General features: G+C 43.2%; 3 protein-coding genes and 1 long non-coding RNA gene across 9 annotated transcripts; 1 reads left to right on the forward strand and 3 right to left on the reverse strand.

Moving 5' to 3' along the window:
• Positions 1-286: 286 nt before the first annotated feature.
• On the reverse strand, positions 287-50,483 carry LOC143804469 (serine palmitoyltransferase 3-like). Of its 3 annotated transcripts, XM_077282587.1 has the most exons (9): positions 50,034-50,483; positions 33,675-33,765; positions 29,769-29,862; positions 23,404-23,509; positions 17,843-18,062; positions 16,408-16,528; positions 9,154-9,289; positions 8,359-8,488; positions 287-4,724 (listed from the first exon to the last, which is right to left on the reverse strand). In XM_077282587.1, the coding sequence occupies exons 4-9, from the start codon at positions 23,505-23,507 to the stop codon at positions 4,611-4,613; spliced, it is 825 nt and encodes a 274-aa protein (XP_077138702.1). In that variant the 5' UTR covers positions 23,508-23,509; positions 29,769-29,862; positions 33,675-33,765; positions 50,034-50,483; the 3' UTR covers positions 287-4,610. The 3 variants fall into 3 exon arrangements, with proteins under 3 accessions (XP_077138702.1, XP_077138703.1, XP_077138701.1); XM_077282588.1 differs by lacking the exons at positions 29,769-29,862; positions 33,675-33,765; XM_077282586.1 differs by lacking the exons at positions 287-4,724; positions 8,359-8,488; positions 9,154-9,289; ... (3 more) ...; positions 29,769-29,862; positions 33,675-33,765 and adding exons at positions 38,579-39,694; positions 39,806-39,965; positions 40,059-40,272; ... (1 more) ...; positions 40,565-40,893; positions 40,965-41,072.
• A 31,047-nt stretch (positions 50,484-81,530) lies between these two features.
• LOC143804470 (uncharacterized) lies at positions 81,531-235,619 on the forward strand. Of its 3 annotated transcripts, XM_077282589.1 has the most exons (8): positions 81,531-82,008; positions 202,718-202,852; positions 210,533-210,616; positions 212,471-212,605; positions 232,037-232,171; positions 233,699-233,811; positions 233,937-234,083; positions 234,502-235,619. In XM_077282589.1, the coding sequence occupies exons 1-8, from the start codon at positions 81,910-81,912 to the stop codon at positions 234,980-234,982; spliced, it is 1,329 nt and encodes a 442-aa protein (XP_077138704.1). In that variant the 5' UTR covers positions 81,531-81,909; the 3' UTR covers positions 234,983-235,619. The 3 variants fall into 3 exon arrangements, with proteins under 3 accessions (XP_077138704.1, XP_077138706.1, XP_077138705.1); XM_077282590.1 differs by lacking the exon at positions 210,533-210,616 and having other exon boundaries at positions 81,547-82,008; XM_077282591.1 differs by lacking the exons at positions 202,718-202,852; positions 210,533-210,616 and having other exon boundaries at positions 81,546-82,008.
• Positions 103,125-122,953, reverse strand: LOC143808915 (uncharacterized). The gene is made up of 5 exons (XM_077292094.1): positions 122,528-122,953; positions 120,859-120,978; positions 118,516-118,639; positions 105,376-105,504; positions 103,125-104,398 (listed from the first exon to the last, which is right to left on the reverse strand). The coding sequence occupies exons 1-5, from the start codon at positions 122,951-122,953 to the stop codon at positions 103,731-103,733; spliced, it is 1,467 nt and encodes a 488-aa protein (XP_077148209.1). The 3' UTR covers positions 103,125-103,730.
• Positions 191,644-197,998, reverse strand: LOC143804471 (uncharacterized). 2 transcript variants are annotated; one of them, XR_013221031.1, is made up of 3 exons: positions 197,965-197,998; positions 191,867-193,140; positions 191,644-191,757 (listed from the first exon to the last, which is right to left on the reverse strand). It is a non-coding gene; the product is annotated as an uncharacterized LOC143804471 (long non-coding RNA). The 2 variants fall into 2 exon arrangements; XR_013221030.1 differs by having other exon boundaries at positions 191,650-191,757; positions 191,875-193,140.
• Positions 235,620-257,899: the final 22,280 nt, after the last annotated feature.

Consider the following 257,899-nt stretch of genomic DNA (forward strand, 5'->3'; position numbering starts at 1 on the left):
TCAGCAGACTCCGCCCATAATTACTGCAGTGCAGTAATGTGAGCTAACTGTACACTAGGTTCTTGTCAAGTTTCAGTAGCTGTTCCCCCTAGTGTTTAAAAGTGGAAATACCAAACCTTTTAAAATTTTTAGTATTTTACTAAATTATAAACAAATGGTAATTTAAGAAAATTTAAACATTAATTCTTTACATTTTTTCAATTGCTGAAAGTTTTTTTTTTTTTCATGGCATCTTCCCTTTAACACAAAACTGCAAATAAAGATTAAAAAACAACCACAAGACAGATTTCATCAACCAAGGTATCATTTTAATTAGTATAACGGCTCCGGCCTGACACTGTCTATACTGTGCACAATCCTGCTGACAGATTCCCTTAAGAATAAAGCAATCAAACAATACAGATGTCAAGAAAAAAAAAAAAAAAAAAAAACTGTGAACAGCAAATTGGCATTGTGATATGATTGAAAATTAATAGAATTTTTTCCTGCATTCTTGAAGCAGATTTTAGAATCAATTGACAAAAAACAAACAAACAAAAAAAAAAAACAACCTCCTCAAAACTCTGTGTGAACATAGCCTCAGAGCTCATTTTAAACAAATGTGAGATTAACTACAGTAGCCACAGAGCTATAATGCAGCTTGGGCATCAAATCTGAGATAGGGAAAGGATTTGTGACCATAATATGGGTTAAGAAATACTGCTGTATTATGCTAATGTTAAGTGAGATTTTGTATCTGGAAGCTGGAGTGAGTCTTAAAAAAAAATTAATAAAAAATTAACAAAAGGCAAAGTTATCAATATAAAAACAGAAAAGCACCTGAGTTGAAAGAGAATAGTGCAAAAAAAACAAAAACCCCAAAACAATAAAATGTTTTCAGATAACTACAGCATTTGATATATCATCATAATCTTCTGGACCAAAATGTGAAATTTTTATCAGAACCCTCCTACCTTCCATGTGTCATGTATAAGAAAAGGTGACTACTTTATGTGACTGATGGTAGTTCCATCTCGAGGCCCGCTTTTTTTTTGCAGCATTTTTCCTTACAATATTAAAAACGAAACATTTTTGTGCATGAATTTTTTGGCTCATTTGTTTATGCACTTTTGTTTATCCTTTGTTAAAAAAAAACACCAAGGGGCCTGAAAAAAAAAAAAAAAAAAAAAAAAAGGGTGGAAAAGCCAGAAGCAAATACTGCAAAAACTGTTTTAAACCACCCATAAGGTGGCCTAATATGAAGTATCAGTATTGTGTGAGATGTACAGTATTAGTGCACTTAAAAATGTAAAATAAAAAAATTAAAGTTAGCCATCATACACAGAGATAAACATCAGGACTATTTAATACATTCAGTTCTTCTACCATAAGGCACACATTGAATATAGATAATGCTCAGTGCAAAACAAGTACTTGTTATACATATTAGACAAATCCTTCATGCTTACAACCATTACTCCTGACCAGGCTTATACATAACGACATGTACTAAGCAGTTTTCTGCCACTCAAGCATCCAAAACCATAAATAACAAAAATAACTAAGACTACGCCATTTTATGCCACATCAAAAGTTTTGAAAACTGGCAAAATTTTGGCACAACTCGAGACTGCGCTAAAATTTAGCTACTTTTGGTGTTCATATGCCATTTTTACCAACCTCTGAGAAAGTGGACGGAGCTTAGGCGGTAAGGGTTCATGGTGACCGCTGCTCATCAAATTCATGATAGGATTGGCATGCACCTGGCCACATATCCTGAGATGACAGTATTATGACGGCTGCAACTAAACAGTGGCCGCTGAATAGCTGCAGCCTTCACTATTCCATCAGCATCAACATTGCTGGAATACAGCAGGTCCCAGAGGTAGGTGTGGTTTTTTTTTTTAATTTATTTTATCTGGTGACACTTTAGCAGTTTAAGAAGGGATTGTCCAGCACTTTAACTTTCTGCGTAGTGATAGCTTTGTTGTGTGTTAGTTTCAGAATGGCTACATATTAAATTAGTAAAATGAAATGATCGATATTGCCCACATACTGTGGCCAAGAAGCGTTGCACAGTCCTTCTAAAAGGACAAGCAGAATAGAAGAATGCACATTTAATCTGAGAAATAAACCCAAAAAGCAAATGAATGATTCATGTGATCATTAAGACATCAGATAACCGTAATCACAGTGCTGTCATACATTAATACTGTAAAACCTCCCAGAAAAAAAAACAACAACATTAACGTTGTCCACCAGTAGGAGAACACCTAATACCCCAGGCTTGGCCCCAATAAAATAGAAAAACCTATATTCCCCTCTTGGCGCCATTCCAACGGTGTTCACATTCACGTTCCCATGTCTCTTGTGTTGTTGTTCTGACACATGAGCCTGACGCCCACTCAGCGCTGGCGTCACTGGCCCCACCTTCAGACAAATTGAACATGAAGAGGAAAGACAGTGCTGCAGCTTCTCTCTCAATTCCTCTTGATATCCGATTTGTCCAAAGGCAGCGATGGAGACGCCAGTGCTGATTGGTCGCTGAGCTCATGTGTCATAAAACCGCACAGGGGTCCTGGGAACGTGAGTGCCAACACCGCTGGAACGGCACTGACACTGGAGATGAATATAACTTTTTTTTTTAGATGAATATAACTTTTTTTAATTTTATCGGGGCACCAATCATTTAGATCAAGAAGGGGTTGTCCTACTGGTGGACAACCCCTTTAGCAGACTAGATTTTTCTGAATTGGAACCGTAAAGAACTAATGCAGCATTTTATTTCTTTTAAATTTCAGTGCTGTAGTGGTTCCACTAATAAAGTTCCCTGACCCTAGTATTATACTTACAAGCTGCTGTTTTCAGCTCTTCACGATATCACTCCAGTCCCAATCTGCCATCTTGGGATCTCAACTTCTGACTGACCAGAAGTCAGTGGTAACTGTCCCAACAAGGAAAATAGAAAAAATTGGAGTCCAGCTCAATAAAAATATAGTGCATACGAAAAGAAAAAAAAAAATGTACATGGTCGACATGACCCAGTCGATGCGTTTTGACTGCACTAGGCAGTCTTACTCATAAAACACATCGAATGGGTCATGTCGACCATGTAAATTTTTCTTTTGTATGCACCATATTTTCTTTTGAAAAAGAAAAGGAAAATCCAGTCCTGTTGAGCCAGACTCCAATTTTTTCTATTTTCCTTGATGTGAGGCCAAGGCGAGGCCGGTGTCTGAGCCCCAGGTGGATGAGCATAGAGTAACTGGGTGAGCTGGAATCAAGTTTATGTAACTGTTACAAGCTTTAGGTGTAAGTCTATGAGACCCTTGTCCTGGCCTCGTTCTAGTTCTTATAGGCTTACATTGAGTAGTGACCTCCAGATCGCCCAACAAACACTGGAGCTATCCGTCGGGTCATAACCTGCAGAAGACAACCAGAGCGGCGCCGATAACAGTTGAAGCCTGCGACTGTCGAGTATAATACTAGGGGCAGGGAACTTAGATTAGTTACACCATTCCAGAGGTAAAATAAAATAAAATGTTGGCGTGATGCTTTAACACTTATATGCAATATAGATTTTCTCCTAATGGACCAACCCTATAGAGGAGTATATATTACTGCAATATTAGAGGTGGTCATCTTAAAGAGGTTTCAGAATATACTTTTATGATAGCACCATATTATGTACCTAATGTAGAGTTCTATAGTGTAATAGCAGTTGTATAGTTACGTGTAGTAAATCCATTTTGATATACTCTATGACGGTACTTTCACATTGATTCTTTTTGAAGCGAAAATGCTAAGATTTTAAAAAGTTTTGGAGTAGAATTTCATGCTCCGTTTCTACAACAAAAACGCCAAAAAAAAGGTAAGGATACGAATCTGTTTGTTAGGGTGCAGAATAGTTAAGATGAGCATGTCTTTCCCTGGAGGACCTGTCCTGCACTAAAGACCATCTATTGGTTTAAAATCGGCGCTGTGTAATGTTTCATTTATCCTCTGGTGGCGCTGCAGGCAAATTGAACACTTATGACCAGGTTTCCCCACTGACTAAAATGGATCGCTGGGAATTCCTTCATACGGACAAACATCTCATGGTCAACAAATCGTCTTAACAAGTAGAGAGTGGCTAAACAGAAAACCCTTTTAAAAGACCGTTCTTTTTAAAAATCTGTAAATAAAAACAATGTACCCAATCTCTGAATTGTCTCATTCTTGTCAGTCATTACCTTTTCATGAGTTAATACTGAATTTCCCAAGAATTCACTGAAAATAAGGATCCAAGCTGGATATTGGCACATAGATGTGACATTCTCCTATATTCTACATATTACTTTACAGTGAACTAGTCGTTAGAGTTATAAATAACGAGGTAGAAATTCATATTTCCTGGCTTCGCTTCTCCGTGACATTACTAATTGTTACATTCAGACGGCTGCAAATATGGATACAATGGACGCTGTAGACCTGACTTCTATAGAACATTACTTTGTTTCTGTTGAGAGATTGCTTTTAGTAGGACTCCTTGTTTAATGCCAAAGTTATGAGTAGTCTCTTGTTATCTAATGTCAGGGCACCCCACAATTGTGGAGAAAGTAAAAAATAAAGTCACAAAGATAAAATATGTTTCAAGCATCAAGTCCAACGTTTGCCTCTTCAGAAACCACTGCGCTGTTTGATTTGCATTGACGGGAATACTTCAGTCGTAGAAAGTCGCCCATTTCATCCAGTGCATTCAGAACCTGGAGAGAGTAAAAAGCTTAAGAGTTAACAGTACTTACAAAAACTAAATTAGACATGACACATCCGTCATTGTCTGCAAACTGTGCGCTAATTTCCAGTTTTCAAGCTTCAGTGAGACTATGTGCACACAATTGGCCCAATTCATCAAAACTTACATCAGAATTCTGCAGTAAAAAGCAGCGGGAAAGGTGCAAAATGTTGGCACAATTCAACGCTACAATTTTGTGACTTATGGCATTTTTGCCTAACCTTCTAACCTTGATAAAGTGGTTGGATCTGGGGTGGGAAGCGAATGTGGCAGCCCCAGCTCATCCAATTCATAACAGGGGTGTTCCAACTGGAGTAAAATTTGGAGCGAGGCTCACATAGAGGTACATGCCACTTGTGCCTCAATGAATAAGGAGCATCTGATTCCAGCACGCCACTTCATCAAGACCGGTGTGAAAAATGCTGGTCTTGATGAATCAGGACCAATGTCTTCTTTTTTCTGACCAGAATCCTCATGAAAAAGTACAGCATAAGCACTCCATAAAATGAACATAAAACGCACAGCAATGCCAAAACCGACATTGCTGTGCACTGCTGATGAGCTAACGTGCTCGGATAAAGCCTTAGGTGTTATTTGAGCATCTAATCATGCTCGTATATTATGTTCGAGTTTCTGCAAACTGCATGATTTGTGGCTGTTAGGCAATCCCCACATGTGTTGAGGCTGTCTAACAGCCGTAAATTATGCAGCCGCATAGACTCGAACATAACATACGAGCACTCCCAGATGCTCGGATAAGACGTTATCTGAGCACGATCGCTCATCACTACTGTGCACATGTTCAGTCTTATGTCTCTACTTTTAACGGTTTCAAAATTCGGAAGCAGAGTCACTGGCAATGTTGCTTCAGGAACACGACAATTAAATTTTCTTGAAATGGCTTTGCCTGGGAAAACTCGGCGACTGTGCCATGGTTTAAAAGATGCCATCTGTACAAAAGCATCACAGAGGAATACTTTGGGTTTCTTGCACTTAAATAAACTCCTCTTGCTACAAAACGTCTCGATTTAAACAGCGTGGACCTTCCCACGTGAAGTAGTTGTATCATTGCGAGATGGAATTATTTATGGCCTTCATTCTGCTGCACTTATATTAAGCCTGTTCGCCTTTCATCACCATTACTACAACTTTGTGTTATTTGATATTGAAATTACAAGACTCGCTGCAAGTAGTGTGACGTTTGCTCAACTGCAGAACATGCTCCACCCTACAGGCCACGGTCAGGCTACTGTACACAAGAGGGATGGTTTTATTATGGAAATAGTCATTTAATGTATTAAGATCGCCTTTAAATTACCTTCCACATTTCTATTTTTCTGAAATATAGAATATACAGTTTCATCTGTTTCATTGAACATAAAAGAAAAAAAAAAACCCACAGATAAAAGTAAACTAAAATGTTACACTGAAGGAATTTCCTCCTTCAGATAACTGGAAGTGAAGATATTGACCCCAGGACCGGAGTGTATACCTAGTCACTGGGTCACATGCAGTAGCGTAGCTACAGGGGGGGCAGAGGAGGCCATCGCTCTGGGCCCCGCGCTCTGAGTGGGCCCACCTGGAGCTACGATAGTGTAACTGTATCGGTCTCCCTGCACGGCCGCTGTCATGGTTCCCAATGGCAAGGGAACGTCAGAAACATATAAATAACGGACGAGCTCTGGGTGATGGAATCTCGAGCTGACCGTGAGCTAAATCTACCACACAACTAATAGCAGCCAGGGAGCATACCTACGACTTCCTAGATGCCACGCGCCAGCCGGAGGACTAACTACGCCTGGTAGAGGAAGGAACAGACCTGGCTTACCTCTAGGGAAATACCCCAAAAGATAATAGCAGCCCCCCACATGTAATAACGGTGAGTTCAAGAGGAAAAGACATACACAGTATGAAAGTAGATTTAGCAAAGAGAGGTCCACTTACTATATAGCAGAAGGATACAAAAGAGGACTTCACGGTCAACTGAAAACCCTTTCAAAAAACCATCCTGAAATTACTTTAAGACTCCTGTGTCAACTCATGACACAGGAGTGGCAATTTCAGCCCGCAAGAGCTTCCAGCTACAGAGAATAACAAAAACTGCAAACTGGACAAAAGATACAAAACAAAAGGACAAAGTCCACTTAGCTGATCAGCAGACTAGTAGCAGGAACATGCAACCGAAGGCTCTGGTTACAATGATAACCAGCAAGGAAATGACTGGAGAGCAAGGCTAAATAGGAAACTCCCAAACACTGATGGAAGCAGGTGAACAGAAGCAGCAAAGTGCAAACAAGACACCAGTACCACCAGCAACCACCAGGGGAGCCCAAAAAGCTGATACACAACAGGCCGCTATAGGGTCCCTAAGTGGGCCACCCGTCATTGCAAGCTTAACTGTATCGGCTGCATGCCAATACAGCTGACTTAAGTGACGAGAGAAGGAGCGTTACGCTCCCTCTCCCATCATCCCCCTCTCAGTGTCTGATGTCACCGACACTGACAGGGGGTCGCAATGACGTAACTGCTCGGCACCTGCGGTCCGGAGATGTGCGGGCGCTCAGAGCAGCGGAGGAACGAGGAGAAAAAGGTGAGTATTGTATTTAATTTTTATGGGGGTGCATTGTACTATAGAGTCTGCCTATGGGGTTGCATTATATTAGGGGCTGCATTACACTATACAGGCTGCCTATGGGAGTGCATTATACTATAGAATCTGTCTATGGGGGTGCATTATATTAGAGGCTGCATTATACTATACATGCTGCCTATTGGGGTGCATTATATTATGGGCTGCATTATACTATAGAGTCTGCCTATGGTGGTGCATTATACTATAGAGTCTGCCTATGGGGATGCATTATACTATAGAGTCTGGCTATGGGGGTGCATTACATTAGGGGGCTGCATAATACTATAGAATCTGCCTATGGGGAGTGCATTATACTAAGAAGGAGGTGCTGGTGCTAGTAGGACAGGATAACATATGAAAGGAAACCTGAACTTTTTCTGATGCCGGCTTTCTCTAAACCAATGGTCTTAGCATGTGTTAGAATCACATTAGCAATGCTGCATTCATTAGCCACAGAAAAGCTAGGACACCTGTGCTAAGAATGATGTGCTTCCCTATTACTGTACTTCCCATCTGCGTTATGAATACACCAGTATGTATGTATATCGCTGGCCTAAGGTTAGGGGCAGACTCTACCACATTGCATTTATCTCCTATCCAGTAGTAATAATGTGGCAATTCCATTTGATCAGAAAAAGGTTTGATTGGTCGCTAAAGGCAATATGTCAGTAGGTTTTTGCTACCTCGTCTGAAAGCAGCATAATGTAGTGACAGAGACCCCAATTCCAGTGATGTGTCACTTAGTTTACTAGGTGCCGCAGTTGTGACACGGAGTTTACTCTGCTGTAGATGCAGGAGAGCTGAGAAACCTCACCCCACTCAGACCTCTGATTAGCAGTTTTCTATATACATTGTACATCGTCAGTAAGCTGCTAATAAGTGCTGGGGGCGTCGTTAAACCGGAGGCATGCCAGTAGCTGGACCAGGAGGCATGCCGGCAGCTAGTCCAGCAAACCATTTATATCTTACGTACAATATCCAGCATCTTCTTTGTGTGTGAAGCTGAAATGCAAAACCTCGCTCTTGCTTCTGTGATAGGAGTTGCTGGGAATCCGACGACAACAACACCAATTTTTTTCTCTAGCATGTGTCGTGCAAAAGCCCTGTGGATTTAAGGGAAAAAAAAACCCACAAAAGTTTATTTTTCCTATTGTGTCAAAATACAGTATACGCAATGCCACATTTAAAATTTACCGAAACAATCCCTAAGAAAAATGTTTGTGACTACTTTTGTAAGAAAAAAAAAAGAAAAAGGCGTTTGCATTAAAAGGGATGTTCTTATTTTTTGCAGTGCACTGCTCCTTTGCCTCGTGACTTCCTGGTTTCCAGGGAACGATGACACATGCTACAAGCAAAAGGCAGGCTTTCCTCCATAACATCCACAGCTCTTAAGTTGTTGTAAGCGTGCTTGGATCTTGGGATAAGCGAGCTTCAGATCTGTGCCTGTAAGCTGTATAACAAAACACATGCAAGTGCTCTCTGTCTAGGAAACCGATCACCTCTGAGGTGGCCACTGCCAGTAACCATGGCAACAAGCTGTATACTATAAGGCTAAAAAATCCCTCCCCTCTTGAGGCCAGAGAGGATTTTTAATAAGAGCTCCAATACAAAGTTGCTTGTTTTTAACGATTTAGTAGGATTAAATGAAGCAACCCCTTTAATGATACTTTGCTAATAATAGATAAGTCCGTTAGAAAACGATGAATGGTGCAATGGCAAAAGAAACGGGACGGGATTGTGGCAACCCAACGTTCACTATCATACATACCCTACTTTTCCCGGCATGTACAAGAGAACAGGGACCACCGGAGAATCTTCATTGCCGTATATTATGAATCCTAAGTCATGTAATCTCTTCCTAAAGTATCTGGTATTCTCCATGAGTTGCTGCACTCTTTGCTGGCCTAAAGAAGACGAAGTAACAAATACAATATTCTAAGTGCTGGTAGCAATAACAAGTACAATTTACTTGGCAACTTGAATAGTATTTTTCCTTTAAAACTGGGATTGAATAACTTTTTCACAACTCTTGTTACAGACTCGCCCCAGCCCCTGGCCCTGAATGTGTGTCTCTATACTGGGCCGAGTCTGACGATGCAGCTTTCTAGCTTCTGGACAAAAACACAGGAAAGAGCGGCTGTGCAAGAGGTTTGTGCAGCTCCCAGGGACTCTTGTGAACTCTTTCAGGAGCCCTGGTGGTCTCCCCAGTTTCTGGGAGCCTCCGAGACATTTTGAGAAAGCTGGCAAGTCTGTGCAGAAGAAATCTACTCTATTAATTCAAAATATATGCTATTCCACATTGTAAGTCTACATAAGGCTACGTGCCCACGATCAGGATTAGCAGCGTTTTTTCGATGCAGAGTATTTTTGCTGCGTGCTACATTACAAGCACAGTGGATGGGATTTATAGAAATCCCATGCCCACTGTGCTTCTATTTAATGCTACATAAACTGATCCGCAGTGTGGGTTTCGGAGCCGCAGCATGTCAATTCCTGTAGCAGAGATGCCTAGTCTCCAATGCGTATTCTCAGCAGTAGAATACTGCATGTACCCAAAACACAAGTGCGGTAAATTAGAACGCAGCATTTTGGACGCAACAAAAATACGCTGTGTCCAGGACGCTACTATTCCTGATCATGAGCACGTAGCCTAAAACGTTGCGTTTTCACTAGTTTGTTGTTTAGAAGCTGCTTTTTATATATTGAAAGTTAAAAGTGCATTTGGGAAACCAGTTACAAAGCCAACACTTGAGTAGCTCCCAGCAAAACAAAGGATTTGCCATGTAGAAATTCAACATGCTTAGTCCCAGTCTTCCCTGACATCTATCTATAGCGGACAGTCCAGGAGTCCAACGTAAAAGTGGGCAGCAATTCACAACCTAAAGACACATGACCAGCTTCAGAAACCCCATTGTGACTACCTTTATTATGTAAGTACAGCACTATCAGCTATCATAGTTTGGAAGGGATGAAATCCTACTGACAGATTTCCTCTTAAGGTGGTTTTCCAGTTGAAAAAAGAAAAAAGTCTGCAGTCACTCTGTGTGTGCAGACTTTTGAAATTATCCCAGTGAGGATTTGATGATTTCTGAGCTTAGAACAGTGGTGATATATGCAATAACCATACTCCCAGACAGGGGCGTAACAACCGCGGTCGCAGGGGTCGTAGCTGCGACCGGGCCCTGAGTGCTTAGGGGCCCGCCCAGTGGCGTATCCAGGGGTTTTCAGGGCCAGGGAGCGGGGGCTGTCTAATTATACTCACCTACTCCTGGCGCGGTCCCTGCAGGTCCCTGGCTGCCCGGGGCCCCAGCTTCTTCCTGTACTGAGCGGTCACATGGTACCGCTCATTACAGTAATGAATATGCGGCTCCACCTCCCATAGGGGTGGGGCCGCGTATTCATTACTGTAATGAGCGGTAACGGTGACCGCTCAGTACAGGAAGAAGCAGCAGCGCCGGGAAACCAGGGACTGCACCGCTCCAGGAGCAGGTGAGTATAACCGGGAGGGGGAGTGCTGTGCGATATTCACCTCTCCTCGTTCCAGCCGCCGCTCTTCTGCACAGTGATGCTGACGTCAGAGGGCGCGGTGCGCCTCAGTGCGGAGGAGGCGGAAGATAGAGTGGGGCTGGAACGAGGAGCAGCCTGCAGGTGAATATTGAAAGTGTCGGGGGCCTGAGCGACGTAGAGGTGAGTATGTGTTTGTTTTTTTTTTCGCAGCAACAGCAAATGGGGCAAATATCTGTGTGGAGCATCTTATGGGGCCATAACATTTGTGCAGCATTATATGGGGCAAGTGTGTATGGAGCATCTATGGGGCCATAACATTTGTGCAGCACTATAATGGGGCAAGTGTCTGTATGGAACATCTATGGGGCCATAACATTTGTGCAGCATTATATGGTGCAAGTGTCTGTATGGAGTATCTTATGGGGCCATAACGTTTGTGCAGCACTATATGGGGCAAGTGTCTGCATGGAGCATCTTACGGGGCCATAACATCTGTGCAGCATTATATGGGGCAAGTGCCTGTATGGAGCATCTATGGGGCCATAACGTTTGTGCAGCATTATATGGGGCAAGTGCCTGTATGGAGCATCTATGGGGCCATAACGTTTGTGCAGCATTATATGGGGCAATGTCTGTATAGAGCATCTTATGGGGCCATAACGTTTGTGCAGCACTATATGGGGCAAGCGTCTGTATAGAGCATCTTATGGGGCCATAATCAATGTTTCTGCAGCACTATATGGGCCAAATATGTTTATGGAGCATCTTATGGGGCCATAATCAACGTTTCTGCAGCACAATACGGGGCAAATGTGTCTACGGAGCATCTTATGGGGCCATTATTAACCTTTATGCAGGATTATATGGGACTCCTGATTCAATATGGATATTCAAAAACACTTAACCTACTGATGTCTCAATTAATTGTATGCAGGACTCTGCTGTGCTGATTGTCATGGTGCTGAATAAGGGGAAGTTTATGTGTGGGGTCAGGAGGGGTTTATAGTGTGGATGTAGCAGAGCCGTGTGTGTACAAGGTGTACAGAGTGGAGCCGTGTATGTGTGTAGTGGAGCAATGTGTACGAGGTGTACGGAGCAGAGTCAGGTGTGTACGAGGTATACAAAGCTGAGCTGAGTGTGAAAGAGGTGAGCGGAGTCGTGTATGTATGGGGTGTATGGAGTGGTGCTGCGTGTTTACGAGGTGTATGGAGCGGAGCCGCTTGTGTACGGGGTGGACGGAGCAGAGCCGTGTGTGTGTGTGGAGTGTACGAAGCGGAGCCGCGTGTGTACGGAGCGGAGCTGTGTGTGTGAGGTGTACGGAGCGGATCCGCGTGTGTATGAGGTGTACGGAGCAGATCCGCGGGTGTAAGGAGCGTAGCCATGTGTGTACAAGGTGTACGGAGCAGAGCCGTGTGTGTACGGGTTCACGGAGCGAAGCCGCGTGTGTACGGGCTGTAAATTTTCGAGTCGGGAAGAATGGTACACGGCTGTGGGCAGAGCCCAGCATGTGCACTGTGGGGGAGTATCGGGTGTACTCGCCAGCATCAGAATGTGCAGTGCGTATGCTCCGGAGCTGACCAGTACACCCAATACACCCCCACACTGCACAGGTCCGGAAATGACGCACTGCAGCGTCATACCAGGAAGTAACAGCACGCAGATTTCAAGCGACGGGAGTGCGCTTGGAATTAGAGCGAGGAAGGACATGAACGCCCAGAGTCTGCACTTCCGAAGACATCACCATAATTAGTATAGGGACTTGTTAGTTATAAAATCAGTTTTCTCAGCGATTACAGGCAGGGCCGGACTGGGACCAAAAAGCAGCCCTGGCACAAATAAAAATTCACCAGCCCACATACGAGTGTCGTAGAATCAAATCGTAAAGCACTGACAGGTTGTGATGGCTTTTTTGCTTTATTTGTTAAATCAATCAAATGTGTTATACCACTTTACATATGTACTCTGCAGTGGCCATAGGGGGAATAGACATCAGTTCAATGTAGATGGCCTGCAGACTATTATCACACTGCAGAATATGCTAAAAAATACAGCACTGATCACACATGTAACACAGTACAGATACCTCACACACATGTAACACATACACACTACAGATACCTCACACACGTAACACATATACACTACAGATACCTCACACACGTAACAAATATACACTACAGATACCTCACACACGTAACAAATATACACTACAGATACCTCACACACGTAACACATATACACTACAGATACCTCACACACGTAACACATACACACTACAGATACCTCACACACGTAACACATACACACTACAGATACCTCACACACGTAACACATACACACTACAGATACCTCACACACGTAACACATACACACTACAGATACCTCACACACATGTAACACATATACACTACAGATACCTCACACACGTAACACATACACACTACAGATACCTCACACACGTAACACATATACACTACAGATACCTCACACACGTAACAAATATACACTACAGATACCTCACACACGTAACAAATATACACTACAGATACCTCACACACGTAACACATATACACTACAGATACCTCACACACGTAACACATACACACTACAGATACCTCACACACGTAACACATATACACTACAGATACCTCACACACGTAACACATACACACTACAGATACCTCACACACGTAACACATATACACTACAGATACCTCACACACGTAACACATACACACTACAGATACCTCACACACGTAACACATACACACTACAGATACCTCACACACGTAACACATACACACTACAGATACCTCACACACGTAACACATACACACTACAGATACCTCACACACGTAACACATACACACTACAGATACCTCACACACGTACCTCACACACGTAACACATATACACTACAGATACCTCACACACATGTAACACATACACACTACAGATACCTCACACATATGTAACACACTAGTTACCTCACACACATATACACTACAGATACCTCACACACATGTAACACATACACAGCACAGATACCGCACACACATGTAACACACTACAGTTACCCCACACACATGTAACACACACTACAGATACCTCACACACGTAACACACACTACAGATACCTCACGCACATGTAACACATATACACACTACAGATACCTCACGCACATGTAACATACACACATGTGACACATACACACTACAGATAACACACACACTCTGTGCTGCAGGAGAGGCCACTATACATGTGCAGCTCCTTCTGCTCACAGCAAGCACTTTCTCAGCACCTCCCCCGCTCTCTTCTTCTGTCGGGGCTGTGGACCAGAGCAGCAGAAGATGTGACGGTGGGGAACTGAGCAGCTTCTCTATCTGTCCCTGGGAGCAGCACACACACACACGGAGATATTCCTGACCTTGCAGCTTGATTGCAGGCTCTCTCCCTCAGAGGCGCCCAGTGCAGGGGGACAGGAGCACTGGCCAATCAGCTCTTCTATCAATCTGATGCTCATTGGCCAGTGTTCTTCTCCAGCAGGCACGCCCCTTTTTTGAATGGCTGAACCCGGCGCAGCAAAAAATAAGTAAATCAGTGCATAGAAAAATGTCTGCTCCCCCTCATGCCCTGTCACCTCACTAGACAGGAAGAAGTGGACGGTCTGATGTCCTGATCACAGCCTGCAGCGGGAGGCATGGCCGGAGCAGCGCAGCACAGCGCGGCCCCTCATCCTGTTTCTATGTTACCTCGCTGCAGCGCTAGTGATCAGGACATCAGACCACCCACTTCCTCCTTTCTAATACGGTGCGATCAGTGTGCAAGGGAAGCAAATGCCGCCCGGCGTGCTGGCTGCTGAAGTGAGCTCTGGAACGCCCACTAGCAATGCGGAGGGGGCGATATGTCTAGCGGCCCATTACAAGGACCGGCCCTTCTGGCATTTGCCAGAAATGCCCTATGGCCAGTCCGGCCCTGATTACAGGGCAGTATTAGGTCAGACTATACAACAAAGCAACAAAACTATAGTATGCGAAATGAATAGGGAACATGTGAATTTCGGTGGGAAATATTTTGGCGCGGGGGGCCCCATTTGAAAGTTCGCATCGGGGTAAAATCATTACAGCCGGGCAGAGAGCCGCTGCTCCCACGCTGTCAGATGACAGCATGAGCCCGCAGCTGTGAACGGAAGTAAAAAATTTACCTACGGTCACAGGCATCGGATGATGGGACTATTACTCCCAACAGTCTACACCTGCTGCTGCTAATAACAGCGAGTGAAGGTGGCGGCTGATGGGAGTATTTATCAGCCAATGCCTTCTGGCAAAATAAATAAAAAATGATGTGGGTTCCAGTCTATTCTTGATAACCAGCATGGCAAAACTGACATCTGCGGGTTGCAACCCTCAGCTGTCAGCTCCAACATGGCTGGTTATCAAGAATAGGGGAGTCCCCACTGTGTTTTTTTTTTAAATTTAAATTAATTTAAAAAAAAAAAGGCGTGGGTTCCCTCCCATTTTTGACAACCAGCCAATCTAAAGCAGACAGGTGGGGCTTGTATTCTCAGGCTGGTAAGGGGCCATGGATATTGCCCCCCAGGCTAAATATACCTGCCCGAAGCTGCCCCAGAAAAGGCAAATCTATTAGATGTAGCAATTCTGGTGCTTTGCCCGAATCTTACCACTTGCCCTCTGGTGGTGGCACTTGGGGTTCATATTTATGGGGATGATTGTTTTGTCCGGTGACATCAAGCTCACAGCTTAGTAATGGAGAGGCATCTATAAGACCTATCCATTACTGATCCTATAGTTATATTGTAAATAAAGACACAGCCAGAACAAAGTCCTTTATTTGAAAAAAAAAAAAAAAAGGACTCCCTTTATTATGATGGGAACCGACATTTTTTAAAATGTTTTATTTATTTATAGAGCAGGCGCCGGCTGCTGAATACTCCCATCAGCCGCCACCTGCTCTTGCTGTTATTAGAGGCAGCAATCAATCTGATGGAAGTAGTAGTCCAATCGGCCAATGCCTATGACCGTAGGTAAACTTTTTACCAAAGGTCACTGCTGCGGCTCATGCTGTCATCTGACAGTGTGGGATTCCGCAGTGCTCTAACCGGTGGTAATGATCTTACCGCCGATCAGAGCCGACGGTGTTTCTTGCGCTGTCATGCAGGGGACAGAGCGAGAAACACCCGATGTTCAGGGCGCCGAACCAGAACAGCAACATGGACTTCACTGTAAAGTCAATGTTCGGGGTCCGTGCCCGAACAGTAGGTGATCAGCACGGACTCCAAACTTTACTGTTCGGTTCGCCCATCTCTAATATCTAATGGATAGTTTGATTATATAAGTACAGAATGTAAAATATATGTATTTTAAGATACCGGGCAATAAGGCTTTGTTCACATGCCAAATACAGTAATAGGCACATTTTCAGCCTGGAATCCAAATGAATGTCCAATAATATACTATTCAATGCTAATGAAAAGCATCATACAAAAGCTCTTACCAGTCCCATCATGTGCCATGGTGCACTTCATCACTCTGATAATCTGCTCTGCCACAGGTGCTGACATAGATGATGCATAAAGTGCGCTGTGTGAATGAGTTCTTAAGTAATCCACAAGATCCTAGAGAGAGACAAATGTTTATAGAAAATATATAAACGTATTAGTTTAATTTTTTGGCTAATATTTTTAGGCTGCAAGTTAATCAAAGTTTGTTTCTTGTACCAAAGTGTATTTACCATGAACAGCCCATGTGGCCGAGGCGGCCTGCATTTCATATTTGAATGGGAGATGGGGGGAGGTGTGATTTAGAAAAAAAATCAATAAAAAGAGATGGAGGTTAATAAGCAAAAAGTACTCCTGGCCCAGGTGGTTAGGTCTATAGCGATGCTAACCAGAATGCAGATGTATTTCTGTCTGTGGCCCACAGGCTCAGCATTCCCGAGATGAGTGGCGTGAGATGACCTGCCTTTAAAAAATATGATTTTGTGGTACTCTGTTGGGAAATGTTTATGCCATATATGTCTATTTGTGGCCACCCAATGGATGGACTGTGTCAGGATGCACTATGCATGTTGAGAACGTTATATTACACAAAGAAAGCAAAACTTGATTTGCCAAAAGTAAAGTATATTCGTTATAAAAATAACAGTTTTTGTAAGATCACCTCCATTTACCAAATGTTGTAAATGCTCTCTAAAAGTCAACCTTAATATATGAATATGAGAATGTTGCACTTACTATGAAAATACTCTAAATATCACACTACTTAGTAAAAGCTGCAACAGTCAGTCAGGTTTGAATGGGAGTGGGTGGTGGAGACTAAATACACCAGGACTCATAAAATACTTTTATGATCAAGATTTTATAGTCATCCTCATCAGGTTCAAAGAGCTATTTAATAATGCATTGTTTGTCTTGAGCAATCTAGTGACAGATATGCTTTATTGTTCAATGCGGCTTGTATTTTCCTTAAAGGGACTTGGTCAGCAGGTTTTTGCTATGTAATCCAAGAGCATCATGAGGTAGGGGCTGACAGTCTGATTCCAGTGATGTATCACTTACTGGACTGGGTGGCACTGTTTTGATAGAATCCCTGTTTGTAGATGTAGCAACGCTCAGAATGCTGAGCCCTGTATAACCCTGCCTACACCACCGATTGGCAGCTTCCTGTGTACACTGTGCATGGTCAGCAAACTGTCAATTAGTGGTGGAGGCTGGGTTACATAGATTAGCTAGAAAGTCCTGCACACAATACCTAGTCAGGCAGTTAATCTCCTGCTGATAAAACTCTGATTTGAAACCACAACACAGCCTAATAAGTGACACATCCTGAAATCAGGCTCTCTTGCCCTAGATTATGCTGCTCTCAGATTAAACAAAAACCTGCCGACATATTCCCTTTAATACAAAGCAAAAAAAACAAAAAACAATTACCCTTTTTCCAGCAATATATCCACCTATGGCTCCAAAACTTTTGGTAAATGTTCCCATCATCACATCGATATCTGTAGGGTTCACTCCAAAGTATTCCACCACACCTCGTCCTGTGGGCCCCACTGCTCCAATACTGTGTGCTTCATCCAAGTACAAGTAAGCCTTGTACTTCTTCTTTAATGCTATTATTTCTGGAAGACGGACAATTGAACCTTCCATGCTGAAAAATGCAAGGAAAAAAAAAAAGTCAGATCTGGGGTATTTTGGACAGTGTCATTTACCATTTGTCATCAAAATGGCTTATTTTGTATGTTTGGTAGATTATAGTTGAACATAAGTCCTAAAATAAACAAACATTGTATGTGCTAAGCTTTACTATTCAAACAGACCAAGAGCTCTTTCAGACATCAGTGTGTCCGGTACATGTGGTGACAGTTTTCACATGTACCGCTGACATGTAAAAAAAAAAAAAAAAGGATACCAGCATGGGCCGCAAAACGTCCCACACACGTGCACACTGATGATATCCGTGTGTCATCAATATGACACATACCGGCGCCTAAGAAGCAGCGGTACAGTTAGCGCTGTTCCTCGGCGCCAGGTGCTGAAGACGGCTCTCATCATTCTACCCTGCTCTGCCGGCGATCAGAGGAGACTTAAGAGTTATATTTAACTGATAACAGTAAAAACAGGCGGCGGCTGATGGTACTACTACTCCCATCAGCCTACACCTGCTGACGCTAATAACAGCAAGAGCAGGTGGCGTTTGATTAGGAGTATTCATCAGCCGCCGCCTGTGCAATAAATAAATTTCAAAAATGGCATGGGTTCCCCTGTATTTTTGATAACCAGTCAGGCAAGCCTGACAGCTGTGGGCTGCAGCTGTCAGCTACAGCTATGGTTTACAAACTGTCAGCGCTGCACTAACAAACATACTTGATCCACCATGATCTGAGCATGGTGTAAAATATGGATTTTTGTGTTACTCACCGTAAAATCCTTTTCTCAGAGACGCTCATTGGGGGACACAGGACTGTGAGTGTATGCTACTGCCGCCAGGAGGCTGACACTAAGTAAACATGAAAAAAGTTAGCTCCTCCACCGTATACACCCTGACACTGGCTGCAGGCGAACCCAGTTTGGTGCAAAAAGCAGTAGGAGAGCAAAAAGTAAATCAGCTTTAATACAGGAACCACATGTCTAGAAACAACCCACCGACTGTTAAACTCGAAAAAACTAAAATAAAAAAGAAGCCATCTGGCTAACAGGGTAGGAGCTGTGTCCCCCAATGAGCGTCTCGGAGAAAAGGATTCAACAGTGAGTAACACAAAAATCCATATTTCTCCTTCGTCTCATTGGGGGACACAGGACTGTGGGACGTCCCAAAGCAGTCCCTGGGTGGGAAATCGATTCAACAGAATAAACCCTAGGTACTTACACCTATAGGTGCGCTACCGCTGCCTGAAGAATCCTTCTACCCACACTTGCATCCGCAGAAGCCCGAGTATGGATATTATAGTGTTGGAAAAAGTATGTAGACTGGACCAGGTTGCCGCCTTGCAAATCTGTTCTGCCGAGGTGCCCAGGAAGCACCTACTGCCCGAGTGGAGTGCGCCCTGATCCCAGCTGGAACGACCGCGCCCTTGATGCGGTAGGACTCCTAAATAGTCGATCTTGAGGCAGCGAGTCCCTTCCTACCCACGTTGCGGGAGAGGGTACGTGGAGGCGACACTCCACGTGCTCGCCCGTTGTTGGTTTGATGAGATCGGACCCCTTCAAAAGGGTCTGTCGCCCCTGTCTCGTCTTCATGGTAAAAATAAAAAAAAGAGAGAGGTCTGGAAAAACAGACATGTGCCTCCTAAAGACACTAAGCATGAACTGGGTTTGCTTGCGGCCAGTGTTGGGGTGTATACGGTGGAGGAGGAGCTAACTTTTTTATGTTTACTTAGTGTCAGCCTCCTGGCGGCAGTAGCATACACCCACAGTCCTGTGTCCCCCAATGAGACGAAGGAGAAAAGTTTGCCAGCTCTGGTGACCTGGATGTCGTCAGTAACGATGGCAACGGACAGCGAAGGGGGCTCCCTCGCTCTGCCTGCCTTCAACATTCTGCGATGGATATCAATAGCAGCATTTAGCAGCTGAAACTGCCAGGAGCGGTGCAGGGTGTCAGCTGTCAGTATCAGCTGACATAAGGTGGTGATCACCTGGACGTATATATACTGCATTGGTCAGGAAGTACCTCCCGATCATGACGTATATACAGTGAAGGAAATAATTATTTGATCCCTTGGTAATTTTGTAAGTTTGCCTACTGACAAAGACATAAACAGTCTATAATTTTAAGGGTAGGTTAATTTTAACATTGAGAGATACAACATCAAAAATAAAATCCAGAAAATCACTTTGTATAAATTACAGTATATAAATTTATTTGCATTTTGCAGTGAGAAATAAGTTTTTGATCCCTCTGGCAAACAAGACTTAATACTTGGTGGCAAAACCCTTGTTGGCAAGCACAGCAGTCAATACTTTTTTGTAGTTGATGATGAGGTTTGCGCACATGTCAGGAGGAATTTTGGTCCACTTCTCTTTACAGATCATCTCTAAATCATTAAGATTTTGAGGCTGTCACTTGGGAACTCGGAGCTTCAACTCCCTCCATAAGTTTTCTATGGGATTAAGGTCTGGAGACTGGCTAGGCCACTCCATGACCTTAATGTGCTTCTTTTTGAGCCACTCCTTTGTTGCCTTGGCTGTACAGTATGTTTTGGGTCATTGTCTTGCTGTAAGACCCAGCCATGACCCATTTGTAATGTCCTGTCGGAGGGAAGTAGGTGGTCACTCAGGATTTTACAATACATGGATCCACCCATTCTTCCATTGATGCAGTGAAGTAGTCTTGTGTCCTTAGCAGAGAAACACCCCCAAAACATAAAGTTTCCACCTCTATGCTTGACAGTGGGGATGGTGTTCTTTGGGTCATAGTCAGTATTTCTCTTCCTCCAAACACGGCGAGTTGAGTTAATGCCAAAGAGCTCAATTTTTGTCTCATCAGACAACAGCACCTTCTCCCAATCACTCACAGATTCATCGAGGTGTTTATGGGCAAACTTCAGACGGGCCTGCACATGTGCCTTCTTGAGCAGGGGGACCTTGCGGGCACTGCAAGATTTTGAACCTTTACGGAGTAATGTGTTTTTTTTGGCGACTGATATCCCAACTGCCTTGAGATCATTAATAAGTTCCCCCCGTGTAGTTTTAGGCTGATCTCTCACCTTCCTCATGATCAAGGATACCCTAACGAGGTAAGATGTTGCATAGTGCCCAGATCGATGTTGATTGACATTCATTTTGTATTTCTTCTATTTTCTTACTATTGCACCAACATTTGTCTCCTTCTCACCCAGCATCTTACATATGGTTTTGTAGCATGTTCCAGCTTTGTGCAGGTTGATGATCTTGTCTCTGACATCCATAGAAAGCTCTTTGGCTTTGCCCATGTTGTAAAGGTTAGAGTCTGACTGATTAATTGAGTCTGTGGATAGGTCTTTTATAAAGATGACTATGTAAAACAGCTGTCTAATGCAGGTAACAAATTGATTAGGAACATCTAACTGGTCTGTAGGAGTCAGAAATCTTAATGGTTGGTAGGGGATCAAATACTTATTTCTCACTGCAAAATGCAAATAAATGTATATAATTTATACAATGTGATTTTCTGGATTTTATTTTTGATATTCTTACCAATGTAAAAATTAACCTACCATTAAAATTATAGACTGTTCATGTATTTGTCAGTGGGCAAACTTACAAAATCAGCAAGGGATCAAATAATTATTTCCCTCACTGTATACTGCAAGTGTTGTAAAGGGTTTAATGGGGTTTTCCAGTTCTGTAAAAATACATGTCCCATTTTAGGATAGGCTCCCAGCATAAGATCTTTGTGGTCAGACTCTCAGCACCCCTGCTTATTTGCGGTGCCTTCTTAATATTCATATTTACTTCGTACACCAGAACACTATACATTTAGTATAGATTTTCTAGCAATACAGTTTTATCATTTTCAATTATACAGGGCTGGAAAACTTTGTTGTGACTTTAAGGCTGTGTGCACACGTAGCAGATTTTTTGCGTTTTTTTCACGGTTTTTCGCTATAAAAACGCTATAAAACCGTGAAAAAAACGCTAACATTAAGCATCCTATGTAACAGAATGCAATCCGCATTTTTTGTGCACATGCTGCATTTTTTTCCTGAGCGGAATCGCAATCCAGAAAATAACGCAGCATGTTCATTAAAATTGCGGAATCGCGGCGATTCTGCACACATAGGAATGCATTGATCTGCTTACTTCCCGCACGGGGCTGTGCACACCATGCGGGAAGTAAGCAGATCAAGTGCGGTTGGTACCCAGGGTGGAGGAGAGGAGACTCTCCTCCACGGACTGGGCAACATATAAGTGGTAAAAAAAAAAAGAATTAAAATAAAAAATAGCGATATACTCACCTTCTGGCGGCCCAACCTCCTCAACGGCTTCTGTGGTGTGTGTGAAGGACCTGCGATGACGTCACGGTCACATGACCACGGGTCACGTGACCGCTACGTCAATGGAAGGTCCTGAACACACAGCATTAGGAACGGAAGCCGCTGAGGTGAGTATAACCTTTTTTTTATTTTTTTTATTATTTTTAAACATTCGATCTTTTACTATAGATGCTGCATCTATAGTAAAAAGTTGGTCACACTTGTCAAACACTATGTTTGACAAGTGTGACCAACCTGTCAATCAGTTTTCCAAGCGATGCTACAGATCGCTTGGAAAACGCTAGCATTCTGCAAGCTAATTATGCTTGCAAAACGCTAGTTTTCTGCGGGTATATGCATGCAAATTCTGCATGCGATATACCCGCGGCAGGAGGCGCAGAATTGCCGCGGAAATTTCCGCTGCAATTCTGCTACGTGTGCACATAGCCTCAATCTTTTTTTCCTAGAAGAGACCTTGGACAATAAACTGATAATAACATGGTGCTCTCCAAAATCATAAGAGCACATTAGTTCAGTGGTCTCTACAACAATCAGGGTAAGCGGGGGGATAGAAGAGGTTCTCTGATGTGGCACCCAGCTCTGTTACACATTTATGGCATATTGTGGATTTGTGATAAATATCAGAGATGGGAATACCCTTTACATGCTGGTTGCCCTAGTTGAATATTTGAAAGTGTGTTTCCTAGTCCAGACGATTTGCTCTAATAATTCATAATTTATGCTTTGTAACCTGAAAGCAAATAGTGATCACCCAGAATGATGGACATGGAGTCAGAAAAAAACAAAAGTTTTGGTAGCGTTAATACCTTGGTCATTTATTATCACAGGTATAAATTAGAACTCTTGGGTCCCCATGTATAATCTGCACCAATGCTCCACTCCTACCATGTGCTATAATATGGTAGTGGAGCCTTTGCTTCTTTCACGCACTAGGGCCCAGATATCACTAATACCCTATAGCTATGCCCCCGTTTACTACTGCTGCAGTATCTTACTTTCTACCAGTTGGGTTTATACCTGTAAATTCCTTCGACAATGATAAGGATTTTTTTCCAGGCTCTATGAGTGCGCGGCTGGCCATGTACTACAGCGTCCCGCAATAACTTTTCCAGGTTCTGCATATCTAGAAGAACAAAGGTTGGGTATATGAACTTTATGTATACTACAGAAATCATCATTACATTTTTAATATAGGTTTTTCAATGAAAAGTCAGAGAAACATGAGTTTATAGTCGCAATTGAAGCCAACATAATAAAAATGTAAAGCTGAGAGCATATGTGACTTTACTAACTGTAGTAATGATTAGGAGACCAAGAAATATATTATTAGATAACATTATGGGGGAGGGAGGTTAGTGTGCTAGGGTCCCCAGTAATTCCCATAAAGAAATGGCCATGTTACTTAAAAGGGCGTTTTCAAGTTGTTAAATTGTTTTAATTAGACAGCATGAAAATAAGCAAGTTTGCAAATCACTCTGCTTTCATTCTCCTGAAATGAGAGATTTTATCTTTTATAGTGCAGAGCTCATGGCGCTCATAGCAATCCGGCATCAACAATCATAGAGGTCTCAAGGAGACCTCTGGTTGTTATGCCGACGCGCCGATGACCCCGATCACGTGATGGGGGTCACCGAGCGCGCATTTCCAGGTGGAAACGCTTGTTAAATGCCGCTGTCAGTTTGACAGTGGCATTTAACTAGTTAATAGGTGCGGGTGGATTGCGATTCCACCCGTGCCTATTGCGGGCACATGTCAGCTGTTCAAAACCGCTGACATCCCGGCGTTGATGCGGGCTCACCGCTGGAGCCCACATCAAAGCAGCGGATCTGCCCTCAGACGTACTATTCTGTCCGAGGGCAGAAAGGGGTTAAAGAAAGTTCACTAATGAGCTCAGTCATCTGCACGGAAGAAAAGCAGGCCTTCTATCTACTGTAGTTTAAGTTGTGATTTGACTACTTAAAATGACCTATAGCCTCTCTTGGTATGTCTGCAAATAATTATTATCAGCATAATAATCCAATCTGAAGCATCTTTACTGCATTTCACCATTCTCCTGTTAACACTGTAAACAATGTATGAACACATTAAAAGCTTGTTACAAACCTCTGGCATTTCCCAACACAGTGTCACTGTCCAATCCAGTGCAAGTGACGTGCACTGTAGAGATTGACATTGAAAATCTGTTGTGTATCAAGGGTTGAGCTCAATGAAAGCAGCTTCAAAAGTTCAGTAAAAAACAAGTCCATTTGGAGCTAATTTTGGAACATACAGATGTAACTAAGGTTTCCATAACTCACAATGCACCATCATCACAGAAAGGTCTCAAGAGGATTAAGATAACTGAACAGTGCACAAGCCAGTCACCAATATCAAATTACACGTATATGCCATGATATTCAAGTGCGGTGTTGAGTCAAGGTAACTTTTGCTAGATCTGTATGGTTTACTATTATGGTTCATTTCACTAGCACTATATTATAAGCTATATTTGAAAACAATAACAATGTTAAAGTTTTTAAAACCTTTGAAAGTGGACATGCACATCTCTATTGCAAACCCAGCCTTAGTAATGTCAAAGTGACCTCATCATAGAAATGAATGGTAACCCAGTAGTAACCAAGAGTCCATTAAACACAGTGTACTTTTTTATTTTAATTTAAAATAAAAAAGTTTAAAAATTAATTTTTAATAGTCATTTTTGACCAGGCACATGTTCTGTGCAGATCTCCGACTCAAAATGATGGGGTCACTGTCAGAGGTAACATCATTCTGCTGTGGCAAAGAGGAGTGATGTGTCATATAATTGCCTTAAATTGTCTGTCATCCACTTCCGTCTGGACATCCTCAAATCCCACAATCCACCGCGCCGTAGCGGAAGTACGTCGACCGCCATATTGGAATATCAATGTCCAAGTGATGGGTATTCCAATATGGCACCTGCTGGTGGTACCAGGCCCTTGCGCAGTACCACCAGCGGGTCATCGCCGGACCTTCCAAGTCAGCAGGGGAGGGGGAGCGGCAGCTGTCCATCGTACTCACCTGCTCCCAGCGCGTCTCTGCATGTCCCTGCTTCTCCGGCACTGGCAACTTCCTTCCTTCCGATCAGTGGTACGATGTGACTGCTGAACATAGGAAGAAGCAGCCGGCTCCCGGAGACCATCTGTCAGTGAGAAGCTGCCAGGGATCTAACCGGGAGCAGGTGAGTATAATGGGGGAGGGTGAGCATTCCGATATTCACCTTTCCCCATTCCACCGCAGCACGCCGCTCTGTCTTCCGCGTCCTCTGGCTGTGACATTCAGGTCAGACGGCATGTTTAGTGCCGACATGTTTAGTGTGCGCGCCGCCCTCTACCTGAACAGTCACTGCAGAGGACGCGGAAGACGGAGCGGCGCCCGGCAGTGGAACGGGGACAGGTGAAAAGTGCCGGGGGCCTGCTCAGGACAAGAGGTGAGTGAGTATGTCATTTTTTTTTTTTATATCTTTTTTTGCAGCATCTTATGGGGCCATAATCAAACTTTATGCATTATATGGGGCACATTTTCTATGGAGTATCTTATGGGGCCATAATCAACCTATATGCAGCATATATGGGGCTTGGGGACGAGAGAATCTCAGTGCTGCAAAGCCTGCCCCCATCGGGATGTCACCACCCTCCCGATGCGATCGGGCCTCCATCTAGTGTATTCAATAAACACTCTCTGCTCACACCCAACTAATGTGCTTGCCAGAGGCAAACTGTAGCTGGCATTTAACTGTTACTGTTTGGATGGTTGTGCTCCTGCTGCTGCTCCCCAATTCTTAGCTGTGGTATGCATTTTTTCCATTTACACTACTTTGTAAGATACTATTGCCGCCTTTTTTTTTATCATAAATTTTGTACACTATAATTAACTTTTGACCATCTTGTTAATCCAATTATTCAAACCTTGCCAAAAAAAAGATGTAGTAAGAAATGCTAGATAGTTACACATGCAGGAAGCAAAATGCGGCAGCAGGCCACAGTATAGGTATGGTGGGTATAATTGTTAAACTTGACTAGTAAGACAGGTGTACAAAAAGCAGGCATGCACAGTTACATTTCTTTTTTTACTGCATTTTATCTTTAACAATTCAGCCCCCTTACCAAAAAATGACAATATGAAATGCTAAGTAGGTGCACGACCAAAACGTCAGCACCTACAACAGTGCACTTTATTAGTGGGGTGTATAGAATTGGGGTACCTGTTCCTATAGGGTGCCCTTACATAATGCTCGACAGACCGTCTAATCTGATAGTATAGACAGAATCAATAGACTGTAAGCAAGTGGGACTGGTGCACTACATGTATCTGTGTGAATCACACCTTATGCAAGTCTTATTTTTGCACATTTATAATACAACGCAACCCACTCTGCTCACGGACAATAGTTGTGTGAGTGTAGTAGTTCCGCGGTATTTCGCACTGTTGCTGCCTCTGCGTTTTATCACAGGCAGCATCCAATAGTTTGTTATTATTGTGACCAGGTATCGACAAGAACTATTTATACACATCAGCGGTACACTGATTTTCTGTTAGAATAATAGTTCACTTATTATGTTAAGTACATTATAGTTAAAAAATAAAAACTGAAACATGGACAAGATGGAGAAGACGACACATGAGCAGGGCGGTGTACACTCAGATGGTGCTCTCTCACAAAGGTGCAATCTGATCCTGAAACGGCCGTGGACTGATTGCATTTATCCATTTCCCTGTTTCCACTGATTCTTCTCCTCATCCAATAAATTTATGGATGAGATATGCAACAACTAGCGAGTGACGGGGATTTTCTTTTCTGGAGGAAATGGCGAATAGACTTTGGTGCATGGAGCTCAAGCTGTGTGCAGGAAAGATCTCATCTCTTGGATTTGTTGCTGGACAATATAGGGTGAATAATGCCGACTGCCATTTTACATATTTTGAATTATAATATATTGTTTCAATTCTTTATCTAAATAAAAAAAGCAGATTTCCTAAAAATAGTAGTCAATAAAATGTGCTACATTTGTGTAAAGTGAATGGTTAACTATAGGAAAGGTTAATGGCACTTCAGAACTATGGAATCATTGGAAAGGAATGTTATATTAGTTTAGTTTTATAGTTGGACTTAGGACCTTCCCCTTTTTATTATTTTGCCAGTACTGTAATTTGGTAAGGCTACTGGGGTCAGCAACAGCCATTATAGTATTGTTGCAGTTACAGGTTATCGTGAGGAAGCCAGAAAGCAAAACAATTCTTTGAATGGAGCTTTAAAGTAAGGAAACCTGCCTTTGATCTGATTCAACACACTGGGGAAATTATCGTAGTCTTACATTTAGATGGCCTAAGAAAAAAAAAATTATATATATATATATATATATATATATATATATATATATATATATATATATATATATATATATATATATATATATATATATATATATATATATATATATATATATATGTGTGTGTGTGTGTGTGTATGTGTGTATGCATGTGTATGTGTATGCATGTGTATGTGTGTATGCATGTGTATGTGTGTATGCATGTGTGTATGTATGTGTGTGTGTCTGTATGTGTGTGTGTGTGTGTGTATGTGTGTGTATGTAATGTGGGTATGTGTGTGTATGTAATGTGGGTGTGTGTGTATGTAATGTGGGTGTGTGTGTGTATGTATGTGTGTGTGTATATGTAATGTGGGTGTGTGTGTGTATGTAATGTGTGTGTGTGTGAATGTATGTATATGAATGAATGAAAGAACGAGTGTGTATGTGTGTGAGAATGAATGAGTGAGTGAGTGAGTGAGTGAGAGAGAGTGTGTGTGTGTGTGTGTGTGTGTGTGTGTGTGTGAGAGAGAGTGTGTGTGTGTGTGTGTGTGTGTGTGTGTGTGTGAGAGAATGAATGAGTGTGTGTGTGTGTATATATTTTTTTTTGTTTGTTTTCTTGTTTTTTTAACAATTGTGTACTGTGGCACTTATTCATACATACATATTACAGGTTCTCCTGCACTTGTCAGTACAGCACTTTACCTTCTTGTATCTGCAGCCAAATTATGTCCGACGGTTTGGGAATAATAGTCAATCTATTGTTGCTGTTACACTGCTATGGAATCCGTTTGCCTTTTAGAAGTTTGTCCCGTCTTTCTCCCTGTAGCTGAGCTCTGATATAAGTAACCACTTCCTTCTTCCCCAGTTAATGTTTGTTAGCCATCTTTTCATTCCTGTATATCGCTGGTACAGAATTATCTTTTCACCTGCTGCAGCTACTGCCGTTACTACTGTGCATATTACAAGACTCTGCAGTCAAGTTGAAGCAATCTGACAACTTCTTGGTATGAGTTCTGGTTAAATACAGACAAACATAAAAGCGCTGTCTCAAGAACCCCACACTTGCAGCCTAGTTATGGAGTCAGAATAAAGCGCTTGTGACCAGAACGGTCACTGGCTTCTTCCAATAAAAAAAAGTTGCACAATGGAAAGATGCATTTTAATTGGACAGGTTTGGTCACATGCTCCTACATTAGTGGGTATGTTGAGAACAGGATCACTGTACAATCTGTGAGGAAAGGCTGCACTGACAAGCCACAAAAACTGCCATAAAATAATATCCCTAACATTTGATAAAATGGACAAGTCCTTTAAAATCAGACTAGAAAGTTTAAAAATGTGCCAAACTTAATATAAGATATGGCAGATTTCACTTTACATGGCATGTTAGATACTGTTCTCTTACACCATCTCTTGGATAATTTTACACTAGTATGTCATGTTAATTTTTTTCCATAACACTGTTTCTACATGATTTCAGAAATTGGAAACTCCAATTGCATCTGCACTAATCAAATAACATTGATAAAACATAGAAGACCTTTTTTTCCCTGTCTTGAGCACCAAGACCTCCCATATGAACAAGGAAACTAAATATGGACATGAAATGAGCAAAATAAATAAATAAATAATAAGATCTGCCTGAGCATGGTCTGTCATCCATGTTGGTACTCCATGGCAGCTCAACCAGGGTCCTGCAAACTTATTCGGCACTTGAAAGACAGCACTTTCTGGCATTTAAAAGACCCCAACATTCCCATGACATGCCTTGTAACATCCAAAAGGCACCTAGGATGCCATTCAAGGATGTTCGCAGGGCCTAGTCCTGCTGTCACCGAGTACTGACACTTAGCCATATCCACCAATGTCCCATTTGGTGTTCTGTTCCAGAGTTAACTATTAATAACATCTATTTAATGACAATGGCTCTACAACTGCCTGCATTTTGTTATATAATATTATCATTCGTCAAACAATACAGTATTACAATAGTTATTTTTTTTATGATCCAATAATCCCCTAGAATAGGTAAAAGACAAAACAGGCACTTACTGTTGTGCTTGAAAATTCGAATGGTAGCCCTTGATACTCTAGCACCAAGGACTAGAGACGTATGGTTCAGCTCATCACTTAAAATAAGACAGCCCTAAAAAAAAAATAAAGATGAAAAATAAAATAGACCAATAATACCAGATAAATAAAAGAAAAAACTGAACAAAATAATTAAAAGGTAAACAGTACTGGGGATAAGAATGGCAAAAATAATGCACCTAGTCTCTTATCCAACATAATGAGAAATAAGGTGCACTAACTGGTAATGGCCACTTTACAATGCTCCACCACCAGGACCACGCTTAGATCTGGTAGCCACCAGTTACCGGTGATGGTTGTTGGACTCTACTAAGATGATATTGATGACATCTGAGGGATTGATCATCAATATGCAAGTCCAGACAACCTGTTTAATAGGGTTAATTCACACTTCCCAATCATGTCCCATTTTTTACCCTTATTTTTTCTAAGACTACCATACATATAAACAAAGTCTTATCAGATTTATAACATTGAGGAAAAAAAGGGCGATTCTTATGACTCAAGAACAGTGCCATGTTTGTCTACGGACTTGCAGTTCAGTCTCACGTTTGAAGAGACAAGCTATACAGTATTCATTACAGACCCCTAAAGACCAACCTGATTTCTGTGGGACCAGCAGTAAATCTAAAGATTTTCAGGGCCTCATTAGGATGTATTAATTTTATCAGGAAACTAGTGTTCACAGGAATTATTGTTACTGATTATTGTGCAGTGTAAACAGGCTGATAATCGCCCAATAAGTGAACCAAGGTTAAATGCTTCTTCGTAGAGCGCAATGTTCTTTAATCTTGCTTAAAAATAACTGCTCTCAGAAGCACATCATCCTGTGTAAACACTCCACATCATATACTGTACATCCAATAAGTATTGCTTTTTTGAAAGATCGCCCTGATATATGGTACATCAGATATTTTAGAAATGTGTTTTCCATTCATTTACTGTATATTTTATATTTTTCTTTACAGTTTAATCTTAACCTCTTTCACTAAACAAACTGAATTCTAAAATCGTACCTTATTGCAAGACATTATTCATTTACATGGCATTTCAGCCTTTAGAGACTACAGAACTGATCTCACGGGAGATTTTTCATAGTTTCACCAAGGTCATACTATTTAGTCATAAACTCAGAGACCAGGACGGACGTGTCAAAAGATTTTTGAAATGTTAGGAATTTCTTAGGCTAACTTGAAGTTTAGCCTAAAAGGGTTGTCTCAACAATAAAATTGACGTTTAATCAATGGATAATGGAAAATTAAGCATTTTCACACTTGGCACTCCAACAAGAATGGAGTCTATCAGAATCAAAGGGACACATCATTTAGCATTAGCGCTTCTGCGGTTTTGATTTAATGATCATTTTCTTACTATATGACGCTGATGTGTCAAATGATTTATGAAATATTAGGAATATTTTAGGCCGGTTTTAAAGTTTAGCCTAAAAGGATTGTCCCACCAATAAAAGTGCTGTTTAATAAATAATTAATGGGAAATGGGAAAGACGTCTACCTCTTTGCCAGGAAACTAATTTTAAAGAAATTATATGCCAAAGATGGATATGAGTCCACTAATGACAGGGTGGAGAGAGAGGCGCAGCAGGCGCTGGAGGATCTTCTGAATGAGCAAACGTCCAGTCCTACAGGTATGTTCCCTGATAATTGCTATCCCAGGTCAACGAGTTTTCCCCCCTTGTCTCTGTGCCCAGCAGTGGAAATATTCACTAGACTGGTGATACAAGATTTTGAAAAAATACCAACTAGACGTCAATATGACAATTTAACGTCCAAACAGAGACAGGCACTGGAAGAATTAAAAAACTATGATGATATAGTAATTAAGCCGGCAGACAAGGGGGGAAATATCGTGTTATGGCCCAAATCTCTTTATGAAAAAGAAGCAATGAGACATCTCAGGGATAAGGTGACGTATCTGAGGCTAGACCACAACCCATTACATAGGTTCACTCTAGAACTAGAGACCATCCTGGAAGATGCGTTTGAACAGGGAATTATTCCGAAGAAAATATATGAAGGGTTACTCACCAAATGTCCCAAAATACCAACTCTGTATTTTATTCCTAAGATACACAAGAATCCCATTGATCCCCCCGGGCGTCCGATTGTGTCCGGCATGGGGGGACTTAATGATCCAGTATGCAAATTTGTGGACTTTTACTTAAAACCCTTGGTAGAGTCACTTCCCTCTTATGCACGTGACACATCGGACGTCCTGAGCAGGATCAATGGGATCCAATTAGATGAGGATATGATTCTTGTCACTGCAGACATAGAATCTTTGTACACCTGTATACGTCATGATGACGGATTGGAGGCGGTCCGCTTCTTCCTGGGGTCCGGCAACCTGGATGGCCCTATGTGCGGGTTGGTTATGGAACTGTTGTCATTCATTCTTACCAAAAACTTTTTTGTGTTCAAAGATGTTTTTTATTTGCAGCAGCGCGGCACTGCCATGGGCGCGGCCTGTGCGCCCTCTTTCGCTAATCTCTTCCTCGGATTTTGGGAGAGGGAGGTATTTGGCGAGGGGGGCGTTCGGGCCGCGAACCATGTGCAGTGCTGGCTGCGCTACATAGATGATTTATTTATAATTTGGCAGGGGTCTGAAAAGGACCTACATGGATTTATGCAGCAGTTGAATGACAACAGATTCAATATCAAATTGACATATAGCATGAGCAAGGCCGGGGTGGACTTCCTAGACATCAAAGTAGAAGTGGATCAATATGGATATTTACAAACGGATGTCTATAGGAAGTCTACCTCGGTCAATTCATTGTTGCATGCAAGTTCAAGCCATCCATACAGCACAATTAGGGCCATCCCGGTTGGGCAGCACCTCAGGATGAGGCGGATCTGTTCCTCTGAGTCCAAGTTTGAAAACCAAGCCCTGGATCTCCGTGAGAGATTCAGGGAACGTGGTTATAGCAATAAATGCATCAAAAAGGGCTATTTAAAAGCCAAATCTCAATCTCGTGATGCTTTGCTATATCCTAGACAAAGGAGTAGGGACAACAAAGGTGAGGCTGTTCGGTTTATATCGACCTTCAATGGGGAGTGGACATCCATGAGAGATTGTCTTAAAAGACATTGGGATGTCTTAAAAACTGACCCCACACTAAAATCCTGTCTCAATATCCCATGATGACATCAAGAAGATGTAAAAATTTGAAAGATATTTTGGTATCTAGCCACTATATACCTCCAATGACTAAAAATGTATTTGGCTCAAGTGGTTGTCCTCTAGGATGCTTTCCATGTGGCAGCTGCATTTCTTGCAAAAATATATGCCGGGCAGTGGACTTTCAATCTACTGACGGGATGAGGAATTTTTCAATAAGACAGCACATTACGTGCAATACAACACAAGTTATATATTATGCGAAATGCAGCTGCCCCAAGGTGTATATAGGTCTAACCTCCAGACGTTTGGGAACACGGACGAGGGAACACGTCCGTGACATTATGGCAGCAGAAAAGGAGGAAGATTCCTCCCAATTAAAAACCATCCCGCGCCATTTCAAAGAATACCATAAGTGCAATCCCAAATCCTTTTCAGTGAGAGGTATTGAACATATACAATGTGGCATTAGGGGAGGTAACATTCAACGCCTCCTGGCACAAAAAAAATGCCGTTGGATAACTCTCCTTGGAACCATGACCCCTGCAGGTCTGAATGAAAGCCAGGGGTTTTCATCGTTCCTTTAAAGTTCTCTTTAAGGCTGTGACAGATATATGCCCTTCATATCCTTTTCCACTAGTTCTGTCAAAAACCTCCCAGATTTTAAGTGTGGTTCCAAATATGTTTTTAACTTTATTTTTTGCGTTGTTCTATTCATAGAGTATTTACCTGTGTTCATAATATGGTGATGGAAAGTGAGTGAGCAGCTGGTTGGTACATCCGTGGTCCAGGAGAAACACCTAAAGTCATGCAACGGTATCTGGAAGGGAAGACAAAGAGAAAAATATAAGATGAACATTGTGGAAAGGACTACCACTAATTAGACAACACCCCAAAAAATTCTTTGGAGCACATTGTGCATGGAACTTTCTTTGGACTACTTAAACTAAGAGATGGATATATACATGAAATATGGTATATTTCTTTAAGGCCCCTATGTAATTATCTTTAGGGGTATGCTATGACAGCTGCTTTGCCTATTTTCTCCTCCCTTCCCATCCCGTTTTTGTTTTGTGTGTTTTTTATTTGTCTTTGTGTATAGGGTATATATATTTATATATAAATATAGTCTTGTGCTTATGCGGCGTTAAAGGTCTCTTAAACTTGTTCAATATCACAGATTATATGCACAGTTCACTTTAATTTGAGCATATTGCACTTTTTCTGAAATGGCTGTATATGCCTTTAGTAATAATTCATATGCACAGAGCACTTTATTAATAATTCAATATGAACACTTTTTAGTAATTAATTGCGGCACATTTTTTCACTAATAATGCACTCCGCGTCCCAGGTAGTCATTCTTCTGGCCCTGGTGCGGCCGTTCATCCTGTGTGAGCGAGGTGCGAGGCCTGGCGCCGGCCCGCCCACGTGATCACGGGGTGACGTCCGCTTTGGGCTCCGGTTGACATGGCGACGGGACGCGATGCGCATGCGCACTACTCGCGATTACTGATAGGCTGCCGCCCGGTCTCGTGACCGGAACGGCGCACTATTTAATCCTAACTGAGCCATCACTTAAACCACGCCCCCTGAGGAAGCGACATATTTTGCACGCGAAACGCGCGTTGGGGATCTTGACACAGGCTGGAGGAGGACGCCTCACCTTATCATGGGTAAACGAAATTATCTTTTTGGTATATGAATGAGGGATTAAGCTTTCTGTAGTATGTGATGTGGATATTAGGTTTTGACAACTGCAACTGGCACTTTACTTTTTCAACTATCCACAGCATATAGTGTGAGTGCGGCAATATGAGTGGGAGGGAATCTGCTTGCAGGCAGTAACATACCTACTTTGGTGATTATATAGGCACTTAATATACAAGCAGTATGATGATCCCCCATTGCTCGTTCAGCACTTTTAGTCCCATACACTCTACCCTGTGTCATATTTAACACTTTAGAGTGATTCACATGAATTTATACTAATGACCTTTGTATTTATGTTTAATTTTTATGGCATTAAATAAAAAGAGCTATTGAATTGAATTAATGGTTTTGGTATGTTACTTATCCTCCTGATAAATGAATGAATTAATGGGAAATGTTGCATTCTCACAATTGGAGGAGTTTTAAAACAATGTTACTGTATGGCAAGAAAGTGATAATTCTGCCCCTACTGTGTCTTATGTAAGGCGTGCCTGACCATGTATAGGAGCTTTACTTACTGGTTAACTTGTGCTGCTTGTTTTGAACCCACAGAAGGAGGATACAGGAATATACTCTATGGATGGCGCTGGCAGGGGCTATTCCATAGTTAAGACATTACTGCTCTCTGCCTTTTCCTTTCATAGAAGCAATTATGGTATGTGCTAGAGCAGCGGACCATTGGACTCGCCTCAATAAATCATACCAAAGCAGTGCAATAAGTTCAGCACGGGACATAAACACTTTTTTCAGTTTATATTTTCATACACTGAGCTCACATACTGAACTGATGTAATTTATTGAGGCGAGTCCAAAGGTCCTCTGCTATATCACGCACCATCACTGCTATGAAACGTAAAGACAAAGAGGAGTAACGTTACAAGCATGGAATAACCCTAGCCAGCACCATCAGTAGAGAATATTCACTTCCCTCTCTCCATCTTCCTGTGGGTTGAATACAAGAAGCATGTGTCAACCAGCACCTGAAGTTCCTCTACATACCGTAGTTGTGCACTGGTTTATCACTGTCCGCAATTGGAGTATATTTCAGTAATAATTTACCGCTTTTGTGGCGTAAATTATGATGGCATGCCTTTCAACATTTTTACACCAGTGCTTTAGCACAAACTGTTTGATAAATCAGGGCCATAAACTTTCTCTGAGCCTTTACACCACGCACTTTGCTCTTTGAGTAGAGCCAAGCAGAGATGATTAGAGCCGAAGGTGCCGAAGCGCTTGTGCTTCTTCAGGATTAACAACACACTAAAAAGAGCACGCATCACCAATCTGGCTCTGCCCTTTTTTTCAATTTGATAAAAGAGTGGAAAGCCCCACATTGGCAATTACGCAAAATACCCATTAACAAAAGTTGGCAAAAGTAGAACCTAAAAAAAAATAAAAAAAGGCTCACCTTTATAGCAAACATTGATCCCAGCATGCAGAGTTGGATCTCACAACTCTGCAACCCTTCTCTCACTGAAAGAGCAAGATCTTACACTTAGCACTAACCCGAAGATGGGACGTTCATTAGTTCACTGTTACCGAATGGTAACTGCTCTAATGATGTTACCATTCAGTAACCGCTTAGGGTACTTTCACACTAGCGTTAACTGCATTACGTCGCAAATCCGTTTTTTTGCCGAAAAAACGTATGCGTCAAAAAAGTGAAAAACGGTGACAAACGTATGCCACGCATCCAGCATTTCGACGGATCCGTCGCAAATCCGCTAAACGTTTCCGTCGAAAATACTGGATGCGTTGCATACGTTTTACCATCCGTTGTATCCGTTTTTCCGACGGATCCGTTTTTAAAATGGGAGGCTCCCAAATTTGATTGGCTACTGGAAAATTTGAAAAACTATATAGTACTGTTTTTACAGCCCATCTTTGTGGGTTTTAGTTTTGTGGCAGCGATGGAAGGTGTTCTTAGGAGGATTGCTAGTTTGGTTACCGACGTTATCTTGGAGACGAATCACCTGGATATCATAGTGCGGGAGAAGGAGGCGGCAGCGGAAAGGCGTAGGATGCTTCTGCAGCAACGGAGACGGAGACGACTGTGGATTCATCCGATTAATCAACTACGGATGACCCGGGGTGTCCAATCCACTCTGTACCTGGAGTTGCGGCACAATCCACACAAATTCCACAACTACGTGCGGATGAGGATTGAACATTTCGATTTTTTGCTTGCAAAACTGGAGGATGTCATCCGAAGACAGGATACAAGGATGAGGCTTGCCATCACACCGGCGGAGCGGCTGATGGTGACCCTGCGGTAAGCCTCTTTTTTTTATTTCATTGCTGGTATTGTATGTTATATTACATGCTGCAGACAATACTGCGCTGACATATTGCGCACTATTTTCTGCAGCATGTAATTTTGGTTTTCTTGGCGGACATTCCACTGCTTTATTTAAATGTCATTGCTGATATTGAATGTTAGATAACAGACTGCAGAAAATACTGCGCTGAAATATTGCGTTGCATTTTCTGCAGTTTTTTTTTTAAAGTTTTTTGGGTTTGATGACATGCAACTGCTTTTTTTTCTGTCATTGGTCATTTTGAATGTTCTATTACATGCTGCAGACAATACTGCGCTGGCATACTGCGCACTATTTTCTGCAGCATGTAATTTTGGTTTTCTTGGCGGACATTCCACTGCTTTTTTACACCGGTTTCATGCTGGTTTTATTGTGTGTCCCGTCCTTAAAAAAAAAATTAACAGTGCCATATTGAAACTTGTTGGTCTGTGCAATTTTTTCTAACTTTTTTTTTTTTTTTTTTAAAGTTTCCTAGCTACGGGTGAATCTATGACTTTGCTCCATTATCAGTTCAGGCTGGGCATTTCCACTATCTCTGGAATAGTGAAGGACACATGTCGGGCTGTTTGGACCACTTTGCAACCAGAGTATATCCCCCAACCATCCATGGAAATCTGGTTGCGAAGTGCTGAAGAGTTTCAGCAAATTTGCAATTTCCCTAATTGTGTGGGTGCAGTTGACGGGAAACATATAAGGATTGCGAAACCGGCAGGAACAGGATCGGAGTATTATAATTATAAGAAGTATTTCTCCATCGTCCTTATGGCTATTGCAGATGCCAACTGCAGGTTCCTTGCCGTGGACATCGGAGCATATGGACGGTCCAACGATTCGCAAGTTCTTAAAAACTCTCCGATGGGTCGTTGCCTTTATGGAGAGAGCTACGATTTCCCGCCAGCCAGACCACTGCCAGGAACAAATGACCCAGCCCTGGAATATGTTTTTGTAGGTGATGAAGCCTTTCAACTGTCGCCGCACCTACTGAAACCGTACAGTAGCCGGAACTTAAACCATACCAAGCGGGTCTTTAATTACCGGCTTACTAGAGCACGAAGAGTAGTGGAGTGTTCCTTTGGCATATTGACGGCGAAGTGGCGAGTTCTGCTGACGGCTATCAAACTGAAAACCACAACTATAGACGAGGTTGTTAAAGCCTGTGTGGTGCTCCACAACTTTGTCCTTTCAAAGGAGCCCGTTTCCTTGGATGATGAAGAGTTGGAGACCACCTTGTGGGACTACCGCAGCAGCTCGGTTCGCTCTACAAGTTCAGTTACAAGGATGAGGGACCAGTTTGCCGATTATTTTGTCTCACCTGTCGGGCGGATCCCGTGGCAAGACATGATTGTGTAACCTGTTTCCCATGTGTAACCGGTTTCCCATGTGTTTTGTTTATGTAAAAAATGTGTTTCTGCCCAAAAAAAAAAAAAAAAAAAGGCCCAAAAGCGTGGTTTTCTTGCTAGTAAAACCATTATGTTATACCTTTAACATGTCTGGTGTTTGTTTTTATTAAACCTTTTTTATTATATTACCTTAATAAATCCACACACACACACAAAGAGTAGAATTATAATCAGAATTTTATATTATCTCTTTTTTTTTTTGCCAAAAAAATAGATATTTTTTATTTTCCAATTTTTTTTTAGGAAAACTTTGCAAAATTTTTAAAATTAATGACATAAACATTTAAAAAAACATATTTACAAGTCTTGAAAGTGTTGGGTGGAGATATGAGAGGAGGAGGGGCAGGAAGGTTGGACCATGTCGATAGGTGGGGAAACCCTACTTGTTTGTGGTGCAGTGGAAGGGGGGGTTAAACCAAGAGACTGACCAGAGGGGGGTGGTGTTGGGGTAGGGGGAAGAGAAAAGCTGAGTAAAGAAAACATTGAGGAAGTAATTTGGTCTGGGGGCCGGGATTGTTGTGGGGACTGGGTTGGGTATTGTGACTGGGTAGGGTAGTGGGACTGGGTTGGGTAATGGGGCTGGCGTGGGGTTTGTGGCTGGGTTTGGTAATGGTGCTGGTGTGGGTATTGGGGCTGGGTTTGGTAATGGGGGGTATGGTGTGGAAATGGGGCCTGGGGTGGGGCCTGGGGAGGTGTGTGGGTAGATTTATTAACGGCCTGCAGTAGAGCATTATGGCAGGTATTCATTACCCGCATCTGTTGCTCAAAAGAAAGCTTCTCCATGTTCTTGAGCATGGATTGGAAAAAAATATTGGCCGGATCGGGACTTACAGCTGAATGCAGCCTATCCAAGCGACTGCTGGTTTCCTGGCTTGTTTCACTGATGCGTGACTGCACCATGTTGAAACCAGCAGCCACTTGCTCTCCCAAAATTTTGAAAGAGCCTTGGAAGGATGCATTCAGGTGTAAGAACTCAGGAGCATAGCTCCTTTCCTGACCCCTCTGCCGCTGCCGCCACGAACCTAATGGTGGTGTCGAGGTGGCAGGATCAGAGGGGTGGGGTAAAGGGAACGCTAACTGTTCAGCATCAGATGCGAGCAATGAAGCCTGCAATAATGCTCCACTGCTTGGGGCGGATGAAGTGGAGGGGACAGAGGGGTCAGAGGAGGGGACAGAGGGGTCAGAGGAGGGGACAGAGGGGTCAGAGGAGGGGACAGTGGTGTGGGGCCTACCGACGTGGCCCTCAGTGGCGGACTCAGGAGGGATTGCTCCAGAGGGCGCAGAGGAAGATGCAGGCGCACGGTGGCTGGAGAAGGTGCTGTGAAAGAAAAAACAAAAGAAATTAATACATTGGAATGAAAAAGCCCTGACTGAAAGCAAACTAAGTAGACAGGTTAACATGGTTATTAGTGGGCTGTAGAATACTTACACTCTGCTCAGCATGGTTCGCCTCAGGAAGGAGAGGGCCGTGCCATATTTGTATTTGCTCCTCCTCCTTCCTGCAGAGCCACTCGGGGCCTGCATCTCCTCGTTGAATTCCCTCTTAAAGCGATCCCTCAGTGACCGCCACCGCTTCCTAACCTTTCCAACTGTGAAGACAAGAATCAAAAGAAAAAAAAAAAAATTGGTAAATGCAATACATTACAGTCAGCTCAAAACATCACTGGAAAGTGAATACTTACCTAGTTTGCTCAGCTGCTGAGGATGAAGGCTCTCCCGTCTTGGAAACAGGTTGCGACACACTTCGTCCCAGAGCCGACGGGTGACACCGGTATCGGCATGCCTGCGGTCAGCCATGTTCCACAGCGGCTCCCGCTCGCGAACCTCCTCGATGAGATTCTCAATATCTATGTCGTCATCATCATCATCCTCTTCTGCGGGAGCACGCTGTGAAGCCTGTGCCAAAAAAAAGGAAGAAGAAAAACAAACAAATTAGTAAACTGAAACACTAAAGTACCAATAGAATCCCCCTCCCAAAAAAAAAAAACAACTCACTGATGGACGACCGCGGCGACGAGTCCGCCGACTCTGGGAGTGTCTGGGAGAACCTTCAGCGGCAGCAGCAGGAGCAGCCTGAAATAAAGGAAACACATTCTCAGTTAGGTAGGCATATATTTTCTGTGTTTAGTAATCTGTTTTGTGTATGGTGCAGTGTGATGTGCGAAGCAACTGTTTCACCACTACTTACACTTGGTTCCTCCTCCACTTGCATCTCTCCACCCATCTCGCCCCCTTCTGACAGCTCCTCATCTGATTCAGCTTCCTGTTGAAACATAATTTATGCATGTAGTGATCAAAAAAAAAGTAAATTTAAAAAAATAAAAATAAAAATTTTGTGTTAACTTACCGATACACGCTGTTGCTGTGGAGGAGGGCTGTCAGAAGAGGACATTGTTGTGGAAGTAAAGGCCGGTGGCGGCTGTGGTCCTGGGCTGACAGGCGGCGGCTGTGGTCCTGGGCTGACAGGCGGCGGCTGTGGTCCTGGGCTGACAGGCGGCGGCTGTGGTCCTGGTTTTTCTGTAAGTTTAAAGACACTTGCAATCTGCTCTACACATTGAAGCAGCAGATTTGGGGTCTTCAAAACTTACTTTTAACAGTTGGTGGCTGTGGTCCTGGTGGGCTGGTCCTGGGCTGACAGGCGGCGGCTGTGGTCCTGGGCTGACAGGCGGCGGCTGTGGTCCTGGTCCCTGGTGTATCTATAATAAGTATAATGGATTTCTAGTTAGACCACCCCCTAAACTAGGTAATGTTTTAATAAACACCCTGCTAAAATGATGTGAGAAAAGTTCATTAAATGTGAACCCCAAAACCCCAAAACAGGTGCACGGTATACCATTCATTTCCATGTTCCCAAAAAAATATTTTTAAATGTGAACCCACCATGTAAACATATGTTTACCACATTTTATTTTCAAAAATCACCTCCCCCAAAAAACCTTTAAGTGTAACCTTTATTAAAAAAAAGTGCCCTCAACCAACTGTGTATTGCAAGTATAACCATTGGTACATACAACAGTTTTAAATTTACCTTTATGAAATGATACTACGGACACTTTTTTAACAAAAATTTTATTATTTTCTTTTTTTTTTTTTCACTCTTTTTTTTTAAATCACAATTAGGAGCTGACATGCTCTTTATTTTAAATACAAGTACATCAACTGCAAATGGTTTTAACAGTAATTAATATAAAATCAACACTTTTAAATAGAAAAAAAAACCACACTCACACATTCAAACCACAAGCTGCAGACCGCTAGACTTTTAAAAAAAATACATCAGATTTAAAAAAAAAAAAAAAACATTTAAACCACATGCTGCACAGACCACTATACAGTCAATACATCAGAAAAAGGCAATTAACTAGTTAAAGCATGGACAAATGCACATGCAATCAACAAGACGCACACAAACATGCATGGTATGTGTCCACATTCCGGATCGCATCAGAATTTGGTCAGGATTTTCCATCAGTATTTGTAAGCCAAAACCAGGAGTGTAACAATTAGGGAAAGTATAATAGGAAAACAGGCACACTTTTGCTTTTATCACCCACTCCTGGTTTTGGCGTACAAATACTGATGGAAAATCCTGACCAAATCCTGATGCAATCCTGAACATGGACACATACCCTCCCACATGAACAGGCATAAGATTGACAAAGGCATAATAAGGTGCAGGCACATGATACAAAAGCACACAGCCGTCCAAAAATACACACATACACATGCACGCACATAGCTTTATGCAAATACACATATGTACAACAAAGGCAGAAAGGTGAACCCAATCAGAAGACGCATACACACACACACACACATACAAAAGGCTGACAATCCTTTGGCTGAAGCAGCAGGTCTTCACAGTGGCTGGCATCATGGTGGATCTGGACTCTAGCATGGCACTGGCTGGTGCAGGACGATGGCAGGCCTCAGGTTCTCTTCAGGTTTTAAGCTCTTGCTGTAGTCAGTACCTCATACACACAGAAATGCACAGGCACACAGATGCACACAAAAATTGCAATACTCACACTGGCTCTATGGTGGCTGGAGTCTTGTGGCTGGCTGCCTGGAGTCTTGAGCCGGCAGGCTGGCTGCAGTCTTGTGACAGGCTGGCTTCTTGTGGCAGGCTGGCTGGACTCTTGTGGCAGGCTGGCTGGGGTCTTGTGGCAGGCTGGCTGGGGTCTTGTGGCAGGCTGGCTGGGGTCTTGTGGCTGGCTGGGGTCTTGCTAGCAGTCTCTTCTCCTCTCTGTCTTCTTGCTGGCATATGTGGGGTTGAAGGCCCAGGCCAGGTTTATATAGATTTGGGGGTGTCTGGCAAATTGGCAACAAAATTCTGCTTCTGAGCATGCTCAGTGTAAAAAAAACGTATTGCAGCGCTGCATTGCGTCGTACGACGTGTCCCGACGCATCCGTCGCTCATAGGCTTCCATTGCAGCCAACGACGTATGCCGCAGGATGCGTCGCGACACGTTTTTTAGGCGGAGACAAAAAACGTTACAATCAACGTTTTTTTGAGACGACGTGTCGCCAAATTTCGACGCATACGTCGAAAAACGGACACGACGTATGCCAATCCGTCGCCAATACAAGTCTATGGGAAAAAAACGCATCCAGCAAAAACTTTTGCTGGATGCGTTTTTTCTGAAAAAAGACGTTTTGAGACGTAATGCAGTTAACGCTAGTGTGAAAGTAGCCTAAGTCTTTTGCTTGCAAAACTCAGAGGGTACACTGGCATCTAAAAGACATTGTGTGCAGAGACCCTAAATTCTAACGCATTTCATGATGCAATGACCAGACGGATCACTGGTCTATTGACCAGAACAAACAGCCTTAGAGCCACATATAAGGCTGTTAGTTTTGGGTCAGGAGACCCATGGTCTGTCAAGGTATTGCGGTCTGTACATAGACTGTGAAACCTAGGCACCTGACATTAGTCTAATGGTGTTGTCACTTTTACTGATAGAGGGGCAGGTAAAACCACATCGAAGTTGCTTCTTAAAAATAGGATTTGGTTGTGTGTTGACACAGCATTGTATCTTAATTAACCAGATGACTATTTTTAGCAAACCAAGAATAGACTTATCTGTATGCTGATTTTTTAATTTATGTGTTGGTCAAGAAAAGACTTGCTTGTGTAAGCCTGTAAGGTCGGGGACACACTTAACGTATAAAAAACGGTCCGTTTTTCACGGCCGAGAATCGCACAAATGTTTCAAAAACAGTGATCCGTGTGCAGTGCGAGGATGCGATTTCCTCGCATCAAATGATCCGTGTGACATCCGTGTGACATCCGTATGGCATCCGTATGCCGAGATTTTCTCGCAAGCTTGCAAAACCGACATCTAATGGATTTATGTGCTCAAATGTTCGGGAAAACATATATACAGCATATTATATATATATATATATATATATCATTGAGACACATATATATATATTCTGTATTTATATTTCATTCAGCGCGATATCTGTGAAAAGCCGGTAATTCAATTGCCGGCTTTGCATTTCTCCTTCACAAACCCGACAGGATATGAGACATGGTTTACATACAGTAAACCATCTCATATCCCCCTTTTTTTTGCATATTCCACACTACTAATGTTAGTAGTGTGTATGTGCAAAATTTGGCCGCTGTAGCTGCTCAAATAAAGGGTTAAATGGCGGAAAAAATTGGCGTGGGCTCCCGCGCAATTTTCTCCGCCAGAGTGGTAAAGCCAGTGTGACTGACGGCAGATATTAATAGCCAGGAGAGGGTCCACGGTTATTGGCCCCCCCGTGGCTAAAAACATCTGCCCCCAGCCACCCCAGAAAAGGCACATCTGGAAGATGCGCCTATTCTGGCACTTGGCCACTCTCTTCCCACTCCCTGTAGCGGTGGGCTATGGGGTAATGAAGGGTTAATGCCACCTTGCTATTGGAAGGTGACATTAAGCCAGATTAATAATGGAGAGGCGTCAATTATGTCACCTATCCATTATTAATCCAATTGTTTGAAAGGGTTAAAAAACACACACACACATGATTAAAAAGTATTTTAATGAAATAAACACAGCGGTTGTTTTAATATTTTATTGCTCTCTCATTCCATTTTCAGACCCTCGCTTGGCAAAACAATAAACACACAAGATACATACCCTCTCTGATGAACTGTCACGTCCCACGAAGTAATCCATCTGAAGGGGTTAACTAATATTACAGGCAGAGCTGCGATAAACCACTCGCTCGTGCCTGTAATCCCCGGGTGCTGAAAGGAAAGCAGAGTGATCTATACTTACATTCAGTTGCGGTGAGGCGCCCTCTGGTGGATGTCCTCATATGACCTGGAGTGTGGGAAAAAGTTCCCAGGCTGCAGTTCATGAGAACATCCAGCAGGGGCGCATCACCGCAACTGAACGTAAGTATAGATCACTGCTTTCCTTTCAGCACCCGGGGATTACAGGCACGAGCGAGTGGTTTATCGCAGCTCTGCCTGTAATATTAGTTAACCCCTTCAGATGGATTACTTCGTGGGACGTGACAGTTCATCAGAGAGGGTATGTATCTTGTGTGTTTATTGTTTTGCCAAGCGAGGGTCTGAAAATGGAATGAGAGAGCAATAAAATATTAAAACAACCGCTGTGTTTATTTCATTAAAATACTTTTTAATAATGTGTGTGTGTGTTTTTTAACCCTTTCCTACAATTGGATTAATAATGGATAGGTGACATAATTGACGCTTCTCCATTATTAATCTGGCTTAATGTCACCTTACAATAGCAAGGTGGCATTAACCCTTCATTACCCCATATCCCACCGCTACAGGGAGTGGGAAGAGAGTGGCCAAGTGCCAGAATAGGCGCATCTTCCAGATGTGCCTTTTCTGGGGTGGCTGGGGGCAGATGTTTGTAGCCACGGGGGGGCCAATAACCATGGACCCTCTCCTGGCTATTAATATCTGCCCTCAGTCACTGGCTTTACCATTCTGGCGGAGAAAATTGCGCGGGAGCCCACGCCAATTTTTTCCGCCATTTAACCCTTTATTTTAGCAGCTACAGTGCTGAAATTTTGCACATACACACTACTAACATTAGTAGTGTGGAATATGCAAAAAAAATGGGGATATGAGATGGTTTACTGTATGTAATCATGTCTCATATCCTGTCGGGTTTGTGAAGGAGAAATGCAAAGCCGGCAATTGAATTACCGACTTTTCACTAACACCGCTGCGTATTTCTCGCAATGCACACGCATGGTCCGTGTGGAATCCGATTTTTTCTCGCACCCATAGACTTTCATTGGCGAGTCTCGGCCGAGATACGCTGACAATCGCAGCCTGCTGCGAGTTCCCTCGGATCCGAAATACGGTGGAGAAAATATCGGATGATGGGAGCTGCACCATAGATTAACATTGGGCCGAGTGCTATGCGATTTTTTATCGCATAGCACTCGTCCGTATTACGGTCTAGTGTGACCCCGGCCTAATAGTGACAATTCATATAACATTGTGCTCTTATCGTTGATGACTAGTGATGTTTACTGATATGCTAATTTTGCATTGTGTAGGCCAGTTTGTTGACTTCGAAAACAGAGGACAAACTATGCAAATAGATCAATCTCCATTCTTCCCCTTTATGTAAAATACTGAATGAAGGACAGTTGTTAAGCATAAAAATAGATTACATGCCTCTGTATAGGAAGAGAGAGGGAGATTCTGTTTAGACATCCAAACATCCAGGGGACCCTAAAGGACTGCTGCCAATACATCATGGCTCCATCAAGAGGGACATGGATCTATTATTCTACAGGAAACAAGCTCGGTTGGAAGAATACATATCTGCTTTATCGACCATCACTGAACCATGGATACGTTCGGAGAAGCCAGGTTGTGACACAAACCGGCCTTGTACCTCATTGGACTGTCCTCTTCCTAAGCTTGTCGTTACAGTGTGTGTGTGTGTGTGTGTGTGCGTGCGCGTGTGTGTGTGTAAAAATACATATAGAGTGCTCTCAGTGGGAGAAACAAAATAGGAATCTTGTGGGTGCGATATATTTTAATGGCTAACAAAATATAGTGAATGATATTACAAAGCAAGCTTTCGAGACTACTTACGTCTCGTCATCAGGCTGATATAAAAAGATAAAACTTTCACACCACTTATCTAATTTTACCCAATTAAGGATTCTCTCTTTAAGCGTAGTGTTTTTTTATTTAAATGTCCATGTATCACACCATGCCTGTGCTCTTTACTGTATATAATTGGATTTCCTCAAATATCTTGTTATAATAGCCTGATGATGAGACATAAGCAGTCTCGAAAGCTTGCTTTGTAACATCATTCACTATATTATGTTAGCCATTAAAAGGTATCACACCCACAAGATTCCCATTTTGTTTCTCCCACTATATTTTTTTTCTACTGGCTAACAAGGTGTAGGTGTGTGTGTGTGTCACAGGTGGGGTACTTAACACTGGAAGATGAAGCCAGGTTGTGACCCTCCTGTCACTGGCCTTGTACCTCAAAGGACTGTCATCTTCCTACGCTTGTCTCTACCTCCTCTCTGTGTGTGTGCGTGCCACGGGTGGGGTAGTCGCCCTTCGGAGCTCTAAAGTAACAGCTGCCATTATCCCGGCAAGTCAGCGGAAGGTCGATTCTCTGTAATATGCACCATTTGGGATGTTTTGCTGGTACTGTTCAACTTGTTATCTGGCTGTTTTCTGGTTCAATAAAGCCTTGGCACACTGTTTTACCCTCACCCTGTGTTGTCTGAGTAGTGTTAGGCCCATATTAAAAGGAGAGCAGGTGTTCGGCGGGACGATCCCTGGTTCATGTGGTTTCAGCTAGAGGACTAGGGCATCCGCTGCCCCCCTTGTCTCCACAGGTTGTTAAGTGCAATGATTGGACTGCAGTTCTTTTTTATTTTTGAATAGATGGTCCGAACAACGAAAGCAATTGTTAGGCTATGTGCACACTTTGCGGATTTTGCTGCGGATCCGCAGCGGATTTGACCGCTGCGGATCCGCAGCAGTTTCCCATGAGTTTACAGTACAATGTAAACCTATGGGAAACAAAAAACGCTGTGCACATGCTGCGGAAAAAAACGCGCGGAAACGCTGCGGATTGCATTCCGCAGCATGTCACTGCTTTTCTGCAGATTTTCTCCTGCTCCAATAGGAAACTGCAGATGAAAATCCGCAGAAGAAACCGCAGTAAAAAACGCGATAAATCCGCAGTAAAAACCGCAACGGGTTTTCACTGCGGATTTTGGAATTCCGCTGCGGAAAAATCCGCAGTGGAATCCGCAAAGTGTGCACATAGCCTCACCATCCACCTCTCGTGTCTCCCTTTTTCCTATAGATTGTAAGCTTGCGAGCAGGGCCCTAATTCCTCTTGGTATCTATTTTGAACTGTGATTTCTGTTATGCTGTAATGTCTATTGTCTGTACAAGTCCCCTCTATAATTTGTAAAGCTCTGCGGAATATGTCAGCGCTATATAAATAAAATTATTATTATCATCATTATTATTATTAACCCCTTCCCGCTGCCAATTTGGTCATGGGAGGGCTTATTTTTTGCGGGATGAGTTGTACTTTTGAACGACACCATTGGTTTTACCATGTCTTGTACTAGAAAACGGGAAAAACATTCCAAGTGCGGGTAAATTGCAAAAAAAAGTGCAATTCCACACTTGTTTTTTGATTGGCTTTTTTGCTAGCTTCACTAAATGCTAAAACTAACCTGCCGCTCTGATTCTCCAGGTCATTACGAGTTCATAGACACCTAACATGTCTAAGTTATTTTTATCTAAGTGGTGAAAAAAATTTCAAAACTTTGCTTACAAAAAAAAAAAAAAAGCACCATTTTCCGATACCCATAGCGTCTCCATTTTTCATGATCTGGGGTCGGGTGAGGGCTTATTTTTTGCGTGCCGAGCTGACGTTTTTAATGTTACCACGTTTGTGCAGATACGTTCGTCCGATCGCCCGTTATTACATTTTAATGCAATGTCACGACGACCAAAAAAACGTAATTCTGGTGTTTCTAATTTTTTTCTCGCTACACTGCTTAGCGATCAGGTTAATACTTTATTTTTTTTTTTTATTGATAGATCGGGCGATTCTGAACGCGGAGATACCAAATAGTGTAGGTTTGATTTTTTTTTTAAATTGTTTTATTTTGGATGGGGCGAAAGGGGGGTGATTTAAATTTATATATATATTTTTTTTTTTTATATTTTTAAAAATATTTTTTTTTTACTTTTGCCATGCTTCAATAGCCTCAGTGGGAGGCTAGAAGCTGGCACCACTCGATTGGCTCTGCTACATAGCAGCGATCATCAGATCGCTGCTATGTAGCTGAAATGCAGGCTTGCTATGAGCGCCGACCACAGGGTGGCGCTCACAGCAGGCCGGCATCAGTAACCATAGAGGTCTCAAGGACCTCTATGGTTACAATGGAGAAGCATCGCTGACCCCCGATCATGTGATGGGGTCGGTGATGCGCTCATTTCCAGCCGTGCAGCCGGAAGTGCCGGTTAAATGCCGCTGTCAGCGTTTGACAGCGGCATTTAACAGGTTAATAGCGGCAGGTGAATCGCGATTTCACCTGCCGCTATTGTGCGCACATGTCAGCTGTTCAAAACAGCTGACATGTCGCGGCTTTGATGTGGGCTCACCGCCGGAGCCCACATCAAAGCAGGGGACCCGACATGCGCCGTACTAGTACAGCGCATGTCGGGAAGGGGTTAAAACACTAGTGGTCTAGTGAACGTGCTCAGATAAGGTGTTATCTGAGCATGCTTGGGAACTGAGTGTCTTTGGCGTGCTCGAAAAATATGTTTGCATCCCTGCGGCTGCATGTCTCGCTGCAGTTAACACAGCCACACCTAATAAACAGGCAATCCCTGCATGTGTTGGGGCTGTCTAACATCAGCGAGACATGCAGCCATAGAGAATCGAAGGTATTTTTCTAGCACGCCGAAGAGAGCACCTTATCCGAGCACATTCGCTCATCACTAATGACTACACAAAAGACCGAAGTTGCAAAACAACCACTTACGAAACTGAAGGGAAAATTTGCGATCAGTATGACGTAGAAGCTGCGCGTTCACACTGTGCTAAACATCAATGAAATGTGATCGAGCACCGAAGTGTCCGGTTAGTGAAATCTCAGCTCGTCTTCCAGTCTGCAAATACTTTATATCCAACTCAACCGAGGCAGCGCAGAGGAATACTGCATGGGTTAAGGTAAGGCCGCGTTCACACAGACTTTTTTTGAGGTGAGACTCCGAAGATTTTTTTTTTTTTTTAAATGGAATCCGCCTGAGGAAACGCTTTTTTTTTTTCCCCAGTAGGTTTTTTTCGCAGCCTGTATATTGGACAGTGCCTAGTTTGGAGCAAATTCAATCAGGATGACATGCACTTTTTTTTTTAAACCTCTTCAGGAGGCAAAAAAACACTCAAACTACTCATATGAACAGTCAAATGGATCACTCATAGAAATGAACAGGAGGAATTTTGAGGAGGGTTTTTGAGCCGATCCGCTCCAGAAATCTGTGTGTGAACGCGGCCAAAGAAGAAATTGAAAAATGTAATATTTTGATTATAATATATAATAAACTAAGGAGCAACATACGGGAACAATGTCGTCGTCCTCGCCGGTTTCCACGCGGTTCTTACCTGCGGTTCATAGGACGCACTCGCACTGCCACCTTGACGGACGCCATGTTTCATGCCTGTGACGTGCCGGGCTCACTGATGAGCACCACAAGCCCCAGCAAAGTTCAGTTCAGGACACAGGAGCCCCCTACAAGTAGGTCAGGGTGACTGGCATGTAGCAGGGGGAGGGCACAGAGCACTTATCAGCCCCAGTAATAAGCTGGCACTGCTGGAGCCTGCTGGGCAGAGTGGGCACAGTGGTGAGTGGCCCCTGTTGCACTCTCAGCATGCTTCACTGTTGCCACATTGCTTTGTTTTCCCAGGCTATGCGCAGCTGCTGCACTGAAGCCCCCACAGCCTATATTTGGGCTCCCCGGCTGTCAGACAGGGCTGACACTGACAGGCTGCACGGAAAGGCACCGAGCAGAGCAGCAGCAAAGGGGCGACGGCTCCTCCCCCCCAATAACTCACTCTCATGACGTCACCACATGGGACTGATAAGTCACGTGACGCCGCATGCAGTGCTTTGTGGGAAGTGTAGTTTTACTTCCATAGAAACTTTAGCACCGGACGAACCTCTGGACCACAAGGTCCAGCATTCAACGCAGGGTCATAGTGACAGGCAAAAACGGATACTAGCATTCATGCGCTAGAGAGACATGCTCTAAGCGCGGAGGTGTGAGGCTGTGGTGGGTCACTGTCACTGGGAAAACGTATAGAGAGAAGGCAACTAGTGATGTGAGGGGCACTCGGTGTCCGCCGCCTCAGTGACCCACAGCACACGGGAACCCACAGCTCGGCGTCTCCACCGCACGGACAAATGATATATAATTAATGATACGACATTCCCGCCATTCTGTGCATGCAGAAGTCGGTGTATTACATTACAGCCCGTGGCAACCAATCACATCCCACCTCACCTCAGAGGGCTGTAAAATAACCGGGAACTTTATCGGTTGCTATGGGCAACAGCCTCTGAGCCGCTGTAAACAATGGCGCGTGTGCGACTACCTCAGGCGGCTGGGGCGTCTATCAGATCGCGCGCCCGTAGTCTGGATATACTTAGCGGTCCCAGAAGCGCCTGTTACATGTTAAAGCAGGTGCTGTAGATACGCCATGATCGGCTGGGGGCAGACAACCCCTTTAATTCGAGGGCACTGTACATAATAGAGGAGCATATGGAAGGCTGGGGCAGACAACCCCTTTAATTTGAGGGCACTGTACATAATAGAGGGGCATATGGACGGCTGGGGCAGACAACCCCTTTAATTCGAGGGCACTGTACATAATAGAGGAGCATATGGACGGCTGGGGCAGACAACCCCTTTAATTCGAGGGCACTGTACATAATAGAGGGGCATATGGACGGCTGGGGCAGACAACCCCTTTAATTCGAGGGCACTGTACATAATAGAGGTGCTTATGGGGTATAAAGCGAACTCGCCAAATCTCCGAGACATTCCCAAGTAATGGAGAGTTCCCAGACTCACAGAAAGTTGCCAAATACCTAGGCACCTCAGAAAGCAGCACGGCCCCCTATCCTTATCATCGGGGGAAGACTGAGCTCCGGCATCCAGGGGCAAAATGTGGCGTGGTATTCTGAGAAGACATGCACATAAAATTCTTTTTTTTTACTGCAGCTCATAAATTACCTCTATGAATTGTAGAGGAGATATTATATTACATGGTGGCCAGAGAGGAGGCTGCTGTTACAAAGCAGCTCTCTTGTGGGACATGCAGCTTCATATATGGGTTAGCCACTGATTCCACCCATGTCATCTACTGTACATTGTCGTGGAAATTCAGAGCCGACATTTCAACTAAATTTACAGAAACAAGCAATGTTTTAATCCAGAATAGGGTGTCTTTATAGAGTAAACCATAATAACTAATCATCCTAAAATGCGCCAGTATGCTAGTGCAGTTTGTGCCAAAGAAACTGCCTTTTATTTCTTGCAACATATTTAGGCTGGGTTCACATGGACATTTTTGGGGGGTGAATCTGAATCTCATTTCTATGGGAAATGGAAATTTTTTGGAGAATTTTATTTTATTTTTTCATGAAAAGGTTGTGAAGAATGGTTGAAAAAAGAAAGTGCATGTCACTTGTTTGAAGTGGATTCATATGGAATCCTTTCCAAACTTGACTCTGTCAAATCAAAGAGCTGCTAAAAAAACTCTTCAAGAAAACAAAAACTCCCTAAAAAAGTTTTACTTATTCTAAAGAAGGCAATGGTTTCAGTAGCTACAATATCATGAGCGACTCACATTGATGTACATAGATGATTGACAAGGCATGAACAAGATCCTCATAAACATGAGTGACGGTGACCGTAAAGAGTGGTTCCACTTGTAAATATTCTGCAGAATAGGAGGAATAGAATTAAGCAATAGCAAGTGATAAAAAGACGGGTATACTAATAGATCACAGACTGCACATGAGTCAACAGTGTGATGCCGCAGCAAAAAAAGGCAAACGCAGTTTAGGATGTATTAAGAGAAGCATAGAGTCTAGATCACGTGAAGTAATAATTTCCCTCTACTCCTCCTTCATCAGACCTCGTCTTTATTGCTGTGTCCAGTTCTGTGCACCTCATTTTAAAAAAGACATAAAAAACTGGAGCAAGTTCAGAGAAGAGCTACAGGATGTTACTAAAAGTACCGTATTTTCCGGCGTATAAGACGACTGGGCGTATAAGACGACCCCCCAACTTTACCAGTTAAAAAATAAAATCTTCTTAAAAGTCGGGGGTCTTCTTATACACCGTATGTCGTCTTATAGGGCCGGTGAATATGTGCCTTTTGGGGGGGGGGAGTGATCCTGATGACGACGAGGGGGCGTCTCACAGGAAAGTGAGTATCCCCCATTACCTTATCATAGCGCTGCAGCGTGGGGTCTCTGTGCTGGGAGCGGCGGCTGCTGTGCTGTGGTGCGGCGGCTCCTCTTCTGCAGTGTGGGGCCTCTGTGCTGTGGGGTGGCGGCGGCGGCGTATCTTTATGCAGTCGGGGCTCCTCCGGCATCTCATTAAAGCCTGGAGGCCCCGCCGGCTACTCCATCGGTACAATGCGGTGGCCTCCGGGAAAATGGCCGCTGCTCAGATTCAGATCTCGTCCCGAGATCTCGGGAGACTAGATCTGAATCTGAGCAGCGGCCATTTTCCCGGAGGCAGCTCAATAGGTGCGATGCGGTGGCCTCCGGCAAAATGGCCGCTGGGGGCTGCGCATGCTCAGATTCAGATCTCGTCCCGAAATCTCGGGACACGAGATCTGAATCTAAGCAGCGGCCATTTTCCCGGAGGCCACCGCATTACACCGATGGAGTTGCCGGCGGGGCTTCCAGGCTTTGAGATGCCGGAGGAGCCCCGACTGCATGAAGATACGCCGCCGCCACCGCCCCACAGCACCAGAGGCCCCACACTGCAGAAGAGCCGCCGCACCACAGCACAGCAGCCGCCGCTCCCAGCACAGAGACCCCACGCTGCAGCGCTATGATAAGGTAATGGGGGATACTCACTTTCCTGTGAGACGCCCCCTCGTCGTCATCAGGACCACTCCCCCACCCACCCACCATATACACCTGGTGTACAAGGCGATTCCCGGCGTACAAGACGACCCCCGACTTTTAAGAAGATTTTCAGGGGTTAAAAAGTCGTCTTGTACGCCGGAAAATACGGTATGTCCTACGAGGAACGGTTAAAGGTTCTGGGAATGTTTAGCTTGCAAAAAAAAAAAAGGCTAAGAGGAGACTTAATAGCTGCCTACAAATATCTGAAGGGATGTCATAGGGATCATCCTTATTCTCATTTGCACTATGCAGCTATGTCTATACGAGTAGTGCTTTGCCATTTTTAGTACAAAAAATGTTATTCTTCTCTGCAGCTATCTCTTTGCCAGTTGTAAGCCAAAAATAATAATTTTACTGTACCGATGTGTCTATACTAGTAATGTGTCAACAAAAATCATTCTACTCTGCTGTTCTATTTTTGCCATTTTTAGTACAAAAAAGTTATTCTACTCTGCAGCTGTCTCTTTGCCATTTGTAGGCCAAACAAATAATTTTACTGTACCGCTATGTGTACACGAGTAGTGTTGCAAAGTTAATAAATCTACTGTTTCAAAAACAAGCAATAAACACCCTGGCGCTCCCAAATATATAGTAACTAAAGCAGCTGGGAGTTAGGTACGTTCTGTGTGCCAGGCTATCAGAATGCTGAAAATATGGAAATAATGTTTACACTCCTGGGCTATAGTCCCTGAGAGAAGCCCAATCCCTATATGTGAAGACTATAACATACTAGAAAAGCAATCCAACGAAACTCAGTGTAGAAGAATAGCACTGTATAAAAAATCCCTTATGTCACCGTAAGGTGATTACTGTTCATAGACACAGTCGAATAAGTCCTGGCAGGTAGAGATAGACCGAATAAGAGATTTACACCTGTGATTGCTGGTTGTATGTGATGCCTGCACAAGAGTATATATAGAATTAAGTGCTTAACCTGGGTGAATAGTACAGTTGAGTCACCTAATTAGAATTGTCGCAGCGTCTGTCCTTTCCGTGCGCACTAATGTTTAGCTGCAGTAGGCAGTATGTTGCGGGAACGCCAGTTGTCAATGTTCCTGGTTGGATTCACATCTCTGCTTGGATTTCTCTGCTATTCTGACCAGATCACCAAAGATAAGTCCTGGCTTGGTTCTTTGCAGTCCTTATGTTGTGGACTTAATAGTTCAGTGCATTCTATGTTTTTTCTAGTCCAGCTTGTCAGTATGAATTTATTCAGTTAAGCTGGAAGCTCTGGAGAAGCAGATTTATCCTCCACACCTTTAGTCAGGTGGTGGAGATTTTTGTAAACTCTGTGGTGGATTTTTCTAGTATTTTAATACTGACCGCACAGTATTCTGTCCTGTCCTATCTATCTAGCTAGAAGTGGCCTCCTTTGCTAAATCCTGGTTTCATTCTGCGTATGTCATTTCCCTCTCCACTCACAGTCAATATTTGTGGGGGGCTGTCTATCCTTTGGGGATTTTCTCTGAGGCAAGATAGCTTTCCTGTTTCTATCTTTAGGGGTAGTTAGTCCTCCGGCTGTGATGAGGTGTCTAGGGAGTGACAGGAACATCCCACGGCTACTTCTAGTTGTTGTGTTAAGTTCAGGGTCTGCGGTCAGTACAGGTACCACCTCCTCCAGAGCACGTCCCATGTTGCTCCTAAACCACCAGTTCATAACACTTCCCCGCGGCTTACCAAGGTGCTAAGACGCTGCGCTCTCCGGGCCAGAAGTGGCAAGTCGAGCGATGAGCCTACTAAAAAAGTGACATCACGGATGCAGAGCTACGGGCTCATAGAGGGGCCAAAACCGACGTGTTTCGAAGGAGACGCAGTCCTTCATCAGGGCATGGTACCGACTGTATGAGCCTTCTATTAATAGATCTGTGTCCGTCAGTGATAAACAAATGTTGAACGGAAGCTACAATGACATGGAGAAAAACGTTGACTCACAAAGGATGAATGGGAGGGAGTCTAGATAGAGTATGTGCCATCTTTTTCCCATTTCTGGGATCAAAACATTATTTAATTCTGCCACTGCATCTGCATGATTAGTGTGTGTAAAACAAAGGTCTATTCTGCAGCCCTCTTTTTTAAGTAATGTGTCTCAAAATTCTAGTATGGAGTCATCTCTTTCCCATTGTGGGCAAAAAAGCCTCTGTGTGTACTGTGCGAATAAACCTATGTTTCTACTTTACCAAAAAGCCTCTGGGAGTATTGTGCCAAAAAGCCTCTGTTTGTACTGTACCAAAAAGGCTCTGGGAGTACTGTGCTAAAGTGTCTCTGGGTGTACTGTGCCAAAAAGCCTCTTTCTGCGTTACCAAAAAGCCTCTGGGAGTACTGTGCCAAACAGCTTTGTACTGTAGCAAAAAACCTCTTGGGGTAGTGTGCCAAAAAGCCTCTGTATGTACTGTTCTAAAAAAAATCTCTGTGTGTACTGTGCCAAAAAGTCTTTGTTTCTACTTTACCAAAAAACCCCTGGGAATACTGTGCCAAAAAAACTCTATTTGTGCTGTACCAAAAAACCTATGGGAATACTGTGTAAAAAAGCCGCTGTATGCTGTGCCAAAAACCCTATTTTTACTTTACCAAAAAACCTGTGGGAGTACGGTGCAAAGAAGCTTCTGTTTGTACTGCACCAAAAAGCCTCTCGAGTAATGAGCCAAAAACCCTTTGTTTGTACTGTTCCAAAAAGCCTCTGTGAGTACTGTGTAAAAAGCCTTTGCGTGTATGTCTACTGTACTAAAAGCCTCAGTTTTTACCGTGCCAAAAGGCCTTTGTGTGTACTGTCGCCAAAAGCCTTTGTTTCTAGTTTACAAAAAAATCATCTAGGAGTACTGTGCCAAAAAAACCCTCTATTTTTACTGTACCAAAAAGCCTCTATTTTTACTGTACGAAAAGGCCTCTGGGAGTACTGTGACTGTGCTATTAACTTCTGTGGAAGGCGCTCCTATCAACATCCGCTGCCATAGTTCCAGGGCTTTGACCCCTGAAGATAAATGCATTATCAGATACTCATCCAATATGGGGTTATTATTAATTATTTCTTGGACGATTTTTCATGTGTAATTCCAGGAGTCTTCTCCCTTCATTTCATGCTCTCAAGCAAAAAACAAAATGGTAAGCTTGAGTGGGGATATCTTGTAAGCATAAAAAGAAGTCACATGTGTCTCTGATTTTCATGTGTGACTTCATCAATACTTTTGAGGGAAATAATTATAAATTCATGGTAATTGGGGAATTTCTCCAACTTTTGTGGATTATACTATATTCCTGATCTTTTCAGTTCTAGAGTTCAGGCCCCCATACACATAAGCTTAGCAACTTTTGATTTCCCCAATAACAACAGATTTACCAACAATTCAAGTGTTGATCCTTTTGTTCTGAGCTAAATAAGCCACTGCCAGAGGAATCTACCAGCGACTTTCTTACAGAGAACACAGGTGTGATTGGCCGAGTTAGCACTCCTGTGTATGGAGGAGTCAAAAAAATCTGTCACCTGAACGGATCAGCTAAACCATGGGCTGACAGCTATGTATTGTGTATGTGTCCCGGTGCTCATAGGAATTGTCCTAGTCTGGTTAAGTAAATGAGGTGCAAAATATAATGTACAGTGCCTTGCGAAAGTATTCGGCCCCCTGGAACTTTTCAACCTTTTCCCACATGTCATGCTTCAAATATAAAGATACCAAATGTAAATTTTTGGTGAAGATTTAACAACAGCACAATTGTGAAGTTGAACGAAATTTATTGGTTATTTTAAATTTTTGTGGAAATTCAAAAACTGAAAAGTGGGGCGTGCAATATTATATACTTTAAAATGTTTAGGAATAGTTTTAAGTTGTTCCAAATTGTCCACATTTGCAGCTGCAAGAATGTCTCGTACGTGTTCTCATGCTCTGGTTTTCAATGTGCGTGTTGTAAGACCTATATAAATGAGCAAACAAAGGCACGTAGCATGGTATATAACAGTTCATGTTGTACATGTGATTGGATATGTAATCACAAATTTCTTTCCATCGGAGGATAAAAAATAATTAGTTTTTTATATGTTAAGGCAAGCGATGTACTTACCATATGGTGTGCAGCCACAATTTTTCAAATTGTTGTTTTGATATTGTAGAGAAAGTTTTTGGTTCGTTGGTAGGGGTATAATAGCTTCTGACTGAGTGATCACGTAGGTTGTTACATCTACGTGCTGCTAATGAAGGAAAATTGGGAATTGCTTTACAGTCTACCAAGAGGATTGACCAATGCTTTTTGAGAATGTTGTACATCATATGCCACTGTGAGTTAAATTGTATCATTATTCCAACACTGCCGGTTTTTAAGGGTTTCCTGGTTGTGTAGACCAGTTCATGACGGTTTTGTTTGTTTGTTTCTTAGCTCTGTTATAAGCATGTTTTATAAATCTGCGATATCCACGATCATAGAATCTCTCTTTCATCTCCTCAGCTCGTTTCTCAAAATCAATATCTGTAGAGCAAATTCATCTAAGTCTCAAAAATTTGCTCATGTGGACCAATCTGACAACATGGGTAGGATGTAATGAAGAGGCATGGAGAACTGCATTGATGGCTGTTTCTTTACAAAATATATGTTTGCAAGAAACCAGAATGATCTCTGTTAATCAGGACATCCAAAAAATCAATTTGATTACAATGAAATTTATAAACTTGATCTTTAAATTATTTGTATTGGTGTTCTGAAAGAAGAGACGTAATTCACCAGCTGTCCCCCGCCAGATCATGAAGACATTGTCGATTTACCGGGTCCAGAGGACTTTTCATTTAAGACAAATTAAATGAAGATAATAATACCAAAGAATTTGTGTTTGCAATCATTTTCAGGAAGAAACTGAGTATTATCTGACAGAATTGCAGGGGTGTCAATACTTTTGGCCACAACTGTACATCTCACGTAGCCATTCATCAATGTTCCCGCCTTTGTCTGCTGGTTTAAAAATTACATCCTTTAGCTTTAGCTAGATATTTCAAACCCACATGTTCCAAATGGGTCATGTTGTAGTTATTAATCTTAGTTGGTATTTGACCAAACTCTTTACTAAGTTGGTATTTGACCAAACGCTTTACTAACTATCTGGAGGAATATAACGAATATATCAACATTGGAAAGGATTATTTGGCGTGCACTCAGCCTATATTAAGGCGAGGTGCTGGTATAATGGACCTGTGGTCCTAATATAATAGAATTTCAAAATTCACCGCACTCTCTGTTGATTAGTTATGCAAGAAATTACAATAGTTTATTAGTATGAACTAGGAGCGTAACAGAATATTGCAGTATATGCGATTAACAACGTTTCGGCTCAACCAGAGCCTTTGTCACGTATGCGCTTGTTCCAGTTAGAAAATAGTGTGCAGAGAGGGGAAAGTCCCAGCGGTGAAATATAATCTCTTAGGTAATGTACTTAGCACGCTTATAGAGGCTCCCTTCAGATAGTTTGGACCTGTGGTGTCGGAATATAGAGCGGCGCTCCCGCACTGTGCTCTGGTGCAGCGTAAGTGGGACACATAGTAAGTGGAGGAAACTTTTTCGATCTTTGATGGATGGAAGTTGGAAGCTTACCTAGTGAGGGTTTATCGTGTTCAATTGCTAATTCCTCGAGGATTTTTAAGGCTTTTTGTTCTTCTGGCATAGGGAAGTTTTCTCTCATTTCTTCATTATGGAATCATTTTTTGAAAACCAACATTCTAGCAAAAATGTGGAGGTCCTTTAGGGTTGTAAATCGATCAAAAGATATGCTTGGTGAAAACATCAAATCTTTAAATAAAAATGTTAATTCTGTTTGGGCAAAAATATGGTGAGACAAATTGGTTACCTTTGGAGTATTTCTAACATTATTTGATGGACGTTTGTTGGTTTGTGGTCCCATTTCCGTTTGTTATTCTTACCAAAGCATGTCCTGACAGGGTAATATGAATGTTGACATGTATCAAAGGATTCACCAACTGAGGAAGCCGACGACACTGAAATTGATTTTTGTTTCCTTACAAATGGGGTGGATCACTTCCATCTACAGTTGTGCTCAAAAGTTTACATACCCCAGCAGAATTTTTGCTTTCTTGGCCTTTTTTTCAGAGACTATGAATGATAACACCAAAATCTTTTCTCCACTCATGTTAGTGGTTGGGTGAAGCCATTTATTGTCAAACTACTGTGTTTTCTCTTTTTAAATCATAATGACAACCCAAAACATCCAAATAACCCTGATCAAATGTTCACATACCCCATTTCTTAATACCATGTATTGCTCCCTCTGACATCAATGACAGCTTGAAGTCTTTTGTGGTAGTTGTGGATCAGGTTTTTTATTTTCTCAGATGGTAAAGCTGCTCACTCTTGGCTATAAGCCTCCAGTTACTGTATTTTTGATTGTAGAATGCCCATATCCCTCTGTTCACTGGACCCCGTACATGCAGATTCACCACTAAACAACTGGGCCACTTGAGTTTGCCAGACACTATCCCTGGCTTTAAAGTCCATAATCACCAGAGATTAATACTTCTGTGAAAATACACAGCAAAAAAGTGAGAGAACAAATATAATCCCTTGATATAATTAGGAAATAGATAATGTCTTAGTAGGACATACCACAGTATTGAGATAATTATAGCATATAATAGGACATATTGAAGAAAAAAAATCAATGCAAATGTTATAGAGAAAGAACAAATAGAGAAAAGGCGCTCTGGGAATTGGTTAAAACATAATCTTTAATATTTAATTATATGAAAAATGTTAAAAATACAAAAAATTAAGTGAACCACAAAGGTGCATGGTAATGAGCCAAAATGTGAGTGGCACCACGGAATGGCAAGCAAACAGGAGTAATCAGACTCTTAGGAAATTAAATGCACCAAGAATACATAAACACTTATAAATAACACATACCCAGATTCATATAAACTGCACAGTGCTAAAGTAGAACGATGGGTTGTATAAAGTGCTGAAAGAGTTAATAGGGCAAATAGTATAGATAGAGAAATGTTAAATGATTACCTGAGCCATGCGATGGTGTCACTGCCCCTATGCGCTTTTCGGCAGTGTGCCTTTATCAAGGGGAGTGGCATCATGGCAACCAGCTTATAAATCCCCATTTTCCAATTATACTGCATAGATTAGCATATGTTAGATAAATGCGCCCAAGGCAAATATACCAATGAGTGTACAATGGATAAACTGAAATGCCAATACAGATGCATTTAACAAAATCATCCCAGCAGAAAAGGCTGTGGATTTTCACATGCCGCACTGACGAAGCCAGGGCCAGTGTCATCACCGAGGGCGGCAATGTAGGCGGGATGTCCGCTGCATCACAGATCCACGCCCATGTGGATCACTTGAGCGGAGATGGCGACGCACGAGCAGGCATCAGACACCATCGATGACGACAGGTCCGGGCTCCACTGGGCATGCACACCAGCATCAAGAGTAAACATACATTAGAGGGATCACTGTTATATAATAAGTGTGAGAGACTTCGTAAACTAAATAAAATCTTAATTGTCTGATACCTAGTTAAAGGTGACCACTGCTAATAAATGGATGTTAATGAAAGTCAGGATTGTACTCCTTGGTAGGAATGTAAATTGTCAAAGAGGTGATAATAAAGTATAGCAATAATATGTAGCTATAAAGAAACACAGAAGTGCTGTTGCATCCCCATGCTATACAAGCGATTAGCCTGCAAAAATTTATAGTCCCAATGTGGGACAAAGTAAAAAAGTAAAAAAAAATGTTAAATAAATATTTGTATGGAAAAAAAAAATAAACAAAGTACATATATTTGGTATTGCCTTGTCCGGAACAACCCAGCCTATAACACTGTTCCTCTAGTTAACCTCTTTAGTGAACACCATAAAAAAAAAAAACAATGCTTTATCATCATACCTCCGAACACAAAAGTGGAGTAAAACGTGATTAATAAGACAGATATAAAGAAACATGGTGTTAGGGGTCAAGTTCCCGCCTCTGCACAGGGGGAATCTCAGGCCATCTCCACTGCGGTCTCCCATTTTTCTCCTGCCGCAGTGGAGCCTGCTCAGCGGAGATATCAGTCCCAGCATCTCTCTCAGTCTGACTCTGCACAAAGGGTTAGTGCTGCTTTTCCAGCTTCTGCCATTGAAGCCAGTGCTGGGCAGCGGCGAGCAGACGCTTTTGGGACAAAGTCCTGCTTTTCCCCTTCTGAGCATACCTAAGGTAAGATCTCTCATTGGAGATCGAGGGTCACATGCTTAGATACTGCAGCAAAACCCATTGGTTCTCCAGGAAGGCCCTGAAGGTGCTCAGGCTCTGTGGCAACCTCTCATTGGTCTTTCTAGGAAGGTCCTGTACTTGCTGCAGCTATAAAAGGACTGCATGGCCGCACGGCCATGTACTAGTATCAAATCTAAGTTATGTGCTTTGCGCCACTGTGGTTACGTGTATATGTGTTCAGGGACCCGGCTGAAATAAGCCCCTAGAATACCGGCTCCTCCGGTGAGGAGATTGTATGATTGCCTCTTTGATTGCGTAACCACAAACTGAACTTCTATCTGCTCGGCAGTTGCTGTATTCTCCTGTGAGTGTAACAGGACACAGTGCTTTCTTTAGGCGACTCTGTGAAGTAACAGAGTTCACTTCTACTGCCATATAGGGCCGCCATTTTTCAGCAGCAGGTTCTCTCCTGCACGGTAGTCCCCGGGCTGCGAACACACCAAATAACACCTCTCTATTTACTTGGTGCGTTCCGCCTGCCCTAATAGAATACTAGCGCCAGGGTCTGGCTAGTAAATGGCGGATGATCAGCGTTTACAGCGGTACATCCAGCAGCTGGAGGGTAGGTTGGCGGCCCTTGAGTGCACAACCTCAGCTGTGGATGTTACCGCAGTCGCTGTTCAGGCTGCAAGAGTAGCTGCAGCCAGTTTGTCCTCTGCCACCCCTGCTCCGACTTTATCCCGTCTCCCGCTTCCAGACAAGTTTGCTGGTGACAGTAAGCTATGTCGGGGATTCGTGAGTCTGTGCTCCATACATCTACAGCTCCTGGCTGCACGTTTTCCTACAGAACGGGTGAAAGTGGGATTTATTTTATCCCTTTTGTCGGGCAGGGTATCGGCGTACTTAGGAGAAATTACCCAACAAATTGTATGGTACAACTTCTCCTGTTACCCTTATGAAAATGCCAAATTTTGGGCTAAAAACATTTGTGGGGGAAAAAAGAAATTCCTGAATTGCTGTTTTTTTTTTTTCATTCTTATATCGGAATAGAAAGCGATCAAAAAATATATGTCTGAAAATGGTACCAATAACTATGCCAACTCGTCTCACAACAAAACAAGACCTCACGTGGCTCTGTGGGCCAAAATATGGAAAAATAATTAAGCTCTCAACATATGGTGATGCAAAAACTACTTTTTGGAATAAAAAGCGTCATTTAGTGTGTGACAGCAGTCCAAACATAAAAACCTGATATAAATCTGGTATCGCTGTAATCTCACCGACCCTAAGAATAAAGTCGCCTAATCTCTTATACTGATTAAGGAACGGCGTAAAAAAGTAAAAGAATTCTTCACCTACTGTTGATTTTTTCATTTAGCCTCCCAAAGATCGCAGTAAGGCTCGGTGCACATTTATCCTGCGCTGAGGGCTTACATTGGGGTTTCCGTGTAAATCTCTGAAATACGTGATTTAGATGGAAACTCTGGCAGAAGATTCCCTATAATGAGGCAGATGGAGGCATTGTGGACGCCATCTGACCTGAGATCCGGTGGTGTCCAATTGTTTAGGATTGCATAAACGTACTATCGGCCTCTGTTTTGTGCACTTCTGAGAAGGAGAACACCGTTGAACAGAGGTCAGATGGAGTCCAGAGTAACTCTGCTGCCTCATAGTGAATGGATCCCTCGGGGTTTCATCTGAATCACGCCACTCAGAGATTTGGATGGAAGCCCAAAGCACATGGCTTCATCACAGAGCCATCAGAGCTTCTCTGCGACAAAACAGCCCCCGCTCCAATCTCAGAAGCATCAACCTCGACCTGGAAAGGAAGGGAGACGTCTGGCTGACATAAGACCGGAGCCGAAGAAAACCGGCGCTTCAGCTCCCGAAAGGCCTCCACAGCCGCAGGAGACCAATTAGTAACATCAGAACCCTTCTTGGTCAAATCCGTCAATGGCTTAACAACACCAGAAAAATTAGCGATGAAGCGACGGTAAAAATTAGCAAAACCCAAGAACTGAAGACTCTTAACAGATGTAGGTTGAGTCCAGTCATGACTAGCCTGAACCTTGACTGGGTCCATCTCAATAGTAGAAGGAGAAAAAATGAAACCCAAAAAAGAAACCTTCTGGACTCCAAAAAGACATTTTGAGCCCTTCACAAATAAAGCATTGGCACGCAGGACCTGAAACACCATCCTGACCTGCTTAACATGGGACTCCCAATCATCCGAAAAAAACAGAATATCATCCAGATACACAATCATAAATTTATCCAGATATTCGCGGAAGATGTCGTGCATAAAGGACTGAAAGACAGAAGGAGCGTTAGAAAGTCCAAAAGGCATCACCAAGTACTCAAAATGGCCTTCGGGCGTATTAAATGCAGTTTTCCATTCATCACCCTGCTTAATACGCACAAGGTTATACGCACCACGAAGATCTATCTTGGTGAACCAACTAGACCCCCTAATGCGAGCAAACAGATCAGATAACAATGGCAAAGGATACTGAAATTTGACCGTGATTTTGTTTAGAAGAATCAAAACAAGGTCTCAGGGAACCATCCTTCTTAGCCACAAAAAAGAACCCCGCACCAAGAGGGGAGGAGGAGGGGCGAATAAGTCCTTTCTCCAAAGACTCCTTTATATAACTCCGCATAGCAGCATGCTCCGGCACTGACAAATTGAAAAGTCGTCCCTTAGGAAACTTACTACCAGGAATCAAATTTATAGCACAATCACAATCCCTATGAGGAGGTAGAGAACTGAGTTTGGGCTCATCAAATACATCCTGGTAATCCGACAAAAATGCAGGGACCTCAGAAGGAGTGGATGAAGCAATTGACACCACAGGAGCGTCGCCATGAATTCCCTGACAACCCCAACTTGACACAGACATTGCTTTCCAATCCAGGACTGGATTATGAGTCTGCAACCATGGCAGGCCCAACACGACAACATCATGCAAATTATGCAATACAAGAAAGCGAATCACCTCCTGATGAACAGGAGTCATGCACATGGTCACTTGTGTCCAGTACTGAGGTTTATTCGTAGCCAATGGTGTAGCATCAATTCCCCTTAGTGGAATAGGGAATTTTAAAGGCTCCAAAACAAAACCACAGCGCCTGGCAAATGACAAATCCATCAGACTCAGGGCAGCACCTGAATCCACAAAAGCCATAACTGGGTAAGAAGACAGGGAACAAATCAGGGTAACAGACAAAATAAACTTAGGCTGTAAAGTACCGATGGTGACAGATTTATCAATCTTTTTTGTGCGCTTAGAGCATGCTGAGATAACATGAGCTGAGTCACCACAGTAAAAGCACAACCCATTTTGCCGTCTATAATTTTGCCGTTCACTTCTGGTCAGAATTCTATCACATTGCATAGACTCAGGTGTCTGTTCAGAAGACACCGCCAAATGGTGCGCAGGTTTGCGCTCCTGCAAACGCCGATCAATCTGAATGGCCAGAGTCATTGACTCATTCAGACCTGCAGGCGTAGGGAACCCCACCATGACATTCTTAATGGCTTCAGAAAGACCTTTTCTGAAATTTGCAGCCAGGGCACACTCATTCCATTGAGTAAGCACCGACCATTTCCGAAATTTCTGGCAGTACACCTCTGCATCATCTTGCCCCTGAGAGAGGGCCATCAATGCTTTTTCAGCCTGGTTCTCAAGATTAGGTTCCTCATAGAGCAGTCCAAGGGCCAGAAAAAATGCATCCACACTGAGCAATGCAGGATCCCCTGGAGCCAATGCGAAAGCCCAATCTTGAGGATCGCCACGCAAGAAAGAAATAATAATCTTAACTTGCTGAACAGAATCCCCAGAGGAACGAGGTTTCAAAGAAAGAAACAATTTGCAATTGTTCTTAAAATTCAGGAACCTAGATCTATCTCCAGAAAACAACTCCGGAATAGGTATTCTAGGCTCTGACATAGGACTGTGCACAACAAAATCCTGAATACTTTGTACCCTTGCAGCAAGATGATCTACACTGGAGGCTAAACTCTGGATATCCATATCAGCAGCTGAACTCAGAGCCACACCAAGATTAAGAGGAGGAGAGAAGCCAGACACACAGCAGCTAGACACATGGCAGCAAAAAAAATTTCTCCAAGCTTCTTTTCTCCTGCTTCTGCCATGCAATTAACACTTTACTGGCCGGCTTTACTGTTATGATCCTAGTGGCAAGGATCGCAGGTCGGACTAGCAAAGTAACTGAACAGACGACTAGCTCTGGGGAAGTGGTAACTAGATAGACCGCAACCTGATCCTATCCGCAAACGACTATAGGTAGCCGTGGAACGTTACCTGAAAATCCTAGACGTCTCTTCACGGTCTGAGAAACTGACTATTCCTGGAGGGAAAGAAAGTCCTCTCTTGCCTCAGTGGAATGACCCCAAAGATATAGAATAGCCCTCCACAAATATTAACGGTGAGTTAAGGGGAAAGCACAAACACAGAGATGAAATTAGATTTAGCAAATGAGGCCCGCTATACTAGATAGCAGAAAATAGGAAGGGAACTGTGCGGTCAATAAAAAAACCCAATTCAAAATATCCACGCAGAGATTGCTCGAGCCCCCGCACCAACTAACGGTGCGGGGGAAGCAACTCCTTACCCCAGAGCTTACCAGAAACAAGAAATCACATATTAGCAAGCTGGACTAGACTCATCATACACAGAAATCATATTGCAGGCAGATGAGCAAAAAATATTCAAACAGAACTTAGCTTATCCTGAAGAGGCAGAAAACGGGATAATCGGGAGTAATCAGAATAGCACTGAATACATTGACAGCCGGCAACAAGTGGAAGTGAAGCAGAGCTAAATAGGAGCCTCCCTGGTGAATAACGAGGCAGCTGATCCAGCCAGACCCGCAGGATAATAAACCAAACCACCAGGGGGAGCCAAAAAACCAAAGTCACACAATACCATCTGTGACCACAAGAGGGAGCCTGAAAACGGAGTTCACAACAGTTAGGGTTATGGCTAGAGTTGGGATTAGGGTTAGGGGTGTGTTGGGGTTAGTGTTGGAGTTAGAATTGAGAGGTTTCCACTGTTTAGGCACATCAGGGGTCTCCAAACGCAACATGGCGCCACCATTGATTCCAGCCAATCTTGCGTTCCAAAAGTCAAATGGTGCACCCTCCCTTCCGAGCCCTAACGTGCAAACAAACAGTGGTTTACCCCCACGTACGGAGTACCAGCATACTCGGGACAAACTGGGCAACAACTATTGGGGTCCAATTTCATCTGTTACCCTTGTGAAAATAAAAAATTGCTTGCTAAAACATCATACAACTCTGCGTTGTAAACGTCTGTGAAGCACTTGGGGGTTCAAAGTGCTCACCACATATCTAGATAAGTTCCTTTGGGGGTCTAGTTTCCAAAATAGGGTCACTTGTGGGGGGTTTCTACTGTTTAGACACATCAGGGGCTCTGCAAACGCAACATGACGCCCGCAGAGCATTCCATCAAAGTCTGCATTTCAAAATGTCACTACTTCACTTCCGAGCCCCGGCATGTGCCCATATAGTGGCTTACCCCCACATATGTGTTATTATCGTACTCAGGAGATACTGGACAACAACTTTTGGGGTCAAATTTCTCCTGTTACCCTTGGGAAAATAAAAAATTCTGGGCAAAAAAATTTTTTTTGAGGAAAGAAAACATATTATTTTCACGGCTCTGCGTTATAAACTTCTGTGAAGCATTCGGGGATTCAAAGTGCTCACCACACATCTAGATAAGTTCCTTTGGGGGTCTAGTTTCCAAAATGGGGTTACTTGTGGGGAGTGTCTACTGTTTAGGCACATCAGGGGCTCTGAAAACGCAACGTGACGCCCGCAGAGCATTCCATCAAAGTCTGCATTTCAAAACGTCACTACTTCCATTCCGAACCCCGACGTGTGCCCAAACAGTGGTTTACCCCCACATATGGGGTATCAGCGTACTCAGGAGAAACTGTACAATAACTTTTGGGGTCAAATTTCTCGTGTTACCCTTGGGAAAATAAAAAATTCAGGGCTAAAAATCATTTTTGAGAAAAGAAAAATTATTTTTTATTTTCATGGCTCTGTGTTATAAACTTCTGTGAAGCACTTTGGGGTTCAAAGTGCTCACCACACATCTAGATTAGTTCCTTGGGAGGTCTAGTTTCCAAAAGGGGGTCATTTGTGGGGGAACTCCAATGTTTAGGCACACAGGGGCTCTCCAAATGCGACATGGTGTCCGCTAGTGATTGGAGCTAATTTTCCATTCAAAAAGCCAAATGGCGTGCCTTCCCTTCCGAACCCTGCCGTGTGCCCAAACAGTGGTTTACCCCCACATATGGGGTATCAGCGTACTCAGGAGAAACTGGACAATAACTATTGGGGTCCAATTTCCCCTGTTACCCTTGGGAAAATAAAAAAGTCCGGGCTAAAAAATCATTTTTGAGGAAAGAAAAATTATTTTTTACTTTCACGGCTCTGCGTTATAAACTTCTGTGAAGCACCTGGTGGTTTAAAGTGCTCACTATGCATCTAGATAAGTTGCTTGGGGGGTCTAGTTTCCAAAATGGGGTCACTTGTGGGGGAGCTCCAGTGTTTAGGCACACAGGGGCTCTCCAAAGGCGACATGGTGTCCGCTAATGATTGGAGCTAATTTTCCATTCAAAAAGTCAAATGGCGCTCCTTCCCTTCCGAGCCTTGCCGTGCGCCCAAACAGTGGTTTACCCCCACATATGAGATATCGGCGTACTCAGGAGAAATTGGCCAACAAATTTCAGGATCCATTTTATCCTGTTGCCCATGTGAAAATGAAAATATTGAGGCTAAAAGAAATTTTTTTGTGAAAAAAAAGCACTTTTTCATTTTTATGGATCAATTTCTGAAGCACATAAGGGTTTAAAGTGCTCACTATGCATCTAGATAAGTTTCTTGGGGGGTCTAGTTTCCAAAATGGGGTCACTTGTGTGGGAGCTCCAATGTTTAGGCACACAGGGGCTCTCCAAACGCGACATGGTGTCCGCTAACGATGGAGATCATTTTTCATTTAAAAAGTCAAATGGCGCTCCTTCCCTTCCGGGCCTTACCATATGCCCAAACAGTGGTTTACCCCCACATATGAGGTATCGGTGTACTCAGGAGAAATTTCCCAACAAATTTTAGGATCCATTTTATCCTGTTGACCATGTGAAAATGAAGAAATTGAGGCTAAAAGAATTTTTTTGTGGAAAAAAAGTATGTTTTCATTTTTACGGATCAATTTGTGAAGCACCTGGGGGTTTAAGGTGCTCACTATGCATCTAGATAAGTTCATTGGAGTGTCTAGTTTCCAAATTGGGGTCACTTGTGGGGGAGCTCCAATGTTTAGGCACACGGGGACTCTCCAAACGTGACATGCTATACGCTGAAGATTGGAGCCAAATTTTCATTCAAAAAGTCAAATGGCGCTCCTTCCCTTCCGAGCCCTGCCGTGCGCCCAACCAGTGGTTTACCCCCACATATGAGGTATCAGCGTACTCAGGACAAATTGGACAACAACGTTCATGGTCCAGTTTCTCCTTTTACCCTTGGAAAAATAACAAAATTGTTGCTAAAAGATCATTTTTGTGACTAAAAAGTAAAATGTTCATATTTTCCTTCCATGTTGCTTCTGCTGCTGTGAAACACCTGAAGGGTTAACAAACTTCTTGAATGTGGTTTTAAGCACCTTGAGGGGTGTAGTTTTTAGAATGGTGTCACGTTTGGGTATTTTCAGCCATATAGACCCCTCAAACTGACTAAAAAATAAATTATATAAAACAGTGTATAGAAACAAGAAGCATATGATAATATGGACCCCCTATGTGTAATTTGATTTGAAATATTAATATATATAATTCTTCTTACACATTTCTATACACTGTTTTATATAATTTATTATTTACACTTATGTTATGAATTTGCTATGTATAATGATTAATGCTGAAGCTGTACACTTGCATTTATATATTATTCACTTATGGTCCAATAATTTTATTGTTGTTATACTTTTCACATTATATGTTGCACATTATTTATTCACTTTTCATTTTTTCACTTACTTTTTTACTTTTTTTGATATATGGGTCCTTTTTTGTTTCTTTGTTATGGTGCCTCATCTTTTGGAATCCCCCCGCCTTTTAGCCATGTCAGTGGGACGTCTAGTGAATCCAAGTAATGTACGTTGTTTTATGGGAAATTGGTTCCCTTCACTAAGATGGCGACCGGGATATGTGCTGGCTGTAGTGCGCATGCCTGCGATTCATGTATTACCGCGGCATCACACTGGCGTCTTTCAGTGAAGGATTGTGGGACAATGACGTCATCGGGGATTTCCCCACCCACGGTGCTTTACTGACGCCGGATGTGATGACTAAACGGAGTCATGAGTATCGCGCGCATGCGCCGGTTTAAAATAAATGGCGGGGGAGGATATAAAAATCGAACCTTGGGACAATTAGATCTAGCAGCCCCCCGAGGAAGCCGAGGGCGAAACGCGCGTTGGGGCGCGGGTGTGCACACGTGGACTTCAGCATGGGTAAGATGACCGGTTGGGAACATTGTTTCTATGGGATATCATGTAGCTCTTTTGGTGATTGAGCCTGATGGGCTGTGATCGCTACTGCATATATGCATCAGATACTGAGCAGTAGGCAATTGCCTCTGATATGCATTAGCACTTTAATATATTTTTTGCAGTGGCTGTCACTTGCCCCGCACCCTCCAATTTTATATCCATGCTGATCCCACAGTGCTACACATTTTAGTGAGTGCGTTTCTGCACCTCATACAAACTCTCTGGTTGTGTATACTATACTATTGTATGCTATGTTGTCTATTTGGCACTTGTTTTTATATTGTTATTTATGTATAATAAAAGGAATTTTTTTGTACATTTATTTCTGTGAATTTTTGCTTCAATGCTGTGTTTGGATAATTTGTGGAATAGTCTACCTTAGGAGCTGGTCACAGCAGGAACCGTTCATGGTCTTACTGTAGATGCTTTTTTTAGAAGAGAATAACATGAATGCATATGTAAATGTGTAAAACTCTTTGTGTTTGGATCAGTGCATCAACAATTGGGATTAGGAGGGTAAGATAAGCTCATTTGGTGCGTATCGGATCATGCATTGTGGTTATGCATGTTCCCCTTTCATTTATTCTTTCCAGTCCCACGGTTGACCTTGATAAAAATGTGTCTTTTTTTTCAACCGTACTATGTGTAACACCCCAGGTTCCTAGTTGTTACAGTGGCATTGCTTTCCTCACGGGGGGAGTGATGTCATGCTTGGAAGCGAGGAAGTATTCCTTTTATCGGGTAATCACATACATGCAACACAGTTCTGACTCCAGGCCAGAAGGGGGAGCTCTGAACCCGATTTCAGGGGAGCTTTCTTGTATATTAATATATATTTTCCAGTCTGGGGGAGGAGTTAGACAGTCTGTCAGAGGGACAGAACGGAGAGGAAGCAGAAAGTGAGACTCAAGGTGCTCAAAACCACATTCAAGTAGTTTATTAACCCTTCAGGCGCTTCACAAGAACTGAAACAATGTGGAAGGAAAAAAATTTAACAGTTAACTTTTTCACACAAAAATTTACTTTAGACCCAAACTTTTATACTTTCACAAGGGTGTCAGGAGAAAATGGACCCCAAAATTTGTTGTGCAATTTCTCCTGACTACGCTGATACCCCATATGTGGGGGAATACTACTATTTGGGTGCACAGCAGAGCTCGGAAGGGAAGGAGTGCCGTTTGAATTTTTGAATGCAAAATTGGCTGGAATTGATGGCGGGCACCATGTCGCGTTTAGGGAGCCCCCGATGTGTCTAAACAGAGGAAACACCCCCCACAGGTGACCCCATTTTTTAAATCACACTCCACAAGTATTTTATCCAGGGGTACAGTGAGCATTTTGAACTCACAGGTACGACACAGAATTTGATAACATTAGGTTGTAATACTTAATACGTTGTTATTAGTGTTGAGCACAAGTGCTAGCTACTCCAGTTTGCATCAGGTGCTCGGGTATTCACCAAATATCATGGGAGCTTGTGTGACATGCCTCGCATGTTTCATGGCTGTTAGACACCCCCCAAAAAACATGCTGGGATATGCAAACTCGAGTAGTGAGTACCGTCACTTTTTTTACTTTTAAAATAAACCCAATTCTCACTCTAACCATAACCACAACCCTAACGCAACCCTAAAGCCAACCCTAACCACAGCCCTAACCCCAACCCTAACTGCAAAGAATGGAAGAAATTATAACAATTTATTTTATCATTTTTATGTAACTAAGGGGGTGACAAAGGGGGGTTTGATTTACTATGTTTTTTTTTATTTTGATTACTGTGATAGGGTCTATCACAGTGATCAAAATGAACCAATAGGAAAAATTTCCTACTGTTGGTGGGTACCGGCAGGCAGATCTCGGTGGACGCACTGCGCATGCGCCTGCCATTTTCTTCCAGGAAGATGATGCGGAGGACTAGGAAACAGAGCAGGAGGGTCCAGGGATGGCGGAGGTACAAGGGAGGCTCGGGGGGATGCCATTTCTCTCTCTTCTCTGGTATGCTAGATCATATCAGAGGAAAGAGAAATAAATTGTAATTCAGACTTTTTTTTGTGATCACCGTTATTCAGTGAATAATAGCAATCACGTAACAGGGGACGGTATAAAATAGCCCTGATCATGTTCTCCAAGGTCTCAGCTACTCCTTGTAACCAAGAACCCGGAAATATTCCAACTTGCGCATTACATATATAGCACATGTCATGAAGGGGTTAAGGAGATAAAAACGTCAGACAACACTGAGCAAACTAAAAGTATCGTGGATCATTTCCACAAATTTGAATCCCCTCCTAAATATAAATGTAACCCTAGATGTAAAGGACACTAGATAAACCTAAACCTTAAATAGTCATATTAAACTATAGAGATAATGTTCTAATAACAACACAAATATCATTAATATCAGAGGCCCAGTTTATAGAAAGATAAAACTATGGCCATTGCTGCTTTCTGAGAAGTTCAGATGTTTAGCTTGAAGTTCCTCGACCCAAAGCAAACTATGCAAATAGTGTTAGGCCTGTTTCACACGTCAGTGGCTCCGGTACGTGTGGTGACAGTTTTCTCACGTACCGGAGACACTGACTCACGTAGACACATTAAAATAAATGTGTCTCTGCACATGTCAGCGTGTTTTCACGAACCGTGTGTCCGTTTGAAAAACACGGAGACGTCAGTGTCGTGGGAGCGCACGTATCACACGGACCCATTAAAGTCAATGGGTCCGTGTAAACACGTACCGCACAAGGATGCTGTCCGTGTGCCGTCCATGTGCACATCGGCTATAAACTGGTGTGCATGCAGCATGTAAGCGCATGTTCACACTAGCCACTAAACAGAAAAAACAAAGACAGAAACATAATGATTAAATACTAATAGAGTTGGGACTGTCCTAATTACGGTCGCCGTGATTAGGAGGGATGGCTTTCGCATTTTTTTAATCACAAAACATGTTAACTGAATAACGTATATTATTATTTTGATGCACTATACTATTTATTTATTTAATGCAGAATATTTAATCATAATGTTTCTGTCTTTTTTTTTCTGTTTAGTGACTAGTGTTAACGTGCGCTTATATACTGCGTGCACACCAGTTTATATCCCAGTTCATACCTTTTGTTTTTTTTTCAAAATACCAGCCCGCAGCTGCTCCAGGAGTCTCGCATCACATTCTATTCTGGCTCTTTGCCGATGCTCTGGTGCATTGGCAATCGGGGGTAGTGGTAGTTGCGGTTGATGTCAGCTGTGAATTGTCCAAAAACATAGCTGACATCAAGCCCTGGTGCCAGTAATGGAGAGACGTTTGTGGAGCGCCCCCACACCGCCGCAGGGCCGAGGGGTACCCGGAGCCGGGCCTCTAGGTCTCAGTCCTGGGGTTGTCACGGTGGCTAGACCCGGTCCGTGGCCCTGTCCGTCAGTGGGGGACGTCCGGTGAAATATGTGGTGTTATAACGGTGGTGTAGCGGTGCAGTTGTGGGGTGCAGGTCGCGGTAAATAACGAGGACACCAGGTTGCAGTCTCTTTACCTCTTTACTGGAGATCTCTGAGTCCTCAGTCCAGAATATGGTTCACCAGGCTGCGCAAGTCCGGCCGGTCCAATGGCACCTCCAGAGTTCTTTTCTCAGGTGGAAATCTGTGCCTTCCTTCTAGCGCTATGTGTTGTAGTCCTTCCCTGCTGTGCTCACGGAAAGTAACCCCACAACGGTTGTGTCTGTTTCTTAAGTTCCCTCACAACTCGATTTGATGTTCCTCTAATAATCCACCCCTCCCTGTATTCAGGTTGGAATGGCACCCGTTTGTCAGGTAGGCCTGGAGTTCTTCCGGGACCCTAGAGTCGCCCCTCTCCCGCAATTGCCCCCCAAGACTTCATAGGTGATATGTGGTAGACAGCCCGCCTGAGACTGACTGTCCTGCCGCTGTTTGGAGTATGGCTTGAAGCTGTATTCTAATCCACTCCCTCGGCGTTCCGGCCACCGGTAATGCGCCTCAGCAAGGTGCTGCCTCTTTCAACAAAACCCCTGCTGGTATTCTCCTTCTGCTTGATCTCGTTTCTCACTCAGCACAATCTGTCTCGCTTCTAGTCCTTTCTTGGGCACCACCGCTATGCTGAGCAGGCACGGTCCCGTTACGTTCTTTCAATGCCAAGCCTCTGCCAGGATCCCACCCCTGGCAGAGACCCTACCGTCTCTCCCTTCACAACACCCTCTGCCACAAGGTGTTGCTCCGTTCAATCCAGTCAGCCTTCTCCTCTAACTTCCTGCCTGACCCCCAGTTTACCCACTATGGTGGGGAGTGGCCTAATGAATAGCACCCTTAGCTCCCCCCGGAGGCCCAGCTGTGAAACCTATTGGTGTCTGTGATACCTGATTGGAGGAACTCCTTCAGTGCCATCGAATGCACCATGGCTCCCCTTAGCGGCGGAGCCACAGTACTGCAACGACCAGGACTCTGGGGCGCTGCATTTGTCAGTACTAAAAAGAAAAACATAAACACACACAAATACTTTATTTAAAAAAACACTCCCCAAATCTTTCCCTTGTTCATCAATTTCTTAAAAAAATTCCAACACAGGGCTTCTATAAATGCAGTCCTCAAATGGAAACCTTAACAACATAAACAGAGAAAAATAAACATAAGACACTGTCCATCATTAACCAATTTATTAGAAAGTTCCCACGCAGGGCTGACATAGTTCTGCACTTCCCACGTTGTTCCCTGAATCCGTCATCCAAAGCCTATGGCATTGTTCTGCGGCTCCATAGGCTTTAGCAGCTGCCACTCCCGGCTCACGCTGCGCTCTGCAAGACCCAGCGACTGTGAAGACCAGTAACGTTATACCGATGTCACCGCTCATCAGAGTCGCTGGGTCACGCTGCGTCCAATTTGGTAAAATATGTTGGACCTGTGGGCGACTTTTTTTTAATAAATTGGTGAACAAGGGATAGTGTCTTGTGTTTATTTCTCTCTGTTTAGGTTTTTCAGGTTTCCATTTCTGGACTCATTTGCACATTGAAACAGGAGAAGCAATGGAATGAAACTGAAAAGGAGAAGATACAGATTAACTATTAGAAAACCTTTTTGACAGTGAGGGGGATCAATGAGTGGTACAGGCTGCCATGAGAGGTGGTGAGTTCTCCTTCAATGGAAGTCTTCAAACAGAGGCTGGACAGACATCTGTCTGAGATGGTTTAGTGAATCCTGCATTGAGCAGGGGGTTGGACACGATGACCCTGGAGGTCCATTACAACTCTAACATCATATGACTCTATGACTACGTCCACTATGACAAAGATTCGACCAATATCTAACCCCCCCTGTTTTTAAGCGTGCTTTAAACACATCTGCTCAGACAAGTCCATCACCTCAACTCACTAATCTAACTCTCCCATGGTCCCTCCTAAATGTTTCTCATAATCTGCTCCCTCCTATTCATTTGTCTCCACATCCACCATGCCCCAATAGCTCTTGATAACTGCACATAGACAGATCCTGGCTGATGATCGGATCATGCAGCTTTATTTTCTATTTATTATAATGATGGTTGGACCGTACATAACAGCACGTTCTATCTATTGTGTCCCCCTATTTCCTTATAGATTGTAAGCTTACATTGTATTGTCTGTACGAGTCCCCACTTAATTGTAAAGTGCTGCGGAATATGTTGGCGCTTGATAAATAAAATGATTACTATTTTATTACGTCAGATTCTGTGGACTACGGCGGTCCCGCGTGGAAACTTTTCTTTTAATAAATTGGTGAATGAGGGATAGTGTCGGGGAATGTTTATTTGAATAAAATATTTTTGTGTGTGTTATTCTTTTCCCTTACTGGGCTACAAATGGGGGTGTCTGATAGACACTTCTCCATTACCAGTATCAGTAATTGATGTCAGCTGTGTTTTTGAACACTACACAGCTGACATTAACCCCAAGCCCCATTACTCCTAATGCCAATGCACCAGGACAATCGGCAAGAGTCATGGAGAAGCAGCAGAATTGAATCATCTCACATGATCCTTCACTTCTGGGGCAGCTAAGAGCTGGTATTTCTAGACTGGGAAGAGACCCCAAAACCAGGGACCTTCCCACCCGGATAATATCAGCTCACAGCTGTCTGATTTACCTTTGCTGGTTACAAAAGATGTTGCTTTTTTCCTTTATTTAATCATAAAAAAAACTGTCCGATAAGCTCCACAGGGTGCAATTTTATTTGTTGAGGGGGTTGTGCAATTATATGTCTGTTGATCTGTCTATCTGTCTTTCCATATGTCTGTCAATCTATATCTATATCTATTATCTTAATCTATTATGTATTTCAATAGTATTCATTGCATAAAGTGCATAAAAACAGATGTGTTTTTGCCGCTGTGTTTTTCCTGCCAAGAGATGCAGAAATCTCTGCATCTACAGTAAATACTCAACACATGCACTTACCCTTAGGACAACATAAATGTTAGTTTTGGAACAGTCCTTTAAGTTTTACTTATTCCACAATAGATCTTTTCAATGGCATCAATGTTCTACAGCCGTATAGTTACACCTGCGACCACTGAAAAATACTGTAGCGAGATTACCATTTTTCTGTATCACCTTCATGAACCAAGTTAAATAGGTTGTCCAGATAAAAAAAAATCCTCTTTATTGAAATTAGTATAACTTTCAATTGTAATTTTATTATGAAAAGTCCAGCAATTTCACAGTTGCAAGCCCAGTCCTGGGTCAAAGCACCTCCACTTCCAGCTCAGCTTTGAATTTCCTGTTCCCTCTCAGCATGAACCATGTGTCTGCAGGATCCTCGCAGTGAATTTAATTTAATAAGCTTAAACAGAAAAGGTGATTAGTTTTTGTTTTCGTTACACATTTAATATTTACAGTGGTGCTTGTTTGAGCTATATTTGAACTAAAACTACCACATCAGATTTTCACACAAGTCCTAAAGGTAAGTAAAAATCAGTGAAATACACTGCTCAAAAAATAAAGGGAACACTAAAATCCCACATCCTAGATATCACTGAATGAAATATTGCAGTTGCAAATCTTTATTCATTACATAGTGGAATGTGTTGAGAACAATAAAATATAAAAATGATCAATGTAAATCAAAATGAATATCCCATGGAGGTCTGGATTTGGAATGATACTCAAAATCAAAGTGGAAAATCATATTACAGGCTGATCCAACTTCAGTGGAAATGCCTCAAGGAAATTATGCTCAGTAGTGTGTGTGGCCTCCACGTGCCTGTATGATCTCCCTACAACACCTGGGCATGCTCCTGATGATGATGATGATGGTCTCCCGAGGGATCTCCTCCCAGACCTGGACTAAAGCATCTGCCAACTCCTGGATAGTCTGTGGTGCAACGTGACGTTGGTGGATGGTGCGAGACATAATGTCCCAGATGTGTTCAATCGTATTCAGGTCTGGTGAACCGGCGGGCCCATCCATTGATCTTCAATGCCTTCATCTTGCAGGAACTGCTGACACACTCCAGCCACATGAGGTCTGGCATTGTCCTGCATTAGGAGGAACCCAGGGCCATCCGCAACAGCATATGGTCTCACAAGGGGTCTGAGAATCTCATATCGGTACCTAATGGCAGTCAGGCTACCTCTGGCGAGCACATGGAGAGCTGTGCGGCCCTCCAAAGAAGTGCCACCCCACCCCATTACTGACCCACTGCCAAACTGGTCATGCTGAAGGATGTTGCAGGCAGTAGATCACTCTCCATGGCATCTCCAGACACTGTCACGTCTGTCACATGTGCTCAGTGTGAACCTGCTTTCATCTGTGAAGAGCACAGGGCGCCAGTTGCGAATTTGCCAATCCTGGTGTTCTGTGGCAAATACCAAGCGTCCAGCATGGTGTTAGGCTGTGAGCACAACCTCCATCTGTGGACGTCGGGCACTCACACCATCCTCATGGAGTCGGTTTCTAACCCTTTGTGCAGACACATGCACATTTGTGGCCTGCTGGGGGTCATTTTGCAGGGCTCTGGCTGTGCTCCTCCTGTTCCTCCTTGCACAAAGGCTCAGGTAGCGGTCCTGCTGCTGGGTTGTTGCCCTCCTATGGCCTCCTCCACATCTCTTGGTGTACTGGACTGTCTCCTAGTAGCGCTTCCAGCCTCTGGACACTACGCTGAGAGACACAGCAAACCTTCTTACCACAGCTCACATTGATGTGCCATCCTGGATGAGCTGCAGTACCTGAGCCACTTGTGTGGGTTGTAGAGTTCGTCTCATGATACCATGAGTGTGAAAGCACAACCAACATTCAAAAGTGACCAAAACATCAGCCAGAAAGCATTGGTACTGAGATGTGGTCTGTGGTCCCCACCTGCAGAACCACTCCTTTATTGAGTGTGTCTTGATAATTACCAATAATTTCCATCTGTTGTCTATTCCATTTGCACAACAGCATGTGAAATTAATTGTCAAACAGTCTTGCTTCCTAAGTGGGCAGTTTGATTTCACAGAAGTTTGAATTACTTGGAGTTTTATTCTATTGTTTAAGTGTTCCCTTTATTTTTTTGAGCAGTGTATATTAAATGCCAATTTTTAAATGGGGAAAATGATCCAATAAAGCATCTCTGCGAGTGACAAAAATATGTGAACCTTTACGATTAGCAAATAATTTGTAGGTTAAATTAGATTGTGATATTATTCATCAATGGAATGAAAATCGGGTGTGAGTGGGTGACCTGATTAAAAACAGGGATTTATCAAAGTCTGATCTTCACAATACAAAATGTTACACCCTCATAGAATTTTTCATCTTGGGTAACCACTCATGTTGACCCCCACAATACATCACTTTACCCAATGTAGACCATGTGGACTGTATCATGAGTGTAATTTACTGTGATTCTCTTGCGTGTCAAAATCAGATCATAAGTACAGAGAAGACAGAGAACTTAATTTCTCCAGTTTCTCCATTCTGTGAGTCGGAGTATATTGGACTGCACTCAGATGACATTAGAGTGCAGTCCGATGATTTGCACTTGCCCATAGACTTGCATGAGTGCATCCCATCTGATATACACGGCCAATCGCAGCATGCTGACTCTGCATGGGAAAATAAACGCTAGTCTGTATTGCTCCATAGCATAACATTGGAGCGAGTGCTATCCGATAATTCATCCGAGTTATATGTTGGATACGAACCCTAATACTGAATCACAAATAATTGATAATAAATAGTTAATAAATTGTTTTGCCCACTCAATAACTGAGCATCTCAATGCTTCGGGTAAGTGTCATACCAAATCCATTTGTTGTGTAATAGTAGATAATAAATAGCTAATAATGGAGAATCAATCTCCAGGTACCCTCACTCGGGAGAAATGGGTATTTATGAACTATTTATCATTTATTTATCATTCACTATTATAGCTGGTATGATATATACAACCTGTGGGAACTGTCCCAAATTTTAAAAAAGTGTCCCTTGTAAAAAAAAAAAGTTAAAACAAACAAAAATAATGATTTGCGCTAAGTTTTTACATACTTTTTCTAATCCTTGCTGGGGTTAGTGTTAGGACTACCGTTATGGCTAGGGGTAGGAATAGAACTTTTGATTTTAACATTTTTATGTCAGATTTCGGGAAAAAGTAGAAAATAACTAGAAGGTTAAAAGTCAAACTAAAATTACATGAGTATTTTCTTAAAACATAATACATGTGCTTGGGGGATAAGGATGCTAACGAGGGGGCGCCAAATCCTTGCGTTGCCTGAGCCAAGCTATGCCACCGAGTATGAGAACTGCCTCGTGCATGGTAGGTGGCACTGCAATACTGGTGCCCAATGGTGATGGGAGTCATTAGTAGCGATAATTGCAGCTTTAACTGTTGTCCTCGGTTGTTACATCCCACGACTATTGCTAGGTGATAGGACTCGTGCACATGGATGTAGTATTTTCGGTCCAAGTGGGCTCTATCAAAACATCAGATCACACTCAACCAATGTTATTCCATGGAGTCGGCACTGTCTGACTTTTTCCTTGGACCAAGCCGGTCCGAGTACAAAATTGCTGCATGCACAAGTTTGATCTGATATCTGGATTGCATTCAGCCATGCAAGTCAATGAGTGGAAAACATCAAACTGCACTCGGATGACATCTGAGTGCAATCTGATATCCACAAACTGACAGAATGGAGAAGCTGGGGGAATGTTTTTTCTCCATCTTCTCACCTGAGAGAATTGGATCGCTCACTGATGTTAGCGGAAGCACAGGGGCACCATTCATTTTTTTGAGATTCATCTGCTGTCAGGTTTAAGAATGGAAAAAAAATCTCTCTGCTTGTTACTTAACAGAATCCAGACGGACCCCATAATCAATGGCGTTGTTCTGATTCTGTTGGCAACAGATCCATTTTAGACATTCAGGGTAGAGTCACGTGAGCGTAGATTCTCTCCTCTAATAGAATCGGATCGATTATGGTAATGACACAATCATGGTAATGATCAGAGTTTGATCTGAGTGTCAGTTTATTGTGATCCGATTCTCTCAGATGAGAAAACTGTAGTACTGGTGAGGAGATGATGGAGATAAAAAAATTCTTGATCTACTCTATTATTTGAGTAGGTGGAAAGTGTCTACACTCAGGTGGCATCCGAGTGCAGTCTGATGATTTGTCCACACCCGTAGACTTGTATGGATGTCCTGATCTGACTCGTAGCATGCTGTGATTTTTTTTCTCAGGTCAAATCTGGCAGAAAATAAAACGTTGACCTGCTCCATAGAATAACATTGGGCGCGCGCTCTCCGATAAAACATCAGATTTCCTCCATGTTATACGCCGGTGTCAGCGAGCCCTAATTCTGTTTTTGTTCACTCAAAGCTGAATGGCCAAATGCAGATGTGAGCGTGGCCTTAATTACCTCCAGGAGAACTATCACCACCATCATTAGTGCTGCTCTTTCCATGACCATCATGTATATGTGTGAATTAACCCTTGCGTCTCCCATCCTGGTAAATCATAGTGCTGCCATTCATCGATTTATCCTTTACTGTACTCCAAGCTCAGAAATATGAAGTCTGTGTGAACTGTGATTTCTTTTTAGTAAGTCATTTGGGGACTTGTGGTTCTTGAATGCAGCACCAGCAGGTCGGTTCTATCGGAGAGTCAGTGTGCAGTGCGGAGCTTTGGCCTGTGGGTGGCGCTGCTCCGTAAGTCATGCTAGGCTAATGACAAAGTTGGCTTGCTGTGATTGCAGGGAGGACGCAAGGAGTGTGCTGCTTCTGCTGCATGTGTGTGTTTCCTTGCTCCATGGCAGAGGGGGCGAAGTGCTGAATGGTTCTGGCTGGAGGAGGCAGCTGGAGGAGTAGGCAGAGCTGGGAACACTGTGCTGCTGCTGTCTCCTGTCAGCTGTGCCTCCTGTCTATGGGCTACTACCAGCACAGCCACCCAGCACTGCCTCTGCCGTCCACAGCCTGCCTGGGAAGTGTCTCCTCTCCGGGAAGTGTCTCCTCTCCGGGAAGTGTCTCCTCTCCGAGAAGTGTCTCCTCTCCTTGTCTTGGAAGCATAAATGTGTGGACATGGCGGGGGCACAGCCAGGGGTCCATGCTCTGCAGCTCAAACGCGTCTGCGTCTCTGACACCTTGAAAAGAGGCTCCAAGTGTATCAAATGGGATGATGTAAGTACCCAGTGTGTGAGCCCCGCTGCATGTGTAGGATGGCAGCCCCCCAGCTGGCACCATGTGTGTGGGCGGCATCTCACCTGTGCCCTGCAATCATTGCTGGAGTTTACAGGGATGGGTCAGAGGAAATGAATGAGTGACAGCTGGTGACCATGTAATGTGGGGGCTCTCCTGGAGGCGGGTGAGGTGACGGGGGGCAGCGCTGGGGCATGAAGGGTTAAGGGCGAATGATTGACTGGTGGGCTTGATCTCATTGTTTTTTTTTTTTCCAAGATGACTCAATGAGGATATAAATATTACTCCGGAGTGTTAGGTTTCTCCAGCCCACACTGAGTAAGGCATCTTGTCACATGGAAGCGATGACAAGTGGATGTGGGTGCAGGAAAATGCCGCTTCCTCCAATCTGTGCAGGCAAAGAGGATTCAAGAGACCCCCATAAAGGGCTCTTATGTGACTTACACCATGGCTGATAGCTGTCACTTCACATAGTATTATTACGCCAGCGAAAAGCCCCAGGCATCTGGAAATGGCACTTGGTCTCTACTAGATGCAGTCAACAAACAGGTGGTTGTTTATACAGTGTGATAGCCGAGCGTGCTGTGGGCACTATATATATATATATATATATATATATATATATATATATATATACATATATATATATATATACATCTAGTATTATTTATATTACTCATGTAGCGCCATTAACTCCACATTCCTCAGCGCGTTACAGACATCATCACTGGGGCTAATTATATATATATATATATATATATATATATATATATATATATATATATATATATATATATATATATATATATATATATATATATATATATATCACATATAACTCCAGAAAGGGACATTTAAAATTAGGGACACCCAATGTGTTATTCATCATAATTCCTGAATTCCTGAGATCTTCTTCCCACTGAGTTGGGTATATATATCTATATCTTTAAAGTACACAAAGTAATAAAATTAAAAGTTATACTTAAAGGGCACGCGTAATACTGTACTGATGGACAACTTTTGTTACGTTCTGGGGATCCCCTTTATGATTAGATATATTCCAATGATTTAATCAATAAGTTGCAATAATCATTATTCATTTATGATTTGTGTACAATCTGCCATTGCTGTCCGTCCCAATCGATCAGCCCGCAGTTCGCCTGCTAACTATCCCTGATCTCCTGTCACACTGACCACACTTCTCCTTCATGCGATGGAGATTGTAGCACTGGGAAGAAAAGTAGTAGTCAAATTAATTAATGATCAAGAAATGGATAGAGAGCACAGATAGGACAATGGGCATCACCATGTTTTTTGGTTTCGGTGGGATTCACTATAGTGCAGACACCTATAAGATGCAAAAAAAGAGAAAAAAATCCAGCTTCCAAAAACTTACAAATTTATTAAGGATAAAAGGCAAAGTCCAGTCCAATCCAATAAATTACATAGTGAAGAGTAGCAAGCAACGCGTTTCAAACAATGGTATGTTCTTTCTCAAAGCTTTGAGAAAGAACATAGTATGTAATTTATTGGATTGGACTGGACTTTGCCTTTTATCCTTAATACATTTGTAAGTTTTTGGAAGCTGCATTTTTTTCTGTTTTTTGGATTACTTGCTCACGTGATGACTACACGATATCCGTGCTTCCCCACAACACATGCCGACAGGTGAGCTGGTATATATATTTTTTTTCTTTTTTCACCTATAAGATGCCACAGTATATACCAATAGAGAACTACTGAAGGATAAGTCAATTCAGTAATAAAAATATCAAAATTTTATTAGACAATATTACATATTATAACCATAACAAATTAATAAAATAGAACTATACATGTGTATATAGGAACAACCAACTATGACCAATTACAGCAGCCGTACCACAGCATATGTCAATTTGATAACAATATTGAAGTATTTACGTAACAATCCGCATGTTTATGGTATATCCCAATAAATGAACACTGTGACAGAAAATTATAACATTGCTATGTTGCAAAAGGGGCCACAGGTGTCTACCATATTACAGCAGTAAATGGTGTGGTCCCATTAGAGGGGATGCCTATGAGGCTGCAATAAATTTTAACTAATAGCACCGAAAATAATTAGTATATATACAGACCTCTGTTGAACATTCAACAGCAAACACCCCCACAGCTGCCACCCCAATTGGATAGTTAATTACCTGTGTCCATGTTAAGGGGATATATGGTACTGCTGTATCCGCACCTCGACGCGTGTTTCACCGCCGCTGATAATACAGCAACGTTATTGAAGCAGCATATGAGGTGTCAAAAACTCATCATGGGAACGTAGCGTTAGAGGACCTTACATTACAAAATAGGAAAAGTGTTTGTAATCCCGATGTAGAGACACCTGATATGACATACATTTTTAATTTCTCAAATAGTTGATTTTGTGGTGTGCACAAAAGTATAATAAATCCCTGATAATGTATGTGGATATTGTGATCTGTATGTGATATACATATATATATATATATATATATATATATATATATATATATATATATACTGTGTGTGTGTATATATATATATATATATATATATATATATATATATATATATATATATACTTATATATCTCTATCTGAAGTGCCACTTACTATATTACCCTCAGACGTGGTTTCTCCACTACAGTGATGGCTTTCACAATGCAGACTCATAGGATCACCGTGAGGTGGGTGGTTGGACGTTGTCACCTGCAAGTTTATGAAGAAAACAAATAAAAGACTACGACTAAACAAATATAAGAGAGCAATACTATACTGTACTGTAGCTCACAGATCTCCGCTCCTGGTCATTACCTTATGACCCAGTATCAGCACGGGTTTACTAGGGACCGTTCATGTCAGACTAATTTGATCAGCTTCTATGAAGAGGTAAGTTCCGGACTGGACAAAGGGAACCCAGTGGACGTAGTGTATATGGACTTTTCCAAAGCTTTTGATACGGTGCCACACAAAAGGTTGTTACATAAAATGAGAGTAATGGGGATAGGGGAAAATATGTGTAAGTGGGTTGAGAGCTGGCTCAGGGATAGGAAACAAAGGGTGGTTATTAATGGAGCACACTCGGACTGGGTCGCGGTTAGCAATGGGGTACCACAGGGGTCAGTATTGGGCCCTCTTCTTTTTAACATATTTATTAATGACCTTGTAGGGGGCATTCAGAGTAGAATTTCAATATTTGCAGATGACACTAAACTCTGCAGGGTAATCAATACAGGGGAGGACAATTTTATATTACAGGATGATTTATGTAAGCTAGAAGCTTGGGCTGATAAATGGCAAATGAGCTTTAATGGGGATAAATGTAAGGTCATGCACTTGGGTAGAAGTAATAAGATGTATAACTATATGCTTAATTCTAAAACTCTGGGCAAAACCGTCAATGAAAAAGACCTGGGTGTATGGGTGGATGACAAACTCATATTCAGTGGCCAGTGTCAGGCAGCTGCTACAAAGGCAAATAAAATAATGGGATGTATTAAAAGAGGCATAGATGCTCATGAGGAGAACATAATTTTACCTCTATACAAGTCACTAGTTAGACCACACTTAGAATACTGTGCACAGTTCTGGTCTCCGGTGTATAAGAAAGACATAGCTAAACTGGAGCGGGTGCAGAGAAGAGCGACCAAGGTTATTAGAGGACTGGGGGGTCAGCAATACCAAGATAGGTTATTACACTTGGGGCTATTTAGTTTGGAAAAACGAAGACTAAGGGGTGATCTTATGTTAATGTATAAATATATGAGGGGACAGTACAAAGACCTTTCTGATGATCTTTTTAATCATAGACCTGAGACAGGGACAAGGGGGCATCCTCTACGTCTGGAGGAAAGAAGGTTTAAGCATAATAACAGACACGGGTTCTTTACTGTAAGAGCAGTGAGACTATGGAACTCTCTGCCGTATGATGTTGTAATGAGTGATTCATTACTTAAATTTAAGAGGGGACTGGATGCCTTTCTGGAAAAGTATAATGTTACAGGGTATATACACTAGATTACTTGATAAGGCGTTGATCCAGGGAACTATTCTGATTGCCGTATGTGGAGTCGGGAAGGAATTTTTTTCCCCATGGTGGAGTTACTCTTTGCCACATGGGTTTTTTTTGCCTTCCTCTGGATCAACATGTTAGGGCATGTTAGGTTAGGCTATGGGTTGAACTAGATGGACTTACAGTCTTCCTTCAACCTAAATAACTATGTAACTATTACAGTTCCATACATTTAGGTTCTGTTCACATTTTCATTAGTTATTTCCTTTTTTGGATCCGTTTTGAGCTCATAAAAACAGAATAAAATATTCCAGAACACAATCCATTCATTTCAATGGCAGTGAACGTGTCTTATAAAATGTTCTCCGTTTGCCTCCTTTCAAGCTGCGATTCGTTTTTTAGCTGGAATAAAAAAAATCATAGTCTGAACTACTTTTTTTTTTTCGGCCAAAAAAACAGATTGCAAACAGAAGCCATTATACATTAAAATGCAAGGGAAATGGATCATGGAAAACAGGTCATCCGTTATATCGGGCATAAAACATGGACTTGTTGAGCACTGCACATGCCCAGAACACTGAGGCGAGCAGAGATGGCCCTTTAGTAAAGACAGATCCCACACAAATGGGAAAAAATGATTGCAATATATAAAGCAAACACGGTGTTAAACAGATCCATTTTTTTTCTTCAAAAAACAAGCTTTTCCATGTTTCCATTTTCCAACACTGAATGGATCCAGAGAACCACAACTGTCATGGTTCCCAATGGCAGGGAATCATCAGAACACAAAAATAACGGACGAGCTCTGGGAGATGGAATCTTGAGCTGACCGTGAGCTAAATCTACCACACAACTAATAGTAGCCAGGGAGCATACCTACGACTTCCTAGATGCCACGCGCCAGCCGGAGGACTAACTACGCCTGGTAGAGGAAGGAACAGACCTGGCTTACCTCTAGGGAAATACCCCAAAAGATGATAGCAGCCCCCCACATGTAATAACGGTGAGTTAAGAGGAAAAGACATACACAGTATGAAAGTAGATTTAGCAAAGAGAGGTCCACTTACTAGATAGCAGAAGGATACAAAAGAAGACTTCACGGTCAACTGAAAACCCTTTCAAAAACCATCCTGAAATTACTTTAAGACTCCTGTGTCAACTCATGACACAGGAGTGGCAATTTCAGCCCGCAAGAGCTTCCAGCTACAGATAATAACTAAAACTGCAAACTGGACAAAAGATACAAAACAAAAAGGACAAAGTCCACTTAGCTGATCAGCAGACTAGTAGCAGGAACATGCAACCGAAGGCTCTGGTTACAATGATGACCGGCAAGGAAATGACTGGAGAGCAAGGCTAAATAGGAAACTCCCACACACTGATGGAAGCAGGTGAACAGAAACAGCAAAGTGCAAACAAGTCACCAGTACCACCAGCAACCACCAGGGGAGCCCAAAAAGCAGATACACAACACACAACTGAGTATAATCCAAAATAATTTTATTACAAAAATCAAAGAACACAATAATGAAACAATAAAATGAGAACCACAGTAAGCCAATGTGTGGGACACAACGAAAAACCAAGCACCCAAAGTCACTACTAATACTATGTATATAAGTACCAAATCAATGCCATGTGAGATGTGTGAAAACAGGCTAGACACACTGTCTGTGCAACTGTTTAGTGAGAAATAGTTAACATTTTAACCAAGCCCCACTTAAATGGATAAAGTGCATAGTGCATAGGAGGCTTTAAATAGACCATAGAAATGCAAAGCATAAGTTAACTAATATAGGCATGATGTACTTACTGAGTGAGCCTGGGTGCTGGTAATGAGTTGGTCCCTGCCACCCCAACGCACGTTTCGTCGAGACTTCTTCAGGAGGCGTGCATTGGGGAGGGGGTTCCAACTATTTAAACACACACTGACCAATCGGAACGAATAATTCCTAATTGCCGAGATATTGCAAACCATATCGTAAACACACAGCCAACTGCCGTTACATCATGTCCGGTATTAACGGCGCATGCGTCATCTCCATAGCCACCGAATGGGCCATCATGAGAGCGGCGATGGAGCGCAAGCCCAGAGCGCCGTCATGGAGACGGCGTCCACGTGCAGCGCGCCGGATGCCACCCACGCAATGACCCGGTGCCACAGAGGCGGCGCATGCGCACGCCGGACATAAGGAAATTTTAGCCGGAGAGGTACAGAATGAATGAAATGCAGCACAAACTAATATAGTGAAAGTGACTCAGGATGAATAAGTGCAATAACTATACAATGAGCGCATACTAATGTAGGTGAAGTGATAACTAAGGCCGGGAAGGCTCAAAATAAATAAGCACAACGACTATGCAATGTGATAATATAGATAGCTAGAGCAAAAAGGCTCAGAATAAAAATAAAAACTATACAATAAGCACATACTAATGTGATGATAGTGATATCTAGATAAAAATACTATGCAGTGATAACATACTAAAAGTGCCAAATGCTAAAGATATCATTAATTGTCAGGCAACATGGTCCTGACAATCAACAAAAATATGCAAACATTGAGTAATGAAAGAAAAATAACACTGAAAAATTTGACAATAATAAAACCGATAAGGAGATATATAATAAATACAGACAGATAGATATATATATATATATATATATATATATATATATATATATATATATATACGCAGCGCAATTAAATGCATAATACATAAAAAATAAACACCAATATATACATACATGTACAAGCATAAATATATATATATATATATATATATATATATATATATATATATATATATACACCAAAATTACAGTGCAAAGCTGATAAGGTGAAAAGTCCAACAATTTGTATCCGCTCCGGCATTTTAGTAGAGTAGATTTTTCTCCAGCAAGGCCGTTTAAGATTTCAAAGTGCATAGCAGGATATACATGGCATAAACCAATAGGTCAGCACTAGAATATTAAAAACATAACAGAACATAAGCATAAATTAACATATACAATGGATGTAAACAGATAAGCATAAAAACCCCCACCCCCATAAAAAACGTGTATGATGTCTCACAGAAATGATCCAAACCCAAATCCCTCATTTAGGCCGCCGGGAGTAACGGTGTTAAGTCGATATATCCAGCGGCTCTCCACCCTGGCCAGGGCTCTAAATAAATCACCACCCCGTGGACCCAAAGAGACCTGGTCGATGGCCTTAATTTTAAGTTTATTGGCATTACACTCATGATGTAGAAAAAAATGGCGAGGCAGCGTCTTTAGTAAACTCAGATCTTTAGATGTTTTGGCCTTCTCTATATCACGCACATGTTCTCTAGTCCTAATCTTGAGTTCACGGGTAGTCATCCCGATGTACACCTTATTACATGGACACTGTGCGTGATAGATTACGCCTTTAGAGGCACATGTGAGTCTATGACGAATTTTAAAACATCGACCACCCTGGAGATTGGAAAAATCTTTACTCTTAACATGATTCTGACAGCCCTTACAGAATGTGCGAGGAAAGAAGCCATGTATCGAATCACTTGCTCCTTTTGCCTTGTCCCTATCTGGAGAATAGTGGCTTCGAACTAATAAATCTCGAAGATTATCAGATCTCTTGGCAGTAATTGATGGTCTATCAGGTAAGATAGTATTCAAGATAGAATCAGACCGCAAAATTCCCCAATGTTTGTTGACAATTCCAACAAACTCCTTCCACTGGCTATTAAATGGGGTGATAAGTCTCACCTGCATGTCGTCCTTATCTTTGGATGAAGTTTGATATAAGAGATCATTACGGGAAGTTGAACATGCTCTTTTATAGCCCCGACGAATCTGTCGATGGCTATAGCCACGTTCTCTGAAGCGACAGTATAAATCACGAGCTTGATTCTGAAATTTTTCCTGGCTAGAACAGATACGCTTGATTCACAAATGTTGTCCGATTGGGATACCATTGATGGTAGACTGACGATGTGAGGAGCTCGCATGGAGCAAGGTGTTAGTAGCGGTCGGTTTCCGGTATACATTAGTTTCAATTAGTCCTTGCTTAGAGATACCGACATCAAGATCCAAAAAATTGACCTGTCGACCATAGGAAAAGGTAAGTTTGATATTCAAGTTGTTCCTATTGAGCTCAGCCATGAACTCATTCAGTTGATCAGCTGTCCCCTCCCATATAAAGAACACATCGTCAATATATCTAATCCAGTGGTGCACCTGGTCAATGTGCACCACTGGATTAGTAAGGAAGATGTCCCTCTCCCAGGCACCCAAAAATAGGTTGGCATAGGACGGGGCACAGGCGGCCCCCATTGCGGTCCCCTGAAGCTGGAGGTAAGTCTGGTCAGCAAACATAAAACAATTATGTGTGAGGATGAATTGAAGTAGCTGTAAAATGAAATCAGCCAATGGTTTTTCAACATATCCAGCCTCAAGGAACCAGGAGACCGCCCGCAGCCCGTCCTGATGCCTAATAGATGTATATAGGCTCTCAATATCAGCCGTCACGAGAACCATATCATCATGGACAAAAAGACCATCAAAGCTGCGTAATGCTGCCGTGGTATCCAATATGAACGATGGAAGAGTATTAACAAGGGGCTTGAGATAAAAGTCAATAATTTTGCATGCTAATTCACAAATTCCCTCATTTCCTGAGACTATCGGTCTCCCCGGAGGGTTAGTAGGGTCTTTGTGAACTTTGTGAATGAGATACAAGGTAGGCATTCTAGGTTTGAGGAGAGCCACCGTATCAAATAGTTTTTTTGGAATAACTCCTGTTTCAAAAGCATGCATGACAATTATCTCCAGGTCCTGTTTAAACTCATTGAGGGGATTGTAATATAATTTTTTATAACAGGCTTTATCACTCAGCAGTCTGTGAGCCTGTTTTTCATAAAGATGATTGGGCCATATGACCACGTTGCCCCCTTTATCAGCCTGTTAAATTGTCACATCCGTCCATTTCTCAATTTCATTAATAATTTGGTATTCACTACGGCTATTACAAAAGTGTTTAGTGGAGCACAACTGTTCAATATCATTGGAGACCATCTTTACAAAGACATCGACTGCGGGACACGTACTAAGAGGAGGAAACTTCTTAGATTTTTTACATAGGTGAGTAGGAAAATTACTCACCAGAGTGGCATTTTGTTCCTCCAGTAAAGATTCCAAGATAGCGACCACTTGTTGATCCTCAGTCAAATCCGACTGGGACACGGAAGTAGATCTTTCATTATACCTTTTGAGAATCAATTTACGGGCGAAAAGGTGAACATCCTTTATCGCCGTGAAGGGATCTAAAAATTTAGCAGGAGAGACCGTTAAGCCCCGTTGTAAGAGGTCTTCCTGCTCTAAGGTTAAGATGCGGTCAGATAGATTAATTACCTTCGGTTGTTAATTTTTTAATCCCTGTTTTTTGGACGGGCCTTGATTACTCCATTTTCCACCAAAACGAGTTTTCACATTATAGGGCCGTATTCTGTCTGTATCTTGTAAGGAAACTTGACTAGAGAGGGATGATATAGAGGATATTGACGAACTCCTAGATGGAGTACCCCTTTTCTCCTTGCGGAATTGCCACTTGAATATTTTTCCTGTCTCATAGTCATTAATATCTCTTTCATATTTTTTAGTTTTGCTCTCACAAACGTCTTTCTTCCATTTTCCGTCCAACTTTGCTCCATTTGTAACAGACCATTTTTTTTCACTGTTGTCAATAAAAACGAATGACAACTGGACATGTGAACAGAGCCATATTATAGTTCCACAGCTTACAATCTATGCACAATGATATGGTAACTGGCGTCATTCATTTATCCACGCACCATTCATTTCCTGAAGCTATATCACTTGTGTAATCAAACCCCAGTGATACATAGAACTTAAAGAAAGATGTTGTCCACTACTTTTTCATTGATGGCCTGTCCTTAAGATAGGTCATCAATGTCTAATCGGCCGGGGTCCAGCACCCCCCAATCAGCGATTATTGGTGTCGGAGGCCGTACCCTGGAAGTGCTTACTTGCAGAGATGACCTTCTACTTGTAGTGGCCGAGGCTTAGTACTACACATCCGCCTCCTAGACAAATCAATAGGAGGTGGATGGTTAGTACCCCGCAGCAGCCACTACACGTAGAAGGCCAGCTCAGCAAGTAAGCACTTCTAGCCGGCGGCCTCCACCGCTGACATCAATAATAGAAGATCGGTGGGGGTTTCAGCTGTTGGACCCTGGCCGATTAGACATTGATGACCTGTCCTTAGGATATGTCATCAATGTGCAGTAGTGGATAATCTCTTTAACGTATAAAAATTGTGTCTGTATTAAACAAAGTAGGGTAATCAGTGCCAGACTGGGGTGTCAAGGACCCACCAATGACATTGGCTTTGGGGACCCACTGTTCAGCTACATGGAAATATTACCTGACCCTAATTCAAAAATGTACCTTAGCTTCTATACACCAGATTAGTACACTGGGAAGTTTGGTAACTGAGTGATGAGATGCTGCCCATGTCTGTACATAGTGAATCCATTTTTTTTTACATAGTGCATCAGTTTATTGTGCCAACTGCTACCTCAATATGGAGCTGTCAGAGCACTAAGGCAACGGTCACACATTTTTACCTCAGAATTTGTAAGACAAAACCAGGAGAGGAACAATCAGAGGAAAAGTATAATAGAAACCCGTCACCACTTCTGTGTTTATCACCCACTCCTGGTTTTGGCTTACAAATACTGATATAAAATGCTGACCAAATGCTGAAAGTGTGAACAAAGCCTGAGGGGTTTTCTGGGCTGAGGAGAAAAGTCTGCATTCACTCTATGTAACTACAGACTGCTGAATAGTGACAGTGTGCAGATCGTATAAAAGTGGTGTCGTGACCGCTCACTTGCTCAGGGAATTCAGTGGAATCGCACACTGTCACAATTCGGTAGAGTGAATACATACTTTTCTTCTCAGCCTGGAACACCCCTTTAAGGCCGTGTACACCTTTTCAACAAATTGCTCTCATGTATCTAAAATGCAAAATGAAGCTTGATTGCAAATAGTCCATGTCAAATGACCTACTATATTATAGCTACAGCTCCTACTCAGACCAACGTGTCTGGAATGGTGCACATGTCCCCTACTTCTTGCTGAAATGTATATGAAAATTTGGAAAAGTGTATGACTGCTGGATAAGACTACAGAATTACAGTAGTTTATTAATTGTAATCATGAAGATTTATTGCTTTGTATTCGTTTTGTAGACTCAAAAAAGCTTGCAAAAATATAATGAGCTGTGAAGACGTACATAGTCTTTAATGGAAGAAAGGGTCATGGAGTATATTATTTTACACCATATTTCTTAGAATTGCAAATTGTTTAAAATATTCTGACAGTTCATACCACTACAGTCAATATCAGTGACAGGCGATATCACTACAATCCCTACCATGGACAGTTCATACTTCTGAAATCCACACCACGCACAAACCCTTAGTTCATACCCCAATAGTCCACACCTCTACAGCCAATACCACTGATATGTCAGAAAATGCTACATCTGTATGAACTAACACATATACCAGATGCCATAAGACATCTTCTTACAGAACAGTGTAACTTGAGAGCTAACTTGACCACTTTTATGCATCATGGTACAATTAACATGTTAAGTTATTAAAAAGAAAAATCTATCACCACCACCTATATCACTATAGTCTGTACCACGATAGTTTATACTACTATAATCTCTTACCACCACATTATAAACCACCAGAGTTGATAACACCGGCAACTGTACGACCGCTGTCTGTGCCACTATAATCTGTACCGCCACATTCTATACCTCCATAGTTGATACCACTATAGGCTGTACCACCTCAGTCTGTACCACTATAGTCTGTACCATATACCACCACAGTCTTTACCTCCACAGTTGATACCACCTCTGTCTATACCAACCGCAGTCTATACCCCCACAGTTGATACCGCCACTGTTAATACCACTGCTGTTGATACTGTCGATACCGCCGCAGTGTATACCACCACAGACTATACCACCACAAACTATACTACTATAGTCTATACCACCTCTGTCTATACCACCGCAGTCTATACCGCCGCTGTTGATATCACTGCTGTCGATACTGTCGATACCGCCGCAGTGTATAGCGCCACAGTCTATACCACCACAGACTATACCACCACAATCTATACCACTATAATCTGTACCACCTCTGTCTATACCACCGCAGTCTTTACCTCCACAATTGATACCACCTCTGTCTATACTGCTGCCGTTGATACCGCTGCTGTCGATACTGTCGATACCGTCACAGTGTATATCACCACAGACTATACCACCACAGACTATACCGCCACAAGCTATACCACTATAGTCTATACCACCTTTGTCTATACCACCGCGGTCTATACCACCGCTGTTGATACTACTGCTGTCGATACCGCCGCAGTGTATAGCGCCACAGTCTATACCACCACAGACTATACCGCCACAATCTATACATCTATAGTCTATGCCACCACAGTCTATACTGCCGCATTCGATATCACCACTGTCTACACCCCCACAAATATTCCACTTCCAGTCCACGCTCCTCACAGTCTATACTCCTGGTCCATATGTTGGCCCCCATGTGCTTTCTCCAGTCTTACATGTTGTTTCACAATGTTTCTGTTTCATTGAACCCGAGCCTGGAATAATACAATAGCAATTCCAATGTGTTTTTCATTTCTATTATTTGTTTGCCTTAACTTTGAATCACGTTGTTTTCAGGCAATTTGCTAGTTGCATACAGATGGCAGAGATCTGCTGGGAATTCTGAAATGTTGGAGGTCTGTTCCTTCTAGTTGCATTGCATAAAATAGCTGAATAATGTTTCTGATGTTTACAAGTCATGCGATCCAGTGGTTGAGGCTGTGAGTTATAGGATGCCAGGTGGCTCTGTGATTGGTGCTGTAGTGAAGCATCAGGGTCCCTGGGTTTGATGCTGACATAGGGGAATCATTTACATGGGTTTTTTTTGCCTTCCCCTGGATCAACATGTTAGGGCATGTTAGGCTATGGGTTGAACAAGATGGACTTAAAGTCTTCCTTCAACCTTAATAACTATGTAACTATGTGAATTGCCATGGCAAATATCAGGACCACACAATCATGATCTCAGGGTGCCGATGGGGATAAAGAGGGAGAAGCCACACTCTGTTAACCATGTATATGATGTAGTCACTATTGACAGCAGCATCTAAGGGGTTAAACAGATTTGGATGGTGCAAATGCTGATCGTGGCTGATACAGAAAGTTGTCATCTATAGTGTACAGCCGACAGCTGCTGGATTGTCACCTGTATGGGGACACTATTCTTTTATATCTCAGGTCAGTTAAAAGACGCATTGGCTGTCATTAAGGGGTTAATAAAAAAAAGCTTACAAAAAATTATTTACAAAAAAAGGTTTACTAATAAAGTTTACCCCCCCCCCCAAAAAAAAAAAAAGGGTTACCAAAGAAAAAGGTTTCCCAGCAAAAAAAAGTTTACCCCAAAAAAAGGGTTACCAAAGAAAAAGGTTTCCCAACAAAAAAAAGTTTACCCCAAAAAAGAAAGGGTTACCAAAGAAAAAGGTTTCCCAACAAAAAAAAAAGTTTACCAAAAATGTTATTTATCAAAAAAAGGTATGACAAAATTTTATTATATTGTAATATGTTAAATAAAATATGGTTTGGTTTAAAAACTATTTTTTTGTGAAGTGCCTTCATTTCAGTATGCTAACTAAATGTAAAAAAAATTACACACCACACGTTAGAAGGAACATTTGCTTTATTACCCTAAATATACCAAAGTTTTGGAAACTAATTATTAAAAGTTGGTGTCAATAAAAAAACTTTGTACAGACACATAAATCACCGAGACATGAAACATGTCACACAATGTTCTCTTGCCATGGAACCCTGCCCACAGGTGACACAAAATACTCTGCAAAGTGGTTCCTCATTCTGGAAATAGAACCGGCGGAACGTACAGAGCTGCTGTGGTAATCCCACAGGGTGGTCTCCAAGTCCTCATCATCCACGGAAACAGGCTCCTTAGAAAGTACATATTTATGTAGGACCACACAGGCCTTCACAACCTCGTCCTTTGTTTGTGTGTGCAGTATTATGGCGGTGAGCAGCACGTGCCACTTTGCAATGAGAATGCCAAATGCACACTCCACCACTCTTCTTGCTCTTGTTAAACGGTAATTGAAAACTCTTTTTGTTCGGGTCAAGTCTCTGAATACGGTTTTAGGAGATGTGGGGACAACTCGAAGGCCTCATCACCCACACAGACATATGGCATAGGTGGTCCAGTTGTACCCGGGAGTGCTCTTGCTGGTGGAAAGTCATACGTGTCTCCATACAAACAACGGCCCATCGGTGAATTTTTGAAGACTTGGGAGTCGTTGGACCGGCCATAGGCTCCAATGTCCACAGCCAGAAATTTAGTTGGCATCTGCAATGGCCATGAGTACGATTGAAAAGTACTTCTTGTAATTGAAGTACTCTGAGCCTGATCCTGACGGTTTTGCAATACGGATGTGTTTTCCATCTACGGCACCCAAGCAATTTGGGAAATGGCACAGTTTCTCAAACACTTCTGCACTCTGCAGCCAGATGTCCCTTGTCGGTTGTGGAATGTACTCCGTGTGCAAGTTATCCCATATAGCGCAGCAGGTCACTTTCACAATTCCGGAAATAGTTGATACTCCAAGGCGGAACTGGTAGTGTAGTGAAAAGTTAGGGATTCTCCTGTAGCCAAGAAGCTGTGAAAAACAAAAAAAATGTTAGTAAAAATTGCAAAGACCAACATAAAATTTTTAAGCAATTTACACAAATATTACATTTTTTTTTTTTTCAAGTTTCAAAAAATGGCACTGCAGAATTTTTTTGTCTGTTGTATTGCACATTAAAAACAGCATTTTTACATCTGTGCATTCCTATTATGCAGCAGGTGTTAAAAAATTTGGAATGGCCCCAAACAATAAAAAAATTAACATGCTCCAGAAAATGCAACGAAGTGTTTCAGCGCAGGATTTTGTGGAGCATGTTCACTGCTGATGTGGTTTTCCATAGGTTAAAATATGTTTACATGGCATTAAATATGAACAATGATTAAAAAAAAAAAAACAAGCAGAAAAACAGCTTACCGCAGGGTCACTATCAGCCGCTCCGCCGGTGAAATGGAAAACCTCATGCGTGTGTCCTGCCTTTGGATGACATCCCCAACTTGTTCCAGCAACAAATCAAAAATTAGTCCGGTTTCTGCCACAACTCCATGTACAGAGTAGAATAGACGCCCCGGGTCATCCGCAGTGCGTTAATGGGATGAATCCATAGTCTGCGATGTCGAGGGTGAAGCATCCTCCGTCTTTCTGCTGCCGCCTCCTTCTCCTGAACCATTATATCCAGCCGATTGGTCTCAAAAATCACATCAGTAACTACGTTCGCAATCCTCACAAGTACTCCTTCCATCTCTCACCAGTTTGCTGATCAATGTGTTTAATTCAAAGTGCAGATTATTTCAAACACATAATGAGAAATAGCGAGGTGCGGGGAGTGCAGGAGGACGACGGCCGTTTAGTGCAATCAGCACTTCTACGGGTCCATGTGAGATAAAATGTAATTTCCTTTTATAGAGGCTACATGCACATCAACAGTGAAAAAGAATACTGACATTTTGTTATAATTAATGCAAAAATTATATTCCAACAATTATACCAGTATATATTTTCATATGCTTACTGAACGCAAACGAAATTTATAGGAATACGGCCATATCTAGTTTATCATTCAGGCCTAATGGTCCCTGGGCATTTGCCTTTATAATCCATTTCCCTTCCTCCCTCAGTAGGAGCCTATTATGGTTACCTCCCTGGGGTGGGAATTTAAAGGGCCACTGTCACCCCCCTCCAGCCGTTATAAACTAAAAGAGCCACCTTGTGCAGCAGTAATGCTGCATTCTAACAAGGTGGCTCTTTTAGTTTTAGGTTCAAGTATACCCCCCAAAAAAGCGTTTTTATACTTAGCCATAATTGGTGTCTCTAGCCACGTAGGCTGGTCCTCCCTCCCCAGCTTGGCCAGATCCTCTGCCGTCACTCACATCTTCTTGGTCTTTCTGCGCCGCCCCCTCAGCGCTGTTTACGTTTTCAAACCGGCGCCTGCGCTGTGTAGTACTGTTCTGCGCCGGCGCTGTGTAGTACTGTTCTGCGCCGGCGCTGTGTAGTACTGTTCTGCGCCGGCGCTGTGTAGTACTGTTCTGCGCCGGCGCTGTGTAGTACTGTTCTGCGCCGGCGCTGTGTAGTACTGTTCTGCGCCGGCGCTGTGTAGTACTCTTCTGCGCCGGCGCTGTGTAGTACTGTTCTGCGCCGGCGCTGTGTAGTACTGTTCTGCGCTGGCGCTGTGTAGTACTGTTCTGCGCCGGCGCAGTAAGCTCTGGCCGTCTGCCGTCCAAGCCAGGCTTTCACACTGCGCCTGCGTGGGCAGTGCGGCCCCCACCTTTGGAATCCCAGCCCCGCACTGTGCATAATGCATAACACAGTGCGGGGCTGGGACGGCAGACGGCCAGAGCTTACTGCGCCGGCGCAGAACAGTACTACACAGGATCTACCAGGAGTCCACCACCGAGGGCCACGTCGGTAGACCCCACCCCTCTGACCCCCCGTCTGGCCCTTCTGGTACCTCTGCCCCATCCACTTCCACCGCCGAAAGCACTGGAGCAGCATCGCAGCCTTTGTAACTTGAAGCTGCTGTTCAAGACTTAGCATTCCCTTTTCCACACCCCTTTGATCCTGCCACCTCTACACCACCATTAGGTTCGTGGCTGCAGCGACAGAGGGGTCAGGAAAGCAGCTATGCTCCTGAGTTCTTGCATCTCAATGCAGCCTTCGAAAGCTTTTTCAAAATTTTGGGAGAGCAAGTGACTGCTGGGTTCAACATGGTGCAATCACGCATCAGTGAAAACAGCAGTCGCTTGGATAGGCTGCATTCAGATGCAAGTCAAGCTCCAAGCAACCTTTTTTTCCATTCAATGCTCAGCCAGATCCTCTGCCATCACTGTTGCCCTTTCAGGGATCCTGGCCTCTTCATGTATTTTCCAGTAGATAATAGTCTCTACTACATGTGCTTCATGTATTGTAAGATTGGGTGTCAACATCCTCATCAGAGGAGTCATGGAATTAGTTATGGGCCTATTGTTTATTATCTGGAGGGCATCACTTAGATTATCCCTCCATTGCCCGAATGAAGTGTCAGATTGGTTCAACTTTTTAGGGTGACCTTTAGTAACCCATTCATTCTCTCTACTAACCCTGCTGCTTGAGGGTAATAAGGCATGTGATATACCCATTGAATGTTGTGTTCCATAGCATAGTCTTTGACTTGTTGTCCAGTAAAATGTGACCCATTATCTGTACTTGAAGTGGGACCCCATAATACTGTGTTATGATTTCTAAAGTTCTCAGTGTACTCCATTGTGTAGCTGCCTTGCATGGGAAACCTACCATCAGGCCTGAGTATGTGTCTACTGCGGTACAGACATACTTACACCTTCTGCTCCCTGGTAGTGGCCCTATAAAGTCCATTTGCCAAATTTGTGCAGGTAATTGTCCCCTCCCTATGTGTCCCATTACTGTGTGTGGCACCTCTCTCCTTTGGGAATGTTGACAAACATGACACTGCAATAATTTGTTTTATTATGTCCATGGTGAGGGGAACTCCTCTTTCCTGGGCCCACCTGTAAGTGGCTTTTTCTCCCAGGTGTCCACTTTTCTGATGTGCCCAAACGGCCGTACCGTGAAGCCATGTTTCTTTTGCTTTATCGGTTTCCGCCGTTGTTTGTCGAATGGCAGCTGCTCTATCTGCTTCAGAATTAAACAAACGTTCAAGTGAATCAGCAGGTACATGTGCATCAACATAAAAAAACAGTGGTAGGCGTGGTTTACATTATTTCTTCAATACTCTCCCACACCTCTTTCCCCCAAACTTCTTTTCCATGGATAAGCCATCCATATTTTTTTCCACCCCATCATCCATGTGGCTAGTCCATTTGCCACTGACCAAGAATCTGTCTACAAGTGACATTCACGTCCTTGCTCAAAACTCAGAGCTAAGAAAATTGCATATAATTCCGCATATTGACTGCTCTTACCATGACCTTCCATTTTTATATGTTTTTCCAATTAGGAACTGGGAAATTGATTATTGTCTGTCTAGCTTTAGGCAAGAGTTTCCTATGTCCTTTGTTCCATTGAATTCCTAAAAATTTCACCACTTGGGCCGGTCCTTGGACCTTCAACAGCAGTTAGATAAGTAATGATACTTATGTGATCACTTATTCATACATGCTCATTCAGGGATTGTTTTTTCCTCTTTTTTTTTTCCTTTCACTTTTCAGTTGATTTTTACAAGAAGAAAATTCCTTATCTCAATCACTCCACCTAGTTCAGCTCAAACTGAGTTGAATAATGTCTCGTTGACATACATACATACATACAAGGCTCACACAGCCTGCCTATTTTGCACTTTGGATTTAACACATTAACTCTATATAAATAAAACTGCAGCAGTGTCCACTGACACTTTGAAAGCACTTCAAGGCCAAACAACAAAAACCACAGCCTTATACAAAATACAGCTTCATATAATGTACTGCCAATTCAAAATGACCAAAATAACAACACTGCACAGAGCCTATCCCAGCTCTGTATTACACACTTATATAAATACACAACCAATTAATATATTGACAGATATTACAGATGAGATCTTATTTCTCTATAAAACATTCATCCTGGACCTTCATAATCATGCATCCTAACTAACCATGCAATTTCTGTTTCTCCAGGTTTTTGTTTAAACTGGGTTAAGATGCTATCTACTTCATTTTGAGTATAATCCTCAGTTGAGATCCTGGTTCAAGTATGGGGAACACCTCGTTCCACCATAATGGGCTGTCCGTCATCTCCAAATTGAAGGTGACCAGCTGCATCACGGGCTTGCTCCCGGATTATTTCATTTTCCGTCCTTATTATTTTTTTTCCTTTTCGTTTACGGTATTTATTTTGAGCAACTTTGATAGCAGCTTTTTCTGCTACACCCTGATAGTGTTCCAACTCATCTTTTAGTAATTTTTTTTCCCCTGCATTCCAGCACTACCCGTCTTCCTTCAGATTCAATCAGCCTCTGTTCAGCTTTTTTTTTCCAACAACAAAGAGTTCTTCTTGTGAATTGCTCTATAGGCGGTGGCCAACACCCAATAGAGACACTGCATCACCTGCCTTGGCAGGGACACCCTCGAGTAACTTAACAACATCGAGGGGTTAACTGCATCACCCGCCTTTGCGGGGACCCCCCTGAGTACATTAACAACATCAGTGGGTTCACTACCCTTGAGCTTACTAGACCACTGTTCCGCTAGTCCAGAACTGCTCAATTCATGTGCCAATATATTATACGGTGCCTCGGTCCAACTGGGCACGTCCACAACATCCTCCTGCTTTTTCCTTTCATTTCTCAAACATTGTAACAAAAACTTGGCAAAATGCCAAATGCTAATTTTTTGCACGAAGAATTATCAATAAAAACATATCACTGATAAAAACAGAATTTCAAAATTATGTTCAGACAAAAAGTTATAAAGATTTCTAAAAATTGGCTTTGCGCCAAAAAGAAATAATCTTCCAGCAACTTAACAATTTCCTTTGTCTAGACAATCAAACTTACAAAAATCCATCTATTATCTATTACAAAATTCTTTTTAACAAAAAAAAACTTGCTTTCATAAAATCCTGCCGACTACGCCAATTTATGTCTTACCGAGTTTTCACTCCCGGAGGGGAAAACCCCTTACTTACGTAGCGCTCACTAATATACTAATTAGGCAAGAAGACTACTAGGTCTCTATTTCGGTAAAACAATTTATATTTTATTAATAATGAAATAAAGTTTAATAATCAACAATTTAAGCTATGACTTGATATATGTACTACAGGCACATGAATTATAACAGCGCTAGCCTAACATTACATGATCATAATCATCATCTATATAATAGAGAAAGTAAGCATCTATATAATTACCAAATATTGTAACATCACTTCCCTGTCGGGGGACTCGACTGATGAGAAGGAAACATTCGGTAACACATCATCACAGATGTTATGCGTCCATAAAGTCTCCTGGAATGTCCCTACCCCCACCTAGATGCCGTCCTGTTTTATACATTTAAAACTGGATTCAGTTTCGTCATGCGTACTGGCATTTTTCTCGTATAACTTATTATTTTACAGATCACGAGCTGTTATTGCACAAATTCCATGCTTATCTTGTTGTTCACCCTTGAGAATATTTTCCTCACACTACAAGAATGCCGCTGCGCATGCGTACATAGCTGTTTATGCCACATCTCCTCATACAATACAAATAGGTCACTCTGAGGCCACTTTCCCGCTTCCATTTTGTCTTGTTTTACTCAGTTAATGGCAATAGATACGTGAAATCACTATCTACACATACATTCAGACATTCTTGTCTCATTTGTATCACAGTCTATCTGCTGAATATCCAGTAATGTCATATCCAGTGGTGGAGAACAGAGACCGAGCCCGGAATCTGCCTCGTTCCGCAGTAGGAAACTCACTGGTTTTGTGAGTACATCTAGCTGCGGAATGTCCAGTAATGTCTTGTCCAGTGGTGGAGAACAGAGACCGGGCCTGGAATCTGCCTCTTTCTACAGTAGGAAAGTCGCTTATTCAGTGAGCAGTGAGGGGTTTTTTTTTTTGTTTTTTTTTCTCTTGATAGTTTTGTGTTTCTGTGTATTTTTTTTCTTCTCAAAGTATTCACAGGCGGCTGTGGTCCCTGTTGCTTTTTTTTCCCGGGCTGGCGACTGTGGTCCCTGGTGGCTCTGGAAGTATAAAGACCCTTGTAATCTACTATACACATTGAAATGTCAGCTTCATAGAATGCAAGTCTTCACAGACTGCTACGACCCATAACCGTTTACTCCCATTAAGTGACACCAACAAATTATCAAAATTGAAGACTTTATTGGGAAATATAGGCATAAAATTTCCATCTTTTAACTTTGGGTAAATATTTGGTCGCAGCTTATAAACTCAGGCAATATCTGCCAACAAATTTGGGTGTAGGGAGATTTACTGCCTTCCGGACTCCCGGGCAGGTATCTTCACCACCAACAAAACTCCACCCTTACGCAGCTGCAACTGAAACAAAACCATAACAAAAGGGGAGGGAGGGCGGGAAACAGGTCCGGGTCCAGGGATCGGATGAGCTATCAGCACTTCCTGGTGCCAGAAGCAGAGGATAAGCCCCGCCCCCTCTGCGGGGAGTTAACCCCATATCCCATTTTGGACTCACTAAATGGGAGATCTGCTTTTAACACAGGGGGAAGGCGCAGCAGTCAGGGGACAGCGGCATAAGCCGCAGTGTCCCAAAGACTGCTACGACCCATAACCGTTTACTCCCATTAAGTGACACCAACAAATTATCAAAATTGAAGACTTTATTGGGAAATATAGGCATAAAATTTCCATCTTTTAACTTTGGGTAAATATTTGGTCGCAGCTTATAAACTCAGGCAATATCTGCCAACAAATTTGGGTGTAGGGAGATTTACTGCCTTCCGGACTCCCGGGCAGGTATCTTCACCACCAACAAAACTCCACCCTTACGCCAAGGAGGAGCGAATACAGAGAGCTGCGACCCCCCAAACGAAAGCATAGCCTGTACGACACCTTCACGAAGCCCATTGAGGAAGATATCCAAACCCGCCTCGTACGAATGAACTCCGTCTGAAATAAGAAAACCGGAATTATCTCCCTCCAGACGATGGTGCCTTACCACTACACCATTCTTAAATTTCACGAAGCTCGATATCCTCTGATTCAAAGAGCGTCTGGATCTCTCCATAGCATCCAATTCCCTGGCACCCCGCCACACCAGTTTTGGGATAACTTCGGACCAGATTAGTCGCATCAGCAGGAAAAAACTCGGGAATTCGTCCATATCAGATCTGATAAGCGTAAGCAGCTCGGCAAGTGGAAACGAAGACAGGTAATTTCCTCCGGCATGGATAACCACAATGGCGGGAGATGAAGAACCCCTTGTAATGTGAGCGACCTCCGGCAGCACTTGGGACCACGTCAGACCTCTCATACCACGCCATATCACATCGATATCAACAAAAACCAAGGATCGCCCTCCTGGGTACAATTCAGCACGACGAGCTGCCCAATAGATGTATGAGAGACCCACTATCCAGACACTGGGTCGCACTCCATCTAGGAAGTAAAGTATACAATTAGCCAACATATAATAACCAAAACACTAACGATAACTTCTCCGATTTGTATCTGGAGCTGCTTCTATATTATTGTTAGACAAAACAAAACCAAAACCAAAAATAAAATTATTTTTAATTATAACACTAAGTCAGGCTTGATATATCTGGCAAAACAGCGGGATATCCATCTGCCCAACCTTTGAATCTCTGATTCAAATAAACCCGCCCTGGAAGCTTCAGACGCTGCACCTATACGAAAAAAAAATGAGTCCCAAATTCTGCTGCAGGAATACCCAAAAAGAAGACAACGCACGTCTCAATATGGCTAAGAATTGGCCCAACACTAGAGGGAGACCACTCGCATGCATGAAAAATTGATAACCATCCTTTCTCACCTGCAAGTAGTTCTTGACTAACGTTCACGGACAAACGTCCTTATTGATGGCAAATATCGGGAACCACGTCCCCAGACCTCCTGATCAGTTTTAGATTTACATATCCTGATCATGAGATTGTAACAAATCAATACGTCATCACGCCTCAGCCCACCCGGTTTATTTAGGGCCGTGGGAAAGATCTCACTGACCCGCATGGCCCCAAAAAACGCCAGTTCGAAAGCTGCTGATGTAAGTGCAGCTTCATAGTTATAATCGCAAACTGATACCGCGGATTTAACCAAGCTAATTAGCAAATCAAAGGAGATAGGACGCCTATTGTCGCAGTGCATTATCCACTCGGAGCCAACCTTTCAATAGCTGGCTGGCTAAAAAAAAGAAAAATGTTTTGTGAAATCCGACCATCCTTGCAATTTAAAATGGAAGGCTAACGCAGACACACGGTTGCGCGCTACTGCACCCGATACTCCCTTGGCATGCAATTTGGATAGAAATGCCATGGTCACCTGCATCCGAACATCATCAGAAGACCCCACCGGCTTTCCGTCTGCTAAAAACCACCACTCCTCCCACGCCTTACCATAGGCTCTCCAGGTCGACGGAGCTACCGATGAGCGTATTAGCGGCATCAGGTCCCCAGGACATCCCAGATCGAATGTGGGCAATCCACCTCCTCCAAACGCTCCGGAAGAAGCAAATCCCGTAGGTCCTGTGAATAAATCGCAGTTACTAACTCTGGAACAGTCTCATTGTTATCAGGAAATGTATTAGATTTAAATCAAACATTAAACATTAAACATTTTAATACTATGGATCTGATCAGGTACAAAAACCAAAATGAAGGAAATGCTAGGTAGCTGATGGCATGCGCCCCTCCAACGGTTTCAAGGTGTAAGCGGATCCGCATGTTGACCAATAGTGGGCCCCATAGTTCCATGACAAGCGCAACGGGGAAAGGTCAATCAAGGTTGGGTCACCGTTACACTCCTTGGAATCCAGGAAGCAGGCCATTGGCCGGAGCATATTTGGCAGCCGAAACGAACACTGAAACCCGTGTGGCCTGACGCGGCAAACAACAAACCCATATCAACGGTTGAACACTCTGTCTCCTGAAAGCAAGTCCTACCATTGTAATTGCTGAGAAACATCTTCCATGTGTTTAAATCAGAAAGTAACTGAGCCGTGATCCTGAATCTGTGATGACGTTGTTTCACTCCTCTCGTGGCAAAGGTCAATCTGCGAGAAAAATATCCTGCCCGCTGGCATGAACCTGCATGCAAAATTTAGTGAGCCAAGAAGTGACTGCATTTGCGTCAATGTGACTTTGCCAACCGAAATGCACCCATTAATGAGGTCCAGCGATTTGTTGATTTTTTTATTTTTTTTTTATTTTTTTTTTGGAAATCTAAATTCCATGGCGACCGTGTCGATTACAAACCCAAGGAATGTGATCACTGATACTGGCCCTATCGTCTTCTCGGGGAAAAATGGGACCCCAAAGTATGTCATGGCATCTTTGAATTGTGCCAGTGCTGTGGAACAGACGTCTGAGTCGGCTGGGCCAACTATCAAAACATGATCAAGATAATGAGTAATGGCGGTTAGCCGAGTGATCTCGCGGGCAACCCATTCTAAAAAATTCGCTAATAATTCAACATAAAAAACAGGAAATTGAGCACCCATGGGAAGACATGCGTTGTAATAGTAACAATCCTCAAATTTGGCTCCCAGTAATTGGCAGCAATCCGGGTGAACCGGAAGAAGACGGAAAGCGGATTCTATGTCTGACTTGGCCATAAGGGCCCCCGAACCAGCATTTCTGACTAAATCCACCGCTTTATCGCAGGATATATAAGTAATGGCTGAGTACTCACTGAGTATGCCGTCGTTGACCGACGTCCCCTTGGGGTAGGACAGGTGGTGAATCAACCGGTACTTGCCTGATTCCTATTTGGGAACCATGCCTAGGGGTGAAACACGCAAATTAGGGAAAGGAGGTGTCTTAAAAGGCCGCGGAAGCGACCCAACCCGATTTCCGTACCCAATTTCTCCGCTAACACGTTGGGTAACTCCCTAGCTGATTGTAAATTTGGGGCTGACTGCGACTCGAGGGACCAGTTAAACGGAATGAAAAAAAACCATAGGAAAAAACCGAACCGCAGTTGCGCCGCAGCCGACTCATTGGGGTATTTGTCCAGCCACGACCCCATTCTTTCTACGCTCACTGGCGTCGGTAACCTCACCTGTAGAGGGGTTTTTTCGGGGTTAACTTTTTGGGGCTGAACACTCGTGCTTATATTTGCGGAGCCCGTGGAACTTACAGTGGGGATTATAGATGCTGACTAAGTATATAAAAAACTCAGAGCACCTCGCCGGGTGCTTCTCCGCCATAACACGTCCTAGGAGGACAGATTTGTTCCTTGATGGCGCTGTCCTAGTGAGCCCCTAACGGAGGGACACCACAAAACAGCCTATCCTTATAAACATTCGGGCGAGGAGGGAGGGGCTGCCTACACGATCCTGACAGTTGTAGTATTTTTGGGGTTAACATACATCCTATTCCCTGTGGCCGCATTGGCTACTGTGTCTGCAAAGATGGTGTTGGTTCTCTCCCCCCCCCCAAGCCCCAACAAACGATACTCACCAATTGATGCACCAACCTCCGAACGGCTTGTGTCCCGTGCCACGGGAGTCATCGAACCTTGACGCTCCATGCGATGTTTTAGACCTAGGACGAGAAGACTCCTGCCTGCGCGACCTGCTTGAAGAAATGCCTGATGACGAAGGCGAGCGCCAACGCGACGCTCTAAAATGCTTACTGCGCCGGCTGGACCTGGATCGATACGAACGCCGCTTGCTGTCAAAACGACCGCGCTTCCTATGTCTATTCCTGCGGTGCCCTCTGGGGGATGACGATGATGACGATGATGATCTGCGCGCGGAGCGGATGCCCGCACTCTGTCTGTTATCCAGAGCCAGGATGCCAGCCCCTGAATTGGGGGACGAACACCGGTTGCCATCAGCGATAGCGACGCTGGGGGGTTCTGATGCTCGGCTACCACCGCCTGAGAGGGAGCGAATTGCCCACCCGGTATTTGCGAGTACGGGGTACTAAAAATGAGCGGGTAGGATGGAAACTGTGACTCTCCCCCTATACTATACTGGGAGTATGCGCTATGCTGTCCGGGCGCTGATAATATGCGAGGTGAACCCACATTCGGCTGCACTGGGGCTGCCGTCTCCCTGCCCCTGTCAGTATTGGCCATAGCTTCCCCCATGTTCCTAGAAAGTGGTGGGATGCCCCCTGCAGAGCCTCAATCTCCCTTTCTGCAGAACCTGCATCCTGTGAGGAAACAGACGTTCCCTGGGCTCCCCCCATGCTGTTACCAAGTAAGATTGCAGTGCCAGGTAATAACGCTGGCACTTGCAGGCCTGCACCCCTTCCTACTGTAACTGGGGCAGCAGGGGCTAAACTACTGTGAGTGTCACGCAGCGCCGATCCCTGCACCTCCCCCACCTGAGTACGACGCTGCTTCCCGCCGTGCTAAAGCGCCTGGCGCCCGAGTCAGAAGAAGAGCGCGCACGCGAATTGCGCGCGCTCTTCTTTGAATGTAATGGCGGGCTCAGCCGTGCCGGAGGCCGGGTGGCTCTGCGAGAGCGCCGGCCCTCCGGCGGCACCGCCGTCACCATGGCAGAGAAGGAGTCGCTCCCGGTCAGCAATGCTGCTAACCAAGCGCTACCTTCCCTGCTAATTCCGTCCCTCACCGCTTCTCCCAGCGGGTCCATGATGCCGGCTGCCCTCACAGGTCCGGGTCCAGGGATCGGATGAGCTATCAGCACTTCCTGGTGCCAGAAGCAGAGGATAAGCCCCGCCCCCTCTGCGGGGAGTTAACCCCATATCCCATTTTGGACTCACTAAATGGGAGATCTGCTTTTAACACAGGGGGAAGGCGCAGCAGTCAGGGGACAGCGGCATAAGCCGCAGTGTCCCAAACTCTCCGTCCTTCAGTTCCTGCCTATCCAGTGCAGCCAGCAGATGGTGGCATTTACTTACAGCTGCTGTGCAATGTTGACTGAATGCATCTTCCATTTGCCACCCCTTTACAACTGAATACAGATTTGATAGAATTTTCATTGAATTGAGATTGAAAGGTCAGTCCAGGTGAAGAAGCACGTTTCTCTGATTATATATTGCATTTTCATTTGTATTATTGATTAACAAACTTAAAATTAAAATGACAAGTTACTCTTTGAATAATGTGCAATTTATGTTCTAGCAACACTGAAGTATATAATGCCACCTAGACTGATATACAACCAGTTCCACATTTTGTGTGCCACTTTTAAATCTTTAATCATCTTCATTTTTTAAAACAACACAAATGTACTCCAATTTACATCTTTGTAAGGAAATATGCTTATAAGCAGCCAGATGTTCAATGACTATATGAAATAATCCCTCCTCACAATGCTATGTATATTCTGCTGTGTTATAAAGATCCATAGAGGCTCAGATACACTGCTACATATTATTCACTGACTTCTTTATTAACTTTATTCAGGATGTTTAATGTAAAAGTTCTCATAGAAGCCAAGGCAATAAACGTTTAAAATATGGCCCTGATGATCATGACAAGGGGCCCTTGTTTCACGAAGAGTCAACCTTCAGCAGTCAGGAAAGGAAAACCCCCAGTGGGAGGGAATCTCTCTAACAAACCATGGCTGAAGGACTGCCTTTCACTTAGGCTTTGGGTGTTCATTGATGACAACAGAGACTGAGCCCGGAATCTGCCTTATTGTGCAGTAGAAAACTCACTTATTCAGTGAGTGGGTCTATCTGCTGAATATCCAGTAATGTCATATCCAGTGGTGGAAAACAGAACGAGCCTGGAATCTGCCTCGTTCTGCAGTAGGAAACTCACTTATTCAGTAAGTGCATCTAGCTGCGGAATGTCCAGTAATGTCATATCCAGTGGTGGAGAACAGAGACCGAGCCCGGAATCTGCCTCGTTCTGCAGTAGGAAACTCACTGGTTTTGTGAGAGCATCTAGCTGCGGAATGTCCAGTAATGTCTTGTCCAGTGGTGGAGAACAGAGACCGAGCCTGGAATCTGCCTCTTTCTGCAGTAGGAAACTCACTTATTCAGTGAGCAGTGAGGGGTTTTTTTTTGTTTTTTTTTCTCTTGATAGTTTTGTGTTTCTGTGTATTTTTTTTCTTCTCAAAGTATTCACAGGCGGCTGTGGTCCCTGTTGCTTTTTTTTCCCGGGCTGGCGGCTGTGGTCCCTGTTGCTTTTTTTTCCCGGGCTGGCGGCTGTGGTCCCTGTTGAGGGGCACCCGCTGACCCTCCGTGTTTCCACATGCATCATTTTGGGTATTTTTGCTGGGGATTTTTTATGTGTTATTTGCCTGTTTTGTGGTTCAATAAAGTATTGCCACGCTGTTTTACTGTCATCCTGTGTTGTCTTAGTAGTTGTAGTAAGATGTGCAGCACTTGTCTGAGGGAAATGTGTGCTTAGGAGTAGAAATAGGATAAATCCAAGCCAGAATATATTACACTCTGCATGATAGGAGCCTGTAAAAATCAGGGCTGTGGAGTCGATAAGCCAAACCTCCAACTCCTCTATTCCCATGACTCCGACTCCCTCATACATGGCTCATGTTTAAGTTTAAGTGATAAATGTACTGTAGTAAAATGGTAACATCAGGCTTTTAATCTTTATTATGATATGATAATCAAGCCATTTAGCTAGAACATAGAATATATTTATTGGAATACAACTTTAGAAGTAAAACAAATTTGCATATTTACAATTTTTTTATACACTCTGCAGTAAGTAGGGAAAAAAACCATTTTTAACAAAAACGTACTGAATAGCATTTGTGCAGTCTATGAATTTGTTCTGAGAAATAGTATTGCCTCCATCCTTTATAGATTACCTCAAATCTGACCTAATTATTTTAAGGCTAGAGAATAACCTCTCTACACTAACTTGGGTTGGTGGCAATGCACTAACCACATGGCCAACATCTCTAACAATTTCAGGGTATAAAGGAATTACCTCTTGCACAGTCAGTTTTGATGAACGATTGAACTCTTCTACTTCTTTGAGAGCAAGTGAAACATTTTGCTGAAATATGGTCAATCTGTTTTCTATGGGAGTGGAATCTTTTTCCCTGCAGCAACGCTTTGCCTCCTCCATGTCGTCCAAATACTTGTCGAATTAAACTCCTCATCTGATGAGGATGAAGAAACAACTGCACTGGCAGTACCCAAGGCCTCTTTCTCTTGGCCGTCCTGTAGCCCACGCATCCTAACTGCTACCTCAATCAAAGCTTTTTTTCCTTTATTAAAGGGAACCTGTCACCCCGTATTTTAAAGATGAGATAAAAATGGCATTAACTAGGGCCAGAGCTGAGCTTTACATTACTGTCTTCTGTGTGTTTATATTCCGCACCTATCTTGCCGAAATACCTTTTGAAAGTCGCCGTTTGGTGCTGTCACTCAGTCAAGTCTGGTCAGATGGGCGTTGATAAGTTGCGGTTCCTCCCCCACCTCTTGCGTTTCCCTGCGAATTTTATTCCCACCGTCAGCGTTGTGCTTAGCGCCTGCGCACTAACGTATCATTTGGCGCCTGCGTATTATGGTTTGCCCAACTGTGGGCATATCATAATTGACATTACTGCGCATGCGCGGGTCGGCACTTTTACCTGTGTGCCCCGGAAGTGGTCATATGCGCATACTGTATAGCTGGATGCCGGTAACAGTGTCTCAGCCCCACCTGCGATCGTAAGTTTGGTGCCAAGATCGCTTACCTACCTACCTATCTATCCGGGGCACACAGGTAAACGTGCCGACCAGCGCCTGCGCAGTGATGTAACGTATGCTATGCCCACAGTTGGGCACAGCATAATGCGCAGGCGCAAGAGGCTCATTTACTGCGCAACTGCGAAGAAAGTGCGCGATCTGTGCGATTCACAGAGCGCATTTAGGTCATACACGCCGAGGAGCAGGGGGGAGGAAACGCAACTTATCAACGCCCATCTGACCAGACTTGACTGAGTGACAGCACCAAACGGCGACTTTCAAAAGGTATTTTGGCAAGATAGGTGCGGAATATAAACACACAGAAGACAGTAATGTAAAGCTCAGCTCTGGCCCTAGTTAATGCCATTTTTATCTCATCTTTAAAATACGGGGTGACAGGTTCCCTTTAAGCAGTTGATCATCCAGCAATATATGATGGCTCGGGTCCACATAACCAGCTGCCAGAAGAATTTTATTTTCTAATAGCAGTGTCTTCTGTTTCATTGAAGCAGCATTGTCATCTACGATTAAACCTCCTCTTTGAGACAGGCAAAAAACAAGTTCCTCCACTCCTTTATAGAAATGCCAGGAGTTAAATCCTCAGCTTGTAACTTTTTAGTCACTGTAAATGGGTGTTGAAGCAATTCCTTCAACTCAGCCACATGTGTCCATTGACCTTCATGTAGTGTTACCTGAGGGTTGGCCATATCTAATAGGAAGGGTTTCAGCTCAAGCAATTGCTCAATCATTATATTAGGTGCAGCCCCACCGAGTGGCTTAATCCACAATTGCCCCTTTTCCAGCACGTCTCTTCAAGATGGAATCAATTTTAGGGGTTCTGGCAGCAATAGCCAATTTCCTCACTTTGCTAATCAGAGTTCCAACATATCCCTCTTGCAGACTTATCTCTTTTTGCCAGCTGCAGCGTGTGCACAACACAGCGCATGTGATAAATAGGAAAGAGGTGTGAAGCAGCTTCAACAAGATCATCTAATTGAAAAGAATCATTTTACTTTAGTGGATTGTCTAATTTGTGTAGATGACAAAATCTGCAATTTTTACACCTAAAATTACCCTTTGGTATATCCTTTGTTAGCCAATTATTTTGTGCTGGTAATAATCCATTTTTATTTATTTTGTTATAGAAAGTCTCACATTCGTTCTGTCCCATAATGCGTTTAAATTTATGGATAAGTGGTACGCATAAAAGACGGGGACCGCGATGGGCACACCGGTGGCATGTGTTTTCGCCAACCTTTTCCTTGCGGCATTTGAGGAAAAACATATTACAAATATAAATAATCCTTACTTAAAGTTTATACGCACATATCTGCGTTTCGCAGATGATGTTTTTATCATATCGGACGGAACAGAATGTGAGTTTAAAAACTTTGTTACACATTTAAACAAATAATGAAGAGGACATGTGTTTTACTGCAAACTTTGGTAACAAATCATTGGAATTCTTAGACGTGAAGATTGATGTTCTAGATGGGAAAATTAGCACCAGTGTATTTAGAAAACCCACTGCGACAAACAATTTATTGCATTTTGAAAGCGCACACCCGGCTCATACAAAAAAAGCAATCCCGTACAGCCAAATAGTTAGATTGAGGAAAATAAATAATAACAATAAGGTGTATAAGGACTTATCAAACAAACAACTAATACCTAAAAATACTTTATTAGAAACATTAAAATAGTAATAGACAAACAAAACCCGCAAACCTACACTCAATAAAAACACACTTGGGCTTCTAGTTATCCCTATGTTACCCTATTACACCCTTCCTAGCAGCGGAGGTTGGCACCCTAGCTTGTTCGCAAATTGGCGCCCCCACTCAACGTCGGCTGGTCCTGATATACTCTATAATGCCCTACTTAATAGCAGGACAGAAAGAAAAAGGCCCGTATCAACACAACACGTGCCGCTCGAAAATGGAAAAGGGAGGTGATGACTAATAGGGATATATAACGGCCACAGCAATATAGGGTAAGTTGGCCTGTACAACCAAAAACTAGAATAGCCCCTGTAATAACTCGTAATAGGTGACTACAGTTGAAATTTGGAAAAGGGGTATAAATATTGCTGTGGAGGGTCTAATCTAATTAACCCTCACAGGCCCTAGGGATGCTGCCCCTACCTGGCTGCGGAGGTTGGCACCCCTAAATAAACACGCCTGTGGCGCCCCCGCTCTCGTCGGCTGTTCCTCCGTATCCCTACCTATTCACCCTACCTCGTCTACCAATCGAGGAGTGGGGGAGGGGAGGGGAGGGGAGGAGAGATAAAGGACAGCAGAAATGTAGCCAATGTGGGTCAGGGGAATAATGAGCTACGTATATAGTGGGGTTTGTAATTAAAGTGCTACTTTACAGATATTGTATACTTGGAGCATAATAGGATAATATTAAGCACCTCAATTTATTAAACAAAAAATTGCATAAATGCCTCCCAGCAATCTGTTATCAGTCACTGGGATAGCAGTAAATACCGCAAGTCCAGATGGTTATCAATCTAACAAAGTGATGTTGTATATGGCGATATCGAGGATATTGCACAGATGCCCACCAGCAAACTGATTTCAGTCACTGGAATAGTATTGTATACCACAGGTACAGCCTATCAACCTAATTTATAAATAGCAATTTATTGCACAATTTTATTGCACAAGTGCCCACAGGTACAGCCTATCAACATAATTTATAAATAGCAATTTATTGCATAATTTTATTGCACAAGTGCCCTCTGAAAGGTGCTTCCAATTTACACAGTCGTGGTGTTCTGCAAAAGACTAGTTGTTATGCATTTTATCCTTTACACCAGAATGTTATATCACACAGTGTAGGATGTTAGAGAGTCAGTAAATAAAACTGTCTCTTTTTAACTCGGGGTATATCCCCTATTGCACTTTACCCAAAACGTAGCCAAAAACCCACAATTAAACCAAATTCACTATAGCCAAAAAATCATAGATAAACCAAATTCACTTATCTAGTGTTCATATTATCCTTCTGCGCCTCAACGCGTTTCCCTGCCATGATTTCAGTTCATCAGGAGGCTAATGGAGAGACCGTTGTCCTTAGATTCAGCATACGGCCATCATAGAATGCTGCTTGTAGGTGTGCAGTGCTTGTTCAGAGCGGGGATTTTTTGAAGTGACCAGAACTACCACAGGGCCCACCCCCTATGGCACAGACGTGCTGCTAGAGGGAGTATCTGATGAAAGTATACCCGGTCTGTATGTCCTGAGGTTACACCGCGCATGTCAGCGGGATCCATGCACTAGAGGTCCAGTGATCTCATCAGTCCTTAGTGCCTGATAGTTGGGCGTCACCCTCCACCACCAAGCGCCTCCCCTTCTCGGCGCTCACAGCCTATACCGCGCATGTCCGCGTTATCTAGGCACTGGAGGTATAGCGATGACGTTGACTTTTACTGCCTTATAGTTAGACGTCACCCTGCGACGCCTAACGCCGCCCTATCTCAATGCTCGGAGCAGCGCAGGCGCACTTTTGGTTAGTATCCATTGTTAGGTAAATCTAGTGATTTACTTCATAGGCCACACCCATATATCGTACGTCACCCTGCAATGGACACTTCGGGCCAGTCACTATGCATTAAAACACGCAGATGTAGTCAAGGTAATTCATAAGGTTGTGTTCACTGTTTAGTGACTCTAACTCTGCTCGACCGCGCATGCCTGCAGGGGTTATTAACTTATCCACTGCGGCGCTCGAAGCTTCACAACAGTATTCAGACCGGCAGATTGGACATACTATACAGCCTCATTTATAGATCCCTTCAGATCATCTTAATTAATAGTGATCCCACATAAAATGGGAACATTACATTATGTGCAGTATACAATATAGATATGTTACTCATATATCAGTAGATAGCATACCATGACATTCCCATGGTCTTACAAATCCCCAGCCCATAAATATACAAGTCCAATTGTCAAAAATGAAAACAAGATATTGAAAGGGGGAATAACCCAATACATTAACCCTTTCACACTTACGCACACTATCTCCTAAGTGTGCGCTAAAGGCTGGATATCTCAAAATGTGGGTAGAGTAATCAGTTAAATTAGCCTGATTCAACAACCACAGTCTCTTCAGATGAAGCAACCATATGTAAGTTGTTCATTTAACCCTTTGGGGGCTACTGATTCCATTCTGAAAATCCACTGGGATTCTCTTTGTAATAAGACCCTATCCCAGTCTCCTTGTCTGCCATTCGGCATCACAACCTCCAAAACACCAAACCTCAGTACATCTGCATTACCCTGATGACATTCCCATACATGCCTGGCTACAGGGGTATCCCTTTTGTTCCTCACGTCACCTAGGTGTTCACCTATCCGTTTCCTCAATTCTCTTTTTGTTTTCCCTATATAATTCAACGGACATGGACAAATTGCCATATAGATAACTCCCGTGCTTTTGCAATTGGCGAAATCCCTGAGGAAGTATTGTCGGCCAGTTGAAGCACTCACAAATGATTTACCTGGTGAGATGACCCTGCAGAAGGAACAACAACCGCATCTGTACATACCACAGATTTTCCTGTCTAGCCATGTACCTCCCGGTTTCTGTCTGACATAGTGGCTATGTACTAGGCGGTCCTTGAGAGACCTACCCCTACGAAATGTGATTTGTGGTCTAGGGGGAATAAAATCTTCCAAGGTGTCATCTGCCTGATAAATGATAGCGACTTAATAAAAATAACAACACTAGACCCTCAATTTGCGTATAAACGCACCAAAATCTTGGGTGATTTATTGGTGCATAATAGATTATTACCAGCACAAAATAATTGGCTAACAAAGGATATACCAAAGGGTAATTTTAGGTGTAAAAATTGCAGATTTTGTCATCTACACAAATTAGACAATCCACTAAAACAAATTAGACAATCCACTAAAACAAATTAGACAATCCACTAAAAATCTGAACTATATCCCATAGTATACGTGATTTCATTACATGTAAAAGTAAATTTGTTGTCTATGCGATTTTCTGTCCTTGTAATTATTTTTATATTGGAAAAACAATACGTTCCCTGGCCATTAGATTTAGAGAACATTATAATTCAATAAGGTCGGGCAAGGGCTGCATGCAGCTTATAAAGCACATGCAAGAACAGCATAATAGTAATCCTGAATTATTGCAATTCGCCGGCCTTGAAATCGTTAAAGGGCCACTGTCACCCCCCTCCAGCCGTTATAAACTAAAAGAGCCACCTTGTGCAGCAGTAATGCTGCATTCTAACAAGGTGGCTCTTTTAGTTTTAGGTTCAAGTATACCCCCCAAAAAAGCGTTTTTATACTTAGCCATAATTGGTGTCTCTAGCCACGTAGGCTGGTCCTCCCTCCCCAGCTTGGCCAGATCCTCTGCCGTCACTCACATCTTCTTGGTCTTTCTGCGCCGCCCCCTCAGCGCTGTTTACGTTTTCAAACCGGCGCCTGCGCTGTGTAGTACTGTTCTGCGCCGGCGCTGTGTAGTACTGTTCTGCGCCGGCGCTGTGTAGTACTGTTCTGCGCCGGCGCTGTGTAGTACTGTTCTGCGCTGGCGCTGTGTAGTACTGTTCTGCGCCGGCGCAGTAAGCTCTGGCCGTCTGCCGTCCAAGCCAGGCTTTCACACTGCGCCTGCGTGGGCAGTGCGGCCCCCACCTTTGGAATCCCAGCCCCGCACTGTGCATAATGCATAACACAGTGCGGGGCTGGAACGGCAGACGGCCAGAGCTTACTGCGCCGGCGCAGAACAGTACTACACAGGATCTACCAGGAGTCCACCACCGAGGGCCACGTCGGTAGACCCCACCCCTCTGACCCCCCGTCTGGCCCTTCTGGTACCTCTGCCCCATCCACTTCCACCGCCGAAAGCACTGGAGCAGCATCGCAGCCTTTGTAACTTGAAGCTGCTGTTCAAGACTTAGCATTCCCTTTTCCACACCCCTTTGATCCTGCCACCTCTACAGCACCATTAGGTTTGTGGCTGCAGCGACAGAGGGGTCAGGAAAGCAGCTATGCTCCTGAGTTCTTGCATCTCAATGCAGCCTTCGAAAGCTTTTTCAAAATTTTGGGAGAGCAAGTGACTGCTGGGTTCAACATGGTGCAATCACGCATCAGTGAAAACAGCAGTCGCTTGGATAGGCTGCATTCAGATGCAAGTCAAGCTCCAAGCAACCTTTTTTTCCATTCAATGCTCAGCCAGATCCTCTGCCATCACTGTTGCCCTTTCAGGGATCCTGGCCTCTTCATGTATTTTCCAGTAGATAATAGTCTCTACTACATGTGCTTCATGTATTGTAAGATTGGGTGTCAACATCCTCATCAGAGGAGTCATGGAATTAGTTATGGGCCTATTGTTTATTATCTGGAGGGCATCACTTAGATTATCCCTCCATTGCCCGAATGAAGTGTCAGATTGGTTCAACTTTTTAGGGTGACCTTTAGTAACCCATTCATTCTCTCTACTAACCCTGCTGCTTGAGGGTAATAAGGCATGTGATATACCCATTGAATGTTGTGTTCCATAGCAAAGTCTTTGACTTGTTGTCCAGTAAAATGTGACCCATTATCTGTACTTGAAGTGGGACCCCATAATACTGTGTTATGATTTCTAAAGTTCTCAGTGTACTCCATTGTGTAGCTGCCTTGCATGGGAAACCTACCATCAGGCCTGAGTATGTGTCTACTGCGGTACAGACATACTTACACCCTCTGCTCCCTGGTAGTGGCCCTATAAAGTCCATTTGCCAAATTTGTGCAGGTAATTGTCCCCTCCCTATGTGTCCCATTACTGTGTGTGGCACCTCTCTCCTTTGGGAATGTTGACAAACAGGACACTGCAATAATTTGTTTTATTATGTCCATGGTGAGGGGAACTCCTCTTTCCTGGGCCCACCTGTAAGTGCCTTTTTCTCCCAGGTGTCCACTTTTCTGATGTGCCCAAACGGCCGTACCGTGAAGCCATGTTTCTTTTGCTTTATCGGTTTCCGCCGTTGTTTGTCGAATGGCAGCTGCTCTATCTGCTTCAGAATTAAACAAACGTTCAAGTGAATCAGCAGGTACATGTGCATCAACATAAAAAAACAGTGGTAGGCGTGGTTTACATTATTTCTTCAATACTCTCCCACACCTCTTTCCCCCAAACTTCTTTTCCATGGATAAGCCATCCATATTTTTTTCCACCCCATCATCCATGTGGCTAGTCCATTTGCCACTGACCAAGAATCTGTCTACAAGTGACATTCACGTCCTTGCTCAAAACTCAGAGCTAAGAAAATTGCATATAATTCCGCATATTGACTGCTCTTACCATGACCTTCCATTTTTATGTTTTTCCAATTAGGAACTGGGAAATTGATTATTGTCTGTCTAGCTTTAGGCAAGAGTTTCCTATGTCCTTTGTTCCATTGAATTCCTAAAAATTTCACCACTTGGGCCGGTCCTTGGACCTTCAACAGCAGTTAGATAAGTAATGATACTTATGTGATCACTTATTCATACATGCTCATTCAGGGATTGTTTTTTCCTCTTTTTTTTTCCTTTCACTTTTCAGTTGATTTTTACAAGAAGAAAATTCCTTATCTCAATCACTCCACCTAGTTCAGCTCAAACTGAGTTGAATAATGTCTCGTTGACATACATACATACATACAAGGCTCACACAGCCTGCCTATTTTGCACTTTGGATTTAACACATTAACTCTATATAAATAAAACTGCAGCAGTGTCCACTGACACTTTGAAAGCACTTCAAGGCCAAACAACAAAAACCACGGCCTTATACAAAATACAGCTTCATATAATGTACTGCCAATTCAAAATGACCAAAATAACAACACTGCACAGAGCCTATCCCAGCTCTGTATTACACACTTATACAAATACACAACCAATTAATATATTGACAGATATTACAGATGAGATCTTATTTCTCTATAAAACATTCAACCTGGACCTTCATAATCATGCATCCTAACTAACCATGCAATTTCTGTTTCTCCAGGTTTTTGTTTAAACTGGGTTAAGATGCTATCTACTTCATTTTGAGTATAATCCTCAGTTGAGATCCTGGTTCAAGTATGGGGAACACCTCGTTCCACCATAATGGGCTGTCCGTCATCTCCAAATTGAAGGTGACCAGCTGCATCACGGGCTTGCTCCCGGATTATTTCATTTTCCGTCCTTATTTTTTTTTTTCCTTTTCGTTTACGGTATTTATTTTGAGCAACTTTGATAGCAGCTTTTTCTGCTACACCCTGATAGTGTTCCAACTTATCTTTTAGTAATTTTTTTTCCCCTGCATTCCAGCACTACCCGTCTTCCTTCAGATTCAATCAACCTCTGTTCAGCTTTTTTTTTCCAACAACAAAGAGTTCTTCTTGTGAATTGCTCTATAGGCGGTGGCCAACACCCAATAGAGACACTGCATCACCTGCCTTGGCAGGGACACCCTCGAGTAACTTAACAACATCGAGGGGTTAACTGCATCACCCGCCTTTGCGGGGACCCCCCTGAGTACATTAACAACATCAGTGGGTTCACTACCCTTGAGCTTACTAGACCACTGTTCCGCTAGTCCAGAACTGCTCAATTCATGTGCCAATATATTATACGGTGCCTCGGTCCAACCGGGCACGTCCACAACATCCTCCTGCTTTTTCCTTTCATTTCTCAAACATTGTAACAAAAACTTGGCAAAATGCCAAATGCTAATTTTTTGCACGAAGAATTATCAATAAAAACATATCACTTTGATAAAAACAGAATTTCAAAATTATGTTCAGACAAAAAGTTATAAAGATTTCTAAAAATTGGCTTTGCGCCAAAAAGAAATAATCTTCCAGCAACTTAACAATTTCCTTTGTCTAGACAATCAATCTTACAAAAATCCATCTATTATCTATCACAAAATTCTTTTTAACAAAAAAAAACTTGCTTTCAGAAAATCCTGCCGACTACGCCAATTTATGTCTTACCGAGTTTTCACTCCGGGAGGGGAAAACCCCTTACTTACGAAGCGCTCACTAATATACTAATTAGGCAAGAAGACTACTAGGTCTCTATTTCGGTAAAACAATTTATATTTTATTAATAATGAAATAAAGTTTAATAATCAACAATTTAAGCTATGACTTGATATATGTACTACAGGCACATGAATTATAACAGCGCTAGCCTAATATTACATGATCATAATCATCATCTATATAATAGAGAAAGTAAGCATCTATATAATTACCAAATATTGTAACATCACTTCCCTGTCGGGGGACTCGACTGATGAGAAGGAAACATTCGGTAACACATCATCACAGAAGTTATGCGTCCATAAAGTCTCCTGGAATGTCCCTACCCCCACCTAGATGCCATCCTGTTTTATACATTTAAAACTGGATTCAGTTTCGTCATGCGTACTGGCATTTTTCTCATATAACTTATTATTTTACAGATCACGAGCTGTTATTGCACAAATTCCATGCTTATCTTGTTGTTCACCCTTGAGAATATTTTCCTCACACTACAAGAATGCCGCTGCGCATGCGTACATAGCTGTTTATGCCACATCTCCTCATACAATACAAATAGGTCACTCTGAGGCCACTTTCCCGCTTCCATTTTGTCTTGTTTTACTCAGTTAATGGCAATAGATACGTGAAATCACTATCTACACATACATTCAGACATTCTTGTCTCATTTGTATCACAGTCTATCTGCTGAATATCCAGTAATGTCATATCCAGTGGTGGAGAACAGAGACCGAGCCCGGAATCTGCCTCGTTCCACAGTAGGAAACTCACTGGTTTTGTGAGTACATCTAGCTGCGGAATGTCCAGTAATGTCTTGTCCAGTGGTGGAGAACAGAGACCGGGCCTGGAATCTGCCTCTTTCTGCAGTAGGAAAGTCGCTTATTCAGTGAGCAGTGAGGGGTTTTTTTTTTTGTTTTTTTTTCTCTTGATAGTTTTGTGTTTCTGTGTATTTTTTTTCTTCTCAAAGTATTCACAGGCGGCTGTGGTCCCTGTTGCTTTTTTTTCCCGGGCTGGCGACTGTGGTCCCTGGTGGCTCTGGAAGTATAAAGACCCTTGTAATCTACTATACACATTGAAATGTCAGCTTCATAGAATGCAAGTCTTCACAGACTGCTACGACCCATAACCGTTTACTCCCATTAAGTGACACCAACAAATTATCAAAATTGAAGACTTTATTGGGAAATATAGGCATAAAATTTCCATCTTTTAACTTTGGGTAAATATTTGGTCGCAGCTTATAAACTCAGGCAATATCTGCCAACAAATTTGGGTGTAGGGAGATTTACTGCCTTCCGGACTCCCGGGCAGGTATCTTCACCACCAACAAAACTCCACCCTTACGCAGCTGCAACTGAAACAAAACCATAACAAAAGGGGAGGGAGGGCGGGAAACAGGTCCGGGTCCAGGGATCGGATGAGCTATCAGCACTTCCTGGTGCCAGAAGCAGAGGATAAGCCCCGCCCCCTCTGCGGGGAGTTAACCCCATATCCCATTTTGGACTCACTAAATGGGAGATCTGCTTTTAACACAGGGGGAAGGCGCAGCAGTCAGGGGACAGCGGCATAAGCCGCAGTGTCCCAAAGACTGCTACGACCCATAACCGTTTACTCCCATTAAGTGACACCAACAAATTATCAAAATTGAAGACTTTATTGGGAAATATAGGCATAAAATTTCCATCTTTTAACTTTGGGTAAATATTTGGTCGCAGCTTATAAACTCAGGCAATATCTGCCAACAAATTTGGGTGTAGGGAGATTTACTGCCTTCCGGACTCCCGGGCAGGTATCTTCACCACCAACAAAACTCCACCCTTACGCCAAGGAGGAGCGAATACAGAGAGCTGCGACCCCCCAAACGAAAGCATAGCCTGTACGACACCTTCACGAAGCCCATTGAGGAAGATATCCAAACCCGCCTCGTACGAATGAACTCCGTCTGAAATAAGAAAACCGGAATTATCTCCCTCCAGACGATGGTGCCTTACCACTACACCATTCTTAAATTTCACGAAGCTCGATATCCTCTGATTCAAAGAGCGTCTGGATCTCTCCATAGCATCCAATTCCCTGGCACCCCGCCACACCAGTTTTGGGATAACTTCGGACCAGATTAGTCGCATCAGCAGGAAAAAACTCGGGAATTCGTCCATATCAGATCTGATAAGGGTAAGCAGCTCGGCAAGTGGAAACGAAGACAGGTAATTTCCTCCGGCATGGATAACCACAATGGCGGGAGATGAAGAACCCCTTGTAATGTGAGCGACCTCCGGCAGCACTTGGGACCACGTCAGACCTCTCATACCACGCCATATCACATCGATATCAACAAAAACCAAGGATCGCCCTCCTGGGTACAATTCAGCACGACGAGCTGCCCAATAGATTTATGAGAGACCCACTATCCAGACACTGGGTCGCACTCCATCTAGGAAGTAAAGTATACAATTAGCCAACATATAATAACCAAAACACTAACGATAACTTCTCCGATTTGTATCTGGAGCTGCTTCTATATTATTGTTAGACAAAACAAAACCAAAACCAAAAATAAAATTATTTTTAATTATAACACTAAGTCAGGCTTGATATATCTGGCAAAACAGCGGGATATCCATCTGCCCAACCTTTGAATCTCTGATTCAAATAAACCCGCCCTGGAAGCTTCAGACGCTGCACCTATACGAAAAAAAAATGAGTCCCAAATTCTGCTGCAGGAATACCCAAAAAGAAGACAACGCACGTCTCAATATGGCTAAGAATTGGCCCAACACTAGAGGGAGACCACTCGCATGCATGAAAAATTGATAACCATCCTTTCTCACCTGCAAGTAGTTCTTGACTAACGTTCACGGACAAACGTCCTTATTGATGGCAAATATCGGGAACCACGTCCCCAGACCTCCTGATCAGTTTTAGATTTACATATCCTGATCATGAGATTGTAACAAATCAATACGTCATCACGCCTCAGCCCACCCGGTTTATTTAGGGCCGTGGGAAAGATCTCACTGACCCGCATGGCCCCAAAAAACGCCAGTTCGAAAGCTGCTGATGTAAGTGCAGCTTCATAGTTATAATCGCAAACTGATACCGCGGATTTAACCAAGCTAATTAGCAAATCAAAGGAGATAGGACGCCTATTGTCGCAGTGCATTATCCACTCGGAGCCAACCTTTCAATAGCTGGCTGGCTAAAAAAAAGAAATGTTTTGTGAAATCCGACCATCCTCGCAATTTAAAATGGAAGGCTAACGCAGACACACGGTTGCGCGCTACCGCACCCGATACTCCCTTGGCATGCAATTTGGATAGAAATGCCATGGTCACCTGCATCCGAACATCATCAGAAGACCCCACCGGCTTTCCGTCTGCTAAAAACCACCACTCCTCCCACGCCTTACCATAGGCTCTCCAGGTCGACGGAGCTACCGATGAGCGTATTAGCGGCATCAGGTCCCCAGGACATCCCAGATCGAATGTGGGCAATCCACCTCCTCCAAACGCTCCGGAAGAAGCAAATCCCGTAGGTCCTGTGAATAAATCGCAGTTACTAACTCTGGAACAGTCTCATTGTTATCAGGAAATGTATTAGATTTAAATCAAACATTAAACATTAAACATTTTAATACTATGGATCTGATCAGGTACAAAAACCAAAATGAAGGAAATGCTAGGTAGCTGATGGCATGCGCCCCTCCAACGGTTTCAAGGTGTAAGCGGATCCGCATGTTGACCAATAGTGGGCCCCATAGTTCCATGACAAGCGCAACGGGGAAAGGTCAATCAAGGTTGGGTCACCGTTACACTCCTTGGAATCCAGGAAGCAGGCCATTGGCCGGAGCATATTTGGCAGCCGAAACGAACACTGAAACCCGTGTGGCCTGACGCGGCAAACAACAAACCCATATCAACGGTTGAACACTCTGTCTCCTGAAAGCAAGTCCTACCATTGTAATTGCTGAGAAACATCTTCCATGTGTTTAAATCAGAAAGTAACTGAGCCGTGATCCTGAATCTGTGATGACGTTGTTTCACTCCTCTCGTGGCAAAGGTCAATCTGCGAGAAAAATATCCTGCCCGCTGGCATGAACCTGCATGCAAAATTTAGTGAGCCAAGAAGTGACTGCATTTGCGTCAATGTGACTTTGCCAACCGAAATGCACCCATTAATGAGGTCCAGCGATTTGTTGATTTTTTTTAAATTTTTTTTTTGGAAATCTAAATTCCATGGCGACCGTGTCGATTACAAACCCAAGGAATGTGATCACTGATACTGGCCCTATCGTCTTCTCGGGGAAAAATGGGACCCCAAAGTATGTCATGGCATCTTTGAATTGTGCCAGTGCTGTGGAACAGACGTCTGAGTCGGCTGGGCCAACTATCAAAACATGATCAAGATAATGAGTAATGGCGGTTAGCCGAGTGATCTCGCGGGCAACCCATTCTAAAAAATTCGCTAATAATTCAACATAAAAAACAGGAAATTGAGCACCCATGGGAAGACATGCGTTGTAATAGTAACAATCCTCAAATTTGGCTCCCAGTAATTGGCAGCAATCCGGGTGAACCGGAAGAAGACGGAAAGCGGATTCTATGTCTGACTTGGCCATAAGGGCCCCCGAACCAGCATTTCTGACTAAATCCACCGCTTTATCGCAGGATATATAAGTAATGGCTGAGTACTCACTGAGTATGCCGTCGTTGACCGACGTCCCCTTGGGGTAGGACAGGTGGTGAATCAACCGGTACTTGCCTGATTCCTATTTGGGAACCATGCCTAGGGGTGAAACACGCAAATTAGGGAAAGGAGGTGTCTTAAAAGGCCGCGGAAGCGACCCAACCCGATTTCCGTACCCAATTTCTCCGCTAACACGTTGGGTAACTCCCTAGCTGATTGTAAATTTGGGGCTGACTGCGACTCGAGGGACCAGTTAAACGGAATGAAAAAAAAACCATAGGAAAAAACCGAACCGCAGTTGCGCCGCAGCCGACTCATTGGGGTATTTGTCCAGCCACGACCCCATTCTTTCTACGCTCACTGGCGTCGGTAACCTCACCTGTAGAGGGGTTTTTTCGGGGTTAACTTTTTGGGGCTGAACACTCGTGCTTATATTTGCGGAGCCCGTGGAACTTACAGTGGGGATTATAGATGCTGACTAAGTATATAAAAAACTCAGAGCACCTCGCCGGGTGCTTCTCCGCCATAACACGTCCTAGGAGGACAGATTTGTTCCTTGATGGCGCTGTCCTAGTGAGCCCCTAACGGAGGGACACCACAAAACAGCCTATCCTTATAAACATTCGGGCGAGGAGGGAGGGGCTGCCTACACGATCCTGACAGTTGTAGTATTTTTGGGGTTAACATACATCCTATTCCCTGTGGCCGCATTGGCTACTGTGTCTGCAAAGATGGTGTTGGTTCTCTCCCCCCCCCCAAGCCCCAACAAACGATACTCACCAATTGATGCACCAACCTCCGAACGGCTTGTGTCCCGTGCCACGGGAGTCATCGAACCTTGACGCTCCATGCGATGTTTTAGACCTAGGACGAGAAGACTCCTGCCTGCGCGACCTGCTTGAAGAAATGCCTGATGACGAAGGCGAGCGCCAACGCGACGCTCTAAAATGCTTACTGCGCCGGCTGGACCTGGATCGATACGAACGCCGCTTGCTGTCAAAACGACCGCGCTTCCTATGTCTATTCCTGCGGTGCCCTCTGGGGGATGACGATGATGACGATGATGATCTGCGCGCGGAGCGGATGCCCGCACTCTGTCTGTTATCCAGAGCCAGGATGCCAGCCCCTGAATTGGGGGACGAACACCGGTTGCCATCAGCGATAGCGACGCTGGGGGGTTCTGATGCTCGGCTACCACCGCCTGAGAGGGAGCGAATTGCCCACCCGGTATTTGCGAGTACGGGGTACTAAAAATGAGCGGGTAGGATGGAAACTGTGACTCTCCCCCTATACTATACTGGGAGTATGCGCTATGCTGTCCGGGCGCTGATAATATGCGAGGTGAACCCACATTCGGCTGCACTGGGGCTGCCGTCTCCCTGCCCCTGTCAGTATTGGCCATAGCTTCCCCCATGTTCCTAGAAAGTGGTGGGATGCCCCCTGCAGAGCCTCAATCTCCCTTTCTGCAGAACCTGCATCCTGTGAGGAAACAGACGTTCCCTGGGCTCCCCCCATGCTGTTACCAAGTAAGATTGCAGTGCCAGGTAATAACGCTGGCACTTGCAGGCCTGCACCCCTTCCTACTGTAACTGGGGCAGCAGGGGCTAAACTACTGTGAGTGTCACGCAGCGCCGATCCCTGCACCTCCCCCACCTGAGTACGACGCTGCTTCCCGCCGTGCTAAAGCGCCTGGCGCCCGAGTCAGAAGAAGAGCGCGCACGCGAATTGCGCGCGCTCTTCTTTGAATGTAATGGCGGGCTCAGCCGTGCCGGAGGCCGGGTGGCTCTGCGAGAGCGCCGGCCCTCCGGCGGCACCGCCGTCGCCATGGCAGAGAAGGAGTCGCTCCCGGTCAGCAATGCTGCTAACCAAGCGCTACCTTCCCTGCTAATTCCGTCCCTCACCGCTTCTCCCAGCGGGTCCATGATGCCGGCTGCCCTCACAGGTCCGGGTCCAGGGATCGGATGAGCTATCAGCACTTCCTGGTGCCAGAAGCAGAGGATAAGCCCCGCCCCCTCTGCGGGGAGTTAACCCCATATCCCATTTTGGACTCACTAAATGGGAGATCTGCTTTTAACACAGGGGGAAGGCGCAGCAGTCAGGGGACAGCGGCATAAGCCGCAGTGTCCCAAACTCTCCGTCCTTCAGTTCCTGCCTATCCAGTGCAGCCAGCAGATGGTGGCATTTACTTACAGCTGCTGTGCAATGTTGACTGAATGCATCTTCCATTTGCCACCCCTTTACAACTGAATACAGATTTGATAGAATTTTCATTGAATTGAGATTGAAAGGTCAGTCCAGGTGAAGAAGCACGTTTCTCTGATTATATATTGCATTTTCATTTGTATTATTGATTAACAAACTTAAAATTAAAATGACAAGTTACTCTTTGAATAATGTGCAATTTATGTTCTAGCAACACTGAAGTATATAATGCCACCTAGACTGATATACAACCAGTTCCACATTTTGTGTGCCACTTTTAAATCTTTAATCATCTTCATTTTTTAAAACAACACAAATGTACTCCAATTTACATCTTTGTAAGGAAATATGCTTATAAGCAGCCAGATGTTCAATGACTATATGAAATAATCCCTCCTCACAATGCTATGTATATTCTGCTGTGTTATAAAGATCCATAGAGGCTCAGATACACTGCTACATATTATTCACTGACTTCTTTATTAACTTTATTCAGGATGTTTAATGTAAAAGTTCTCATAGAAGCCAAGGCAATAAACGTTTAAAATATGGCCCTGATGATCATGACAAGGGGCCCTTGTTTCACGAAGAGTCAACCTTCAGCAGTCAGGAAAGGAAAACCCCCAGTGGGAGGGAATCTCTCTAACAAACCATGGCTGAAGGACTGCCTTTCACTTAGGCTTTGGGTGTTCATTGATGACAACAGAGACTGAGCCCGGAATCTGCCTTATTGTGCAGTAGAAAACTCACTTATTCAGTGAGTGGGTCTATCTGCTGAATATCCAGTAATGTCATATCCAGTGGTGGAAAACAGAACGAGCCTGGAATCTGCCTCGTTCTGCAGTAGGAAACTCACTTATTCAGTAAGTGCATCTAGCTGCGGAATGTCCAGTAATGTCATATCCAGTGGTGGAGAACAGAGACCGAGCCCGGAATCTGCCTCGTTCTGCAGTAGGAAACTCACTGGTTTTGTGAGAGCATCTAGCTGCGGAATGTCCAGTAATGTCTTGTCCAGTGGTGGAGAACAGAGACCGAGCCTGGAATCTGCCTCTTTCTGCAGTAGGAAACTCACTTATTCAGTGAGCAGTGAGGGTTTTTTTTTTGTTTTTTTTTCTCTTGATAGTTTTGTGTTTCTGTGTATTTTTTTCCTTCTCAAAGTATTCACAGGCGGCTGTGGTCCCTGTTGCTTTTTTTTCCCGGGCTGGCGGCTGTGGTCCCTGTTGCTTTTTTTTCCCGGGCTGGCGGCTGTGGTCCCTGTTGAGGGGCACCCGCTGACCCTCCGTGTTTCCACATGCATCATTTTGGGTATTTTTGCTGGGGATTTTTTATGTGTTATTTGCCTGTTTTGTGGTTCAATAAAGTATTGCCACGCTGTTTTACTGTCATCCTGTGTTGTCTTAGTAGTTGTAGTAAGATGTGCAGCACTTGTCTGAGGGAAATGTGTGCTTAGGAGTAGAAATAGGATAAATCCAAGCCAGAATATATTACACTCTGCATGATAGGAGCCTGTAAAAATCAGGGCTGTGGAGTCGATAAGCCAAACCTCCAACTCCTCTATTCCCATGACTCCGACTCCCTCATACATGGCTCATGTTTAAGTTTAAGTGATAAATGTACTGTAGTAAAATGGTAACATCAGGCTTTTAATCTTTATTATGATATGATAATCAAGCCATTTAGCTAGAACATAGAATATATTTATTGGAATACAACTTTAGAAGTAAAACAAATTTGCATATTTACAATTTTTTTATACACTCTGCAGTAAGTAGGGAAAAAAACCATTTTTAACAAAAACGTACTGAATAGCATTTGTGCAGTCTATGAATTTGTTCTGAGAAATAGTATTGCCTCCATCCTTTATAGATTACCTCAAATCTGACCTAATTATTTTAAGGCTAGAGAATAACCTCTCTACACTAACTTGGGTTGGTGGCAATGCACTAACCACATGGCCAACATCTCTAACAATTTCAGGGTATAAAGGAATTACCTCTTGCACAGTCAGTTTTGATGAACGATTGAACTCTTCTACTTCTTTGAGAGCAAGTGAAACATTTTGCTGAAATATGGTCAATCTGTTTTCTATGGGAGTGGAATCTTTTTCCCTGCAGCAACGCTTTGCCTCCTCCATGTCGTCCAAATACTTGTCGAATTAAACTCCTCATCTGATGAGGATGAAGAAACAACTGCACTGGCAGTACCCAAGGCCTCTTTCTCTTGGCCGTCCTGTATCCCACGCATCCTAACTGCTACCTCAATCAAAGCTTTTTTTCCTTTATTAAAGGGAACCTGTCACCCCGTATTTTAAAGATGAGATAAAAATGGCATTAACTAGGGCCAGAGCTGAGCTTTACATTACTGTCTTCTGTGTGTTTATATTCCGCACCTATCTTGCCGAAATACCTTTTGAAAGTCGCCGTTTGGTGCTGTCACTCAGTCAAGTCTGGTCAGATGGGCGTTGATAAGTTGCGGTTCCTCCCCCACCTCTTGCGTTTCCCTGCGAATTTTATTCCCACCGTCAGCGTTGTGCTTAGCGCCTGCGCACTAACGTATCATTTGGCGCCTGCGTATTATGGTTTGCCCAACTGTGGGCATATCATAATTGACATTACTGCGCATGCGCGGGTCGGCACTTTTACCTGTGTGCCCCGGAAGTGGTCATATGCGCATACTGTATAGCTGGATGCCGGTAACAGTGTCTCAGCCCCACCTGCGATCGTAAGTTTGGTGCCAAGATCGCTTACCTACCTACCTATCTATCCGGGGCACACAGGTAAACGTGCCGACCAGCGCCTGCGCAGTGATGTAACGTATGCTATGCCCACAGTTGGGCACAGCATAATGCGCAGGCGCAAGAGGCTCATTTACTGCGCAACTGCGAAGAAAGTGCGCGATCTGTGCGATTCACAGAGCGCATTTAGGTCATACACGCCGAGGAGCAGGGGGGAGGAAACGCAACTTATCAACGCCCATCTGACCAGACTTGACTGAGTGACAGCACCAAACGGCGACTTTCAAAAGGTATTTTGGCAAGATAGGTGCGGAATATAAACACACAGAAGACAGTAATGTAAAGCTCAGCTCTGGCCCTAGTTAATGCCATTTTTATCTCATCTTTAAAATACGGGGTGACAGGTTCCCTTTAAGCAGTTGATCATCCAGCAATATATGATGGCTCGGGTCCACATAACCAGCTGCCAGAAGAATTTTATTTTCTAATAGCAGTGTCTTCTGTTTCATTGAAGCAGCATTGTCATCTACGATTAAACCTCCTCTTTGAGACAGGCAAAAAACAAGTTCCTCCACTCCTTTATAGAAATGCCAGGAGTTAAATCCTCAGCTTGTAACTTTTTAGTCACTGTAAATGGGTGTTGAAGCAATTCCTTCAACTCAGCCACATGTGTCCATTGACCTTCATGTAGTGTTACCTGAGGGTTGGCCATATCTAATAGGAAGGGTTTCAGCTCAAGCAATTGCTCAATCATTATATTAGGTGCAGCCCCACCGAGTGGCTTGATCCACAATTGCCCCTTTTCCAGCACGTCTCTTCAAGATGGAATCAATTTTAGGGGTTCTGGCAGCAATAGCCAATTTCCTCACTTTGCTAATCAGAGTTCCAACATATCCCTCTTGCAGACTTATCTCTTTTTGCCAGCTGCAGCGTGTGCACAACACAGCGCATGTGATAAATAGGAAAGAGGTGTGAAGCAGCTTCAACAAGATCATCTAATTGAAAAGAATCATTTTACTTTAGTGGATTGTCTAATTTGTGTAGATGACAAAATCTGCAATTTTTACACCTAAAATTACCCTTTGGTATATCCTTTGTTAGCCAATTATTTTGTGCTGGTAATAATCCATTTTTATTTATTTTGTTATAGAAAGTCTCACATTCGTTCTGTCCCATAATGCGTTTAAATTTATGGATAAGTGGTACGCATAAAAGACGGGGACCGCGATGGGCACACCGGTGGCATGTGTTTTCGCCAACCTTTTCCTTGCGGCATTTGAGGAAAAACATATTACAAATATAAATAATCCTTACTTAAAGTTTATACGCACATATCTGCGTTTCGCAGATGATGTTTTTATCATATCGGACGGAACAGAATGTGAGTTTAAAAACTTTGTTACACATTTAAACAAATAATGAAGAGGACATGTGTTTTACTGCAAACTTTGGTAACAAATCATTGGAATTCTTAGACGTGAAGATTGATGTTCTAGATGGGAAAATTAGCACCAGTGTATTTAGAAAACCCACTGCGACAAACAATTTATTGCATTTTGAAAGCGCACACCCGGCTGATACAAAAAAAGCAATCCCGTACAGCCAAATAGTTAGATTGAGGAAAATAAATAATAACAATAAGGTGTATAAGGACTTATCAAACAAACAACTAATACCTAAAAATACTTTATTAGAAACATTAAAATAGTAATAGACAAACAAAACCCGCAAACCTACACTCAATAAAAACACACTTGGGCTTCTAGTTATCCCTATGTTACCCTATTACACCCTTCCTAGCAGCGGAGGTTGGCACCCTAGCTTGTTCGCAAATTGGCGCCCCCACTCAACGTCGGCTGGTCCTGATATACTCTATAATGCCCTACTTAATAGCAGGACAGAAAGAAAAAGGCCCGTATCAACACAACACGTGCCGCTCGGAAATGGAAAAGGGAGGTGATGACTAATAGGGATATATAACAGCCACAGCAATATAGGGTAAGTTGGCCTGTACAACCAAAAACTAGAATAGCCCCTGTAATAACTCGTAATAGGTGACTACAGTTGAAATTTGGAAAAGGGGTATAAATATTGCTGTGGAGGGTCTAATCTAATTAACCCTCACAGGCCCTAGGGATGCTGCCCCTACCTGGCTGCGGAGGTTGGCACCCCTAAATAAACACGCCTGTGGCGCCCCCGCTCTCGTCGGCTGTTCCTCCGTATCCCTACCTATTCACCCTACCTCGTCTACCAATCGAGGAGTGGGGGAGGGGAGGGGAGGAGAGATAAAGGACAGCAGAAATGTAGCCAATGTGGGTCAGGGGAATAATGAGCTACGTATATAGTGGGGTTTGTAATTAAAGTGCTACTTTACAGATATTGTATACTTGGAGCATAATAGGATAATATTAAGCACCTCAATTTATTAAACAAAAAATTGCATAAATGCCTCCCAGCAATCTGTTATCAGTCACTGGGATAGCAGTAAATACCGCAAGTCCAGATGGTTATCAATCTAACAAAGTGATGTTGTATATGACGATATCGAGGATATTGCACAGATGCCCACCAGCAAACTGATTTCAGTCACTGGAATAGTAATGTATACCACAGGTACAGCCTATCAACCTAATTTATAAATAGCAATTTATTGCACAATTTTATTGCACAAGTGCCCACAGGTACAGCCTATCAACATAATTTATAAATAGCAATTTATTGCATAATTTTATTGCACAAGTGCCCTCTGAAAGGTGCTTCCAATTTACACAGTCGTGGTGTTCTGCAAAAGACTAGTTGTTATGCATTTTATCCTTTACACCAGAATGTTATATCACACAGTGTAGGATGTTAGAGAGTCAGTAAATAAAACTGTCTCTTTTTAACTCAGGGTATATCCCCTATTGCACTTTACCCAAAACGTAGCCAAAAACCCACAATTAAACCAAATTCACTATAGCCAAAAAATCATAGATAAACCAAATTCACTTATCTAGTGTTCATATTATCCTTCTGCGCCTCAACGCGTTTCCCTGCCATGATTTCAGTTCATCAGGAGGCTAATGGAGAGACCGTTGTCCTTAGATTCAGCATACGGCCATCATAGAATGCTGCTTGTAGGTGTGCAGTGCTTGTTCAGAGCGGGGATTTTTTGAAGTGACCGGAACTACCACAGGGCCCACCCCCTATGGCACAGACGTGCTGCTAGAGGGAGTATCTGATGAAAGTATACCCGGTCTGTATGTCCTGAGGTTACACCGCGCATGTCAGCGGGATCCATGCACTAGAGGTCCAGTGATCTCATCAGTCCTTAGTGCCTGATAGTTGGGCGTCACCCTCCACCACCAAGCGCCTCCCCTTCTCGGCGCTCACAGCCTATACCGCGCATGTCCGCGTTATCTAGGCACTGGAGGTATAGCGATGACGTTGACTTTTACTGCCTTATAGTTAGACGTCACCCTGCGACGCCTAACGCCGCCCTATCTCAATGCTCGGAGCAGCGCAGGCGCACTTTTGGTTAGTATCCATTGTTAGGTAAATCTAGTGATTTACTTCATAGGCCACGCCCATATATCGTACGTCACCCTGCAATGGACACTTCGGGCCAGTCACTATGCATTAAAACACGCAGATGTAGTCAAGGTAATTCATAAGGTTGTGTTCACTGTTTAGTGACTCTAACTCTGCTCGACCGCGCATGCCTGCAGGGGTTATTAACTTATCCACTGCGGCGCTCGAAGCTTCACAACAGTATTCAGACCGGCAGATTGGACATACTATACAGCCTCATTTATAGATCCCTTCAGATCATCTTAATTAATAGTGATCCCACATAAAATGGGAACATTACATTATGTGCAGTATACAATATAGATATGTTACTCATATATCAGTAGATAGCATACCATGACATTCCCATGGTCTTACAAATCCCCAGCCCATAAATATACAAGTCCAATTGTCAAAAATGAAAACAAGATATTGAAAGGGGGAATAACCCAATACATTAACCCTTTCACACTTACGCACACTATCTCCTAAGTGTGCGCTAAAGGCTGGATATCTCAAAATGTGGGTAGAGTAATCAGTTAAATTAGCCTGATTCAACAACCACAGTCTCTTCAGATGAAGCAACCATATGTAAGTTGTTCATTTAACCCTTTGGGGGCTACTGATTCCATTCTGAAAATCCACTGGGATTCTCTTTGTAATAAGACCCTATCCCAGTCTCCTTGTCTGCCATTCGGCATCACAACCTCCAAAACACCAAACCTCAGTACATCTGCATTACCCTGATGACATTCCCATACATGCCTGGCTACAGGGGTATCCCTTTTGTTCCTCACGTCACCTAGGTGTTCACCTATCCGTTTCCTCAATTCTCTTTTTGTTTTCCCTATATAATTCAACGGACATGGACAAATTGCCATATAGATAACTCCCGTGCTTTTGCAATTGGCGAAATCCCTGAGGAAGTATTGTCGGCCAGTTGAAGCACTCACAAATGATTTACCTGGTGAGATGACCCTGCAGAAGGAACAACAACCGCATCTGTACATACCACAGATTTTCCTGTCTAGCCATGTACCTTCCGGTTTCTGTCTGACATAGTGGCTATGTACTAGGCTATCCTTGAGAGACCTACCCCTACGAAATGTGATTTGTGGTCTAGGGGGAATAAAATCTTCCAAGGTGTCATCTGCTTGATAAATGATAGCGACTTAATAAAAATAACAACACTAGACCCTCAATTTGCGTATAAACGCACCAAAATCTTGGGTGATTTATTGGTGCATAATAGATTATTACCAGCACAAAATAATTGGCTAACAAAGGATATACCAAAGGGTAATTTTAGGTGTAAAAATTGCAGATTTTGTAATCTACACAAATTAGACAATCCACTAAAACAAATTAGACAATCCACTAAAACAAATTAGACAATCCACTAAAAATCTGAACTATATCCCATAGTATACGTGATTTCATTACATGTAAAAGTAAATTTGTTGTCTATGCGATTTTCTGTCCTTGTAATTATTTTTATATTGGAAAAACAATACGTTCCCTGGCCATTAGATTTAGAGAACATTATAATTCAATAAGGTCGGGCAAGGGCTGCATGCAGCTTATAAAGCACATGCAAGAACAGCATAATAGTAATCCTGAATTATTGCAATTCGCCGGCCTTGAAATCGTTAAAGGGCCACTGTCACCCCCCTCCAGCCGTTATAAACTAAAAGAGCCACCTTGTGCAGCAGTAATGCTGCATTCTAACAAGGTGGCTCTTTTAGTTTTAGGTTCAAGTATACCCCCCAAAAAAGCGTTTTTATACTAAGCCATAATTGGTGTCTCTAGCCACGTAGGCTGGTCCTCCCTCCCCAGCTTGGCCAGATCCTCTGCCGTCACTCACATCTTCTTGGTCTTTCTGCGCCGCCCCCTCAGCGCTGTTTACGTTTTCAAACCGGCGCCTGCGCTGTGTAGTACTGTTCTGCGCCGGCGCTGTGTAGTACTGTTCTGCGCCGGCGCTGTGTAGTACTGTTCTGCGCCGGCGCTGTGTAGTACTGTTCTGCGCCGGCGCTGTGTAGTACTGTTCTGCGCCGGCGCTGTGTAGTACTGTTCTGCGCCGGCGCTGTGTAGTACTGTTCTGCGCCGGCGCTGTGTAGTACTGTTCTGCGCCGGCGCTGTGTAGTACTGTTCTGCGCCGGCGCAGTAAGCTCTGGCCGTCTGCCGTCCAAGCCAGGCTTTCACACTGCGCCTGCGTGGGCAGTGCGGCCCCCACCTTTGGAATCCCAGCCCCGCACTGTGCATAATGCATAACACAGTGCGGGGCTGGGACGGCAGACGGCCAGAGCTTACTGCGCCGGCGCAGAACAGTACTACACAGGATCTACCAGGAGTCCACCACCGAGGGCCACGTCGGTAGACCCCACCCCTCTGACCCCCTGTCTGGCCCTTCTGGTACCTCTGCCCCATCCACTTCCACCGCCGAAAGCACTGGAGCAGCATCGCAGCCTTTGTAACTTGAAGCTGCTGTTCAAGACTTAGCATTCCCTTTTCCACACCCCTTTGATCCTGCCACCTCTACACCACCATTAGGTTCGTGGCTGCAGCGACAGAGGGGTCAGGAAAGCAGCTATGCTCCTGAGTTCTTGCATCTCAATGCAGCCTTCGAAAGCTTTTTCAAAATTTTGGGAGAGCAAGTGACTGCTGGGTTCAACATGGTGCAATCACGCATCAGTGAAAACAGCAGTCGCTTGGATAGGCTGCATTCAGATGCAAGTCAAGCTCCAAGCAACCTTTTTTTCCATTCAATGCTCAGCCAGATCCTCTGCCATCACTGTTGCCCTTTCAGGGATCCTGGCCTCTTCATGTATTTTCCAGTAGATAATAGTCTCTACTACATGTGCTTCATGTATTGTAAGATTGGGTGTCAACATCCTCATCAGAGGAGTCATGGAATTAGTTATGGGCCTATTGTTTATTATCTGGAGGGCATCACTTAGATTATCCCTCCATTGCCCGAATGAAGTGTCAGATTGGTTCAACTTTTTAGGGTGACCTTTAGTAACCCATTCATTCTCTCTACTAACCCTGCTGCTTGAGGGTAATAAGGCATGTGATATACCCATTGAATGTTGTGTTCCATAGCATAGTCTTTGACTTGTTGTCCAGTAAAATGTGACCCATTATCTGTACTTGAAGTGGGACCCCATAATACTGTGTTATGATTTCTAAAGTTCTCAGTGTACTCCATTGTGTAGCTGCCTTGCATGGGAAACCTACCATCAGGCCTGAGTATGTGTCTACTGCGGTACAGACATACTTACACCTTCTGCTCCCTGGTAGTGGCCCTATAAAGTCCATTTGCCAAATTTGTGCAGGTAATTGTCCCCTCCCTATGTGTCCCATTACTGTGTGTGGCACCTCTCTCCTTTGGGAATGTTGACAAACAGGACACTGCAATAATTTGTTTTATTATGTCCATGGTGAGGGGAACTCCTCTTTCCTGGGCCCACCTGTAAGTGACTTTTTCTCCCAGGTGTCCACTTTTCTGATGTGCCCAAACGGCCGTACCGTGAAGCCATGTTTCTTTTGCTTTATCGGTTTCCGCCGTTGTTTGTCGAATGGCAGCTGCTCTATCTGCTTCAGAATTAAACAAACGTTCAAGTGAATCAGCAGGTACATGTGCATCAACATAAAAAAACAGTGGTAGGCGTGGTTTACATTATTTCTTCAATACTCTCCCACACCTCTTTCCCCCAAACTTCTTTTCCATGGATAAGCCATCCATATTTTTTTCCACCCCATCATCCATGTGGCTAGTCCATTTGCCACTGACCAAGAATCTGTCTACAAGTGACATTCACGTCCTTGCTCAAAACTCAGAGCTAAGAAAATTGCATATAATTCCGCATATTGACTGCTCTTACCATGACCTTCCATTTTTATATGTTTTTCCAATTAGGAACTGGGAAATTGATTATTGTCTGTCTAGCTTTAGGCAAGAGTTTCCTATGTCCTTTGTTCCATTGAATTCCTAAAAATTTCACCACTTGGGCCGGTCCTTGGACCTTCAACAGCAGTTAGATAAGTAATGATACTTATGTGATCACTTATTCATACATGCTCATTCAGGGATTGTTTTTTCCTCTTTTTTTTTTCCTTTCACTTTTCAGTTGATTTTTACAAGAAGAAAATTCCTTATCTCAATCACTCCACCTAGTTCAGCTCAAACTGAGTTGAATAATGTCTCGTTGACATACATACATACATACAAGGCTCACACAGCCTGCCTATTTTGCACTTTGGATTTAACACATTAACTCTATATAAATAAAACTGCAGCAGTGTTCACTGACACTTTGAAAGCACTTCAAGGCCAAACAACAAAAACCACAGCCTTATACAAAATACAGCTTCATATAATGTACTGCCAATTCAAAATGACCAAAATAACAACACTGCACAGAGCCTATCCCAGCTCTGTATTACACACTTATACAAATACACAACCAATTAATATATTGACAGATATTACAGATGAGATCTTATTTCTCTATAAAACATTCATCCTGGACCTTCATAATCATGCATCCTAACTAACCATGCAATTTCTGTTTCTCCAGGTTTTTGTTTAAACTGGGTTAAGATGCTATCTACTTCATTTTGAGTATAATCCTCAGTTGAGATCCTGGTTCAAGTATGGGGAACACCTCGTTCCACCATAATGGGCTGTCCGTCATCTCCAAATTGAAGGTGACCAGCTGCATCACGGGCTTGCTCCCGGATTATTTCATTTTCCGTCCTTATTATTTTTTTTCCTTTTCGTTTACGGTATTTATTTTGAGCAACTTTGATAGCAGCTTTTTCTGCTACACCCTGATAGTGTTCCAACTTGTCTTTTAGTAATTTTTTTTTCCCTGCATTCCAGCACTACCCGTCTTCCTTCAGATTCAATCAACCTCTGTTCAGCTTTTTTTTTCCAACAACAAAGAGTTCTTCTTGTGAATTGCTCTATAGGCGGTGGCCAACACCCAATAGAGACACTGCATCACCTGCCTTGGCAGGGACACCCTCGAGTAACTTAACAACATCGAGGGGTTAACTGCATCACCCGCCTTTGCGGGGACCCCCCTGAGTACATTAACAACATCAGTGGGTTCACTACCCTTGAGCTTACTAGACCACTGTTCCGCTAGTCCAGAACTGCTCAATTCATGTGCCAATATATTATACGGTGCCTCGGTCCAACCGGGCACGTCCACAACATCCTCCTGCTTTTTCCTTTCATTTCTCAAACATTGTAACAAAAACTTGGCAAAATGCCAAATGCTAATTTTTTGCACGAAGAATTATCAATAAAAACATATCACTTTGATAAAAACAGAATTTCAAAATTATGTTCAGACAAAAAGTTATAAAGATTTCTAAAAATTGGCTTTGCGCCAAAAAGAAATAATCTTCCAGCAACTTAACAATTTCCTTTGTCTAGACAATCATTCTTACAAAAATCCATCTATTATCTATCACAAAATTCTTTTTAACAAAAAAAAACTTGCTTTCATAAAATCCTGCCGACTACGCCAATTTATGTCTTACCGAGTTTTCACTCCGGGAGGGGAAAACCCCTTACTTACGTAGCGCTCACTAATATACTAATTAGGCAAGAAGACTACTAGGTCTCTATTTCGGTAAAACAATTTATATTTTATTAATAATGAAATAAAGTTTAATAATCAACAATTTAAGCTATGACTTGATATATGTACTACAGGCACATGAATTATAACAGCGCTAGCCTAACATTACATGATCATAATCATCATCTATATAATAGAGAAAGTAAGCATCTATATAATTACCAAATATTGTAACATCACTTCCCTGTCGGGGGACTCGACTGATGAGAAGGAAACATTCGGTAACAGATCATCACAGAAGTTATGCGTCCATAAAGTCTCCTGGAATGTCCCTACCCCCACCTAGATGCCATCCTGTTTTATACATTTAAAACTGGATTCAGTTTCGTCATGCGTACTGGCATTTTTCTCATATAACTTATTATTTTACAGATCACGAGCTGTTATTGCACAAATTCCATGCTTATCTTGTTGTTCACCATTGAGAATATTTTCCTCACACTACAAGAATGCCGCTGCGCATGCGTACATAGCTGTTTATGCCACATCTCCTCATACAATACAAATAGGTCACTCTGAGGCCACTTTCCCGCTTCCATTTTGTCTTGTTTTACTCAGTTAATGGCAATAGATACGTGAAATCACTATCTACACATACATTCAGACATTCTTGTCTCATTTGTATCACAGTCTATCTGCTGAATATCCAGTAATGTCATATCCAGTGGTGGAGAACAGAGACCGAGCCCGGAATCTGCCTCGTTCTGCAGTAGGAAACTCACTAGTTTTGTGAGTACATCTAGCTGCGAAATGTCCAGTAATGTCTTGTCAAGTGGTGGAGAACAGAGACCGAGCCTGGAATCTGCCTCTTTCTGCAGTAGGAAACTCACTTATTCAGTGAGCAGTGAGGGTTTTTTTTTGTTTTTTTTTCTCTTGATAGTTTTGTGTTTGTGTATTTTTTTTCTTAAAGTATTCACAGGCGGCTGTGGTCCCTGTTGCTTTTTTTTCCCGGGCTGGCGACTGTGGTCCCTGGTGGCTCTGGAAGTATAAAGACCCTTGTAATCTACTATACACATTGAAATGTCAGCTTCATAGAATGCAAGTCTTCACACTCTCCGTCCTTCAGTTCCTGCCTATACAGTGCAGCCAGCAGATGGTGGCATTTACTTGCAGCTGCTGTGCAATGTTGACTGAATGCATCTTCCATTTGCCACCCCTTTACAACTGAATACAGATTTGATAGAATTTTCATTGAATTGAGATTGAAAGGTCAGTCCAGGGGAAGAAGCACATTTCTCTGATTATATATTGCATTTTCATTTGTATTATTGATTAACAAACTTAAAATTAAAATGACGGTTACTCTTTGAATAATGTGCAATTTATGTTCTAGCAACACTGAAATATATAATGCCACCTAGACTGATATACAACCAGTTCCACATTTTGTGTGCCACTTTTAAATCTTTAATCATCTTCATTTTTTAAAACAACACAAATGTACTCCAATTTACATCTTTGTAAGGAAATATGCTTATAAGCAGCCAGATGTTCAATGACTATATGAAATAATCCCTCCTCACAATGCTATGTATATTCTGCTGTGTTATAAAGATCCATAGAGGCTCAGATACACTGCTACCTATTATTCACTGACTTCTTTATTAACTTTATTCAGGATGTTTAATGTAAAAGTTCTCATAGAAGCCAAGGCAATAAACGTTTAAAATGTGGCCCTGATGATGACAAGGTGCCCTTGACTCACGAAGAGTCAACCTTCAGCAGTCAGGAAAGGAAAACCCCCAGTGGAGGAAATCTCTCTAACAAACCATGGCTGAAGGACTGCCTTTCACTTAGGCTTTGGGTGTTCATTGATGACAACAGAGACTGAGCCCGGAATCTGCCTTATTGTGCAGTAGAAAACTCACTTATTCAGTGAGTGGGTCTAGCTGCTGAATGTCCAGTAATGTCATATCCAGTGGTGGAGAACAGAGACCGAGCCCGGAATCTGCCTCGTTCTGCAGTAGGAAACTCACTTATTCAGTAAGTGCATCTAGCTGCTGAATGTCCAGTAATGTCATATCCAGTGGTGGAGAACAGAGACCAAGCCCGTAATCTGCCTTGTTCTGCAGTAGGAAACTCACTTATTCAGTAAGTGCATCTAGGTGCTGAATGTCCAGTAAGGTCATATCCAGTGGTGGAGAACAGAGACCGAGCCCGGAATCTGTCTCGTTCTGCAGTAGGAAACTCACTGGTTTTGTGAGTGCATCTAGCTGCGGAATGTCCAGTAATGTCTTGTCCAGTGGTGGAGAACAGAGACCGAGCCTGGAATCTGCCTCTTTCTGCAGTAGGAAACTCACTTATTCAGTGAGCAGTGAGGGTTTTTTTTGTTTTTTTTTCTCTTGATAGTTTTGTGTTTGTGTATTTTTTTTCTTAAAGTATTCACAGGCGGCTCTGGTCCCTGTTGCTTTTTTTTCCCGGGCTGGCGACTGTGGTCCCTGGTGGCTCTGGAAGTATAAAGACCCTTGTAATCTACTATACACATTGAAATGTCAGCTTCATAGAATGCAAGTCTTCACACTCTCCGTCCTTCAGTTCCAGCCTATCCAGTGCAGCCAGCAGATGGTGGCATTTACTTGCAGCTGCTGTGCAATGTTGACTGAATGCATCTTCCATTTGCCACCCCTTTACAACTGAATACAGATTTGATAGAATTTTCATTGAATTGAGATTGAAAGGTCAGTCCAGGGGAAGAAGCACATTTCTCTGATTATAGATTGCATTTTCATTTGTATTATTGATTAACAAACTTAAAATTAAAATGACGGTTACTCTTTGAATAATGTGCAATTTATGTTCTAGCAACACTGAAATATATAATGCCACCTAGACTGATATACAACCAGTTCCACATTTTGTGTGCCACTTTTAAATCTTTAATCATCTTCATTTTTTAAAACAACACAAATGTACTCCAATTTACATCTTTGTAAGGAAATATGCTTATAAGCAGCCAGATGTTCAATGACTATATGAAATAATCCCTCCTCACAATGCTATGTATATTCTGCTGTGTTATAAAGATCCATAGAGGCTCAGATACACTGCTACATATTATTCACTGACTTCTTTATTAACTTTATTCAGGATGTTTAATGTAAAAGTTCTCATAGAAGCCAAGGCAATAAACGTTTAAAATGTGGCCCTGATGATGATGACAAGGTGCCCTTGACTCACGAAGAGTCAACCTTCAGCAGTCAGGAAAGGAAAACCCCCAGTGGAGGAAATCTCTCTAACAAACCATGGCTGAAGGACTGCCTTTCACTTAGGCTTTGGGTGTTCATTGATGACAACAGAGACTGAGCCCGGAATCTGCCTTATTGTGCAGTAGAAAACTCACTTATTCAGTGAGTGGGTCTAGCTGCTGAATGTCCAGTAATGTCATATCCAGTGGTGGAGAACAGAGACCGAGCCCGGAATCTGCCTCGTTCTGCAGTAGGAAACTCACTTATTCAGTAAGTGCATCTAGCTGCTGAATGTCCAGTAATGTCATATCCAGTGGTGGAGAACAGAGACCGAGACTGTAATCTGCCTTGTTCTGCAGTAGGAAACTCACTTATTCAGTAAGTGCATCTAGGTGCTGAATGTCCAGTAAGGTCATATCCAGTGGTGGAGAACAGAGACCGAGCCCGGAATCTGTCTCGTTCTGCAGTAGGAAACTCACTGGTTTTGTGAGTGCATCTAGGTGCTGAATGTCCAGTAAGGTCATATCCAGTGGTGGAGAACAGAGACCGAGCCCGGAATCTGTCTCGTTCTGCAGTAGGAAACTCACTGGTTTTGTGAGTGCATCTAGCTGCGGAATGTCCAGTAATGTCTTGTCCAGTGGTGGAGAACAGAGACCGAGCCTGGAATCTGCCTCTTTCTGCAGTAGGAAACTCACTTATTCAGTGAGCAGTGAGGGGTTTTTTTTGTTTTTTTTTCTCTTGATAGTTTTGTGTTTGTGTATTTTTTTTCTTAAAGTATTCACAGGCGGCTCTGGTCCCTGTTGCTTTTTTTTCCCGGGCTGGCGACTGTGGTCCCTGGTGGCTCTGGAAGTATAAAGACCCTTGTAATCTACTATACACATTGAAATGTCAGCTTCATAGAATGCAAGTCTTCACACTCTCCGTCCTTCAGTTCCAGCCTATCCAGTGCAGCCAGCAGATGGTGGCATTTACTTGCAGCTGCTGTGCAATGTTGACTGAATGCATCTTCCATTTGCCACCCCTTTACAACTGAATACAGATTTGATAGAATTTTCATTGAATTGAGATTGAAAGGTCAGTCCAGGGGAAGAAGCACATTTCTCTGATTATAGATTGCATTTTCATTTGTATTATTGATTAACAAACTTAAAATTAAAATGACGGTTACTCTTTGAATAATGTGCAATTTATGTTCTAGCAACACTGAAATATATAATGCCACCTAGACTGATATACAACCAGTTCCACATTTTGTGTGCCACTTTTAAATCTTTAATCATCTTCATTTTTTAAAACAACACAAATGTACTCCAATTTACATCTTTGTAAGGAAATATGCTTATAAGCAGCCAGATGTTCAATGACTATATGAAATAATCCCTCCTCACAATGCTATGTATATTCTGCTGTGTTATAAAGATCCATAGAGGCTCAGATACACTGCTACATATTATTCACTGACTTCTTTATTAACTTTATTCAGGATGTTTAATGTAAAAGTTCTCATAGAAGCCAAGGCAATAAACGTTTAAAATGTGGCCCTGATGATGATGACAAGGTGCCCTTGACTCACGAAGAGTCAACCTTCAGCAGTCAGGAAAGGAAAACCCCCAGTGGAGGAAATCTCTCTAACAAACCATGGCTGAAGGACTGCCTTTCACTTAGGCTTTGGGTGTTCATTGATGACAACAGAGACTGAGCCCGGAATCTGCCTTATTGTGCAGTAGAAAACTCACTTATTCAGTGAGTGGGTCTAGCTGCTGAATGTCCAGTAATGTCATATCCAGTGGTGGAGAACAGAGACCGAGCCCGGAATCTGCCTCGTTCTGCAGTAGGAAACTCACTTATTCAGTAAGTGCATCTAGCTGCTGAATGTCCAGTAATGTCATATCCAGTGGTGGAGAACAGAGACCGAGACTGTAATCTGCCTTGTTCTGCAGTAGGAAACTCACTTATTCAGTAAGTGCATCTAGGTGCTGAATGTCCAGTAAGGTCATATCCAGTGGTGGAGAACAGAGACCGAGCCCGGAATCTGTCTCGTTCTGCAGTAGGAAACTCACTGGTTTTGTGAGTGCATCTAGGTGCTGAATGTCCAGTAAGGTCATATCCAGTGGTGGAGAACAGAGACCGAGCCCGGAATCTGTCTCGTTCTGCAGTAGGAAACTCACTGGTTTTGTGAGTGCATCTAGCTGCGGAATGTCCAGTAATGTCTTGTCCAGTGGTGGAGAACAGAGACCGAGCCTGGAATCTGCCTCTTTCTGCAGTAGGAAACTCACTTATTCAGTGAGCAGTGAGGGGTTTTTTTTGTTTTTTTTTCTCTTGATAGTTTTGTGTTTGTGTATTTTTTTTCTTAAAGTATTCACAGGCGGCTCTGGTCCCTGTTGCTTTTTTTTCCCGGGCTGGCGACTGTGGTCCCTGGTGGCTCTGGAAGTATAAAGACCCTTGTAATCTACTATACACATTGAAATGTCAGCTTCATAGAATGCAAGTCTTCACACTCTCCGTCCTTCAGTTCCAGCCTATCCAGTGCAGCCAGCAGATGGTGGCATTTACTTGCAGCTGCTGTGCAATGTTGACTGAATGCATCTTCCATTTGCCACCCCTTTACAACTGAATACAGATTTGATAGAATTTTCATTGAATTGAGATTGAAAGGTCAGTCCAGGGGAAGAAGCACATTTCTCTGATTATAGATTGCATTTTCATTTGTATTATTGATTAACAAACTTAAAATTAAAATGACGGTTACTCTTTGAATAATGTGCAATTTATGTTCTAGCAACACTGAAGTATATAATGCCACCTAGACTGATATACAACCAGTTCCACATTTTGTGTGCCACTTTTAAATCTTTAATCATCTTCATTTTTTAAAACAACACAAATGTACTCCAATTTACATCTTTGTAAGGAAATATGCTTATAAGCAGCCAGATGTTCAATGACTATATGAAATAATCCCTCCTCACAATGCTATGTATATTCTGCTGTGTTATAAAGATCCATAGAGGCTCAGATACACTGCTACATATTATTCACTGACTTCTTTATTAACTTTATTCAGGATGTTTAATGTAAAAGTTCTCATAGAAGCCAAGGCAATAAACGTTTAAAATGTGGCCCTGATGATGATGACAAGGTGCCCTTGACTCACGAAGAGTCAACCTTCAGCAGTCAGGAAAGGAAAACCCCCAGTGGAGGAAATCTCTCTAACAAACCATGGCTGAAGGACTGCCTTTCACTTAGGCTTTGGGTGTTCATTGATGACAACAGAGACTGAGCCAGGAATCTGCCTTATTGTGCAGTAGAAAACTCACTTATTCAGTGAGTGGGTCTAGCTGCTGAATGTCCAGTAATGTAATATCCAGTGGTGGAGAACAGAGACCGAGCCCGGAATCTGCCTCGTTCTGCAGTAGGAAACTCACTTATTCAGTAAGTGCATCTAGCTGCTGAATGTCCAGTAATGTCATATCCAGTGGTGGAGAACAAAGACCGAGACTGTAATCTGCCTTGTTCTGCAGTAGGAAACTCACTTATTCAGTAAGTGCATCTAGCTGCTGAATATCCAGTAATGTCATATCCAGTGGTGGAAAACAGAGACCAAGCCCGTAATCTGCCTCGTTCTGCAGTAGGAAACTCACTTATTCAGTAAGTGCATCTAGGTGCTGAATGTCCAGTAAGGTCATATCCAGTGGTGGAGAACAGAGACCGAGCCCGGAATCTGTCTCGTTCTGCAGTAGGAAACTCACTGGTTTTGTGAGTGCATCTAGCTGCGGAATGTCCAGTAATGTCTTGTCCAGTGGTGGAGAACAGAGACCGAGCCTGGAATCTGCCTCTTTCTGCAGTAGGAAACTCACTTATTCAGTGAGCAGTGAGGGGTTTTTTTTTTTTTTTTTTCTCTTGATAGTTTTGTGTTTGTGTATTTTTTTTCTTAAAGTATTCACAGGCGGCTGTGGTCCCTGTTGCTTTTTTTTCCCGGGCTGGCGACTGTGGTCCCTGGTGGCTCTGGAAGTATAAAGACCCTTGTAATCTACTATACACATTGAAATGTCAGCTTCATAGAATGCAAGTCTTCACACTCTCCGTCCTTCAGTTCCAGCCTATCCAGTGCAGCCAGCAGATGGTGGCATTTACTTGCAGCTGCTGTGCAATGTTGACTGAATGCATCTTCCATTTGCCACCCCTTTACAACTGAATACAGATTTGATAGAATTTTCATTGAATTGAGATTGAAAGGTCAGTCCAGGGGAAGAAGCACATTTCTCTGATTATATATTGCATTTTCATTTGTATTATTGATTAACAAACTTAAAATTAAAATGACGGTTACTCTTTGAATAATGTGCAATTTATGTTCTAGCAACACTGAAATATATAATGCCACCTAGACTGATATACAACCAGTTCCACATTTTGTGTGCCACTTTTAAATCTTTAATCATCTTCAGTTTTTTAAAACAACACAAATGTACTCCAATTTACATCTTTGTAAGGAAATATGCTTATAAGCAGCCAGATGTTCAATGACTATATGAAATAATCCCTCCTCACAATGCTATGTATATTCTGCTGTGTTATAAAGATCCATAGAGGCTCAGATACACTGCTACATATTATTCACTGACTTCTTTATTAACTTTATTCAGGATGTTTAATGTAAAAGTTCTCATAGAAGCCAAGGCAATAAACGTTTAAAATGTGGCCCTGATGATGATGACAAGGTGCCCTTGACTCACGAAGAGTCAACCTTCAGCAGTCAGGAAAGGAAAACCCCCAGTGGAGGAAATCTCTCTAACAAACCATGGCTGAAGGACTGCCTTTCACTTAGGCTTTGGGTGTTCATTGATGACAACAGAGACTGAGCCCGGAATCTGCCTTATTGTGCAGTAGAAAACTCACTTATTCAGTGAGTGGGTCTAGCTGCTGAATGTCCAGTAATGTCATATCCAGTGGTGGAGAACAGAGACCGAGCCCGGAATCTGCCTCGTTCTGCAGTAGGAAACTCACTTATTCAGTAAGTGCATCTAGCTGCTGAATGTCCAGTAATGTCATATCCAGTGGTGGAGAACAGAGACCGAGACTGTAATCTGCCTTGTTCTGCAGTAGGAAACTCACTTATTCAGTAAGTGCATCTAGCTGCTGAATATCCAGTAATGTCATATCCAGTGGTGGAAAACAGAGACCAAGCCCGTAATCTGCCTCGTTCTGCAGTAGGAAACTCACTTATTCAGTAAGTGCATCTAGCTGCTGAATATCCAGTAATGTCATATCCAGTGGTGGAAAACAGAGACCAAGCCCGTAATCTGCCTCGTTCTGCAGTAGGAAACTCACTTATTCAGTAAGTGCATCTAGGTGCTGAATGTCCAGTAAGGTCATATCCAGTGGTGGAGAACAGAGACCGAGCCCGGAATCTGTCTCGTTCTGCAGTAGGAAACTCACTGGTTTTGTGAGTGCATCTAGCTGCGGAATGTCCAGTAATGTCTTGTCCAGTGGTGGAGAACAGAGACCGAGCCTGGAATCTGCCTCTTTCTGCAGTAGGAAACTCACTTATTCAGTGAGCAGTGAGGGTTTTTTTTTGTTTTTTTTTCTCTTGATAGTTTTGTGTTTGTGTATTTTTTTTCTTAAAGTATTCACAGGCGGCTGTGGTCCCTGTTGCTTTTTTTTCCCGGGCTGGCGACTGTGGTCCCTGGTGGCTCTGGAAGTATAAAGACCCTTGTAATCTACTATACACATTGAAATGTCAGCTTCATAGAATGCAAGTCTTCACACTCTCCGTCCTTCAGTTCCAGCCTATCCAGTGCAGCCAGCAGATGGTGGCATTTACTTGCAGCTGCTGTGCAATGTTGACTGAATGCATCTTCCATTTGCCACCCCTTTACAACTGAATACAGATTTGATAGAATTTTCATTGAATTGAGATTGAAAGGTCAGTCCAGGGGAAGAAGCACATTTCTCTGATTATATATTGCATTTTCATTTGTATTATTGATTAACAAACTTAAAATTAAAATGACGGTTACTCTTTGAATAATGTGCAATTTATGTTCTAGCAACACTGAAATATATAATGCCACCTAGACTGATATACAACCAGTTCCACATTTTGTGTGCCACTTTTAAATCTTTAATCATCTTCATTTTTTAAAACAACACAAATGTACTCCAATTTACATCTTTGTAAGGAAATATGCTTATAAGCAGCCAGATGTTCAATGACTATATGAAATAATCCCTCCTCACAATGCTATGTATATTCTGCTGTGTTATAAAGATCCATAGAGGCTCAGATACACTGCTACATATTATTCACTGACTTCTTTATTAACTTTATTCAGGATGTTTAATGTAAAAGTTCTCATAGAAGCCAAGGCAATAAACGTTTAAAATGTGGCCCTGATGATGATGACAAGGTGCCCTTGACTCACGAAGAGTCAACCTTCAGCAGTCAGGAAAGGAAAACCCCCAGTGGAGGAAATCTCTCTAACAAACCATGGCTGAAGGACTGCCTTTCACTTAGGCTTTGGGTGTTCATTGATGACAACAGAGACTGAGCCCGGAATCTGCCTTATTGTGCAGTAGAAAACTCACTTATTCAGTGAGTGGGTCTAGCTGCTGAATGTCCAGTAATGTCATATCCAGTGGTGGAGAACAGAGACCGAGCCCGGAATCTGCCTCGTTCTGCAGTAGGAAACTCACTTATTCAGTAAGTGCATCTAGCTGCTGAATGTCCAGTAATGTCATATCCAGTGGTGGAGAACAGAGACCGAGACTGTAATCTGCCTTGTTCTGCAGTAGGAAACTCACTTATTCAGTAAGTGCATCTAGCTGCTGAATATCCAGTAATGTCATATCCAGTGGTGGAAAACAGAGACCAAGCCCGTAATCTGCCTCGTTCTGCAGTAGGAAACTCACTTATTCAGTAAGTGCATCTAGGTGCTGAATGTCCAGTAAGGTCATATCCAGTGGTGGAGAACAGAGACCGAGCCCGTAATCTGCCTCGTTCTGCAGTAGGAAACTCACTTATTCAGTAAGTACATCTAGGTGCTGAATGTCCAGTAATGTCATATCCAGTGGTGGAGAACAGAGACCGAGACTGTAATCTGCCTTGTTCTGCAGTAGGAAACTCACTTATTCAGTAAGTGCATCTAGGTGCTGAATGTCCAGTAAGGTCATATCCAGTGGTGGAGAACAGAGACCGAGCCCGGAATCTGTCTCGTTCTGCAGTAGGAAACTCACTGGTTTTGTGAGTGCATCTAGCTGCGGAATGTCCAGTAATGTCTTGTCCAGTGGTGGAGAACAGAGACCGAGCCTGGAATCTGCCTCTTTCTGCAGTAGGAAACTCACTTATTCAGTGAGCAGTGAGGGGTTTTTTTTGTTTTTTTTTCTCTTGATAGTTTTGTGTTTGTGTATTTTTTTTCTTAAAGTATTCACAGGCGGCTGTGGTCCCTGTTGCTTTTTTTTCCCGGGCTGGCGACTGTGGTCCCTGGTGGCTCTGGAAGTATAAAGACCCTTGTAATCTACTATACACATTGAAATGTCAGCTTCATAGAATGCAAGTCTTCACACTCTCCGTCCTTCAGTTCCAGCCTATCCAGTGCAGCCAGCAGATGGTGGCATTTACTTGCAGGTGCTGTGCAATGTTGACTGAATGCATCTTCCATTTGCCACCCCTTTACAACTGAATACAGATTTGATAGAATTTTCATTGAATTGAGATTGAAAGGTCAGTCCAGGGGAAGAAGCACATTTCTCTGATTATATATTGCATTTTCATTTGTATTATTGATTAACAAACTTAAAATTAAAATGACGGTTACTCTTTGAATAATGTGCAATTTATGTTCTAGCAACACTGAAATATATAATGCCACCTAGACTGATATACAACCAGTTCCACATTTTGTGTGCCACTTTTAAATCTTTAATCATCTTCATTTTTTAAAACAACACAAATGTACTCCAATTTACATCTTTGTAAGGAAATATGCTTATAAGCAGCCAGATGTTCAATGACTATATGAAATAATCCCTCCTCACAATGCTATGTATATTCTGCTGTGTTATAAAGATCCATAGAGGCTCAGATACACTGCTACATATTATTCACTGACTTCTTTATTAACTTTATTCAGGATGTTTAATGTAAAAGTTCTCATAGAAGCCAAGGCAATAAACGTTTAAAATGTGGCCCTGATGATGATGACAAGGTGCCCTTGACTCACGAAGAGTCAACCTTCAGCAGTCAGGAAAGGAAAACCCCCAGTGGAGGAAATCTCTCTAACAAACCATGGCTGAAGGACTGCCTTTCACTTAGGCTTTGGGTGTTCATTGATGACAACAGAGACTGAGCCCGGAATCTGCCTTATTGTGCAGTAGAAAACTCACTTATTCAGTGAGTGGGTCTAGCTGCTGAATGTCCAGTAATGTCATATCCAGTGGTAGAGAACAGAGACCGAGCCCGGAATCTGCCTCGTTCTGCAGTAGGAAACTCACTTATTCAGTAAGTGCATCTAGCTGCTGAATGTCCAGTAATGTCATATCCAGTGGTGGAGAACAGAGACCGAGACTGTAATCTGCCTTGTTCTGCAGTAGGAAACTCACTTATTCAGTAAGTGCATCTAGCTGCTGAATATCCAGTAATGTCATATCCAGTGGTGGAAAACAGAGACCAAGCCCGTAATCTGCCTCGTTCTGCAGTAGGAAACTCACTTATTCAGTAAGTGCATCTAGGTGCTGAATGTCCAGTAAGGTCATATCCAGTGGTGGAGAACAGAGACCGAGCCCGTAATCTGCCTCGTTCTGCAGTAGGAAACTCACTTATTCAGTAAGTACATCTAGGTGCTGAATGTCCAGTAAGGTCATATCCAGTGGTGGAGAACAGAGACCGAGACTGTAATCTGCCTCGTTCTGCAGTAGGAAACTCACTTATTCAGTAAGTACATCTAGCTGCTGAATATCCAGTAATGTCATATCCAGTGGTGGAAAACAGAGACCAAGCCCGTAATCTGCCTCGTTCTGCAGTAGGAAACTCACTTATTCAGTAAGTGCATCTAGGTGCTGAATGTCCAGTAAGGTCATATCCAGTGGTGGAGAACAGAGACCGAGCCCGGAATCTGTCTCGTTCTGCAGTAGGAAACTCACTGGTTTTGTGAGTGCATCTAGCTGCGGAATGTCCAGTAATGTCTTGTCCAGGGGTGGAGAACAGAGACCGAGCCTGGAATCTGCCTCTTTCTGCAGTAGGAAACTCACTTATTCAGTGAGCAGTGAGGGGTTTTTTTTGTTTTTTTTTCTCTTGATAGTTTTGTGTTTGTGTATTTTTTTTCTTAAAGTATTCACAGGCGGCTGTGGTCCCTGTTGCTTTTTTTTCCCGGGCTGGCGACTGTGGTCCCTGGTGGCTCTGGAAGTATAAAGACCCTTGTAATCTACTATACACATTGAAATGTCAGCTTCATAGAATGCAAGTCTTCACACTCTCCGTCCTTCAGTTCCAGCCTATCCAGTGCAGCCAGCAGATGGTGGCATTTACTTGCAGCTGCTGTGCAATGTTGACTGAATGCATCTTCCATTTGCCACCCCTTTACAACTGAATACAGATTTGATAGAATTTTCATTGAATTGAGATTGAAAGGTCAGTCCAGGGGAAGAAGCACATTTCTCTGATTATATATTGCATTTTCATTTGTATTATTGATTAACAAACTTAAAATTAAAATGACGGTTACTCTTTGAATAATGTGCAATTTATGTTCTAGCAACACTGAAATATATAATGCCACCTAGACTGATATACAACCAGTTCCACATTTTGTGTGCCACTTTTAAATCTTTAATCATCTTCATTTTTTAAAACAACACAAATGTACTCCAATTTACATCTTTGTAAGGAAATATGCTTATAAGCAGCCAGATGTTCAATGACTATATGAAATAATCCCTCCTCACAATGCTATGTATATTCTGCTGTGTTATAAAGATCCATAGAGGCTCAGATACACTGCTACATATTATTCACTGACTTCTTTATTAACTTTATTCAGGATGTTTAATGTAAAAGTTCTCATAGAAGCCAAGGCAATAAACGTTTAAAATGTGGCCCTGATGATGATGACAAGGTGCCCTTGACTCACGAAGAGTCAACCTTCAGCAGTCAGGAAAGGAAAACCCCCAGTGGAGGAAATCTCTCTAACAAACCATGGCTGAAGGACTGCCTTTCACTTAGGCTTTGGGTGTTCATTGATGACAACAGAGACTGAGCCCGGAATCTGCCTTATTGTGCAGTAGAAAACTCACTTATTCAGTGAGTGGGTCTAGCTGCTGAATGTCCAGTAATGTCATATCCAGTGGTGGAGAACAGAGACCGAGCCCGGAATCTGCCTCGTTCTGCAGTAGGAAACTCACTTATTCAGTAAGTGCATCTAGCTGCTGAATGTCCAGTAATGTCATATCCAGTGGTGGAGAACAAAGACCGAGACTGTAATCTGCCTTGTTCTGCAGTAGGAAACTCACTTATTCAGTAAGTGCATCTAGCTGCTGAATATCCAGTAATGTCATATCCAGTGGTGGAAAACAGAGACCAAGCCCGTAATCTGCCTCGTTCTGCAGTAGGAAACTCACTTATTCAGTAAGTGCATCTAGGTGCTGAATGTCCAGTAATGTCATATCCAGTGGTGGAGAACAGAGACCGAGCCCGGAATCTGTCTCGTTCTGCAGTAGGAAACTCACTGGTTTTGTGAGTGCATCTAGCTGCGGAATGTCCAGTAATGTCTTGTCCAGTGGTGGAGAACAGAGACCGAGCCTGGAATCTGCCTCTTTCTGCAGTAGGAAACTCACTTATTCAGTGAGCAGTGAGGGGTTTTTTTTGTTTTTTTTTCTCTTGATAGTTTTGTGTTTGTGTATTTTTTTTCTTAAAGTATTCACAGGCGGCTGTGGTCCCTGTTGCTTTTTTTTCCCGGGCTGGCGACTGTGGTCCCTGGTGGCTCTGGAAGTATAAAGACCCTTGTAATCTACTATACACATTGAAATGTCAGCTTCATAGAATGCAAGTCTTCACACTCTCCGTCCTTCAGTTCCAGCCTATCCAGTGCAGCCAGCAGATGGTGGCATTTACTTGCAGCTGCTGTGCAATGTTGACTGAATGCATCTTCCATTTGCCACCCCTTTACAACTGAATACAGATTTGATAGAATTTTCATTGAATTGAGATTGAAAGGTCAGTCCAGGGGAAGAAGCACATTTCTCTGATTATATATTGCATTTTCATTTGTATTATTGATTAACAAACTTAAAATTAAAATGACGGTTACTCTTTGAATAATGTGCAATTTATGTTCTAGCAACACTGAAATATATAATGCCACCTAGACTGATATACAACCAGTTCCACATTTTGTGTGCCACTTTTAAATCTTTAATCATCTTCATTTTTTAAAACAACACAAATGTACTCCAATTTACATCTTTGTAAGGAAATATGCTTATAAGCAGCCAGATGTTCAATGACTATATGAAATAATCCCTCCTCACAATGCTATGTATATTCTGCTGTGTTATAAAGATCCATAGAGGCTCAGATACACTGCTACATATTATTCACTGACTTCTTTATTAACTTTATTCAGGATGTTTAATGTAAAAGTTCTCATAGAAGCCAAGGCAATAAACGTTTAAAATGTGGCCCTGATGATGATGACAAGGTGCCCTTGACTCACGAAGAGTCAACCTTCAGCAGTCAGGAAAGGAAAACCCCCAGTGGAGGAAATCTCTCTAACAAACCATGGCTGAAGGACTGCCTTTCACTTAGGCTTTGGGTGTTCATTGATGACAACAGAGACTGAGCCCGGAATCTGCCTTATTGTGCAGTAGAAAACTCACTTATTCAGTGAGTGGGTCTAGCTGCTGAATGTCCAGTAATGTCATATCCAATGGTGGAGAACAGAGACCGAGCCCGGAATCTGCCTCGTTCTGCAGTAGGAAACTCACTTATTCAGTAAGTGCATCTAGCTGCTGAATATCCAGTAATGTCATATCCAGTGGTGGAAAACAGAGACCAAGCCCGTAATCTGCCTCGTTCTGCAGTAGGAAACTCACTTATTCAGTAAGTGCATCTAGGTGCTGAATGTCCAGTAAGGTCATATCCAGTGGTGGAGAACAGAGACCGAGCCCGTAATCTGCCTCGTTCTGCAGTAGGAAACTCACTTATTCAGTAAGTACATCTAGGTGCTGAATGTCCAGTAATGTCATATCCAGTGGTGGAGAACAGAGACCGAGACTGTAATCTGCCTTGTTCTGCAGTAGGAAACTCACTTATTCAGTAAGTGCATCTAGGTGCTGAATGTCCAGTAAGGTCTTGTCCAGTGGTGGAGAACAGAGACCGAGCCTGGAATCTGCCTCTTTCTGCAGTAGGAAACTCACTTATTCAGTGAGCAGTGAGGGGTTTTTTTTGTTTTTTTTTCTCTTGATAGTTTTGTGTTTGTGTATTTTTTTTCTTAAAGTATTCACAGGCGGCTGTGGTCCCTGTTGCTTTTTTTTCCCGGGCTGGCGACTGTGGTCCCTGGTGGCTCTGGAAGTATAAAGACCCTTGTAATCTACTATACACATTGAAATGTCAGCTTCATAGAATGCAAGTCTTCACACTCTCCGTCCTTCAGTTCCAGCCTATCCAGTGCAGCCAGCAGATGGTGGCATTTACTTGCAGGTGCTGTGCAATGTTGACTGAATGCATCTTCCATTTGCCACCCCTTTACAACTGAATACAGATTTGATAGAATTTTCACTGAATTGAGATTGAAAGGTCAGTCCAGGGGAAGAAGCACATTTCTCTGATTATATATTGCATTTTCATTTGTATTATTGATTAACAAACTTAAAATTAAAATGACGGTTACTCTTTGAATAATGTGCAATTTATGTTCTAGCAACACTGAAATATATAATGCCACCTAGACTGATATACAACCAGTTCCACATTTTGTGTGCCACTTTTAAATCTTTAATCATCTTCATTTTTTAAAACAACACAAATGTACCCCAATTTACATCTTTGTAAGGAAATATGCTTATAAGCAGCCAGATGTTCAATGACTATATGAAATAATCCCTCCTCACAATGCTATGTATATTCTGCTGTGTTATAAAGATCCATAGAGGCTCAGATACACTGCTACATATTATTCACTGACTTCTTTATTAACTTTATTCAGGATGTTTAATGTAAAAGTTCTCATAGAAGCCAAGGCAATAAACGTTTAAAATGTGGCCCTGATGATGATGACAAGGTGCCCTTGACTCACGAAGAGCCAACCTTCAGCAGTCAGGAAAGGAAAACCCCCAGTGGAGGAAATCTCTCTAACAAACCATGGCTGAAGGACTGCCTTTCACTTAGGCTTTGGGTGTTCATTGATGACAACAGAGACTGAGCCCGGAATCTGCCTTGTTCTGCAGTAGGAAACTCACTTATTCAGTAAGTGCATCTAGCTGCTGAATATCCAGTAATGTCATATCCAGTGGTGGAAAACAGAGACCAAGCCCGTAATCTGCCTCGTTCTGCAGTAGGAAACTCACTTATTCAGTAAGTGCATCTAGGTGCTGAATGTCCAGTAAGGTCATATCCAGTGGTGGAGAACAGAGACCGAGCCCGGAATCTGTCTCGTTCTGCAGTAGGAAACTCACTGGTTTTGTGAGTGCATCTAGCTGCGGAATGTCCAGTAATGTCTTGTCCAGTGGTGGAGAACAGAGACCGAGCCTGGAATCTGCCTCTTTCTGCAGTAGGAAACTCACTTATTCAGTGAGCAGTGAGGGTTTTTTTTTGTTTTTTTTTCTCTTGATAGTTTTGTGTTTGTGTATTTTTTTTCTTAAAGTATTCACAGGCGGCTGTGGTCCCTGTTGCTTTTTTTTCTCCGGGCTGGCGACTGTGGTCCCTGGTGGCTCTGGAAGTATAAAGACCCTTGTAATCTACTATACACATTGAAATGTCAGCTTCATAGAATGCAAGTCTTCACACTCTCCGTCCTTCAGTTCCAGCCTATCCAGTGCAGCCAGCAGATGGTGGCATTTACTTGCAGCTGCTGTGCAATGTTGACTGAATGCATCTTCCATTTGCCACCCCTTTACAACTGAATACAGATTTGATAGAATTTTCATTGAATTGAGATTGAAAGGTCAGTCCAGGGGAAGAAGCACATTTCTCTGATTATATATTGCATTTTCATTTGTATTATTGATTAACAAACTTAAAATTAAAATGACGGTTACTCTTTGAATAATGTGCAATTTATGTTCTAGCAACACTGAAATATATAATGCCACCTAGACTGATATACAACCAGTTCCACATTTTGTGTGCCACTTTTAAATCTTTAATCATCTTCATTTTTTAAAACAACACAAATGTACTCCAATTTACATCTTTGTAAGGAAATATGCTTATAAGCAGCCAGATGTTCAATGACTATATGAAATAATCCCTCCTCACAATGCTATGTATATTCTGCTGTGTTATAAAGATCCATAGAGGCTCAGATACACTGCTACATATTATTCACTGACTTCTTTATTAACTTTATTCAGGATGTTTAATGTAAAAGTTCTCATAGAAGCCAAGGCAATAAACGTTTAAAATGTGGCCCTGATGATGATGACAAGGTGCCCTTGACTCACGAAGAGTCAACCTTCAGCAGTCAGGAAAGGAAAACCCCCAGTGGAGGAAATCTCTCTAAGGCTACGTTCACATTTGCGGTGTGCGCCGCAGCGTCGCCGCCGCAACGCACAGCGCAAATGTGAACACATGCACAACGCTGCTTTTTGCGCCGCATGCGTCCTTTTTTCCATTGATTTTGGACGCAGCAAAAATGCAACTTGCTGCGTCCTCTGCGCCCCGACGCGGGCGCCGCAGGGACGCATGCGGCGCAAAAAGCAAGTGCACCGCATGTCCATGCGCCCCCATGTTAAATATAGGGGCGCATGATGCATGCGGCGCCGCTGCGGTGCCCGACGCTGCGGCGCTAGCCGCGAATGTGAACGTAGCCTAACAAACCATGGCTGAAGGACTGCCTTTCACTTAGGCTTTGGGTGTTCATTGATGACAACAGAGACTGAGCCCGGAATCTGCCTTATTGTGCAGTAGAAAACTCACTTATTCAGTGAGTGGGTCTAGCTGCTGAATGTCCAGTAATGTCATATCCAGTGGTGGAGAACAGAGCCCGAGCCCGGAATCTGCCTCGTTCTGCAGTAGGAAACTCACTTATTCAGTAAGTGCATCTAGCTGCTGAATGTCCAGTAATGTCATATCCAGTGGTGGAGAACAGAGACCGAGACTGTAATCTGCCTTGTTCTGCAGTAGGAAACTCACTTATTCAGTAAGTGCATCTAGCTGCTGAATATCCAGTAATGTCATATCCAGTGGTGGAAAACAGAGACCAAGCCCGTAATCTGCCTCGTTCTGCAGTAGGAAACTCACTTATTCAGTAAGTGCATCTAGGTGCTGAATGTCCAGTAAGGTCATATCCAGTGGTGGAGAACAGAGACCGAGCCCGTAATCTGCCTCGTTCTGCAGTAGGAAACTCACTTATTCAGTAAGTACATCTAGGTGCTGAATGTCCAGTAATGTCATATCCAGTGGTGGAGAACAGAGACCGAGACTGTAATCTGCCTTGTTCTGCAGTAGGAAACTCACTTATTCAGTAAGTGCATCTAGGTGCTGAATGTCCAGTAAGGTCTTGTCCAGTGGTGGAGAACAGAGACCGAGCCTGGAATCTGCCTCTTTCTGCAGTAGGAAACTCACTTATTCAGTGAGCAGTGAGGGGTTTTTTTTGTTTTTTTTTCTCTTGATAGTTTTGTGTTTGTGTATTTTTTTTCTTAAAGTATTCACAGGCGGCTGTGGTCCCTGTTGCTTTTTTTTCCCGGGCTGGCGACTGTGGTCCCTGGTGGCTCTGGAAGTATAAAGACCCTTGTAATCTACTATACACATTGAAATGTCAGCTTCATAGAATGCAAGTCTTCACACTCTCCGTCCTTCAGTTCCTGCCTATCCAGTGCAGCCAGCAGATGGTGGCATTTACTTGCAGGTGCTGTGCAATGTTGACTGAATGCATCTTCCATTTGCCACCCCTTTACAACTGAATACAGATTTGATAGAATTTTCACTGAATTGAGATTGAAAGGTCAGTCCAGGGGAAGAAGCACATTTCTCTGATTATATATTGCATTTTCATTTGTATTATTGATTAACAAACTTAAAATTAAAATGACGGTTACTCTTTGAATAATGTGCAATTTATGTTCTAGCAACACTGAAATATATAATGCCACCTAGACTGATATACAACCAGTTCCACATTTTGTGTGCCACTTTTAAATCTTTAATCATCTTCATTTTTTAAAACAACACAAATGTACTCCAATTTACATCTTTGTAAGGAAATATGCTTATAAGCAGCCAGATGTTCAATGACTATATGAAATAATCCCTCCTCACAATGCTATGTATATTCTGCTGTGTTATAAAGATCCATAGAGGCTCAGATACACTGCTACATATTATTCACTGACTTCTTTATTAACTTTATTCAGGATGTTTAATGTAAAAGTTCTCATAGAAGCCAAGGCAATAAACGTTTAAAATGTGGCCCTGATGATGATGACAAGGTGCCCTTGACTCACGAAGAGTCAACCTTCAGCAGTCAGGAAAGGAAAACCTCCAGTGGAGGAAATCTCTCGAACAAACCATGGCTGAAGGACTGCCTTTCACTTAGGCTTTGGATGTTCATTGATGACAACAGAGACTGAGCCCGGAATCTGCCTTATTGTGCAGTAGAAAACTCACTTATTCAGTGAGTGGGTCTAGCTGCTGAATGTCCAGTAATGTCATATCCAGTGGTGGAGAACAGAGACCGAGCCCGGAATCTGCCTCGTTCTGCAGTAGGAAACTCACTTATTCAGTAAGTGCATCTAGCTGCTGAATGTCCAGTAATGTCATATCCAGTGGTGGAGAACAGAGACCGAGACTGTAATCTGCCTTGTTCTGCAGTAGGAAACTCACTTATTCAGTAAGTGCATCTAGCTGCTGAATATCCAGTAATGTCATATCCAGTGGTGGAAAACAGAGACCAAGCCCGTAATCTGCCTCGTTCTGCAGTAGGAAACTCACTTATTCAGTAAGTGCATCTAGGTGCTGAATGTCCAGTAAGGTCATATCCAGTGGTGGAGAACAGAGACCGAGCCCGGAATCTGTCTCGTTCTGCAGTAGGAAACTCACTGGTTTTGTGAGTGCATCTAGCTGCGGAATGTCCAGTAATGTCTTGTCCAGTGGTGGAGAACAGAGACCGAGCCTGGAATCTGCCTCTTTCTGCAGTAGGAAACTCACTTATTCAGTGAGCAGTGAGGGTTTTTTTTTGTTTTTTTTTCTCTTGATAGTTTTGTGTTTGTGTATTTTTTTTCTTAAAGTATTCACAGGCGGCTGTGGTCCCTGTTGCTTTTTTTTCCCGGGCTGGCGACTGTGGTCCCTGGTGGCTCTGGAAGTATAAAGACCCTTGTAATCTACTATACACATTGAAATGTCAGCTTCATAGAATGCAAGTCTTCACACTCTCCGTCCTTCAGTTCCAGCCTATCCAGTGCAGCCAGCAGATGGTGGCATTTACTTGCAGCTGCTGTGCAATGTTGACTGAATGCATCTTCCATTTGCCACCCCTTTACAACTGAATACAGATTTGATAGAATTTTCATTGAATTGAGATTGAAAGGTCAGTCCAGGGGAAGAAGCACATTTCTCTGATTATATATTGCATTTTCATTTGTATTATTGATTAACAAACTTAAAATTAAAATGACGGTTACTCTTTGCATAATGTGCAATTTATGTTCTAGCAACACTGAAATATATAATGCCACCTAGACTGATATACAACCAGTTCCACATTTTGTGTGCCACTTTTAAATCTTTAATCATCTTCATTTTTTAAAACAACACAAATGTACTCCAATTTACATCTTTGTAAGGAAATATGCTTATAAGCAGCCAGATGTTCAATGACTATATGAAATAATCCCTCCTCACAATGCTATGTATATTCTGCTGTGTTATAAAGATCCATAGAGGCTCAGATACACTGCTACATATTATTCACTGACTTCTTTATTAACTTTATTCAGGATGTTTAATGTAAAAGTTCTCATAGAAGCCAAGGCAATAAACGTTTAAAATGTGGCCCTGATGATGATGACAAGGTGCCCTTGACTCACGAAGAGTCAACCTTCAGCAGTCAGGAAAGGAAAACCCCCAGTGGAGGAAATCTCTCTAACAAACCATGGCTGAAGGACTGCCTTTCACTTAGGCTTTGGGTGTTCATTGATGACAACAGAGACTGAGCCCGGAATCTGCCTTATTGTGCAGTAGAAAACTCACTTATTCAGTGAGTGGGTCTAGCTGCTGAATGTCCAGTAATGTCATATCCAGTGGTGGAGAACAGAGACCGAGACTGTAATCTGCCTTGTTCTGCAGTAGGAAACTCACTTATTCAGTAAGTGCATCTAGCTGCTGAATATCCAGTAATGTCATATCCAGTGGTGGAAAACAGAGACCAAGCCCGTAATCTGCCTCGTTCTGCAGTAGGAAACTCACTTATTCAGTAAGTGCATCTAGGTGCTGAATGTCCAGTAATGTCTTGTCCAGTGGTGGAGAACAGAGACCGAGCCCGGAATCTGTCTCGTTCTGCAGTAGGAAACTCACTGGTTTTGTGAGTGCATCTAGCTGCGGAATGTCCAGTAATGTCTTGTCCAGTGGTGGAGAACAGAGACCGAGCCTGGAATCTGCCTCTTTCTGCAGTAGGAAACTCACTTATTCAGTGAGCAGTGAGGGGTTTTTTTTGTTTTTTTTTCTCTTGATAGTTTTGTGTTTGTGTATTTTTTTTCTTAAAGTATTCACAGGCAGCTGTGGTCCCTGTTGCTTTTTTTTCCCGGGCTGGCGACTGTGGTCCCTGGTGGCTCTGGAAGTATAAAGACCCTTGTAATCTACTATACACATTGAAATGTCAGCTTCATAGAATGCAAGTCTTCACACTCTCCGTCCTTCAGTTCCAGCCTATCCAGTGCAGCCAGCAGATGGTGGCATTTACTTGCAGCTGCTGTGCAATGTTGACTGAATGCATCTTCCATTTGCCACCCCTTTACAACTGAATACAGATTTGATAGAATTTTCATTGAATTGAGATTGAAAGGTCAGTCCAGGGGAAGAAGCACATTTCTCTGATTATATATTGCATTTTCATTTGTATTATTGATTAACAAACTTAAAATTAAAATGACGGTTACTCTTTGAATAATGTGCAATTTATGTTCTAGCAACACTGAAATATATAATGCCACCTAGACTGATATACAACCAGTTCCACATTTTGTGTGCCACTTTTAAATCTTTAATCATCTTCATTTTTTAAAACAACACAAATGTACTCCAATTTACATCTTTGTAAGGAAATATGCTTATAAGCAGCCAGATGTTCAATGACTATATGAAATAATCCCTCCTCACAATGCTATGTATATTCTGCTGTGTTATAAAGATCCATAGAGGCTCAGATACACTGCTACATATTATTCACTGACTTCTTTATTAACTTTATTCAGGATGTTTAATGTAAAAGTTCTCATAGAAGCCAAGGCAATAAACGTTTAAAATGTGGCCCTGATGATGATGACAAGGTGCCCTTGACTCACGAAGAGTCAACCTTCAGCAGTCAGGAAAGGAAAACCCCCAGTGGAGGAAATCTCTCTAAGGCTACGTTCACATTTGCGGTGTGCGCCGCAGCGTCGCCGCCGCAACGCACAGCGCAAATGTGAACACATGCACAACGCTGCTTTTTGCGCCGCATGCGTCCTTTTTTCCATTGATTTTGGACGCAGCAAAAATGCAACTTGCTGCGTCCTCTGCGCCCCGACGCGGGCGCCGCAGGGACGCATGCGGCGCAAAAAGCAAGTGCACCGCATGTCCATGCGCCCCCATGTTAAATATAGGGGCGCATGATGCATGCGGCGCCGCTGCGGTGCCCGACGCTGCGGCGCTAGCCGCGAATGTGAACGTAGCCTAACAAACCATGGCTGAAGGACTGCCTTTCACTTAGGCTTTGGGTGTTCATTGATGACAACAGAGACTGAGCCCGGAATCTGCCTTATTGTGCAGTAGAAAACTCACTTATTCAGTGAGTGGGTCTAGCTGCTGAATGTCCAGTAATGTCATATCCAGTGGTGGAGAACAGAGACCGAGCCCGGAATCTGCCTCGTTCTGCAGTAGGAAACTCACTTATTCAGTAAGTGCATCTAGCTGCTGAATGTCCAGTAATGTCATATCCAGTGGTGGAGAACAGAGACCGAGACTGTAATCTGCCTTGTTCTGCAGTAGGAAACTCACTTATTCAGTAAGTGCATCTAGCTGCTGAATATCCAGTAATGTCATATCCAGTGGTGGAAAACAGAGACCAAGCCCGTAATCTGCCTCGTTCTGCAGTAGGAAACTCACTTATTCAGTAAGTGCATCTAGGTGCTGAATGTCCAGTAAGGTCATATCCAGTGGTGGAGAACAGAGACCGAGCCCGTAATCTGCCTCGTTCTGCAGTAGGAAACTCACTTATTCAGTAAGTACATCTAGGTGCTGAATGTCCAGTAATGTCATATCCAGTGGTGGAGAACAGAGACCGAGACTGTAATCTGCCTTGTTCTGCAGTAGGAAACTCACTTATTCAGTAAGTGCATCTAGGTGCTGAATGTCCAGTAAGGTCTTGTCCAGTGGTGGAGAACAGAGACCGAGCCTGGAATCTGCCTCTTTCTGCAGTAGGAAACTCACTTATTCAGTGAGCAGTGAGGGGTTTTTTTTGTTTTTTTTTCTCTTGATAGTTTTGTGTTTGTGTATTTTTTTTCTTAAAGTATTCACAGGCGGCTGTGGTCCCTGTTGCTTTTTTTTCCCGGGCTGGCGACTGTGGTCCCTGGTGGCTCTGGAAGTATAAAGACCCTTGTAATCTACTATACACATTGAAATGTCAGCTTCATAGAATGCAAGTCTTCACACTCTCCGTCCTTCAGTTCCTGCCTATCCAGTGCAGCCAGCAGATGGTGGCATTTACTTGCAGGTGCTGTGCAATGTTGACTGAATGCATCTTCCATTTGCCACCCCTTTACAACTGAATACAGATTTGATAGAATTTTCACTGAATTGAGATTGAAAGGTCAGTCCAGGGGAAGAAGCACATTTCTCTGATTATATATTGCATTTTCATTTGTATTATTGATTAACAAACTTAAAATTAAAATGACGGTTACTCTTTGAATAATGTGCAATTTATGTTCTAGCAACACTGAAATATATAATGCCACCTAGACTGATATACAACCAGTTCCACATTTTGTGTGCCACTTTTAAATCTTTAATCATCTTCATTTTTTAAAACAACACAAATGTACTCCAATTTACATCTTTGTAAGGAAATATGCTTATAAGCAGCCAGATGTTCAATGACTATATGAAATAATCCCTCCTCACAATGCTATGTATATTCTGCTGTGTTATAAAGATCCATAGAGGCTCAGATACACTGCTACATATTATTCACTGACTTCTTTATTAACTTTATTCAGGATGTTTAATGTAAAAGTTCTCATAGAAGCCAAGGCAATAAACGTTTAAAATGTGGCCCTGATGATGATGACAAGGTGCCCTTGACTCACGAAGAGTCAACCTTCAGCAGTCAGGAAAGGAAAACCTCCAGTGGAGGAAATCTCTCGAACAAACCATGGCTGAAGGACTGCCTTTCACTTAGGCTTTGGATGTTCATTGATGACAACAGAGACTGAGCCCGGAATCTGCCTTATTGTGCAGTAGAAAACTCACTTATTCAGTGAGTGGGTCTAGCTGCTGAATGTCCAGTAATGTCATATCCAGTGGTGGAGAACAGAGACCGAGCCCGGAATCTGCCTCGTTCTGCAGTAGGAAACTCACTTATTCAGTAAGTGCATCTAGCTGCTGAATGTCCAGTAATGTCATATCCAGTGGTGGAGAACAGAGACCGAGACTGTAATCTGCCTTGTTCTGCAGTAGGAAACTCACTTATTCAGTAAGTGCATCTAGCTGCTGAATATCCAGTAATGTCATATCCAGTGGTGGAAAACAGAGACCAAGCCCGTAATCTGCCTCGTTCTGCAGTAGGAAACTCACTTATTCAGTAAGTGCATCTAGGTGCTGAATGTCCAGTAAGGTCATATCCAGTGGTGGAGAACAGAGACCGAGCCCGGAATCTGTCTCGTTCTGCAGTAGGAAACTCACTGGTTTTGTGAGTGCATCTAGCTGCGGAATGTCCAGTAATGTCTTGTCCAGTGGTGGAGAACAGAGACCGAGCCTGGAATCTGCCTCTTTCTGCAGTAGGAAACTCACTTATTCAGTGAGCAGTGAGGGTTTTTTTTTGTTTTTTTTTCTCTTGATAGTTTTGTGTTTGTGTATTTTTTTTCTTAAAGTATTCACAGGCGGCTGTGGTCCCTGTTGCTTTTTTTTCCCGGGCTGGCGACTGTGGTCCCTGGTGGCTCTGGAAGTATAAAGACCCTTGTAATCTACTATACACATTGAAATGTCAGCTTCATAGAATGCAAGTCTTCACACTCTCCGTCCTTCAGTTCCAGCCTATCCAGTGCAGCCAGCAGATGGTGGCATTTACTTGCAGCTGCTGTGCAATGTTGACTGAATGCATCTTCCATTTGCCACCCCTTTACAACTGAATACAGATTTGATAGAATTTTCATTGAATTGAGATTGAAAGGTCAGTCCAGGGGAAGAAGCACATTTCTCTGATTATATATTGCATTTTCATTTGTATTATTGATTAACAAACTTAAAATTAAAATGACGGTTACTCTTTGAATAATGTGCAATTTATGTTCTAGCAACACTGAAATATATAATGCCACCTAGACTGATATACAACCAGTTCCACATTTTGTGTGCCACTTTTAAATCTTTAATCATCTTCATTTTTTAAAACAACACAAATGTACTCCAATTTACATCTTTGTAAGGAAATATGCTTATAAGCAGCCAGATGTTCAATGACTATATGAAATAATCCCTCCTCACAATGCTATGTATATTCTGCTGTGTTATAAAGATCCATAGAGGCTCAGATACACTGCTACATATTATTCACTGACTTCTTTATTAACTTTATTCAGGATGTTTAATGTAAAAGTTCTCATAGAAGCCAAGGCAATAAACGTTTAAAATGTGGCCCTGATGATGATGACAAGGTGCCCTTGACTCACGAAGAGTCAACCTTCAGCAGTCAGGAAAGGAAAACCCCCAGTGGAGGAAATCTCTCTAACAAACCATGGCTGAAGGACTGCCTTTCACTTAGGCTTTGGGTGTTCATTGATGACAACAGAGACTGAGCCCGGAATCTGCCTTATTGTGCAGTAGAAAACTCACTTATTCAGTGAGTGGGTCTAGCTGCTGAATGTCCAGTAATGTCATATCCAATGGTGGAGAACAGAGACCGAGCCCGGAATCTGCCTCGTTCTGCAGTAGGAAACTCACTTATTCAGTAAGTGCATCTAGCTGCTGAATATCCAGTAATGTCATATCCAGTGGTGGAAAACAGAGACCAAGCCCGTAATCTGCCTCGTTCTGCAGTAGGAAACTCACTTATTCAGTAAGTACATCTAGGTGCTGAATGTCCAGTAATGTCATATCCAGTGGTGGAGAACAGAGACCGAGACTGTAATCTGCCTTGTTCTGCAGTAGGAAACTCACTTATTCAGTAAGTGCATCTAGGTGCTGAATGTCCAGTAAGGTCTTGTCCAGTGGTGGAGAACAGAGACCGAGCCTGGAATCTGCCTCTTTCTGCAGTAGGAAACTCACTTATTCAGTGAGCAGTGAGGGGTTTTTTTTGTTTTTTTTTCTCTTGATAGTTTTGTGTTTGTGTATTTTTTTTCTTAAAGTATTCACAGGCGGCTGTGGTCCCTGTTGCTTTTTTTTCCCGGGCTGGCGACTGTGGTCCCTGGTGGCTCTGGAAGTATAAAGACCCTTGTAATCTACTATACACATTGAAATGTCAGCTTCATAGAATGCAAGTCTTCACACTCTCCGTCCTTCAGTTCCAGCCTATCCAGTGCAGCCAGCAGATGGTGGCATTTACTTGCAGGTGCTGTGCAATGTTGACTGAATGCATCTTCCATTTGCCACCCCTTTACAACTGAATACAGATTTGATAGAATTTTCACTGAATTGAGATTGAAAGGTCAGTCCAGGGGAAGAAGCACATTTCTCTGATTATATATTGCATTTTCATTTGTATTATTGATTAACAAACTTAAAATTAAAATGACGGTTACTCTTTGAATAATGTGCAATTTATGTTCTAGCAACACTGAAATATATAATGCCACCTAGACTGATATACAACCAGTTCCACATTTTGTGTGCCACTTTTAAATCTTTAATCATCTTCATTTTTTAAAACAACACAAATGTACTCCAATTTACATCTTTGTAAGGAAATATGCTTATAAGCAGCCAGATGTTCAATGACTATATGAAATAATCCCTCCTCACAATGCTATGTATATTCTGCTGTGTTATAAAGATCCATAGAGGCTCAGATACACTGCTACATATTATTCACTGACTTCTTTATTAACTTTATTCAGGATGTTTAATGTAAAAGTTCTCATAGAAGCCAAGGCAATAAACGTTTAAAATGTGGCCCTGATGATGATGACAAGGTGCCCTTGACTCACGAAGAGCCAACCTTCAGCAGTCAGGAAAGGAAAACCCCCAGTGGAGGAAATCTCTCTAACAAACCATGGCTGAAGGACTGCCTTTCACTTAGGCTTTGGGTGTTCATTGATGACAACAGAGACTGAGCCCGGAATCTGCCTTATTGTGCAGTAGAAAACTCACTTATTCAGTAAGTGCATCTAGCTGCTGAATATCCAGTAATGTCATATCCAGTGGTGGAAAACAGAGACCAAGCCCGTAATCTGCCTCGTTCTGCAGTAGGAAACTCACTTATTCAGTAAGTGCATCTAGGTGCTGAATGTCCAGTAAGGTCATATCCAGTGGTGGAGAACAGAGACCGAGCCCGGAATCTGTCTCGTTCTGCAGTAGGAAACTCACTGGTTTTGTGAGTGCATCTAGCTGCGGAATGTCCAGTAATGTCTTGTCCAGTGGTGGAGAACAGAGACCGAGCCTGGAATCTGCCTCTTTCTGCAGTAGGAAACTCACTTATTCAGTGAGCAGTGAGGGTTTTTTTTTGTTTTTTTTTCTCTTGATAGTTTTGTGTTTGTGTATTTTTTTTCTTAAAGTATTCACAGGCGGCTGTGGTCCCTGTTGCTTTTTTTTCTCCGGGCTGGCGACTGTGGTCCCTGGTGGCTCTGGAAGTATAAAGACCCTTGTAATCTACTATACACATTGAAATGTCAGCTTCATAGAATGCAAGTCTTCACACTCTCCGTCCTTCAGTTCCAGCCTATCCAGTGCAGCCAGCAGATGGTGGCATTTACTTGCAGCTGCTGTGCAATGTTGACTGAATGCATCTTCCATTTGCCACCCCTTTACAACTGAATACAGATTTGATAGAATTTTCATTGAATTGAGATTGAAAGGTCAGTCCAGGGGAAGAAGCACATTTCTCTGATTATATATTGCATTTTCATTTGTATTATTGATTAACAAACTTAAAATTAAAATGACGGTTACTCTTTGAATAATGTGCAATTTATGTTCTAGCAACACTGAAATATATAATGCCACCTAGACTGATATACAACCAGTTCCACATTTTGTGTGCCACTTTTAAATCTTTAATCATCTTCATTTTTTAAAACAACACAAATGTACTCCAATTTACATCTTTGTAAGGAAATATGCTTATAAGCAGCCAGATGTTCAATGACTATATGAAATAATCCCTCCTCACAATGCTATGTATATTCTGCTGTGTTATAAAGATCCATAGAGGCTCAGATACACTGCTACATATTATTCACTGACTTCTTTATTAACTTTATTCAGGATGTTTAATGTAAAAGTTCTCATAGAAGCCAAGGCAATAAACGTTTAAAATGTGGCCCTGATGATGATGACAAGGTGCCCTTGACTCACGAAGAGTCAACCTTCAGCAGTCAGGAAAGGAAAACCCCCAGTGGAGGAAATCTCTCTAAGGCTACGTTCACATTTGCGGTGTGCGCCGCAGCGTCGCCGCCGCAACGCACAGCGCAAATGTGAACACATGCACAACGCTGCTTTTTGCGCCGCATGCGTCCTTTTTTCCATTGATTTTGGACGCAGCAAAAATGCAACTTGCTGCGTCCTCTGCGCCCCGACGCGGGCGCCGCAGGGACGCATGCGGCGCAAAAAGCAAGTGCACCGCATGTCCATGCGCCCCCATGTTAAATATAGGGGCGCATGATGCATGCGGCGCCGCTGCGGTGCCCGACGCTGCGGCGCTAGCCGCGAATGTGAACGTAGCCTAACAAACCATGGCTGAAGGACTGCCTTTCACTTAGGCTTTGGGTGTTCATTGATGACAACAGAGACTGAGCCCGGAATCTGCCTTATTGTGCAGTAGAAAACTCACTTATTCAGTGAGTGGGTCTAGCTGCTGAATGTCCAGTAATGTCATATCCAGTGGTGGAGAACAGAGACCGAGCCCGGAATCTGCCTCGTTCTGCAGTAGGAAACTCACTTATTCAGTAAGTGCATCTAGCTGCTGAATGTCCAGTAATGTCATATCCAGTGGTGGAGAACAGAGACCGAGACTGTAATCTGCCTTGTTCTGCAGTAGGAAACTCACTTATTCAGTAAGTGCATCTAGCTGCTGAATATCCAGTAATGTCATATCCAGTGGTGGAAAACAGAGACCAAGCCCGTAATCTGCCTCGTTCTGCAGTAGGAAACTCACTTATTCAGTAAGTGCATCTAGGTGCTGAATGTCCAGTAAGGTCATATCCAGTGGTGGAGAACAGAGACCGAGCCCGTAATCTGCCTCGTTCTGCAGTAGGAAACTCACTTATTCAGTAAGTACATCTAGGTGCTGAATGTCCAGTAATGTCATATCCAGTGGTGGAGAACAGAGACCGAGACTGTAATCTGCCTTGTTCTGCAGTAGGAAACTCACTTATTCAGTAAGTGCATCTAGGTGCTGAATGTCCAGTAAGGTCTTGTCCAGTGGTGGAGAACAGAGACCGAGCCTGGAATCTGCCTCTTTCTGCAGTAGGAAACTCACTTATTCAGTGAGCAGTGAGGGGTTTTTTTTGTTTTTTTTTCTCTTGATAGTTTTGTGTTTGTGTATTTTTTTTCTTAAAGTATTCACAGGCGGCTGTGGTCCCTGTTGCTTTTTTTTCCCGGGCTGGCGACTGTGGTCCCTGGTGGCTCTGGAAGTATAAAGACCCTTGTAATCTACTATACACATTGAAATGTCAGCTTCATAGAATGCAAGTCTTCACACTCTCCGTCCTTCAGTTCCTGCCTATCCAGTGCAGCCAGCAGATGGTGGCATTTACTTGCAGGTGCTGTGCAATGTTGACTGAATGCATCTTCCATTTGCCACCCCTTTACAACTGAATACAGATTTGATAGAATTTTCACTGAATTGAGATTGAAAGGTCAGTCCAGGGGAAGAAGCACATTTCTCTGATTATATATTGCATTTTCATTTGTATTATTGATTAACAAACTTAAAATTAAAATGACGGTTACTCTTTGAATAATGTGCAATTTATGTTCTAGCAACACTGAAATATATAATGCCACCTAGACTGATATACAACCAGTTCCACATTTTGTGTGCCACTTTTAAATCTTTAATCATCTTCATTTTTTAAAACAACACAAATGTACTCCAATTTACATCTTTGTAAGGAAATATGCTTATAAGCAGCCAGATGTTCAATGACTATATGAAATAATCCCTCCTCACAATGCTATGTATATTCTGCTGTGTTATAAAGATCCATAGAGGCTCAGATACACTGCTACATATTATTCACTGACTTCTTTATTAACTTTATTCAGGATGTTTAATGTAAAAGTTCTCATAGAAGCCAAGGCAATAAACGTTTAAAATGTGGCCCTGATGATGATGACAAGGTGCCCTTGACTCACGAAGAGTCAACCTTCAGCAGTCAGGAAAGGAAAACCTCCAGTGGAGGAAATCTCTCGAACAAACCATGGCTGAAGGACTGCCTTTCACTTAGGCTTTGGATGTTCATTGATGACAACAGAGACTGAGCCCGGAATCTGCCTTATTGTGCAGTAGAAAACTCACTTATTCAGTGAGTGGGTCTAGCTGCTGAATGTCCAGTAATGTCATATCCAGTGGTGGAGAACAGAGACCGAGCCCGGAATCTGCCTCGTTCTGCAGTAGGAAACTCACTTATTCAGTAAGTGCATCTAGCTGCTGAATGTCCAGTAATGTCATATCCAGTGGTGGAGAACAGAGACCGAGACTGTAATCTGCCTTGTTCTGCAGTAGGAAACTCACTTATTCAGTAAGTGCATCTAGCTGCTGAATATCCAGTAATGTCATATCCAGTGGTGGAAAACAGAGACCAAGCCCGTAATCTGCCTCGTTCTGCAGTAGGAAACTCACTTATTCAGTAAGTGCATCTAGGTGCTGAATGTCCAGTAAGGTCATATCCAGTGGTGGAGAACAGAGACCGAGCCCGGAATCTGTCTCGTTCTGCAGTAGGAAACTCACTGGTTTTGTGAGTGCATCTAGCTGCGGAATGTCCAGTAATGTCTTGTCCAGTGGTGGAGAACAGAGACCGAGCCTGGAATCTGCCTCTTTCTGCAGTAGGAAACTCACTTATTCAGTGAGCAGTGAGGGTTTTTTTTTGTTTTTTTTTCTCTTGATAGTTTTGTGTTTGTGTATTTTTTTTCTTAAAGTATTCACAGGCGGCTGTGGTCCCTGTTGCTTTTTTTTCCCGGGCTGGCGACTGTGGTCCCTGGTGGCTCTGGAAGTATAAAGACCCTTGTAATCTACTATACACATTGAAATGTCAGCTTCATAGAATGCAAGTCTTCACACTCTCCGTCCTTCAGTTCCAGCCTATCCAGTGCAGCCAGCAGATGGTGGCATTTACTTGCAGCTGCTGTGCAATGTTGACTGAATGCATCTTCCATTTGCCACCCCTTTACAACTGAATACAGATTTGATAGAATTTTCATTGAATTGAGATTGAAAGGTCAGTCCAGGGGAAGAAGCACATTTCTCTGATTATATATTGCATTTTCATTTGTATTATTGATTAACAAACTTAAAATTAAAATGACGGTTACTCTTTGAATAATGTGCAATTTATGTTCTAGCAACACTGAAATATATAATGCCACCTAGACTGATATACAACCAGTTCCACATTTTGTGTGCCACTTTTAAATCTTTAATCATCTTCATTTTTTAAAACAACACAAATGTACTCCAATTTACATCTTTGTAAGGAAATATGCTTATAAGCAGCCAGATGTTCAATGACTATATGAAATAATCCCTCCTCACAATGCTATGTATATTCTGCTGTGTTATAAAGATCCATAGAGGCTCAGATACACTGCTACATATTATTCACTGACTTCTTTATTAACTTTATTCAGGATGTTTAATGTAAAAGTTCTCATAGAAGCCAAGGCAATAAACGTTTAAAATGTGGCCCTGATGATGATGACAAGGTGCCCTTGACTCACGAAGAGTCAACCTTCAGCAGTCAGGAAAGGAAAACCCCCAGTGGAGGAAATCTCTCTAACAAACCATGGCTGAAGGACTGCCTTTCACTTAGGCTTTGGGTGTTCATTGGTGACAACAGAGACCGAGCCCAGAATCTGCCTTATTGTGCAGTAGAAAACTCACTTATTCAGTGAGTGGGTCTAGCTGCTGAATGTCCAGTAATGTCATATCCAATGGTGGAGAACAGAGACCGAGCCCGGAATCTGCCTCGTTCTGCAGTAGGAAACTCACTTATTCAGTAAGTGCATCTAGCTGCTGAATATCCAGTAATGTCATATCCAGTGGTGGAAAACAGAGACCAAGCCCGTAATCTGCCTCGTTCTGCAGTAGGAAACTCACTTATTCAGTAAGTGCATCTAGGTGCTGAATGTCCAGTAAGGTCATATCCAGTGGTGGAGAACAGAGACCGAGCCCGTAATCTGCCTCGTTCTGCAGTAGGAAACTCACTTATTCAGTAAGTACATCTAGGTGCTGAATGTCCAGTAATGTCATATCCAGTGGTGGAGAACAGAGACCGAGACTGTAATCTGCCTTGTTCTGCAGTAGGAAACTCACTTATTCAGTAAGTGCATCTAGGTGCTGAATGTCCAGTAAGGTCTTGTCCAGTGGTGGAGAACAGAGACCGAGCCTGGAATCTGCCTCTTTCTGCAGTAGGAAACTCACTTATTCAGTGAGCAGTGAGGGGTTTTTTTTGTTTTTTTTTCTCTTGATAGTTTTGTGTTTGTGTATTTTTTTTCTTAAAGTATTCACAGGCGGCTGTGGTCCCTGTTGCTTTTTTTTCCCGGGCTGGCGACTGTGGTCCCTGGTGGCTCTGGAAGTATAAAGACCCTTGTAATCTACTATACACATTGAAATGTCAGCTTCATAGAATGCAAGTCTTCACACTCTCCGTCCTTCAGTTCCAGCCTATCCAGTGCAGCCAGCAGATGGTGGCATTTACTTGCAGGTGCTGTGCAATGTTGACTGAATGCATCTTCCATTTGCCACCCCTTTACAACTGAATACAGATTTGATAGAATTTTCACTGAATTGAGATTGAAAGGTCAGTCCAGGGGAAGAAGCACATTTCTCTGATTATATATTGCATTTTCATTTGTATTATTGATTAACAAACTTAAAATTAAAATGACGGTTACTCTTTGAATAATGTGCAATTTATGTTCTAGCAACACTGAAATATATAATGCCACCTAGACTGATATACAACCAGTTCCACATTTTGTGTGCCACTTTTAAATCTTTAATCATCTTCATTTTTTAAAACAACACAAATGTACTCCAATTTACATCTTTGTAAGGAAATATGCTTATAAGCAGCCAGATGTTCAATGACTATATGAAATAATCCCTCCTCACAATGCTATGTATATTCTGCTGTGTTATAAAGATCCATAGAGGCTCAGATACACTGCTACATATTATTCACTGACTTCTTTATTAACTTTATTCAGGATGTTTAATGTAAAAGTTCTCATAGAAGCCAAGGCAATAAACGTTTAAAATGTGGCCCTGATGATGATGACAAGGTGCCCTTGACTCACGAAGAGCCAACCTTCAGCAGTCAGGAAAGGAAAACCCCCAGTGGAGGAAATCTCTCTAACAAACCATGGCTGAAGGACTGCCTTTCACTTAGGCTTTGGGTGTTCATTGATGACAACAGAGACTGAGCCCGGAATCTGCCTTGTTCTGCAGTAGGAAACTCACTTATTCAGTAAGTGCATCTAGCTGCTGAATATCCAGTAATGTCATATCCAGTGGTGGAAAACAGAGACCAAGCCCGTAATCTGCCTCGTTCTGCAGTAGGAAACTCACTTATTCAGTAAGTGCATCTAGGTGCTGAATGTCCAGTAAGGTCATATCCAGTGGTGGAGAACAGAGACCGAGCCCGGAATCTGTCTCGTTCTGCAGTAGGAAACTCACTGGTTTTGTGAGTGCATCTAGCTGCGGAATGTCCAGTAATGTCTTGTCCAGTGGTGGAGAACAGAGACCGAGCCTGGAATCTGCCTCTTTCTGCAGTAGGAAACTCACTTATTCAGTGAGCAGTGAGGGTTTTTTTTTGTTTTTTTTTCTCTTGATAGTTTTGTGTTTGTGTATTTTTTTTCTTAAAGTATTCACAGGCGGCTGTGGTCCCTGTTGCTTTTTTTTCTCCGGGCTGGCGACTGTGGTCCCTGGTGGCTCTGGAAGTATAAAGACCCTTGTAATCTACTATACACATTGAAATGTCAGCTTCATAGAATGCAAGTCTTCACACTCTCCGTCCTTCAGTTCCAGCCTATCCAGTGCAGCCAGCAGATGGTGGCATTTACTTGCAGCTGCTGTGCAATGTTGACTGAATGCATCTTCCATTTGCCACCCCTTTACAACTGAATACAGATTTGATAGAATTTTCATTGAATTGAGATTGAAAGGTCAGTCCAGGGGAAGAAGCACATTTCTCTGATTATATATTGCATTTTCATTTGTATTATTGATTAACAAACTTAAAATTAAAATGACGGTTACTCTTTGAATAATGTGCAATTTATGTTCTAGCAACACTGAAATATATAATGCCACCTAGACTGATATACAACCAGTTCCACATTTTGTGTGCCACTTTTAAATCTTTAATCATCTTCATTTTTTAAAACAACACAAATGTACTCCAATTTACATCTTTGTAAGGAAATATGCTTATAAGCAGCCAGATGTTCAATGACTATATGAAATAATCCCTCCTCACAATGCTATGTATATTCTGCTGTGTTATAAAGATCCATAGAGGCTCAGATACACTGCTACATATTATTCACTGACTTCTTTATTAACTTTATTCAGGATGTTTAATGTAAAAGTTCTCATAGAAGCCAAGGCAATAAACGTTTAAAATGTGGCCCTGATGATGATGACAAGGTGCCCTTGACTCACGAAGAGTCAACCTTCAGCAGTCAGGAAAGGAAAACCCCCAGTGGAGGAAATCTCTCTAAGGCTACGTTCACATTTGCGGTGTGCGCCGCAGCGTCGCCGCCGCAACGCACAGCGCAAATGTGAACACATGCACAACGCTGCTTTTTGCGCCGCATGCGTCCTTTTTTCCATTGATTTTGGACGCAGCAAAAATGCAACTTGCTGCGTCCTCTGCGCCCCGACGCGGGCGCCGCAGGGACGCATGCGGCGCAAAAAGCAAGTGCACCGCATGTCCATGCGCCCCCATGTTAAATATAGGGGCGCATGATGCATGCGGCGCCGCTGCGGTGCCCGACGCTGCGGCGCTAGCCGCGAATGTGAACGTAGCCTAACAAACCATGGCTGAAGGACTGCCTTTCACTTAGGCTTTGGGTGTTCATTGATGACAACAGAGACTGAGCCCGGAATCTGCCTTATTGTGCAGTAGAAAACTCACTTATTCAGTGAGTGGGTCTAGCTGCTGAATGTCCAGTAATGTCATATCCAGTGGTGGAGAACAGAGACCGAGCCCGGAATCTGACTCGTTCTGCAGTAGGAAACTCACTTATTCAGTAAGTGCATCTAGCTGCTGAATGTCCAGTAATGTCATATCCAGTGGTGGAGAACAGAGACCGAGACTGTAATCTGCCTTGTTCTGCAGTAGGAAACTCACTTATTCAGTAAGTGCATCTAGCTGCTGAATATCCAGTAATGTCATATCCAGTGGTGGAAAACAGAGACCAAGCCCGTAATCTGCCTCGTTCTGCAGTAGGAAACTCACTTATTCAGTAAGTGCATCTAGGTGCTGAATGTCCAGTAAGGTCATATCCAGTGGTGGAGAACAGAGACCGAGCCCGTAATCTGCCTCGTTCTGCAGTAGGAAACTCACTTATTCAGTAAGTACATCTAGGTGCTGAATGTCCAGTAATGTCATATCCAGTGGTGGAGAACAGAGACCGAGACTGTAATCTGCCTTGTTCTGCAGTAGGAAACTCACTTATTCAGTAAGTGCATCTAGGTGCTGAATGTCCAGTAAGGTCTTGTCCAGTGGTGGAGAACAGAGACCGAGCCTGGAATCTGCCTCTTTCTGCAGTAGGAAACTCACTTATTCAGTGAGCAGTGAGGGGTTTTTTTTGTTTTTTTTTCTCTTGATAGTTTTGTGTTTGTGTATTTTTTTTCTTAAAGTATTCACAGGCGGCTGTGGTCCCTGTTGCTTTTTTTTCCCGGGCTGGCGACTGTGGTCCCTGGTGGCTCTGGAAGTATAAAGACCCTTGTAATCTACTATACACATTGAAATGTCAGCTTCATAGAATGCAAGTCTTCACACTCTCCGTCCTTCAGTTCCTGCCTATCCAGTGCAGCCAGCAGATGGTGGCATTTACTTGCAGGTGCGGTGCAATGTTGACTGAATGCATCTTCCATTTGCCACCCCTTTACAACTGAATACAGATTTGATAGAATTTTCACTGAATTGAGATTGAAAGGTCAGTCCAGGGGAAGAAGCACATTTCTCTGATTATATATTGCATTTTCATTTGTATTATTGATTAACAAACTTAAAATTAAAATGACGGTTACTCTTTGAATAATGTGCAATTTATGTTCTAGCAACACTGAAATATATAATGCCACCTAGACTGATATACAACCAGTTCCACATTTTGTGTGCCACTTTTAAATCTTTAATCATCTTCATTTTTTAAAACAACACAAATGTACTCCAATTTACATCTTTGTAAGGAAATATGCTTATAAGCAGCCAGATGTTCAATGACTATATGAAATAATCCCTCCTCACAATGCTATGTATATTCTGCTGTGTTATAAAGATCCATAGAGGCTCAGATACACTGCTACATATTATTCACTGACTTCTTTATTAACTTTATTCAGGATGTTTAATGTAAAAGTTCTCATAGAAGCCAAGGCAATAAACGTTTAAAATGTGGCCCTGATGATGATGACAAGGTGCCCTTGACTCACGAAGAGTCAACCTTCAGCAGTCAGGAAAGGAAAACCTCCAGTGGAGGAAATCTCTCGAACAAACCATGGCTGAAGGACTGCCTTTCACTTAGGCTTTGGATGTTCATTGATGACAACAGAGACTGAGCCCGGAATCTGCCTTATTGTGCAGTAGAAAACTCACTTATTCAGTGAGTGGGTCTAGCTGCTGAATGTCCAGTAATGTCATATCCAGTGGTGGAGAACAGAGACCGAGCCCGGAATCTGCCTCGTTCTGCAGTAGGAAACTCACTTATTCAGTAAGTGCATCTAGCTGCTGAATGTCCAGTAATGTCATATCCAGTGGTGGAGAACAGAGACCGAGACTGTAATCTGCCTTGTTCTGCAGTAGGAAACTCACTTATTCAGTAAGTGCATCTAGCTGCTGAATATCCAGTAATGTCATATCCAGTGGTGGAAAACAGAGACCAAGCCCGTAATCTGCCTCGTTCTGCAGTAGGAAACTCACTTATTCAGTAAGTGCATCTAGGTGCTGAATGTCCAGTAAGGTCATATCCAGTGGTGGAGAACAGAGACCGAGCCCGGAATCTGTCTCGTTCTGCAGTAGGAAACTCACTGGTTTTGTGAGTGCATCTAGCTGCGGAATGTCCAGTAATGTCTTGTCCAGTGGTGGAGAACAGAGACCGAGCCTGGAATCTGCCTCTTTCTGCAGTAGGAAACTCACTTATTCAGTGAGCAGTGAGGGTTTTTTTTTGTTTTTTTTTCTCTTGATAGTTTTGTGTTTGTGTATTTTTTTTCTTAAAGTATTCACAGGCGGCTGTGGTCCCTGTTGCTTTTTTTTCCCGGGCTGGCGACTGTGGTCCCTGGTGGCTCTGGAAGTATAAAGACCCTTGTAATCTACTATACACATTGAAATGTCAGCTTCATAGAATGCAAGTCTTCACACTCTCCGTCCTTCAGTTCCAGCCTATCCAGTGCAGCCAGCAGATGGTGGCATTTACTTGCAGCTGCTGTGCAATGTTGACTGAATGCATCTTCCATTTGCCACCCCTTTACAACTGAATACAGATTTGATAGAATTTTCATTGAATTGAGATTGAAAGGTCAGTCCAGGGGAAGAAGCACATTTCTCTGATTATATATTGCATTTTCATTTGTATTATTGATTAACAAACTTAAAATTAAAATGACGGTTACTCTTTGCATAATGTGCAATTTATGTTCTAGCAACACTGAAATATATAATGCCACCTAGACTGATATACAACCAGTTCCACATTTTGTGTGCCACTTTTAAATCTTTAATCATCTTCATTTTTTAAAACAACACAAATGTACTCCAATTTACATCTTTGTAAGGAAATATGCTTATAAGCAGCCAGATGTTCAATGACTATATGAAATAATCCCTCCTCACAATGCTATGTATATTCTGCTGTGTTATAAAGATCCATAGAGGCTCAGATACACTGCTACATATTATTCACTGACTTCTTTATTAACTTTATTCAGGATGTTTAATGTAAAAGTTCTCATAGAAGCCAAGGCAATAAACGTTTAAAATGTGGCCCTGATGATGATGACAAGGTGCCCTTGACTCACGAAGAGTCAACCTTCAGCAGTCAGGAAAGGAAAACCCCCAGTGGAGGAAATCTCTCTAACAAACCATGGCTGAAGGACTGCCTTTCACTTAGGCTTTGGGTGTTCATTGATGACAACAGAGACTGAGCCCGGAATCTGCCTTATTGTGCAGTAGAAAACTCACTTATTCAGTGAGTGGGTCTAGCTGCTGAATGTCCAGTAATGTCATATCCAGTGGTGGAGAACAGAGACCGAGCCCGGAATCTGCCTCGTTCTGCAGTAGGAAACTCACTTATTCAGTAAGTGCATCTAGCTGCTGAATGTCCAGTAATGTCATATCCAGTGGTGGAGAACAGAGACCGAGACTGTAATCTGCCTTGTTCTGCAGTAGGAAACTCACTTATTCAGTAAGTGCATCTAGCTGCTGAATATCCAGTAATGTCATATCCAGTGGTGGAAAACAGAGACCAAGCCCGTAATCTGCCTCGTTCTGCAGTAGGAAACTCACTTATTCAGTAAGTGCATCTAGGTGCTGAATGTCCAGTAATGTCTTGTCCAGTGGTGGAGAACAGAGACCGAGCCCGGAATCTGTCTCGTTCTGCAGTAGGAAACTCACTGGTTTTGTGAGTGCATCTAGCTGCGGAATGTCCAGTAATGTCTTGTCCAGTGGTGGAGAACAGAGACCGAGCCTGGAATCTGCCTCTTTCTGCAGTAGGAAACTCACTTATTCAGTGAGCAGTGAGGGGTTTTTTTTGTTTTTTTTTCTCTTGATAGTTTTGTGTTTGTGTATTTTTTTTCTTAAAGTATTCACAGGCAGCTGTGGTCCCTGTTGCTTTTTTTTCCCGGGCTGGCGACTGTGGTCCCTGGTGGCTCTGGAAGTATAAAGACCCTTGTAATCTACTATACACATTGAAATGTCAGCTTCATAGAATGCAAGTCTTCACACTCTCCGTCCTTCAGTTCCAGCCTATCCAGTGCAGCCAGCAGATGGTGGCATTTACTTGCAGCTGCTGTGCAATGTTGACTGAATGCATCTTCCATTTGCCACCCCTTTACAACTGAATACAGATTTGATAGAATTTTCATTGAATTGAGATTGAAAGGTCAGTCCAGGGGAAGAAGCACATTTCTCTGATTATATATTGCATTTTCATTTGTATTATTGATTAACAAACTTAAAATTAAAATGACGGTTACTCTTTGAATAATGTGCAATTTATGTTCTAGCAACACTGAAATATATAATGCCACCTAGACTGATATACAACCAGTTCCACATTTTGTGTGCCACTTTTAAATCTTTAATCATCTTCATTTTTTAAAACAACACAAATGTACTCCAATTTACATCTTTGTAAGGAAATATGCTTATAAGCAGCCAGATGTTCAATGACTATATGAAATAATCCCTCCTCACAATGCTATGTATATTCTGCTGTGTTATAAAGATCCATAGAGGCTCAGATACACTGCTACATATTATTCACTGACTTCTTTATTAACTTTATTCAGGATGTTTAATGTAAAAGTTCTCATAGAAGCCAAGGCAATAAACGTTTAAAATGTGGCCCTGATGATGATGACAAGGTGCCCTTGACTCACGAAGAGTCAACCTTCAGCAGTCAGGAAAGGAAAACCCCCAGTGGAGGAAATCTCTCTAAGGCTACGTTCACATTTGCGGTGTGCGCCGCAGCGTCGCCGCCGCAACGCACAGCGCAAATGTGAACACATGCACAACGCTGCTTTTTGCGCCGCATGCGTCCTTTTTTCCATTGATTTTGGACGCAGCAAAAATGCAACTTGCTGCGTCCTCTGCGCCCCGACGCGGGCGCCGCAGGGACGCATGCGGCGCAAAAAGCAAGTGCACCGCATGTCCATGCGCCCCCATGTTAAATATAGGGGCGCATGATGCATGCGGCGCCGCTGCGGTGCCCGACGCTGCGGCGCTAGCCGCGAATGTGAACGTAGCCTAACAAACCATGGCTGAAGGACTGCCTTTCACTTAGGCTTTGGGTGTTCATTGATGACAACAGAGACTGAGCCCGGAATCTGCCTTATTGTGCAGTAGAAAACTCACTTATTCAGTGAGTGGGTCTAGCTGCTGAATGTCCAGTAATGTCATATCCAGTGGTGGAGAACAGAGACCGAGCCCGGAATCTGCCTCGTTCTGCAGTAGGAAACTCACTTATTCAGTAAGTGCATCTAGCTGCTGAATGTCCAGTAATGTCATATCCAGTGGTGGAGAACAGAGACCGAGACTGTAATCTGCCTTGTTCTGCAGTAGGAAACTCACTTATTCAGTAAGTGCATCTAGCTGCTGAATATCCAGTAATGTCATATCCAGTGGTGGAAAACAGAGACCAAGCCCGTAATCTGCCTCGTTCTGCAGTAGGAAACTCACTTATTCAGTAAGTGCATCTAGGTGCTGAATGTCCAGTAAGGTCATATCCAGTGGTGGAGAACAGAGACCGAGCCCGTAATCTGCCTCGTTCTGCAGTAGGAAACTCACTTATTCAGTAAGTACATCTAGGTGCTGAATGTCCAGTAATGTCATATCCAGTGGTGGAGAACAGAGACCGAGACTGTAATCTGCCTTGTTCTGCAGTAGGAAACTCACTTATTCAGTAAGTGCATCTAGGTGCTGAATGTCCAGTAAGGTCTTGTCCAGTGGTGGAGAACAGAGACCGAGCCCGGAATCTGCCTCTTTCTGCAGTAGGAAACTCACTTATTCAGTAAGTGCATCTAGGTGCTGAATGTCCAGTAAGGTCATATCCAGTGGTGGAGAACAGAGACCGAGCCCGGAATCTGTCTCGTTCTGCAGTAGGAAACTCACTGGTTTTGTGAGAGCATCTAGCTGCGGAATGTCCAGTAATGTCTTGTCCAGTGGTGGAGAACAGAGACCGAGCCTGGAATCTGCCTCTTTCTGCAGTAGGAAACTCACTTATTCAGTGAGCAGTGAGGGGTTTTTTTTGTTTTTTTTTCTCTTGATAGTTTTGTGTTTGTGTATTTTTTTTCTTAAAGTATTCACAGGCGGCTGTGGTCCCTGTTGCTTTTTTTTCCCGGGCTGGCGACTGTGGTCCCTGGTGGCTCTGGAAGTATAAAGACCCTTGTAATCTACTATACACATTGAAATGTCAGCTTCATAGAATGCAAGTCTTCACACTCTCCGTCCTTCAGTTCCTGCCTATCCAGTGCAGCCAGCAGATGGTGGCATTTACTTGCAGGTGCTGTGCAATGTTGACTGAATGCATCTTCCATTTGCCACCCCTTTACAACTGAATACAGATTTGATAGAATTTTCACTGAATTGAGATTGAAAGGTCAGTCCAGGGGAAGAAGCACATTTCTCTGATTATATATTGCATTTTCATTTGTATTATTGATTAACAAACTTAAAATTAAAATGACGGTTACTCTTTGAATAATGTGCAATTTATGTTCTAGCAACACTGAAATATATAATGCCACCTAGACTGATATACAACCAGTTCCACATTTTGTGTGCCACTTTTAAATCTTTAATCATCTTCATTTTTTAAAACAACACAAATGTACTCCAATTTACATCTTTGTAAGGAAATATGCTTATAAGCAGCCAGATGTTCAATGACTATATGAAATAATCCCTCCTCACAATGCTATGTATATTCTGCTGTGTTATAAAGATCCATAGAGGCTCAGATACACTGCTACATATTATTCACTGACTTCTTTATTAACTTTATTCAGGATGTTTAATGTAAAAGTTCTCATAGAAGCCAAGGCAATAAACGTTTAAAATGTGGCCCTGATGATGATGACAAGGTGCCCTTGACTCACGAAGAGTCAACCTTCAGCAGTCAGGAAAGGAAAACCTCCAGTGGAGGAAATCTCTCGAACAAACCATGGCTGAAGGACTGCCTTTCACTTAGGCTTTGGATGTTCATTGATGACAACAGAGACTGAGCCCGGAATCTGCCTTATTGTGCAGTAGAAAACTCACTTATTCAGTGAGTGGGTCTAGCTGCTGAATGTCCAGTAATGTCATATCCAGTGGTGGAGAACAGAGACCGAGCCCGGAATCTGCCTCGTTCTGCAGTAGGAAACTCACTTATTCAGTAAGTGCATCTAGCTGCTGAATGTCCAGTAATGTCATATCCAGTGGTGGAGAACAGAGACCGAGACTGTAATCTGCCTTGTTCTGCAGTAGGAAACTCACTTATTCAGTAAGTGCATCTAGCTGCTGAATATCCAGTAATGTCATATCCAGTGGTGGAAAACAGAGACCAAGCCCGTAATCTGCCTCGTTCTGCAGTAGGAAACTCACTTATTCAGTAAGTGCATCTAGGTGCTGAATGTCCAGTAAGGTCATATCCAGTGGTGGAGAACAGAGACCGAGCCCGGAATCTGTCTCGTTCTGCAGTAGGAAACTCACTGGTTTTGTGAGTGCATCTAGCTGCGGAATGTCCAGTAATGTCTTGTCCAGTGGTGGAGAACAGAGACCGAGCCTGGAATCTGCCTCTTTCTGCAGTAGGAAACTCACTTATTCAGTGAGCAGTGAGGGTTTTTTTTTGTTTTTTTTTCTCTTGATAGTTTTGTGTTTGTGTATTTTTTTTCTTAAAGTATTCACAGGCGGCTGTGGTCCCTGTTGCTTTTTTTTCCCGGGCTGGCGACTGTGGTCCCTGGTGGCTCTGGAAGTATAAAGACCCTTGTAATCTACTATACACATTGAAATGTCAGCTTCATAGAATGCAAGTCTTCACACTCTCCGTCCTTCAGTTCCAGCCTATCCAGTGCAGCCAGCAGATGGTGGCATTTACTTGCAGCTGCTGTGCAATGTTGACTGAATGCATCTTCCATTTGCCACCCCTTTACAACTGAATACAGATTTGATAGAATTTTCATTGAATTGAGATTGAAAGGTCAGTCCAGGGGAAGAAGCACATTTCTCTGATTATATATTGCATTTTCATTTGTATTATTGATTAACAAACTTAAAATTAAAATGACGGTTACTCTTTGCATAATGTGCAATTTATGTTCTAGCAACACTGAAATATATAATGCCACCTAGACTGATATACAACCAGTTCCACATTTTGTGTGCCACTTTTAAATCTTTAATCATCTTCATTTTTTAAAACAACACAAATGTACTCCAATTTACATCTTTGTAAGGAAATATGCTTATAAGCAGCCAGATGTTCAATGACTATATGAAATAATCCCTCCTCACAATGCTATGTATATTCTGCTGTGTTATAAAGATCCATAGAGGCTCAGATACACTGCTACATATTATTCACTGACTTCTTTATTAACTTTATTCAGGATGTTTAATGTAAAAGTTCTCATAGAAGCCAAGGCAATAAACGTTTAAAATGTGGCCCTGATGATGATGACAAGGTGCCCTTGACTCACGAAGAGTCAACCTTCAGCAGTCAGGAAAGGAAAACCCCCAGTGGAGGAAATCTCTCTAAGGCTACGTTCACATTTGCGGTGTGCGCCGCAGCGTCGCCGCCGCAACGCACAGCGCAAATGTGAACACATGCACAACGCTGCTTTTTGCGCCGCATGCGTCCTTTTTTCCATTGATTTTGGACGCAGCAAAAATGCAACTTGCTGCGTCCTCTGCGCCCCGACGCGGGCGCCGCAGGGACGCATGCGGCGCAAAAAGCAAGTGCACCGCATGTCCATGCGCCCCCATGTTAAATATAGGGGCGCATGATGCATGCGGCGCCGCTGCGGTGCCCGACGCTGCGGCGCTAGCCGCGAATGTGAACGTAGCCTAACAAACCATGGCTGAAGGACTGCCTTTCACTTAGGCTTTGGGTGTTCATTGATGACAACAGAGACTGAGCCCGGAATCTGCCTTATTGTGCAGTAGAAAACTCACTTATTCAGTGAGTGGGTCTAGCTGCTGAATGTCCAGTAATGTCATATCCAGTGGTGGAGAACAGAGACCGAGCCCGGAATCTGCCTCGTTCTGCAGTAGGAAACTCACTTATTCAGTAAGTGCATCTAGCTGCTGAATGTCCAGTAATGTCATATCCAGTGGTGGAGAACAGAGACCGAGACTGTAATCTGCCTTGTTCTGCAGTAGGAAACTCACTTATTCAGTAAGTGCATCTAGCTGCTGAATATCCAGTAATGTCATATCCAGTGGTGGAAAACAGAGACCAAGCCCGTAATCTGCCTCGTTCTGCAGTAGGAAACTCACTTATTCAGTAAGTGCATCTAGGTGCTGAATGTCCAGTAAGGTCATATCCAGTGGTGGAGAACAGAGACCGAGCCCGTAATCTGCCTCGTTCTGCAGTAGGAAACTCACTTATTCAGTAAGTACATCTAGGTGCTGAATGTCCAGTAATGTCATATCCAGTGGTGGAGAACAGAGACCGAGACTGTAATCTGCCTTGTTCTGCAGTAGGAAACTCACTTATTCAGTAAGTGCATCTAGGTGCTGAATGTCCAGTAAGGTCTTGTCCAGTGGTGGAGAACAGAGACCGAGCCTGGAATCTGCCTCTTTCTGCAGTAGGAAACTCACTTATTCAGTGAGCAGTGAGGGGTTTTTTTTGTTTTTTTTTCTCTTGATAGTTTTGTGTTTGTGTATTTTTTTTCTTAAAGTATTCACAGGCGGCTGTGGTCCCTGTTGCTTTTTTTTCCCGGGCTGGCGACTGTGGTCCCTGGTGGCTCTGGAAGTATAAAGACCCTTGTAATCTACTATACACATTGAAATGTCAGCTTCATAGAATGCAAGTCTTCACACTCTCCGTCCTTCAGTTCCTGCCTATCCAGTGCAGCCAGCAGATGGTGGCATTTACTTGCAGGTGCTGTGCAATGTTGACTGAATGCATCTTCCATTTGCCACCCCTTTACAACTGAATACAGATTTGATAGAATTTTCACTGAATTGAGATTGAAAGGTCAGTCCAGGGGAAGAAGCACATTTCTCTGATTATATATTGCATTTTCATTTGTATTATTGATTAACAAACTTAAAATTAAAATGACGGTTACTCTTTGAATAATGTGCAATTTATGTTCTAGCAACACTGAAATATATAATGCCACCTAGACTGATATACAACCAGTTCCACATTTTGTGTGCCACTTTTAAATCTTTAATCATCTTCATTTTTTAAAACAACACAAATGTACTCCAATTTACATCTTTGTAAGGAAATATGCTTATAAGCAGCCAGATGTTCAATGACTATATGAAATAATCCCTCCTCACAATGCTATGTATATTCTGCTGTGTTATAAAGATCCATAGAGGCTCAGATACACTGCTACATATTATTCACTGACTTCTTTATTAACTTTATTCAGGATGTTTAATGTAAAAGTTCTCATAGAAGCCAAGGCAATAAACGTTTAAAATGTGGCCCTGATGATGATGACAAGGTGCCCTTGACTCACGAAGAGTCAACCTTCAGCAGTCAGGAAAGGAAAACCTCCAGTGGAGGAAATCTCTCGAACAAACCATGGCTGAAGGACTGCCTTTCACTTAGGCTTTGGATGTTCATTGATGACAACAGAGACTGAGCCCGGAATCTGCCTTATTGTGCAGTAGAAAACTCACTTATTCAGTGAGTGGGTCTAGCTGCTGAATGTCCAGTAATGTCATATCCAGTGGTGGAGAACAGAGACCGAGCCCGGAATCTGCCTCGTTCTGCAGTAGGAAACTCACTTATTCAGTAAGTGCATCTAGCTGCTGAATGTCCAGTAATGTCATATCCAGTGGTGGAGAACAGAGACCGAGACTGTAATCTGCCTTGTTCTGCAGTAGGAAACTCACTTATTCAGTAAGTGCATCTAGCTGCTGAATATCCAGTAATGTCATATCCAGTGGTGGAAAACAGAGACCAAGCCCGTAATCTGCCTCGTTCTGCAGTAGGAAACTCACTTATTCAGTAAGTGCATCTAGGTGCTGAATGTCCAGTAAGGTCATATCCAGTGGTGGAGAACAGAGACCGAGCCCGGAATCTGTCTCGTTCTGCAGTAGGAAACTCACTGGTTTTGTGAGTGCATCTAGCTGCGGAATGTCCAGTAATGTCTTGTCCAGTGGTGGAGAACAGAGACCGAGCCTGGAATCTGCCTCTTTCTGCAGTAGGAAACTCACTTATTCAGTGAGGGTTTTTTTTTGTTTTTTTTTCTCTTGATAGTTTTGTGTTTGTGTATTTTTTTTCTTAAAGTATTCACAGGCGGCTGTGGTCCCTGTTGCTTTTTTTTCCCGGGCTGGCGACTGTGGTCCCTGGTGGCTCTGGAAGTATAAAGACCCTTGTAATCTACTATACACATTGAAATGTCAGCTTCATAGAATGCAAGTCTTCACACTCTCCGTCCTTCAGTTCCAGCCTATCCAGTGCAGCCAGCAGATGGTGGCATTTACTTGCAGCTGCTGTGCAATGTTGACTGAATGCATCTTCCATTTGCCACCCCTTTACAACTGAATACAGATTTGATAGAATTTTCATTGAATTGAGATTGAAAGGTCAGTCCAGGGGAAGAAGCACATTTCTCTGATTATATATTGCATTTTCATTTGTATTATTGATTAACAAACTTAAAATTAAAATGACGGTTACTCTTTGAATAATGTGCAATTTATGTTCTAGCAACACTGAAATATATAATGCCACCTAGACTGATATACAACCAGTTCCACATTTTGTGTGCCACTTTTAAATCTTTAATCATCTTCATTTTTTAAAACAACACAAATGTACTCCAATTTACATCTTTGTAAGGAAATATGCTTATAAGCAGCCAGATGTTCAATGACTATATGAAATAATCCCTCCTCACAATGCTATGTATATTCTGCTGTGTTATAAAGATCCATAGAGGCTCAGATACACTGCTACATATTATTCACTGACTTCTTTATTAACTTTATTCAGGATGTTTAATGTAAAAGTTCTCATAGAAGCCAAGGCAATAAACGTTTAAAATGTGGCCCTGATGATGATGACAAGGTGCCCTTGACTCACGAAGAGTCAACCTTCAGCAGTCAGGAAAGGAAAACCCCCAGTGGAGGAAATCTCTCTAACAAACCATGGCTGAAGGACTGCCTTTCACTTAGGCTTTGGGTGTTCATTGATGACAACAGAGACTGAGCCCGGAATCTGCCTTATTGTGCAGTAGAAAACTCACTTATTCAGTGAGTGGGTCTAGCTGCTGAATGTCCAGTAATGTCATATCCAGTGGTGGAGAACAGAGACCGAGCCCGGAATCTGCCTCGTTCTGCAGTAGGAAACTCACTTATTCAGTAAGTGCATCTAGCTGCTGAATGTCCAGTAATGTCATATCCAGTGGTGGAGAACAAAGACCGAGACTGTAATCTGCCTTGTTCTGCAGTAGGAAACTCACTTATTCAGTAAGTGCATCTAGCTGCTGAATATCCAGTAATGTCATATCCAGTGGTGGAGAACAGAGACCGAGCCCGGAATCTGTCTCGTTCTGCAGTAGGAAACTCACTGGTTTTGTGAGTGCATCTAGCTGCGGAATGTCCAGTAATGTCTTGTCCAGTGGTGGAGAACAGAGTCCGAGCCCGTAATCTGCCTCGTTCTGCAGTAGGAAACTCACTTATTCAGTGAGCAGTGAGGGTTTTTTTTTGTTTTTTTTTCTCTTGATAGTTTTGTGTTTGTGTATTTTTTTTCTTAAAGTATTCACAGGCGGCTGTGGTCCCTGTTGCTTTTTTTTCCCGGGCTGGTGACTGTGGTCCCTGGTGGCTCTGGAAGTATAAAGACCCTTGTAATCTACTATAGACATTGAAATGTCAGCTTCATAGAATGCAAGTCTTCACACTCTCCGTCCTTCAGTTCCAGCCTATCCAGTGCAGCCAGCAGATGGTGGCATTTACTTGCAGCTGCTGTGCAATGTTGACTGAATGCATCTTCCATTTGCCACCCCTTTACAACTGAATACAGATTTGATAGAATTTTCATTGAATTGAGATTGAAAGGTCAGTCCAGGGGAAGAAGCACATTTCTCTGATAATATATTGCATTTTCATTTGTATTATTGATTAACAAACTTAAAATTAAAATGATGGTTACTCTTTGAATAATGTGCAATTTATGTTCTAGCAACATTGAAGTATATAATGCCACCTAGACTGATATACAACCAGTTCCACATTTTGTGTGCCACTTTTAAATCTTTAATCATCTTCATTTAAAAAAAAAAAAACAAATGTACCCCAATTTACATCTTTGTAAGGAAATATGCTTATAAGCAGCCAGATGTTCAATGACTATATGAAATAATCCCTCCTCACAATGCTATGTATATTCTGCTGTGTTATAAAGATCCATAGAGGCTCAGATACACTGCTACATATTATTCACTGACTTCTTTATTAACTTTATTCAGGATGTTTAATGTAAAAGTTCTCATAGAAGCCAAAGCAATAAACGTTTAAAATGTGGCCCTGATGATGATGACAAGGTGCCCTTGACTCACGAAGAGTCAACCTTCAGCAGTCAGGAAAGGAAAACCCCCAGTGGAGGAAATCTCTCTAACAAACCATGGCTGAAGGACTGCCTTTCACTTAGGCTTTGGGTGTTCATTGGTGACAACAGAGACCGAGCCCAGAATCTGCCTTATTGTGCAGTAGAAAACTCACTTATTCAGTGAGTGCGTCTAGCTGCTGAATGTCCAGTAATGTCATATCCAGTGGTGGAGAACAGAGACCGAGCCCTGAATCTGGCTCTTTCTGCAGTAGGAAACTCACTTATTCAGTGAGTGCATCTAGCTGCGGAATGTCCAGTAATGTCTTATCCAATGGTGGAGAACAGAGACCGAGCCTGGAATCTGCCTCTTTCTGCAGTAGGAAACTCACTTATTCAGTGAGTGCATCTAGCTGCGGAATGTCCAGTAATGTCTTATCCAATGGTGGAGAACAGAGACTGAGCCTGGAATCTGCCTCGTTCTGCAGTAGGAAACTCACTTATTCAGTAAGTGCATCTAGCTGCTAAATGTCCTGTAATGTCATATCCAGTGATGGAGAACAGAGACCGAGCCCGGAATCTGCCTCGTTCTGCAGTAGGAAACTCACTGGTTTTGTGAGTGCATCTAGCTGCGGAATGTCCAGTAATGTCATATCCAGTGGTGGAGAACAGAGACCGAGCCTGGAATCTGCCTCGTTCTGCAGTAGGAAACTCACTGGTTTTGTGAGTGCATCTAGCTGCGGAATGTCCAGTAATGTCATATCCAGTGGTGTAGAATGTTCCAGTAATGTCATATCCAGTGGTGGAGAACAGAGACCGAGCCCGGAATCTGCCTCTCCTTGCTGATGTAAAGTCGTCTCTAGCTGGATCCCATGTTCTTTGTAGGTTCACAGCGAGACCCCGCCCTGCCTCACCTGCAAAATAAGTGTCCAACATTAGCAAAACAGTAAAGATGACTATATGGATATGGAGACAGATTTTAATGAGCAAGACAGCTGGAAAAGTATATATGTCATTGATTATTTCCAGATTATATTGCTTGTGGAGAACAAGAAGTTGGCATATGGAGACTTAAAGGCCATGCAATGCTTCCCAGGGAATCTGAATAAGTAAATAGCCTCTTCAGAGAGGAAAAGAACGAGAACTCGCTCAAATTCCCAGTCAAGAATTGTCTATAAGAAGAAACCTAAACCCTTAAACTTCATGTCAGACGTCTCTCACGCAGGAAAATCAGATCTCCTGCTTTACACTGATGAGAAGCAAACATCCCGAAACACATATCTGCAATGGGAATTTCTGCTTTGGCTTCGTTTCGTAAGTTATGTGGCAAGGTTTTTAAAAAAATGATATTCAGAGATTAGAGTCAATTCAAAGGTGGGAAATTAGATTATTACATGGGATGGAAGGCCTCTCATATGATAAGAGGTGGAAAAGTTGGGTTTTTACATGAGATTTCATTAACATATATAAATGTATGTGTGGCCAATACAAAGGTTTAGCATATGACTTATTCCTTTCAAGGACCATACTTTCGACTAGGGGGCTCTCATTACCGATGGAAGAAAGACAATAACTGCAGCTAATTAGGAAAGTGTTCTTTATAGTTAGAGCAGTCAGACTTTGGAATGCCGACTACAAGAGGTAGTAATGGCAGACACTATAGCAGCTTTTAAAAATGAGGTGGATGATTTCCTCAAAAGACATAACGTGGATTATAGTTAATTTAGTGACAAAATGCACAATTGGTGGAGAAAGGTTGAACTTGATGGACCTAAGTCATTTTCAACCTATGAAAAAATGCATAAGCAACAAGCAACACATCAGAAAAAGAACACAGCCCCACTATAGCTTAGAGCAGGTTTCTCAATGTGTGAGATGTGAGGATACAGCCCTAATCTCCTGGTCTAACATTCTGCATGAGGCAGTGAGGAGGCAGAGGCAGCACAACTGAGTTTATCTGTGTCACATTACAAACCCTTCTATTGACTTTCAGACTTATTTGATAGATGGTGATAGTCACCATCTCTGCTGTCCTGCCTTTCCCCCACACTGTCCAGAGATTCATCAGTCATCACACTAATGTCTAATGCAAAATTTAAAAAAATAACAAAATCATTTTATTTCACTCTGCAGTCACTATTACATCATGTGACCAGTTGAACCAGAAAACTTTGGGGAAAAGTCCTCTTTAAACTGCAAATCAATAACATATTGCTATAAAGTGTTTCTTTTATGCAAGCAAAGAAAGTTAAAATAACAGCTGTTTTGGTTTTTTGGGGGGTGGGTGATGTCAGCAATCTTTTCTATCAGGGTTGAGACAAAATTAACTTACTGTCAGGAGCGGTGACCATGTCCTCATCTGGGCCCATAATGATTACTTCATCACCGGCATCAGGCATAGGGATCATGGTGTTTTTGAGGATATCTCTCTTTTCCTCATGCTTTCCTATAATGTAGAATATTGAAATTAGTATTAAAAGCTTCCCACACAAAAGCTTCCATATGTTTAATGAAAAAAAAAAAAAATTAAACATTGGCTCAGTGGTTAGCACTACCGTCTTACAGCACTGAGGTCCTTGGTTAAAATTCCACTATGGACAACGTTTGCAAGGAGTTTGTGTGGGTTTCCTCTTGGTTCTTCCCACACTCTAAAAAAATACTGATGTTGAATCTTCATTGTAAGCCATAATGGGGACTGTGATAGCAATGTAAGTAAAGCATTAAAGGGAACATGTCACCCCCAAAATCGAAGGTGAGCTAAGCTCACCGGCATCAGGGGCTTATCTACAGCATTCTGGAATGCTGTAGATAAGCCCCTGATGTATCCTGAAAGATGAGAAAAAGAGGTTAGATTATACTCACCCAGGGGCGGTCCCGCTGCAGTACGGGCCGATGGGCGTCGCGGTTTAGTCCAGGGCCATAAATGCAGTTTAAATTGAGCAAATTTTACCACTGTAATGGAGAACAATATGTTATGAAAAAACTGTCTCAGAATCGGTGGGATTTGTTGAAGCGTTTAAGAGTTATTACCACATAAAGTGACACTGGTCAGAATGAAAAAAATTGGCCTTGTCATGAAGGCAAAAAAGGCTCTGGCGCGAAATGGTTAAGAGACCATTTTTTAAAAAGATGTTCTTCTATTAATTATATAACAAATGACCCCAGTGTAAGTCATCGACGTCATAAAGCGGACTGTTACCAAGTTATAAAAATGGAAAACAATAACTATTTGCATATAGATTTTATAGTCTTGTCCAGGGTTAGAAAAATATAATTGGTTTGTTTGAAAAATAAGACCACCCCTGTCTACAGGTTGTGCCTGGTATTGTAGCTCAGCTCCAGTGAAGAGAATGCTACAGAGCTGCAATACCATGAACAAGTTGAAGTTTTGAAAGCACAGTTTTTTGTTTTTTTATGGCAGCCCTGTTTTTCTTATCCTGGAGAACTGCTTTAGTGTCAGATTGGTTAGGCTGTACTTACCAAGAGGTTTAGCAGTAGTCACTCTGTCTCCATCAGTAGAACATCAAGATTCATCATTTCTAGGGTTGAGCTAAACGGATCGGACTTTTTCAAAAATCGCCGACTTTCAGCAAAGTCGGGTTTCATGAAACCCAAACCAATCCCACTGTGGGATCGGCCATGCGGTCGGCAATCTTCGCGCCAAAGTCGCGTTTCATTTGACGCTTTCCCCGCCATTTTTCAGCCAATGAAGGAGTGTGGGCAGCGTGATGACATAGGTTCCGGCTTGCTTTCTGCGGCGTCACAGGGGGTAAAACCGCCATATTACCGTTTGGGATATAGCGATTTCCACAGTCCAACACAACCTTTGCTGGGACGAGAGAGAGAGAGAGCTATGGATGGATCCCCGACTTTGCGCGATAATCGGACGATTTCACTTGACTCGACTTTTGACAAAGTCGGGTTTCGCGAAACCCGACTCGATCCTAAAAAAGTAAAAGTCGCTCAACCCTAATCATTTCCCTTGGATTTATCCTTTTTCATAAATATTTAAAATAGTTAAATATAAGGTATATTGTGAATTAGAAAGTAACATTTCTTTATTCTGCAGAATGAAATATAGACTCATATGTTTCTTCATTCATCATTTTGTCTCTTACATTCTGTAGAAACATTGTCAATTACAATTGTCAAGTACAATTTTGGTATTTATCAACCATTTTTCATGTACATGAAAGTTCAATATGTGTGGATCGTACTGGATTGTAAGGAAATATGAAGATTAGCCATGAGTGGATTTATTTGAGTGGAATTGAATTCTGCTCATATTTACAAAAGTCAGAATTTTGGAGAACACAGATGTTTTGTAATTCACTCCACGCGAATAAAGCAAAGTAGAAGCTAGCTCCAGCCTCCAGCTTGTGGAACAGTAGAGCGCTGGCAAAAAGTTTAGCTCTCCTCTCTGACCGACTTCTGTTGCTTTATTCTCGATGGCCAGTTTTCCACACTACCATTTTACCGCGCCTCTGGCCAAGTGTTCCCTTTGGATTGGAACTTTGGCTACAAGCGGTCCCCGAAAGGTCTTTGCTCATGCAATCCCCTACCAAGAGCCAAGACTGTGCCGGAGTTGCAGCAGAGAGCAATAGGGGCTTCCGGAGAGGGGCTAGGTGATGTATGAACTATATTTTCTTCTTATATCCTCCATTTATTATGATCTGGGACCCAGAGCATGATAGGGAACAATCAATTTGTGAATAATTTTTTTTTTTTTTTTATAATCTTAATTTAGTGACATTCAGAGTCAAAAGTACAGGTAAACAATACAAGTCAGGTGAATAAATGGCTAGACCATCAACAAACTTTCCATTTTAAGACTTAGGGAAGAGAAGGAGGGATAGGGAGGCAGTAGGAGGGTATGGGGGGAGGGAAAGATTGGGAGGGGAAGAAGAATGGGAAGAAGAAGACAACAACAGCTATCTGGTTCCAGAGAGTAATAATGGAATAGTAAAACAAAGTAAAAGATACAATCCGATCAGTGTGCGGCGGAAAAAGGCGAAATCTATTCTATATCAAACGTTCCAGATGAAACACAGTAAAAGAATACAACGGCTAATAGGTCAAAGGTTTAGCAAATCTCTCCAAGGGGTCCATCTCTTAATATATAAAAATATATAAATCATGTTTGCCTGTCTCCCAGCTAGAGAGCTCCTCCAGACGAGAAATTTGGTTAACCTTGGAGGACCACTCTGTCCAAGTGGGGGGGGGGACTCGTCCTTCCAATGAAGAGTAATTAGATACTTGGCAGCACAAATCATTAGAAGGAGGAGGCGGTATTTTTTGGGTCTAAAATTTTGGTTTGAGCAAGAAAGTAAAACTTTCATTGCTTGAAGGTTGGTTTTAATTATTTGTAGTTTCCGGAGAGTGTTATTTATATCCTTCCAATATTGTTTATTTTTAAGCAGTCCCAGAATATGTGCGTGTGATGTCCCAAAGAATTATGGCATCGCCAGCATAGATTGGAATCTGCGAGCCCTAAATGGTGTAGTTTAGCTGGGGTTAGATGCCACCTAGTTAATATTTTGTAAGAATTTTCCTGAAGTAGGATGCATCTGGAGAAGCCTCTTGCATGCGTCAGGATTTTAGCTCTTTGAGTTTCTGTGAGGTTAATATTAAGTTCCAATTCCTAAGAGTGAATAAAGGAGGGTTTTGATTTCTCCGATGGGGTAGTAAGTTGCCAATAAATGTGGGAGATATTCTTAATTTTTGGGTGAGGAGCTTTAGCTAAAATGTCTATCTAGGACAAGTTCGGCTTGGTTGGGAACTTTCGTCTAAATTGGTTGAGAGTTCTTTTAATATGTTGTGTCTGAAGAAAATTGTTTGGGCGGTTAAGTGAAGTTGTAGGCCAGGTTCCCCCATGAAGAATTTCGTTATTATAGTAACTATTTAAAGATTCCTTCGGCAGAGAGGACCAGAGCCCATATGGGTCTCGAAAATCGGGGTCAAGAAGGAAAGGGATGGTGCAAATGGGTGCTAGTATAGAGGGGAAGGTGTCTGCGGGAAGCTCGTTGTTCGCTAGACGTTTGGTTTGGAGAGTAGTTAAGGTCACCTCATCAAGTCTAAGGTGAGAAGGGGGTCTGGCTAGCGACCAAAGGTAGGGAATACCTTCAGAACCCAGTAATGCTAAATCAGTGCTATTTGGGTCCCCATTACCAACACTTGACACTATTTTTAGCCATCTACAAAGATGTACAGCTTTGAAATATAGGGTGAGATCTGGGGCACCCAGACCGCCTGATGAGCATGGGTGGGAGAGGAATTTATATGGCAGTCTGGCTGGTTTTTTGTTCCAGATGAATTTCGAAATTATAGATTTTAGATACCTGAAAAAGGTCTGCGGAACATTAATGGGGATCATGCAAAATGTATATAGGATTATCGGCATTATATATGCTTTAAAAATATTTATACGTCCCATCCAAGAGAGCGTAGGTAGGTTATAGGCCTTCGTCAAACTTTCAACTTTTTTAAGGAGTGTATTATAGTTAGCTTGAAAGAGATTATTAGGGTCTCTCGTTATCATGGTTCCCAAATATTTTATGGAGCTAGAGGCCCATGAAAGTGGGGTGAGGAGCGCAGGGCAGTTAGTTGGGAGTGAGGGAGGGAGATGTTCAAGGCTTCGGATTTTGAGGTATTGATTTTAAAATTGGATATCTGTCCGAACTGTTAAAAGATATCTAGTATGGCAGGGAACGCATGGAACGGGTTAGTAATCAAGAAGAGTAGATCATCAGCGAATGCTAACGTTTTTAATTCTAGAGGGCCTACCCTTAATCCCATTATAGAGGGTTCCTGTCTAATTCTCTGTAAGAGTGTTTCAATAACCAAGACAAACAGAGAAGGAGACAATGGGCACCCCTGTCTAGTGCCGTTATTTATATCGAAACTATTTGAAAGGGTGCCGTATATTCTCACTCTTGCCGTAGGCTGGGAGTAAAGGGAAAAAACCGCATGGACTAATTGAGGAGGATAGCCAAACTTGAGCATCACCTGTTCCATGTACCTCCAACTCACTCTGTCGAAGGCTTTTTTAGCATCCGTAGAGAGGAGGGTCAGGGGGATCCCCCTGTTCCGAGCAATTGTAATGGATTGGATAATTTTGACCGAGTTATCCTTACCCTCCCGTCCCCTCACAAACCCAACTTGGTCAGAATGGATAAGCTTGGGTAAAATGGTACTTAGTCTGTTTGCCAAAATTTTGGCCCACAGTTTTGTGTCTGCGTTAGGCAAGGATATTGGTCTGTAGCTAGCACAGGAGGTGAGGTCCTTTCCCTCCTTCGGGATAACTGATATAAAAGCCTCCAAGGATTGTTTGGGCAAGAGTTGGCCCTCCAGATACGAATTAAAGAGCAGAGTCAGGTGAGGCAATAAGCGTTTAAGAAACTTTTTATAGTAGATGATAGGAAGGCCATCTGGCCCTGGAGCTTTCCCATTAGCGATTGTTGCCAAAGTGTCTGATATTTCTTTGGGAGAGATAGGAGCTACTAACGTTAGGGAATCGTTTAAGAGAACCTTGGGAAGTTTAAGGGGTGTCAAAAATTCGTTTCTTTTACTAGAGGTCTCTGAGGGTTCTTTTATGTTTATGGGTTTGGGTAGATTGTATAGGTCTTCATAGAAGGATCTGAATACCTCAGCAATATCGGCAGTATCGTATTTAGAGGATTTATTTGCAGCTTTAATCTGGTTTACGAACCTCTTCTAATTACGTTTCCTAAGTAGGGAAGTCATGAGTTTACTGCCTCTATTACCATGGAGGTAAAACTTCTGTTTGCATCTCATGTAAATTTTAGCCGATTGTATGTTTAGGAGGTTTTTTAGGGATTGACGTAATTTTACCAGCTAGGTTTGGATATTATCGCTACGTGATTTTTTGTGTATCTTCTCAAATGTATTGATTTGGTGTAAGAGAGATAAAGTTTGCTTTGTTCAACCTTATGGGCTTCCCACACCACGGGGGGTGGAGGACCTGAGCATGTATTATCCTGGAAAAAATTCTCGAGAGTGTCTGTTAACCTAGAAACGTGCAGGCTAGAATCTAGCAGGGTCTCATTTAGGGTCCAAGATTTCGTAGTCCTAGGGAGAGACACGATGCTCATCTGTAGGAAAATAGGTGCATGGTCTGACAAAAGTATGTTGTCAATTGTTGCTGAATTTATGAGGTGGAGACAAGGCGCTTGGGTAAGGAGGTAGTCAATTCTATGATAGGTATTGTGTGGGGGCGAATAAAATGTTAATCCTTGGTGGCGGGATACAAGGTCCTCCAAGGATCTAATAAATTTAAAGATTGTAGGGAAAGTTGGAGCCGTCTCAGGGCTTGTTGAAAGATAGATGTCTTTCCAGACGAAGTGTCAAGGAACGGGTTAAGAGGAACAGATGTCTTTCCAGACGAAGTGTCAAGGAACGGGTTAAGAGGAACATTGAGATCTCCACCTACCACCACAACACCCTCTGCAAACAGTTTTAGGATATTTAAAGTTTTGCATAGCGAACCCACTTGATTTCTATTGGGGGCGTATAAGTTGCACAGCGTTATTTTGGTGTTGGCCAAAAGGCCTTTAATCATTACAAATCTCCCATCAGCATCAGTCAAAGAGTCTATTAGTTCAAAGGAAACATTTATTTTTGTAACTATACTCACTCCTCTGGAAGCTATGGTATCCAGATGGGAATTGAGATCGGGACATGTCAGGAACCCTTCCTTTTTTGAAGTGAGTTTCCTGTAGGAAAACAATGCTAGCTTTTTTAGAGTTTAAAAATCTCAGAATTTGACCTCTTTTGTTTGGGGAACGCAGACCTTTATCATTAAATGAAGAAACCACTATAGTGGCGGATGGATTAATTGTAGTCATAACTATAACAGTGTGCAGGAAGAGACACCTGAGTCTGTGGACTGAAACAATCAAACATCTCAGTGAACCAGAAAAACAACAAAAACAATGGGAAAAAAGGTGAACACATATATACAAGTATACTACCTATCTGCCGCAGAAGCGGGGGCTGGGAGTACCTCCCACAGCAGATAGGGTGGACACACTCCGAAGCACGAGTGGCAATCTAACATTAGAAAAACTGCATCTGTTACACAAAAACTGATAAACAGTGAAGGCTATCTATGCATTAAGGAAGGCAACGGCGATAGAGATCTTTCATCGCAAGGTTCAAGGCTATCTATGCATTAAGGAAGGCAACGGCGATAGAGATCTTTCATCGCAAGGTTCCGTTTAGACCCGGGATGCTGTTCATGGAGGGCGTTTCTTCTTAACACTAGATCTTCCCTGTCTGGGCGACGCAAGACTTTTAACTGGAGTCCATTCTCCCTGATCTCCAGCAATAGCTTTCCATGGATAAGGGGCATGTGGATCCATATCCAGGGGGTGCCAAGAAGGGACTTCTATTTCGGTCAAGTTGAAAGTATCCCAGACTTTGGAGAGATCTTCCGGGCACCTGACGACCACTTGTTTGCCCCCACCATGTATGGCTAAACCAAAAGGAAAGAGCCATTTGTAAAGAATTTTTTTTCGAGCGTAACGTATCTAGTAGTGGTTTTAGAATTCTGCATTTCATCAGGGTCGACGGTGCAAGGTCTTGGTACAGTTGAATGGGGGAGTTTTCATATGTGAGCGATTTGTTATCTCTGGAGGCCGCCAGGATGGCAGAAGTGTCCAGATAGCTCAGCAAACCACAGATAACATCTCTCGGTGGGTCAGAGGATTTTGGCTTAGGTCTGAGCGATCTGTGGACTCTTTCAATAATGATCTGGTCGCTTTTATCCCTTGGCAGGAGCAGAGCAAATATTTCTCTGGTAGCTTTTTCCAGAATCTCTTGGGAGACACTTTCAGGTAGACCTTTGATCCTGATATTCTTCCTACGGCTCCGGTTCTCCTGGTCTTCCAAAGCAAGCGCAGCATTATTTAGTTGCATTCTGTGGTAGTCCAGGTGGTCCTTCATATTGTTTGAATGGTTAATAAGCGAAGCCTGTGAAGCCTCCAGAGATTCGACTCTGTTACCTATGTGTGAGAGGTCAGCCCTCATACCTGCTATTTCAGCAATTAGAGGCTTCATAGCTTGAGCCAGAGACCTTTTGAGGAAGGATCTATACATTTTTCCAGAGTCAGCTTGAGGAACGTCACTGCCTGAGGCCTCATCGCTCGAATCGGTTTAGTCAGCCATATGATCTGTTGCAATGCTTGAATGAGGGTTTTTTGGAGTGGCTCTAGCCGTTGCCTTATGTTTAAGAATTTTCTCCATTTCCCCGTGTTTGCCTTGATAAAGGGTTGATGTTAAGCTCTTGGGGCGTACCTTTCCTGTTTTCACCATTATAAATTTATGTGATGCCAAATGGAAGCTTCTTATATCGCCACTCGCGCCCAGGAATGTAGTTTATGATAGCATGTTTGTGGCGTGTGTTTCGATCCAGAATCTCCAAAAACAGACCATTATGTAAAGGTATTCCAGTAGAATATGCCAAACACACAGGGGCTATTTGTAGTATTGCCTTTAAATATCACCTTATAGGCTGTAATCAGACTGCAGTCAAAGGTGGACAGCGTCTAAGGTGGGCAGCGCCTGCCTTTTATAGTTTAAAATGCAAACCAAGGCAGCGGAGAGCAGTTCAGGAATTGGGGTGCGGTGATGCTCCTCACCATGGAACGCTCACAACGTCTCCCGCCATTTCAGGGAACCGAGCCAGAGGAGAGAGGCGAGCAGGGAGGTGGGTCCTTCCTCTACGCAGCGTCCGGGAGCTGCGAGCTGAGACTGTCGGCATGATGGCACTGGCCGCGTGTGGGTATCGAGGTGGGCGGGGCCTTGCCTACCGCCCGTCCACCGCTCCGCTTCTCTCAGCCCGTCGGGAAACATGGGAGCCCCCGTCAGACTCGTCCAGCACCCGCCAGGTCCTGGGCCCCCACCATCCGTGAGCCATGAGCAGGTACCTTGTGTCGCGGGTCACAGGTCCGGCGCAGCCGCTCGGCCGCCACGCGGCTCTCCGGTCGGCTCTCCGGTCTCCCTCGCTGCTCTCTGGTCTCCCTCGCTGCTCTCTCCGGGCACCCGAAGCAACCCCAGCAGCCGACCGAGCCAAGGGGTGAGAGGTGATAGGAGCGACTCTGGCGTCTCGGGTCTAAGTTGCGGGCCCGCCAAGTCCCTGTGCGTGTCGGCGTCTCAGCGTTTCCGTCTCCCAGCCGGTATGAAGGCTGTTGGAGCTACCACAGAGGGACACTGGTACCGAGCCGGGGGTCCTAAACAATTTTCACCCGAGAATCTTTATTTTGAGGCATTAAAATGTGACTGGGATCGGGAGCTCTTGCAGAGCACGTCCGTCCTCGTTCAGTCCCAGGCCGCGCCCCCCTTGTGAAGAATAATTTTGCTGTGAATCAAATCTCTAAATAAAATCTGAATGATTTGGCAGAATTTTGTCAGAGCCTCTCATCTGTAATAAAGATGTAATTTTTTTTACAGACTCCCATGTACAATATAAATCATCCTTTACAATACTCACCTACATATGATGTTACAGATGACACCAATGAATATTCCAAGGAGGTAACTGGTGATGGGAATTACAACATAAATTATGTATTTATTCCAAGGGATGTTTGGAGGAACAATACCATCCACTGAAAAAGAAGAAAGAATATGTATATCATATATATTCAATAACTTGTCTGTAATACACAATGCCATTATTGTCAAAGCAGTCCTATAAAGGGAATCTGTCACCAGGCTTTTGCCATGTTATCTGAGACAACCATAATGTAGAAGCATAGACCTTTATTATAGCGATGTGTCAATTACTGGACTGTTTCAATAGAATCACTGTTTTACCAGCAATTGGTTATCACCACAGGACAACTGGTCTTGCTCCGCCTAGTCCAGCCAGGCCTCCAGCACTGTTTAGCCTCTTTCTGTCAATATAAATGTAAACACAAAGCTGTGGCGGGGTTATACAAGGCTCAAAAACAGCTCTGCTCAATCTGCAGCAGAGAAATCTCTGACTGTATTATGTATTCTATTGGACTGTAGGACTTGGCAAGACGATTAAAAATATAGGACTTTTATTTTGGCAAAATTATGTAGCAGGGATGATGCCATATTAATATACAGTATAATAGATATAATGGACAATATAGAGATCTATCCAGTTGCTTAGGTAGAGGCTGATGTGTCCCGGTAAAAAATTTTGACCTGGGTCCCCACCTGCATATTTCTCAGATGTATGGTCTCTTGTAGCATTCCAGATCCTGTGAAAACATACGTCTTTGCCCCCTCATGTACAATGTCCCCATCCTGTAAGAAAGTCCCCAATTCTGGCCCTTCATATAATATCACACATCCTGGCTCCTTCCTGTAATAATGTCCCCATCCTAACCCATTCCTGTAATAATACTGCGTGCTTTGCTCAACTGAACAAAGCTGAGCTTCAATCTTCAGGCTTTTGGCCTATATCAGATATTAAACTGCATTTGGGCTACTGGTTTGGTTGGGCCTACTAACGGTGTCTGCCGCTGCTTGGTGTTCTCCATTTTACATAGCTGAGGTTCAATCTTCAGGCTTTCGGCCTATATCAGATATTACACTGCATTTGGGCTACTTGTTTGGTTGGGCCTACTAACGGTGTCTGCGGCTGCTTGCCTTTCTCAACTGAACAAAGCTGAGCTTCAATCTTCAGGCTTTTGGCCTATATCAAATATTAAACTGCATTTGTGCTACTGGTTTGGTTGGGCCTACTAACGGTGTCTGCCGCTGCTTGGTGTTCTCCACTTTACAAAGCTGAGCTTCTATCTTCAGGCTTTCGGCCTATATCAGATATTAAACTGCATTTGGCCTACTGGTTTGGTTGGGCCTACTAACGGTGTCTGCAGCTGCTTGGTATTCTCCACTTTACAAAGCTGAGCTTCTATCTTCAGGCTTTCGGCCTATATCAGATATTACACTGCATTTGGGCTACTTGTTTGGTTGGAAGTACTAACAGTGTCTGCGGCTGCTTTCTTTTCTCAACTGAACAAAGCTGAGCTTCAATCTTCAGGCTTTTGGCCTATATCAGATATTAAACTGCATTTGGGCTACTCGTTTGGTTGGGCCTACTAACGGTGTCTGCCGCTTCTTGGTGTTCTCCACTTTGTGTTCTCCACTTTACAAAGCTGAGCTTCAATCTTCAGGCTTTCGGCCTATATCAGATATTACACTGCATTTGGGCTACTTGTTTGGTTGGGCCTACTAACGGTGTCTGCGGCTGCGTGCTTTGGCGCGAAGATCGTGTACCGCATGGCCAATCCCACGCTGGGATCGGGTCGGGTTTCATGAAACCGACTTATGAAAATGACCGATCCGTTTCGCTCAACCCTATAGAGAAGTGTTTATTATCAAAATACTGATTTCTGTGGTTTCTGTTACAGGAAATCATAAAGCTCCTCACGAACCCTTGGCTGAAAAAAGGGACAAGCTCAAAAACATCAAAATCCCTCCCGGTCGGGTTAGGGATATGGTCGCCAAATTCAAGGCATATCAGAACACGATCGTCAACTCTGACAGTAAGTACTCAGGGCTTTTATGACAAATTTAATGGGAAAACGCCTTTATAAAAAAAGTCTCTTAAAGGAAATTGTCAGTGAATAAACCCTAGACATAGAGGTAACTCTTCTGTTTTGGTCCATCTTTTTTATACATCTCTGCACCAGTTAGAGGTTATAACATTTACATGATGTTTATTTTATATATTTATCTCACTTACAGTGGGGAATATAAGTATTTGATGCAAATTATTATGATCTGGGACTGGGGAGAACCCAGAGCATGATAGGGAACAATCAATTTGTGAAGAATATTTTTTTTTTTTTATATTCTTAATTTAGTTACATTCAGAGTCAAAAGTACAGGTAAACAATACAAGTCAGGTGAATAAATGGCTAGACCATCAACAAACTTTCCATTTTAAGACTTAATGTACCGTCACACTAAACGATATCGCTAGCGATCCGTGATGTTGCAGCGTCCTGGCTAGCGATATCGTTTAGTTTGACAGGCAGCAGCGATCTGGATCCTGCTGTGATCGCTGGTCGTTGAACAAAGTTCATAACTTTATTTGGTCGTCAGACCGGCGTGTATCGTCGTGTTTGACACCAAAAGCAACGATACCAGCGATGTTTTACACTGGTAACCAGGGTAAACATCGGGTTACTAAGCGCAGGGCCGCACTTAGTAACCCGATGTTTACCCTGGTTACCAGTGTAAAATGTAAAAAAAACAAACAGTACATACTCACCTTCGCATCCCCCGGCGTCCGCTTCCCACACTGACTGAGCGCCGTAAAGTGAAAGTGAAAGTACAGCACAGCGGTGACGTCACCGCTCTGCTGTTAGGGCCGGCGCTCAGTCAGTGCAGGAAGCGGACGCCGGGGGACGCGAATGTAAGTATGTACTATTTGTTTTTTTTACATTTTACGCTGGTAACCAGGGTAAACATCGGGTTACTAAGCGCGGCCCTGCGCTTAGCAACCCGATGTTTACCCTGGTTACCCGGGGACCTCGGCATCGTTGGTCGCTGGAGAGCGGTCTGTGTGACAGCTCTCCAGCGATCAAACAGCGACGCTGCAGCGATCGGCATCGTTGTCGCTATCGCTGCAGCGTCGCTTAATGTGAAGGTACCTTTAGGGAAGAGAAGGAGAGATAGGGAGGCAGTAGGAGGGTATGGGGGGGGAGGGAAAGATTGGTAGGGGAAGAAGAATGGGAAGAAGAAGACAACAACAGCTATCTGGTTCCAGAGAGTAATAATGGAATAGTAAAACAAAGTAAAAGATACAATCCGATCAGTGTGCGGCGGAAAAAGGCGAAATCTATTCTATATCAAACGTTCCAGATGAAACACAGTAAAAGAATACAACGGCTAATAGGTCAAAGGTTTAGCAAATCTCTCCAAGGGGTCCATCTCTTAATATATAAAAATATATAAATCATGTTTGCCTGTCTCCCAGCTAGAGAGCTCCTCCAGACGAGAAATTTGGTTAACCTTGGAGGACCACTCTGTCCAAGTGGGGGGGGGGACTCGTCCTTCCAATGAAGAGTAATTAGATACTTGGCAGCACAAATCATTAGAAGGAGGAGGCGGTGTTTTTTGGGTCTAAAATTTTGGTTTGAGCAAGAAAGTAAAACTTTCATTGCTTGAAGGTTGGTTTTAATTATTTGTAGTTTCCGGAGAGTGTTATTTATATCCTTCCAATATTGTTTTAATTTTAAGCAGTCCCAGAATATGTGCGTGTGATGTCCCAAAGAATTATGGCATCGCCAGCATAGATTGGAATCTGCGAGCCCTAAATGGTGTGGTTTAGCTGGGGTTAGATGCCACCTAGTTAATATTTTGTAAGAATTTTCCTGAAGTAGGATGCATCTGGAGAAGCCTCTTGCATGCGTCAGGATTTTAGCTCTTTGAGTTTGTGAGGTTAATATTAAGTTCCAATTCCTAAGAGTGAATAATGGAGGGTTTTGATTTCTCCGATGGGGTAGTAAGTTGCCAATAAATGTGGGAGATATTCTTAATTTTTGGGTGAGGAGCTTTAGCTAAAATGTCTATCCAGGAGAAGTTCGGCTTGGTTGGGAACTTTCGTCTAAATTGGTTGAGAGTTCTTTTAATATGTTGTGTCTGAAGAAAATTGTTTGGGCGGTTAAGTGAAGTTGTAGGCCAGGTTCCCCCATGAAGAATTTAGTTATTATAGTAACTATTTAAAGATTCCTTCGGCAGAGAGGACCAGAGCCCATATGGGTCTCAAAAATCGGGGTTAAGAAGGAAAGGGATGGTGCAAATGGGTGCTAGTATAGGGGGGAAGGTGTCTGCGGGAAGCTCGTTGTTCGCTAGACGTTTGATTCGGAGAGTAGTTAAGGTCACCTCATCAAGTCTAAGGTGAGAAGGGGGTCTGGCTAGTGACCAAAGGTAGGGAATACCTTCAGAACCCAGTAATGCTAAATCAGTGCTATTTGGGTCCCCATTACCAACACTTGACACTATTTTTAGCCATCTACAATGATGTACAGCTTTGAAATATAGGGTGAGATCTGGGGCACCCAGACCGCCTGATGAGCATGGGTGGGAGAGGAATTTATATGGCAGTCTGGCTGGTTTTTTGTTCCAGATGAATTTCGAAATTATAGATTTTAGATACCTGAAAAAGGTCTGCGGAACATTAATGGGGATCATGCAAAATGTATATAGGATTATCGGCATTATATATGCTTTAAAAATATTTATACGTCCCATCCAAGAGAGCGTAGGTAGGTTATAGGCCTTCGTCAAACTTTTAACTTTTTTAAGGAGTGTATTATAGTTAGCTTGAAAGAGATTATTAGGGTCTCTCGTTATCATGGTTCCCAAATATTTTATGGAGCTAGAGGCCCATGAAAGTGGGGTGAGGGAGCGCAGGGCAGTTAGTTGGGAGTGAGGGAGGGAGATGTTCAAGGCTTCGGATTTTGAGGTATTGATTTTAAAATTGGATATCTGTCCGAACTGTTGAAAGATATCTAGTATGGCCGGGAACGCATGGAAAGGGTTAGTAATCAAGAAGAGTAGATCATCAGCGAATGCTAACGTTTTTAATTCTAGAGGGCCTACCCTTAATCCCATTATAGAGGGTTCCTGTCTAATTCTCTGTAAGAGTGTTTCAATAACCAAGACAAACAGAGAAGGAGACAATGGGCACCCCTGTCTAGTGCCGTTATTTATGTCGAAACTATTTGAAAGGGTGCCGTTTATTCTCACTCTTGCCGTAGGCTGGGAGTAAAGGGAAAAAACCGCATGGACAAATTGAGGAGGATAGCCAAACTTGAGCATCACCTGTTCCATGTACCTCTAACTCAGCATCCGTAGAGAGCAGGGTCGGGGGATCCCCCTGTTCTGAGCAAATGTAATGGATTGGATAATATTGACCGAGTTATCCTTACCCTCCCGTCCCCTCACAAACCCAACTTGGTCAGAATGGATAAGCTTGGGTAAAATGGTACTTAGTCTGTTTGCCAAAATTTTGGCCCACAGTTTTGTGTCTGCGTTAGGCAAGGATATTGGTCTGTAGCTAGCACAGGAGGTGAGGTCCTTTCCCTCCTTCGGGATAACTGATTTAAAAGCCTCCAAGGATTGTTTGGGCAAGAGTTGGCCCTCCAGATACAAATTAAAGAGCAGAGTCAGGTGAGGCAATAAGCGTTTAAGAAACTTTTATAGTAGATGATAGGAAAGGCCATCTGGCCCTGGAGCTTTCCCATTAGCGATTGTTGCCAAAGTCTCTGATATTTCTTTGGGAGAGATAGGAGCTATTAACGTTAGGGAATCGTTTAAGAGAACCTTGGGAAGTTTAAGGGGTGTCAAAAATTTGTTTATTTTACTAGAGGTCTCTGAGGGTTCTTTTATGTTTATGGGGTTGGGTAGATTGTATAGGTCTTCATAGAAGGATCTGAATACCTCAGCAATATCGGCAGTATCGTATTTAGAGGATTTATTTGCAGCTTTAATCTGGTTTACGAACCTCTTCTCATTACGTTTCCTAAGTAGGGAAGTCATGAGTTTACTGCCTCTATTACCATGGAGGTAAAACTTCTGTTTGCATCTCATGTAAATTTTAGCCGATTGTATGTTTAGGAGGTTTTTTAGGGATTGACGTAATTTTACCAGCTCGGTTTGGATATTGTCGCTACGTGATTTTTTGTGTATCTTCTCAAATGTATTGATTTGGTGTAAGAGAGATAAAGTTTGCTTTGTTCTTTCTTTTTTGACAAAAGACCCAAGGGAGATGAGCTCCCCTCTCGTAACAACCTTATGGGCTTCCCACACCATGGGGGGTGGAGGACCTGAGCATGTTTTATCCTGGAAAAAAATTCTCGAGAGTGTCTGTTAACCTAGAAATGTGCAGGCTAGAATCTAGCAGGGTCTCATTTAGGGTCCAAGATTTCGTAGTCCTAGGGAGAGACGCGATGCTCATCTCCAGGAAAATAGGTGCATGGTCTGACAAAAGTATGTTGTCAATTGTTGCTGAATTTATGAGGTGGAGACAAGGCGCTTGGGTAAGGAGGTAGTCAATTCTATGATAGGTATTGTGTGGGGGCGAATAAAATGTTAATCCTTGGTGGCGGGATACAAGGTCCTCCATGGATCTAATAAATTTAAAGATTGTAGGGAAAGTTGGAGCCATCTCAGGGCTTTTTGAGAGATAGATGTCTTTCCAGACGAAGTGTCAAGGAACAGGTTAAGAGGAACATTGAGATCTCCACCTACCACCACGACACCCTCTGCAAACAGTTTTAGGATATTTAAAGTTTTGCATAGCCAACCCACTTGATTTGTATTGGGGGCGTATAAGTTGCACAGCGTTATTTTGGTGTTGGCCAAAAGGCCTTTAATCATTACAAATCTCCCATCAGCATCAGTCAAAGAGTCTATTAGTTCAAAGGAAACATTTCTTTTTATAACTATACTCACTCCTCTGGAAGCTGAGGAACCCGTGCTATGGTATCCAGATGGGAATTGAGATCGGGACATGTCAGGAACCCTTCCTTTTTTGAAGTGAGTTTCCTGTAGGAAAACAATGCTAGCTTTTTTAGAGTTTAAAAATCTCAGAATTTGACCTCTTTTGTTTGGGGAACGCAGACCTTTATCATTAAATGAAGAAACCACTATAGTGGCGGATGGATTAATTGTAGTCATAACTATAACAGTGTGCAGGAAGAGACACCTGAGTCTGTGGACTGAAACAATCAAACATCTCAGTGAACCAGAAAAACAACAAAAACAATGGGAAAAAAGGTGAACACATATATACAAGTATACTACCTATCTGCCGCAGAAGCGGGGGCTGGGAGTACCTCCCATAGCAGATAGGGTGGACACACTCCGACGCGCGAGTGGCAATCTAACATTAGAAAAACTGCATCTGTTACACAACAACTGATAAACAGTGAAGGCTATCTATGCATTAAGGAAGGCAACGGCGATAGAGATCTTTCATCGCAAGACCCGGGATGCTGTTCATGGAAAGGGTTTCTTCTTAACACTAGATCTTCCCTGTCTGGGCGACGCAAGACTTTTAACTGGAGTCCATTCTCCCTGATCTCCAGCAATAGCTTTCCATGGATAAGGGGCATGTGGATCCATATCCAGGGGGTGCCAAGAAGGGACTTCTATTTCGGTCAAGTTGAAAGTATCCCAGACTTTGGAGAGATCTTCCGGGCACCTGACGACCACTTGTTTGCCCCCACCATGTATGGCTAAACCAAAAGGAAAGAGCCATTTGTAAAGAATTTTTTTTCGAGCGTAACGTATCTAGTAGTGGTTTTAGAATTCTGCATTTCATCAGGGTCGACGGTGCAAGGTCTTGGTACAGTTGAATGGGGGAGTTTTCATATGTGAGCGATTTGTTATCTCTGGAGGCCGCCAGGATGGCAGAAGTGTCCAGATAGCTCAGCAAACCACAGATAACATCTCTCGGTGGGTCAGAGGATTTTGGCTTAGGTCTGAGCGATCTGTGGACTCTTTCAATAATGATCTGGTCGCTTTTATCCCTTGGCAGGAGCAGAGCAAATATTTCTCTGGTAGCTTTTTCCAGAATCTCTTGGGAGACACTTTCAGGTAGACCTTTGATCCTGATATTCTTCCTACGGCTCCGGTTCTCCTGGTCTTCCAAAGCAAGCGCAGCATTATTTAGTTGCATTCTGTGGTAGTCCAGGTGGTCCTTCATATTGTTTGAATGGTTAATAAGCGAAGCCTGTGAAGCCTCCAGAGATTCAACTCTTACCTATGTGTGAGAGGTCAGCCCTCATACCTGCTATTTCAGCAATTAGAGGCTTCATAGCTTGAGCCAGAGACCTTTTGAGGAAGGATCTATACATTTTTCCAGAGTCAGCTTGAGGAACGTCACTGCCTGAGGCCTCATCGCTCGAATCGGTTTAGTCAGCCATATGATCTGTTGCAATGCTTGAATGAGGGTTTTTTGGAGTGGCTCTAGCCGTTGCCTTATGTTTAAGAATTTTCTCCATTTCCCCGTGTTTGCCTTGATAAAGGGTTGATGTTAAGCTCTTGGGGCGTACCTTTCCTGTTTTCACCATTATAAATTTATGTGATGCCAAATGGAAGCTTCTTATATCGCCACTCGCGCCCAGGAATGTAGTTTATGATAGCATGTTTGTGGCGTGTGTTTCGATCCAGAATCTCCAAAAACAGACCATTATGTAAAGGTATTCCAGTAGAATATGCCAAACACACAGGGGCTATTTGTAGTATTGCCTTTAAATATCACCTTATAGGCTGTAATCAGACTGCAGTCAAAGGTGGACAGCGTCTAAGGTGGGCAGCGCCTGCCTTTTATAGTTTAAAATGCAAACCAAGGCAGCGGGGAGCAGTTCAGGAATTGGGGTGCGGTGATGCTCCTCACCATGGAACGCTCACAACGTCTCCCGCCATTTCAGGGAACCGAGCCAGAGGAGAGAGGCGAGCAGGGAGGTGGGTCCTTCCTCTACGCAGCGTCCGGGAGCTGCGAGCTGAGACTGTCGGCATGATGGCACTGGCCGCGTGTGGGTATCGAGGTGGGCGGGGCCTTGCCTACCGCCCGTCCACCGCTCCGCTTCTCTCAGCCCGTCGGGAAACATGGGAGCCCCCGTCAGACTCGTCCAGCACCCGCCAGGTCCTGGGCCCCCACCATCCGTGAGCCATGAGCAGGTACCTTGTGTCGCGGGTCACAGGTCCGGCGCAGCCGCTCGGCCACCGCGCGGCTCTCCGGTCGGCTCTCCGGTCTCCCTCGCTGCTCTCTGGTCTCCCTCGCTGCTCTCTCCGGGCACCCGAAGCAACCCCAGCAGCCGACCGAGCCAAGGGGTGAGAGGTGATAGGAGCGACTCTGGCGTCTCGGGTCTAAGTTGCGGGCCCGCCAAGTCCCTGTGCGTGTCGGCGTCTCAGCGTTTCCGTCTCCCAGCCGGTATGAAGGCTGTTGGAGCTACCACAGAGGGACACTGGTACCGAGCCGGGGGTCCTAAACAATTTTCACCCGAGAATCTTTATTTTGAGGCATTAAAATGTGACTGGGATCGGGAGCTCTTGCAGAGCACGTCCGTCCTCGTTCAGTCCCAGGCCGCGCCCCCCTTGTGAAGAATAATTTTGCTGTGAATCAAATCTCTAAATAAAATCTGAATGATTTGGCAGAATTTTGTCAGAGCCTCTCATCTGTAATAAAGATGTAATTTTTTTTACAGACTCCCATGTACAATATAAATCATCCTTTACAATACTCACCTACATATGATGTTACAGATGACACCAATGAATATTCCAAGGAGGTAACTGGTGATGGGAATTACAACATAAATTATGTATTTATTCCAAGGGATGTTTGGAGGAACAATACCATCCACTGAAAAAGAAGAAAGAATATGTATATCATATATATTCAATAACTTGTCTGTAATACACAATGCCATTATTGTCGAAGCAGTCCTATAAAGGGAATCTGTCACCAGGCTTTTGCCATGTTATCTGAGACAACCATAATGTAGAAGCATAGACCTTTATTATAGCGATGTGTCAATTACTGGACTGTTTCAATAGAATCACTGTTTTACCAGCAATTGGTTATCACCACAGGACAACTGGTCTTGCTCCGCCTAGTCCAGCCAGGCCTCCAGCACTGTTTAGCCTCTTTCTGTCAATATACAATGTAAACACAAAGCTGTGGCGGGGTTATACAAGGCTCAAAAACAGCTCTGCTCAATCTGCAGCAGAGAAATCTCTGACTGTATTATGTATTCTATTGGACTGTAGGACTTGGCAAGACGATTAAAAATATAGGACTTTTATTTTGGCAAAATTATGTAGCAGGGATGATGCCATATTAATATACAGTATAATAGATAAAATGGACAATATAGAGATCTATCCAGTTGCTTAGGTAGAGGCTGATGTGTCCCGGTAAAAAATTTTGACCTGGGTCCCCACCTGCATATTTCTCAGATGTATGGTCTCTTGTAGCATTCCAGATCCTGTGAAAACATACGTCTTTGCCCCCTCATGTACAATGTCCCCATCCTGTAAGAAAGTCCCCAATTCTGGCCCTTCATATAATATCACACATCCTGGCTCCTTCCTGTAATAATGTCCCCATCCTAACCCATTCCTGTAATAATACTGCGTGCTTTGCTCAACTGAACAAAGCTGAGCTTCAATCTTCAGGCTTTTGGCCTATATCAGATATTAAACTGCATTTGGGCTACTGGTTTGGTTGGGCCTACTAACGGTGTCTGCCGCTGCTTGGTGTTCTCCATTTTACATAGCTGAGGTTCAATCTTCAGGCTTTCGGCCTATATCAGATATTACACTGCATTTGGGCTACTTGTTTGGTTGGGCCTACTAACGGTGTCTGCGGCTGCTTGCCTTTCTCAACTGAACAAAGCTGAGCTTCAATCTTCAGGCTTTTGGCCTATATCAAATATTAAACTGCATTTGTGCTACTGGTTTGGTTGGGCCTACTAACGGTGTCTGCCGCTGCTTGGTGTTCTCCACTTTACAAAGCTGAGCTTCTATCTTCAGGCTTTCGGCCTATATCAGATATTAAACTGCATTTGGCCTACTGGTTTGGTTGGGCCTACTAACGGTGTCTGCAGCTGCTTTGTATTCTCCACTTTACAAAGCTGAGCTTCTATCTTCAGGCTTTCGGCCTATATCAGATATTACACTGCATTTGGGCTACTTGTTTGGTTGGAAGTACTAACAGTGTCTGCGGCTGCTTTCTTTTCTCAACTGAACAAAGCTGAGCTTCAATCTTCAGGCTTTTGGCCTATATCAGATATTAAACTGCATTTGGGCTACTCGTTTGGTTGGGCCTACTAACGGTGTCTGCCGCTTCTTGGTGTTCTCCACTTTGTGTTCTCCACTTTACAAAGCTGAGCTTCAATCTTCAGGCTTTCGGCCTATATCAGATATTACACTGCATTTGGGCTACTTGTTTGGTTGGGCCTACTAACGGTGTCTGCGGCTGCGTGCTTTGGCGCGAAGATCGTGTACCGCATGGCCAATCCCACGCTGGGATCGGGTCGGGTTTCATGAAACTGACTTATGAAAATGACCGATCCGTTTCGCTCAACCCTATAGAGAAGTGTTTATTATCAAAATACTGATTTCTGTGGTTTCTGTTACAGGAAATCATAAAGCTCCTCACGAACCCTTGGCTGAAAAAAGGGACAAGCTCAAAAACATCAAAATCCCTCCCGGTCGGGTTAGGGATATGGTCGCCAAATTCAAGGCATATCAGAACACGATCGTCAACTCTGACAGTAAGTACTCAGGGCTTTTATGACAAATTTAATGGGAAAACGCCTTTATAAAAAAAGTCTCTTAAAGGAAATTGTCAGTGAATAAACCCTAGACATAGAGGTAACTCTTCTGTTTTGGTCCATCTTTTTTATACATCTCTGCACCAGTTAGAGGTTATAACATTTACATGATGTTTATTTTATATATTTATCTCACTTACAGTGGGGAATATAAGTATTTGATGCAATTTATTATGATCTGGGACTGGGGAGAACCCAGAGCATGATAGGGAACAATCAATTTGTGAAGAATATTTTTTTTTTTTTATATTCTTAATTTAGTTACATTCAGAGTCAAAAGTACAGGTAAACAATACAAGTCAGGTGAATAAATGGCTAGACCATCAACAAACTTTCCATTTTAAGACTTAATGTACCGTCACACTAAACGATATCGCTAGCGATCCGTGACGTTGCAGCGTCCTGGCTAGCGATATCGTTTAGTTTGACAGGCAGCAGCGATCTGGATCCTGCTGTGATATCGCTGGTCGTTGAACAAAGTTCATAACTTTATTTGGTCGTCAGACCGGCGTGTATCGTCGTGTTTGACACCAAAAGCAACGATACCAGCGATGTTTTACACTGGTAACCAGGGTAAACATCGGGTTACTAAGCGCAGGGCCGCACTTAGTAACCCGATGTTTACCCTGGTTACCAGTGTAAAATGTAAAAAAAAAAAACAGTACATACTCACCTTCGCATCCCCCGGCGTCCGCTTCCCACACTGACTGAGCGCCGTAAAGTGAAAGTGAAAGTACAGCACAGCGGTGACGTCACCGCTCTGCTGTTAGGGCCGGCGCTCAGTCAGTGCAGGAAGCGGACGCCGGGGGACGCGAATGTAAGTATGTACTATTTGTTTTTTTTACATTTTACGCTGGTAACCAGGGTAAACATCGGGTTACTAAGCGCGGCCCTGCGCTTAGCAACCCGATGTTTACCCTGGTTACCCGGGGACCTCGGCATCGTTGGTCGCTGGAGAGCGGTCTGTGTGACAGCTCTCCAGCGATCAAACAGCGACGCTGCAGCGATCGGCATCGTTGTCGCTATCGCTGCAGCGTCGCTTAATGTGAAGGTACCTTTAGGGAAGAGAAGGAGAGATAGGGAGGCAGTAGGAGGGTATGGGGGGGGAGGGAAAGATTGGTAGGGGAAGAAGAATGGGAAGAAGAAGACAACAACAGCTATCTGGTTCCAGAGAGTAATAATTGAATAGTAAAACAAAGTAAAAGATACAATCCGATCAGTGTGCGGCGGAAAAAGGCGAAATCTATTCTATATCAAACGTTCCAGATGAAACACAGTAAAAGAATACAACGGCTAATAGGTCAAAGGTTTAGCAAATCTCTCCAAGGGGTCCATCTCTTAATATATAAAAATATATAAATCATGTTTGCCTGTCTCCCAGCTAGAGAGCTCCTCCAGACGAGAAATTTGGTTAACCTTGGAGGACCACTCTGTCCAAGTGGGGGGGGGGACTCGTCCTTCCAATGAAGAGTAATTAGATACTTGGCAGCACAAATCATTAGAAGGAGGAGGCGGTGTTTTTTGGGTCTAAAATTTTGGTTTGAGCAAGAAAGTAAAACTTTCATTGCTTGAAGGTTGGTTTTAATTATTTGTAGTTTCCGGAGAGTGTTATTTATATCCTTCCAATATTGTTTTAATTTTAAGCAGTCCCAGAATATGTGCGTGTGATGTCCCAAAGAATTATGGCATCGTCAGCATAGATTGGAATCTGCGAGCCCTAAATGGTGTGGTTTAGCTGGGGTTAGATGCCACCTAGTTAATATTTTGTAAGAATTTTCCTGAAGTAGGATGCATCTGGAGAAGCCTCTTGCATGCGTCAGGATTTTAGCTCTTTGAGTTTGTGAGGTTAATATTAAGTTCCAATTCCTAAGAGTGAATAATGGAGGGTTTTGATTTCTCCGATGGGGTAGTAAGTTGCCAATAAATGTGGGAGATATTCTTAATTTTTGGGTGAGGAGCTTTAGCTAAAATGTCTATCCAGGAGAAGTTCGGCTTGGTTGGGAACTTTCGTCTAAATTGGTTGAGAGTTCTTTTAATATGTTGTGTCTGAAGAAAATTGTTTGGGCGGTTAAGTGAAGTTGTAGGCCAGGTTCCCCCATGAAGAATTTAGTTATTATAGTAACTATTTAAAGATTCCTTCGGCAGAGAGGACCAGAGCCCATATGGGTCTCAAAAATCGGGGTTAAGAAGGAAAGGGATGGTGCAAATGGGTGCTAGTATAGGGGGGAAGGTGTCTGCGGGAAGCTCGTTGTTCGCTAGACGTTTGATTCGGAGAGTAGTTAAGGTCACCTCATCAAGTCTAAGGTGAGAAGGGGGTCTGGCTAGTGACCAAAGGTAGGGAATACCTTCAGAACCCAGTAATGCTAAATCAGTGCTATTTGGGTCCCCATTACCAACACTTGACACTATTTTTAGCCATCTACAATGATGTACAGCTTTGAAATATAGGGTGAGATCTGGGGCACCCAGACCGCCTGATGAGCATGGGTGGGAGAGGAATTTATATGGCAGTCTGGCTGGTTTTTTGTTCCAGATGAATTTCGAAATTATAGATTTTAGATACCTGAAAAAGGTCTGCGGAACATTAATGGGGATCATGCAAAATGTATATAGGATTATCGGCATTATATATGCTTTAAAAATATTTATACGTCCCATCCAAGAGAGCGTAGGTAGGTTATAGGCCTTCGTCAAACTTTCAACTTTTTTAAGGAGTGTATTATAGTTAGCTTGAAAGAGATTATTAGGGTCTCTCGTTATCATGGTTCCCAAATATTTTATGGAGCTAGAGGCCCATGAAAGTGGGGTGAGGGAGCGCAGGGCAGTTAGTTGGGAGTGAGGGAGGGAGATGTTCAAGGCTTCGGATTTTGAGGTATTGATTTTAAAATTGGATATCTGTCCGAACTGTTGAAAGATATCTAGTATGGCCGGGAACGCATGGAAAGGGTTAGTAATCAAGAAGAGTAGATCATCAGCGAATGCTAACGTTTTTAATTCTAGAGGGCCTACCCTTAATCCCATTATAGAGGGTTCCTGTCTAATTCTCTGTAAGAGTGTTTCAATAACCAAGACAAACAGAGAAGGAGACAATGGGCACCCCTGTCTAGTGCCGTTATTTATGTCGAAACTATTTGAAAGGGTGCCGTTTATTCTCACTCTTGCCGTAGGCTGGGAGTAAAGGGAAAAAAACCGCATGGACAAATTGAGGAGGATAGCCAAACTTGAGCATCACCTGTTCCATGTACCTCTAACTCAGCATCCGTAGAGAGCAGGGTCGGGGGATCCCCCTGTTCTGAGCAAATGTAATGGATTGGATAATATTGACCGAGTTATCCTTACCCTCCCGTCCCCTCACAAACCCAACTTGGTCAGAATGGATAAGCTTGGGTAAAATGGTACTTAGTCTGTTTGCCAAAATTTTGGCCCACAGTTTTGTGTCTGCATTAGGCAAGGATATTGGTCTGTAGCTAGCACAGGAGGTGAGGTCCTTTCCCTCCTTCGGGATAACTGATTTAAAAGCCTCCAAGGATTGTTTGGGCAAGAGTTGGCCCTCCAGATACAAATTAAAGAGCAGAGTCAGGTGAGGCAATAAGCGTTTAAGAAACTTTTATAGTAGATGATAGGAAAGGCCATCTGGCCCTGGAGCTTTCCCATTAGCGATTGTTGCCAAAGTCTCTGATATTTCTTTGGGAGAGATAGGAGCTATTAACGTTAGGGAATCGTTTAAGAGAACCTTGGGAAGTTTAAGGGGTGTCAAAAATTTGTTTATTTTACTAGAGGTCTCTGAGGGTTCTTTTATGTTTATGGGGTTGGGTAGATTGTATAGGTCTTCATAGAAGGATCTGAATACCTCAGCAATATCGGCAGTATCGTATTTAGAGGATTTATTTGCAGCTTTAATCTGGTTTACGAACCTCTTCTCATTACGTTTCCTAAGTAGGGAAGTCATGAGTTTACTGCCTCTATTACCATGGAGGTAAAACTTCTGTTTGCATCTCATGTAAATTTTAGCCGATTGTATGTTTAGGAGGTTTTTTAGGGATTGACGTAATTTTACCAGCTCGGTTTGGATATTGTCGCTACGTGATTTTTTGTGTATCTTCTCAAATGTATTGATTTGGTGTAAGAGAGATAAAGTTTGCTTTGTTCTTTCTTTTTTGACAAAAGACCCAAGGGAGATGAGCTCCCCTCTCGTAACAACCTTATGGGCTTCCCACACCATGGGGGGTGGAGGACCTGAGCATGTTTTATCCTGGAAAAAAATTCTCGAGAGTGTCTGTTAACCTAGAAATGTGCAGGCTAGAATCTAGCAGGGTCTCATTTAGGGTCCAAGATTTCGTAGTCCTAGGGAGAGACGCGATGCTCATCTCCAGGAAAATAGGTGCATGGTCTGACAAAAGTATGTTGTCAATTGTTGCTGAATTTATGAGGTGGAGACAAGGCGCTTGGGTAAGGAGGTAGTCAATTCTATGATAGGTATTGTGTGGGGGCGAATAAAATGTTAATCCTTGGTGGCGGGATACAAGGTCCTCCATGGATCTAATAAATTTAAAGATTGTAGGGAAAGTTGGAGCCATCTCAGGGCTTTTTGAGAGATAGATGTCTTTCCAGACGAAGTGTCAAGGAACAGGTTAAGAGGAACATTGAGATCTCCACCTACCACCACGACACCCTCTGCAAACAGTTTTAGGATATTTAAAGTTTTGCATAGCCAACCCACTTGATTTGTATTGGGGGCGTATAAGTTGCACAGCGTTATTTTGGTGTTGGCCAAAAGGCCTTTAATCATTACAAATCTCCCATCAGCATCAGTCAAAGAGTCTATTAGTTCAAAGGAAACATTTCTTTTTATAACTATACTCACTCCTCTGGAAGCTGAGGAACCCGTGCTATGGTATCCAGATGGGAATTGAGATCGGGACATGTCAGGAACCCTTCCTTTTTTGAAGTGAGTTTCCTGTAGGAAAACAATGCTAGCTTTTTTAGAGTTTAAAAATCTCAGAATTTGACCTCTTTTGTTTGGGGAACGCAGACCTTTATCATTAAATGAAGAAACCACTATAGTGGCGGATGGATTAATTGTAGTCATAACTATAACAGTGTGCAGGAAGAGACACCTGAGTCTGTGGACTGAAACAATCAAACATCTCAGTGAACCAGAAAAACAACAAAAACAATGGGAAAAAAGGTGAACACATATATACAAGTATACTACCTATCTGCCGCAGAAGCGGGGGCTGGGAGTACCTCCCATAGCAGATAGGGTGGACACACTCCGACGCGCGAGTGGCAATCTAACATTAGAAAAACTGCATCTGTTACACAACAACTGATAAACAGTGAAGGCTATCTATGCATTAAGGAAGGCAACGGCGATAGAGATCTTTCATCGCAAGACCCGGGATGCTGTTCATGGAAAGGGTTTCTTCTTAACACTAGATCTTCCCTGTCTGGGCGACGCAAGACTTTTAACTGGAGTCCATTCTCCCTGATCTCCAGCAATAGCTTTCCATGGATAAGGGGCATGTGGATCCATATCCAGGGGGTGCCAAGAAGGGACTTCTATTTCGGTCAAGTTGAAAGTATCCCAGACTTTGGAGAGATCTTCCGGGCACCTGACGACCACTTGTTTGCCCCCACCATGTATGGCTAAACCAAAAGGAAAGAGCCATTTGTAAAGAATTTTTTTTCGAGCGTAACGTATCTAGTAGTGGTTTTAGAATTCTGCATTTCATCAGGGTCGACGGTGCAAGGTCTTGGTACAGTTGAATGGGGGAGTTTTCATATGTGAGCGATTTGTTATCTCTGGAGGCCGCCAGGATGGCAGAAGTGTCCAGATAGCTCAGCAAACCACAGATAACATCTCTCGGTGGGTCAGAGGATTTTGGCTTAGGTCTGAGCGATCTGTGGACTCTTTCAATAATGATCTGGTCGCTTTTATCCCTTGGCAGGAGCAGAGCAAATATTTCTCTGGTAGCTTTTTCCAGAATCTCTTGGGAGACACTTTCAGGTAGACCTTTGATCCTGATATTCTTCCTATGGCTCCGGTTCTCCTGGTCTTCCAAAGCAAGCGCAGCATTATTTAGTTGCATTCTGTGGTAGTCCAGGTGGTCCTTCATATTGTTTGAATGGTTAATAAGCGAAGCCTGTGAAGCCTCCAGAGATTCGACTCTGTTACCTATGTGTGAGAGGTCAGCCCTCATACCTGCTAGTTCAGCAATTAGAGGCTTCATAGCTTGAGCCAGAGACCTTTTGAGGAAGGATCTATACATTTTTCCAGAGTCAGCTTGAGGAACGTCACTGCCTGAGGCCTCATCGCTCGAATCGGTTTAGTCAGCCATATGATCTGTTGCAATGCTTGAATGAGGGTTTTTTGGAGTGGCTCTAGCCGTTGCCTTATGTTTAAGAATTTTCTCCATTTCCCCGTGTTTGCCTTGATAAAGGGTTGATGTTAAGCTCTTGGGGCGTACCTTTCCTGTTTTCACCATTATAAATTTATGTGATGCCAAATGGAAGCTTCTTATATCGCCACTCGCGCCCAGGAATGTAGTTTATGATAGCATGTTTGTGGCGTGTGTTTCGATCCAGAATCTCCAAAAACAGACCATTATGTAAAGGTATTCCAGTAGAATATGCCAAACACACAGGGGCTATTTGTAGTATTGCCTTTAAATATCACCTTATAGGCTGTAATCAGACTGCAGTCAAAGGTGGACAGCGTCTAAGGTGGGCAGCGCCTGCCTTTTATAGTTTAAAATGCAAACCAAGGCAGCGGGGAGCAGTTCAGGAATTGGGGTGCGGTGATGCTCCTCACCATGGAACGCTCACAACGTCTCCCGCCATTTCAGGGAACCGAGCCAGAGGAGAGAGGCGAGCAGGGAGGTGGGTCCTTCCTCTACGCAGCGTCCGGGAGCTGCGAGCTGAGACTGTCGGCAAGATGGCACTGGCCGCGTGTGGGTATCGAGGTGGGCGGGGCCTTGCCTACCGCCCGTCCACCGCTCTGCTTCACTCAGCCCGCCGGGAAACATGTGATCCCCCGTCAGACTCGTCCAGCACCCGCCAGGTCCCGGGCCCCCACCATCCGTGAGCCGCGAGCAGGTACCTTGTGTCGCGGGTCGCAGGTACCTTGTGTCGCGGGTCACAGGTCCGGCGCAGCCGCTCGGCCGCCGCGCGGCTCTTCGGTCGGCTCTCTGGTCGGCTCTCTGGTCTCCCTCGCTGCTCTCTCCGGGCACCCAAAGCAGCCCCAGCAGCCGACCGAGCCAAGGGGTGAGAGGTGATAGACCCGAGACGCCGGAGTCGCTCCTAAGTTGCGGGCCCGCCAAGTCCCCATGCGTGTCGGCGTCTCAGCGTTTCCGTCTCCCAGCCGGTATGAAGGCTGTTGGAGCTGCCACAGAGGGACACTGGTACCGAGTCGGGGGTCCTAAACAATTTTCACCCGAGAATCTTTATTTTGAGGCATTAACATGTGACTGGGATCGGGAGCTCTTGCAGAGCACGTCCGTCCTCGTTCAGTCCCAGGCCGCGCCCCCCTTGTGAAGAATAATTTTGCTGTGAATCGAATCTCTAAATAAAATCTGAATGATTTGGCAGAATTTTGTCAGAGCCTTTCATCAGTAATAAAGATGTAATTTTTTTTACAGACTCCCATGTACAATATAAATCATCCTTTACAATACTCACCTACATATGATGTTACAGATGACACCAATGAATATTCCAAGGAGGTAACTGGTGATGGGAATTACAACATAAATTATGTATTTATTCCAAGGGATGTTTGGAGGAACAATACCATCCACTGAAAAAGAAGAAAGAATATGTATATCATATATATTCAATAACTTGTCTGTAATACACTATGCCATTATTATCAAAGCAGTCCTATAAAGGGAATCTGTCACCAGGCTTTTGCCATGTTATCGGAGACAACCATAATGTAGAAGCATAGACCTTTATTATAGCGATGTGTCAATTACTGGACTGTTTCAATAGAATCACTGTTTTACCAGTAATTGGTTATCACCACAGGACAACTGGTCTTGCTCCGCCTAGTCCAGCCAGGCCTCCAGCACTGTTAGCCACTTTCTGTCAATATACATTGTAAACACAAAGCTGTGGCGGGGTTATACAAGGCTCAAAAACTGAGCTCTGCTCAATCTGCAGCAGAGAAATCTGTGACTGTATTATGTATTCTATTGGACTGTAGGACTTGGCAAGACGATTAAAAATATAGGACTTTTATTTTGGCAAAATTATGTAGCAGGGATGATGCCATATTAATATACAGTATAATAGATATAATGGACAATATAGAGATCTATCCAGTTGCTTAGGTAGAGGCTGATGTGTCACGGTAAAAAATTTTGACCTGGGTCCCCACCTGCATATTTCTCAGATGTATGGTCTCTTGTAGCATTCCAGATCCTGTGAAAACATACGTCTTTGCCCCCTCATGTACAATGTCCCCATCCTGTAAGAAAGTCCCCAATTCTGGCCCTTCATATAATATCACACATCCTGGCTCCTTCCTGTAATAATGTCCCCATCCTAACCCATTCCTGTAATAATGCTGCGTGCTTTGCTCAACTGAACAAAGCTATATCAGATATATATATATTTGCTCATTGGCGTCTGCTAGATTTTATCTAGCTGTTCCGGGGCTAATTTACCTAATCCTTGGATTGGAAGCTGGGCCATGCCCACTGCCTTTAAATAGTTCTCCTAATCTTTGGGCATCGCCGATTATAGCTTCTGTCTTGCGTTGTTATCTCGGTCTGGAGTGGAGAGCTGGTGGTTGGAGATTCGTTTATAGTGTATTTCTATACAGTTACATTTATAGTGTATTTCTGAGTGACTGCGGCGTGGTGTGTATATTTTCCTTTATCCTTGTCTGTGCTAACTGTGGGTATTGGGGAATAACATCTTCACTGGGTGGCGGGCGGAGGTTTCAGCCTAGGGCTGAGCTCAGGAGACAGGGTGATGTTCGAGGCCTGGACATGCACACCTTTAGTGTAAACTCCAGGTAGAGGGTCAGTCAGGAGTTCCCTAGTCTGAGGGAAACTGCAGGGGCCCGGGTTATTAGCTCTCGCTCACCTAGTCTCTCCCTGACATCATCACACTAATGTCTAATGCAAAAATAAAAAAATAACAAAATTCATATATTTCACTATGCAGTCACTATTACATCATGTGACCAGTTCAACCAGACAACTTTGGTGAAAAGTCCTTTTTAAACTTCAACTCAATAACATATTGTTATACAAGCAAAATGTTTATTTTATGGAAGCAAAGAAAGTTAGAATAACAACTGTTTTAGGTGGGTGTTGTCAGTAGTCTTTTCTATCAGGGTCAAGGCAAAATTAACTTACTGTCAGGGGCGGTGACCGCGTCCTCATCTGGGTCCATGTTGATTATTTCATCACCGGCATCAGGCATAGGGATCATGGTGCTTTTGAGGATTTCTCTCTTTTCCACCATGGGTCCGGGAGGAGAAACATCATTTTCAATATTTAGTGTATTCTCATGTTTTCCTGTTACCCAAACCGATCCCACTGTGGGATCGGCCATGCGGTCGGCAATCTTCGCGCCAAAGTCGCGTTTCATTTGACGCTTTCCCCGCCATTTTTCAGCCAATGAAGGAGCGTGGGCAGCATGATGACATAGGTTCCGGCTTGCTTTCTGCGGCGTCACATAGGGTAAAACCGCCATATTACCGTTTGGGATATAGCGATTTCCACAGTCCAACACAACCTTTGCTGGGACGAGAGAGAGAGAGATCGGGATGGATTCCCGACTTTGCGCGATAATCGGATGATTTCACTTGACTCGACTTTTGACAAAGTCAAATCCGACTCGATCCGACTCGATCCTAAAAAAGTAAAAGTCGCTCAACCCTAATCATTTCCCTTGGATTTATCCTTTTTCATAAATATTTAAAATAGTAAAATATAAGGTATATTGTGAATTAGAAAGTAACATTTCTTTATTCTGCAGAATGAAATATAGACTCATATGTTTCTTCATTCATCATTTTGTCTCTTACATTCTATAGAAACATTGTCAATAAGTACAATTTTGGTATTTGTCAACCATTTTTCATGTACATGAAAGTTCAATATGTGTGGATCGTACTGGATTGTAAGGTAATATGAAGATTAGCCATGAGTGGATTTATTTGAGTGGAATTGAATTCTGCTCATATTTACAAAACTCAGAATTTTGGAGAACACAGATGTTTTGTAATTCACTCCACGCGAATAAAGCAAAGTAGAAGCTAGCTCCAGCCTCCAGCTTGTGGAACAGTAGAGCGCTGGCAAAAAGTTTAGCTCTCCTCTCTGACCGACTTCTGTTGCTTTATTCTCGATGGCCAGTTTTCCACACTACCATTTTACCGCGCCGCTGGCCAAGTGTTCCCTTTGGATTGGAACTTTTGCTACAAGTGGTCCCCGAAAGGTCTTTGCTCATGCAAGCCCCAACTAAGAGCCAAGACTGTGCCGGAGTTGCAGCAGAGAGCAATAGGGGCTTCCGGAGAGGGGCTTGGTGATGTATGAACTATATTTTCTTCTTATATCCTTCATTTATTATGATCTGGGACTGGGGAGAACCCAGAGCATGATAGGGAACAATCAATTTGTGAAGAATAATTTTTTTTTTTTATATTCTTAATTTAGTGACATTCAGAGTCAAAAGTACAGGTAAACAATACAAGTCAGGTGAATAAATGGCTAGACCATCAACAAACTTTCCATTTTAAGACTTAGGGAAGAGAAGGAGGGATAGGGAGGCAGTAGGAGGTTATGGGGGGGGGAGGGAAAGATTGGTAGGGGAAGAAGAATGGGAAGAAGAAGACAACAACAGCTATCTGGTTCCAGAGAGTAATAATGGAATAGTAAAACAAAGTAAAAGATACAATCCGATCAGTGTGCGGCGGAAAAAGGCGAAATCTATTCTATATCAAACGTTCCAGATGAAACACAGTAAAAGAATACAACGGCTAATAGGTCAAAGGTTTAGCAAATCTCTCCAAGGGGTCCATCTCTTAATATATAAAAATATATAAATCATGTTTGCCTGTCTCCCAGCTAGAGAGCTCCTCCAGACGAGAAATTTGGTTAACCTTGGAGGACCACTCTGTCCAAGTGGGGGGGGGGACTCATCCTTCCAATGAAGAGTAATTAGATACTTGGCAGCACAAATCATTAGAAGGAGGAGGCGGTGTTTTTTGGGTCTAAAATTTTGGTTTGAGCAAGAAAGTAAAACTTTCATTGCTTGAAAGTTGGTTTTAATTATTTGTAGTTTCCGGAGATTGTTATTTATATCCTTCCAATATTGTTTTAATTTTAAGCAGTCCCAGAATATGTGCGTGTGATGTCCCAAAGAATTATGGCATCGCCAGCATAGATTGGAATCTGCGAGCCCTAAATGGTGTGGTTTAGCTGGGGTTAGATGCCACCTAGTTAATATTTTGTAAGAATTTTCCTGAAGTAGGATGCATCTGGAGAAGCCTCTTGCATGCGTCAGGATTTTAGCTCTTTGAGTTTCTGTGAGGTTAATATTAAGTTCCAATTCCTAAGAGTGAATAATGGAGGGTTTTGATTTCTCCGATGGGGTAGTAAGTTGCCAATAAATGTGGGAGATATTCTTAATTTTTGGGTGAGGAGCTTTAGCTAAAATGTCTATCCAGGAGAAGTTCGGCTTGGTTGGGAACTTTCGTCTAAATTGGTTGAGAGTTCTTTTAATATGTTGTGTCTGAAGAAAATTGTTTTGGCGGTTAAGTGAAGTTGTAGGCCAGGTTCCCCCATGAAGAATTTTGTTATTATAGTAACTATTTAAAGATTCCTTCGGCAGAGAGGACCAGAGCCCATATGGGTCTCGAAAATCGGGGTTAAGAAGGAAAGGGATGGTGCAAATGGGTGCTAGTATAGAGGGGAAGGTGTCTGTGGGAAGCTTGTTGTTCGCTAGACGTTTGATTCGGAGAGTAGTTAAGGTCACCTCATCAAGTCTAAGGTGAGAAGGGGGTCTGGCTAGTGACCAAAGGTAGGGAATACCTTCAGAACCCAGTAATGCTAAATCAGTGCTATTTGGGTCCCCATTACCAACACTTGACACTATTTTTAGCCATCTACAATGATGTACAGCTTTGAAATATAGGGTGAGATCTGGGGCACCCAGACCGCCTGATGAGCATGGGTGGGAGAGGAATTTATATGGCAGTCTGGCTGGTTTTTTGTTCCAGATGAATTTCAAAATTATAGATTTTAGATACCTGAAAAAGGTCTGCGGAACATTAATGGGGATCATGCAAAATGTATATAGGATTATCGGCATTATATATGCTTTAAAAATATTTATACGTCCCATCCAAGAGAGCGTAGGTAGGTTATAGGCCTTCGTCAAACTTTCAACTTTTTTAAGGAGTGTATTATAGTTAGCTTGAAAGAGATTATTAGGGTCTCTCGTTATCATGGTTCCCAAATATTTTATGGAGCTAGAGGCCCATGAAAGTGGGGTGAGGGAGCGCAGGGCAGTTAGTTGGGAGTGAGGGAGGGAGATGTTCAAGGCTTCGGATTTTGAGGTATTGATTTTAAAATTGGATATCTGTCTGAACTGTTGAAAGATATCTAGTATGGCCGGGAACGCATGGAAAGGGTTAGTAATCAAGAAGAGTAGATCATCAGCGAATGCTAACGTTTTTAATTCTAGAGGGCCTACCCTTAATCCCATTATAGAGGGTTCCTGTCTAATTCTCTGTAAGAGTGTTTCAATAACCAAGACAAACAGAGAAGGAGACAATGGGCACCCCTGTCTAGTGCCGTTATTTATGTCGAAACTATTTGAAAGGGTGCCGTTTATTCTCACTCTTGCCGTAGGCTGGGAGTAAAGGGAAAAAACCGCATGGACTAATTGAGGAGGATAGCCAAACTTGAGCATCACCTGTTCCATGTACCTCCAACTCACTCTGTCGAAGGCTTTTTCAGCATCCGTAGAGAGGAGGGTAAGGGGGATCCCCCTGTTCTGAGCAAATATAATGGATTGGATAATTTTGACCGAGTTATCCTTACCCTCCCGTCCCCTCACAAACCCAACTTGGTCAGAATGGATAAGCTTGGGTAAAATGGTACTTAGTCTGTTTGCCAAAATTTTGGCCCACAGTTTTGTGTCTGCGTTAGGCAAGGATATTGGTCTGTAGCTAGCACAGGAGGTGAGGTCCTTTCCCTCCTTCGGGATAACTAATATAAAAGCCTCCAAGGATTGTTTGGGCAAGAGTTGACCCTCCAGATACGAATTAAAGAGCAGAGTCAGGTGAGGCAATAAGCGTTTAAGAAACTTTTTATAGTAGATGATAGGAAGGCCATCTGGCCCTGGAGCTTTCCCATTAGTGATTGTTGCCAAAGTCTCTGATATTTCTTTGGGAGAGATAGGAGCTATTAACGTTAGGGAATCGTTTAAGAGAACCTTGGGAAGTTTAAGGGGTGTCAAAAGTTCGTTTATTTTACTAGAGGTCTCTGAGGGTTCTTTTATGTTTATGGGGTTGGGTAGATTGTATAGGTCTTCATAGAAGGATCTGAATACCTCAGCAATATCGGCAGTATCGTATTTAGAGGATTTATTTGCAGCTTTAATCTGGTTTACGAACCTCTTCTCATTACGTTTCCTAAGTAGGGAAGTCATGAGTTTACTGCCTCTATTACCATGGAGGTAAAACTTCTGTTTGCATCTCATGTAAATTTTAGCCGATTGTATGTTTAGGAGGTTTTTTAGGGATTGACGTAATTTTACCAGCTCGGTTTGGATATTATCGCTACGTGATTTTTTGTGTATCTTCTCAAATGTATTGATTTGGTGTAAGAGAGATAAAGTTTGCTTTGTTCTTTCTTTTTTGACAAAAGACCCAAGGGAGATTAGCTCCCCTCTCGTAACAACCTTATGGGCTTCCCACACCACGGGGGGTGGAGGACCTGAGCATGTATTATCCTGGAAAAAATTCTCGAGAGTGTCTGTTAACCTAGAAACGTGCAGGCTAGAATCTAGCAGGGTCTCATTTAGGGTCCAAGATTTCGTAGTCCTAGGGAGAGACACGATGCTCATCTGTAGGAAAATAGGTGCATGGTCTGACAAAAGTATGTTGTCAATTGTTGCTGAATTTATGAGGTGGAGACAAGGCGCTTGGGTAAGGAGGTAGTCAATTCTATGATAGGTATTGTGTGGGGGCGAATAAAATGTTAATCCTTGGTGGCGGGATACAAGGTCCTCCATGGATCTAATAAATTTAAAGATTGTAGGGAAAGTTGGAGCCGTCTCAGGGCTTGTTGAAAGATAGATGTCTTTCCAGACGAAGTGTCAAGGAACGGGTTAAGAGGAACAGATGTCTTTCCAGACGAAGTGTCAAGGAACGGGTTAAGAGGAACATTGAGATCTCCACCTACCACCACAACACCCTCTGCAAACAGTTTTAGGATATTTAAAGTTTTGCATAGCGAACCCACTTGATTTCTATTGGGGGCGTATAAGTTGCACAGCGTTATTTTGGTGTTGGCCAAAAGGCCTTTAATCATTACAAATCTCCCATCAGCATCAGTCAAAGAGTCTATTAGTTCAAAGGAAACATTTATTTTTGTAACTATACTCACTCCTCTGGAAGCTATGGTATCCAGATGGGAATTGAGATCGGGACATGTCAGGAACCCTTCCTTTTTTGAAGTGAGTTTCCTGTAGGAAAACAATGCTAGCTTTTTTAGAGTTTAAAAATCTCAGAATTTGACCTCTTTTGTTTGGGGAACGCAGACCTTTATCATTAAATGAAGAAACCACTATAGTGGCGGATGGATTAATTGTAGTCATAACTATAACAGTGTGCAGGAAGAGACACCTGAGTCTGTGGACTGAAACAATCAAACATCTCAGTGAACCAGAAAAACAACAAAAACAATGGGAAAAAAGGTGAACACATATATACAAGTATACTACCTATCTGCCGCAGAAGCGGGGGCTGGGAGTACCTCCCATAGCAGATAGGGTGGACACACTCCGACGCGCGAGTGGCAATCTAACATTAGAAAAACTGCATCTGTTACACAACAACTGATAAACAGTGAAGGCTATCTATGCATTAAGGAAGGCAACGGCGATAGAGATCTTTCATCGCAAGGTTCAAGGCTATCTATGCATTAAGGAAGGCAACGGCGATAGAGATCTTTCATCGCAAGGTTCCGTTTAGACCCGGGATGCTGTTCATGGAGGGGGTTTCTTCTTAACACTAGATCTTCCCTGTCTGGGCGACGCAAGACTTTTAACTGGAGTCCATTCTCCCTGATCTCCAGCAATAGCTTTCCATGGATAAGGGGCATGTGGATCCATATCCAGGGGGTGCCAAGAAGGGACTTCTATTTCGGTCAAGTTGAAAGTATCCCAGACTTTGGAGAGATCTTCCGGGCACCTGACGACCACTTGTTTGCCCCCACCATGTATGGCTAAACCAAAAGGAAAGAGCCATTTGTAAAGAATTTTTTTTCGAGCGTAACGTATCTAGTAGTGATTTTAGAATTCTGCATTTCATCAGGGTCGACGGTGCAAGGTCTTGGTACAGTTGAATGGGGGAGTTTTCATATGTGAGCGATTTGTTATCTCTGGAGGCCGCCAGGATGGCAGAAGTGTCCAGATAGCTCAGCAAACCACAGATAACATCTCTCGGTGGGTCAGAGGATTTTGGCTTAGGTCTGAGCGATCTGTCGACTCTTTCAATAATGATCTGGTCGCTTTTATCCCTTGGCAGGAGCAGAGCAAGTATTTCTCTGGTAGCTTTTTCCAGAATCTCTTGAGAGACACTTTCAGGTAGACCTTTGATCCTGATATTCTTCCTACGGCTCCGGTTCTCCTGGTCTTCCAAAGCAAGCGCAGCATTATTTAGTTGCATTCTGTGGTAGTCCAGGTGGTCCTTCATATTGTTTGAATGGTTAATAAGCGAAGCCTGTGAAGCCTCCAGAGATTCGACTCTGTTACCTATGTGTGAGAGGTCAGCCCTCATACCTGCTATTTCAGCACAATTAGAGGCTTCATAGCTTGAGCCAGAGACCTTTTGAGGAAGGATCTATACATTTTTCCAGAGTCAGCTTGAGGAACGTCACTGCCTGAGGCCTCATCGCTCGAATCGGTTTAGTCAGCCATATGATCTGTTGCAATGCTTGAATGAGGGTTTTTTGGAGTGGCTCTAGCCGTTGCCTTATGTTTAAGAATTTTCTCCATTTCCCCATGTTTGCCTTGATAAAGGGTTGATGTTAAGCTCTTGGGGCGTACCTTTCCTGTTTTCACCATTATAAATTTATGTGATGCCAAATGGAAGCTTCTTATATCGCCACTCGCGCCCAGGAATGTAGTTTATGATAGCATGTTTGTGGCGTGTGTTTCGATCCAGAATCTCCAAAAACAGACCATTATGTAAAGGTATTCCAGTAGAATATGCCAAACACACAGGGGCTATTTGTAGTATTGCCTTTAAATATCACCTTATAGGATGTAATCAGACTGCAGTCAAAGGTGGACAGCGTCTAAGGTGTGCAGCGCCTGCCTTTTATAGTTTAAAATGCAAACCAAGGCAGCGGGGAGCAGTTCAGGAATTGGGGTGCGGTGATGCTCCTCACCATGGAACGCTCACAACGTCTCCCGCCATTTCAGGGAACCGAGCCAGAGGAGAGAGGCGAGCAGGGAGGTGGGTCCTTCCTCTACGCAGCGTCCGGGAGCTGCGAGCTGAGACTGTCGGCATGATGGCACTGGCCGCGTGTGGGTATCGAGGTGGGCGGGGCCTTGCCTACCGCCCGTCCACCGCTCCGCTTCTCTCAGCCCGTCGGGAAACATGGGAGCCCCCGTCAGACTCGTCCAGCACCCGCCAGGTCCCGGGCCCCCACCATCCGTGAGCCACGAGCAGGTACCTTGTGTCGCGGGTCACAGGTCCGGCGCAGCCGCTCGGCCGCCGCGCGGCTCTCCGGTTGGCTCTCCGGTCTCCCTCGCTGCTCTCTCCGGGCACCCGAAGCAACCTCAGCAGCCGACCGAGCCAAGGGGTGAGAGGTGATAGGAGCGACTCTGGCGTCTCGGGTCTAAGTTGCGGGCCCGCCAAGTCCCTGTGCGTGTCGGCGTCTCAGCGTTTCCGTCTCCCAGCCGGTATGAAGGCTGTTGGAGCTACCACAGAGGGACACTGGTACCGAGCCGGGGGTCCTAAACAATTTTCACCCGAGAATCTTTATTTTGAGGCATTAAAATGTGACTGGGATCGGGAGCTCTTGCAGAGCACGTCCGTCCTCGTTCAGTCCCAGGCCGCGCCCCCCTTGTGAAGAATAATTTTGCTGTGAATCGAATCTCTAAATAAAATCTGAATGATTTGGCAGAATTTTGTCAGAGCCTCTCATCTGTAATAAAGATGTAATTTTTTTTACAGACTCCCATGTACAATATAAATCATCCTTTACAATACTCACCTACATATGATGTTACAGATGACACCAATGAATATTCCAAGGAGGTAACTGGTGATGGGAATTACAACATAAATTATGTATTTATTCCAAGGGATGTTTGGAGGAACAATACCATCCACTGAAAAAGAAGAAAGAATATGTATATCATATATATTCAATAACTTGTCTGTAATACACAATGCCATTATTGTCGAAGCAGTCCTATAAAGGGAATCTGTCACCAGGCTTTTGCCATGTTATCTGAGACAACCATAATGTAGAAGCATAGACCTTTATTATAGCGATGTGTCAATTACTGGACTGTTTCAATAGAATCACTGTTTTACCAGCAATTGGTTATCACCACAGGACAACTGGTCTTGCTCCGCCTAGTCCAGCCAGGCCTCCAGCACTGTTTAGCCTCTTTCTGTCAATATACAATGTAAACACAAAGCTGTGGCGGGGTTATACAAGGCTCAAAAACTGAGCTCTGCTCAATCTGCAGCAGAGAAATCTCTGACTGTATTATGTATTCTATTGGACTGTAGGACTTGGCAAGACGATTAAAAATATAGGACTTTTATTTTGGCAAAATTATGTAGCAGGGATGATGCCATATTAATATACAGTATAATAGATAAAATGGACAATATAGAGATCTATCCAGTTGCTTAGGTAGAGGCTGATGTGTCCCGGTAAAAAATTTTGACCTGGGTCCCCACCTGCATATTTCTCAGATGTATGGTCTCTTGTAGCATTCCAGATCCTGTGAAAACATACGTCTTTGCCCCCTCATGTACAATGTCCCCATCCTGTAAGAAAGTCCCCAATTCTGGCCCTTCATATAATATCACACATCCTGGCTCCTTCCTGTAATAATGTCCCCATCCTAACCCATTCCTGTAATAATACTGCGTGCTTTGCTCAACTGAACAAAGCTGAGCTTCAATCTTCAGGCTTGTGGCCTATATCAGATATTAAACTGCATTTGGGCTACTGGTTTGGTTGGGCCTACTAACGGTGTCTGCCGCTGCTTGGTGTTCTCCATTTTACATAGCTGAGGTTCAATCTTCAGGCTTTCGGCCTATATCAGATATTACACTGCATTTGGGCTACTTGTTTGGTTGGGCCTACTAACGGTGTCTGCGGCTGCTTGCCTTTCTCAACTGAACAAAGCTGAGCTTCAATCTTCAGGCTTTTGGCCTATATCAGATATTAAACTGCATTTGTGCTACTGGTTTGGTTGGGCCTACTAACGGTGTCTGCCGCTGCTTGGTGTTCTCCACTTTACAAAGCTGAGCTTCTATCTTCAGGCTTTCGGCCTATATCAGATATTAAACTGCATTTGGCCTACTGGTTTGGTTGGGCCTACTAACGGTGTCTGCCGCTGCTTGGTATTCTCCACTTTACAAAGCTGAGCTTCTATCTTCAGGCTTTCGGCCTATATCAGATATTACACTGCATTTGGGCTACTTGTTTGGTTGGAAGTACTAACAGTGTCTGCGGCTGCTTTCTTTTCTCAACTGAACAAAGCTGAGCTTCAATCTTCAGGCTTTTGGCCTATATCAGATATTAAACTGCATTTGGGCTACTGGTTTGGTTGGGCCTACTAACGGTGTCTGCCGCTTCTTGGTGTTCTCCTCCACTTTGTGTTCTCCACTTTACAAAGCTGAGCTTCAATCTTCAGGCTTTCGGCCTATATCAGATATTACACTGCATTTGGGCTACTTGTTTGGTTGGGCCTACTAACGGTGTCTGCGGCTGCGTGCTTTGGCGCGAAGATCGTGTACCGCATGGCCAATCCCACGCTGGGATCGGGTCGGGTTTCATGAAACCGACTTATGAAAATGACCGATCCGTTTCGCTCAACCCTATAGAGAAGTGTTTATTATCAAAATACTGATTTCTGTGGTTTCTGTTACAGGAAATCATAAAGCTCCTCACGAACCCTTGGCTGAAAAAAGGGACAAGCTCAAAAACATCAAAATCCCTCCCGGTCGGGTTAGGGATATGGTCGCCAAATTCAAGGCATATCAGAACACGATCGTCAACTCTGACAGTAAGTACTCAGGGGGGCTTTTATGACCAATTTAATGGGAAAACGCCTTTATAAAAAAAGTCTCTTAAAGGAAATTGTCAGTGAATAAACCCTAGACATAGAGGTAACTCTTCTGTTTTGGTCCATCTTTTTTATACATCTCTGCACCAGTTAGAGGTTATAACATTTACATGATGTTTATTTTATATATTTATCTCACTTAGGCTATGTGCACACATTCAGGAATGTGTGCAGATTTATCATGCAATTTTCCTGAAGAAAACCTGATGTTTTCTTCCGGAAATCCGCATGCGTTTTTGGTGCGTTTTTGTGCGTTTTTGGTGCGTTTTTGGTGCGTTTTTGATGCGTTTTTTTCTAGCGTTTTTTAAGCGTTTTTTAAGCGTTTTTAATAAGAAATAAAGTTGGTTAAAAAAAAATAGGAAAAAAAGACACTCTCATAGGTCATTTCCTGTTCCATCCCCTCTTCTCCATTTTGCTTTTTTGCTGCTTTCAACATGCCGCATGTTCAGCCCCATTGGCGTCTTTCGCCACAACAAAACCATCTTTTGTTGCTGACGGCACTGCTTTTGCTGCACCACCATACTGAGCAGGTAATATAATGTCATTAGATGTGCACACTATGCGGACTATGCTGTGGATTTGTAGTGTTTCTGTTGCTGCGGATAGGCTACTTCCCACTTCCGTAACGCTCCCTCGCAATCTGTCGTTTTGGGATAATACGGATCCTGCATATGTGCTTGCAGGATTTTATTTTCCCATACACTTGCAATGGTTTTCGACGTTTTGCCGCACGTTGCATCCATTGTGCGATGTATGTGTCTTTTTTTGGCAGACCGTCGACACGTAAAATCCTTACCTATATGTTTTTCTTGGTGCATCGCATCCGCCATTTTTGACTGCTCATGTGCGGCAGAAAATACACCCCCTCCTCCCCAGACTGCAGAATGGGCAGCGGATGTGTAGAAAAAATTCATCTGCTGCCCACGTCATGCAGTTATTTCACAACGTCCATGGGTATGTTGGCGCCAGTGTATTGCGACGGAACAGTACTGATGAAAGTGAAAGTAGCCTTAGCAGCGATTGTCTATGCGTTGTACAGTACCATATATATATATAATTGTCTATTTTTCCGTATGTCTGTCTGTCTGTCTGTCTTTCTGTCTGTCCTTGAAATCCCGCGTCCCTGATTGGTCGATGCCGCCAGGCAGGCCTCGACCAATCAGCGACGGGCACAGTACCGACTTTGAAATACCGCGTCTCTGATTGGTCGAGGCCGCCAGCCCAATCAGCAACGGGCACATCGACGTTGATGTCATAATGGTTGCCATGGCGACGATGATGTCATAAAGGTTGCCTCGATCAAACAGCGACGGACACAGTATGCCGCGAATTCTTGAATCATCATTGTCCATATACTACTGGGACATGCATATTGCATATTATATTGCATATTATATTATATGCATATGCATATTGAGAATCGTGCCACAATTCAGTGTAAATAATAAATACTATATTCTCCCATAGGAGCAATCTCGGAGAAGGAATAGAAGACGTCCAAAACGGATGTGGGTTCATCCCATTATTAATGAGCGGGAGGAAAAGGGACACTTCCATGTCCTTTACCAAGATTTAAGGAGGTAAGATATAGGTAGTAATGATATATTGTCTTCTGTGTTCACCTTTTTTTTTTTTGATGTTATAAACTGTTGTGTTATATATCTGTGGTTTGAGGTTTTTTTTTTTTGTTTTTTTTTACATTCAGTTTTCCTGAAAAATTTATCCAGTTTTGCCGGCTTACGATTCAAGCATTTGATCGCCTTCTTATAATTCTGGCTCCACAACTCAGCTACGAAGACACATGTATGCGAAGATCATTCTCTGCTGAGGAAAGGCTGCTCATCACCTTGCGGTAAGGCCCTTTTAAAAAAAAAAAAAAAAAAAAATCCACACATTGGCCCCATAGTTAATGCTGCAACAGTGCCCCCATAATGCTGCTATTACGTCCCAATGCTGCCAGTGCCTCCATAATGCAGCCACTGCGCCACAATGCTGTTAGTGACCCTATAATGCTGCCACAGTGCCGCCATAATGCTGCCAGTGCGCCACAAAGCTGCTAGTGCCCCTATAATGCTGCCACAGTGCCGCCATAATGCTGCCAGTGCCCCCATAATGCTGCAATTATGTCCCAATGCTGCCATTGCCCCCATATTTCTGCCACTGCGCCTCAATGTTTACAGATCTAGTGCCCCTGAATCGTACTATTTATGTTGTCATGCATATTTTCATAATTATTAAAAATATTCTAATTTTTTAACATTTTTTTCCAGGTTTTTGTCCACAGGAGAGAGCTACACATCCCTGCACCTCCAATTTAGGGTTGGCAAATCCACCATCTCTCAAATTGTGAAGTGCACATGTGCCGTCATCTGGCAGAAGTTGCAGCCCATCGTGATGCCTTGCCCAACCGAAGAGACTTGGCTGCAGGTAGCAGCAGGCTTTCAGTCTGTGACCAATTTCCCCAACTGCGTAGGTGCTGTCGATGGCAAACATGTGAGAGTGCTGAAGCCACCAAGATCAGGATCACGCTTCTTTAATTATAAAAAGTATTTTTCTGTGGTCCTGATGGCGGTGGCTGATGCCCATTACAAGTTTGTTGCCATCGACGTTGGTGCTTATGGCAGTTCTGGGGACTCTCGGGTGCTGCAATCATCACAGATTGGACTTCAAATTCTTCGAGATGGCGGAACGCTCCCAGCCCCAAGACCTTTGCCTGGTTCCACACATCCTGTACCCTTTGTGATGGTATAGGATGAGGCATTTCCCTTAAAAACTAACCTGCTGCGCCCATACCCACGAAGGGCACTGGATGACCGGCAGAGGATTTTCAACTATCGGGTGAGCCGTGCACGAAAATATGTGGAATGCACCTTTGGGATCATGTGTAGTCAGTGGAGGATCTTTCACACTGCTATCCAGCTAGATACGGAGACCGTGGACACTGTGATCAAGGCATGCTGTGTTCTCCACAACTACGTTCGTGACTACAGCACAGAGGTAGTTGAGGAGTCACAGCTGTCTGAATTAATTGCAGTGGACAACTTGGGTCAAGGCAGGCAATCCATCTCGGGGGTGCGTGTGCGAGAAACCTTCACTGACTACTTCATGAGTCCTGAAGGTGCCGTGCACTGCCAATACTCCTGTGCTGGTGTTGAGCAGCCTGAACAGCAGAGAAGATCGAACACTTAATCCCCATCAAGATGTCAGCCTGTTCAGAAGAGCAAATCGGATGGCTAACCCCAAAGCAATCACAGCCCTTGTGTTCTTCATCAGTACAGCTGAGCAGATTGGATGGCTAACCCCATGCATTCAATGTCCTTTTGATCTTTATCATTTAAAAAACAAAAGGAATTAATAAATAAGAATTTTGTTTGAAAAATCAAACCTTGTGTCCGCAACTTACTCTTTAGTCACTGACAGTTATTATCCCATTACTCACAGTTTATAATCTGCAAATTGAAATAACCTTTTTTTAGAATAAGAAATTACCAGACATTTTTGCAAATACAAATTTAGTTTTTATTCATAAATAACACTGTGTACTACACATAAAAACAAAACGTCTTTAAATGACGTTGGTATTATAACACAAGGACAAACATTGTCCAGAACAGTCCATCAAAAATGGACAATATAACAACCTGTCAACAGGACAAAATAGTGCATCAACAATGGATTTGTGAACAACCTGTCAACAGAACAGTTGGGTTGGGGACAGAAATCCAAACAAATTCACCTTTCTCCGGACACACATATTTCCCAAAAATATATGTATTATTTTTTTCCCAAACAAAATATGTGTACTACACATAAAAATGTTACGTCGGTAACAGACGTAGCTTGTAGAAAACAAGGACAAACATTGTCTAAAACAGTCCATCAAGAATGGACGCTATCAAAACCTGTCAACAGGACAAAAGTGCATCAACAATGGATTTGTGAACAACCTGTCAACAGGACAGGGGGGTTTAGGAACTAAATCATCAAAATTGCTGGTACTCTGGCTGGTACCCATACCCCGGAAACATATCTTGCGACAAAATACTCGTGTTTTGGGAAACATTCTGCCCAGAACTTTGACGAGTTGGACAGTGGCTTGAATTATAGGCTTCAGCAGCGTCGGGCCTGTGTGCTGCATGGAAAAACCGTTGAGAAGCAGCTGCTGGTGGTGGTGGTGGCGGCCCACTTGGGATAGTAAATGCTTTCATAATTCCCACAACTACGTCTTGTGGTGGGGGGATTGGTGATGGGACAGCAGCAGACATTAGAATTGCATTAACTGCTGTCATGCACAGGCTCTGCCTGTCCCATGTCATGGACCGTAGGCGGCTAGCTACCACAGATCCAAATTTATCCATGTCATCTTGTGGAGATGAATGGTCTATTATATTGAGGGTTCGACTTGTGAGTGCTTCAATGGCACTAGCCGAACCATCCTTTTTTTTCCCCTTTTTGGGTGCTGCCCTAACCATTGGCACAGGACGGGCAGAACCAGACCCCAACCCAGTGGGCCTTGAACCCCCAACAAAGGAGCTGGACGCAGCGGAAGAGGCAGCAACAACAGCGGAAGACAACACCGCCGCATCCACCACAGAGGAGGAACTTGCCACAGTACAGGTGGGGGACATAACTGCAGCATGCATGGAGGATGACTGCCTAGGCAAGTTTGGATTTGGTGAGGAGCAAATAGGATAGTCCTCCACCTCCTCTCCATCACCCAGCTCCAGGCTGTTGTCTTCCTGGACCGGTGGGGTTTCGGCCCTTACATTGCCTTCAGTTCTGTACAAGGAATAAAAAAAGACTTTGTCAATACAAGAGTACTGTGAAACGTGGAAAATTCCAATAAATAAATATATATATATATATATATATATATAACTTACCGCCGCAAATTTCTGCTTGTTAAAATGAATTGCAGCTGGTCTGCAAACGGCACCCTCTTTTTTGAGGGCGAGCTGCCACTTTCTACCTTCTGTGCCTTCATCAGTATGTCGGTCACAGATCTCCAACGTTTTTTCACATCTTCCACTGAAATTGAACAATTTATAAAAATTAGTAAGGAAATAGATGGTGGCCCAGTTCTAACGCATCGGCTACTACAGAATATGCCTGAACACGTAGTATATTGCACAGGACAAGTACTATATTGCCCAGCCACGTATGTCCACAAGTTTCACCAATCCCAAGTGGCACTGGACAGAGGGGATTTCTGATCAGGTTGTGCAGTGATTTCGCAGAGACCGCTGACACGACAGGTACTGCTGCATCGAACTTGCCGCTTGCACTGCCAAGGACAGGGCGGGAGGTCGGAGGGTGAGAATAACGTTATTTTCATTATTTTTTACTTTCAATCTTTGTACTATTGATGCTGCATATGCAGAATCTATAGTAAAAACATTGTCAAACAGGGTTAGGTGTATAACCAGGGTGCGTAACACCTCGCTTTGTTAACGATGTCATTAACCCTGTGTGAGGCATGACTAGAGGGGAGTATGGAACGGGAATTTACCTGGGTTGAGGAAAGAGCGGCCATATTGACGCCAGTATTAGCCCGTCGCACATTGGTTGTGGCAATGTTTGTGTGCTTTTTGCCACAACAAACCAGCCACTTGGATTACATGAAAGACAAAACCCCCAAACAATGAATATCCGTGACAGACAGAAGGACAGACAGAAAGAGGGAAGTGACACAAATAGACAATTATATAGTACATACGTAATAAAAATAACACGAATTTAACATACTTACAAATAAGTTTTTGGCACGCTTTTGGTAGATGAGGCCACTGCGGATAAATTTCTGTTACAATGGCTGGCCAGGCATCACGTTTAGAAGCGGAGGCTTTGCACTCCTCACTCGCACGGTCCCAGACCTCCGGGTGTTTTTCTACCTACAATTTTGATAGAGAACCAGTCACTACATTTGATAAAATTATTATTTTGATAAGAAATATAAAAAAATCTGTACACTAAATGGTGTCACCATTCAAACGCAGCAGTTATTATACATATGTATTTCTGTATATAGCAGCCACATAATATGTAGTACAGTCCACGACATTTTGTAGAATACCCGATGTGTGAATACAGGCCACGCAGTACAAAACATTGTACACGCAGTATATGCCGGCGTCACACTCGGCATAAGACAATACGGTCCGTATTTTACGGCCGTAAATCGGTGACAATTCCCCAAAATATTGGTCCATATCTCCTCCGTAGGCAGGGTGTGTCAGCATATTTAGCGCATGGCATCCTACGTATGTCATCCGTATGGCATCCGTACTGCGAGATTTTCTCGCAGGCTTGCAAAACCGACATACGGACATACAATGGATCCATGTGCTCCAAAAATAATAAAAACATATACACTCTCTCTCTCTCTATATATATATATATAAATATATATATATATATATCTATTTATATATATATATATATATATATATATATATATATATATATATGTTAGTGAGACACATATATATATATATCTATTTATATATATATATATATATATATATATATATATATATATATATATTTCATACAGCGGTAGTTAGCTTAAAAGCCGGTAATTCAATTCCCGACTTTTGTTATCTCCTTCCTAGACCCGACATGATATGTGACATGGTTACATACAGTAAACCATCTCATATCCCCATTTTTTGGCATATTCCACACTAATATTGTTAGTAGTGTGTATGTGCAATATTTGTGCTGTCTATCTACTAAATGAAAGGGTTAATGCCGGAAAAAAATGGCGTGGGCTCCCGCACAATTTTCTCCGCCAGAGTAGTAAAGCCAGTGACTGAGGGCAGATATTTATAGCCTGGAGAGGGTCCACGGTTATTGGCCCCCCCTGGCTAAAAACATCTGCCCCCAGCCACCCCAGAAAAGGCAAATCTGGAAGATTCGCCTATTCTGGCACTTGGCCACTCTCTTCCCATTCCCGTGTAGCGGTGGGATATGGGGTAATGAAGGGTTAATGCCACCTTGCTATTGTAAGTTGACATTAAGCCAGATTAATAATGGAGAGGCGTCAATAAGACGCCTATCCATTATTAATTCAATTTTAGTAAAGGGTTAAAGAAAACACAAACAAATTATTTTACATTATTTTAATGAAATAAAAACAAAGGTTGTTGGAGTATTTTATTCTACGCCCAATCCAGTCACTGAAGACCCTTGTTCTGTAAGAAAAAAAACATAATAAACCAACCATATCCTTACCCTCCGCAGATCTGTTACGTCCAACGATGTAAATCCATCTGAAGGGGTTAAAATATTTTGCAGCCACGAGCTTTGCTAATGCAGTGATGCTCATGGCTGCAAAAACCCCGGAGAATGTAGGTAAAGTTGGTCAATGACCTATATTTACCTGCATTTGTGGTGAGGCGCCCTCTGCTGGCTGTTTCTAGATCGTGGGAACTTTCATAGAAAGCTCCCAGGCTCGAGTTCATATGAGGACAACCAGCAGAGGGCGCCCTCTTATGAACTTGAGCCTGGGAGCTTTCTAGGAAAGTTCCCACGATCTAGAAACAGCCAGCAGAGGGCGCCTCACCACAAATGCAGGTAAATATAGGTCATTGACCAACTTTACCTACATTCTCCGGGGTTTTTGCAGCCATGAGCATCACTGCATTAGCAAAGCTCGTGGCTGCAAAATATTTTAACCCCTTCAGATGGATTTACATCGTTGGACGTAACAGATCTGCGGAGGGTAAGGATATTGTTGGTTTATTATTTTTCTTTGTCACAGGGCGAGGGTCTTCAGATGGATTGAGGGTTCAATAAATTATTACAACAACCTTCGTTTTTATTTCATTAAAATAATTTTACATAATGTGTGTGTGTATTTTTTAACCCTTTACTAAAATTGGATTAATAATGGATAGGCGTCTTATTGACGCCTCTCCATTATTAATCTGGCTTAATGTCACCTTACAATAGCAAGGTGGCATTAACCCTTCATTACCCCATATCCCACTGCTACACGGGAATGGGAAGAGAGTGGCCAAGTGCCAGAATAGGCGCATCTTCCAGATGTGACTATTCTGGGGTGGCTGGGGGCAGGTGTTTTTAGCCGGGGGGGGGACAAAAACCGTGGACCCTCTCCAGGCTATTAATATCTGCCCTCGGTCACTGGCTTTACTACTCTGGCGGAAAAAATTGCGCGGGAGCCCACGCCATTTTTTTCCGCCATTAACCCTTTAATTGCCTGTAGCTATTAAATTTTAAGGGTTAAAGGCAAATTAAGGGTTAAATGGCAGAAAAAAATGGCGTGGGCTCCCGCGCAATTTTCTCCGCCAGAGTAGTAAAGCCAGTGACTGAGGGCAGATATTAATAGCCAGGAGAGGGTCCATGGTTATTGGCCCCCCCGTGGCTAAAAACATCTGCCCCCAGCCACCCCAGAAAAGGCACATCTGGAAGATGCGCCTATTCTGGCACTTGGCCACTCTCTTCCCATTCCCGTGTAGCGGTGGGATATGGGGTAATGAAGGGTTAATGTCACCTTGCTATTGTAAGGTGACATTAAGCCAAATTAATAATGGATAGGCGTCAATTATGACACCTATCCATTATTAATCCAATAATAGTAAAGGGTTAAAAAACACACACACAATCTGGAAAAAGTATTTTAATTAATCACAACAGGTTTTTGACAATTTTTTTCTTTGATGGCAAAGGGTTAACTATTCTGGCTGACCGGAGATGTTCATCTCCGGTCAGCCGGTGACTCCACGCAGCCGCAGTGACCACCAAACGAGCTGCCTTCGGGAGAACTCGGTATACAATGAACGGGATCGCTTTACGATCCCGTTCATTGTATCGGCGGCCGCGGTTTAGAGCAGCCGCATGTTATGTGGCTTCTCTAAACTGTAGATCATCGTGGGACACTCGTTTATTTGGATGCTGCGGAGGGTAGGTATATGTTGTGGTTTGTTTTTTTACTATTTTTTCTGACGAGGGATTCGTGGAATTGGGCGTATAGGTGAGTATGGGTTTTTTATTTTTTTATTTATTTGAGGTGGCGATCGGCGGGGACAGGTATGTATATTTTATTTCACAGGTAACCACTGGCCACCAATGAATGTTTATAGGGGTGTGGTGGGGGGGTTAATACGGGCCACTGGCCACCAATGAAACTTTATAGGGGTGGGTGGGGGGGTTAATACGGGCCACTGGCCACCAATGAAAGTTTATAGGGAGGGGGGGGGGGCATCGTGGATATAAAAAAAAGTGTTTTTTTGCACGCAGGAACAGTTCGATGGGAAATACTGCTCCCATCGACCTGAGCCTGCTGCTACTATAGGGAATAGACATAGGCCGATGGGAGTAGTAGTAGTCTCATCGGCCTATGTCTGACAACACACATACACCACACACACGAACACACACAAAACACACACATAGACACTTACCACACTAATCATGAAAGGCACATCCAGCGCCATCCGGTCATACCAGTCCATGCTGGCAGCCATCATCCAGGAAGACGGATATTATCTTCCTGGATTATGGGATGCTCCTGGCATGATGGGATGGCCATGTGACTTCCGGTAGGCCGCACTGTGTACCTCCGCAAATCTGCTTGAATTCCGCAAATTTTTTATAGATTTGCGGAATTCAAGCGGTACAATACAAGTCTATGGGCACGGAATCGCCGCGATTCCGCAAATTAATGAACATGCTGCGTATTTTACCGCGAATCTTTTCCGCTGCGGAAAAATACTCAGTATGTGCACATAATTTGCGGTTTCCATTATAATTGATAGGATGCTTAATGTTAGCGTTTTTTTCGCGGTTTTATAGCGTTTTTATAGCAAAAAACCGTGAGAAAACCGCGATAAAAACGCTACGTGTGCACACAGCCTTACAGTCGGGAATATAAGTATTTGATGCAATTTATTATGATCTGGGACTGGGGAGAACCCAGAGCATGATAGGGAACAATCAATTTGTGAAGAATAATTTTTTTTTTTTTATATTCTTAATTTAGTGACATTCAGAGTCAAAAGTACAGGTAAACAATACAAGTCAGGTGAATAAATGGCTAGACCATCAAAAACTTTCCATTTTAAGACTTAAGGTACCGTCACACTAAACGATATCGCTAGCGATCCGTGACGTTGAGCGTCCTGGCTAGCGATATCGTTTAGTTTGACAGGCAGCAGCGATCTGGATCCTGCTGTGATATCGCTGGTCGTTGAACAAAGTTCATTATTTGGTCGTCAGACCGGCGTGTATCGTCGTGTTTGACACCAAAAGCAACGATACCAGCGATGTTTTACACTGGTAACCAGGGTAAACATCGGGTTACTAAGCGCAGGGCCGCACTTAGTAACCCGATGTTTACCCTGGTTACCAGTGTAAAATGTAAAAAAAACTAACAGTACATACTCACCTTTGCTTCCCCCGGCGTCCGCTTCCCACACTGACTGAGCGCCGTAAAGTGAAAGTACAGCACAGCGGTGACGTCACCGCTCTGCTGTTAGGGCCGGCGCTCAGTCAGTGCAGGAAGCGGACGCCGAGGGACGCGAATGTAAGTATGTACTGTTTGGTTTTTTTACATTTTACGCTGGTAACCAGGGTAAACATCGGGTTACTAAGCGCGGCCCTGCGCTTAGCAACCCGATGTTTACCCTGGTTACCCGGGGACCTCGGCATCGTTGGTCGCTGGAGAACGGTCTGTGTGACAGCTCTCCAGCGACCAAACAGCGACGCTGCAGCGATCGGCATCGTTGTCGCTATCGCTGCAGCGTCGCTTAGTGTGACGGTACCTTTAGGGAAGAGAAGGAGGGATAGGGAGGCAGTAGGAGGGTATGGGGGGGGAGGGAAAGATTGGTAGGGGAAGAAGAATGGGAAGAAGAAGACAACAACAGCTATCTGGTTCCAGAGAGTAATAATGGAATAGTAAAACAAAGTAAAAGATACAATCCGATCAGTGTGCGGCGGAAAAAGGCGAAATCTATTCTATATCAAACGTTCCAGATGAAACACAGTAAAAGAATACAACGGCTAATAGGTCAAAGGTTTAGCAAATCTCTCCAAGGGGTCCATCTCTTAATATATAAAAATATATAAATCATGTTTGCCTGTCTCCCAGCTAGAGAGCTCCGCCAGACGAGAAATTTAGTTAACCTTGGAGGACCACTCTGTCCAAGTGGGGGGGGGACTCGTCCTTCCAATGAAGAGTAATTAGATACTTGGCAGCACAAATCATTAGAAGGAGGAGGCGGTGTTTTTTGGGTCTAAAATTTTGGTTTGAGCAAGAAAGTAAAACTTTCATTGCTTGAAGGTTGGTTTTAATTATTTGTAGTTTCCGGAGAGTGTTATTTATATCCTTCCAATATTGTTTTAATTTTAAGCAGTCCCAGAATATGTGCGTGTGATGTCCCAAAGAATTATGGCATCGCCAGCATAGATTGTAATCTGCGAGCCCTAAATGGTGTGGTTTAGCTGGGGTTAGATGCCACCTAGTTAATATTTTGTAAGAATTTTCCTGAAGTAGGATGCATCTGGAGAAGCCTCTTGCATGCGTCAGGATTTTAGCTCTTTGAGTTTCTGTGAGGTTAATATTAAGTTCCAATTCCTAAGAGTGAATAATGGAGGGTTTTGATTTCTCCGATGGGGTAGTAAGTTGCCAATAAATGTGGGAGATATTCTTAATTTTTGGGTGAGGAGCTTTAGCTAAAATGTCTATCCAGGACAAGTTCGGCTTGGTTGGGAACTTTCGTCTAAATTGGTTGAGAGTTCTTTTAATATGTTGTGTCTGAAGAAAATTGTTTGGGCGGTTAAGCGAAGTTGTAGGCCAGGTTCCACCCTGAAGAATTTCGTTATTATAGTAACTATTTAAAGATTCCTTCGGCAGAGAGGACCAGAGCCCATATGGGTCTCGAAAATCGGGGTTAAGAAGGAAAGGGATGGTGCAAATGGGTGCTAGTATAGAGGGGAAGGTGTCTGCGGGAAGCTCGTTGTTCGCTAGACGTTTGATTCGGAGAGTAGTTAAGGTCACCTCATCAAGTCTCAGGTGAGAAGGGGTTCTGGCTAGTGACCAAAGGTAGGGAATACCTTCAGAACCCAGTAATGCTAAATCAGTGCTATTTGGGTCCCCATTACCAACACTTGACACTATTTTTAGCCATCTACAATGATGTACAGCTTTGAAATATAGGGTGAGATCTGGGGCACCCAGACCGCCTGATGAGCATGGGTGGGAGAGGAATTTATATGGCAGTCTGGCTGGTTTTTTGTTCCAGATGAATTTCGAAATTATAGATTTTAGATACCTGAAAAAGGTCTGCGGAACATTAATGGGGATCATGCAAAATGTATATAGGATTATCGGCATTATATATGCTTTAAAAATATTTATACGTCCCATCCAAGAGAGCGTAGGTAGGTTATAGGCCTTCGTCAAACTTTCAACTTTTTTAAGGAGTGTATTATAGTTAGCTTGAAAGAGATTATTAGGGTCTCTCGTTATCATGGTTCCCAAATATTTTATGGAGCTAGAGGCCCATGAAAGTGGGGTGAGGGAGCGCAGGGCAGTTAGTTGGGAGTGAGGGAGAGAGATGTTCAAGGCTTCGGATTTTGAGGTATTGATTTTAAAATTGGATATCTGTCTGAACTGTTGAAAGATATCTAGTATGGCCGGGAACGCATGGAAAGGGTTAGTAATCAAGAAGAGTAGATCATCAGCGAATGCTAACGTTTTTAATTCTAGAGGGCCTACCCTTTATCCCATTATAGAGGGTTCCTGTCTAATTCTCTGTAAGAGTGTTTCAATAACCAAGACAAACAGAGAAGGAGACAATGGGCACCCCTGTCTAGTGCCGTTATTTATGTCGAAACTATTTGAAAGGGTGCCGTTTATTCTCACTCTTGCCGTAGGCTGGGAGTAAAGGGAAAAAAACGCATGGACAAATTGAGGAGGATAGCCAAACTTGAGCATCACCTGTTCCATGTACCTCTAACTCACACATCCGTAGAGAGGAGGGTCAGGGGGATCCCCCTGTTCTGAGCAAATGTAATGGATTGGATAATTTTGACCGAGTTATCCTTACCCTCCCGTCCCCTCACAAACCCAACTTGGTCAGAATGGATAAGCTTGGGTAAAATGGTACTTAGTCTGTTTGCCAAAATTTTGGCCCACAGTTTTGTGTCTGCGTTAGGCAAGGATATTGGTCTGTAGCTAGCACAGGAGGTGAGGTCCTTTCCCTCCTTCGGGATAACTGATATAAAAGCCTCCAAGGATTGTTTGGGCAAGAGTTGGACCTCCAGATACGAATTAAAGAGCAGAGTCAGGTGAGGCAATAAGCGTTTAAGAAACTTTTTATAGTAGATGATAGGAAGGCCATCTGGCCCTGGAGCTTTCCCATTAGCGATTGTTGCCAAAGTCTCTGATATTTCTTTGGGAGAGATAGGAGCTATTAACGTTAGGGAATCGTTTAAGAGAACCTTGGGAAGTTTAAGGGGTGTCAAAAATTCGTTTATTTTACTAGAGGTCTCTGAGGGTTCTTTTATGTTTATGGGGTTGGGTAGATTGTATAGGTCTTCATAGAAGGATCTGAATACCTCAGCAATATCGGCAGTATCGTATTTAGAGGATTTATTTTCAGCTTTAATCTGGTTTACGAACCTCTTCTCATTACGTTTCCTAAGTAGGGAAGTCATGAGTTTACTGCCTCTATTACCATGGAGGTAAAACTTCTGTTTGCATCTCATGTAAATTTTAGCCGATTGTATGTTTAGGAGGTTTTTTAGGGATTGATGTAATTTTACCAGCTCGGTTTGGATATTATCGCTACGTGATTTTTTGTGTATCTTCTCAAATGTATTGATTTGGTGTAAGAGAGATAAAGTTTGCTTTGTTCTTTCTTTTTTGACAAAAGACCCAAGGGAGATGAGCTCCCCTCTCGTAACAACCTTATGGGCTTCCCACACCATGGGGGGTGGAGGACCTGAGCATGTTTTATCCTGGAAAAAATTCTCGAGAGTGTCTGTTAACCTAGAAATGTGCAGGCTAGAATCTAGCAGGGTCTCATTTAGGGTCCAAGATTTCGTAGTCCTAGGGAGAGACGCGATGCTCATCTCCAGGAAAATAGGTGCATGGTCTGACAAAAGTATGTTGTCAATTGTTGCTGAATTTATGAGGTGGAGACAAGGCGCTTGGGTAAGGAGGTAGTCAATTCTATGATAGGTATTGTGTGGGGGCGAATAAAATGTTAATCCTTGGTGGCGGGATACAAGGTCCTCCATGGATCTAATAAATTTAAAGATTGTAGGGAAAGTTGGAGCCGTCTCAGGGCTTTTTGAGAGATAGATGTCTTTCCAGACGAAGTGTCAAGGAACAGGTTAAGAGGAACAGATGTCTTTCCAGACGAAGTGTCAAGGAACGGGTTAAGAGGAACATTGAGATCTCCACCTACCACCACGACACCCTCTGCAAATAGTTTTAGGATATTTAAAGTTTTGCATAGCCAACCCACTTGATTTGTATTGGGGGCGTATAAGTTGCACAGCGTTATTTTGGTGTTGGCCAAAAGGCCTTTAATCATTGCAAATCTCCCATCAGCATCAGTCAAAGAGTCTATTAGTTCAAAGGAAACATTTCTTTTTATAACTATACTCACTCCTCTGGAAGCTGAGGAACCCGTGCTATGGTATCCAGATGGGAATTGAGATCGGGACATGTCAGGAACCCTTCCTTTTTTGAAGTGAGTTTCCTGTAGGAAGACAATGCTAGCTTTTTTAGAGTTTAAAAATCTCAGAATTTGACCTCTTTTGTTTGGGGAATGCAGACCTTTATCATTAAATGAAGAAACCACTATAGTGGCGGATGGATTAATTGTAGTCATAACTATAACAGTGTGCAGGAAGAGACACCTGAGTCTGTGGACTGAACCAATCAAACATCTCAGTGAACCAGAAAAACAACAAAAACAATGGGAAAAAAGGTGAACACATATATACAAGTATACTACCTATCTGCCGCAGAAGCGGGGGCTGGGAGTACCTCCCATAGCAGATAGGGTGGACACACTCCGACGCGCGAGTGGCAATCTAACATTAGAAAAACTGCATCTGTAAAGGTACCGTCACACTAAGCAACGTCGCCAGCGATCTGTGACGTTGCAGCGTCCTAGGGAGCGATATCGCTGTATTTGACACGCAGCAGCGATCAGAATCCCGCTGTGAAATTGCTGGTCGCTGCTAGAAGGTCTGCACATTATTTGGTCGCTAGGTCGCCGTGTATCGCCGTGTTTGACAGCAAAAGCAACCATACCAGCGATATTTTACACTGGTAACCAGGGTAAACATCGGGTTACTAAGCGCAGGGCCGCGCTTAGTAACCCGATGTTTACCCTGGTTACCAGCGTAAAATGTAAAAAAAAACAAACACTACATACTCACATGCTTCCCCCGGCGTCCGCTTCCCACACTGACTGAGCGCCGCAAATTGAAAGTGAAAGCACAGCACAGCGGTGACGTCACCGCTGTGCCCTGCTACTGCCGGCGCTCAGTCATTACAGGAAGCGGACGCCGGGGGACGCATGTAAGTATGTACTTACATTTTACGCTGGTAACCAGGGTAAACATCGGGTTACTAAGCGTGGCCCTGCGCTTAGCAACCCGATGTTTACCCTGGTTACCCAGGGACCTCGGCATCGTTGGTCGCTGGAGAGCCGTCTGTGTGACAGCTCTCCAGCGACCACACAGCGACGCTGCAGCGATCGGCATCGCTGTCGCTATCGCTGCAGCGTCGCTTAGTGTGACGGTACCTTTACACAACAACTGATAAACAGTGAAGGCTATCTATGCATTAAGGAAGGCAACGGCGATAGAGATTTTTCATCGCAAGACCCGGGATGCTGTTCATGGAGGGGGTTTCTTCTTAACACTAGATCTTCCCTGTCTGGGCGACGCAAGACTTTTAACTGGAGTCCATTCTCCCTGATCTCCAGCAATAGCTTTCCATGGATAAGGGGCACGTGGATCCATATCCAGGGGGTGCCAAGAAGGGACTTCTATTTCGGTCAAGTTGAAAGTATCCCAGACTTTGGGGAGATCTTCCGGGCACCTGACGACCACTTGTTTGCCCCCACCATGTATGGCTAAACCAAAAGGAAAGAGCCATTTGTAAAGAATTTTTTTTCGAGCGTAACGTATCTAGTAGTGATTTTAGAATTCTGCATTTCATCAGGGTCGACGGTGCAAGGTCTTGGTACAGTTGAATGGGGGAGTTTTCATATGTGAGCGATTTGTTATCTCTGGAGGCCGCCAGGATGGCAGAAGTGTCCAGATAGCTCAGCAAACCACAGATAACATCTCTCGGTGGGTCAGAGGATTTTGGCTTAGGTCTGAGCGATCTGTGGACTCTTTCAATAATGATCTGGTCGCTTTTATCCCTTGGCAGGAGCAGAGCAAATATTTCTCTGGTAGCTTTTTCCAGAATCTCTTGGGAGACACTTTCAGGTAGACCTTTGATCCTGATATTCTTCCTACGGCTCCGGTTCTCCTGGTCTTCCAAAGCAAGCGCAGCATTATTTAGTTGCATTGTGTGGTAGTCCAGGTGGTCCTACATATTGTTTGAATGGTTAATAAGCGAAGCCTGTGAAGCCTCCAGAGATTCGACTCTGTTACCTATGTGTGAGAGGTCAGCCCTCATACCTGCTAGTTCAGCAATTAGAGGCTTCATAGCCTGAGCCAGAGACCTTTTGAGGAAGGATCTATACATTTTTCCAGAGTCAGCTTGAGGAACGTCACTGCCTGAGGCCTCATCGCTCGAATCGGTTTAGTCAGCCATATGATCTGTTGCAATGCTTGAATGAGGGTTTTTTGGAGTGGCTCTAGCCGTTGCCTTATGTTTAAGAATTTTCTCCATTTCCCCGTGTTTGCCTTGATAAAGGGTTGATGTTAAGCTCTTGGGGCGTACCTTTCCTGTTTCCACCATTATAAATTTATGTGATGCAAAATGGAAGCTTCTTATATCACCACTCGCGCCCAGGAATGTAGTTTATGATAGCATGTTTGTGGCGTGTGTTTTGATCCAGAATCTCCAAAGACAGACCATTATGTAAAGGTATTCCAGTAGAATATGCCAAACACACAGGGGCTATTTGTAGTATTGCCTTTAAATATCACCTTATAGGCTGTAATCAGACTGCAGTCAAAGGTGGACAGCGTCTAAGGTGGGCAGCGCCTGCCTTTTATAGTTTAAAATGCAAACCAAGGCAGCGGGGAGCAGTTCAGGAATGGGGGTGCAGTGATGGTCCTCACCATGGAACGCTCACAACGTCTCCCGCCATTTCAGGGAACCGAGCCAGAGGAGAGAGGCGAGCAGGGAGGTGGGTCCTTCCTCTACGCAGCGTCCGGGAGCTGCGAGCTAAGACTGTCGGCATGATGGCACTGGCCGCGTGTGGGTATCGAGGTGGGCGGGGCCATGCCTACCGCCCGTCCACCGCTCCGCTTCTCTCAGCCCACCGGGAGACATGGGAGCCCCCGTCAGACTCGTCCAGCACCCGCCAGGTCCCGGGCCCCCACCATCCGTGAGCCACGAGCAGGTACCTTGTGTCGCGGGTCACAGGTCCGGCGCAGCCGCTCGGCCGCCGCGCGGCTCTCCGGGCGGCCCTCTGGTCTCCCTCGCTGCTCTCTCCGGGCACCCGAAGCAGCCCCAGCAGCCGACCGAGCCAAGGGGTGAGAGGTGATAGGAGCGACTCCGGCGTCTCGGGTCTAAGTTGCGGGCCCGCCAAGTCCCCGTGCGTGTCGGCATCTCAGCGTTTCCGTCTCCCAGCCGGTATGAAGGCTGTTGGAGCTGCCACAGAGGGACACTGGTACCGAGTCGGGGGTCCTAAACAATTTTCACCCGAGAATCCTTATTTTGAGGCATTAACATGTGACTGGGATCGGGAGCTCTTGCAGAGCACGTCCGTCCTCGTTCAATCCCAGGCCGCGCCCCCCTTGTGAAGAATAATTTTGCTGTGAATCGAATCTCTAAATAAAATCTGAATGATTTGGCAGAATTTTGTCAGAGCCTCTCATCAGTAATAAAGATGTAATTTTTTTTACAGACTCCCATGTACAATATAAATCATCCTTTACAATACTCACCTACATATGATGTTACAGATGACACCAATGAATATTCCAAGGAGGTAACTGGTGATGGGAATTACAACATAAATTATGTATTTATTCCAAGGGATGTTTGGAGGAACAATACCATCCACTGAAAAAGAAGAAAGAATATGTATATTATATATATTCAATAACTTGTCTGTAATACACAATGCCATTATTACCGAAGCAGTCCTATAAAGGGAATCTGTTACCAGGCTTTTGCCATATTATCTGAGACAACCATAATGTAGAAGCATAGACCTTTATTATAGCGATGTGTCAATTACTGGACTGTTTCAATAGAATCACTGTTTTACCAGTAATTGGTTATCACCACAGGACAACTGGTCTTGCTCCGCCTAGTCCAGCCAGGCCTCCAGCACTGTTTAGCCGCTTTCTGTCAATATACATTGTAAACACAAAGCTGTGGCGGGGTTATACACAGCTCAAAAACTGAGCTCTGCTCAATCTGCAGCAGAGAAATCTCTGACTGTATTATGTATTCTATTGGACTGTAGGACTTGGCAAGACGATTAAAAATATAGGACTTTTATTTTGGCAAAATTATGTAGCAGGGATGATGCCATATTAATATACAGTATAATAGATATAATGGACAATATAGAGATCTATCCAGTTGCTTAGGTAGAGGCTGATGTGTCCCGGTAAAAAATTTTGACCTGGGTCCCCACCTGCATATTTCTCAGATGTATGGTCTCTTGTAGCATTCCAGATCCTGTGAAAACATACGTCTTTGCTCCCTCATGTACAATGTCCCCATCCTGTAAGAAAGTCCCCAATTCTGGCAATTCATATAATATCACCCATCCTGGCTCCTTCCTGTAATAATGTCCCCATCCTAACCCATTCCTGTAATAATGCTGCGTGCTTTGCTCAACTGAACAAAGCTGAGCTTCAATCTTCAGGCTTTTGGCCTATATCAGATATTAAACTGCATTTGGGCTACTGGTTTGGTTGGGCCTACTAACGGTGTCTGCCGCTGCTTGGTGTTCTCCTCCACTTTACAAAGCTGAGCTTTAATCTTCAGGCTTTCGGCCTATATCAGATATTACACTGCATTTGGGCTACTTGTTTGGTTGGGCCTACTAACGGTGTCTGCGGCTGCTTGCCTTTCTCAACTGAACAAAGCTGAGCTTCAATCTTCAGGCTTTTGGCCTATATCAGATATTAAACTGCATTTGTGCTACTGGTTTGGTTGGGCCTACTAACGGTGTCTGCCGCTGCTTGGTGTTCTCCACTTTACAAAGCTGAGCTTCTATCTTCAGGCTTTCGGCCTATATTAGATATTAAACTGCATTTGGCCTACTGGTTTGGTTGGGCCTACTAACGGTGTCTGCCGCTGCTTGTTGTTTGCCTTCACTGAGCAAAGACGAGCTTCAATCGTCAGGCTTTCGGCCTATATCAGATATTACACTACATTTGGGCTACTTGTTTGGTTGGGCCTACTAACGGTGTCTGCGGCTGCGTGCTTTGCTCAACTGAACAAAGCTGAGATTCAATCTTCAGGCTTTCGGCCTATATCAGATATTAAACTGCATTTGGGCTACTGGTTTGGTTGGGCCTACTAACGGTGTCTGCCGCTGCTTGGTATTCTCCACTTTACAAAGCTGAGCTTCTATCTTCAGGCTTTTGGCCTATATCAGATATTAAACTGTATTTGGGCTACTCATTTGGTTGGGCCTACTAACGGTGTCTGCCGCTTCTTGGTGTTCTCCTCCACTTTGTGTTCTCCACTTTACAAAGCTGAGCTTCAATCTTCAGGCTTTCGGCCTATATCAGATATTAAACTGCATTTGGGCTACTGGTTTGGTTGGGCCTACTAACGGTGTCTGCCGCTGCTTGGTGTTCTCCTCCACTTTACAAAGCTGAGCTTCTATCTTCAGGCTTTTGGCCTATATCAGATATTAAACTGCATTTGGCCTACTGGTTTGGTTGGGTCTGCCGCTGCTTGTTGTTTGTTTTCACTGAGCAAAGATGAGCTTCAATCTTCAGGCTTTCAGCCTATATCAGATATTACACTGCATTTGGGCTACTTGTTTGGTTGGGCCTACTAACGGTGTCTGCCTTCACTGAGCAAAGACAAGCTTCAATCTTCAGGCTTTCGGCCTATATCAGATATTAAACTGCATTTGGGCTACTTGTTTGGTTGGGCCTACTAACGGTGTCTGCCGCTGCTTGTTGTTTGCCTTCACTGAGCAAAGACGAGCTTCAATCGTCAGGCTTTCGGCCTATATCAGATATTACACTACATTTGGGCTACTTGTTTGGTTGGGCCTACTAACGGTGTCTGCGGCTGCGTGCTTTGCTCAACTGAACAAAGCTGAGATTCAATCTTCAGGCTTTCGGCCTATATCAGATATTAAACTGCATTTGGGCTACTGGTTTGGTTGGGCCTACTAACGGTGTCTGCCGCTGCTTGGTATTCTCCACTTTACAAAGCTGAGCTTCTATCTTCAGGCTTTTGGCCTATATCAGATATTAAACTGTATTTGGGCTACTCATTTGGTTGGGCCTACTAACGGTGTCTGCCGCTTCTTGGTGTTCTCTTCCACTTTGTGTTCTCCACTTTACAAAGCTGAGCTTCAATCTTCAGGCTTTCGGCCTATATCAGATATTAAACTGCATTTGGGTTACTGGTTTGGTTGTGCCTACTAACGGTGTCTGCCGCTGCTTGGTGTTCTCCTCCACTTTACAAAGCTGAGCTTCTATCTTCAGGCTTTTGGCCTATATCAGATATTAAACTGCATTTGGCCTACTGGTTTGGTTGGGCCTGCTAACGGTGTCTGCCGCTGCTTGTTGTTTGCCTTTACTGAGCAAAGATGAGCTTCAATCTTCAGGCTTTCAGCCTATATCAGATATTACACTGCATTTGGGCTACTTGTTTGGTTGGGCCTACTAACGGTGTCTGCCTTCACTGAGCAAAGACAAGCTTCAATCTTCAGGCTTTCGGCCTATATCAGATAATATACTGCATTTGGGCTACTTGTTTGGTTGGGCCTACTAACGGGGTCTTTGGCTGCTTGCTTTTCTCACCTGAACAAAGCTGAGCTTCAATCTTCCGGCTTTCGGCCTATATCAGATATTAAACTGCATTTGGGCTACTGGTTTGGTTGGGCGTACTAATGGTGTCTGCCGCTGCTTGGTGTTCTCCACTGAACAAAGCAGTGCCGCCTGTTTACTCCTGTTACCAATTTTGAACTTCATTTGGCCCACTTTATTACTTGGGCCTACTAACTGTGTCTGCCACTCATTACAGTTTTCCTCCACTGAACAAAGCTATGCCGCCTGTTTAGTCCTGTTACCAATTTTGAACTGCATTTAGCCTACTTTATTCTTTGGGACTATATCTGTGTTTCCTCCTCATCCTGCCCATTGGCCAGCCTGTTATGATCCTAATGGCAGAGGATCTCAGGAGTACCAGCTAAGTCTGCAAACACAAAAAACCATCTTATAGGGAAGTGGTAACTTGACTGACCTTATACCTGATCCTAGCACAAACAACTAGCAGCAGCCGGGGAATGTACCTACGTTGGTTCTAGACGTCTCGCGCCAGCCGGAGAACTAACTAACCCTTTCAGAGAAAATAAGACCTCTCTTGCCTCAAGAGAAAAGACCCCAAAGTAATAATACAAGCCCCCAACAAATAATAACGGTGAGGTAAGAAGAAATGACAAACGTAAGAATGAACTAGATTTAGCAAAGAGAGGCCCACTGACTAATAGCAGAAAATAGGAAGATGACTTATACGGTCAGCAAAAAACCCTACAAAATATCCACGCTGAATATCCAAGAACCCCCCCCGCACCGACTAACGGTGTGGGGGGAGAATAACAACCCCCCTTGAGCTTCCAGCAAAATCAGGAATCACATTTTAAACAAAGCTGGAACAAAATAAGGGAAATTCAAATGCACAGAAATAAGAAAGCAGGACTTAGCTTATCTTGCAAAATCAGGAGACCAGGAGACAGGAGAAAACAGACAAGGTCTGATAACAACGAATCCAGGCACAATACTGAGTATCCAGGAAGATTATATAGGCACACCCAGGCCAAACGAACCAGGTGGGTGCCAACCTGGGGAAAGACACTCCAAGTGCCATACCGCTAACGACCACAAGAGGGAGCCAAGAACTATAGTTCACAACAGTACCCCCCCTTTAAGGAGGGGTCACCGAACCCTCACCAAGACCACCAGGGCGATCAGGATGAGCAGCGTGAAAGGCACGAACCAAATCGGCCGCATGAACATCAGAGGCGACCACCCAGGAATTGTCCTCCTGACCATAGCCCTTCCATTTGACCAGATACTGAAGCCTCCGTCTAGAGAGACGAGAGTCCAAGATCTTCTCCACCACATACTCCAACTCTCCCTCAACCAACACTGGAGCAGGAGGCTCAACAGCAGGAACCATAGGCACCACGTACCGCCGTAACAAAGACCTATGGAGACTCAATGGAATGAATGTGCTCTGGCCGCAAATTTCAGAAATGGCCTTTCTGAAGCCATTAAGAATGTGATGGTGGGTTTCACAATTCCTACAAGTCTGAATGATTCTATGGCGCTGGCTATTCAGATTGATCGGCGTTTGTGGGAGCGCAAATCCGCTAATCATCTGGCGGTGTTGTCTGAACAGACACCTGTTTCAATGCAATGTGATAGAAACCCCGATCCAGCAATGCAATGTGATAGAATCCTGACTAGAACCGAACGACAAAATCATAGACGACAGAATGGGTGTGTTTTTACTGTGGTGATTCTACACATGTTATATCAGCATGCTCTAAACGACTAACCAAGGTTGTCAGTCCTGTCTCCATTGGTAATTTGCAGCCTAAATTTATTTTGTCTGTGACTTTAATTTGTTCATTGTCTTCCTACCCTGTTATGGCATTTGTGGATTCAGGTGCTGCCCTGAGTCTTATGGACTTGTCGTTTGCCAAGCGCTGTGGTTTTGTCCTGGAGCCTTTAAAAGTTCCTATTCCTCTCAGAGGAATTGATGCTACGCCACTGGCGGAAAATAAACCGCAGTATTGGACACAAGTGACCATGTGCATGACTCCTGAACATCGGGAGGTGATTCGTTTTCTTGTTCTGCATAAAATGAATGATTTGGTCGTGTTGGGTCTGCCATGGTTACAGACCCATAATCCTGTTTTGGATTGGAAGGCTATGTCGGTGTCGAGTTGGGGTTGTCAGGGAATTCATTGCGATTCTCCGCCGGTGTCTATTGCTACTTCTACTCCTTCAGAGGTTCCTGAGTATTTGTGTATCCCACACCAAGAGGGGAAGAGGATGGACGAATATGTCCCTTCTCCAAAGACTCCTTAATATAAGCACGCATCGCGGCATGCTCAGGTACAGACAGATTAAATAGTCGTCCCTTAGGAAATTTACTACCAGGAATCAAATCTATAGCGCAGTCACAGTCCCTATGAGGAGGAAGGGCACTGGACCTGGACTCACTGAATACATCCTGATAGTCCAACAAATACTCAGGGACTTCAGAAGGAGTAGAAGAAGCAATAGACACCGACGAGGAATCGCAATGAATTCCCTGACAACCCCAACTTGACACGGACATTGCCTTCCAATCCAAAACTGGATTATGGGTCTGTAACCATGGCAGACCCAGAACGACCAAATCCTGCATTTTATGCAAAACAAGAAAACGAATCACCTCCCGATGTTCAGGAGACATGCACATGGTCACTTGTGTCCAATACTGCGGTTTATTCTCCGCCAATGGCGTAGCATCAATTCCTCTAAGAGGAATAGGATTTTCTAAAGGCTCTAGGACAAAACCACAGCGCTTGGCAAATGATAAATCCATAAGACTCAGGGCAGCACCTGAATCCACAAATGCCATAACAGGGTAGGAAGATAATGAGCAAATCAAAGTCACAGACAAAATGAACTTAGGCTGCAAATTACCAATGGCGACAGGACTAACAACCTTTGATGGCCGTTTAGAGCATGCCGAGATAACATGTGTAGAATCACCACAGTAAAAACGCAACCCATTCTGACGCCTATGATTTTGCCGTTCGGTTCTAGTCAGGATTCTATCACATTGCACTGAGTCAGGTGTCCGTTCAGACAACACTGCCAGAGGATTAGCAGTTTTGCGCTCCCGCAAACGCCGATCAACCTGGATGGCCAGAGCCATAGAATCATTCAGACTTGTAGGAATGGGAAAACCCACCATCACATTCTTAATGGCTTCAGAAAGGCCATCTCTGAAACTTGCGGCCAGAGCACACTCATTCCATTGAGTAAGCACGGACCATTTCCGAAATTTTTGGCAGTACACCTCAGCTTCATCCTGGCCCTGAGAGATAGCCAGCAATGCTTTTTCTGCCTGTATTTCAAGATTGGGCTCCTCATAAAGCAATCCGAGCGCCAGAAAAAACGCATCAATATTTGCCAATGCCGGATCTCCTGGCGCCAATGAGAAAGCCCAATCCTGAGGGTCGCCACGCAAGAAGGAGATAACAATTTTAACTTGTTGAGTTGAGTCTCCAGACGAACGAGATCTCAAAGATAGAAACAATTTACAATTATTCCTAAAATTACTAAATTTAAATCGATCTCCAGAGAACAGCTCAGGAATAGGTATCTTAGGTTCTGACATAGGACTGCTAATAACAAAATCCTGAATGCCCTGCACACGTGCAGCAAGCTGATCCACACTAGTAATCAGAGTCTGAACATTCATGTCTGCAGCAGAGCTTCAAGCCACTCAGAGATAAAGGGGAGGAAGAAAAAAAAAAAAACTCAACTTCTTTTCTTATAGTCCCGCTTCAGCAATGCACTTTTCGGCCTGGATTACTGTTATGATCCTAATGGCAGAGGATCTCAGGAGTACCAGCTAAGTCTGCAAACACAAAAAAACAGCTCATAGGGAAGTGGTAACTTGACTGACCGTATACCTGATCCTAGCACAAACAACTAGCAGCAGCCGGGGAATGTACCTACGTTGGTTCTAGACGTCTCGCGCCAGCCGGAGAACTAACTAACCCTTTCAGAGAAAATAAGACCTCTCTTGCCTCAAGAGACAAGACCCCAAAGTAATAATACAAGCCCCCAACAAATAATAACGGTGAGGTAAGAAGAAATGACAAACGTAAGAATGAACTAGATTTAGCAAAGAGAGGCCCACTGACTAATAGCAGAAAATAGGAAGATGACTTATACGGTCAGCAAAAAACCCTACAAAATATCCACGCTGAATATCCAAGAACCCCCGCACCGACTAACGGTGTGGGGGGAGAATAACAGCCCCCCGTGAGCTTCCAGCAAAATCAGGAATCACATTTTAAACAAAGCTGGAACAAAATAAGGGAAATTCAAATGCACAAAAATAAGAAAGCAGGACTTAGCTTATCTTGCAAAATCAGTAGACAGGAGAAAACAGACAAGGTCTGATAACAACGAATCCAGGCACAATACTGAGTATCCAGGAAGATTATATAGGCACACCCAGGCCAAACGAACCAGGTGGGTGCCAACCTGGGGAAAGAC

Source organism: Ranitomeya variabilis, chromosome 2, assembly GCF_051348905.1.
Source record: "Ranitomeya variabilis isolate aRanVar5 chromosome 2, aRanVar5.hap1, whole genome shotgun sequence".
Classification (NCBI taxonomy): Eukaryota; Metazoa; Chordata; class Amphibia; order Anura; family Dendrobatidae; genus Ranitomeya; species Ranitomeya variabilis.

Bases quoted from the DNA above. Each gene is read 5' to 3' on its own strand.
- LOC143804470 (XM_077282589.1), top strand. From the start codon at position 81,910: ATGGCGGGGGCACAGCCAGGGGTCCATGCTCTGCAGCTCAAACGCGTC. The intron at 82,009-202,717 runs GTAAGTACCCAG...TTTCTGTTACAG, and splicing joins AGTGTATCAAATGGGATGAT to GAAATCATAAAGCTCCTCAC. The intron at 212,606-232,036 runs GTAAGTACTCAG...TTTCTGTTACAG, and splicing joins CACGATCGTCAACTCTGACA to GAAATCATAAAGCTCCTCAC.
- LOC143808915 (XM_077292094.1), bottom strand. From the start codon at position 122,953: ATGAGAGGTCTGACGTGGTCCCAAGTGCTGCCGGAGGTCGCTCACATT. The intron at 118,640-120,858 runs GTAATTATATAG...ATTCTGAAGCAG, and splicing joins AAGTGATGTTACAATATTTG to ATAGAGCAGCTGCCATTCGA. The intron at 104,399-105,375 runs GTAAGGCGTGGG...TTTACTTCCTAG, and splicing joins GTCGACCTGGAGAGCCTATG to ATGGAGTGCGACCCAGTGTC.
- LOC143804469 (XM_077282586.1), bottom strand. From the start codon at position 40,651: ATGTTTCAACAGGAAGCTGAATCAGATGAGGAGCTGTCAGAAGGGGGC. The intron at 39,966-40,058 runs GTAAGTATTCAC...TTGTCTTCACAG, and splicing joins TCAGCAGCTGAGCAAACTAG to TTGGAAAGGTTAGGAAGCGG. The intron at 39,695-39,805 runs GTAAGTATTCTA...TTTCTTTCACAG, and splicing joins CGAACCATGCTGAGCAGAGT to CACCTTCTCCAGCCACCGTG.